The sequence below is a fragment of the Hippopotamus amphibius genome, chromosome 4 (genome assembly GCF_030028045.1).
Source record: "Hippopotamus amphibius kiboko isolate mHipAmp2 chromosome 4, mHipAmp2.hap2, whole genome shotgun sequence".
NCBI lineage: Eukaryota > Metazoa > Chordata > Mammalia > Artiodactyla > Hippopotamidae > Hippopotamus > Hippopotamus amphibius.
The window spans coordinates 133,673,197-133,961,554 of NC_080189.1; the positions used below are offsets into that span (position 1 = coordinate 133,673,197).

At 44.9% G+C, this 288,358-nt stretch overlaps 1 protein-coding gene across 18 annotated transcripts; it reads right to left on the reverse strand.

Annotated features, from left to right (window-relative positions):
- Positions 1–50,158: 50,158 nt before the first annotated feature.
- Positions 50,159–203,621, reverse strand: SVIL (supervillin). Of its 18 annotated transcripts, none has more exons than XM_057733335.1 (41): positions 192,281–192,506; positions 174,094–174,156; positions 149,780–149,837; positions 145,133–145,224; positions 136,602–136,659; positions 136,336–136,487; positions 132,844–133,519; positions 120,380–120,460; positions 117,317–118,192; positions 116,785–116,955; positions 116,060–116,094; positions 115,420–115,481; positions 115,006–115,145; positions 113,551–113,646; positions 111,746–111,989; positions 110,730–111,306; positions 109,679–109,904; positions 100,661–100,790; positions 96,982–97,029; positions 96,374–96,451; positions 88,354–88,501; positions 84,425–84,514; positions 84,250–84,336; positions 82,849–83,026; positions 80,118–80,290; positions 78,325–78,480; positions 76,701–76,837; positions 75,435–75,582; positions 75,165–75,310; positions 73,758–73,933; positions 71,079–71,223; positions 70,467–70,743; positions 63,940–64,091; positions 61,313–61,418; positions 60,491–60,698; positions 59,187–59,320; positions 56,276–56,431; positions 54,581–54,724; positions 53,171–53,295; positions 51,242–51,397; positions 50,159–51,142 (listed from the first exon to the last, which is right to left on the reverse strand). In XM_057733335.1, the coding sequence occupies exons 1-41, from the start codon at positions 192,288–192,290 to the stop codon at positions 51,056–51,058; spliced, it is 7,002 nt and encodes a 2,333-aa protein (XP_057589318.1). In that variant the 5' UTR covers positions 192,291–192,506; the 3' UTR covers positions 50,159–51,055. The 18 variants fall into 18 exon arrangements, with proteins under 18 accessions (XP_057589318.1, XP_057589319.1, XP_057589321.1 ...); XM_057733336.1 differs by having other exon boundaries at positions 109,679–109,901; positions 192,281–192,505; XM_057733338.1 differs by lacking the exon at positions 174,094–174,156 and having other exon boundaries at positions 192,281–192,505.
- Between the last annotated feature and the right edge of the window lie 84,737 nt (positions 203,622–288,358).

The window sequence follows — 288,358 nt, forward strand, 5'->3', positions numbered from 1 at the left end:
CAGCTCACCATGGAAAACTGAGATGCAAGCACGTGGGGGATAAAAGCAACAAAACCCTTATTGACAGTGGAGTGTGGTGTCGAATGAGGGGTCTGGACATTGTAAACCCTCCTGTAAAAGGCAGCAGAGGGAGAAAGCCCTGTCTTTGAGATCCTGGAAATTCTTCACGTGGAAAAGATTTGAGCTCTGTTCTAAAAACACAGTAGAATTCGGAAGAAGGTGTGTGTGGGGTGGGGGCGGGCACAGGACAGCACCGGTGCATCTGCGGTGACCGGCGGCGGATGTGGAAGAGGGCGGGCAGGTAGGTCTGGCTGGAAGGATGGGTCAGGGCCTTGAATGAAGGCTTGAATCCAACAGAAAATTTGTTCTGAAGGAAGTGATGAGATTAAGAGTGTAAGTCCAGGGCTCTTGCAGTGGAAGGCATTCTAGGGGAGCTGTTGCCACCCCCATGTGTGATGCTTCAGGGAAGTCTGGCTCTGGGGTGCAGGGTGGATTGTTGGGGTACAGAACAGTCTCCTCAGTGTGCATCTCTGGGCTACCGGAGGATACATTATACCCCAAACTACTGTTAGGTATTAGGCTGCAAATGGCAGAAAAGCTCCAAATAACAATGACATAAGAATGGTTATTTTTTTCTCACATTTAAGAAACTCAGGGGTAAATAGTAAAGCATTGGATGGTTTTCCTTGGTGTCAGGGATCGGGGTTGCTTCTAGCTGGTTGATCTGCAATGCATGCCTTTTACGCCCAACAATGTCTCATGGTCCAAAATGGCTGCTGCAGCTCCAGCCTTCACACGTCACTCCAGGCAACAGGAAGAAGGAAGAGATGAAGAAGGAGTATGGAAGACTAAAGATGGCCATAAACTCCTTGACAATTATCCCACTGGCAAGTGGGGATTACATCCCCATCCCTTGAGTGAACTACTGTATCCACTAGAAGGTGGAAGTAGTCCTATTGTGCCAATTTCCAAAACCACGTCTGAAGAAAAGGGCAGCTGACACAGTCTCTAGGAATACTCTCTCTGGAAGAATGAGCTGTCAGGTGATGGACCTGAGCATCCTGACGGCCATGCAGGAGAGGCCGTGTGTAGGGCCTCTGGCTGACGGTCTGTGTTGATCTCAGCCTTCCTGCTGTCTCCATCAACATGCCAGCTGCGTGGCCCCCACAGACCAGCACGCCTATCAGCTGAATGTCACCAGCCGACCCAGTGGAGGAAAAAACATATCACCCAATGGACTTTATCCAAGTTTCAGATACACAAAATTGTGAAAAACAATAAAAATTATTGTTGCTTTAAACCCCCAAGTTTGGAGGTAATTTGTCATGCAGCCATAGATAACCAGAACAAAACTTGGTACCTGGAAGTGGGCTCCTGCCATCCCAAAATCCTAACACGTAGCCCTGGCTTTGGGATGAAGCATGGGGCAAAGCTGGGAGGACTTTGAGAAGATGGTTAATAAAAGCTAGAAGGACCTCAGAGATTTGAGAGCTTGGAGGACAGACAGTGAGGAAAATGTTGTTTGGAGGCTGGACAGAAAGTCTATCAACATTGTCACCCTTGGTAACACGGAAAATAGGCAGGATATTCAGTGGACTCCAGGGTCTGGCTGAGGAGACTGCAGGGAGAGGATGGAACATACCACCGGCTTCTTCTAGCTGCCTGTGACAAGCTACGTGAAGAGACAGATGGACTAAGGAAATATAAAGGAGCCGGGCTTTCTGGGTGTGATAACGCAACTGTCTCTTTGCCATCATCTCCCAACAAAAGTGACTCACGGGAAGAAATGGCTTCAGGACAAAGGTCAAATCCAGGGCAGTGTCTGTGCAGCATGGCCTCACGGTGACCATCCCAAGCTGTGGCTGTAAGACTTCTTTCCAAACCTCAGAAGGATGTGAGGATATACCTTGCAGGGCTTCTAAGAGTCTTAAAGGCAGGCTTTACAGACGTTCTCAGTTAGACGGTAAGGATTTTAAGCATTGTAAGGGCATTGCACCCAATAGCTCCTGACTAAGAGCCACCGGAAACCCCTCCCCAAGAGCAGAACTCGGCTCTAATCAGGGAACTGGAGACGTGTGCCTGGAGGGATTTCCAAGCTGCTGTGGACCAGTTGCTGATGTAGGCTTTCTCTCCTCCCTGCTTTGGGTGGAGGGTGTCACGTGGAGCTTTCCTACCCTGATATCACATTGTTTGTTGGATGGGTGGGTCACGGTGCTCTTTCTCTTGTTCACAGGTCTTCAGAACAAGAGGAACCAGCCCTGCTTGCCTGTCCACAGCTTCTGTTGGGGCTGTGGAGGCTGGCCCTTGCTGGGGAAGGTGACAGTCTATATAGGACTCTGCCGTGACCCTCTCAGAGATCGCACGTGGAAGGACAGAGGCAGCAGGGGGCCGAGGAGCCGGTGGTGAGATGTGGCGCCCTTGACAGCCCATGAGAAATGACTTAGGAAAAGTGGGTTTCCAGCTCTCTGCAGACGTGTCCCGAGCTTTCCCGTGAGAGGTCACCATCCCTGGAAGGGGGTAGCCCAGGGACGGGGCGGCCCTGCGGGACCAGCTTCCAGGTCTCTGCACCCTCCCCGGACATTCTTCTTGTAGCTCTGTGACCACATCCAGTTGTTTCTGCTCACCTGTTCTCCTGAAGGCACGCTTACGGTGGTCACTCAAGAAACAATTTAGAAAGGAAGATTCAACCAAGCCTTCGAGGTCAGGGCTCACGTGCGTCCTGCTGCGGCGCAGGGTGGGCAGTGCAGGAGAGGGTCCCCCAAATGCGTATTTCACTTCCAGAAACTCCCTCGCTCTGCTCTGCATCTACCAGAAACTTTGCAATTTTTTTAAAAGATTTATTTATTTCTTTATTGGCTGCATTGGGCCTTCGTTGCTCTGCCCGGCCTTTCTCTAGGTGCGGCGAGCGGGCTCCACTCCTCCTTATGGTGCATGGGTTTGTCACTGCAGTGGCTTCTCTTGTTGTGGACCACGGGCTCTAGGCGCACGGGCTTCGGTAGTTGTGGTGCACAGGGCTTAGTTGCTCCGTGCCATGTGGGATCTTCCCAAACCAGGGATGGAACCTGTGTCCCCTGCATTGGCAGGTGGATTCTTAACCGCTGCCCCACCAGGGAAGCCCACTTTGCATTTGTTTTTAAGGCTCTTCCTTTAAGTAACTGAGCCAAATAGATTCCATTGCACACAATCATAATTGCCTTGAGTAAAACCGTAAAAAAGTTTTACTGCTCTTCTGAAGTTTGGTTGTTGTAAAGAAAGTAGAGTGAAGTGCGCCAGTTTAAGAGCCTGGAACTAGGTTCCTTTGGGGACGAAAGCTGCAGCTGTCAGACACCCAGTTGCTAAGTCATCGCTGTGCTTCCCGTTGGTTGTAGGAACGGGGTGGCCGGGGCCTGAGGTGTTGCAGACAGGGATGCAGAGAAGCCTCCCTGGAGCAGAAGGCTGGGGCGTCTTAAGACCTGGTGCAGGAGTCCAGGCTTTATTTTCTCTTCCTAATTTTTTCCTAAATGAGCAAATGCCCTGCTCTAGAAATGTCAAGCATTTTCCAAACGACGGTCCAGGTAGAGCCTCGCATTTCTGAGAAAGCACTTAAAACCAAACTTCAGGAGCAGATGTCGGCCGTTTGGTCCCTCCTGATGTCTGCTGTTAAAGGTGCAGGTGGCGGCTGACACGCTGAGTGGGCGGGGCAGGAGCTGGCCCCTGCCCAGAGGCATCACAAGGCGTCCTCCCCTAAAACCCCCACCAGGGTGATGGGCCAAGCCCGGGAAAGATGGGGCACACATGCGAAAACACTTGCTTTCACTCCAAATTACGCGTGGATCCCATTACAGGAGGGAAGCAGGGATCCCAGACTGCTGCCCGGGACCCGGTGATGGGTGGCAGAGACCCCCGCCGCCCTGGCCTGGCCGGAGAGCCCACGCCCGTAGCCCACCTTTGCACTGGTCCCAGCAGCCTTCCGGATGGCGCCCAGGGACCCCAGCCTGGACCACTGTCTCCGGGCCACTGGGTTGCAGGAGCAGAGCCTCCTGGGTGGAGGCCCAGCCAGCACCTCACACCTCCCCACCCCGCCCCACGTCCCCACGCCTCTCACTCGCTACCTCGGTGGGCTGTCCTGTCCCTCCGGCCAGGCCACGGTGGGCAGCGCGTCCCACCCGGAGCCGGGGCTGGACGGCAGATCCAGTTTCGGGAAGCAGCGCGGCCTCCCCCCTAATTGTCGGGGTGGGAACAGAAAGGCGGCCACAGGCCTTCCCTTTGCCAACAAAAGGGCTGGAGCTGGGTCCTCCTCCCAGGTTTCATTTCAAAGAAGACTAAGAAACCCCTCATTTCGCCTAGGTAGTGTCTTCACAGAGTGAAAACGGAGACTGCCTCTGCCGGCTGCTCCCTCCATCCCACCTGCCTCGGAGGTGATCTGTGGGGTAGATCACTCAGTCCTGCTAGTCCGTTCCGGGGACAGGACGGTGCAGGAGGGACAGGACACTGCAGGAGGCAGTCACCGCGAGGGGGGCGCGGGGAGGAGGACAGTGCTGGGCTGCGGCTCCTCCTCCTGGGGGCGGGGGTGTGTGTGTGCGAACAGGGCATCCTCTCTGCCTCCAGTTACGCCGTGATCCCCAGCTGAGCGCCTTCCTCCAGGGAGCCCTGATCTAGGCTCAGTTGGGGCTCATTTTGATGAAACCTCCAAGAATAGCTTTCCTACTCGGGCCTCTGGACTTGGCTGTGGGGTCTGACCCGGAGCAGAAGGAGGCCGTTCCTGCCACCCATCAGCTCCCGGCAGTGGGCGTGGCCGGGCCGCAGGACCTCAGCTGGGCTGTGTTATCAAAAGAGTGCTTGAGTCATTAAAGCTAGAAAATTTTAAAAACCCAGGCTTCCTTAAGCTTTTAAGTTCAGCTTTTCACAAATCTCGTGTTCATTTTTAACTTAAAATGTTTAATCCCATTTGGAGCTGTCTTACCCAGTCGGTCCATTTCAAAGCTTGGACGTCTTCGTGGGTCGTCCATAATAGTCTTAGCTTTCCCTGAAATTCAGTCCAAGAAGTTTTCCTCTCTGTCTCCCTTTCCATCCAAATGCCCCATTATCTTAAGGGAAAAAATGACTTGGGAAATAGTCAGTGTTTAAATGTGAACTTTCCTCCAGTGTAAGTCTGGAGACTTGGTTCTCAGTGCGCAGCACTTTGCTATAGGTGCTCTGTGTGTGTGGCATGTGACTTTTAGGGTCCAAGGCAAGCTCTCTGTCACCACTCAGACCAGAACCTTCCAGGAAGAAGCCCTCTCTCTGTGTCTCTTCTCGTTCTATCTGGAAGACAGGCTCACAGCACCCATGAAGGTGGGCTTCTGGCCCTGCTCACCTTCCCCTCAGAAACCTGGTCACCCATCGGCAGCACCTCCACCTCGGTCCATTCCTGAGCTGACCTGAGGGCCCAGCTCCATCCTCAGCTGCTTGGTCTCATCCCAGGTCTCGGAGTAAAGTGAGATGACTCACTCATCTGGGGTACCCCACCCCAAGCCCCCCACCCCGGACATGTTCTCCTGAACCTCACCGCTAGACCCCAACTCAGATCTGTTATTCTGCACCCGAATCTCATCAGCACGTAGCTAATCTTTTAGGATTTCGCCAGCCAAATCGTATATTTCATAAAACTGTTTGAGTTTTATGGCTACTTCCCTGAGAAGTGATTTTTCAGGTATGACTTGGAAGAAAACTGTTGCTGGAAAGTTAGGGAACTTTCAAAGTTTAAACACACACCATGAACTTTTGCAATAATAGATTATTAACAAAGCCTTTGTAGAGTTTTTAATGAGCCCCCTTCCCACGTTGTCCCTGGACTGTAAGCAATGGTCGTTAACAAGAGTTGGGGGCTGAGTCACCAGCTAAAGGCACCCCAGGTGGGCCCTACCGTTTACGGGCCTGAGCCCCGCCAGTAACGGAGGGCTGGCCGTGAGCAGTCTCTCAGCCTGGCTGGTTGAAAACCAGTAGTGGTGTAACACTCTGACTAGGTAATTTGAAAGTTGCCCTTTGGGATCTATATATTTTAATTTCAAGGCCTTAATTCCCGCGCAAGTTTATTCAGTGAGGAGCAGGCATGGGGGCCTGTGCAGAGCTATGAAAAATGTCCACCAGGCCAATTACACCCACTCTGGACCTTTAACAGCTCGGGTGCAGGGTATGTCACGCCTGTAAGAAAGTGCATGTCATTGCACTGGTTTGCGTGTGTGTCAGGGAGTTGGGATTTCTGCTTTCACTTGGATTTATTTTTCTTTTCCTTGGTAAATGTTAAAAAACGAAATCAAACCTCCAGTCAGCCTTTTGGAGCTTCTGGGAAAGTCCCTTTGCTGAGGAGCGCTGAATCTGAGAAGAGTTAGGAGTGGAGCTGGAAACCACTTTTCCACAACGCTTTCTTTCCTGGGCTGTGTCTGGGCGCCCACGGGCTCCCCAGGACCAGGGGTGAGGAGGAGGCCAGTCAGCAAAATCAACCAAACTGGACTGTGTTTGTGTTGGCAGGAGGCATGAGAAAACCTTGCTGATGGTGAGAGAAGACGGCTCCATCCTGATGGGAATGAAATTTTCCTCCTCGCTTCTAATTACAAAGAAGAAAAAATCACTAAAAAAAAATGTTTAAAATGTCTTAATATGAGGCCACATAAACCAAAGCCACCAGCTTAAGCTCTGAAGGCCAAGGACTTTGAGGCAGTTTTCGATTGTAACTCCGTCTCAGGGGGAGATGAAGTGGTTGCGGTGAGGATTCTGTTCCAGAGAAGTATCCGGCAGCCCTGGGTGGGGGGTCATGTTGTTACCGAGTCCAAGCTCGCTCTGCTCGCTGCATGGCAGGCCAATGAATCGGAGGTGAGGTGTTGAGGCAAGGAATACAACTTTATACGGAAAGCCAGCAGACCGAGAAGATGGCAGACTCATGTCTCAAAATAACCATCTCGGGGTTTGGATGCTAGTTTCTTTTATAGCACAGAGAGGGGGAGGAGATGAGGAAGTAAAGTAAAAAGGCCGTAAGTTTTGCAAATGTCCCCTGGAATGGCCAGCCATGGGGAGGGGATGTATTAATGTCTTCTTTCTTGCAGCCATCCACAGGTGGACAGGGTCAGGATGCTCCCCTGAACAAAAGCCCTTTGGTTTAACATTCAGGCAGAGGGGCAGGGTTCCCCGAGGCAGGGGATGTATAGGCAGGATCCTTTCTGTGAACAAAAGCAACGGGAAGCAAAGGCTAAAGTAAAAGAAACAGATCCAACATGAAGTCAGATTTGGCTCTTCCCTGTTACAGTGCGAGGTGGAGAATCTCCTAAAGGCTTGACTGATGGGACAAGCTTGACGGGAGTTGGTCTGACCAGGGGAGAAACCGCGTCCTGGGCCTCCCTCTCCACTAACTGCCAGCACGGCCCTGGCTCTGGCACTGCCTTCGTGTCAGCATCACGGAGGAGGCCTGCCCCTCTTCGGGGCTCAGACCCAAGACCTGACCCCGACAGGACTGCAGGGGCTTGCAGACTCTTCCTTCCCTACAGCTTGCTCCCTCTGGGGCTGCCTGGGCCACGGAAGGGATGCGGACAGAGTGAGGACCATTGTGGCCTCCAAAGCCTCAGATGCTGGGCTGTGTGTGGCCCCCTAGGGTGCAAGAACCTTCGGTTTCTTCAGAATTCCCGTCTCTGGCTTTTCTGTGTTAACGCGCTTGCACTGCCCTCAGCTGGGCCCTGAGGAGGCAGTAGGGGGACTTGGGGGTCAACAGGGGTCATTCAGCATTGGCATGGGCCTCTTAGGCAGGTAGGAGAGCTTTAAATGGTCCCTCATGCATCTCATTTCAGCATCCATGGTCACCCCCAGGTCAGCCCAGCACTCTCACCTTCTGAAGTCCTGCCTGACTTGCCGTTACTGCCCATGGTTCTTTTCCACGTGGGGCATTGTTTGGGGTCTGTGCCATGTCTCCTGGTGGGACCACGTCCTGCTCCTTTGCCTCCTCCCCACCCCCACCCCCCTGCACCAACTCCCCACCCTCCTATAGCCCAGCACAGGTCTCTGAATTCCGAAAGGGAGCAAAGCTGTGCTGCATCATTTACTCTTTTTTATTTATTTTCTTTACTTACACCCACCTTCTTCTAGAAGGCATTTAAGATGACTCATAAGACGTATAAAATACAGCTAAATGGACTAAATTATTTTTTGAGTAAATGAATCTTAGAATCTAAAAGTTGAGGCAGACAGGGTCCCTTCTATATAAAAATATACAGGCAAAGAAGCAGTCCTGAAATATACACGTAAAGAAGCAGTCCTGAACATAAAGAAGCCCTCCTGAAATATACAGGTAAAGAAGCAGTCCTGAAATATACACACAAAGAAGTGGTGGGAGGACCATATTCTTGAGTCTAAAAAGAAGAGGCACCTCCTGGTGCCTCCCACCTGGTCATGCAGTGACTGACAGCATTTCATGCGTGTAAATCATTTTTCCTCCCTGGAGTACATGGTGCTTGAAGAGAGGTATGGCCAGCTACGTTTGTTTGCACCAAAGGGATCGCTAACACTTGGGCCCACAGGAAATGTGTAATCGAAACTTTGGCCTGAATTGAGGCCAGCCCTGGACACAGTTGCCCATAAAGGCTACAGCAAATGATATAACATTTTCCTTACTCACCCCCATAATGGGGCCAGTTGCCATGTGCCCTTAAGTCTTTTTAAATGTGTGTAGCATTTAATGTGATATCCAATCTCTCTACCAATTAGGGCTCTGGAATTCAAGCCCAGAAACTGAAATTTCATGGAAAGGTAGGCGGTAGCTCACAGAATCTGCAGGAAGCATTGAAAACCAGACTCTGGAAACAAGGGGACTGGAGGGGGAAGGTCATCTATGGGGACCTGGTCCCACTGCTGCCACTGACTTACCACCAGCGGGTCCTGCCCTTGTCACCCTGGAGTCACAAAACTGCTGTTACCACCACAGTTTGTCACCTATCTCATGGTGTGCCTCTCTCCCTCAAGAATTAAGCCCAGAGCTTCAGTCCAAAGCGAGTGACTTGACTTTGTCTTCCTGTCCAGCTGTCCAGTTCCATTGTAAGAAGGTGAAGCCACCTCACCCTAGAATCCTTGAATCCTTCATACCCTGAACACCTTTCTAGGGAGACCCAGCCCAGTCCCCCAAGCTCTGCCCTCATGAGCACTTGATTCCGGAGACCCCAAGTCATCATTTAGCTCTGTTCCCACTGTGGTTCAGAATCCCATCTCTGAGCAAGGGATTGGCTCTGCCCTCAGCCAGGTAACAGTCCAGGCTCTTCTCCATTTCCTTTGGAGTCTGTTGTTGGCAACCCACTCACACCTGGCAGTGTCTCCCCAGCCAGACCATCAACTCCAGGAGGGCAGGAATTCTATCAGTCTTGTCCATCAGTGAGGTACCACTGGCTAGAACATTGCCGGACAAGCAGCAAGAATCTGATGAATGTGTTGACGGAATGAATGACTATATGATTTCATTAGCACTCTGCATTGCAGAGTTATGCTTAGGAAATTCTTTCCTGGAATTCTAAAATCCTCCATGCACAGCCAAGATCAATCACCAAAGAGCCGTGTCTGGTTTTTTTCTTTTAAGGAAACAGCAGCATCAGAGGTAAGATCTTTGGTCCTCTCCTGAAGGCCAGAGAGTAACCATCCCCCCAGTTGTAACCCTCCGGCCCGTCAGTGTTTCAGATCAGTGATGGAGCGAGGGGTGGGTTTGATTACCTGGACTCACCCAGCCTACACTGGGGTGGGGGCCCCAGATCAGGCGCTGCTTCTAGCTTACAGTCCTCCATGAGGTGGATTCAGGGATGGCCTGGACCTATGGATTCAGGCGGAAACTCTTAGGCCTTCCTGCTAAGCAATGGCCTCTGAGTGACCAACTCAGGTTTTTAAGAGATTCAGGTTTTTGAGTATTTGAACATGCGATCATTTTGCAGGGCACTGCTTAGAAATTTTTAGAGATAAATGATGGACTTAAGGGTTCTGTTGAGTCTTTGCTGAGTGATTATTTTCAAAGCATTGCTTAGAAATTGTCCAAACAAAATCCACTCCGTTCTGAACACACGGTTTGTCTGTGCACAGACATTACAAATAGTGTTCATAGGGGTTTTTTTGCTGGCGTCCCGCTCCTCCATTTCTGGGGCTACTAGTGAGCCGAGTACTAGCCCTGGGGAAGTGATGATGTGTTAGTGCATCTCTGTAGAAAGCTGCCTATTAGTCAAATGGATCCCAGCCAGATCTGGAGAGTCTTAGAAAAAGCCTCCCTGAAAGGGAACTTGGAGATCATCCACTCCAACTTTTTTTTTAATTGAACTATAGTTGATTTACAATATTGTGTTAGTTTCAGGTGTATGGATATATATATATATATATCGATTCTTTTTCATTATAGGTTATTACAAGATATTGAATGTCGTTCCCTGTGCTATACAGTAGGTCCTTGTGGCTTCTCTATTTTATATTTAGTGGTGTTCCAACTTCTTAATCTAAGAGGAATGAGAAGTCCAGAGAGAGCCCTACAGGCCTAAGGCTGGGCTGGCCCCCAGTTCGCCCCTCCTTGAAAGAACTTAAGCCCATCAGTGCCGGTTCTGGCCGGGGAGGCTGAGACGTTAACGGCACGACCGACCCTGAAGCCTGCATGGTCTCAGCACTTTGGAATGCTCCACGGTGTGTCCTCTTCGGACTTGTTTGCTCTTGGACGTGGCTGGGCCCTCTGGGGCCAGGGCTGCAGCTGGCCGCGGCCCACCTGTTCCGCCGCCTGTTTCCCGGATGCCTCGATGCGGGGAGGGGAGGGGCCCGGCCAGCACCCGCACAGCTGGGATTCATTCCCAGCGAGGGAGCCTGGGGCGGCCCAGCCCAAAGTGGAAACTCGTTCTCCACCAGATGGGGGCCAACTCCATCCACCCCACACCTTCTTCACACGAAATGTTCTCCGGCTTTCTTTGGAAAGTAACTTTACACGAGCCCGTCCCAGCTGAGGCAAGGAGTTGGAAGCTGAGCACAGCCCACGGGGAAGCAGGAACAAACATTAAAACAGCACAAGATCTGAGCCTGCTGCCCGTTCCAGCCCTGATCCCAGGGCCTCCAGCTGGAATGGCCGAAACAGCTGGGATCTATCAGCAGCCCCCACATTAACCCATTGGTTCCAGGAGCTGGGATTTCCTGGACCCAAAGCACTAATTTCTGCCATTTTTTTTTACCTTTCCGCTCTGACTTTTAAGGAAGCAGGGAGCGTGTGTGGGCAGGAGGCCTGTTTGGGCAGCACGTGGTTGCAGTGCGCTCCGCAGCTCAGAGAGGGCGGAAAACGAGCTCCCAGGGCCCTGGTGTATCGTCCCGGCGGGTCTGCTGGGGTCCCCGCGTTCCTGCCCAGCACGGCACCTTTTTGTCTCTGGCTTTTGGAAAACAACACCCTAAATAACACTGACCCTCATCACCCCTCCCTGAACCAATTAAATAAACAGACGTGGGACTCTTGCACTGAAGAGGTGACGTTCCCCTCCCTCGGGGACTGCTATCAGGTCCCAAGTGAGCTAAGTGCCCTCCTTCAGGTGGACCCGGGGAGACAGTGGGTGCAGGGCGTCAGAAGAGGCCAGAAAACAACAGGCCAACTTCTCATGCTGTCTCATGATGGGCTCAGTGTTTCTCTCACCCCCTCTTCAGAGGCGCTCCCACAGGGGCCAGCTGGTAGCCAGACTGTGAAAGGAAAGTCAAGTACAGCGAGATGGGAGGCCAGGTCCCACCCCAACCAGGTGGTCTGTTTCCACCTGGCCAATCAGCTCCAGCATCCCCAGGTCATGGGGCCACGGCAAGCATGCGCACACACGTGAGAAGCATGATCCAGGGTCAGGCGTGGTTGCAGGTCGTCTGTGGTAGTTCCTGCTGCCCCTGCAAGGTCCTCTTCGTATCGTGCTTATGCAGAAATTTCCCTGTGGAGATGCCCACCAGGTAGGTATGTGTTGGGTCCATGGTCAAGTGGCTGGCGTGTAAATAACTTTGGTATTTTCCAATGAGTTGCAAGTGTAGGGAACCCAGGGGCTGTCTGCACATATCCGGCACACGGTTCCCCTTCCGCCCCTATGGCCCCTCTCCTCGCCAGCCCATCTCTCCCTGGGGGGTCCCCGCCTCAGTCTTGGAGCTCAGAGACCTCCTTTTCGGTAAGCACATTGGCTGGTGGGACCACAAGACCCTCCAAGAATCCCTTCAGAGCCCAGGGGAGGAGGGAGAGGGGCCCAGGATTTGAAAGGAAACAGCTGAGGCCATGGTACTGGCTTGTGGAGTGTGTGTGGGTGGGTGGGTGTGTGGAGGGGGGGGTATTTTTTCACAATTCTTGGGGCCTTTTTTAAACTGGTATCTGGGGTCTTGGGGCATCAGCACCCGTGGGCTGAGGGAAGGCAGCCCTCTGGAGACCAGGATGGGGTGAAGGCAGGGGACACCCCATCTCCTGGCTGCAAACAGGGACAAGATACAGGGAGGCCAGTGCTGTCTGCACCATCAGCTGGGAGAGAGGAGGAGGGCGGCTGGGCACAGCCAGTGGGCCCAGGACAGGGGCTTCCAGAATGTTCCAGATGCTGTGACACACGGGACCCAGGACAGGGCTCTGTGCCGCCCTTCATCTGGAAATGGTACACTTGTCTGAGCTGCACGGTCTTCTATCCTGTGAAGGGCAAGTTCCCCCAGGAAGGGTGCGCTCTCCAGAGTTTATAGACTGGTTTCCTCCAGGACAGGAGCCCTTGGGGGGCTGACAAGCAGGTGGAAAGAAAGGAGAAAGGGTTCTGCTGTCATATTTGACTCCTTTACAGTTACGCCCTGGGCGGCCCGGAGAGCAAACGGCCAAGCGGCCTTTAAAGAAGCAAATACGAGAAGGACGTGAGGATAATTAATACTCTTTCCATTAGACCTGACTTTCATTTGCTTATAAACATCCAAAAAGACAGCCTACATTTATTTAAACGGCCCGGATGATATATAAGCAATTGCGCAGGTAGGAAGTTGCAGCTCAGGCAAGTGTGGAAACAGATGAAGGGAACCAGGCTCACAGCTGCAGGGATGGGACCCGTCTTTGCAGGGATGGGGCCAGGGGGGTGGGTGACAGCACCCAGATGCCAACAGGAGGAATGGCACCCTCGTCGCAGGGCCCAGACAGCCTCAGGGCTGCTCCCAGAGCTGCTCTGATGGGTAAGAGAAAGGAGAGGTAGAGAGTATTGAATTTCTGATCAGGCTGCTGTCCAATGCTTGGATTCCTCACCGGCTGGCTCATTTCTATGACTGGTGAATAAATGATCGTTATCTGCGTATCACTTGGGTGGAAAGGGCCCAGTCTGCAGTGACTGGGTGCCGTCCCGCGGGGGTGGGAGGGGTGGCTGTGGCGGCTCGTTCATGCTCTATGGTGTCTCCAGGGCCACCTGGCGAAGCCAGACCTGGGGATGTTGTGACTGCATGCACCCGGACGTCAGCGCGGCCGCCGAGGAGGGTGCAGACCCCCAGACCCGTCCGGGAGGAGGGGGCAGAAAGCTGGGCTGGGTGTGCCATTTCTCAGCGGAAGCCAGGCCCTCCTCCTAACAGGTGTGGTCTGCTCCAGGGCTGCCCGCAGGCGCAGAGGCGGGGCCTCTTCCGGGCTGGGGGGAGTGATGAGGGGCCGCTTCACTGTTTGGTAAGCGGATGGGCGGGCATCTTCCTAAGTGGGGTCTGTCACATCATTTTCTTGTCCTGTTGTCCCTCTGGGCGCCGTCTCTAGACCTCAGGGCAGTGGAAGCCGCAGGCTGCCCCCCAGGGCTGGGTGATAACAGGCACCGGGCCGCAGTCACATTGAATTTTCTAGATCTTGTCGCGTCTGGGGGCCCTCAGCCTTTGGAAGACTGTCCCTGGAGTGGGAGAGCTCAGCCTTGCCTTCACGGTCCCCTTCGGTGTGCCAAGTGGCTCTAGTTCCTGACATCTGTGATGGGCCACCAATGAGCCGGCTGGAGTCAGAGGGCCCTGCCAGCCCGCCTGGCCACCCCTCCTGGGTCTCCCCCCCACCCCCCCGAGCTTCAGGATGACCAGCGGGCAACCTGATAGGAGACCCAGGCGGGGGCTTCCAAAGGCTGACTGGAACTCCGTGGGCCTTGGCACAGCCTGGGGTGCCCCCTCCAAGGGAAAGCGGGGCTTTCTGGCTGCGCTCCCTCCCTGCCTGCAGTTTCCTTCCTCTCGTGTTGTCATCTCCGTGCGTCGCCAGGCACTTTCCATTGTGACTTCATCGTGGACACCAGCCTTGGCAGTTGGCAAGTGGGGATGGAGCCAAATAGTTTTCTCAGCGGCATCATCCCCAGTGTGCTCAGGGACTCAGCGCACTCCGGCTGCTGCTTCCCGGCGGGCAGACCCGGCTCCCGGCGGACCTGGAGTGCCCCCTGCCGGCGGCCGGCCTCCACGGCACCCGGCTCCCGGGGAGAGGCTTCGGGAGGGGCAGCTGTACCAGGGAAGCCAGCTCAGAGCTAACAGGCATCTCTCTTGGCTCCTAAAATAACCGATGATGGGAAAGGAGGACAGAATTGGTCCAGCTGGTCCTGCTTAACGGGGGCACCTGACCCACCAACCTTCTGTGTGTGTGTGTGTGTGTGTGTGTGTGTGTGTAAGTTTAGATCATTTTCAGCGAGGTGGGACCATCTGGCCATAACGCAGGGCACAGCTTCGCACGATGCTCCAATGGGCTTTATTGTTTTAGGTCAGTTTTCTGTTTGCTTCTTCACTCTGAGATCTTCCTGAGATCCAAGGTGGGATCTGGAGCCCCGCTCCCAGCAACCGTTCAGGTTTCTGAGTAAATGTGTGAGTGATTCTGCAGATGAGTCAGGGAGTGATGTGTGGCTCTGGGGGAGAAAGCTCTGGTCTACCGAAATATCGAGAAAGAAAAAGGCCTGTGATCTTACAGCCCACGGGGCCAGTCACCAACTTGTCTCCACAGTGGTCCAGCCTGGGACCCTCCCACCAGGGTGCCTGTCTGCATAGCCCCACCTCTGTTAACAGCCCACCAGCATCTGCAAGCGGGAAGTTTCTAGCATCTTCCTGAACACACGTTGGGTTGAAATTCTCCCTGGTGGACGGCGGTGGAGGCAGGCAAGTGTCAGGCAGGCTGTGCAGAATAAAAATAGACCGATGACCCACACGGAGGTTTTTTTTTCGGTTGCCTCTCGGGCCGGATTTCCTGAGGAGTGGGAGTGTGAGAGGCGTGAGCATTTGTCACTCGCTTCAGGAAATCCTGACTCCCCAGATGGCGGGGCGAGCAGACAGCTCTGTAAGGTCCCCCTCGGAGCCAGGCAGGGGCCCCAGCTTGCTGTCCGTGGGAGACTGGGCGCAGGTGACCGGCCTGCTGGGCACTGGTCCTGCAGGAGCCCATGGCCCCCCGCTCCTCACCCAGCATCTTTCTCTCACGACCCAGCTTGTCCGTGGTCAGCGATGACAGGCCAGTTGTCAGGGCGACGGTGGTAGCCAGCGAAGACCCTCCTGTAGGTCCAGGGGGGGCCTGTCGTTCTAGATGGATCTCTGCACCCCGGCCAGACCTCATGCCCCTTCAGCCCCACCCCATGGGGACCTGCCTGGCCCCTGGGGCCTGACTTCTTTCCGGGTCCAAAGTCCTCTGTTGGCTCCCTGAGGCCTGCCTGGTGTCTCCTGCCCCATGCACCCCCCGCCCTTCCTTGGCTTTTGGTTCTCTTGGCGGCTGCTCCTCACATGCCTTCCCTCTGTCCAACTTCCCTCAAAGGCTCCGTATCCATCTGTCCTGTCTGGTGGGAACCTCATCTCAACGCCCCCTTTAGTGAACCCCTCTGGCCCTCAAGTCTCAGGCTCTGGTCCTAGCTCCATGCTCCCTGTCAGCCTTTGGCAAATTACCCTGCCTCAGGGGGTCTCAACTGGGGGTAACGTCACCCCCCAGGGGACGTCGGCAAGGACCAGAGGCTTTCTTGGTCGTCAGACTCAGGATGGTGCCCCTGGCCTCCTGGGTGGGGGCCAGGGCTGCTGCTCAACCCTGCCCAGTGCACAGGGCAGCCCCCCAGCAGGGGAGTGTCCCCCCCAAATAGTGACGAAGAGTGAGAAACCTGCCTCGGTCCCCTCCCCCATGAGAGATGAAGGTTGTGAAAACATCACCTGGACCACCCGTGTGAGAGCAGATGGAGACAGCGGATGTTCTTTACGTCCTGCTCTCCGCCCCTCCTGCAGCACTTCTTTCTGTGAAGGGGGGACAGTGGGAGGTAACAGCCCGCATTGCATGCGTGCTTGTGTGGGTGACCCCACGGGATCCTCCTGGAAACCCACTGGCATGGACCCTACTTTCCGGAAGAGAAATGGGCGCTTAGAGCCACCAGAAAGGAGCCCCGAGGATGCACGCTTGGGTGGAGCTGGGGTTTCCCAGCCCCCACTCGAATCCCTGGTCACATCCTCTCCAGACAGCGTTTGGAAAAGCGTTTTGAAAACAGTGAAACACTGTGCATGTGTGACTGCGATTCTCTATCTGTAACCCCTGCCTGCACCCCTGCCTCCCGTCGGCTCGCCACTGCGACTCAGTAAGTCCCGGCAGATGAGTTCAAGGTGCACGACTCCGGCGCATCAGGAGAGGCTGCAGTGTGGCCCTGAAGCTGAATCCCCGGAATCTTGGAAAGTGCTGGAAGCTGGAAGAGTCTCTGTGGCTCCAGGGGAGCAAGACCTAGTGAGTGGTGGCCACTCACAGCCCTCACCTGACTGGGCTGCCGTGTGTGAGGACGTTTGGCTCCTGTCACCTGACCAGCACACAGGTGCCCTGGCGAAGGGCGCCGGAACCAGGGTCCAGGGCAGTTTGCCTGGTGGCAGCAGCATGGTGGCCGGGGCAGCGGGGCTCACCCCCAGGGTGGTGGACCAAGAGCTGGTCGGGGCAGGCAGCCCACATCACGGTGTGACGTCCACAGCGTGACGCTGTCCCCTCCAGCAATGCCACATTCCTCGTTGACAAGTATTTTAACCACCAGGGAGAGGTGGCCAGCTCCCTTGGGGACACACATCCAGGAGGATGGCAGGCCCAGCCTCACACCGTCTACCGAGCCACAGTCAGCCGCTGTCTTCCTGTATTCAAAGGGCAGATCAAGTCAGTGCGGTTCGCCTGTCGTGACCTGGCCCTTTGGGGAAGACTTACTCATCGTCATCATCATTTCCTCTCTGTTTTTCCATTTGGGAAGTAAGAGATTAAATCTGTAGGTGAAAATCTCTTTCCCAGGTTCTCCTCTGAAAATAATTCTGAGATTAGAAACAGTTACACCTCTGCTCTGGGCATTTACGCCCGGAAGACTAATGACAATGACAGCATTCCCTGAACAACATGCAAGAAGCAACATAAACCTTCTGATAGGAAAAAACATCAGCCCAATAAGAAGATAACGTACAGCCCGCTCCCCCGTAAATAAAACAGGTCGTATCACCGTCTCTTCTGCCCATGAGTGATGCCCAATTTATCACGTATACGCTGAATAATGATTTTCCGTGGGGCAGCAGCTCTGATGATAAAGCGCAACTGCTCTAACTGCGTTATTACAAACAACATCCAATTCATGGCGTTAGGAAGCAGACGCACGTCTCCGGAATGTGTCACCATCATCTAGAACGAGCCACAAGACGTAGGCTGTCATGCATTTTCTGGCTGCACACTTCAAACAGTTAATATTCCTATAACACAGTCTTGCTCACAAGCCCAGTTTAGAAATTAGTTGTTGAATGTGATGCTTAAATTCCTGAGCTGGAACCTGCGGTGGCCAAAGGTGAATTGCCAAATGTGACAAATCTCATACAGCTTCGCAGACGGAAGGAACAGTTTGAGACGTTGGGGATTTTTGGTGAATTTCAGATGAGGCAGCTTCACCTTAGGAGGGTGCCACGGTCTTGCCCGCCTTCCAGAGGAAGATGAGTCACCGGTGTTTTCCTGCATCCAGATACCACGGCTGTTCCCGGGGCCTGAGTCAGTCTGTGAGGCGGCAGACGCACGCCCAGGGGGACCCTTCACCTTGACAGATGGCAGGATCTCTACCCTGCTCTCCCCAGAAGGCCTTAGATGGCTGCCATTCTTCTTCCCCAGCTCAGGGAAGCCAGACAGAGCTGCAGGCCTGGGGGACCCCAGACTGAGCACTAGGAGACGCAGAGCTTGGCGTGATGCCCCTCTAAAATCTATGCCACCAACAACGGGGTGGAAAGAGTGACGAGTGATGGGGACAGTGTCACTGACTAATAGGTTATTTTAAATACGTGGGCAGGGCCAGACCCGAAACTTTTATCCATACTATGTCAGCAGAAGAGTGTTGTTTTATCATTTTGTTTGCAAAACCTATTTCAGCATTGGGTTCCCATTTAAACAATGTCCTGCGTTTCCTTGGTCATTTCAGAAGTGCTGTCTTTTGTGTGTCTATAGGTTCCCCAGGATGGAGGTGAATTCCAAAGATGAATTTCACTGTATTTCAACAGGGCCCATTGCATTTAAAACTGAAGAGCCAGGGGCTTCCTAGGTGGCGCAGCGGTTAAGAATCCGCCTACCCATGCAGAGGTCACGGGTTCGATCCCAGCTCCAGGAAGATCCCACATGCGCGCGGAGCAACTAAGCCCGTGTGCCAAAAAAAAAATAAATAAATAAAAAAAATAAAACTGAAGAGCCAAGAAGAAAGCAAGCACTCACTGATGGTAAGTGTCTGGGGAAACGGACACCCGTACACGCTGCTCGGGAAGGTACAGAAACTTGGGAAAGACGGTTTGGCCATAAGTATCCAACCTGTGTCCTCTGACCCAGTCATTTCACTTCCAGGAATTTATCTGCAGGAAGAGAGTCCGTGGAGGGTTGCTGAGCACAGCATCCCTGCTGCTCCCAAATGTCCAGCGTAAGGCGATTGGTTGTGAGTTTTGGGTCATCCCTGCAATGTAATGATAAAGACCCGTGGGAACCATGTTAAGGAACACGCGGTTGATCTACTGCCCGATGCAAAGGGCCACTTAAAGAGCATATCTCATGTGACCTCAATTTCATATAAAAAAAGATATCGTATATATGCCTGGGGGAGAAGGCTCGCCAAAACATTAACAGTCATTATCTCTGTAGGTGAGAAGGTGAGTGGGTGTCAATTTTTCCTCTTTGCACTTGGCTGAATATTCTAGAATAAACATGCGTGACATTTGTTTTCAGAGAAAAAGAATCCACGTGATTGTTGAAGAACATTCCCAGTTGTTAGCAGAATTCTTACAAAGACTGTAGGCTTTGTATGATATACTATGTCCTATGAGACCGTATTACACTGTAAAGTTCTATTCATCACCTGGGGAGGGTCAGGGAACTTCTCAAAGGTTCCACTTATGATCAGATGATCTGGAGGAGAAGTGGGGAAGGGAGAGTCCGGGCCAGCTGAACCCAGGGGATTTTTCTAAAGAATATCATTTACAATGACCTCATGTTGGAAGGAAGACGTAAGATGGGCACTGGATACGTTTGGGTTTGGAATGCACCGTAAATTGGAAAGAAAATGGTCAGCTTAGCCCATAACATGGCTTGGAATCCTGCTGGCATTAAGTTACCCATCCATGTAAAATGGAGCAGTGAAGGCAAGACCACTTACTCCCCCACTGCTCAGAGGGGGTCCTGTGCCCAAGGAACCAATAAGAGAGGAGCCCAGCCTGAGGAGCTGGAGTGGGTGACTCCCATTCATCACCACCATGGTGCCATGAGACCCAACCCCAAGCCTCCAGGTTTCCCCAGACAGAAGCCACGCGGGGAGGGTGGGACGATCTGCCTTGTGTAGGACCGGACACAACACCGCCTCCTTCGTCAGCCACAGTCCGTCCACCCGTGTGCATGCGTGCCAGCCAGAGTTCCCCCACATGTTGTGTGTGCGTGTGTGCCCATGCATGTGTGCCAGCCATCATCCAGACCGTGAGGTCCTGCTGTATTTTGGCATCAGGACTGGTAAACCCAGCAGGTGGCAGCTGTTGGTGTCCCTGCTTTGTTCTCTGTGTCTCACTAACCAGCCACTTCCTCTCTTCATGGCGTTGAGGGCTCAGTTCCTTAGAATCGTGGTGGGGGGGCTTGTTTAGGGGGACATGTAACTGTGTGATGTCCTCCTTCACCCAGAGTCCCTTCAGCATCTCTCAGCAGAGGTGCTATTGACATCTGAGCAAGAAAATAAATGTTGTTGCATGGGACTGACCCAACATTGTACTTGAATCTCTTTTAGTTTTCCCAAAGGATTCCTCCAAAGGAATGCCAGTGGGGCCCTTTCTGACCTGGTGATCCCCAAAAGCGCCCTCACCATTCTTCCAAAGCCACTGCAGGAGCCATTCAAAAATCAGAGGTTTACTCCCCAGATAGGATCGGATTGATTCCCAAAGTCTTTGGACCCAACTCCTCTCTCCTCTGGGAGAGTGGCTTTGCATAGCCACATGTTTGTATGATGGCTTTCCTGTTTGTTACTCCTGGCTTTCCAATACCCCAACCCTCTGATAATTACCTATGCCTGTGGATACGTGGAACTTGTGGCCTTGACCTATTTTGTGAGGTCATAAATCTTGGAATATCAAAGATGAGTCAGGGCCCTGTGTTTCAACTCACTTCTTCACTTGTGCATTCAGTTGAGATTTGTTAAGAACCTACCACTGTTCCTTAGGTGCTGAGTTAAGGGGCGGGTGTACAGTCGTGATCAGAGAAATCAACCCAGCGATCACGACTGATATGTAATTGTAAACTGAGAGGCATATTCGGAGGGAGCAAAAGATAGGACTTGAAAGGAATTTGTTGTAAAGGCCTCACCTAGACTGAGCAACCAGGGAAGGCTCTTAGTGAAAGGATGCTTGAGCAGAGACCCGAAGGGGGCGGCTGGGTGAAGGGGTGGTCGTCCTGGCATTGGATCATTCTGGATGGAGGGAACAGGGTGTGTGAAGGCCCACGTGAGAGCTGCTGGGCCTGGGAGGAGACGCAGAGGGCAGGGTGGGCGGAGCACAGAGAACAAGGGCCTCTGAGTAGGGGCCTGGGAGGCTTATTAGAGAATTGGTTTTTTCTTTTTCTAAATTGAAATATAGTTGATTTACAATGTTGTGTTAATTTCTGCTCTGCAGCCAAGTGATTCAGTTATACATACACATTCTTTTTTTTCATATTCTCTTCCATAATGGTTTATCATAGGATATCGAATATAGTCCCTGTGCTTTACAGTGTGCATCATTGTTTATCCATTCTATATATAATAGTTTGCGTCTGCTAATCCCAAACTCCCACTCCATCCTGTCCCCACCCCTCCCTTGGCAACCACAGGTCTGTTCTCTATGTCTGTGAGTCTGTTTCTGCTTCATAGATAAGTTCATTTGTGTCGTATTTTAGATTCCACATGTAAGTGGTATCATATGGTATTTGTCTTTCTCTTTCTGACTTTCTTCACTTAGTACGATAATGTCCAGTTGTATCCATGTTGCTGCAAATGGCAGTATTTCATTCTTTTTATGGCCGAATAGTATTCCATTGTATACGTGTACCACATCTTCTCTATCCCTTCCTCTGTCCTTGGACAGTCCACGTCTTGGCTGTTGTGAATAGTGCTGCTATAAGCATAGAGGTGCATGTATTTTTGGAATCAGAGTTTTATCTGCATATGTGCCCAGGAGTGGGATTGCTGGATCATATGGCAACTCTATTTTTAGTTTTCTGAGGAACCTCCACACTGTTTTCCTTAGTGGCTGCACCAACTCACATTCCCACCAACAGTGTAGGAGGGTTCCCTTTTAGATGATGGGGTTTTATCTTAAGAGCACAGGGAACCCCTGGAGGGCTTTAGACAGGGAGAGCTGGGATCAGCCCTGCATTTTGGAAAGATCATTATAGACACAGTGTGAGGGTCAGATTGGAAGAGAATCTGACTAGACCCAAAGAGGCGGCCACCATGTTGGTCCAGGCAAGAGATCAAGTCAGCCTGGACTGGGTGGCCACCATGGAGGTGGCGTGTGGTGGGTGGGCCTGGAGATGCTTAGGAGGTGGAGTGGTTGGCACTGGGTGACGGGGTGGTGTGGGTGGTGAGGACAAAGGAAATGGTAAGATGACAGTTTTCTCGTTGTGCCTCCTCAAGGCTGGAGGCAGATGCCATTCACCGATGTGGAACCTCGGGGGGCCTGGGGGGGCTGGCAGCCAGGGCTGGGAGGAGATCATGAGCGTACTTTTGGACACTTTGGGTTTGAGGCATCTGAGATAATCAGAGGAGATGTCAAACAGGGAAATGCTTTGTGTGTGGCGGGGGGATGGGCCCAGGGAGGAGACGAGAGAACATGGTGCCGTGTGGGCCTTGCAGATCTTCGTGAACGTTTATCATCCCTTGTGTTTTCCTCTCGATGGTTCTGTCTGGTCCCGGGGTGGCTGTGCAGTGTGACAAGCTCGGAGATGCTGAGGTCTCACTGGCATCTCTTGAAAAAACCAAGAAGAAACTAGAACTCTTTAAAGACTGTTTTCCAAAAGAGATTAAAAGTAATATTTTGTCCTTTGAAAACCTGGAATAATAGTGTAGCACGCACATCATCTAGGATCTTTTCATAAATACACAATATTGATGAATTAGGAATTAAAGTTTTAGAAAAAAAAATTGAGAAGCATTCTCACTTGCTAGGACTCCCTAAAATGCCTGAGTGAGCCTGGCTCCAAGGGAAAGATGGGCCTGGCTCTTCTTATTTTGTTTTTTTTGAGGATGAGTGATTTACAATGTTGTGTTAATTTCAGGTGTATGGTAAAGTGATTCAGTTATTCATATACATATATGCATTACTTTTCAGATTCTTTTCCCATATAGGTTATTATAGGATATTGAGTCGCGTTCCCAGTGCCTTGTTGTTTATCTATTTTATATACAGTAGTGTGTATATGTTAATCCCCGAACTCCTAATTTATCCCTCCCCTCGCCTTTCCCCTTTGGTAACCATAAATTTGTTTTCAAAGTCTGTAAGTCTGTTTCTGTTTTGTAAATAAGTTCATTTGTATCATTTTTTTTTAGATCCCACATAAAATGATATATTTGTCTTTGTCTGACATACTTCACTTAGTATGATCATCTCTAGGTCCATCCATGTTGCTGCAAATGGCATTTTTTTCATTCTTTTTATGACTGAGTAGTATTCCATTGTATATATGTACATCTTTATCCATTCCTCTGTCAATGGACATTTAGATTTTTCCATGTCTTGACTATTGTTAATGGTGCTGCTGTGAACATTGGGGTGCATGTATCTTTTCAGATTATGGTTTTCTCTGGATATATGCCCAACAGTGGGATTGCAGGATCATATGGTAACTGCATTTTTTAGTTTTTTGAGGAACCTCCATACTGTTCTCCATAGTGGTTGTACCAACTTACATTCCCACCAACAGTGTAGGAGGGTTCCCTTTTCTCCACACCCTCTCTAGCATTTGTTATTTGTAGGCTTGTTAATGATGGCCATTCTGACAGGTGTGAGGTGGTACCTCATTGTAGTTTTGATTTGCATTTCTGTAATAGTTAGTGATGGTGAGCATCTTTTCATGTCCTCTTTGGAGAAATGTCTATTTAGGTCGTCTGCCTATTTTTTGATTGGGTTGTTATGTTTTTTGATATTGAGCTGTATGAGCTGCTTGTATATTTTGGAAGTTAAGCCCTTGTCAGTTGCATCGTTTGCAAATATTTTCTCCCAGTCTGTAGGTTGTCTCTTCGTTTTGTTCATGGTTGGCCTGGCTCCTCTCGTGTGAGATGGAGGCCTATGTGCGTCTTTAGGAAGGTTCACAGAGGCCTCTGCCTGGGGCCGTTCATTACTAAGAGTGTTCTTGTGATGTCTCTCCCGCTGTGCGGGTGGGTTGGGGGAACTTCCTGTCATGTTGAAAGTTTAGATGGGGTGGGGGTGATGCTTTCCAATCCAAAACCAGTTCTCCCAACACTTTCGGTTGTTGAACAATCCAGCTCAACTCTGACACTAGTGACCCAGAGTGATGACAGACCTCACAGGCTAAGGGCTCTTCTCACAAGGCTGCTCCCACTTCGACACCAGCCACAGTCCTGGGCACCCCCTCCTTCTGACCAACTGGCTGTAAGTCAGGGGTTCCCTTGATAATTTGCTAGAACACCTCCCGGAACTCAGGAACACACTGTGCTTCCATTTCCCAGTTTAGTACAAGGGATGTGACGAAGGATACAGATGAACGTGTAGGGTGAGGACCGGAAGGGTCCCGAGCGCAGGAGCCTCTGTCCTGTGCGCTTGGGGTATACCACCCTCCTGGCACATGGCCACGTCCACCACCTGGAAGCTCCTTGAACTCCGTGCCATTGGGATTTTTGTGGACGCTTCATCACATAGACATGATCAATCGTTAACTCAATCTCCAGCCCCCCTCCCCTCCCGAGCGGTTGAGGCAGAAAGTTCTAAGTTCTACTCACGGTTTGGTCTCTGGGGACCTGCCCCATCCTGAGCTATCTAGGGGCCCAACAAGAGTTGCCCCATTAGGACAAAAGATTCTCCCATCACCCAGGAAATTCCAAGAGACGGTCCCAGGGACAAAGACCAAATAGTAGGACAAACAGCAGGACACTCCTGTCACCCCATCACTTAGGAGATTCTGAGGGTTTTAGGAGCTCTGTATGAGGAACCAGAGACAAGGACCAAATACACATTTCTTCTTATGCTGTAGGTGGCCGGTCCACCCTGGAGTAGGGAATTCTAGAACCTCCTGCAGTTAAGCTTCAGCTGTAGGTGTCGCCCGTCCCCTACCTGCCCTGAGCACCACCCTTACCTGCCGGCAGGGGGAGCCCACCTCTGAGGGCAGCTGAGGACCCCAGGGCAGGGGAGAGGAAGCGGGGTGGGGAGGAGGCCTCTTCACGCTGCAGGCTTGTGTCTCCGGTGCGTGACTGTCTCGCAAACATGGCATCGCTTCCACGTGGCATCGCAAGCACGTGTCAGCAGCAAGAACAGGGCAGTGCTCACCACTCACTGAGTTTCTGATCTGAGCAGATCTTACCCACATTATTACTGGTCCTCAAACACCGCAGGGAGGCGTAACTAGCCCTCCTTTTACAGATGAGTAACTGGAGGCGCGTGGACGTTTGTTAGCACACTTGCTCAAGCTCACGGTGAAGGGGCAGAGGCAGGATTCAGACCCACATCTGGTGGGCGCCAGTGTCTGTTCTGTGCCCTGCCGTGGTGCCTCTGGGGTCAGGCTGGGGAAAGAAGCCAGACCCACAGCTGGTCGACTAAGCCGTGAACCACACCAGGGAGCCAGAAGCCCAGAGATGCCGCAGAGACTCTGCTTATGCTTTGCAGCCTTTGCTGGTCCGGCAGGAGGGAGGGGAACTTCCTCAACTATTTCCAAGCTCTCCCGGTGTCTCTGGGACCCTATTTGGAGGCTCACATGCGTCTTCATGAATTAAACTTTCCAGCCCTGGCATGGGCCCCTTTTCTCCCTGAGACACGGCCCATCAGGACCCCTGCCACATCAGGCCCGCATCCCCCTCGCCGCCTGTAGGCATCTGGCCAGGACCTGGGGAGAACACAGTGACAAGTCCACCAGCTGCTGCAGACAAGCTGTAAAGCTCTGGATACAAACAGCTTGTCTCCTACAGAGAAGAGTGGGCACCCTGGGCTCCCGATACCCACTTTCCCTATAGCTCCTCGGAGCGCTTCACTCACTTCCTTTGGCCAAAGAGACTGGATGGGGAGGGGGACCCCAGTTGTGCCCTTGGGGCAACTCTGCTCCTATATTCAGACCCACAGGTGCTTCCACACGTGCTGAACCACCATCTTCTCTCGAAGCCTTCCCCAGCCTCCACCCACTACCTCACTCCCTCTCCGAAGTCCCCTGACCTTCCAGGGTGCACCATTATATCTGTTCTAAACACCGGGCACGTAAGCAGCTTGTTGGAAGAAAAAAAAATACCCGATGAGCATTGCACTCTAAACTGCTTCCACCCTTCCGAGTCCCTCTCGGCCTCCAAGGGGACTTGACAGCTGTTTACCCATCGCGGCAAATCTTGGTGTGCACACGCCACCTTGCGACGTCCTTCTGGAAACGTTCCTTCCGGAGGCCCCTCTCCGTGTGCGGACGTCGGCGGCTCTGCCGGGTTGCAGCGTTTGAGGCTCTGCTTAGTCATCGCAGGCTGGCTGGGCCTTTGGGTCGCCTCCAGCCTGACCCTATTATAAATAGCCTTGTGGCCTCCCAGTCACTGAATCACCCACTGCTTAGCTGTTTAACTGTCTCCTGGGGAGGGTCCTCCCCACCGAGAAGCAGGACCGTGCTTTCATCTCTTGAACTCCCCTCCCTGCCCGCAGGGGTGCTGAGCCCAAGAGGAGCTTCATGACAGAAGCAGCCACTTCTGCGGCCCTCACTCTGTGCCAGGCACCGGGGAAAGCATTGTCTGTGTGTTTTCTCACTTAATCCTCCAGGCGCCCCTGGGGGATAGGGGCCACTGGGATTCCCATTTTATAAATGAGAAAATCAGCACTTAAAGAGATTGGGGCATTTTCCCAGTCGCATATCTGGTAAGCGGCGGGGCGTGGATGTGACCCAGGCCAGCAGGTCCACAGTCACCGGGTGAGTTCATCTGCGCCCGGCAGGCAGGTGGGTCCCTGTGCCCTCCCAGCGTGGCCCCTGGCTCCTCCCAGGCTGACCTGCAGCTGGGGGAGAACAGTCCCCACATCAGCCCCGGGCAGGTCACCGCGATTGAAAGTCAATGTCTGGGCTGCTAGTTTCAGGTGGAAGCCACCTGTGGCTGTCTCCCCAGGACGCCTGTCTGTCCCACCAGGTTCAGGGCGAGCTCTGTATCCCCGCTCCAGCTCCTGAGCCCCCAGACTGCGTTTTCAGAACAGAAGATACGGTCTTCCTCTGGTTCCCAGGGGAGAAGCGGGCCAGGAAGGCGTGGATTCTGCTTGCGGGGCCCTGGGCACCGCAGGCATCTTAGAGGCAGGGGACCACAGAGGTGCCGTGCCTGGGAAACCCCTGAGGGCCGGCAGCAGGGGTCCTGCGGTGAAGGTGAAGGAGGGCTGCAGGGCCACAGCCCCAGGAGAGCAAAGGACAGAGCCAGCTCCCTCCTCTTCCTGAAACTCCTGCCTGGTCAGACAGCTGAGAGCAGCTGCGGCCCTGGAGTGAACCCTCTGCTGTCACCTGCTCAGCGCCGTGATGTAGAGAAGCTCGTGGCCTCCGCCCTGCTGGTCTCTCTGGTCCGCTGGTCCTAAGCACGTGTCCCCCACTCTGAGACGAGGCCGCACCAAGGCAGCTCCTGCGAGACCATCAGGGCTGGGGAAGCCTTTCAGATCGTGCCTGACCTGGCCGCCTGCCTTCAGACAGGTGAAGATCCCTGCCCCCATTTCTCAGGGGAGACGGCTGAGGTCCGGACAGGCAGGTCCCGGGCTGGGTGCTGCTTAAGGCCGTGCATCTCAGGAGCCCCGGCGGGGCTGGCACTGCAGGCAGCGCTGACGTAGCTGCCCAGCAAGCACCCGATGTCTTTTAAAATAGCATGCTTTTTCTTTCTGATTCAAAACACAGTATCTTCTCATTTTAGAAACTGTGGAAAAAGGAGAATCAAAACTGTCCACTATCTCATCACCTGGTGGTAACCCAGTATTAACACTTTGCTCTATTTTACCCTCTTCTTCATGCACATGGTTTTCACATAATTACGTTCACTTACACAACCTTTTGTGTAGTTTGCTCCTCTCTCTTACCATCATAAACGTTTCCCCCAGTCATTCGTGGAGACCTTTGTAAATATGCTTTTCATAACTGCTTGATATCATGCCAAACTTTTCTTAAATATTTCCTTAGATAATAGTTGCTCAATTCCAATCTTCTGCTGTTATTCATAATTCTGGGGTTAACATTTTCGGAGTAAGCTTTATCTGTATTTTTGTAAATTTCCATAATCCAGATTCCCTAGGTGTGGAATGGCTGGGTCAAGGTTCTTGGTAAATCGCTCTTCAGAGGAGTTTACACTCCTTTTACACTCCTACGGCAGGACCCGCTTCACGGCTCCAGTCTGAGAGTTCCCATTAAAACTTTTAAAATATCGGGACTTCCAGGATGGTGCAGTGGTTGGGAATCTGCCTGCCAATGCAGGAGACACGGGTTTGATCCCTGCTCCAGGATGATCCCATACGCCGCAGAGCAGCTAAGCCTGTGCACCACAACTACTGAGCCTGTGCGCCTAGAGCCCGTGCTCCACAGCAAGAGAAGCCACCACAACGAGAAGCCTGTGCACCACAATAAAGAGTAGCGCCTGCTTGCTGCAACTAGAGAAAGCCTGTGTGCAGCAACGAAGACCCAACATAGCCAATAAATTTATAAAAAAATTTTTCTAAAACATGTAATAAAATGATCAAAGCCCATCAACGTCTGCAGTCGTGACTTTCTCCACAGCTCGGCTCTACCGGTCATGTGGCCTATGAGGAGCATGTCCCACATACCAGACTGTGTGCAGAGGATCTTACCTGCTTCATCTTGTGGGCTTTTCCCAGCATCCCTGGTCAGGGATGAGAAACCTGAGACAACAGAGAGGTTCAGCGAGTTGCCCAAAGCCCACTGCTAGTAAGTGGGGAGACTTCGCTTAAAGAGTCTGACTCCTAGACCCGAATGCCAGGGCTACGTTGGGGTGGGGCCTGGACCTCTCTGCCCCCGCATGGGTCCTACTCCTGGTTCAGAGTGAGGATGCCTCAAGAAGCTTCCTGCCTGGTTGACTTCATGGTGCATCAAGGGCTAGACCTGCCAGGGTCAAACCAACCGAAGCAGCTGCGGCTGTCCACACTGCCTGCCAGACGCAGCTCCACGAAGAGCTGAGCTATCTGTGATGTGCCGAGCTCTCTGCAGGATGGGAGATTGGGAAAACATCACTCTCTCCGTCAAAAGTTTATAAATTAGTTGAGGGGTGAAGGGAAAGACACAAATGACTGCTTCAGAAGATGGACTATGTAAAGGCCTTGAAAGAGTGCTTTGAGGGTCTTGGGTACCCACAGAATGGAGGGACAGCTGCCGGAGGGCTCCACTGAGGCCCTGTCATGTAAGCTCCATGAGGGGTGGGAGAATTTTAGCTGGCAGAGGGGACCCCGGGCAGAAGGCCTCAGGGACCCAAAGGCTGGAAGGGTGTTGCAGGAATGATGGGGTGTCCTATGTGGGAAGTTGTGAAGGGTGGTGGTTGCCAAGCTCAGGATCTGCTCTTTTCTTTTTTTTAATTGAAGTATGGTTGATTTACAATGTTGTGTTTATGTCTGTTGTACAGCAAAGTGATTCGGTTATACACATATAGAGACATTCTTTTTCATATTCTTTTCCATCGTGGTTTATCATAGAGTTCCCTGTGCTATACATTAGGACCTCACTGTTTCTCCATCCTATGTATAATAGTTTGCATCTGTTAATCCCAAACTCCCAGTCCATCCCTCCCTCCATCTTAGCAACCACAAGTCTGCTTTCTATGTCTGTGAGTCTTTGTTTCATAGATATGTTCATTTGTGCTGTATTTTAGATTCTACATATAAGTGATATCATACGGTATTTGTCTGACTTACTTCACTTAGTATGATAATCTCTAGGTCCATCCATGTTGCTGCAAATGGTGTCATTTCATTCTTTTTTTATTTTGGGGGGGGTACACCAAGTTCAATCATTCATTCTTTTTTATGGCTGAGTAGTATTCCTTTGTCTGTGTGTGTCACATCTTCTTTATCCATTCATCTGTTGATGGACATTTAGGTTTGCTTCCATGTCTTGGCTATTGTGAATAGTGCTGCTGTGAGCATTGAGGTGCATGTATCTTTTCGAATTAGAGTTTTCTCCAGGTATATGCCCAGGAGTGGGATTCCTGGATCATACGGGAGCTCAATTTTTAGTTTTCTGAGGAACCTACATACCGTTTTCCATAGTGGCTGCACTGACTTACATTGCTACCAGTGGTGTAGGAGGGTTCCCTTTTCTCCACACCCTCTCCAGCATTTATTGTTTGTAGACTTGTTTGGCCACTCTGACAGGTGTGAGGTAGGCTCTGCTCTTGACATGGGCTGCAGGACCAGAGGTTGTGTCACCATCCCAGGGGACAATGCCAAGTGCCCATGGGAATGGAGGCGGGAGATGGGGGGATTGAACAAGGGAGATGGATGTGAGAATGGGAGCAAAACGACAGACTTGAGAGTCTTTAGAGATGGAATTTATGAGCCTGGATGATGGGATGAGAAAGAGTAGCTCATGATTGCCCGGGTCCCTTATTCCTCTCTGTCCTGCCTTCCCCCGTCAATCCTGCGGACTCTGCCACTGCCCCACGTCCCGGGGTGTCAGTGCCCCCAGTTCCCCAGCCACCACCCCGGCCAGGACCCCTTATGGCTCGTGTTCACTGCATTCACTTCCAGTGGACCCCTCCGCTTCCACGGTGGCTGTGCCCATGCCACTCCCTGTGGCCAGAATCAGGGGCAATCTGGTGATTTGTCCTCTGAACCAGGTCACCTTTGTTTTTTTATTTTTTTAAAGAACGTTTATTGAGATACATTTAACATACAGTAAACTGCGTATATTTAGAGTGTACAATTTGGTATCCCAGTCTCCCAATTCATTCCCCCCCAACCCTCCCCGCTTTCCCTACTTGGTGAACCAGGACACCTTTAAAAGTGAAAGGAGGCACGATGAGGAATTACACCAGGGAAAAGGCAGAAACCCGGACCGTCCTGGGCAAACCTGGACATACGAACTTTCTAGCCAGAGGGCTCGTTTGCCAGCGTGAGTCACACCACATCACTGCCCTGCTTTGTGGCTTCAGCTCTGCAGGTCCTCACCCCGGATGTCAGCCCAATCTCTGTTCTCCCTCCTCTCTGCCTCTTCCTGTGCTCTGGCCACGTAGGCCTTTCCGTTCCAAGAACTCACACCTGCCCGTACCGACACCTGAGCGTCCTCCCCTAGGTCTTCATGGGGCTGCTTGCTCCATGCCCGTCACGTCTCCTCCACAGACAGGCTTCTCCTGACCTCACAGTAACTCGGGCATGTTACTCCAGTCAACTCTTCAGCACTTAATTACTAGCTGAAAGTGAGTTATTTACTGACTTTCGTTTCAGAACCAGCAGGTAAAGAGCTTGGAAGTTCTCACTCCCGTCCTTCGGATAAGAAAAAGCTGCACAAACTGAAAATTAGCACCTTTTTTTTTTTTTGACCTATTAGAGAACTGAGGTTGCCGGGCAAACCACAGCCCTGAGATCTGTAGAGAATCCAGAGAGTCACAGCCGAGAGCTGGTTACCCGAAGCTCCTAGACCCATAAACTTGTGGGGATGTGTCAGTGGTCGTTTCAGTGAATTTCTGGGGCTGAGTGTGCACTAATGCGAGAGCACCCAGTCACTGGGGAGTGCCGTCCAAGGGGACCCCACACTTCTTTGGACTTTACTTCCAGGAACCCCACCGGGTTGTCATGGGGAAGATCTAAGGTCACGGCTGTGGCTGAGGTGAAGGAAGAGTGGTCCCTGTGAAATATACCAGAGCGCTCTGCAGACATGGCTTCACCATGGCTAGCCGTGTCCCTGAGGGGGCGGGGAAGAGCTGCCCTCCTCCTGGCCTTCCTGCCTCACTACACGCTGTGAAGGTCACAGACAAGAGGGACACACCCACTACGGGACAGAGATTTAGTTGCAAGGTGATGGCATTTTCCCCCGTCCCTCCGCTTCACCACACCAATAGGGCTTCCCATGACAACGGTGGGTTCAAGCTGAAAGGACTCCCTCTGAGAAGGAGGACGCAGAGAAGCCCAAGATCAAGAGTGGAGACAAAAACCAGACGCGGGGACACCTGTGGTGCTTATTGCTGCAAAAACATGGAAGAGAGGCAGCTCCTCCCCAGATCATCATCCGTCCTTACACAAGAGGCCCGTTTGCCTCAGTTTCTGTTACCCAGGGCAGCACGTCCAGCTTTCAACCAGAAAATCGTAAGTCCCACCCAAAACCAAAGAAAAACAGTCTGAAGAGACAGAGGATATGTCAAAAGCAGACTCAGATGTAACACAGATGTTAAAAATGATCATTCGGGGAATTTAACTCTGATTAATTTGTTAAGGACTCGAATGGAAAAAGTAGACCACATACAAGAACAGATGGGAATGTAAGCAGAGCCATAAGGAAGATGCACAAGGAGATGAGGGGAAGGAAAAAACACACACAACGGGAATGAGAAATGCCTTTCATGGGTTCATCAATAACTCAACACAGCTGAGGAAAGAAGCGTTGAGCTTGAAGATAGATCAATAGAAACTTCCCAGACTTAAATACAACAACAACAACAACAACAAACAATTGTTTAAAAAAAATATCCAGGGATGGAGACAATTATAAAAGATGTGATACACACATGATGGGAATACCGGATGGAGAACCAAGCAGAACAAGTATTTGAAATAATAATGGCAGAGAACTTTCTAAAATTAGTGACACAGCAAACCACAGATCCAGGAAGCTCAGTGCAATTAAACCAGCTCTCTTTGTGTTTGCTGTTTATTGCCCGCCCCCTGCCTCCAACGAGTGTGCAGGCTCTCTGAGAGCATCTGTCCTGTTCATTTCTGTAGCTCTGGAGTCCAGACAGGGCCCAGCACATAGCAGATGCTCAGTAAAGATTTATCGACTGGGACTTCCCAGGTGGCACAGTGATTAAGAATCCACCTGCCAAGGCAGGGGGCGCAGGTTCAAGCCCTGCTCCAGGAAGATCCCACATGCCGTGGAGCAACTAAACCCGTGTCCCACAAGCACTGAGCCTGTGCTCTAGAGCCCCCGTGCCACAGCTATTGAGCCTGTGTGCCACAACTGCTGAAGCCCACGCACCTAGAGCCCATGCTCCGCAACAAGAGAAGCCACCGAAATGAGGAGCCTGCGCACCACAACGCAGAGTAGCCCCCTGCCCGTCACAACTAGAGAAAGCCTGTGTGCAGCATCGAAGACCCAACACAGACAATAAAATAAAAATAAATAAAATTTTAAAAAATGATGTATTTAAAAAAATAGATTTATTGACTGAGTGAAGGAGTCAGATGGGTTTTGAGCCCTGGCAGCTACCTGCACACTGATTCCACAGATCACAGGACTCTGACACCCCCAGGGTCTCTTTCTTGGCTTTGGCATCCCCCATTCAGCTGACCATTCGTGGCTAATGGGTAAAGTGCACGGATGGAGGGCCAGGCAGCCCAGCTCACCCAGTGTCCCCGTAGCCTGGGCACGTGCCCTGAGAACTCCTTGGTCCCCCGGCGGTCACCGCACCAGTTTGGGCAGCATCGCCTCCTTGGGTCATGACCACAGCGGCCTCGGGGCCCGTCTGCTGATCCTAGCTCTAGTTCCCTCCAACCCACTGTCTGCACTTCAGCTGCGCGGGTCCTGATCAGCAAAAATAGTGATCCTTTTATTTTCTCATTTCAAATCCTTCAGAAGTTCCTTACTGCATTCAGGATTTAAAAAAAAAAATCCAACTCCTGAGCATGTGCACAGGACAGCTCATTAGATTACCTGCTCTCCTGGCTAGTGTCATCGCCTGCCCCAGTCCCAGTGTTACCGAGCAGGGTTCTTGGCCTCCTTAATCCATAGAAATTGATAAGAGGCCAGACAAGAAATGCAGACAAGGCTTTATTGGGGTCCCTGCTGCAACGGGGGGAGCGAGAACAAGTAACAGGTTCTCTTGCTCGCTCCCCGAGCGGGGTGTGAGCTGGTTCTTTATATGGGGTGAGGGTAGGGGCGGGTCCAGGGGTCGGGCCCGAGGGGTGGCTCAGGAGGTTTGCCCCCCCCTCTGGTGGTGTTGAGTGCAGGGGCCACGCACAGTACCTGCTTTTGCTCCCAACACCCTGTTTTTGCTCCTGACTCTTCAGAAGTGGCAGTTGAGGTTTTTTGGGGGTGTTTTTGTATCTTGTTGTCCATAATTTTGTCCCAACTGTGCATTAGTTATTTTTAGTCCTTTGTAGTTTGTATTTTGTGGCTCGAGGAGACATTTGTCTAGATGCAAGCCCTGCAGCAAAGGGTCCCAGGTCCCAGCCTGTCTCACCAGGACCGTCCCCACCCTCAGCCCTTGGGAATTATTTGCATCTCTTGGGAGGTGACCTTCAAAGCCTGGGTGCCCTTTTCTTCCGCTTCCTCGTCCCCCCCGCCCCTGCCTTGGTTCCCTCTCCATCCTTTGGCTTAGGTCAGGGCCATTTCCTGGGGAGGCCCTTGTGCCCCAACCCCAGTCTGAGTTCAGGTATCAGACAGAGCTAATCCCTGGTGTCGCAATTGTCACATGATCCTCTAGCCTCCTTTTACCACGATCTCTGTCCAGCTAGAATGCACACTCCCTGAGGAGGTATTAATTATCCAAAACTTGGAAGTGAGGCCCAAAGATGACTTCTGGCCTAATTCCAGCCGGGGCATGACCCAAGCAGCCTGCCCGTGGTGCCTGGCTCTCTAGGGAATGCTGCTCGTCTGACTTAACGGCTTGTTACTGATCAGGGTCCAGACGCCAAAGTAACACGTTAACTTGTAGGGAACGGGTAAGTTGCAAATGCCTTTTGTGCAGGAGAGGTGCAGATGATTTCTGACTGGTAGACAAGAGTAACCACAAACGTTAGCAGTTTTGTTTATTTATGCATTTTTAATCTTTATCTTATATTGGAACATAGATTTACGATGCTGTGTTAGTTTCAGGTATACAGCAAAGTGATTCAGTTATACACATACATATCTATTCTTTGTCAGATTCTTTTCTCATTTAGGTTATTACAGAATATTGAGTAGAGTTCCCTGTGCTATTCCAGTAGGTAATTATTGATTATTTTGTATACGGCATGTGTATCTGTTAAACATTGTTTTATTACCTCTTGGGACATGAACCCACAAGGTAATAAATACAGTTTTCCATGTAATTTTAAATCTGATTCCCTCACTGCTCTTCCCACTGTCCCCTCCTGCGTTTATGTGCACACACATATATCTGTCTGTGTGTGTGTATTTTGTCTCCTAGCTTCCTCTGAACTAATGTTACCAGCCTGTTGGTGTGTCATTAACTATCTAATGATTTAAATAAGTCTTTGGCGTGTGCTGGGGACCGTGGCTGTGCACTGCTCAGTGACCTCTAAAGAGGATCTGCTTGGAGGAGTGTGGCCAAGGGCATCTTCTGGGTGTGGTGCCACCATCAGGACCAGCCGGTGACCCAGCCCAATAGGGGACTGGGGCCTGGCCATTTCCACCTGTGTCCTCAAAAGGGCAGCCTCTGTTCTGGGGCTGCCTGTGGGCCGGCCAGTCCATTCTCAGAGCTGCCCCCCAGGTCAGGCTCTTTGTTCTGCATCCTCCCTCCTCCTCCCTTCCCAGATGTGAGACCTCCACATCATGGTCACAGCTCTCCCTGCCTCCTCCTGTTCCCTCTGCCTCTTTTCTTACCCCCAGTAAATGTCTTACATCCGACCCTGTCTTGGTGCCTGCTTCCTGAGGCCCAAAATGTCACTGTGCTCACCATGTGTCCACATGATGGTTTTGTTCGCAACCTTTGGAAAATGACTGCCAGAAAGTCAAAGATGGTCGTCTGTTCAGTTGTCATGTGGACACCTAGCACAGCGCTTATACCAACGACAGGTGCTCAGTGCATGTTTGCAGAATGAATGAATGCGGAAAAATGATTTTGCTTGTAGAGGCTTGTATGTAAAAGTGTAGCATCGCAGTCTTGGTTTGGGGTGAGGGGTGGGGGTGGCGCTCTGGTCTGATGCAAACTGGGCCCGGTAGGTTCACAGGGACCAGAAGGGCCTCTGGACCCCCTTCTGCTCTGAGCTGGTGTGGTGTCTTTCATTTCAAAGTGCCCATACCTCCCACACGACCTCATTTCTTCTCACAGAGTCCGGGCCAGGGCAGAAAGGGGCAGGCGTGTGACAGAGAGGACGTGAGGAAACTGACGAGAGGAGAAGAGGTGCTGTGACCTGCCAGGACCCAGAGGAGCTCGGGGCAGGGAAGCTGCAGGCTGACACCTGCCCCCGCCCTGGATGCTACTGCTGAGGAGGAAGGGAACCTGGGTTCTTCAGGGTCCTGTGGGGCGGGGAGGCATTCGAGTGTTAATTCGAAAATTCTCTCTCCTAGTCCTGACGGGAACAACATCTATGAGAACCTGTGTTTAAGATGATTTTTCTGCTCATGCCTTTTTCTCTGGTTATTCAGCAAGTTGAATAGATGGTTATGACTCATCGCCCCCAAGTGTCGCTAATTAAATATTTGATAAATAGAATTTAGCGCTTTTCATCCGCAGAGAGCTTTCCTGACAGTAACTAATCATTTCGAAGAAAGGTATCACCTTCATTCTATGAATGGCAAACCTGGCCGAGGGGAGGCATTTACAGAAGCCAAAAAAGAAAATGTGTACAGGGGACAGATGCTGCACGCGAGACGATCTGCGGCCCGCAGAACCCCAGATTTGGGGCAGTTTCACTTAATTGTGTAATTTCTCGCTGTGGTGCTGGCCTCACGTGGTGGATTTGCTTCTTGAAGGTTCCCGGAGCCCGGGCCGAGGGGGATGGAGTGGAGACAGCGGGATGGGAACCCCTCCCCCTCAGGTCACCGGATTCAAGTTCTTTGTGTTGGAAACAAATTAACCAGTGGAGATGGGGTCGTTTGGGCTCAGATAGGGTCCTGGGGGGAGGTCTTACCCCAACCCCGACCCGTTCCCAAGAACTGGCGCTGCTTTAGGGATGCTGACTCGGGGCCGAAGCGGGAGGGGCCTGGCGCGGCTCCCCCCGCGTCCGCTGTGAGCAGCAGCGCCACCTGCTGGCCCCACCGCGCTTCGCTTGGCTCTGCGGACCAGACGCCAACTCTTTTCTTGTCGTTTCCGCATTTCCTCCCCAGGCCAGTCCAGGCTTTGAGTTCTGGCTTTTCAGCCAGAAGAATGCAGTTGACACGTTCTTTCAAAATTAATATAAATCTGCCAGAGGACCATTTGGATATAAACAGCAATCATCTCACCCTAACCCATCAGCCCTGGGTTAAAATTAGTGTTAAGAGAGAAATGTCAGGCTTGGTTGACTGGCCAGGGGGAATGAGATCTTACCTACCCCAGGGGAAGCGGAAGAGTTTCCACCCTGGGGGGCACGGGAGGAAGTGCTCTGTTTGGGGGGGGGGGGTTCAGTGAGAGGCGGGAATATCTAGAAGCTGTGTTTGCATAGTAAGTGCTGTTTTCTCCCTTAGGCTGCATGCCTGTTTGGGGGTGCCTGGGGGGAGGGAGCTGATGGAGGTGGTGGGCCTGGCTGTATGAAGACCCCACGTGAGGCCTGGCCTCCTCCTGTCCAGGGTCTCAAGGGCATGCAGGGTCCATCTGAGGATCTTACCCCCTCGGAGAGCACAGAGATAAGCAACCTCTGTTTGTTCTCCAAGTTTTGAGTTACTCCCCAGGAGGGCACGTCCTTTTAGCTTCTCCATCTTGCCCTACTGCCTGGCAGGAAGCATTTGCACAATCTTGTTATTTCCTACAACTTATCTGGGGTGGGTACTGCCATCAGCAGCAGTCTTGTAGGTGTGAATGAAGCTGGGGCACAAAGAGGTGGAGGAACTTGCTCAAGGTCAGTAGCTTTAAGGGGCAGGGCAGGGGTGGGCATCTGAGAGCCCAGGACCAGTGCTCCTTGTCCTGTGTGACCACTCCCCGCCCCTCTTTTTGCAGCATACACAGCCCCTCCAGGTATCTTAGCCTCTGACATAGAAGCTAATGGGTATGGGGCACAGGTGGGTGAATTGGGTTTTTTTTTCTTTATTTTATTGTAGTTGGTTTAGATGTGCTGATTTCTGCTGTACAGCAAAATGACTTAGTTACACATATGTATATTCTTTTCCATTATGGTTTGTTGCAGGAGATTGGATATAGTTCCCTGTGCTGTACAGTAGGACCTTGTTGTTTATCCATACTATATATGATAGTTTGCATCTGCTAACCCCAAACTCCCTTTCTTCCCTCCCCCCTTCCCCTTGGCAACCACAAATCTATTCTCTGTCTGTGTGTTTCTGTTTCGTAGATAAGTTTCCATTTCTGTTTCGTAGGTAAGTTCATTTGTGTCATATTTTAGGTTCCACATAAAAGTGATATCATATGATATTTGTCTTTCTCTGTCTGGCTTACTTCACTTAGTATGATAATCTCTGAGTCCATCCATGGTGCTGCAAATGGCATTATTTCGTTCTTTTTTATGGCTGAGTAATATTGCATTGTATGTATGTACCACATCTTCTTTGTCCATTCATCTGTCGATGGATATTTAGGTTGTTTCCATGTCTTGGCTATTGTGAATAGTGCTGCTGTGAACATAGGGGTGCATGTATCTTTTTGCATTATAGTTTTGTCCAAATGTATGCCCAAAAGTGGAATTACTGGATCATTTGGTAGCTCTATTTTTAGTTTTCTGAAGAACCTTCATACTGTTTTCCATAGTGGCTGCACCAACTTACATTCCCACCAGCAGTGCAGGAAGGTTCCCTTTTCTCCACACCCTCTCCAGCAATTGTTATCTGTAGACTTGTTAACGATGGCCATTTTGACCAGTGTGAGGTGGTACCTTATTGTGGTTTTGATTAGCATTTCTCTAGTAATTAGCAATGTTGAGCATCTTTACATGTGCCTATTGGCCATCTGTATGTCTTCTTTGGAGAAGTGTCTATTTATGTCTTCTGCCCATTTTTCCATTGGGTTGTTTTTTTGTTGTTGAGTTGTATAAGCTGTTTTTATATTTTGGAAATTAAATCCTGGTGAGTCACATCATTTGCAAATATTTTCTCCCATTCCAAAGGTTGTCTTTTTGTTTTGTTAATGGTTTCCTTTGCAGTGCAAAAGCTTCTAAGTTTGATTAGGTCCCAATTGTTTGTTTTTCTTTTTGTTTCTATTGCATTGGGAACCTGACATAAGAAAACATTGATATGATTTAATGTCAGAGAATGTTTGGCCTATGTTCTCTTATAGGAGTTTTATGGTGTCATGTCTTATATTTGTCTTTAAGCCATTTTGAGTTTATTTTTGTGATGGCGTGAGGTTGTGTTCTAACTTCACTGATTTACATGCAGCTGTCCAACTTTCCCAGCACCACTTGCTGAAGAGACTGTCTTTTCCCCATTTTATATTCTTGCCTCCTTTTTCAAAGATTGACCTTAGGTGTGTAAGTTTATTTCTGGGCTCTCTATTCTGTTCCATTAATCCATATGTCTGTTTTTGTACCAGTACCACACGGTTTTGATTACTGTAGCTTTGTAGTATTGTCTGAGGTCTGGGAGAGTTATGCTTCCTGCTTTGTTTTTTTTCCCACTCAGGATTGCTTTGGCAATTCTGGGTCACTTATGATTCTATAGAAATTTTTGTATTATTTGTTCTAGTTCTGTGAAAAATGTCATGGGTAATTTGATAGGGATTGCATTAAATCTGTAGATTGCTTTAAGTAGTATTGCCATTTTAGCAATATTAATTCTTCCAATTCAAGAGCAAGGGATATCTTTCCATTTCTTTGAATTATCTTCAATTTCCTTTACTAATAATGTTTTATAATTCTCAACATATAAGTCTTTCACCTCCTTGGTCAGGTTTATTCCTATGTATTTTATTTTTGGGGGTGTGATTTTAAAAGGTATTTTTTTTTTTTTACATTCCATTTCTGATATTTCATTGTTGGTGTAAGGAAATGCAACTGATTTCTGATGTTATTCTTGTATCCTGCTACCTTGCTGAATTCGTTTATCAGTTCTAGTAGTTTTTGTGTGGAGTGCTTAGGGTTTTCTATATATAGTATCATATCATCTGCATATAGTGACAATTTTACCTCTTCCCTTCCAATTTGGATACCTTTTATTTCTTTTTCTTGTTTGATTGCTGTGGCTAGGACTTCCAATACTATGTTGAATAGAAGAGGTGAGAGTGGGCTTCCCTATCTTGTTCCATACTTTAGCGGGAAGGCTTTCAGCTTTTCACCATTGAGTACTATACTGGTTGAGGGTCTGTCATAAATAGCTTTTATTATATTCAGATATATTCCCTCTATACCTACTTTTGTAAGAGTTTTTATTATGAATGGATGTTGACTTTTATCAAATGCTTTTTCTGCATCTATTGAGATGATCATGTGGTTTTTGCCTTTTGTTAATGTGGTGTATTACATTGATTTCTTTGCATATGCTGAACCATCCTTGTGAACTAGGGATGAATCCCACTTGGTCCTGGTGTTTGATCTTTTTAATGTGTTGTTGGATTCAGTTTGCTAATATTTTGTTGAGAATTTTTGCATCTATATACATCAAAGATATTGGCCTGTAATTTTTTTTTTGTGGTATCTTTGGTGGTGGTATCAGGGTGATGGTGGCTTCATAGAATGTCTTTGGGGGTGTTCCCTCCTCTTTAGTTTTTTGGAAGAGTTTGAAAAGGATCAGTATAAGTTCTTTGTATGCTTGGTAGAATTCACCTGTGAAGCCATCTAGTCCTGGACTTTTGTTTGTAGGGAGATTTTTTTTATTATTAGAGATTCTATTTCACTTCTAGTGATTGGTCTGTTCAAATTATCTGTTTATTCTTGATTCAATTTTGGTGGGCTGTATGTTTCTAGAAACTTGTCCATTTCTTCATAGGTTGTATTTGCTGGCATATAATTGTTCATAGTATTCCTTTTTGGTTTTTTTGTATTTCTGTGGTATCAGTTGTTATCTCTCCTTTTTCATTTCTTATTTTGTTTTTTTGGGTTCTCTCTCTTTTTGGTGAACCTGGCCAGAGGTTTGTCAATCTTGTTCACCCTTTCAAAGAACCAGCTGTTGGTTTTATTGTTTTTCTACTGTTTTTAATCTCTATTTTATTTATTTCCTCTCTCATATTTATAATTTCCTTCCTTCTGCTGACTTTAGGTTTTGTTTGTTTTTCTTCTTCTAATTATTTAAGTGGTAGGTTAGGTTGTTTATTTGAGTTTTTTCTTGTGTTTTGAGGAAGGCCTGTATTGTTATGAACTTCTCTCTAAGAACTACTTTTGCTGCACCCTATAGATTTTGTATGGTTGTATTTTCATTGTCATTTGTCTCAAGATATTTTTATTCTTTAATTTTTTTGAAAGTTCCAATGATTTTTATTTTTTTAAATCTTTTTAATTTTTAAAAAATTTTAAAACTTTTTTAAATTTAAATTTTAATTTATTTTTTGGGGGTGGTATAGTTGTTTTATAATGTGTTAGTTTCTACTGTGCAGTGAAGTCGAGTTCCCTGTGCTATACAGCAGGTTCTCATTAGTTATCTGTTTTATACATATTAGTGTATGTATGTCAATCCCAATCTCCCAATTCATCTCATGCACCCTTGCCCCCCTTGGTGTCCATACATTTCTTCTCTACGTCTGTGTCTCTATTTCTGCCTTGCAAACAGGTTCATCTGTACTGTTTTTCTAGATTCCACATGTATGTGTTAATATATGATAATTTTTTTCTCTTTCTGACTTACTTCACTCTGTATGACAGTCTCTGGGTCCATCCATGTCTCTACAAATGACCCAATTTTACTTCTTTTATGGCTGAGCAATATTCCATTGTATGTATGTACCACATCTTTATCCACTCATCTGTCGATGGACACTTAGGTTGCTTCCATGACCTGGCTATTGTATATAGTGCTGCAGTGAACATTGGGGTACATGTGTCTCTTTGAATTATGGTTTTCTCTGGGTATATGCCCAATAGTAGGATTGCTGGGTCACATGGTCATCCTATTTTTAGTTTTTTAAGGAACTTTTGTAGTGTTCTCCATTGTGGCTGTATCAATTTACGTTCCCACTAGTAGTGCAAGAGGGTTCCCTTTTCTCCACACCCTCTCCAGCATTTATTGTTTGTAGCTTTTCTTTTTAAAAAAAAAAAAAACATTTTTACTTATTTATTTATTTACTTATTTATTTACTTATTTATTTATTTTTGGCTGAGTTGTCTTAATTGCTGCATGCAGGCTTTCTCTAGTTGTGGTGAATGGGGGCTACTTTTTGTTGCAGTGAGTAGGCTTCTGTTTGCTGTGGCTTCTCTTGTTGCAGAGCAGGGACTCTAGGCATGCAGGCTTCAGTAGTTGTGGCTCATGGGCTCTAGGGTGCAGGATCAGTAGTTGTAGCACACGGGCTTAGTTGCTCTGTGGCATGTAGGATCTTCCCAGACCAGGGCTTGAACCTGTGTCCCCTGCATTGGCACACGGATTCTTAACCACTGTGCCACCAGGGAAGTCCTGTTTATAGATTTTCTGATGATGCCCATTCTAACTGGCGTGAGGTGATACCTCATTGTAGTTTTGATTTGCATTTCTCTAATAATTAGTGATGTTGAGCATCTTCTCATGTGCCTCTTGGCCGTCTGTAGGTCTTCTTTGGAGAAATGTCTCTTTATGTCTTCTGCCCATTTTTTGATTGGGTTGTTTATCTTTTTGATATTGAGCTGCATGAGCTGTTTGTATATTTTGGAGATTAATCCTTTGTCTGTTGCTTTGTTTGCAAATATTTTCTCCCATTCTGAGGGTTGTCTTTTTGTCTCATTTATGATTTCCTTTGCTTTGCAAAAGTTTTTAAGTTTCATTAGGTCCCATTTGTTTATTTTTTTAATTTCCATTACTCTAGGAGGTGGGTCAAAAAAGATCTTGTTGTGATTTATGTCAAAGAGTGTTCTTACTATGTTTCCACTAAGAGTTTTAAAGTGTCCGGTCTTCCATTTAGGTCTTTAATCCATTTTGAGTTTATTTTTGTATATAGTGTTAGGGAGTGTTCTAATTTTGTAGGTTATAGTTTTTTTTTTTAATCCAGTCTGCCATGCTTAGTCTTTTGATTAGAACATTTAGTTCATTGACATTTAAGGTAATGATTGATAGATATGTATTTATTGACATTGACATTTTAAACTTTGTTTTCCCATTGATTTTATATTTCTTCTTGTCCCTGTCCTTTTATTTTTGTTTTTCCTGTTGTGGTTTGATGATTTTCTTTTTTCTTATACTTATATTCTTTTCTTTTTGGTTTTTGTGAATATATTTTATGTTTTTGACTTGTGGTTACCCTGTTTTTCAAGTATGTTAACCCCTTCCTATAGCTACTTGCCTTACACTGGCAGTCATATAGGCTCAAACACATTCTAGGGCAAAAAAATTTACATTCTCGTACCCTCCTCCCCCATGTTTTATGATGCTGTTGTCCTCGTTTACACCTTCATGGTCATCCTTTTGCTGTTTGTTGTGGTTATCATCACTTCCACGGAAATTTTTTGATTTGATTTTTGTGTTTTTAATTTGTGCACTGGATCATTTAAGTGATTTGATTTCCAACTGTGATTTTCTCTATCATGTAGATTCTTCTTTTCCATTTAGAGAAGACCTTTCAATGTTTCCTTTCAAACAGGTTTAGTATTGCTGTATTCTTTTAGTTTTGGCTTGTCTGAGAAATTCTTTTTCTCTCCTTCTATTCTTGATGATAATCTTGTGGGGTAGAGTACCCTAGGTTGCAGATGTTTCCCTATCAGAACTTGGAATATATCTTGCCACTACCTTCTGGCCTGCAATATTTCTGTAGAGAAGTCAGCTGATAACCTTATACAGGTTCCCTTGTAATTAACTCTGTTTTTCTCTTGCTGCCTTTAGAATCCTCTCTCTAACTTTGGCCATTTTTATTATAATATGTCTTGGTGTAGGTCTGTTTGGGTTTATCTTGTTTGGGATCCTCTGTGCTTCCTCTACCTGGATATCTATTTTCTTCTTTAGGTTTGGGAAGTTTTCAGCCATAATTTCTTCAAATACATTTTTGATCCCCTTTTCTCTTTCTTCCCCTTCTGGAATCCCTATTACACATACATTGGCACACTTTATATTATCCCATAGGCCTCTCATATTGCTTTCATTTTTTTTTTTTTTTCATTTAGCTTTCTGTCTGCTGTCCTGATTAGATGATTTCCATTATTCTATCTTCCAGGTCACTTATTCTTTCTTCTGCATTATTCATCGTGCTGTACATTGCCTTTAGCTCAGCTTTCATCTCTGCAAATGAGTTTTCTAATTTTTTTGTTTCCTCTTTATATTTTCTAGTTCCTTTTTACAGTAATCTGCATTTCTCTCAATAGCCTTTCTTAATCTCTTCAGTATTTTCATTATCTTCTTTTGAAATCGGTGTCTATTAGACTGAAGAGGTCTGCTTCATTTATTGTTTGTTCTCTCTGGGGAATTCTCTTGGTCTTTTAACTGGTCGTGGTTCCTCCATTTCTTCATTGTATTCTTGTATTTCTCCTACTCTGTGAGTTCAGTAGAAGCAGTTATCTGCTGTGGTCTTGGAGGGCTGTTTATCTGTGGGAGCGACCCTGTGTAGCTTGCATGGATTTAATATGTTTGGTAGGAGGGCTGTTTTTAGTATGGGTGCCTGTCACCTACTTCCTCAGCATGTGCTGGTCATTATCCCCTTGGTAGGGGGTGTGCAGGTACGGTGGGTGGTGCCCAGTCCTGGCGTTCTCGGCAGCAGTGGTGGCTCAGAGGTGCCCCTGGAGCATGCAGTGGGAGCAGAGGCAGCTTGTGACCACTCCTGGAGGCAGTGGAGGTGGTGTCCTGCCCTCTGTGAGCTCGCACATAGGGAAAGTGGCTACAATCCAGGTCCTACCCCCCAAGCAATGGTGCCTGGCCTCTAGGATGGCCCATGCTTCCTCTGCTTACACCCTCACTTGAGGTCGCAGCTAGATCCCAGCCAGCCTAGGCTGTTTCTGCACAGCCAACCCAAGTCCTCTTTCCAGATCTGATCTCCAAAGCCTGAGTTCCAGTACCCAGCCCCCACCTGCACCCACAGAGGCATGTGTCAGGCTGGGAAGTGTAGGGTGGCAGCGCTGACTGTCAGTGCAGTTCTCCCTCTGCTCTGGCTGCTGTGTTCTCCTTTGAGGCTTTGAAGTTCCCCCTCTGTCCTGGGCGATCTCCCCGCCTATGAGGGGGCTTCCCAGGGTGCAGGAAGCTTTCCTTTTCCACAGCTGTCTCACAGGGGCGCAGGTCCCATCCCGATTCTTTTCTCAGTTTCTTTTTTTCCTACTTGGTTATGTGGAGATCTTCTTGTCCTTTCAGCAGCCTGAGGTGTTTGGCCAGCGTTCAGTAGATATTCGATGAGACTCGTCTCACATGTAGGTGTATTTTTGGTGTATTTGTGAGAGGAGATGAACTCCACATCTTACTCCTCCACCGCCTTGATGTCTCCCCTCTGCACTGACTTTTTATAAGTAAAGGAGGAAGAAAAGTAGGCATTTTTCTTTGGGTCAAATACTGTACCAATATATTCAATTTTCCATTATTTCAATTTTCAACTCAATTTTCCCTTATTTGCATCTGAATCATTACCTTGACCTTGTTATTGTCCCCCCTGAGCCTTACTAGTCACTCACTGCACTGCTGATCTGCTCTGCACGGATGCCTGACTCTGGCTCTGAGATCAAGAAAGTTCTCTGAGGGACTTCCCTGGTGGTCCAGTGGTTAGGACTCTCTGTGCAGGGGTCACAGGTTTGATCCCTGGTCAGTGAACTAAGATCCCACAAACTGTTCAACACGCCCCCCCTGCCCCCCCCGCCCCAAAAAAATGGGGCTTTGAAAACCAATCCCCAAATCCTCCCTCTGGGACCTGGCTGGATGCCACCCACCCTCTGTGAGGAGCATTGAATGGCGGCAGGGTGGGGATTGCAGGGCCTAGGCCCCCACAACTGCTGATCTGGGCCTGCACACTGTGCCCCACGTGACCACAGAAGCTCACACACACCAGGATCAACATCCAAGGGCCAGCGTCTGAGCCCTGCTGTTGATGGGAGAATTAACATGCCAAAGAACAAATGCAATTTTTCTCTTGAAAAAAAAAAACAAAACACGAACATACATCTCTATGTTAGTTGATGTAAAGAAAATCTAGAATATAAATCGAACTACTGAAGGACCTGTATGTGGGAACTGGTGAGGAAGATGCTGTCCTTGACCAAGCTTCAGTCAGGCTCCTCTGAGCCTGTCCTTGGGTGTGGCCTTCAAGTCAGGCCCACTTGTAGCAAGAGGCCCACGTGTAGATTTAGCCAGATCCCCACCCTTGATGTCTGATCACCCTCCACCATCTCCCAGGTGGTGTCTGATCACTCTTAGCAAGAGTCCTCTCTTGTCCGTTTGGCCAGATCCCCCTTTACACTGTTTCCTCTTAGTGATTCTTCATCCACTGATACTCACCTCCATCTCTGCTTCTACATTATAAATTCCTACTCTTCCTTGGTACCTAGAGTTGAGCCCAATCTCTCTCCCCTTCAGCAGTGGCCCCTGTACCTATTGTGATCATCCTGAATAACGTCTGCCTGTCTTTTTTTTTTTTTTTTTTCTATTTGGCCACACCTCATGGTTCATGGGATCTTAGTTCCCTGACCAGGTATTGAACCCGGACCCCCAGTGGTGGAAGCGCCAAGCCCTAACCACTGGACCAAAAGGGAATTCCCTGCCTTCCTGTCTTGATGAGTGTCATGAATGATTATTTCTTTAACAGCAAGAACAGCTATGATTTTTAATCCCTAAATTATATATCCTTCTAATGTTTGCATTTTTCACATAGGTGTTATTTAAAACAGCTTTCTCATGGTATTATATGCCGTAAAATACACCTACGTAAGTGTACAATTCAGTACATTTTTGTGCTTTTACAGACTTGTGCAGCCACCACCACAATCCAGCTTTGGAATGTTTCCATCAACCCTCCCCACCCCAAAGTTCCCTTGTGCTCATCCCCAGTCAGTCTTCACTCCCATCTCCATCTGCCACTGATCTGTCTGAACAGATTTACCTTTTCTGGAAATTCCATATAAATGGAATTGAACACTATATGGCCGTTTGTGTCTGGCTTTTTTCACTGAATGATATTTCTTCTCCTCCCCCCCACCCCCTCGATTATTTATTTCCTTACTTGCCTATTTCTTTAATTTTATTGAAGTTTAGTTGATTTACAATGTTGTGGGCTTGTAAACATTTTATTGGAGTATCGTTGATTTACAATGTTGTGTTTCAGGTGTACAGCAAAGTGATTCAGTTATACACATACATATATTCATTCTTTCTCATGTTCTTTTCCCATATAGGTTATCACAGAATATTGAGTAGAGTTCCCTGTGCTATACAGTAGGTCCATGTTGGTTATCTATTATATATATATAGTAGTGTGTTGTGTGTTCATCCCAAGCTCCTGATTTATCCCTCCCCACCCACTCTTCCCTTTGGTAACCATAAGTTTGTTTTCAATATTTGTAAGTCTGTTTCTGTTTTGTAAATAAGTTCATTTGTATCATTTTTTTAGATTCTGCATATAAGTGATATCATATATTTGTCTTTCTCTGACTTACTTCACTTAGTATGATATCTAGATCTATCATGTTGCTGCAAATGGCATCATTTCTTTTTTTTTTTTTATGGCTGAGTAATATTCCATTGTTTATATGTACATCTTTCTTATCCCTTCATCTCTCAATGGACATTTAGGTTGCTTCCATGTCTTGGCTATTCTAAATAGTGCTGCTATGAACATAGGGGTTCACTGTCTTTTCGAATTATGGTTTTGTCCAGATGTATGCCCAGGAGCAGGAGTGCTGGATCATATGGTAGCTCTATTTTTAGTTTTTTAAGGAACCTCCATATGTTCTCCTTAGTGGCTGTACCAATTTACATTCCCACCAACAGTCCACATCTTCTCCAGCATTTGTTATTTGTAGACTTTTTAATGATGGCCATTCTGACTGATGTGAGGTAGTACTTCATTATAGTTTTGATTTGCATTTCTCTGATAATTAGTGATGACGAGAATCTTTTCATGTGCCTGATGGCCATCTGTATGTCCTCTTTGGAGAAATGTCTATTTAGATCTTCTGCCCATATTTTTGATTGGGTTGTTTGTTTTTCTGACCTAGACCTGAATGAGCTGTTTGTATGTTTTGGAGATTAATCCCTTGTGGGTTGCTTCATTTGCAATATTTTCTCCCATTCTGTGGGTTTTCTTTTTGTTGTGTTAATTTCTGCTTACAGCAAAGTGATTCAGTTATACATATAGATATTTTCATATTCTTTTCACTGTGGTTTATCACAGGATATTGAATATAGTTCCCTGTGCTATACAGTAGGAACCTGGTTTATTCCTCATATATAATACTTTGCATCTGCTAATCCCAAACTCCCGGTCCTTGAATGTTTTTGCAGCCCATGCACATTGCAGTGTGGATCAGTACTTTGTTACCTTTCCTGTTGGATAGTATTTCCATGGATGTACTGTTTTGTTTATCCATTTCTCAGTCAATGGACAGGTGGATTGTTTACAGGTTTGGGTTGATGTTGCCATGAACACTTGTGTACAAGTCTCTGTGTAGACAGACTGTTACTTTTATAATCAGAAGGAAAGAAAAACAAAAGTGAAGGACCAAAACAGATTCTCAAAGCTGTTTCTGGAATGCATCTCCTTTTACCAAAATGGGAGCTCTGCAACAAGTGGGGCTGAAATAAGGAGAAAGCAAAGTGGGCTCCTGAGCAGTCTTTCCCTGACCTTGACCCGGGCACAGGCCAAGAGAAACATATTGGGGTGATGGTTCCTCTCCTCTGAAACCTACTTATATTCCTGTGGTTCTTCCAGAGCCTCAGGACACACGAAACATCTCATCTCCACCCAGACATCTGTTCCCCTCTTTAAAAGTCCTTTAATTCAAAAGCAGCAAATGAAGAAAACACCAACTGTTTTTAATAAAAATCCCCCAGATGGTTTGCCTTGGAGTGGTGTTGGAGAAGGTGTGCAGTCCAGCTGGCTGAGTTGTGATTTAGCATGTCATGTTTTCAGGCGGGGTCCCTTCCCAGGACACAAAGGTCACGTCCTGCTATGAAGGGAAAAGGATCACAAAACCACATAAGAAAGGATCTAGTTCTTCAGGCTGGAAAGAGATTTGAGAAACAAATCAGGAAAGAGGCAAAAAGTAATTGTGAAATACAAGATGGGGCTCCCTGTTCACAGAGAAGAGGCGAGAGGCAGACGAAGTACAGCGCTGGGGGACAGCGTTTAGTACAAGTGGATATACACGGTTTTAAAGCATTCGGGACAGTTTGGGGTGATGGGTATTGCTAATGACTCATCCATCACACCTACAGCAGCTGGGAAGTTCTCAACGCAGCCCCAGTTACTTTCTGCGCATCTAAGGATCCAGGTGACTTCTTTGGACTGTCACGATGTAGGCCGCCCTGCCTGTCTCTGACACTCACTGGTCACCCTCCTGGTCTGTGTATCCTTCTCTGCTCCTCTTTGTCTACTGCCCATGGGACACACAGTCTGAACCCCTCTCTCTACTTTTCCTTCTACACTTTTTCTTTGGAAGATTCTAGCTGCTTGGGTTGAACCTGTCATTTCTAGGTGTGTGACTGTGTGCCTTAACTTCAACTCTCTTGCTTTCCCGAGTCCACTACCATGACGGTGACGTGGATGCAGCAGGGAACTAGCCCTCCTTGCCAAGAATCAGTCCCGTGAGGTTAGCAGTTAGGGTACTGATTCCTTTTCTTTAAAAAAGAGGAGATCAAGGTGGGGCGGTTCCGTGATGGCCCCATGTCACACAGTCATCAGGTAGTGGGACCAGGGGCAGGGACAGACCCCTGACCTGGTGCAGTCCTGGGGGTGCGGGAGCTCACGAGTCAGTGATGGGGTTTAAGGAAATTATGTGCTCAACTTGTGAACTAAGACCAAAACAGGGTGGTAAGGACTCGTAGCAGGGTATGTGGTCTTTGTTCAAAACCATGGATTTGGGATTTGATTGATCGACTGGAGTATAGTTGATTTACGATGTTGTGTTAGTTTCAGGTGTACAGCAAAGTGACTCAGTTATATATACACTCTTTTTCATATTCTTTTCCCTTGGACCTAGCATTTTAAGAACATAAGAGCTGGTGAGTTCTTTAAATGTTTTCTAAATACCTTATATACGCAATATTTTTTAAAAGGCACTAAGCTCTTGAATCTGAGATGCAGCTGTAGTTGAGGGTAAAGAGCTTCTGCTGAATGATGACTTGCAAAAATGTCTTCAACACAGTAATTAGAACTCATTTTATGGGCTGAATATCTATTTCATCTTAGGACCTTGTATTACATCTTGCCCTGAGCTAAATTAAAAGTTACAGCAGTTAATATTGAATGGCGAAATATTGGTACTAGGTTAACATTTACCAACACAATATTTTTCACAAAGGAACTCGATGGGAACCAATCAATTCATCGTCGTGTTTATTCTGAAGCTTTTATTTTGCAGTCTTCCATGGCCAAATGACACGTTTCATGTTTACAACAGGTATTAGAAATTGAGGGTCTTTTAAAATTTCTACTGTTTTAGAATAAAACTGTCGATAACGTTCCAAACCATTGTCAAAAAATGCAGAGCAAACTTTTCTGTATATAAACTGTACATAAAACAAGGCACTATACATTTGGGGGCGATATTAAGGTAGAAAGGTGGATCTGCACAGATTCTTAAGAGCCTAAGCCCGGAAGTATAAATTCTTTGTTCATCTTAGCACCGGAAGCAGCACTCAGAACGAGTCAGACTCATTGCTGAAGGAGACGCTCTGAACACAGGTGAAGGTACACATCGGTGGCAGAACTAATTCAACAGAAGCAACTACCTTTTAATATTATTTTGACACCAAAAAAAAAAAAACCTTAAAAGTGAATGAATACATATTGCTTTGTTAAATACATATTTGATTTATACGGTGTTTATATAAATATATATATATTTTAGAATCCACAAACTATCAAAATAACACTTTATAAAGAGAACCGCTTCAAAAAAAAATAGGCAGCGCTTAGCTGGAGCAGGAGGGCAGTGCCATAGCCCCGAGGACCCGCTGCGTAAGTGCACGTAGGGATACGGATGCCATATGAACTTTGCCTGCTGGATCGTGGAGAGCATGTTTCCAGAGTGTTCTCTGGACCATTTACAAAATACACAACTTCCAAATAAGCAGGAGAGCTGGCCACTTCAGGTTTTGAAAACATGGATGAAAATATATTTTTTAAAGTACCAGCCACCCCCCCCTACAAAGAAAACCCACATCCATTTTCCTGGTCCAACAGTATTGAAAGTGACAACAGAGGTTCCTCCAGCATCTCGTGACTCAGAACAGACCTTTTGCCTTCTTCAGGTTCACCTGCTTCCAGGCGGGCAGTGCATTGTATTCGTCCCGGGTCATGTCTAGTGCAAACTGGAAGGAGGAAAGAAACGGCCAGCGGCTGAGTGAAAGGACCCTCCGACTAGGGCGTGGTGCTCAAATACTGTCCCACCTCAAGAAGCGCTTACTTACCTCGAAGTCCTCGTCGGTGAGATAAATCTCCAGCTTCAGAGGGTCGACGCCCTCGGGCAGGGGCCTGCCTAGGAGGTCGGCCAGTGGATAAATGGTTTTACACAGCTTGGCTAAGACATCCTCCACCAGGGTGATCTGATTCGAAACTTCCGTGTCCTGGAGAAGAGGAGAGGGCAGAGAGGGGACCTCTGTGTCCCACATCTGAACACGTTTCATCACATGACTGCAGATACGCCCCCCTGACCCCTCCCCACCCAAGCCAGGAGACAAGGCTCTGAGATGCCGTCGTACCCCCCACGGCATTTCAGATAGAACAGCAAAAAAATTTAGGGACTCTCAGATGAGGGAATTATCCAGAAGACGATTAGATGTGATGTTGAGACCCCATAAGCATGCAGATAATGGACTTTGTTTACAAATATTTAAAAGCAATTCACCTTAAAAGGAATCACCCCCCCCCCACCCCCTCAGACCCCATCCTGAATAGAAAAAGGTAAGAAAACGCATCTAGAATATGCTGGGGCTGAACTGAGATTTTCTTTTTTAAACCTACTGTGTGCATTTCATCTGAACAGGTTATTCTGGGTAAATGAGCTTCCTGTGACACTCGGGAGCCCCGGGGGCTGCCTCCTTTGGGGTGGGGGCATGTGGGGGGAATGATGTGCACTCAGCACTGCACAGACTTGGGGTGAGGAGGTGGGTGGCGGAGGGGCCGCGCAGCGATCGGGGCGAGCGTTTCCTCATGTCTGTGCCTCGGCTAATTCGCTAAGAGTTAGTGGACTGTTGTGAAAATTAAAGGAGAGAACAAGTGCAAAGTGTTTGGAGCAGTGCCTGGCGCTCCTAGTGAATTCTCATCACAACGTGCCCCACTGCTCAGGACACCCCAGAGCCCCCCGCTGGCCCCCCGGGGGTCTGCAGGGAACCCAGGACGACAGCAGTGACTGATGTCCTTGAACGCGGACTGCAGCAGCGGGGCTCGTAACCCCTAGAGCTCTGAGCTGTCCTGGGTCACATGTTCATCGTGGACAGAGCCACCTCGCCGTCCCTGTCGGCTCCCAGGCGGCCTGAGCCCCCACCTGTGAAGATCAAGTCCATTGGGCTCCAGAGAGTGCTTAGGATCCCCCGTGGAGACTAAACAAGCCCTCTCTGTGGTCAAGCAGCAGCGCACTTTTGCTGCTGGTTTAAATGTATCCAGACCTCCTATCAAATACCCCCACGTCATCTCCCTCAGGTAAGTGGCCCTCCTCCTGCTCAGGAAGAAACTCCGAACGGGACAAACCTCTCTCCCACCAAACCAAAAACACCCTTGGGCTTGCTATTGTGAGCAATGTTCAAAGCTCTTCCATTAAGAAATTCTGCGTAGCGGCAGTAAGCCGCCTCTCTTCGGTGCAGTTGGAAAGGATGACTTTCGGGCTCACAACATGTGCTAGTGAACAGAGGTTACGAGGAATGAGGAGTCGAGCCGCACCCATCAGGATGGTCTCACTACACCTTCACTCCCTAAGTTATCTGAGCAGGTAAATTCATCCCGGGTTTATTTCATGTCTCCTCTGACCCAAAGTTAAGGTCTGAGACACGGGGCCGTTTTGCGGTACCTTACGTGGACTTGGAGAAGCAATGGATTTTTAGCTAACAGGAGGAAGAGATGGCTGCTTTTATTTACGTGTCGTCTCCAAAGTAATTCAATTCACCTTTGCTTTTAAGTGTTTGGACGTAAGCACCATGTGTAGAAAATTACCAAAATATTTCCATTAACTTCTCCTTAGGCTTTTCCTCTTCTTAAGCTGATTCTACATAGACTGGTTAACATGTTGTGAACAAGAAAACATGTTCCCACGTGAAAATGCGATTGCCGGCTTCTCCCCAGGTGAAGTCCCCCCCACAGTCCAAAAGGCGGGGAGCCCCTCGATGGGGAAGGGGCGTGCTCACCATTTCCGTGATTTCTGCAATGTCTTCTCTGTGCTCCCAGCTGGGGAACATGTTGGTGAAGGTCAGGGGCTCCAGACCAGCGTGGATGAGGTAAGACTTGGGGGGCGGCTTCTTGAGGTTTTTTCCTGTGGTCACACAGAAGGCAGCCGTCACAGACCTGGCGTGGCCCCGAAGGCCCTGGCGTTCTCTCATCTCCCCTGAAATCTTTTCTTTATTTGCATCCCTTGACTTCAGGCGTAAAGTGGAAGTTATGAGTAGCTGATAACCCCCACCCAAAGATGTTAACATAAAATGTTAATTTCGTACATATGACTGTGCATAAAATTGCATGGACTCGACCTGACTTTAAACTTCCTGAACCAAACAGAAGACTTCTGGGCTCCTGGATGGGAGAAAAGAAAGCCTCCCCCCGTGGCGTCCAGGTGGGACCTTCCCCTCCTCCTGGACTCACCTGCGAAGTATTCCTCCAGCTTCCTAACCCAGCCTTGAGTTCAACTAATGACAGCCTTTTAGAAGCTACTTTTGCTTAAACGTTTGGTGGGAAGTTGAGTAAGTCATTTATTATGAAAGAGCTTTTCAAGAGAAAGTGGACTGTACATACTTGGTAATATTAATCAAAGAAATCTTAAAAATTCAGATAAATTCACCACTGGCATCTTTATAGAAAAGACCACAAATTTCAGTAGAAAAGCCAGGAGCTGACTACTGATCTTTCTTCTTAGATAAAACACTAAACATAGTAACAAATGACAGGAAGCTTGCCATTGGCCTTCCAGCCTGTTTGGGGGTGCTCTCTACTTTCTGACGGGGTGACACTCTGTGGCTGAGGCCTGGTGTCCCACAGCACGATTACTCCTGAGTGCAGGAGGGTTTTAACCGGGCCAGGCAGCTCACAACCCAGCTGTTAACCTCAAGGATGACAAGTTAGATGGCCTCATAATATAAAAGAGAAAAATGATACTCACTAAATTCTTGTAGAAGGGAGGGTGTAGGGGTGGGGGTGGGGTAAGAGGTACAAACTATTAGGTATAAAGTCAGCCACCAGGATATACTGTACAACACGGGGAAGGCAGCCAATGTTTTAGAATAACCATCACTGGAGTACAACCTTTAAAAACTGGGAATCACTACATTGTACATCTATAATTTACACAATATTCTCCATCAACTCTACTTCAATTAAAAAAAGAGAGAAAAGTGAAATCTCATTCATGCTGACAGCTGAGAACGTACTAATCGCAAAAGTAACAAGCCTCAAAAAGTTCGAGGGAAAACAGTCGGTCTCATGGCTGTCTGCAGGCTTTATCTGGGCTGGTGGTCCCCGCGGAAAGGGAAGCGTGGGCTGGGACCCTGAGCACGTGCGCAGAAGCCATCGGGCGTCCAGATGGAGGGTACCTGCCACCGCCTCACCTTGGCAGTACTGCAGCACCGTCTCCATGGCGCTTTTCCGGTCCGAGGCCCAGCGGATGCGGGCGGAGCCGGTGATCTTGTTATCGATGGGCCACCAGCCTTGCCAGAGGTACACCTCGTGGTGATTGTCAACAAGGAAAAGGGCTGCAAGGCAGAGCAGAGCAGGCAGTCAGGGACTCTGCCCCACACCTAACGGATGCCTCCCTCCCTCCCGGCCGCCTTGGTCAGTGCGAGAATCCCCTAGGCACATAAACTCAGGGCCAAAGGGAGGGTCTCCCTGAAGTCTCAGCTCTTTGAATGGTGACTCAGGAAACACCTCGAGGCAGAAAGACGGCATTGACGAGCTGGGCTCCTTCCTCCCTCTCCCCCAATTCCTTCCCCTTTTGCCCCTCCTGCAGCTGCCCTTCTGGGTCCTGGCCGGGTGCAAGAGTGCGGCAGATGATACACGTGACCACCAAGGGGTTCTCAGCACCGCTGACCCCAAAGAGCGTACGGAACACGGGGGAGAACGTCACGTTTGCCCCCGGGTCATCAGTGGTCATGCCCCACATCCGAGTGCTTTGCAGCCGATCTCAGTCCATGGCTCTTTCAGGGAGGAATGGGCTTGAGAAATCAAGGGTTGCTTCCTTTTTCTCTTCAGCAGACTGTCAGCCTGACAAGATCTTACTCCATGTGGCCAAGGGCTCTCACACCTGCCAGCTCGCCTGAGTCCTCTCCCAGCCCGCATCTCAGGATTCTGTGACAACCACGTGTCTGAAAAGCCCAGCGGAGGTTGAAGCCCCACCCCGAGGCTCCGGATGAAGGGGTGGGTATCAGTCCCTTTTAAGATACTGGCTGATATCTCCGCGGTATGACCGTGTGCACCAGTCAAGCTTTTAAGGTGGTGACCGTGGCTGCCAGGGTCTGTGAGGTTCCCGGTGCTGCTCTGGGCTCTTGTAATGTGAGCGTGGAGATGCTGTGAGGCCGGGGCAGTCGACCTCAGACTCAACTCTCTCTACAGCCCAGTCTCTGGTGACTGTGACTGTCCCAACCACAACAAGAGCACAGAGGTTCTGTCTTGAGTTGGCGGTCAAGTGGAAACAGCCCTGACCTTGGGATCAGAAGACACAGGCAAGAGCCTGGCCCTGCTGTGCAGCTTTGTATGGCAGACACTGCTCTCGGGCTCACTCCACAGATACTCCCACCCCCCCACTGCTTGGATTCTGGCAAGGTTCCCGGGCAGCTGTGGGTGGCTGTGCAACAGAACTCTGGCCAGGGGGATGTAAATGGAAGTCTGCTGGGGGTTCTGGAAAAGCTTTGTTTTATCTGGTAAAAGGGAGAGACATGGCCATCACTGCCCTTTTTCCTACTCTTCTTTCTGTTTTGAAGAGAAACATGGTGGCCGGAGCAGGGGCAGCCATCTGGCGACCATAAAGCAGCAAGATGGAGGGAAGGCCGAGAGAACAGCAGAGACTCACACCTGACACAGTTGCACTCAACCTATTTTTAACTGACGAATTTGGGTGAGTTTTTTTACACTGTAATATGTGATTGATGTCAACTTCCTTTGAGGGGAGATGTGAGGATTAAGTGAAATAATATAAGAAAGTGTACTTGGCAAATAAAAACTGCTTACTAGATGCAAAAGTAAAAAGGCTTTTTGGAAGCTGTGCTTTCTACTGACTCAGCACGACTACCCCCTTCTGTGGGCCGTACCTGGCTGCGGGGCACTGTACAGGTCTTCCTGCAGGAAGGGCATAGAATTGACCACAGAGGGGTCTCGGGCAGGATACATGAACTCCGTGGCTGAGAAATCGCCAGAGGAGCTGCTGAGGATGAACAGGCGGGGTGTGAAGTTAAAATTTCCAGGATCTTTGAAAGAAAAGAGAACAAAAGCTAAAGACAAAATATGCACCAAAGAAAATTCCAGGTGGATTGGAGAACTAATGCTAGACATGAAATGATCAAAGCATGAGTATAAAAAGAGGTAAGATTTATCTGAACTTGGAGGTGGGGAAGGGCTTTTTAATCATAACTGCAAAAGAAGTAATTCAAGGAGATTTATGCATTAACATAAAAATGAAAAATTACATTGCACAAAAAGCACCAAACAAAATGAAAACACAAACGCAAGTGATGAAATGGGAAATATGGAAACCTGTTAATAACCTTAGTAGTATATAAAGGAATATAATAATGAAATAACAAATATCTAAAAAATACGCTTAAATCACAAATACAGTATTCACCTAAAAAGAAGTACAAATGGCTAAGAAATATAGAATACAGAAATATATAGAAATATATAAAACATTTAACAGTACTTCTAATTTAAAACATTAAGTTATAACAGTGTTTAGATAGTAATTTCCACCCTCAATGTTGGCAAACAGGAAAAAGTAATAAACTAAGTGTATGCTTGTGCTCTGAAATGTACACATCTATAAATTGCTGGTGAGAGTGGAATTTGGTGCCAATGTTTGGGGGACACTTCCTCATGTGTAACTGTAAGGCTTTTATAATAACTTCAACACAGGAGATCCAGGTCTAGGAATTTACCTTAACTAGGCACGAACACAGATAATTCTTTTAAAAATTATTCACAACATTATTATTGTTAGAGAAAAAGCTCGCCAACCATAGGACACAGGTTAAGTAGAGAGTGGCAGATATACTCACAAAATACCCTGCGGCCATTAAAAGTCTAAATATTAACATAGGATTTGGCAAATTATTCAAAATAAGGGAAAAAGCAGGTTACAAAACAGGGTGTATAATGAACGCTATCCAAATTTTATTTTAAAAAGTATATATATATCACATAAAGAAATAATTCTGGTTCACATCTTTGAGAGAGATGATTATAAGGATCTTATTTTCTTTCTTAATTTCTTTGCACTTTCAAACATTTCCCGTCATCAATGTGCAGTGCAGTTAACCCTCAAACAACACAGGTTTAAACTGCACAGGTCCACCTACACATGGAGGTTTTTCAACAAATATATTGGAAAAATTTGGCATAGATTTATGACAATTTGAAAAAAACTGCAGACAAACTGAATAGCCTAGAGATATTAAAAAAATAAGAAAATTTAGGTTTGTCATGAATGCGTCAAATATATGTGGATACTAGCCTAAGGTGAGTGATATTTAATAGAAACTAACATAAAATGCATCCGTTTTCTTACTGTTTTATAGCTTTGCTTTCAAAGAATTACATTAGTGTACAGTATGCCTGCCTCTCTCTCTTGTAATTGGGAAAGCTGTGTATCAGCCTATCATTATGTGTGATTTTTATAAAAATGTAACGTTTCCAATACTTTATTATGAATATGACTAACTGCATGCCATAAACACTGTATAACCATTAGTGTATAGGCTGGGCTTCTGTGAAGCGATTGTATCAGTAACACTAGGTGATTATAAAGTAATCACATTGCTGCTTTCTTGTTATCAATGAATGAATACCTGTAAATAAATACGAATTTCTTTTTCACGTTACCTTTTCATTTTTGATGTCTAGGGTCAGTAGTACATACAACATCTATAGTGTTTTGTATCATCTAAGACAATATTGATGTAGGTACGGATAGACGTTTCATCTTGTAAACAGGTGACATAAGCTTACAGTATCCATAAACACACTAAATGTATTTTTCTTATGATTTTCTTAATAACATCTTCTTTTCCCTTGCTTACTTTATTGTAAGAATTACAGTATGTGAGACATATAACCTACAAACTGCGTCTTAACTCTTAGCTCTTAGTAAGGCTTCCGGTGACCACTGGGCTATGAGCAGGGACGTTTTGGGGGAGTTAAAAGTTATACATGGATTTTCCACGGTGGGAGCAGTTGGTCCCCAACCCCCATGTTGTTCAAGGGACCACTGTATCTTAAAAACCTCCGTCAAAGTTTGTAAAAACCGAGAGGCAGTATCATGGCGCAGTCATGAGGACACCCCACTGCTGTCCCACCCAGCCAAGCTGGTTAACCCCGCCCCCAGGCCTCAGTTTCCCCATTGGTGAACAGGGCAGCTTGTTGGGCTGTGAGCACGGAGTGAATGAACGTACAGCAGGTGTTTAGACAGTGCCTGGCTCACCCTAAACTGCGTAGTAATTGTTAGCTTTTCTTCTTATGTTATTCTGTGCGTAAATCGATCTGTATTTTGTGTATTTAAAGACAAGACTGACCCACTCTCTCATTTAAACCCCACTATTTCCCTGCACCCTGGATGCTGGCTAAACCCAAAGCATCTCATTCCAGAGCTTCACACGGGGCTCAGCTCATTTCCAGGAATGTTCCTCTCTCCTTCACCTCTCTCCAGGTCATACCTACACCTCCAAGGCTCTGGGTAAGTGCTGTATCTTCCATGCAGCCCTGTGTGATTTTTCCTGGCAGAAGAAATATTTCTAACTCTCCACCTCTGTCACCTGTACCTCTTTTCTGACACACACACTTTCCACTTGGCATCAAAATTAGGGATACACATTATTTAGCCTCCCTGTTGTGGTGTTGGCCTGAGAGGACCTGGCCTGGGTGTAACTCCTCATGTGCTGTACGGAGCACCTGCGTATAAATACGCACTGGGTGAGCTGGTGCTCGGAGGTGCTGGGGGTTAAGGCTTACCTTGGAGCATGCAGTCGTAGGCCTTCCGGTCTCTCCTCCCCAGTGCGTCCCAGAATCCCAGGGGCTCTGATCCTTCATCGCACTCGTGAATTGTCACTTTGCTGCTACTGTGCAGCCCGGCCTCCAGGGGACATCTGCATGGAGAGAGTCCGAGAGTTTTTATCAGGCCCAGGAGCGTGGGCAACACAAAATTATTCCCGACTAAATCTACAGATCAGTTCCCCAGCTCTCTCCTACTTTCCAACTAGAACAATTCTTATAATGAATGAAAACACGCTCTGTGGTATCTGAGTATGTGCGCAGCAGGGAGGGGCTGGCTTGGAATGGTGTTTGGACATGAAGCATCTCCCTTTACAGCTGTCCGCCTGCGGAAAACTCCCTCCCCTCCTGCTCTCCATGTGCGCTGAGTCACGTGTGCAGGCAGCGGGCAGCAGATCCTGACCGCACCATTTTTGTGCCCAGAGGATGGATTTTACCAGATTGCACCTGGTGGGATGTGGCCCTGGGAGACGCTTCATTTCCACTGTACGGGTGTCACCAAGGTCCTCCCAGGTCTCAGCCCGAGGAACCCCTGGGCATGTCCCCAGTGCCTGGGGGATACTGGGCTCTTTAGCTGCCTGCAGTGCCTGTGCTGCCAGGGATGCTGGGATGCGCAGCGGCAGTCCACCTGGGCAGGTGGCAGGCGGCACAGCTTCTCCCGGGCGCTCCCCTCCTTCCCCTCCCCTGGGGTGGGTCCTCACCTAGGCCTATCTCTGGGTCATGGGCACCCGTGGTGCCTGCCTGGGAGAGGAAGGGACCCCAGCATCCAATGCGCCTGCCCCAGGAATTCCTGTAACACGTTCGGGCGGCTGCCTCGTTTGGACGCTGGGAGCCGGGCCTCTGACAGTCGGACACAGCGGACGGTCTCCTGATTCTCTTTAGCTAAATGCTCTTAAACCTTCCATCGCTCTGACAAAACCAACTCTGATCCCCTAAACGACGATGTTTGAAATTTGCTCTCTTTAAACAACCAAGGACTCCACGCTGACAATTCAAAGGCCGAATCACACCTGCAAAGGAGCTGGTGGGGGTCCTATGCCTTTTACGGAGGCGGGTGAATCCTCAAAAACCAGGGGAACCCTCATAGGGGAGGTTCGGGCTGGACGTGTGTCACGTGAACTTGGACTTTCAGGGCCCTGACCGCGTGGGGCTCAGCTCCCCATGTTGAGTCTCTCTGGGCACACGGGGCATCCACGGGGACCTTGGGATCCTCAGGCCGCGCCCGGGAAGCCCTTGGGAGAGATGCTCACACACGCATCACTCACTGTTCCTTGATTTTATTGGCCGCAGTCCTTCCGACCTCCTTCGTGTGGGCCTGGGCTTTGCACCCGTGCCACAGGTAGATGAGGGCTTTGTGGACATTGAGGACGACCATGGACGTCCTGGACCTCAGGCTGCTGCAGTGACAGGCCACCTCCAGCAAGTTCCCCTCCACGGGCACTTCGCCGCGCACGCAGTACAGCCTCCACTCGCCTGCAGGGGGCACCAGCGGCACAGTTAGGACGAGGCCGTGCGGGGAGGGGGCCCTGGTGGGGAAGGCAGCCCACCGCCCCGCCTCCTTTCTGTGTCTGGAGGGGCAGGTGGCGGTGAGGGCGGCCTGCCATCTTACTGAGGCCCAGAAAGCCAGTCTTTCTGGAGTTAGAAGCAAGCTGCCCCAAGTTCACGATGCAGAAAAACCAGTTTTACGAAATTTATAAATACCTAGGTAAGTTGTAATAGGCATATTTTAAGAGGTTCTAAAGCTATGAATTTTTTTTTCTTTTTTCTTTTGGATGCTGGTCAACAAAAAACTCATCATTTAGAAGAGAAGATCACTGATATTTTTTTTCCCCTCCAGGATCCAGTTTAAGGTCCAGTCATCTTGGGGCCTCCTTTATGCAAAGTTGGATTCTGAGGGCAACTCCAGGGAAGGAAGGGGGAGGGGTATGGGCGCCCATAAAGCTGATTTATAAGGCAAACATCGGGGGGCCTTCAGTGGTAAAGCCACAGCTATATGAAGAGAGACCAATTCTAAACCCCCGCTCCTATAAAAATACCTTCCTGGAGAGGAAAAACAAAATCGAGTTCCAACAGTAAAAGTGACTCACTTTGTGTGTTTTCTTCTTCCTCCTCCCGTCTTCCCGAGTGGACCACCATCCCCCCCTGGAAACACTGCAGAAAACAGGGGGGCTCCTTGCCCTGCAGAACCTGGACCTTCCAATTTAAACACATTAGAATAAGTCATATGTGCTGGTTTTGCAGAGTCATAAAAATAACACATACCTGTTGTAGGAAATCTGAAAAATATTGAGAAGTACAAATAAGAGCCAGTGATAATATTAAGATTTACAGAACTCGAGGTATGGGAGGGGGCGGGGGGTGAAGGGGAAACTGAGACGAAGTGAGAGAGTAGCACAGACATATATATACTACCACCTGTAAAATAGTCAGTGGGAAGTTGTATAACAAAGGGAGTCCAACTCGAGGATGGAAGATGCCTTAGAGGACTGGGGCGGGGAGGGTGGGGGGGACTCGGGGGGGGGGGAGTCAAGGAAGGGAGGGAATATGGGGATATGTGTATAAAAAAAAAAATGCTTACATTAAAAAAAAAAAAAAAAAAGATTTACAGAGAACCCTGTTACAATTCTGGTGTATAGCTTTCCTGTAATACAAAGTATTTTTCAGGTATACATTTTTCCCAAATAGGATTGCTGTTTTAGACCCTGATTTTCTTCAACTGATGTTTTCCTGTCATTGCATATTCTTAACGTGAATTTTGATATTTTAATGGTATTCCGCAGTATGGATATAATGTGATTAAACTTTTTTTTTTTCAAATAAAAACAACCTCTCAGCAGTGAGAATGACTAATCACTAACTTAGTGATTCCGGGAAAAAGACCTGTCTCTTTTGCAGCCTCTGGTCCACTCACAGGGCCTGTCACTCACGGCACCTCTGTCAACGCATCTGTCAACCCATCAGCATGAGATGCACCACAGTAACAAAAATGTATGTAGGGTTGAGTCAACTGACTCTCACTTTGCCAAGACATTTTCCCTTAAACAGGAAATGGTTGACTGAGCCTGGCAGTCAGGGAGCATGGAAAAGTAGGATGCACTTCTCACCGTGAGTTAACTTATTAATCTCAGGGCCCATTCTGCATCATTAAGGGACACTCTCTGGCAATGTTTTCTATTTCCTCAGTGATTTTCCATCCGTTGGATTGATAAAAAATGCAATGCTCCAATTAGATTAAGACTGAAAACTCTAAGGGTGATTTTGAAGGCATGATAAAACCTATTCGTTCACGGCCTTTATCAGAAAAAAAAAAAAAAGCAGTTGAAATGACCCACTATGAGGAATAAATTAACAACTGTTTGTTCCTGAAAGCTATTTGGAAAATATAGTCCACAGTAGAAAATATGCATTAAATACTATTTAGGAAAGAGGACTGGTTCATAGGAACCTGGAAGGCTAAGTGCAGATCTGTTCCTGGAGAAAATTCCTCTGCTCTCTTTCCTGATGCTATTCTTAACTATTCATCCAAGACAGTAAAAGGATCTGCACAGGGTGCTATGGTCTCCGGAATCCCAGAGTAAACTCTTAATTACTAGTAATAAAGGAAGGCACCAAACCTTAAAACGAAATGCTTTCAAAACCCTGACTTAGGGCAGTGGTACCTGCCAGGCATCACGCAGGCCCTGGGGTTTTAATGATGGGTAAGACCAGGACAAACATGGCCTCTTCCATGCTTATGGGGAAAGACAGAGAATCAATAAGTAAACAAAATGAATGCCGTTTCATGTAGGGGTAAGTGCTATGAAAAAAATAAAGCAGCGCAAAGGGACCAACAGAGTAGGAAAATGGGGAGCGATTTGGATAAAACATGGAGGTCACATTCAGACAGAATCATGTAAGGTTCCAGGGGAAGTGTTCCAGGCCAGGGAATCAGTGCAAAGGCCCTGGGGTGGGCGGAAAGAGGGGTATCTAGGAACTGCAAGGAGGTGGGAGTGGCCTGACCAGGTGCAAGATGAGGGAGGTTGGAGGGGGTGCAGGGCTGACCCCAGGAGACCCTCAGATGGTAGTCCGAGTGTGATGGAGAACAAGGAGGGGCACCATGCTACGTGTCCTAGAAAAAGCACTCAGCCTGCTGTGAGGAACACATGACAGGAAGACTCGATTTTCACATCAATCTCTGATATTTCCTTAGGGCGGATTTGTGAAAGTGGAATCACTCATCAAAGTGTATGAGCATTTTAAGGTTCCTAGGCCAAAGCTGCTTTTCAGGATGGCTGTTTCAGTTTATACTTCCTAGTGGAAGCAGGCATGGGTGCCCATCCTTCTGAATCCTTGCCAACCCTGGATTCATTCATTTAAAAACTCTGCCATTTTAGGAGTGGAAAATGGCATCTCTTTGTTTTATTTGTAATTCCTTGATGATCAGTTAAGTGGAAACTTAAAAAAAAAAAAAAACACCCATGGGCTCTTTGTCCTTGTCTTGTGGATTTACTATTTGCAGGAATACTTTAAGGTCATATTACAAGAGGTCTGTCTTCCTGGTGAGGAGGTGGGGAGACGAAAGGTGAAGCAGAGCCTGACATCTGGAGAAGCCGGACCAGGACTAAAGGGGCTTTGGACGATGCTGTCTTTGTGTTTAGGGGGCCAGGCCACACACCCTCAGTCTCCTGGAAAGGCTGTCTCCTTCACCTCCACCCCATCTGCCTCCAGGACTCACCTGGGCTCCCCTTTCCTCGTCCAGCTCCACCGTCATCAGAGCCGACGTGCCCTTCTCACTCACAGTCGACTGCCGGCCTTGCCAGAAGAAGTAGACACACTTCTCTTTGCCGGCCACCCTGACTGGGTGCTCCCCCTTCTGCCGACTTCCCACTGCAAACAAACGGGACAGCAGAACGTGGGGTGAGCAGCGGACAAACCCCAAGAAGAGTCAGTGCGCAGCTCAGGCCTCCAGGCCCTGTGAGGACAAACAGGAAGGGAGCAGCTCTGGGGCGCAGGGCTGGGGAGAAACCATTTGCAGCCAGAGGAACATCTATCATGGGTTTGGAGGAGAGAGAAACCACCTTTCTTCCAGCTCATGGACCCTGAGCCTCCGAACTGGAGAACGATGATCTGCAGGGCCCTCCTGATACCCTAAGACAAACACCTGCCATCCTGGGGGAGGTGGCAGACCGTCCAAGTGTGTGACAGAGAAAAGCGGGGATGTCAGAGCAGGCCCAGGGGCTCCCGAAGACACAAACACACTTTCCACATGACGCCATCCTTTGGCAGAAGATCAGCTGGGGGAGAAAAGATATTGCAAACAACTGCTGGGCCAGCGCTAAGCACAGAGGAAAAAATACAGTCTGCTAAGACGATTCTAGTTAAAAAAACACTTTGGAGTCTCCAAGTTGTGTCGGAAAGCGGAGAGAGAAATTGCTGACCTATCGCTTTCACAAAATAATCTGGGATTTAAATGATACTGGCCACCGGGGCTGCAGCCAGGATGAGGGGCTGGTCACCGTCTGGGAACTTGCAGGCATTGGACAGATGTTAGCAGCGCACAGAACACAGAACCACCCCTCCGGAAGGGCAGTCACGGAAGGTTATTTGGGCAAGTGGTCATTTCAGATACTATTTCAGACCCCAAACTGCCACTTTTAGGAATAGATCTCGCTCCAGATTTCCCTCGTTTGTTTGTTCAGCAGATGTTTACTGAGCACCTACTATGTGCCCAGGACGCTTCGGGATGCTGGGGCTACAGTGCTGAGTGAGGCGACTTCAAGGGGTGGTAAGTGCTGTGAGGAGAGGCCAGGATGTGACGTGGGGAGGGGGGAGCTGCTGGGAGTGCCTGGTGGGGAGGCCTTTCTGAGGAGGTGCGTGAGCAGAGCCTGAATGAGGCGCAATCTTCTAGGCTGAGTGACGTCAGGAGACTAAGTTCTCAACTCAGATGCCCGGGTGGTCGCAGGTGGCTGTGACACCCACACTTCTTAACATTCAAGAATAACTGAGCTTCCCTGGTGGTGCAGCAGTTAAGCATCCGCCTGCCAATGCAGGGGACACGGGTTTGATCCCTGGGCCGGGAAGATCCCACATGTCGAGGAGCAACTAAGCCCGTGCGCCACAACTACTGAGCCTGTGCTCTAGAGCCCGCAAGCCACAACTACTGAGCCCACGTGCCGCAACTACTGAAGCCCGCACGCCTAGAGCCTGTGCTCCGCAACAAGAAAAACTGCCGCAATGAGAAGCTCACGCATCACAACGAAGAGTAGCCCCCTCTCTCTGCAGCTAGAGAAAACCTGTGTGCAGCAACGAAGAGCCAATGCAGTCAAAATAAATAAATAATAAAATAAATCTTAAAAAAAGAAAAAGAATAGTAACTGGATTCTCTGGTTCTCTATGACCTCAATTTTTCTCAGCTCCAATCCCACGGACAAAATCACAGCTGCCTTGAGCTTTGAAGGTAAGAAGAAAGCACATTTATTCCAAGTTCTTAAGAGGTCAGAGGCCATGTTTATGTGATTGTTTTTGCCCTTCAGTAAAGTACTGTACAGCAATTTTCATAAATGATTATGGTAATTCTTAAATGATTCTGACCAAGTTCAGCCCTTAATGCCATCTACCGTGACCCTGAAATGGTCAAGTTTGGGCAAAGTGAATAGGAACTGTCCGTGAGTGGATGACATAGGTCTACACTACATTTGGAAGCCACTCCACTGAAATTTCTGCTAATTTAGGTAGGAACAACAGTTCGCCTTTGATTAGCAATCGCACACTCTTCAAAGTAGTGAAACTTAGTCAGGTCAACTAGATTATTGGGGAGAGACATGCTTAACGCTGATCACAGATCACAGCAGTTGACAGATCTTGGAACTGGTTAGCACTTTGTGTAAATATATGTTCATGCTTAAATAACCAGTGTTTCACATCCTAACATTCTAAAATGGGCTTGCGTGTATGTACCTAAAATAGGACTGTCTTTCCTTAAAAATATTCCATAAAAGTTTTCTTTTGGGATATGCTGAAGAAAATTGCAAGGAAAATTTTCATGACTTTTCCTTGCAATTTTCTTCAACATACCCCAAATTTAATCCTGTGTACAACTGAATTTTTAATTCACTTATTTTTAATTTTAGCAAAGTCAAGGCTAAGCTGTATTAGTAGGATGATTAATACTAAACTGTATTAGTAATCCGTGCAGCCTTGACCCAAGGCTGAATGGAACGTGTTGCTGCATCCTGCCATCCACCCACTTTCAAGAGGAAGTTCATTACCAGGAGTTGTGTTTAGAAGTAACAGAAAACAGGTGATGCTACCACGTGAGCTGCTCATCATGTGGTCTTGTAGCCGAACCCCATTTACCAACCTCCTACTATAGGACTCGGACCCCTGGATGGGGCTTCAGAGTGGCCTGGTGCAGCATCACTGGGTACCTGGAGCCGCCTGTTTTACCTGACCCTGGGTGGACACGAGTCAGGCCCTGCAGCACCTGAGGTGGCCTCTGGGTTAGGACACTGACCACCAGGGCCCTTGGTCTCCCTAGTCTGGAGGCCACAGTTCACTCCCCAAGAAGCATGCTGCCTGGTGTCCGCCAAGAGGGCAACTGTGCTGCGTCTACTGGGGCTGCTGTCTGCTGGGCCTGCCCCAGAAGAGCCCCCCGGAGCTCAGCCCCGTTTGCAGGTGCGGCCCTTGTGGGGTCTAATGTAGGGGCTGGTGTAGGGGCTGCAATGGCCGTCACCAAGGGGCCAGGGCTTCTGTGATGACCACAGGAGCTGCAAATGTCATCGGGCCACGCTGTTCTGCTCCCAGAGGGACGGCCTGGAATCTGAACACTGCCCGGCCTCACTAATCCTCCGCAGCTGGGCTTTATCAACGCTGTCACTTTGCCCATAAAGGTGCTGCTGGATTGGGCTGTGACATGTAGCTTGTGTTCACTGGGGAGAAACACAGCAAGCATTTGCCTGGGTCAAATCAGCATTTCTTGGGCGCCTCCACGTAAATAGTCAAGGAAGGCCTCAGAAATCTGAGATCTAGTTTTCAAATGAATTCATTTTCATATCGTTTTAGTCCTCCATTCACTGACCATGGCTTCTTTTTTTATACCTAACAGCTGAGGTAAGGAAATGACTAAATTTCAAACTGTAGCGCCCTTGTCTGGTTTTGTAAAACATGGAGTCCCTTCCCTTCCTGTATTTTAAGCATGAGAACGGGTGCTTTCGAAACTTGTTCCTTAAAGGTCCCAGGTCCACGACAACAGAGGTCAGTAGATCTTTCCCCACTAAATTCCCTCGTGTTGTCTTTACGGTCAAGCGGCACAGAGGAGTATTCAGCTTGCCAACTCCGCACACACCCAGGAGCTTAAACGCACAACAGAGACCCTCTGAGAACTCCTGTCATTCGGGGTGCCTTCCCGTTACCTCATCTTTAAGTTCCACGCAGGAACTATGCTTTGGCTGCTGAGACCATCAGCGATGATGGTTTCCTGTGCCCTCACGTGAGTAAGTGGCTGGCTCCATGCTAAACGCCACACACCAGATACTAGTACCCTGCGGGCTGGGTATTATAATCTCTGTTTTCCAGGTGGGAATGCCAAGGCTCAGACAGGTTCAGTAACTTTCCCCAAGCTGCACAGCTGGTATGTGGGGCCTGAGAGAAGATTCGGACCCAGGCTATAGGGCCTCCTTGGGGAAAAAAATGGGGCTTTTCGTGTCCAGCCCTGTTCTCTCCTAGCCGTGCGACTCCGGGGGTTTCCCTGTCTGAGAAGTTAGCGTAAGGACAGAACACATCCCTTGGAGCCTCCGTGAGGTACTCAACTAGTGCGGGTGGTGAAGCCCCGAGCTGTGCCTTGCAGGCTGGTGGGGGGGTGGGGCGGCTCTAGGCTCGCAGTCCTCCTGCCCCACCCCCACCGGCCGCTGGGCTTTCCCACTGCCTCCAGATCCAACTCAGTGGGTGGAGCTCTCCTACCCCAGCAGGAGGCAGGCACGTCTCCGGTACCTGCTCCCCTGCCATTTATACCACATGCTTCTGGAAGGCAGGGTCTGAAATATTTACTGACACCCTAAAAAAGTGTCTTATTCCTTAAATATAAGACATGATACTGTAAAACTCCTAGAAGAGAACATAGGCAAAACATTCTCTGACATAAATCGTATCAGTGTTTTCTTAGGTCAGTCTCCCAAGGCAATAGAAATAAAAGCAAAAATAAACAAATGGGCCCTAATCAAACTTAGAAGCTTTTGCACAGGAAAGGAAACCATAAATATAATGAAAAGACAACCTATGGAGTGGGAGGAAATATTTGCAAATGATGTGACCGACGAGGGCTTAATTTCCAAAATATACAAAGAGCTCATATAGCTCAACAACAACAAAAATAAGCAACTCAATCGAAAAATGGGCAGAAGACCTAAACAGACATTTCTCCAAAGAAAACATACAGATGGTCAACAGGCACATGAAAAGGTAAGGTAATCAACATCACTAATTATTAGGAGAATGTGAGTCAAAACTACAGTGAGATACCACCTCACACTAGTCAGAATGGCCATCATGAAAAAATCTACAAATAACAAGTGCTGGAGAGGGTGTGGAGAAAAGGGAACCCTCCTACACTGCTGGTGGGAATGTAAGTTGGTGCAGCCACTATGGAGAACAGTATGTGGGTTCCTCAGAAAACTAAAAATAGAGCTACCATATGATCCAGCAATCCCACTCCTAGGCATATATCCAGACAAAACTATAATTCAAAGATACCTGTACCCCAATGTTCATAGCAGCACTATTCACAACAGCTAAGACATGGAAACAACATAAATGTCCATTGACAGGTGAATGGATAAAGAAGATGTGGTATGTATATATACAATGGGATACTACTCAGCCATAAAAAAGAACGAAGTCATGCCATTTGTAGCAACATGGATGGACCTAGAGATGATGATACTAAGTAAAGTAAGTCAGACAGAGAAAGACAAATACCATATGATATCACATATGTGAAATCTAAAATATGATACAAATGAGCTTATCTACGAAATGGAAACAGACTCACAGCCAGAGAGAACAGACTTGTGGTTGGAATGGAGGTGGCGGAGGGGTGGAGTGGGAGGTTGGGATTAGCAGATGTAAACTTTTATATACAGAATGGATAAATGATAAGGTCCTATTGTAGAGCACAGGGAACTATAGCCAATATCCTGTGATAGACCGTATGGAAAAGAATATGAAAAAGAATGCGTATATGTGTGTGTGTGTGTGTGTGTGTGTGTGTGTGTGTGTGTGTGTGTGTATTACTGAATCACTTTGCTGCACAGCAGAAATGAACACAACATTGTAAATCAACTATACTTCAATAAAGTACATTTTAAAAAATGTCTTATTCACAGAGCGTGTGCTCAGTAAATGCCAGCTGTTGATTCACAGATGTGGATACATTAGGAAAGAAACCACACGGCTCTACGTCTGCAGGCGTTTGAGCAGCTAACAACGGCCCCTGCCCTGTGCCCGGCGGGGCAGCCGCACCAGGATGGCAAGGGGGCTGGAAAGGGGTGAACAAACTCCCTTGGCAGGTGAATCTCGGAGCCACCCAGTGGTGGCATAAGCTGTCTCTAAATGTGTGGGATGAGGGACGCCGTGGACAACGTGACTCATGGCTTCTTGGCAAGAAAAAGGGATTATTTCTCCCAAATCCACTGCTCTCCACCCTCACTGCCTCTAGTGCAAAGCACACCATCACATGGTTTGCTTTGCCATGAACAGGTCGGCACAGATGGGAACCGTGTATTTATCCTGCCAGGTCCACAGAGCGCTGTCAGGGCGCTCGGCCTCAGAGGAAATACTTCTTTCATTTCAAATAAATCTTTTCTGCGTGCATTTACTGTGACGACACCATGTGGTTTCAGCTCTGAATCACCCGGCTCTGTGTTCCTTAATGAATTTCGTTTCAGCAGCACCCAGCCGCATGGTAACTATCACGTGCAGAGAGACCATCACCCTTCTAGAAAACCGCTGGGGACAGGGCAGGGGAGGGGTGCGGGAGGCAGAGGAACCTTACCATGCAAGTCCACCTTCTAGAGGGAAACATCAAGGTTGCTGGCCGTGCGGGTGTGTTAGGAATTCGCCCACGAGGTTTAGGAAGAGGTTCTCAAAGGGAAGGGCTAGGCTGGCCCCCTGCACCCTTGGCTGGGGCAGCAGACACAGCACACACCCCAGGTCGGGCAGCTACCGTCCCCGTGGTGGTGATCGAAGGACACGGGAGTGCTCGCTCACCTGCCGTGCTCACGATGAACTTCCACTTGACCACGTAGGCGTCGCCCTCGTGGAACTGCCCGATGCTCTGCTTGGGGAGCCTGCTGTAGTCGAATTCCAGGATGTGCCAGACATCCACCGACACGCTGGCGATCTCAAACTGCCTCCGGTCGTCCCCTTCCACCAGGCCGTAGCCCCGGCCCACGTTGACCCCGTCCAGCACGGTGCCGGCTGTCGTCTGGGGCACTGGCACCATCCGAGTCACGTCGTAAGGCTTGACCTCCGCCCGCGGGTCGTCCTAGGAGGGGATGCAGAGGTGCTGGGCTGTAGCGTGTCCCGCTCAACGCCGCTGCCCTGGTGATGGGGCAGCCTCAAAGTGCAGCGTTCAGGCTGTCTCAGGGATTTTCAGTGCATTTAAGGAAAGACTGCATTTTGGGGAAAGAGCCACAGTTGTGAATGGGACACCTATACACCTGGAGGCACAAACACGGCTATTTTCACCTCCTGGCGTCAGAATATAATTGGAAGCTGGTTTGCTGTTCTAGGAAATGCTGGGAAAGCTTTTAGCATCCAGGCCACGTTTGCAGGGACCAAACCGAGCCCTGAGGTTTGGGGCTTGATCATCACAAATACCTTGTGCTGGGCAAGTTCGCTGGCGTTCTTCTCATTAGGTCTCTTCAGTTCCGTCCAATCGAGAAATTTCTCTTTGAACAAAATCGTCTCGTTGTGTTCTGTAAGTCTCCCAAATATCGCCCAGTCAGGCCGCCCCTGTCCTTTTCTGCAGGGTGCATGGGGTGGGGGGGTGGACAGAAAAAGAACCGAGATTAAATAAGTCAGGCTGAAACCGAGATGCCCAAACCCAACACACGTGGCTAGTGAGAAACACTCGGAATACGTAAGTGGTACCCAGAATGAATGGTTTGTTTTCACGTATGTGACCCAATAAATGCCATTTTTATTATGTCAGCCAGAAACCTTGCAAGGTTTTGTGTCCCTGGAGCTGCTGTGCCTGAATGTGACGTGATCCACATCAGGACTGGGCTTGCCTTGCATTCTAGCAAATTCCTGTATTAGGCTCCCCCGGGGGCAGTGCGCTGGGCTGGGAGCTTAGCAAAGGCAGGGGTTACATGCGTGTCTCCCTCACCTACTTTGCGCTGCCTGCAGTCACCCGCAGGTGTTCGGCACGTTTCCATCAAGTTAATGAATAGGTGGAGGAACTTGTGCTCACCCTGAATTTTCTGGTTTTTTTGGGTCGTGTTACAACAGAGATCTCATCTCCAGGGACAGGAAATTCTCCTCTGTTCCCTAAATGAACATATTCTCATAGATCATAAAGTGAATTTGTGCATATCTGTCTTTAGGCCACTGGACGGGACAGTGGGCAGGCAGAGCACAGTGATGGGAAAGGAAGCAGCAGAGTCTAGTCGGGAGGCCCGGGACTGTCTCGGGATCTCAGAATCTGATGCTGAGCCTGGAAAACAGCTGACTTAGGAGGAGGCAGAACTGAGAAAAGATGTGCCGAAGAGGGTGAGCCCTGAGGATGAGGTGCAGGTATTTCCCATCCTTCCAGACAAACCCTGGCTTGTGGATTGGGACCATCAGACTGGCAGGCAGTGCTTCCTGGGCCCTGCGGTGGCCCCTGCCCCATCCTGTCCTATTTGGTCCAGACCACAGTTTCTGGCATCACGGCTAAGGCACATCAAGAGGGCTGCCTGTTTCAAAGGGGATTGAAACGATCAGGCACTGTGTGCAAATACTGCCACTGTGAACTCTCACAGGACTTAGGAATCAAACACCAGCAACTATGGAAAATTCAGGACTACCCTGAAGGCTGTGGTCCTTATCAGAAAATAGTGAGACTGTCTTTTATATAAATTCCACTCTGCAGACTTGCTAAGGTGCCTCTAGGAAGAACACTTGGTCTCAGCTTAGAAATGCATCTTAGATGTTGTGAAGTCAGGGAGCAGGCGTGCAGGGCTGCAGTGCGAGGACGTGAAGCTGGGTCCTCCTCTCTTCCATCCCGACTCGCAGCTCTGAGCTGGGGTAAGTCATGACTCTTCGCTACTTTCATCCTCCCCATCTGTTAAGAAGGGCTGGGTGCTCTACCTTGGCTGCACCTTCAAATCCCCGGGGAGATTTTAAGACGTACTGACACACAAGCCCCACCCCACCCGAATCGAAAACACATCTCCTGGGCCAGGGCCGGCACGTGCATTTTTTAAAAAAGCTCCTCAGGTGCTTCTGATCTGGGAGATGTTGAAACCCACTGGGTTAGGTGCCCACTTACCTACTTTCAGATCTTGGATGATGTTGCGACCAAATATAAAGTGCCCATCACAGATTTTATGCTCCAGTATTTTTTTTTTACTATACCAAATAAAATATTCTTTTTAGTCCTAGCTTTAGTCCTTAAAAAACTAGTTGTCTCAATATTAATTTGATGCACTCGCTTAAAAAGGATTTGAAAACTTTTCACCTACACTGACATCATTTTGAATTGTTTCTATAAGAGAATGAATCATAAAACCAATAATTGGATTTTAAAACAGGAAACTAGGTAGGAAAGTTGAAATCTGCATATCAGTTCAATGGAAAACACTAAGAAGCACTTCCAATGTGCCACTTGGTGTCACATCAATTTCTAACCTGTTCTGCAGCACACACAATTTAAAAGCACTTCTTTTTTTCCCCCTGGTGTTAGAAATAAAAAACAACGATCCTTTGCATATAAGAATTCTTATTCTCACCACCATATGTCTGAGAATGTTTTCTGCATTTTCGGCTGATTTGCCAAAACTACTTAAAAAAGTCCAGGAGACTTCAGGAAATACTATAATCATAATCATTATTTCAGTACCACATCCTCTGTCCCCCAAAAAGGGCATCGACATCACCTGCTGCCATATAAGTGGTAGATGCTGGAGTTCAAGGGCTACGCTGGGAAGGTGTGAAATCAGAAGGAGATGCATTGCTTTTGCACCTTCAGATCCATGGCTGAATTCCAGGACCTGGCAAGCTTTTCGGGTCAGCAAGTCATCTGTTTAAACAACCACTATTCATCCATCAGAACAGCACCTGAATGCTGCACATGGCATCGATTTGTTTACTTCAAGAAATGAAATATAACAGGAGCATCTTCCGGATGGCTACACCATCCGTATTTCCGTATCTGTTAGGGAAAAGCTAAAGCACTGTTCTCTTTGGGAATATTCGTGGCACTGCGTCGCAATCATTTATGAAGGCTGAAACCTGTGAAGGGTGATGGTTAAACCCTGTGGCAGGAGCTGCGGACGCCGAGGGCCCCGGCGGTACCTGGGAATGAGCGGATTGCATTCTCCAGGATCCAGGGGGTTGATGTCACAATTCTCGTAGTCAAAGCTTCCGTTCCACAAGTGCTTTGCCAGCTGAAAGGCTATTTTCCGTTGTGCTAATGTGACTTCTTTTCCGTGCCACACGTAAACCTCGCTCCCAAAATCAAACACCAGTACCTGGGGAGATGGCGTGGAAGACATTTGTTAACTTCAAGGGCATGTTCTAGGTGAATCAGGGTCTCTAGTGACTCTGAGTCAAACGGTGATGATTACATCCTAATGAAGCATTCAACACAAACACATAAAGATCTGGCCGCCGGCCACCGCTGCCCTGCGCAGCCAGCCACTGCCCTGTGGGTGTGATTTCTGTCTTGTTGTCCTAAATGCCCAAGTTAACGCCCCCTCCTCTGAACACTCAGGCCACCTAACACTTCTGACTCATAAGAGCTATTTAAGAATGTCTTCCTCCTTCCCGCCTCCCCGACTCCCTTCCTTCCTTCTCCCCTTTCTCCTTTGTCATTCATTCACTTAGCTCATACAGGCTGCTTCACATGGCACTGAGGACCCAGTGATGTCTTTTCTCCCCTGTACAACCCCAGGACCCTCAAGGGCAAAGACCATACTGTACTTGTTAATGTATTTAGTCAGGCTCACGAAGTGTTTGGAATGAATACATGAACGCGATGCTATTTCTTATTTCCATGCCTGTGGTTTGTTCTATGCCTTTCTTCCCAGAATAATTTCCTCTTTCATTTTCAGCAATCCCAATTCTACCTAACTGGAAACTAGGCTCGATTTCACCTTCTCTTTAAAACCATTCCTGATTATTTCTTTTACTGTGACATTGTTTTCTCCATTTAAATTTATCATACAATCAATCTAGCTTTGGATTACATCCTAATAGTCTTCTACCCAATGAAATTTAAAGTCCTTTTGTGTCTTCCACTTTTTTATCGACACTCAGAATACTTAGTGGTGCTGGAAATCCATTTATTAATCTATCTATAGATATTTTTAAAAAGAAATATTTACTAATGTGAGAGAAAAAAACCAGCACACTACTTGGCAAACCCATAAATTATATTTACACCTATTATTCCTGAAACTTAAGAACTGCAAAATATTTCATGTTTATACAAAAATCAAGAGACAAGCTAAGGCATATTTACATTTGGCCTAAAAGAGAAAAGCATGACCCACGCCTCCTCTGAGCAATACTCTGAGTTCTGTATCAGCATCTGAGATGGCAGGAATGGTTTGAAATCACACATCAATAGCCTTTAAAAAGATGTCTCTGGTCTGTGATGAGCACTGACCTGGCTAGCATCTGTCGGGCACCTACCACCTATTTTACCGGGCAGGCTGGGTCCAAGGGCTTTCTAGCTGGAGGGCAGACCACTCACTGTACCTCTTTGGACTGCAGAAGGGAGCACTTTGGAATCTTCCCCCAGTAGTCATCATCGGGAACGAGTTTGTCATCCATCAGGCGGTAAATGCAGTTGGTTTCTATTATGGCCGTTTCATAGAGCTCATCTTCCTTTGGGTCTCCAGCAGCTTTGGGGTAAGAACAGTAAGAGGACATTACATTTCCCACTGGGAGCGGCTGGTTTGGAAGAAGGAAGTAGGAGAGAGGAAAAGGTAGTCGAGTCTTATTCTCTGAGATGCAGTGAACTCTTACATTGGTAACCGGCTTGGCCACCCAGAAGCTTCCAAAAGTCTTTGGCTGCATGAGTGTGTGTATTAATTCCTTCTTCGATAGTTTGGATATAAGTAGCTCTACAACCAAGTTCCCTCTTGGTCTGAATTAAACTTGCGAGTTCTGAGGCCTAAAAAGAGAGAGGAACACAGTTACTTGGGCAGACAAGCCCACGGCCAGGTGGAGGGGCAGTGCTGAAATCGGAGCAGAGAGATGGTGTGTCTGAAAGGAAAACCTTGTGACCACAGGGGCTGGGGGCACTGGTGGTTGGGGACTGTTTACAAAGTCAAGAAAACGTAACTAAAGGAGTGGAGGTATCCATTCTTTACAGCAACAGTTAGTCTTCAAATTCAACAGATCATTCGTGAAGCTTTTTAAAAATACCCATTCCACTACTCAGCCGTAAAAAAGAACGAAATAATGCCATTTGTAGCAACACGGATGTAACTAGAGATTATCATACTAAGTGTAGTAAGTCAGAAGGAGAAAGACAAATACCATATGAAATCACTTATATGTGGAATCTAAAATAGGGCCCAAATGAACCTATCTAGGAAACAGAAACAGACTCACAGACAGAGATCAGACTTGTGGGTGCCAAGGGGGAGAAGGGGTGGGGGAGGGGTGGACTGGGAGTTTGGAGTTAGCAGATGCAAGCTTTTATATATAGAATGGATAAACAACAAGGTCCAACTGTACAGCACAGGGAACTATATTCAATATCCTGGGATAAACCATAATGGAAAAGAATGTGAAAAGAATATATATATATATATACACACACACATACACAACCGAATCACTTTGCTATAAAGCAGAAATTAATGCAACATTGTAAATCAACTATACTTCAATTAAAAATAAATAAAGGGGGGAAAAACCCAAAATAAAAATACCCATTCCCTGGTCTTTTCCCATTAAAATCTCATGTAATAGCAGAACTTCCTAGACACCCGGGATAAACAACTTGGAAGTGATGGGCCAGGTCCTTTTCTCTACAGGAGAAGCAATGAACCAGGACTTCAACCTGGAAGCATAGGTCAGACCCCTTTTAAAACATCCCCCTTGAGCACTTAATGAAAGCTCATTTCGGAGACCTCCTGGAAAATAAATACGACTATCCCCTCTCACTTGAATGAAACATTGGACGTTTGAGAAGCTTTCTAGGGATCTGGCCACTGGAAGAACATTCTACCTGTGTCTGAAGGAGATGCGTAAGGAAACGACTTCTATTCCCCAGGTACCAACCTTTGCCTTCTCTATGACGTTGGCAAACTCTCCGACCCACAGGAAGCAGTGGTGGGGCGAGAGCAGGAGGAAGCAGTCCCCGCTGTTGAGGGAGGAGGCGCGAGGCTCCACCAGCCGCGTCTGCACGTGTCTTCTTCCTGAACACAAGGTAAAGCATCACCATCTTCCCAGAGAGGAGCACTGTCCCACAGTCCCGGCAGGACCGACGGGGAAGCTCCCCACATCCAAAGCATCCCTGCTCCCGACTCTCCATCCTGAACAGTCTTGTCTGCTTACATGAGTTCCCGTGACCCAGGGGACTTAAAGTCATAGCTTTATTGATGACTTTCCCTGGGCGGCACGTTCCCCAAGGTCACCATGTTTCTTAGGACCAGCAGCGGTGCCCTTTTACAGCATGTGTATGGGTTAATTAAGGTTTCCTCCCCCAGGGACATCAGCAAACATCCTTTCACCTCCCAACTCATCTCCTGGTCTCCCTCTCTCCACTCAGCCCACCTCCTACACTCAACAGCCTCTGTGGGCTTGGGCAGGGTGGGGGCCTTCAGAGAGCCTCTTCATCTTAAGTTTTTCTCTACACTGAAAACTTGAGTCTGGAGAGTAATCAGCTTAGCGGCAAGCACTGCCTTGTGCAGCTTCCAACACTTTCTCCTAAATGGTTTCAATATTTCCACAATCACAGATGGTGTGGTCTCTGCGTCACAATGTGGGAATGGAGGCGGGGGGTCTGCACTTGTCACTGGTCTTTTAAATACCCTAGAAAGGACAGTGGTCATGCGGACACACGCTGGAAACCCCCAGCCAAGCAGAGGATAGGTGGTCCTCGTCCTGAGCATGAACCTGCAGCAGTGCCTCCGGGAGGCAGCTAAGTCACCAGGGGAGAGCCAGAGCCCCCCTGGTTGCGGGTTAGGGCTCCTTGCTATAGGAAGAAAGGAAGGTGGGAGGAAGAGAGGGAGGGAGCGAGGAAGGAAGAAGGAAAGAAAGAAAAAAGACGGAGAGAGGAACAGAGGGAGAGAGGGAGGGGGAGAGAGAGAGAAAGAAAGAAAGGGAGGAAAAAAGAGAGACACAGAGAGAGGGACAGAGGGAGGAAGAAAGGAAGGAAGGACAAAAAGGAAGGAAGAAAGGAAGGGAAGGAGGGCAGGCGGGAGGGCGCTGGAGGAGCTAAGCGCCCCCCGGTGCCCCCTTGCTCCCTTATTCCGGAACACCCATCTCCATCCGGCTGCCCCGACTCCCGCTGACCCCAGCGAGGAGGACAGAGTGGAGAGAACATTCTGATGGCTGAGGGGGCATCTGGTGACCGCATGCCGTGTGTGGTCTGGGGCACGGGAAGGGGAGCAGCAGCGAAAGCTGAGATTCTGGAACCAGACTGACCAGGGTTCAAAGCCAGCTCTGCCACTCAGCAGCGGCTGGGACCTCAGGCCCATCACTGAGCTCCACAACCCAGGGTGTAATGTTTCCCACATGGTGGGACTGTGTGACGCTGACGAGAGATGAGGTGGCACCCGGTGGGCTCTCCTAAAGCATGCGTTCCCTTCTCCTTTCAGGCAAGCAGAGGGAAGTCAGACCTCGCGATGTTATCGGACTAGAACCCCTGGTGGCGTGTAATTCTCTCTGCTGCTCTAAATACCTTTAACCTGTAACAGCATCAGCTTCTTGTAGGGCACCGCGCTGTTGTTGGAATTCTGTTCCGTCAGGTTGACGCTCCGCAGGCTGACACTGCTGAAGTTTTCTTTGCTGGCTAATCCCGCCAGGGTGACTTCTGAGAAGTTGGAGTTGGCAGACACTGGGAAGGTCGAAGGAGGAAGCACAGTGCAGGGGAAGCAAGACATTCAGGAGAAATGACAATGTTTATGCTCAGCAATTATGAATAAATGACTCAGGCCTTTTTTCTTTTCCAGTTAATTCTGATGGGGAAAACATACTCCAGTTTGATTAACTACACAGAGAAGCCTTGTGTTAGGAATTAAATGTAGGACTGGAAGTGTTAATGCTTGTTGACAAATGTCACCCTGGCCATGCAGAGAGAGAAGAATTGAGTGACAGTGTGGACCAGCAACATCAGCATAAAATCAGGAGCTGGACTCATTGGCTGCGATTCCACTAAAGCTGTTATAATTCCTAACACTGTTCAGATGTTGAAAATGCATTCCTAAGGGAGGCTGTTAGATGTCTTCCATCCAAAGTCTTTATATGCAGAAAAGCAGGCACTCTGTAAGGCAGGGTTTGGTTCTCATCTTTCTCTGGAGGCTAAGTGAACAACTAGATGATCTCTTGAGATCCCTTGCTCTCAGATTTAAGATTGTAGCAAGATGCTGGATTTTCTGCATGGACCAACAAACGTATATGTGTCCCTGAGAAGTGGAGGTAGAGTTAAAGTACATAAAACTTGTGCCAATAAACCTTTATTTCTCCAGCTAATTGTTTAAAAAAGTATATATGTATATGCTAGAGAGAAACTCAGAAAATTATTTTGCTGGGATGAGGTTGTAACACTGAAGAAATATAACACTACTTGACAATTTGTATGGCATAGAGATTTTGAAATATACTTATTTAGTAAACCAGTTATAATGGAAAGCCTGAACCACTTAATATAAATACTCTTTTTTTAATTTATTTTATTTTATTTTATTGGAATATAATTGCTTTACACTCTTGTACCAGTTTTTGTAAATACTCTATTTCTTAAAACAAACGAACAAAAAACTTTAGGAAGTAGGTTTATGAGTGCTATAGGAAAATAAAAATTATAACAAGAATATTCAGAATTGCAAGACTATGCATGCCATTAGCTCCACTGGGAAAACCACTCTTTCAGAATTGGGACCCCACCTGACTGAGCATATAAAAGCTGATGGCTTAGCCTGAAGTGTGATAGAGAGCCTGGGGCATGCTCCTCCCCCTCCAATCACTGTGCCATCCCAACTCCCCCTGCTCCCCACAGCCCACATCCCAACTCTGAGGAGCCCAAGGGTCCTGTCCAAAACAATGTGAAAAGCACTGGTTTACGAATTGAATAATAATGTAAAAATCTAGGATTAGGCAAAGCAGAGATTTGGGACACTTGCCCATGAGAGATCAAATGATTTGCTCTAGAATAAGATAAAGTGAAGAACTGCTGTGTTTGGAAATGAGTTGAACTGCAAAGCCCAGCAACCTCCCTTTCCTCCAACCTCTTGAAAGAAAACTCAACAAAAGAGGATAATGTGATGTAAGTGAATAGATGGGCCACACTGTAAGCCTTTCACTTCCAAGCAGGGTTTCTGCGGGTGTGCACAGGTGTGTACAGACTTGCTCATTTTTCTTTCACGAGTGTCTCTGAGCACCATTATTGGCCTTTGCAAGGCAGGAAAAGGAGAGGACGGAGTCACCTGCTCACTGGTTCCTGAGCACACAGCTGGGGGCGGTCCTGATACTCACTCTTTTCTACTTTCATTCGCTTTGACTCCATGAAGGCCACGTTCAATCTCTGCTCAGTGTATTCCTGGAGGAGATCTTCCCTTGCTGCCAGCATCTTCAGGGGGTTTTTGGAGGCCTGAACGCGGCGCTTGGGCCTCACTGCACGCTTGTGCTCAGCCACAGAGGACGTCAACCTAAGAGGCGGAGCAGAGTGGGTGTGGCCTGGGGCTGCACCTTCACCCACGCCTGGTGGCTTGCGGGTCTCTGACCTGAAGCAACCAGCTCCACAATTTTATTTCCTAACTTCATTATAAATCTTACAGCTCCTCCTCCTCCTCCCACCACTCCACCGACACAGAGTCAGAGGATCTCGGAGGTGGAAGATTGAAGCCCATTTAGTTCCAGATCCCAGCCAATCCCCAGAGCCCCGCGCTCACCACGCCCTGTGGTCTCCACCTGGAGGAGTGGCCAGTGCCTACGGGGCAGCCCATCTTCCTCCTGGACAGCTCTGAAGGGTGGAGCCCTTCCCTATCATCACCCCCCTACATCCTGATCACTACTCCTGTTGGAACAGAACCACCTCTCTCCTTCGGGCTCCAGCAAGCCCTTGGAGAATGGACAGCCAAGCACAGCTTCTCGATTTCACCCTCTGTCCTCCAGGCTCAATTTTCTCTCCATTTAAGTTTTTCAGTTCTCTCCCCAATTCCCCCATCACTAGCCTGCTCTCAACCCACTGCCCACCTCTGGAAAATAAGCACTATTTTGAAATAAAAGAGGCCCACAAAACCAACTATGACTGTCACACAATTCTCTGGGCCAGAAAACCAGACACGGGGAGAGGCGTGGACCCAGTCACACGGTTTCCCAGCAGATTCCAGCAGCTTTTAATGTCCAAGTGCACAGATCTGTGTACCTGGAGGTCCTCGTCCATACATAACATTGTCGTGTGTGTGTGAACGTACACATCAACGTTTAACTATATGTAATGATGTAAACAATGACATTTGGGTGAGAAGATTGAGCAATGGTTCACTACCCATGTATGCAAATACCCAAAATATTACTTAAAGGTGGAGAATGGCAAATTGTTCATTTTCTTAAGGTAGCAAACTGAAAAAAACTGAACACGTTGAAAAATGCAAACCATGTATCAGGAGCCACTTAAGGAAAAATTTATGATGACCATGCGGACTTCTGGAAGAGACGGCCACTGGGACATATTTATAGGAAACAGATAAATGTGGTGGATGGCTGTGGGTTGAGCTCACCCCACACATTCTCCCTCTTTGACTTTCCTTTGGGGGGATCACCTCCCTCTGCGCCCTGCCCCCTACCCTGGCTCTGCAGGGGGATGCAGAGACCAGCCACTGCTGGCCAATCAGCATCTTCCATCCCCTTGGCCACAATGATGGCTGTAGGGCTGGACGCAGACCGGGAAAATCAAGTCTGGAACTTCTTCTGGGGCTGCTGGGCGGGGCAGCTCCCTGTGCCGTGGATGGCCAAGCAGCTGGACTATAAATCCGGAGTGAGGGGTGACCATCTACCACGTGGTGACAGCCTGACTGAGAGGGAAGCCAGCCCAAAGGAATCAGGCATGAGAGGGACCTCCTTCTGAGCCCCAGAACCTGAGTTCACACCTGCGCTTTTCAAGGAGTGAACCTGCAAATCCCTCTGCGCCTTTCTTCTGCTGAAGTCAGCTGGATTTGCCTTTCTTTGTGGCACCTGCAATCAAAGGGATCCTAACACCATGAACACTTTCCTCAGGTGGTTTAGTCACGCTCCTGCATGAAGAGGGGCCCTGGGACATCACTGAGAAAACCCTCAGATCTATTGATCTTATCCCTGATTGCAGGTTAAGTAACATGTTTCACTGATTTTCTAACTAGCTGGATTCATTGGTGCTCAGGGGATCTAAACAGTTTTCAAAGCTGAGTGACAGTTCGACATTCCAAATGAAGGAAAGGCATAGAAATGTCTCCTAACTGGTGTTACTGAAAAACAATATTCAAGTGAGGTGAAAAAGCCGGTCATGTTATTTTTATGGACCAGGCACATGGTGTGGATGCAAGGCTTTCTGCCGATGGGACATCTGTCCTTGGCACGCAAGCTCCATCTACCCTCTGGTTCTAGAGAAGAGAGATTTTGAGACAGGGTGGGACCTGGGACCCTTTGCTGCAGGGCTTGCACCTGGACAAACGTCTCCTAGAGCCACAAAATACAAAGAAACTATAAGGGACTGAAAACAACTGTGCATGGGCAGTTGGGGCAAATTATGGACAGCAGGATACAAAAAGACCAAAAACCCAAGGGTCACTTCTGACGAGCCGGGAGCAAAAACAGGGTGTCGTGAGCAAAAGCAGGGCGCGTGCCCCCTGCACCAAGGAGGTGGGCAAACCACTTAAGCGACCCCTCGACCTGAGCCCTGGACCCGCCTCTACCCTCACCCCATATAAGGAACCAGCCTGACCCCCTTGGGGAGCGAGCAAGGGAGCCTGTTGTTTGTTCTCACTCCCCCGTCCTCGCTGCAGCAGGGGCCCCGATAAAGCCTTGCCCGCATTTCTTGTCTGGCCTCTTATCAGCGTCCACGGACTGGGGAAGGCCAAGAACCCTGGTTGGTATCAATCTGGCTGCAATGAAGTTCTAGCGCAGAAAGAGGTAACAGTGAGAGAAGCGTCTCGAGAAAGTGCTGTGTGAAGGCCCGTGAGGGGATCTGTTCTCTGGGGGGTGAAAGATGGGAACCGAAATAACTCACTTGGGGGCATAAGGATCGAAAATGACATCAAAGTCCTCGTCCAGCTCCACCGGGCTTCTCGGTAGAGCAGAATCCACGCTGCGGTAAAATCTGGCAAAGGTCTCGTCATCGTCTGGCTTCATCACCTCTTTCACAGATTTCCCGGTGACGGTGAGGACCGTTTCTTGCATCCCACCAACTATCAACAAACGAGCAAATCAACGACCTGAGATTTGTGTAAAAACATGACTCCCACTGTGCTTCACTGAATCTTACAAATGACTTTCTCCAGCTAAGGTCCGGGAGTGATGCAAACATGACAGGATGTCCAGCGTTCTGCAGATGCTTCCTGGGCATCTGCTGGCTTCTCAAGAAAGGACGTCCTGTCTGAACAAACCCTGCACTGTGAGTGGTGGGAGGGACGGAGGCTCAAGCCCCCTGCGAATTTCTCAACCTGCTCTCGGAGGCAGAACTAGCCTCAGCCTTGTTCTAGATCAGGGTTTGGTGAAAACTTTTTCTGCAAAGGGCCATGTAGTAAATACTTTAGGCTTTGCATGGGGGGCTGTCTGACTTGTGTTGCCACTTACATGGCTCTGCTGCTACAGCACAAAAGCAACTAGTACCAACATTGTAAGGAATGGGCTCAATTGTTTTCCAATAAAACTTTATTTACAAAAAGAGGTGGTGAGCTGGGTTACTATATAGGTAATACACTTTGAACCATTTGCATTCTCTGCCTCGCCAGCTCTGTTATTGTATCGCATGGTTATATTTCTGGGTTTGAGGGGTGGTCTGTGTTATTTTCAACCTCTAGGGGCCATTGTCAACAGTAGGGACTCCAGGGCTTAGTATTTGGTAAGTTTCAAGTACTGGACATTTTTATTAAGGGATAAGGCTATTTCTGCATGGTATTCTTTTATTTTATATACTTCATGGATTTCTGTATTGAAATTTTATTTATTCGCTAGAATTTTCTTTTAGAAGTCATTTGTGATTATAACTGACGTATACAACTGAAAGTTCATCAGGCCCAAGATCATGTCGATTTTGTGTAATCATCTGCTTTCAGGGTTAAAAGCAAAATTAACGAGTCTACAATCCTGACTGGACAACATCGACATTCCAAGGGTTTAGGTCCGGGAACAAATGTCTTATCGGAGTACATTAACAAGTGAATCAGAGCTTGGTAATCTAATCAGTGTTGACCAACAAGTTCATTTCTTAAAACATAACAACAAGGATGAAATGGTGTAGTCATAATAGAAGACAATTTAGCTGAGGAGAAAGAGCAATCCGAGTTGGCATCTAGAGATTTTGCGAGCAGGGCAGGTGTTTCTAGGTTTCCTGAGCTATGCACAGAACACAAGTCACGCTGGCTACAAGTGCATGAACCCAAGCTTCCCTCTGGCTCCTGGTGTGTACCTTTGTTATTCAGCCTTCTTAGAAAGGTTTCCAGCCTGTCCAACTTGAGGTCTGATTCCAAATGCATGTCTGGTCTGGCTTCGATATCTGGGCAAGTAGAAAACATCGGTGAGAGAAGCACGGAGGGCTCTTCTGATCACAGACTTCTTGGCACACGGGGCACCTGGTGACTCACCTTCCAGGGGCTTGGAAACTGGAGTAGTGCCCCTCGTTTTACTGCAAATAGGGGACGCTACTGGGGTGATGGCAGTGGGGGACGCCAGACCTGCAGAGCAAACAGAGGAGCTACTGAGCATCTCAGGATCACTTCCGGAAGTTCCCAGGACCCCGAGGGATGGCCCTGAGTCCCAACGGAGATCTACCAATTTACAGAATCTACACACATGCATGGGACACACACATGTGCATCTGGCCGTGACCACACGTGTAGGACAACGGCCCGTGGAGACGGGGTTTATCGTTTCTAAGGCCTGCAGCAGCTGTCAGGCTGCCATTCCACACTGAACAATGAAGACATGTCCCTAACATGTAGATGGAATCAGAGTGCAGAAGGCGATCAGAATGTCCTCGAAAAGATGAAACGGTGACTTCTGGAGGCTTTGGGGGCAGTGGAGGTAGCTGAAGAGAAAGTATACAGTCGTCCCTTGGTATCTACAAGGGATTGGTCTCAGACCTCCTGTGGGTACCAAAATCCATGCAGATGCTCAAGTCTCTTACATAAAATGGCATCTTTGCATTTAATCTATGCACATCCTCCCATATACCTCCCGTAAATCATCTCTAGTTGACTCATAATACCTAAGACAATGTAAATGCTATGTAAAGAGCTGGTGTGGCAAATTCAAGTTTTGCTTTTTTGGATTTTCTCAAATTAAAAAAAAATTTTGATCATGGTTGGTTGAATTCGAGGCTGTGGAACTCGAGGATGCGGAGGGCCAGTTGTTTCTGTACCATCTCTGCCGAGGACGGGGAGACTGGGCTTGTCACGCTGGCTGGCAAGTGCCCCAGCCCTGGAGTGTTCCTCCAGGCTGAGGGAACATATGGACCGTCTGGCCTTCGGGGGTGTCACTCAGAGTGTGGTCCTATTGGGCAATGACTCAGAGAGTGCTAAGCTTTGTGAGAAAGACACAAGAGTAACCCTTTATGCTGATTTGTGACTACTGGAGGGTCATACCCATGTCAGGTGTGGCTGGGAGCTAGGGACACGCTTCCACCTGAATCTATCAAGGAGCAGGATGGGGCTTCTTTAAATGGAGAAATGGTAAGAGACACGTGAAAGGGAAAGACAGACCCTGCAGCATGAAGAAGGCATCTGATTAGAACAAGAAACCTTAATAAAGACAAAGATGAGTATTTTTCCTTAAACTGAGAAAGGATTCGAAAGGGAGGTAATTAGTGCACTTACAAAGAGGAAAATGAGACAGTGTTCTTTGTAGCTGTTTGTAATAAAAGTGAAACCCTTAGGTGAAGCTGAGAACCATGTCTGGAGAATATGTCAATCACTGTCATGTACGGGGGAAAGAATCAGAGTGAATAGATCTGCTGTGAGCTGCAAAGCGATGAGCTGCAGCATGAAATTTTTAAGGAAAAATACCGAAATGTAGTTTACAACTTAAATTTTAGGTGATATTCTAGAAATACTTCTCAACATGTACATATCTTCCTTGATGATGTCAGTAACATTTAAAAAAATTATTTCAATGCCGGACCTGCAAATGGTTTATATCAGTTGAGAAAGTCAACTTTCTTGAAAGATACTAAAGATAAAGTAAACTTCAGTATCACAGGCTGGGCAGTAAACCATTTCCTACTAAAAGGATGTATAAGAGGCATGAGAGGAGTTCACCATCCCTGAGGTTATTCACTCTGAAGCAATGAAACAGGACTGACCCCTAAGCTGACCAGGACACCAGCCCTTCATACTGTCAGGGCGCCCCCTGCTGCCCGTTGAGGCAGCAGCATGTGTGAGCCCCTAGAGGTAGGACCAGCTCTTTCCTGGAGAGATTTAGGGTTTGTCCCTAATAGGGGAAAGCATATAGATTTAAATTTCACAATGTTAAAACAAACCAAAGCATTCCCCATACCTCTTTTCAATGAATTCTACTGGCAATAACCAGTCACCTACTCTTTTCAGGAACATTTCACATCTCTCTTATTCAAAGGTGCACTTTGAGTACCCTCCTTGCAGGAGAATTCTAGAATACTACCACAGAAATCTGTGGCATACTCACTGTTATGTAGAATCTAGAATATGAAAAAGGGAGACAGTCCTGTCGAGGCTGGGGGAGAAGAGCGTTTTCTGGGGTGAGAGAATGAAAATCAGGGTACAGCATGCCTCTTGGCAACTTGCGGATACAAGGTAACCTGATGAGATGGGGAATCTTGGGGGCTGCAGTGTGGGGACTAGTTTTTTCTTTGGTGAGTGTAGTAAATCGGATGCCCTATCACTGCAAATCCAATGCCCTATCGCTGCAAATCCAAAAGAGCCAACGATGGAGTGAAATATCACTGTCTAGGTGGTAACAAATACTAGAAATACAGGGCACAGGTTTTTCATTAGATTGAAAGTACAAGAAAATTATTTCCTGAGCAAAGTCATATAGCACCTGTTAAATAAAGATCCCTGATTGATTCAGAAATACGTGGAAGCAAACTCGTCTGCTAGGGGAGAGGAATGTCTCTGACTTTGCTCTCCAAACCTGCGTAAGAGCAAAGCTATTTCCTCTGACATCCCTGTGGAGGAGGACAGTGGTATTTGGTAGTAAGGGCCTGGCTTCAAATAAATTAAATTTTTTTCAGATGGAAGAAGAAAAAAGAAACCAAAGTGAAAAGTCATCAGGATAAAAGTCTGGGCTAGAAGTTGGCAGATCTCAGCTCTGGTTCAAGTTCTCAGCTCGAGTTCTTCTTAACCAATGTGGGCCTTAAGAATCTGCTTTTGTTAACATAGGGAAGGGGTCATGTATAGTACACAAAACATACTCAAATGCCACCTCATTCTGAGACTAACGCATCTTCTGTCATTCTTTGGCAATTCCAGATTCCTCAAGAATAAATTTGTTAGAAAGGATTCTTCCACCAATATTTGGGTTAATCACAGTTCAGGGCTTTAACTTCCTTTCTTCCTTTCTTCCTTCCTTCCTCCCTCCCTTCCTTCCCTCCCTCCCTCCTTCCTTCCTTCTCTTCCTTTTGCAAATATTTATCACGAGCTTACAATGAGCTAGGCACTATCTGTGAGTGAGGATCCCCAAACGTTTTGAGAAAAGCGAACTCCAAACCTAGAAAGCAGATGACAACGTAAGTTAACTCTATCTGAATGTGAAAACCTGTATCAGTAAGTTTAAGAAATTTGCTTAAACAATATCTTAGAAAATGAAAGTACCTGCATGTAGGTGACAAAGGGACCCCAGATTCTAACTGTTTCCTACAGGATGTGGAGCCCTACAGCTTTCTGGCAACTTTACTAACCACGTGATTCGTCAGTTTCATAAATCTTTGGATCCCCGCTGCAGATGAGTTCCAAGAGATCTGATTTCTGCAGAGAAATGACCCATCTGCAGGGAAGTCTCAGTTCCCTCAAAGAGGATACATCCTTTAGACAGCTATTAAAACATCGCTGGAAACAGGGCTTCTGAAGTCAGGGAACTCTGGTTTGATAGAAAGAGACCTGAGAATTCCCCTAAAAGGCAGAAGACAGAAACTCCTCCTTCACGGACAAAGGCTTATCTGGGTGAACTGATTGCCAGATGGCAAGAAAATGGAAGTAATTTCAAAGCGATTACAGGAAAGGACTAAGATTTGTTAGCAGATTTGCAAAATTGCTTTTGAAACCTGGGCTCCATTTCCAAATGGTTGTTTTGAAACGTGACTAATTGAATTATGCGTCTTACGTTGAAGATGACCGAGTCGTAGGAAAAGGTTTCCGGTAGGAATATCTCACAAAACCTACCCAGAAAACGTGCACAACCTCAGTGAGAGTAAAAACCAGGAAAGACCATGGCTAGATTTTTTAAACTGAGCAATTCCACGCCACCCTCCCTTCTGTGAGTGATGGAGTGCACACACCGGTACACACAAACGCGCGCACACGGGCACACACATTCTGACCTCGCTTCACCATCCTGCCGGCCACGGTAAACTGGGTGGAGTCGTTGGCTGCTCCTTTGCCTCTGGTCTTCCAGGCATCCTCTCTCACAGTGATGAGATGCTTCCTCTCTTCAATAGTCATCTGGCTCTCTCGACTTTCTGTGACCCGCTGTTTACAGAGTGTATGGAGGGGAAAACAGGAGAGCAAATCACAGAGATATAAATGTTACTGTGCAGCGTTTCGTGAGCTGAAAAGCAGGCAAAGAGGAGTCCTGCATCGTCCCCAAGTCTCCACAACTGTGCTGTCTGAAATAGGCTTGGCTTCCTTATTTCCAGCTTGGATTAGAGACCACCACCACCACCACCACGGAAACTTTAGGATAGAACTTTAATTGTTTTTCACCTATTGGTTTGGAATGCTGGAATATCAAAATGATACTCTGTGAAAAGAAACAAAAATAGACTGTCTTTCTGCCATGAACTTTACAGGGTTTTAAAGTTGTTTTGTTTTACTTATCTGGTTAAACTCAGTTGACTAGGAACCTTTATCCATTATGCTTACAAAGGTCAGTTGGTCTAGAAAATCTTACCCACTTAAGTTCAGGAGGGACACAGTCAATCATTAAGGACAGAAAGCTGATTAGGGCAAGGTGTGCTATCAGAAGGTTTTCTGGAACTCGCGTGCTTTTTCCTAGAGCAACTCCATTACATGGGCAGTTAGGCAACCAGGTAAAGCCCTTGAAAGTGACTTTTAAGTCCTAGAATATCTGACATTGAGGCTGAATTGTGCTATAGACATAACCTACACATATACCAACATTTCTACCTAAAAAATGCTTCTAATTGAGGGTCTAGAGATAGGCGCCTCTTCAGTTTCTAAGCCATTGGTGACAACTCATTTGGTCTAAACGGCAGAAGCTGGAGGTGGGGGTGGGGGGGAGGGATTTGAGGGGGACCAGGAAAGGAGGGGGATGGGTAGGAAGGGGGCGGAGGACAGGGCTTGAGGCACCACCGAGGACCAGTACAGAGGAAGGGGTGTGACCAGGAGAGAGAGTGGATGACAGCAGCGGGTTGACACCGGGGCAGAAGTCCTCAAATGTTGGCTGGAGAGAGTTTACTTTCTCTCCTCCTCCACCCATCCCTCCTTTCACTACAAAATCCCTCTGGGTATGGGGGCAGGGAGGGGTGGGCACCAGGCAGGGTGAGAAGCAGGGGGAGGGCAGGCGCTGTGGGAGTTGGTATCATCCCCAGAGCAGAAAAAGCTTCTACATACAGGGCCTTCCTACGAAAGGGGCCCTGAGGATGGCGATGCCCTGGGGCTGTGCTTTTGCTTTAACCTCAGTATCTTCTTAGACCTGAAGAAGTCCCTTCTGCTAGTGCATCTGCTTTCAAACCACAGACAGCTGCCTTAAGGACTCTGGCAGTCTCCCCAGCTCCTCTTCCCTTATAAGGAGTTTTCCCTTGGATAAGAAGTCAGTATAGATCAAAATGATCGTAAGGTTTTCCACTGACACAGCGGGAGGACGAGGGGAACCCTGAGGGGGATACATCCTTGGGGGCTTGGTGATTCTTTTTCTCCACAACTGCTCATCCCACTCTGGCAAATTAGCTTCCCTTAACTCGCCACCAGGAGAGAGCTTCCAGATTCACTCAGGAAGATAGCAGACATCAGCATGGTTCATCTTCTTAAAGCCCTGGGAGGATGGAGGGTAATGGAGGCGGGGGGGTGGGGGGGGTGTCCTTTTCCTTCCTTTCCACCACATAAAACCACGTCTGCACTGGTAAGATTCGGTGTAATCCATGAAGATGGATTTCTCCTTCCTTTTACAGAATTCTTCTACAGAGGGATCACAGAACTGATTTTGAGATCCCTGGCAATTTAAATTACGTTAAAAACCTTTCCCGAAAGAGGCACGACAACTAAATGTACTATATGATGCTGGCTTAGGTCCTGGATGGGGTGGAGGTGGGGCTAAAAAGGACGTTACTCGGGGGAAATTAACACAGCTGGGATATGGGCTGTGGCGTAGATAAATACTGTATCAGTGCTGAATCTTCTCCTCTTGATCACCCTATTGTGGGTACAGAAGTGTGCTGCAGTCTAAATAGCTGTCCTGCTTCCCGAAATTCTTATGTTGAAACCTAACCCCCACCGTGATATATTACAAGGTGAGGCCTTTGGGAGGTGATTAGGTCATGAGGGTGGAGCCCTCACAAATGGGATTAACGCACTTATAAAACAGGCCCCAGAGAGCTCCCTCGCCCCTTCAACTACATGAGGACACAGTGAGCAGACAGTGGTCCAAGAACCAGGAAGTGGACCCTCAGCAGACACTGAATCTGCCGGCACCTTGATCTTGGACTTCCCACCCTCCAGAACTAGGAGAAATAAATTTCTGTTGCTTATAAGCTATCCAGTTTATGGTTCTCTGTTAGAATAGCTCAAACGATCGATGGATCGATCGATCGATCTATCTATCTATCTATCTATCTATCTATCTATCTATCTATCTATCTACCTACCTACCTACCTACCTACCTACCTACCTACCTACCTACCTATCCATCCATCTATCTATCTATCTAGGAGAGAAGGTAAAGGGAGAAGTTGGCAGTAGGGGTGGGGGTGTTGAGGGATGAGAGGGGGTAGGGGAGGGAACCAATGGCAACATCTGGTGGATCTGGTAAAGGGTATATAAGAGTGTCCTACCTATTATGACAACATTTCTATGTTTCAAATTTTATCAAAATAAAAAATTATCAAAAAAAAAAATTAAAAACCCTTTTCCTTAACTTTCCTACCAATGACTGGTGAGATGACCCTAATTCCAAGTAATTCTCTGAATCACATGCCCTTATAAACTACGAGGTGGACTTGCTAGGAAAACCTTATCCAAATTCAAAAACAAGGATAATTTTTTTTTGAAAATGAAGTTTCAGGAGTGAATTTTAATCAAATCCATATGACACTTGCCTTAAAATATTAAAAAAAAATAAAGTGCCAAGAAAGTTTTCTTCTCCAAAGATCCAGATGTGGGTGAACTCAGTCAAATCTCCAGAGCCCTGGGTGTGGGGGGAGGTGTGGTTAATGACTCAGAAAAATGGTATCCCCGGATCAACAATTCCATTTCCCGAGGCACTTGGATTCTCCCGCAGCTCCCAGGAGAATGTGATGGATGCAAGCCCTGGCATGATACAGATGCTCCAGGATTTAAAGCACCCAGGAGTTTGCCGGATCTACGTTAAGAAGTATGCTTTTCACTCACCTCCAAGTGATATTATTAACATGAAAGTTTTTGCTTCTCTGGAACTTTCACCTTAACTTTGCCACTCAGTAGGGTTTGTCTAGACCCCTCAATTCCCCTATTTGACTTTGAATGGCCTATAATGTGGTAAGGTATATATATGTGTGTGTGTGTGTGTGTGTGTGTGTGTGTATACATTGTATATATATCTCATATATGTATATACATCTTGTACATGTCATATATATGTATATATATCTTGTATATATATCATATATATCTTGTATATATGTTATATATATAATGTGTTATATATATAAATATACAGTTTATTTATTCCCTTTAGAAATTAATAAAATATATCACAAGTTGCTGTTAAATTTTAGAACTCAAAATGTGAAAACAGGCAAGATGGACATCTTTGTCCATGTATTTTTTTTTTTAGCCTAAAACTTCATGATTGTCTTGTCATGTTTTTCCCTTCAAAGGTTTTCTTTCCTCATTTAGAGAAGGACATAAAACACAGTATAGGAAGCATTGTGTCATTTTTCAGGTTTTCCTAGGTTTAGCTGAAGATATTTAGGATTGACTGGAATAGGAAGGGAGTTGGGGCAGAATAAATAGAAGCCCTACCCCATCTATTCTTTACTCTTTCAAATATAGATCTCATGAACGTGGTGCAGAAAGATGAGGAGGGGGAGGCAGGGAATGCGAGAGAGAGGGAGGGAGAGGAGAGGGGAAGAAGGAGGAGGAGAAGGGGAGGGGGAGGATAGAAGGAGGGAGAGGAGGTAGTGAAACACTTGGAAAGAAAGGCGGGTCTTAGGGATGAACAGGGACTCCATAGGACACAGTTAGAAACTGTGCAAAGGGTTAATCTGTAAGAATGTTTTCAGGTTACCATATTGTTACTGATGAGTTTCACTCTGTACACCTGAGAAATTACAGTGCAAATCTCACTAAGTGTTTCTGACACAGGAGGTGATACACGAGAAAGAACTAACATGTGTGACTAGGATAAGTGCAGATCTAAGGGTAAAATTCTTCTACAGGTGGAGAGCTTTGTAGATTGAAAATATTGTGATCTGAACTTTAAATTTTTATCTTACTCACCTCTAGTAAAACTACATCACAGGAAGAAATCATAGAATCCTGTGTTAAGTAAGAGAAATAAGGTACAGTGACAAATCAGCACTTCTCAGTTTTCAAAAATGCTATCACTATTTCAAAACCTGTGTACCATTAAGGAAATTTAGCTTTGCCATCTCTTTAAGTGATTTCCATTCACCATCAGTGCCCAGAGCCTCACGTGGCCTGAACAAAACCTAGAAAAAGATCTCAACTAGGTTTGGACCTCAAAGTGACCACAATCTGGTCCTGTCACCCTTTCCCAGGAACTAAGATGAAAGGAAGGGAACAAAGGAAAATCTTATTCTGACACAGCCCTGAGGCATGTGAAGAAGAACACGTGTGTCAAGGCCTGAGAAGAGATGAACAGTCCATTTAGACAGAGCTTGTGTGATGTTTAAACGCTCTATTTCCCTCTCTGAGCCCCTGCACTGTTGACTATTGGTACCAGGACTATTGGAGGAAAGGATCTCCAGGAGCACTGAGGAGCTAGTGCCCCATCATTGGTACATAAAATGTTTATCTGGGAAAATTATTCATAAGTAAGAATACAGGATTTTTAGGCCATTTTAATTTTGAAGTGGTAGAACATAGATTGCCTCTGGTAAATGTTATTTTTCTTTAAACTTAAAAATATATGAAGAGATAGTCCATGTTCATGGATGGGAAGATGCAATCTTGTCAAGATGTCAGTTCTTTCCAACTTAATCTACAGATTTGGTGCGATTCTAATCAAAATCCCAGCAAGTTATTTTGTAGATATTGATGAACAGACAAGTTTATATGGAGGAGCAAAAGACCCAGATAAGCCAACAAAATATTGAAGGGGAAGAAGAAAGTCAGAAGACTGACACTACCCTCAATGTCAAGACTTACTGTAAAGCTACTACAAAAAGTACCACTGTGATCAAGATAGTGTGGTACTAGTGAAAAGACAGACAAATAGATCAACAGAACACTGTAGACAGCCCAGAAATATACCCACACAAATAAGCTCAACTCCTCTTTGAAAGGAGCAAAGGCAATACAGTGGAGAAAAGACAGTCCTTTCAACAAATGCTACTGAAATGACTGGACATCCACATGCAAAAAAAAAAAAAAAAATGTCTAGACACAGACTTTATACCCTTCACAAATATCGATATTAACTCAAAATGACTCATAGACCTCAATGTAAAATGCAAAAGTGTAAATTTTGTAGATGATCTCACAGGAAAAAATCTAGATGACCCTGGGTTCAGTGATGACTTTTTAGAGACAGCACTGAAGGCATGACCTTTAGTCCAGCAAGGCTGGACTTCACTGAAATGAAAAACTCTTGCTCTGTGAAAGACACTGTCAAGGGAATGAGAAGACAAGCCACAGCCTGGGAGAAAAGATCTGCAAAAGACACATCTGATAAAGCACCGCTATCCAAAATATACCAAGAACTCTTAAAGCTCAACAAGAAGAAAACAAACAACCAATTAAAAAATGGGACAACAATCTGGACAGACACTTCGCCAAAGAAGATACACAGGTGACAAATGAAAAGATGTTCAACATCCTATGTTTTCAGGAAAATGCAAATTAAAACAACAAGATACTTCTACGCACCCATTAGGATGGCCAAAATCCAAACCACTGACACCACCAAATGCTGGTGAGGATGTGGAGCAAAAGGAACTCTCATTCATTGCTGGTAGTGCAAAATGGTCCAGCCACTTTGGAAGACAGGTTGGCAGTTTCTTACAAAACTAAACATGCTCTTACCATACAATCCAGAAATCATGCTCTTTGATATCCAAATGAGTTGAAAACTTATGTCCACACAAAAACCTGTAATGGATGCCTACAGCAGCTTTATTTAGAATTGCCAAAACTTGGAAGTAACCAAGATGACCTTCGGTAAGCAAATGGATAAATAAACTGGTCCATCCAGACCAGGAATATTATTTAGTGTTAAGAAGAAATGAGCTATCAAGCCATGAAAATACACAGGGGAACCTTAAATGCATATTACTAAGTGAAAGCAGCCAATGTGAAAAGGCTATATGCTGTATGATTCTAACTAACATTCTGGAAAAGACAAAACTATGGAGACAGTAAAAAGATCAGTGGTTGCCAAGGAAAGGGGGGATAGGGATGGATAGGGAGAACACAGAGGGTTTTTAGGGCCGTGAAACTACTCTGTATGATGCTATAATGACAGATACATGTCAATACACATTTGTCAAAATCTAGGGAACGTACAACACCAAGAGTGAACCCAAATACAAACTGTAGACATTGAGGGATAACACCTTGTCCACTGGAACAAATATGCCATCCAGTAGGGGATGCTGACAGTGGTGGAGGCTGCGTGTGTGGTGGGGAGGGCAGAGGTATGTGGGAAATCTCTGTACCTCCTGCTCAATTTTGCTGTGAACCTACAACTGCTCTAAAAAGTAAAGTCTATAAAAAAGTGTGTGTGTATATATGTATATACATAATTTATATTTAATGTATGTAATATATATCATTTATATTTAAAGACTTTAATAATATATCTTTTCTTTTAAAGTTTAACATTGACTTATTTAGAAGAAACTAGGCATTCCCCCCTTAGTGACAGAACAGCAGGTTTGCTCCAGATTTTAGCCTCTTTTTCGGGGTGGACACCAGCTGGCTATGCAGGGCTGGGCTCCCACGGGCCCGCATTCCTATCCTCAGAGCAAAGGCGCTAAGGAGAGTCAGGTAAAGGCTGCCTTTGGGAGAAGAAATGGGGAGTTTCCACTTGTGAAGATGCCAGATGAAGCGGGAGGACCCACCAGACCCCTCCCTCTGGCTGAAACCCTGTGCCTCTCCCGCAAAGACCTGTTTTGTCACCACTAGTCTTAAAGGAACAGAAATGTCATGAGATTTGAGGTTTCTTAGAGGCCATCTGAGAGGGGTGGTCCCTGGGCTGATGAGGAGACAGAGGCCCTCAGAGGGGAGTGACTGGCCAGGTCCCATTGATGGAGGGCAACTAGCACCTGGGGCTCATGCCAAAGTAGAGGCAGCCATTGTTTTCTAGGTATTTTTTTGACCCCAGGGACATTCTAAGGAGAATAAAAAACAATCATTGGTATTTTTAGCTTTAAACATCATCACGTATTACGTACCAACACATCAGCGTATTGGCCCAGGCTAGGTCTCCCTTCTGGGGTGGGGGTCAGACGGGGTGCAGTGAAGGTGGAAAGTGGAGAAGGAGGGCTGTGGTTTCCATGCCAACAGTACCATGGCAGCCAGCTCCCATCAGGACCGCTTCTTCTGCCCTGTCCCTTCCACGCCCCCAAGGGCCTGGGCCACTTCCTTCTACTTGATCAAGGTAAGGAAGACATCCTGGGGTCCTTCCTGGGCTCCTGACTCAACGTAGGAGATAAACCTTGGGGATTAAAACAGGGAACTTTCCTCTTCAACCAGTTTCATGACCATGAGATGAATGAATACTATAGGTCTCCCTAGGGGTCTGAGCCAAGGTTGTGATGTGGGTGACCGACCCTAAATATATGAAGAAGTGATTACACTGACTCACACACACACACACACACACACACACACACACACACACACAGAAATGCAGCAAAGGAGTCACTTCCCCAAATGAAACAAGTTTCTCTCCGCTGCTCAAAAATTGCAATGAGGCTTAATACACGTAGGCTTTTCCTCACCTGATTAACAGATACAAAAGACAGGTATTTATGGGCAGCAGGTATAGCAGGAGAATAAGTAGAAGCATATACAGGTTCCTATAGAGCAAAGCAAGAGGATTAGAGGTGAAAAGAGAAGATTTATCAGAGCGGGATGGGGGTGGGGTGGGGGGAGGGACTAAAACAAGGATTTCTCTCACAGAAAGTTACTTTACTCACTGCAGTTTCAACTCTCTTCCCAATAGAGTCCTTCCTATCTGCTTGTTTTTTAGAAAGCTAACAGAAATCCCCACACAAGCAGAGTAAATATACCCAAGTCAGTTTTGTGCAGTAATTGAGTTATTGGCAAGATTACTGCAATTTACAGAAGATATTCAGTGACACAGAGGGGAACCCTGACTTTCAGGGACAGTTTTAACACTGCACATCAAATATCTTCTTTAAAGCCTTTCAAGCGTCTTCATTCTTTGGTTGAAACAAAATTTCAGGAAACAGGATAGCTGTCCACTCTGGATCAAGGTGGCATCTCGCCTCGAGATGAGCAAACCACACAGAGAGGGGTACCAAGGGGAACTGTCCAGGGTGAGAGCTACCCGTGGCGAGGAGACCTATGTGAGAGTCAGGCTTACCCAAAGCAGATTAGAAATGGCATTATCATCTGTAAATCCTCCTTCTTCCTACAGGTTAAAACAAACAGGAGATATTGCAGAGTGTCGGAAGAGTAGGAAGGGGTTACGGTGTCACAATCATTCTCAAGAACTCTGTGCGGGGTTCAGGACAAGCATGCACATGCCCACACGATCGGGTGGCACAAACACCAGGTGAACTCACTGCTGGTCAGTGGGATAATAATCTTTCATGTGGGGGTCATACCAACAGCCTTCAGCCTTCCTCGCTCTCTTACCCTCGCTCCTTCAATTGACTTGGTGCTCTTGACTCGTGATTTGGAATTTCAAAGACAGAGGCAATCAGAGCACGAATGCGGCCGACTGAGCTTCCTAGAGTTTTCAAGGACGAGTTCTGGGGACATCACAGATCTCAGCTTGGTTCACGGGTCTGACATTATGACCGAAGCACAGTCGGGTATCAAATCCTAATCTGTGACTCAGACGCAGATGTGGCGTTGTAACTGCAAACTCTAGAAAGGGTTCTTATCTCCAGGAAAACGTCTGCAACACTGGATGGTCATCTTGACCAAAGGGCAGAGGTGTCACTGTCGCTGCCTCAATACTGAATAGGCCAAAATGGGGTTGAAGTTTTAAATGATGACTTGGGGAAAATCCATAACTGCAGGTTAGTTGAAAACAAAGAGGACCCTGCCAAATCCCTTTTCTTTCAAACTCTGCTTTGACTCATTTCTCTCACCCTTGGGATGGGATGAGTCACTCTGAAGGAAACTGTCCACAGACCATGTCGGCGCGGACGCGTTCTCCGCAATGTGAGCCCAGCCGAACCTACAAACCAATGGGCTTTGCCATCTTTAGAACTAATTCTATACACGACAAAAGCAAAAATGTGTGAGTCAGGTTAGCAATGCCCTAGACTAAACCAAGAACAGGCGGAAGGGAAGAGGGACGGCGAGAGAGAGAAAGAACCCAAGCTATTTGCTGTAGGAAATGACAGCGTCTGCGAGGTAAAAGATTAGTACTCTTAAGCTCCAAATCATCCATCCTGATTTTGGGGGGATAAATTTGGAAAGCAAGGAACTGATGTTAAGTTACATCATCTCTTGAGACATGACTGATCTTTTAGTAGGAAAGGAAAACTCTAACTTACCCTGCAAATCTATTCATGGACCGAAAGGATACTTTCTTACCATGTAGGACCCCAAATGAAGTGGTGGTTAGAACACCAAAAATTTGTTTTGTTTTGGGACAAACGCTTTGACAGAAACAAAGACTGTTTTAGATTTTCAAGGCATCCTTTACATCTTTTTTTTGTTTGTTTTTAAATGTGGTTATGTGACAATATTTAGCCACTCATGTGGCTCACATTATATTTTTATTGGACAGCATGGATTTTCTCAGGGGAAGTGATTTATATAGAGGCTCATCTCCATTTCCTGCCTGCTCTGCTTTTCCATAGGCTGTAACTCGTGGGACCCTACTTACCACACGCAAAAGCTCAAGGAGGCCAAACTGTAAAATGCTTGGTAACCACGAGTACGTGCCTTTGATGAATTCAGAAACCGTGCAGGAAGTGATGACCTGACTATAAATCCAGTCCCTTTTCTCTTGGTGGAAAAGATGGAAGGTTCCAGAGCTTGTGCCCCTAGCAAGTCTAGAGCCAGCCCAGCAGCAAGATTCCGTCTGCATGGAGCACGCGTCACGAATGTTCCTCCTTCTCCAGAGAAGCATTCGGACACCCAGCAAGACCTGGCCATGTCTCAACACCTCCCCTCATAACCCGAGCTGCCCAGAGACTGTCTTAAGGTAGATCAGGTTCAAGGCACCTCACCTACCGCATCTGAGCTGGCGAAGGCCTGGCTGAAATACACAGCCCGCCCTCGGGAAGACACGAAGCCAAGGGCTTATCAGAGGCCATGGGAAAACCACCTGACCTCAACAGAATTTGCAATTTCCCAATGCCTGCTATCAAAGCCAAAAATAGATGGGCTTATTTTAACTTCAAAGAGCTTATTGTCTCGGGCCAAAGTGAACTAGGTCACGGAGCAGGAGAGCCACGGTGAGTTCATTGCTGGTGCAGAACCCACGGCATCCATGAGCCCAAGACACCACTTGCCACTCAAGCCAGGGATGCTGTGGACTGCGTTTTCCATCCTGGGGCAACTGCGGCCACCTTCTCCCACCTCTCGCCTCCTAAGAACCTCAGCCTAGTGATAAGGCTGTCCTGATCTCATCCGCTACTCCCTGCCTTCTGGGTTACCCAGCCTTGAGTGAGCCCAGTCTCCTAAGTGGGTAGAGCATTGAAACTGATTCTACTACTCACCAGGACTCTACCTGGCTTTGTGCTTTGTAGCTTTACTTTGCACCCAGCCATGTAGGACCTGCTAGGGAAGGTTTCTTTGCATCTTTCAACATGACCAAGAGTTAAGTGCTAAAGTTACGTGTGAATCGATGATTTCAAATCAAACTTTTAAATAAAGTTTGTGGGCATCGGGGATCAATTTTTTGAGGGACCCGGTTTTCTTTCATTTCCGGGTCTCATCCTGGAAATGCAAATTTCCTACATAGGCTCTTTAATATCCAATTATATTTGAGAACTTTACAAATGGCTGAGCATTAACTGTATTTAGTCATTATCTTAAATTAAAGTCATGTCTGTCTCAAAAAAAAAAAAAAAATAAAGTCATGTCTGTCTCAAAACAGAGAATTCAAACTGCAGTTTCAATTTAACCTATGAAAACAAAGAAGTGCCAGAGGAAATAGTGTCGGAACTCTCTCCTCACAGCCCTTTAGACACACCTCCTTTTTATGTAAGTTTCTGAATGCATCAAGGTCACATTCATCACTTCTTTCTTCCACGGATGCTTATTAAATTGTTTTAGAATTAGAAGGGGTCTAGGTGATCATCTGGTTGGAAGTGTTTTTTTTTTCCTTTTCTTTGGAAGACATTTGATCCTAGAAGTTGGCCAGTGGGTGTGTCACAGCTCCCACTTTGCCCCCAGCCAGCAGGTACATTTGCAATCACAGGGCCAGGCAATGGGAAGGTCACTGTCTGCTTTGAAAGTGTGCACTGATTGGTCAAAAGCTGGTCCTCATTATTAGTAATTCAACAACTCATCCATACGTTTGCGTATGAAATGCTTGCCCGTATCGACAACAGCGTATTACTGAATTTTCTCGAAACTTGTAACATACATTGCTGTACCTTCTCAAGAAAAGGCTTACCTGCTCATCGTGAAACACGCCTTCAATTATGAAATAAGTCCTCACCGACCACAATTATGCCCTTCTCTTGTATACTCATGGTTTAAATCTTGGCGTAGGACATTCAAGCCCATATTTTATATGCAAATTATAAATGGTTAGTGGTCAATGACAGTTTTTCATTCTAAAGAATTTACTAACACTGTAAAGTCGGACTTCATTTAAGGAAAAGTGCACACTTCCAAACTTAGGAACTTGCTTGCTGGTGCATTAGGTACACGGTGCTGTTTCCAGTCCTAGAACATACCTGGTGATCCACTGAAGCCGCTGTGGGCAGACTGTGCGTGCGGACCCTGATGGCAAGAGCTCTGATGCTCCCCGGGGTAGTAACCAGTTACATCACACATGCTCGCCTGGCGGGTGCACGTCCAAGCGTGATGTTAGTTAAAACCCTTTTCCCGAGCACGGACAATGTTACCTTCTTCTTGAGTGACTGTTCCGTTTCTTGGATGTTCAGGCTGCCGGTGACAGACGTTTTGCTGTACTCCTGCTTCCTGTTAAGTCTGTTTCTCCAATCTTCCTCACCACTCTTCTTCAACAGTGCTAATCTAAGGGCAAGACACGCCAACCAGAAAGAGTTCAGCACCGATCCTTCCTGGTAAAAGCTCCACCATTTAAGTCAGTCAGACCTCTTTGGCCAAGAAATGATCACAGATGCCTAATTTGGGTCTTTTTGAATGTCATTTATTCTGAAGAAAGTATGTCTGGAAAAATAATATAGATTATTATGTTATGTAGATTGTTATATTTTCTAAGATGGCCCCAAGAATCTTAAAATTTGGTTCAAATGCAAAGCTGAAAACTGACTTTCCAGATAAAAGATGCAACATCATTCTACCAAAGGAATATCTGTTTTTCCCTTGCCTTTGGGCTGAGAGCAGGAAGGAAAATAAAATTAACATCCCCAGAGAAAAATGTCTTCTAGTGACCCCTTCTGGTCACTTGATGAATTCACATTTAATGACTAAAGTTGAATAGGGTTTAAAAATGTAAAGCTATGGACAATCTCTGAATATCACATGTTTTAATTACAGGTAAAAGATGATGTTTAAGAATGTTTCTTGTCCTGTATTCTAAGCCCTGTTCTTTTCCTCCAAATGAACTTGGTCTTTCCAATCTGCCTTCTTAAAACAGAAGCTTCTCTATAAACCCATTTTTAAAACGATCACTTCAACTTTCCTCAGGGGAAAGCTATATATAAAAAAAGAATCTAATTAACTGAGGTTTTTACCTAACCTACTTTAGTTCAGCTATGGTGTGACTTGATAAAAAGCTGCTTGGATGTTAAAATCTATGACAGGTTACTCTTGTAAACGTGAGGCTGCTTCCGTTTTGGACATTTAAGTTGGACAAACACAGGAAAGATAAAAGGCACAAAAGTGGTGATCATTAAACTCACTTGAACTGATGCTCAAACAATTTAAAGATTAGGGGAAAAAAATGATTGGACTCCTTTCCCTTACGGTGAGTCTGCTGGGCTGTCTTTTAAACATTCATTAATGCACGTCCATAGAGAGTGTATTTTTAAGCAACACATCAGTGCTCGTTTGGCTGTTAACTCCTGTCAAGTAACCTGGTCTCCCTTCGTTATTGGTCACAGTGGGAACTGAACCAGATGGTTCCTAAGAGTCCTTCTACCGGGTGTCCTGACTCCAGTAAATGTCTGAATTGGACACAGGATGAAATATATCATACTCTACAATAAAAGTTTAGTCAAGCAAATCTGAAAACAAATTTTGCAGTAAATATGAATCCATGTACATCTACAAATTCATAGAGAACCATACTGTATATTTGTCTTCACTCAGTCAAATAAAGGAAAGTCAGCTAGAAAGAACTCCCCAAGGGGGGCAGGAGCTTCAAAGTCTGGACCTATCCACTTATCCAGCCTCTTTCTTTTCCTTCCCTTCCCTTCTGCTGTGTGACAGCAGATAAGACCCAAACGTCCACTCTACAAAACTGGTGTAATGCCACCTCATTTATCTGTGATACTGTGATTTATAATAAATATATACTTGGTCTTTGTCCCCTTTCCTGGCACGAGCTCCTACAGCTTTTGGAGTTTCCTAAATGATGAGAGTGTGTATGTGAATGAGGTGACTTTGGGAAGCACCTAAGGATGGGGGCTGGTGGCCAGGGGACCAACCCTATGATTAGAGGGTTGGAACTTTCAGTCTCATCCCCTGGCCTCCAGGGAGGAGAGAGGGGCTGGAGATTAATTACATCATCGACCACTGGTGATTCAACTCAATCATGTCTATGTAATGAAGCCTCCATAAAAAAGCCAAAAAGACAGAGTTCTGAGAGTTCTCGGGTTGCTAGACATGTGGAGGTTTGGGGAGGATGGGCACACAGGGAGGGCGTGAAACTCCACACCCTTTCCTTACACCTCGCCCTGTGCATCTCTGCTATCTGCCTGTTCATTAGTTATATTCTTTTATAATAAACTTGAGGTCTAGTAAATAAAAATATTTCTCTGAGTTCTATGAGCCACTCTAGCAAAGTAATTGAATCCAAGGAGGAGGTTGTTGGAACCTCCAATCTAGAGCCAGCTGGTAGGTCAGAAGCACAGGTGACAGCCTGGACTTGCCACAGGTGTCTGCAGAAAGGGGGAGGGGCAGTCTCGTGGGACAGAGAGCTTACCCTGCGGGATCTGATGCTACCTCCAGGTAGATAGTGTCAGAACTGGGTGGAAGTGTAGGACACCCAGCCGGTGTCAGACAATTGCTCAACGGTGGGGAAAAAATCCACGATGGAAATTAGAGTCGGAATCTATCATCTAAGACAGGCCCAACTTGCTCTCATTTAGCCCCAAAGTCTATATTCTGGTGCTTGGCAATACTCTGCATTCTACAAGGGCTAGTTCATGTACTTGAAAACAGATTCCAAATTCCTTTAAGGGTTTCCATCTGAATGTCACACTATATATGGACTAAGATTTATCTTTCCTCCAGTTATTCTGAATGAGTCAGTTTTATTCTAACAGGAAAAAATAATTGAATAAAATCAAAACATGAAAAGAAATCATGAGTATCTACACGCTGCAGCAGAGCTTTCAAAATGTCCATAAAGGAGACTTCTGAAAAGTAAGCGTGCCAGTACTACCCAAATGAAGCTGTGTTTCCATTTCATCGTCTTCTGAACACTGACATTCATCTCACTGGTATTCTCCTTATAGCTCTGAACCAGCTCGTACTTCACCCTTGACCCAGACCAGTAGTTATTCATCTTGGCTACCTTACCTTTGTAAGCAGATCAGAGTCCAAGAGATTTCAGAGAAATTTAAAAAATCAAATACAGCCTCAAAAGTAGGGCTTATTAAAAATAATGCACTACGGTCTTTAAGGACATTCTCAAAGATAAGGTCCCAAATGTCTGAAGCAATGACAACATCGTCTAAATAATCATGTGGTTACCCTGGTGGCTGCTCTGAGGAGTGGAAAGCTGACTTAGAAAAAGGCAGAGTGTGGATCTGTAATCACTTTGTAGTCCGCGGGGCGCTCTGCTGACCTGCCCGGCAGCATCTAAGAAACCGGATATTGTTATTCTCAGTGAGACCTGGTGCACACGCAGGCCAAGGACGTCACTGGGGCAGGGAGCCGTGGTTCCAACCTGGGAACGTCTTGATCTATATGTATATACATATATATAAAATATATACAAAATACATATATAATATATAAAAATTTAAATATTATTTATTTAATAATATAAAATTATATAAATATATTATTTATATAACAATATATAATGTTATACAAATAATACATTTTTATGTTATATATTATAACTTTATATATTATATATGTTATATATATAATATTTACATATATTTATATAATATATAACTTTATATATTATATAATGTTATAACATATATCTATATATTATATATAGTTATATAACTTTATGTTATGAAGTTTATATATTATATATAACTTTATATATTATATGTATAACTTTATATATTATATATATAGTTATATATTACATATATAACTATATATTATAACTATATATTATATAAAACTATATATTATATATATAAACTATATATATATAACTTAATATAAAGTTATATAAATAGTATATATAAAATAATATATATATATTCCCCCCCTCCCTGGGATGGCCTTCAAAGAACTCCTCCCTTCCAAGAACGTGAAATCTTGCTACCGGATGTGCTGGCAGAGTCATCCTCAGAAACTTCCAAAGACTACAGAGTAACCAAAATAACATGGAAGAAACTGTGCTTCAATTGAGCCCACATGGTATGAGGCCCAGTCCAAGCCTGCAGAGTACAAGTGAGGGAAAACTGAAGAGTAACACACACTGAAATACACATGCATTCCTCCCGTCCCTTCAGATTTCCTACTTGGTGTTGAACGAGCTCAGGAGGGCGGGAGACCTTTCCAAATGCCGTCTCTCCTGCGATCGCACGACCCCCCTGATGCCCTGCAGACCACCGTGCACCGCAGAGGGCCAGGGTGGGGGGCCAAGGGTCTGGTCCTACACATGCCATAAACTACTGCCTACACAATTCAAACAACTGTCAGCGCTTTTAACATCCGCCAAGTCCAAGTGCTGTTTGCAGGGCTGGGATGTTGAGGGCCCCGCTTGGTCTGAGGCTGAGAACCCGTGAGTGGTACTGAGTTATTCACCCTGAGGCTTGGCACGGGGCCACCACAAGGGGTGCCTGCCAGGCCACTGGGGAAATGGCTCCCCCCACAGCCACAGCCCACACTTTCCCAGCGGGGAACAGGGGCCCGAGGCGGGCTGTTTCCGCAGCACCGGTCTGAGAGCCAGCCTTGATTGGAACAAGTGCTGCAGGCTCACGGCAGCCAGGGCTGGGTCAAATACGGGCCAGGCAAACTGTGTGCCTCTAAGATGCAGCACATTTTTTTCTTCCTCCTTTAAAAATGCCCCCTCGTTTCAGAGAATCACAGGCATCATGCAGATAAGTCTGAACAGTACGGATTTAGGCTGGAGGAGTGAACACGTATGTCTTTTAAATGAGGGCAAATCAAAGATCAGAAAAGGAGGCAGCAAAGGAAAAAAAAGACACCTCCGTCCCTAATGCCTACATAAAACCGGGGCCTTCTAGTGACTGAAATCTCCTGGCTGCAAGGTAAGAACCTCAAGTCTGGCTGGGTGGGTGGTGGGGCCCACAGGGAACACAGGGGGACTCCAGCCAGGCCCTATAAGGCAGGAGTCTGCAGCCTCAGACAGAGGCATGCGCGGGCTCTTCACCATTCCCAGGAGTTTAATACTTCCTTACACTCCATCAATTTCCTAGAGGAAGGATGGCTCTTTTGCCTTTTTTAGTCATCTTCTCCCCCTCCCCAAAGTGAAAGCACAGATGCAGTTATTTCAGTAACCGTGGAAATAAGATTTCTAAAACCCTAATATACTTTTAAAGAGGTATCAAAGGTTTTTTATCCCTAAATAACACAAAATATATTTGATTTATCATGGTTTGCAAAGAAGTTCCCCACAAGGGACAATTTAAACCCAAACCATGTAGGCAGTTATGAAACAGTGATTTTACCAATCTGATTGGAAAAGCAGAATATATCCTCAACATTATGTTAGTTATGATTCAAACTTGACATTTTAGATGTCAGAAAAGATGAAGAAAGAAAATGAACTTCTAGATATGTCTCCTTGAGTGTCAAACATGTTCTAGAAGAGGAATGAATGTAGGATTCCCTCTAATTTCTCAGTTGCTACACGTTAAGTCTTAGTTTATATCTATGAAACAGGGATAGTATTGCCTCCTTCGAAGGGCTGTCTTCAGCACTCAGTGAGGTGAATAGGAGAAATGCTGTGGGCAGCCTAGGACCCTGGGTGGTCCTCAGTATGGAGGACTTAAGATGCTCAAGTCCTGATCCGGAAAGAGACAGACGCACAAGATCAAGGAAGGCAGAACCACCTCCTCAGGCAGCAGCTGTTTAGAAGAAATGATGAAGGAACTTGGCAAAGTCCGGTCTCTACTTCTCAAGAGCCTGAAACGTGAAAGTGAAATTTGAAACAAGTGATGCCAAGAACATGTGAGTTGAGAAAATTAGTACAGAGGAGGGTGGACTCTTTCAAGCACTGCTGTCTAGTTAGAATTTCTGTCCTCTAACCTAGTAGTCCCCAACCTTTTTGGCACCAGGGATCAGTTTTGTGGAAGACAATTTTTCCATGGATTCGGCGGGGGGCAGGGATGGTTCAGGTGGTAAAGCTTCACTCACTCACATGCCACTCACCTCCTGCTCTGCGGCCCTGCTCTGCGGCCCTGCTCTGCGGCCCTGCTCTGCAGCCGGGTTCCTAGCAGGCCTAGGACCAGTACCGGGGGATTGGGGGCCCCGGTCTAACCGATGGCCCCCAGTGAGAACACACGTTAGCTGCTGAAACACTAACCTGAACACGCGGCAGCCTTGCCACTTGTACTGAGGGGAGGAGTCGAATACCAGCCCCTGAGGTTGGTCCTATTCACCACGGGGCCCCTGGGGCCACTGGAATTCAACCTCTCCTTCGGTGTAATGAGGCAGAGGAATTAGAATAAGGTTTAAAAGTTCTATTCTTTATGTTACCTCAAAAAAGGAAAACCCAAATAAACATATGAAGAGCATTCTTATTTTAAATGGTCCTTGTGTACACAGTTGGTTTTGAATACCTTTCCAGGCAGCTCACAGCCACCTTCCAGTTATCCTCCAACTCCTCAGACACCCACAAAGTCCGGGTTAGGAAGTTGCACCTCCACAGCATCTCACATTTTTTAAAAATTAGAATTTTAAAGTAGGATTAAAACTGCTTTCAGGGACTTCCCTGGTGGCACAGTGGTTAACAATCTGCCTGCCAATGCAGGGCACATGGGTTCGATCCCTGGTCCAGGAAGATCCCACATGCCACAGAGCAACTAAGTCCATGTGCCACAACTACTGACCCTGCGGTCTAGAGCCCATGAGCCAACTACTGAGCCTATGTGCCACAACTACTGAAGCCCGAGCACCTAGAGCCTGTGCTCTGCAACAAGAGAAGCCACTGCAATAAAAAGCCTGAGCGCTGCAACGAAGAGTAGCCTCCGCTGGCTGCAACTAGAGAAAGCGTGTGCGGAGCAACGGAGACCCAACACAGCCAAATAAATAAATAAAATAAATAAAGATGTACCATAATTGAAAAAAACAAAAACAATGCTAACTCTGCTATAAAAAAAAAAACCTGCTTTCAGAAAGAAAAACTAAAATTCACTAAAAACAGGTAAGTGAACCGAGAATGACTGCACAGCCGATAGACACAAACTTCATCAGACATCTTAACAGACAGACTATACCCCCAAATGTGGAATCTCTTTAAAAGTCTTAGAGAGATGGGGTATATTATTATTTCTATTGGAATTTTACCCCAAGAATGTTTTCTGATGTGTAAAACATCAGAACTTGTGTAGAAGTGATATTTATCTTTATTTCCCTTAAATGGTAACTCCGTCTTCTCACCTAACTGGTTATCAATAGTTGGGTCTCTGGATGGTGTGGAGAAAAGGGAACCCTGCTACACTGTTGGCGGGAATGTAAATTGGTGCAGCCACTGTGGAGAATGGTATGGAGGTTCCTCAAAAACTAAAAATAGAGCTACCATACGATCTAGCAAACCCACTCCTGGGCACATATCCAGAGAAAAGTATAGTCAAAAAGACACATGCACCACTATGTTCATAGCAGCACTATTCACAATAGCCAAGACATTGAAACAACCTAAATGTCCATCAAGAGATGAATGGATAAAGAAGATGTGGTATATATGTACAATGGAATACTACTCAGCCATAAAAAAGGATGAAATAGTGCCATTTGCAGCAATATGGATAGACTTAGAGATCATCATACTAAGTGAAGTAAGGCTGAAAGACAAAGACAAATGCCATATGATATCACTTTTATGTGGAACCTAAAAAATAATACAAATGAACTTACAAAACAGAAACAGACTCATAGACATAAAAAGCAAACTACGGTTACCAAAAGGGAAAGGTGGGGGAGGGATAAATTAGGAGCAGGGGATTAACATACACACACTGCTAGATATGAAATAAACAACAAGGACCTGCTGTATAGCACAGGGGATTATATTCAACATCTTATAATAACCTATAATGGAAAAGAATCGGAAAAAAAATATATATATACACACAACTGAATCACTTTGCTGTACACCTGAAACTAACACAATATTGTAAATCAACTATACTTCAATTAAAAAAAAATAATTCTCTGGGATCAAACCCTCTTTGAGCCGGGTTTCCGCGGAGGAGGACTTCATGCCAGAATAGGTCAAACTGCTTCCCTGGATCAAGCATCACTCCTTTTATTTCGCTCACCCCTTTGCCCCAATAACCACACCTCCTCAGTCTCACAGGCATTCTGTACTGTGAATTTTAAAGAAAATAAGTTTTAACAGTCTCATTAACTTGTTGGTTGAAAAAGTCTCCATCTGTTTAATAATTTTGTGAATATTATTCAAAAGTTTGAGTTGGAACAACCAAATCAAGAGTTTTCACTGTGGTTTGATACATCGTCTTAAGTAGATGGAAATGTACTTAGAAAAATCAGAGTGGCCAGTGCCGCTCAGAGTGAGAAAGCTTCTGAACGGTGGCGGTGCTGAGGAGGGGTCTGGGTGGGCACACCCATCCTTCTGCCAGTCAAACTGGGAAACTGACGAGAATGCTCTTCACCCGGTCCTCTGTCACTGACGTCTTTTGCTAAAGGCTGCCACGGAAAATACAACCCCAAATACTTCACTCCGATTCTCTGTATCTGCCCTCTTTATCACCTCTCAATCCTCCATTACTCTTTGGAATGAAATGAGGTTTCAGTGTTATTTAATCCTCAAATGTAGTCTTTTACAGCTATTACCCAACAGGAAATGTCTAAATGCAGTGCAGGAGGGGCATCCATTTTACTTTCTGTTAAGTAAACAAAACTCAGATTCTAATCCCCAGGATTTATGTTCTAACTCTGAATTTATCTCCATTTTCTCCACACGTAACTTACATCGACAGTCAGTCACAAGCTGTGGACACATTCAATTTCAAGCCACGTGTACCTGAACGGGAAAGAGCCAAGATCTCTGCTCCCGTCACTGGCTGGTCAGAGAATGTAGTATAAAAAAAGAAAACAGAAGCACCAACAGAAGAAGCAGACAAACGTCTGCTTCTGTTTGTTTCCTCGTCTGAGTTTGGAAGCAGCATTTCCCAGTGTCATCCAACCAGGCACTGGGATAAATGTGGTTTCCTCTCCAATACCCTGACTTCCCAGAAGAACAGCACAGTCCCTGATGCAGCTGGCTTCATGATTCTCTCTCTTTTACCCATTCCTTAGATCTTTTTCTAAAAGCAAGTTGTAAGCCGCCCCCCTACCGACAGAATTCCTTTTCCATCACTGAATCTTGTTACCTTTCTTTAATGGACATGGTTTTGCTGGGAGAGTCGAGGGTGCCCTCCGCTGCTGGTGCTTTGATCTCTCCGGCAGCAAACATTGCACACGGGCTCCGATAGTGCTTCTCCTGCGGCTGTTCAGAGGGATCCTGCTGCTTCCAGGACACGGGGGTTGCAGCCTGAGCAACCGGTTTCCCAGCAGCTGTACCCGTCTGCTCAGAAGTGGGCTCCCCGAACTCTGCTGCTGGGAAGGAGAGGAGCTGTGTCAGCACTTACACCCCCGGGCAAACATTCTTCGAGCCCTTCACCCCTCCGGGACGATCCTGCCCTTGGAGTTCAATCCGTGCACACACGGCAGGTTGCCCGATCCACTTGGATGTATGCAAATCTGGGGCGCGCTCTAGTCCCTGAGAAAACCGAAATTCGCAGTGGATGACTCCAGCCAGCGACTTGTTTTGTGACAACTGGTCTTTTCCTACGTGTGAGACACAGGAAGCTGGTTCGGACTCCACACTGCAGAATGTTTCTACGCCTCCAAAACTATACTTTGACATTTCACATATGCCCTACTCCCAAACCAAAGCTACTATTATAACTGACACACTATCATTTTATGGAAATGCAGAAAAGAGACAAAGTCCCATGCAGCACAGCTGGTTAGTCTGTGCAAGAAGGATCTAGAAAGAGAACCTGAAACCTACAGACTGGGTTCCAGCCCTTCTCCCTCTGCTCATCCAGCCCAGGACCTTTGGGGTCATCAGCTTCTAAAAGGGGCCAACAGAGCTACTGGTTCACAAGGCTCTTAGGTCAGTTAACGTGAACAAAAGTCATCAAAAATGCTTATCAAGATGCATGAAAGCGCCTCAGGTATTTTTACGGCAGAAACATTGATGAGTCCACTGAACAGGTCAGATTCAAGAGGAAGAAAAGTCTGGAGAGGGGACGATTCACACTAGACTTCCAATCAGCACTTAACACTTAGTTGTAAACTGCCTTCATAATTCAGTTAAAAATAATCCCAAACGCACACAACCCACCACACAGAAAGGAAAGGAGAGCAGTAAGTTACCTTTCAGTGAAAACTTCCTCTCTGTGACATTCTCTACATCCACCTTCTCTTCAAAGAGCTGCCTGTCCTTCCAGTCTGGGCTCCCCTGCGCGGTACTTTTTGCAGTGGAAAATGCCTTCGGTTCATCACCAAAGGGTATTTGAGCAAAGGGAGGATGGGCGAGCTCCAGGCTTCCCTTTCTCGGAACAGCATAGATGGGTTCTTTATGGCCATCTCCTTCCCAGACTCTGCTGAGGATGGGGTAGGACGGCTCTGCTTCCTCAAAGGACCCGTACTTTGTAAAGTCTCCACCTGTCAAGACTCCCTTACTTTCCGTCTCTTCAAATTCTCTCAACAGTCCTTTGCTCCCACCACCCTCTACTGAAGGCTGCCAGCCTTGGGATTTCAGGATGCTTCTAACTGGAGAGTCTGAGTTTTCTAGTGAAGAAGGAAACATCTGCTTAGCAGCACTGGAGCTGTCATCCAAGAGTGGCTTTGCCCGGAGATTCCCTGCGTACATGGGGGTGACAGTAGATGCCGGGGTGGACACGGATGTGTTAACGGTCGGGGAGAAAGGGATGAGCTTGCCACTTTGCACCTGGGAGGACACAGTTCAAAAGGAAAAAGCTGATTTAAAAACATCGCCTATGTAAATCCCGCTGTATGGACTGACATGTATGGAGACACTACACTTGGGGCAGTTTTCCAGCTTCTGCTGGTGAGAAACCAATCCTAGACGGAGGTGTATAAATGCATCTCGTTAATCAAATCATCTGGGTGAAAAGCAGGTCGTGCGTCCTCTTTTTCTCCCCCAAATGGACTCAGCTCCTGATGATTTCAGCCATGAGGCGCACAAGAGAAGAGAAACACCCTTGGCATGGTTACCTTCCTTAAGAATGAAGTTATTATTAAGTAACGACAGGGAACACAGTTTACAGGTAGATGCCCTTAACGGTATCCCTAACCCTAGAGGGACATCGCACTCCCATATTTTAAGGACATACGTGCAAATTGGAGCTGGACCACAGGGCACCCACCTGTTCCACCTCTCCAAGCGTGACCGGCTGCGTTTGGTAGCGAGCGTTCATCCTCCTGTGTCTCACATCTAATCTGTTTCGCGTCGAAATCGCTTTGGAGACTGGCTGGGACAGTTTGTTAAACAAGGCCAACTTCTCCGCTAAGCTCAGAGTGGAGGAGTCGGGTTCTCCTTGCTCAGCAGAATCTTTGCCCTCATTTGCCTGGTCTCTGGCTAACGCCTTTTGGTGAGCAGAGGCCTGCAATCTGAAAGGAGGAAAAAGTCAGCCCCACACCGGGAGACAAACAGAAGCCCACCGCTAAGTTTGCTTATTAACTTTCTTCCAAGTGTCACTTCCATTGGAAAAGGGGCTTGTTTTTCCCTACCTAGATTTAAGACAGTTGTGGGCAGCTGGTTAGCTAATACACCATGGTAGGCTGGAAACTCTTGCATGGTCAATGTCACACAGAGCAGATTTTCAGCTCTAGATTATTTCTAAAAATTGAATTTCCTATTTAAGGAATTAAAGTCAGCTTGGGTATACCTTATCTTAGAGAGAGGTGTTGTGTTTTTAGTATCATCAATAAACACGGCTAAAGGGAGACCGCAGACATTACCTACGGCATAGTTAGACATTATCGAAATGTGTGGTTCAGAAGGTGGTCTTTACGTTTTAAATAATTACAAAATAATAGTCATTCTATTAACATTATCTGTAACACAGGGTTTTGATTTTCACTTACTAAACACAAATAGTTTAATCGTAAAGTTCTTTCCCTCTTTTAGTCTAGTATTTCCTCTCATAGGTTTCTGTTTTCAAAAAGGTACTTAAATCTGAAATTCCAGGTAACTTGAAAAGTGAAAGAAATGTCTGTGCTGCTAAACCCCTCCACCAGGCAGAGGAGAAGGCTTCCAGTTACCTGGTCACGGGAATCTTGGAAGGTCTAAGACAATGTACCTCCTGCCACTGGCAAATCCAATTCTCAAATCCAGTGAAAAGTATATTCTGCCTTGACTCCGATTAACCAGCGCTTTGCAAGGTGTCCCAGACACAAGAGCAGTGTCCGTTTTCCAGGGCACAGTGAGGATGGGAGTAAGGGGACCTGAGTCCTGGCATCGTTCCTGAGGTCCAGTGAAGAACTAGGAGTGATGGCAACCCGCTTCCCCAAAGACAGCCCCGCTTCTGGACGATGCCAGCTTTACTTCTGCACTGTCATTTTACTTCTTTGAATCTTAGCTTTAGCCTTTGCGTCTGACCCATAACAGTAAAACAGAGCGGATATTGACATGCCTTAAGGACACTGCTTTAAAACACTACAATTTAAAGCATAACAGGAAAACATCTAAATTCAGACACTATAAATTCTTATTGTCCCGATCCCCAAATATAACAGCATTGTCTACCCATTAGAAACAAGGTTGTTTTCAAACATGTATTTATGTCTAGAAGTGTTTAAAACAACTAAGTATTATCAGACTTTCAACATTCAGGTTAACGTCCTATTTTTCTGTTAATCTCTATTAAGTGCTAGTATTTTAGATGAAGAATGAAATTTTTTAGGGATGGCCAGGGTGATGAAAAACAGAAACAAGACAAATGGATAAGTGGGTTAGTGGGGTCCGAGTTCCGGGACACAGTGAAAGCAGGTGGATGAGATTCTGGCATATGCAGGCCTACGTGAAGTCCCCAGTGTGACACAGCAAAATGCCACGTTCCACCGGAACAACTCCTTGCACTGACTTGTTTGGCAAACAAATGACAGGCATTCAAGCTCTGAAGATGCACCTCTGCTCTCAGTGCAACATGCAGCTACTTCTGTCCAGTACCTGGCAGGCTGCCCGGGGCTCTTAGCTACAGTGGGACTAGGATGTCTTGTCATTACAGGGTGGGTGGCCACAGAGCACGAAGCAGGGGTAGGTTCGCTTTAAAAGCAATTGCCAAAGATGGAACATTCATAAGGAGAGAGAAGAAAAGAAGCATTAAGGAAAGCGTAGTTTTCAATTCAGAAACATTAAATCAAAAAATATTGGAACAAAACCATTTGCTCATTTCCTTGGGAAAATCACAAAAGAACTTGAAAAGCAATTATAAACTTAGGAAATGGGAGACAAAGGTGACCCAAAGACAGTGCAATAAGAATAGGTTTTTTGAGCTTGGAAAGGATTTAGAATATTTAGAATAAGTGTCTCAGTTTGAAAAAAAACAAACTTAAAAAAAAAAAAAAGAGCTAATATTAACCACCAGCAAAGCAGTAGATTATGTCCGTGTTTCACAATGTTGTTCTAAGCTAGTTTTTAAAAGAGTCAGGGTCCTCATATAACCTATAAGCACATCAAAGTACATTCAGTGAGTCTGACAAGGGGATGATTTTTGCTTATATTTACTGTTTTGCTCCCAGGGGTAGTTGCTTCTTATTTTTACAATAGCTACTCAAATATTTTCTTAAAGAAAAGAAACTGATTTGTCCCAATGAATACGAGATATACTTGTCCACAAATACACAGAGAAGTGAAGGAAGTTAAGGTGGCTGAGTTAACAGCAGGTTCACAGGTGGGCTGTGGATGCCCTGAACGAGATGAACTCCATTTTTTCAGGAAGGGTGTGTGCATGTCTGTGTCTGAGGAGAAAGCAATTAAAAAATAATTTTAAAAAAAAGAGTAAAAATTTTCACTTAATGGAAGCAATAATCCCTGGATAAATTACTTTAAGAAATTCATTCTGAACACATTGGAACACACTGCTCAAAACCTACTTCCCACAGTTTGGAAAGTTATCAAACTTCCCAATAATTTTTAAAAATGTGTGGTTATTTAAAAACAAATCAGGAGAACTCTCATCTTTTTGAGATATGGACTAAAATATTTATGGTTGAAATGATATCTGGGGTTTGCTTGAAAATTCTGCAGCAGGAGACGGGACGTGGGTGGGATACAGGTAGAGCAAGAGGGGCTGGGGGTTGTTGGCTGTTGGAACTGGGTGAGAAGGACGTGGGATGTTAACCCATCTACTCTTCTACTTTAAATTTTCCACTGTAAAGAGATTTAAAAAAATGCACAGGCAAAAAATAAATAAATAAACAAAATTCCTCTTCACGATTTTCTAGGAGATACAATAGGTAACACCTCCCTTTACAAAGTTCAAAGACACTGGAGCAAGGAAAATCCCTAAACACCTACTTCTCTGTGGCTACATCTTCTGATGGCCTCATTTTAAACATCTTTAAATCTTTCTTTAAAATGAAGACCTTACAGCCAAAGCACACAGGCCCTGGGGGGACTTACGTAGCTGCAATGACCACCTCCTCAGTGGTGACAGGCTGGGTGTGGGATCGGTCCTGCAGACGCCGCAGCCTCTGCTCCACAGCCAAGTTCCTGGAGCGGCACTTTGGAACATTCTTCTCATCAAATGACTTTTCCATTTCCTAAGATTGGACACAGTGTGGAATCCTGATAAACTGGAGGAAAGGGAGCTGGGGTGGCAGAATGTCGCCACTCTGTTCTCCTGCAGGACCTACGGGAGGGGCCCCCCCGAGAGGCAGCATCGCCACCAGCAGTGCACACACCAGCAGTGCACACACCAGCCACACTGCAGAAGAGAAGCACAGGTGGACCCAGGGCTGGTGCAGGCAGCAGGCTGGCCATGGGGCCACCTGCAGGAGGTGATGGCTTCTCTGAGAGCCCTTCAGCACATCTTACCCTGAAGAGCAGCCTCTTCGCAGCAACACTCAGCTTGGCTCGCTCATCGACCTTTTCTTCATCTGTAAAAAGACACAGATGAAAACTGGACATCATTAGAAAATGTAGGCAAAGTCTCTGAAAAGTTTCCCAAGGCGGACCTGGAAACCCTCTAACTAGAAGAACAGATATACTAAAAATGACAATAGGTAATATTTTCCCCTTGGTGGGGGAACCTATTCTTCTGCTTCAGTGAAAAGGTGTTAATTCTCATTGCAATTAACCAAACAAAACTCTTGTCCGGCCGATAATTTCCTATTATAATATTTGATTTAAGAATAGATATTATGGAATTAAGAAGAGATTTTATGGAAGGAATCTCTCTTCTTTATTGTTAAATAGTAACAAGAAAATAACAAGAAAAACCTGCTTCTTTGATTCAAGTCAGTTGTTTTAATATGGTTCAATCACAGCTCTCTTTCTTAAAGCTAAGGCAAAGTTCATGTGAAAATCTCAACTAGGTTTTATTATATTCACAGGGAGAAAACCTGCCGAAAAGAAAGCAACATGTTCCATCATCTCATTCTTTCCAAAAGCAAAAATCTTATCATCTAAATCTAATCTGGGTGAGGTGATAAAGAAGGAAAAGACAGATACTTGCCCTCGGCAGTTGGCATTTCTGAATTTGAAGTTGACCTAGGAAAGACATTAGCAAAAAAAATAATAACAAACAATTAGCTGGTGGGAGTGGAAGATCCAAGGATCAAATTAAAAGTGAAAATAAAAATGCAATTAAAGTGTCTTAAAGAATATCCTCCTGGTGGCAATTCTAGTTGTGATTACGCATGGACAGCTCTCACAGACACTGTGGGGTACATGTGCACACAGCCCAGCCAGGTGTTTCACCTTGTGGAGACAAACCAGGACCAAGTACGACTTATTAAACATGACTGATAGTCATCTTTTAGACAAACCCTTTCATTTCTGTGCATTAGCATATGACAAGATTAAAAACTCACGTACAACACGCAGGTAGACATTTATAAATCAAATAAAAAACCCCTTATTTTCACCATAAAATCTGGTAGACAGTCAATCTGGATTCTAACTTATCAAGGGCATAAACATTTAAAAATGTTCAATGAATAATGTTTCTCACTTCCGAATGCAACTGAAAACTGCATGGTGATATTGTCATCATGGTCAACCTTCTTTAAGGATACATTTATACGAGCCAAATAAATATCCCTTGTAGCTACTAAGATGGAAGGATTATGGAGTCATCACATCCCACTGAAACAGCATCAGGACCACTCCTGGGGTAGAAATCCCCACAGAATTTCTTTTAAGTTCCCAAACCAGGGAACTTGACAGACACATGCCTACCTATCCGATTCCTTTCGTTCTGCTGAGGTTATGGGTTGAGTTCTAAATCTCTCAGAAGTCTTTCTACTTTCACCAGGAGAAAAATAGCGTCTTGGTTTCCGGGACCCTCTCTCCCGTTCCACACTGGTAGGCAAGCCAACGCCTTCGCTTGACCCCTCAACCCGTGAATGGCTTTTAGAGATGTGGGGAGAGGGTAGACAGAAGAGAGACAGGGAGACAGAGAGGGGGGAAGAAAGCAAAGGTTTACGCATCTCGGCGAGTCAAGGCACAGACACCAACGAATCCCACTGCATGCCACTACCATGCACATCGAGGGGTGGGACGTTCCGAGACCCGACACTCTGGAGCCCCCCGTTAGTAGGCGGAAGCAGGACGCTAGTCGTGGAGCCGTGTCCTTGAGGGTCTGCCCTGCACACACTTGTGAGCTAAGCTAGTAAGACTCAAGGCAGGACACCACACAAGTCGAGCGGTGAATAACTCTGCCAAGGACGTGCAAGTGACACATTGGGAGGGACACGTGGACATCACCTACAGCTCGGGTTTCCTGGTGGCCCTGGCCGACTCCAGGAACGCACTGCGGAGCTGGGCGACAGACACCTTCGTGTCCAGCAGGCCCACTTCTGACTCGGCCTTGGACGTCTGCGGCTCCGGGTCTCGCCTGGAAGCGGGGGCCTTGGCCTTCAGAGCCTGGAGCTGAGGGGGACCCGTGTAGTCAGACAGCGAGCGGGTGAGGACCTTGCGCTTCCTCGTGGGCGCCGCCTCCTTCTTGTGACCTCGGGACACAGACTCGCTCTGAACGTACACAACCATTTCGCTCCTGCCCATCCTCTCCGTGGGCTGCTGCTGCGCTGCAGGCGGGCGGGCCAGGCTTTCTGGTGCCTTCTGCGGTTCCAGGGTGATTGTGCTAATAGCAGGCTTAGCCGCGTCCCCGGTGCCAGCGGGGGCTTCCTGGCTTCTTCCGGGCCCTCGATCCTCTGAAACCAAAAGCGTTTTCCTGCTTTTCTCCAGGGCTTCAGAGAAAAGCACGTCATCCTCCGCTTTCGATTCACAGATATGGAGAACTGGGGTATCTCTTCTCTCATCTTCTAGAACCTTCGAGGGGGGAGGCTTTGTGAGCGTCTCAGTGGCTGACCCCACCCAGCTGCACTCGGATGCGCTTTCTTGGGTGTCCGAGGTCACCAGCGTGATGGTGTGAATGGGATCTGCCGGCTGGACGTAGCCTCGGATGGGCTGTCGTGCAGAGCTGGCCACCTTGCCCGAGACCCTGTCGAAGGCTGAGTTCTCTGACTGAAAGGCCAGGTAATGGCCTGGCGCTGGCTGGTGTCTCCTCTGAGTTAAGGACTCGGAGGCGAGTTCAGGGCTGCTGCGAGCACTCTCCTCTCTCACCAATTTTTCTCTAACTTTAACTCTTTAAGAAAGAAAAAGGATTTAAGTTGCCAAGTGCAGTAACTGCGTAAGGGGAAGAGAGCATGTGTGTGTAGATCGAAGATGCCCAGCAAGTGGAAAAGCATCTTGGGGGGTCAATGTCAGAAACCCACTACACTTGCCAGAGGAAGGAGTCTGAGCTGATTTTCCAAATGCCAAACTCACTCTTCCTCCTGTACAGCTAGGAGGGGTCAGATGCTACCCTGGGAGAGAATGGATGCCTTCTGACTAAAGGAATAGTCAGAAGCCACAGGAAAATTCATTAATAGGCACCATGGGCATGCACAAGGGCACACTGAGGCTGGGCTATAAATTGGTACACTTTTCACGTGGACAGACCTGGTATATGGACTGGGGCAGGGGCAGTTTCCAGGCACATTTAAGCCTATAGACCAAAAGTAATTTCATTGTCTCCTGTAAATGTCAGAGCATTCATGATTATTATTTTTTATTGAGCTCAAGATATATCAAACAATCACCTCTTTTCAAGCACTCAACAGTCACAAGCTTTTTCATGCCATGCAGACTACATTCATTCAGAAAACGCGTGACCAGTGAAGACACTGTTATTTCTAGCAACTCAAGCACTAAGAAGAATGTTAGAAAAAAAAAAAAAAGATATTTGTTGAAAGAATTAATGCACTGGACATGTTCTCCCCTCTGGAATTGCCATTAGGCCCTCAGTTAAAAACTAATCTAAAAAGGGAGGGCTCTGGTTGTTTCCAGAGCTATTTAAATATCTGAGAGCAAAACTGAAATCCATTTGAAAAGCTACTGTACAAGCAAAGTAGCTAAGAGCATGGACTGTGGGTCCCAGGAGACCTCTTTTCAAAGCCTGACTCAGCCAGTTGGAGCTGTGTGGTCTCAGGTAACCTACCTGCCCCAGCTGCTTTACCTTTTAAATGGAAATAATAGTAACAAGATGTAATGTGATGTCTGCAAAGTACCTGGCTTAGTGCTTAGCAAAGAGTAAACATCCAATAGTGCAAACTAGTTCTTATTTTTACTTTTTTAAAATACCACGTAGTGAGGAAGAAGAAACCATTCGAACTGCTTATGAATGGAGTACTGACTGGGGATAATCTTTAAAAAGTAAAGAATGCTTTTGAAATGGGAAAAATGATTTCTTGGGGAATATAAACCCTTTATTAACTTAAGATTCGTCATCAAAAATAATTTTTTTATTTAATAATGTTTATTTAATAATGTTTCTGATCCTCATTTTTTGGAAGGGACGATTTTCTTAAATGAGAAAGACAGCCTGCTAAATTTGATATAAATGCTTCCGTGTTTTTCAACATAAGATGCAGGATATAAACCTATAGTTCATTAAAGAAAAATGAAAGACACACACAAAAGGCAGTTACTATGAACAATTCAGAGGGAGAAAAAAAGCATTCTGAGTTGTTATTTTTCCCAGAGACTAGCCAGTGTTGGAGGTTTTCATATTTACAAGCTTTGCTAATCAAAAGGCAGCTGAAATGCGGTTCAAGTTCTCCTGCGGAATGTGTCCTTCTCATCAGAGACAATCTGAATGTTGTCCTCGGCCAAGAACAAAGTGACTGTTAGAAACTCAATATATGGGTGCTTTGTCCTGCCAGTGACTTACTCATTCTTGCTCCTTCTGCCTCTCCCTGCCCCCAACCTTAAAAAGGAACCGAGAGGGGGTTTTGTCTGCTTTGAAAACCACATGCCCTAAATGTAGTTGTGGAAATGAACAACTGGTTGAGAGACAGGCAACAGGGAAAGAAGGAGGCTGGAAGGGCAGGGCCGGGGTGGGGGTGGGGGGCCTGTCGACCAGATGGGATGCTGGCTGATTAGCCTGATGCAGCGGGGGCAGCCCAGAGATGCTGGTTATGTTCTCACCACCGCCTCCTCCTGGCAGCCTGTGAGTGGCGACAAAGGAGAAAAGCCAGAGGTGTAGGCAAAAGATTTTTCAAAAGAGAAGCAGAGGGAAATACTATTGATATTAGCAGGGATTAGGGCAGTAGCAAGAGAAAAGCAAATGATTAGAAAGTCATTTCCAGCAGCCCCTTTTGAACACGTGACTTTCAAAAAGCCCTGCCACCAAAAGGAGGGCCAAGGAGAGTTAGTTTCGGTGACGTGCGGGACATAAGGCAGCTGGACCAGAGACGCAGTCACTGAGCACAGGCCAGAGCTTGGGAGATACCTGGAAGGCCAGTTGATAAGTGAAGGTGTGTCCCCTTCGGAATCTTTCTGGAGAAACCACTCATGTTTGGGTTTCCCGGTACTATTATGTACAAAAAACAAAACTTCAGGTAACGTCTATGAAAATGTCGACACACACAGACTTAATAATTATAATTTAAAACCCTCAAGGCTGAATTTTTCTTAAGTAAAGAATAATCCTGGCTTTTGAAAATGTCTAAGCACGTTTCCCACGGGGTTTCTCTTCAGTTCATGGAATTTCCAGGATGTTTGGTTCACTACTGAAATCAAGAGATAGAATAAGTATATCTGAAGCCACCAAGCACAGTATTTCTCGGGTCATTTCAAAGTATCAGAAGTCACATTCTGCCCACAAATACCAGACAATTACTCTTGTAAGAAGTTGGATTAAAAATATAAATTAATTTATCATCTATAATTCTGTTACGGTACACTGGTAAATAGCCAAATATAAAGATAGTGTCCATGTAAAACAATGCATATCAAAGGTAATAAATTAAAAAATTCAATAAGATCATATCTTTAGTTGCTACTCTACATTTTCCTTTTATATTTACCACTGAATAACGCAGCCGACATAACAGTTACCAAAGAGTAACGCAAGTCCATTCGATAAATGTTTATTGAGTTCCAACTATGTGCAAAGCCCTGAGCTGGGCTCTGAGAAGTAGCAAAGGTGAATCAGGAGTCCTGCCAGCCATTAAAAAACTTACACCATGCTAGGCAAGACAATATAGGATTTACACATTCACTCTCAATGCAGAATCAAATACAATGCAAGGTTGAATGTGACAAAGTAATAATGCCAGGCTGAAGATATCTTACCAAAAAATCATAGGCAAGGAAAACCCTGTGATCACAGGAGGAATACTCAAACCACTGACCTGTACCCTCTTACAATGCAGAAAGGCAGCACGGAAATTCTACGTGCTACTTAAAATGTTTACCAGCTTAAAACCTCACCAACCTACTTGTAAGAGTCCTTCGATACCAGGCTGTAAACACATTTCAGATCAAAGTATTTTCCCAAAGAAGAGAATAATAATTAAAATTCTCTTAATTTTCTAAAATCATTTTAATTTGGGTTTTGGTTCAAGCTCACAGGCAAGAACCTATCAATCATCACTAGTGTGCATTTTGTTGCCACCACTGAAATCTGTCACAATTCGGCGTGGACATCTGTTCTCCAGTCTTTCAATACCCAAAGCCATTACCTCACTTCCCTGTCTCCAGTATTATAGCCATTTAGCCTGTGGTAAATAAAAAATTCAGATTATGGGAAGCCATTTTATTTCCAACAATAAACAGTCTAATTTCTCAACATTTATGTAAACATAGGAATAGTTTGGCAAATCCTCTGTAGCTCAGAAAGGGGGCAATCGATGAAGCTCAAGATATAGAGGAAGAAGAGAGAGTGATGGATATTTGCTTTTTTTTTAAAGATTAAAAAAAAAAATTTATTTATTTATCTGGCTGTGCCAGGTCCTAGTTGTAGCATGCAGGATCTTTGTTGTAGCATGTGGGATCTAGTTCCCTGACCAGGAACCGAACCCGGTCCCCCTGCACTGGGAACACGGAGCCCCGGACACTGGATCACCAGGGAAGTCCCAACGGATACGCGGTTTTGAAAATCATCAGTTAATAACTCACATGCCTACATCCCAGAGTTACTTTAAGGCTCAAATCCTTTTTGTACAATAAAGTGCTTTGCAAAGTGACATATGCTATACAACTTTCTGAATACAACTTTCATTAATCAGAATAAACCTTGGTCCATATCATCCTAAAAAATTACCAGGCCACTTATAAGTTCTTGGGATATAATGTACAGCATGGTAAATATAATTAACACTGCTGTATTTTATATATGAAACTTCTTAAGAGGAAAGCCTAAGAGTTCTCATCACAAGGAAAACATTTTTCTATTTCTTTGATTTTGTATCTATACGAGATGATGGGTGTTCACTAAACTTAGTGTAGTAATTGTTTCACAATGTGTATAAGTCAAATCAGGATGCCCTGCGCCTGAAACTTACACAGCGCTCTTTGTCAATTACATCTCAATAAAACCAGAAGAAGGAAAAAAACAAAAGAAAGACAAAGACAAAAGCAAATAAAATTATCAGGGACTCGTTTAAGAACATGTAGAATTAAGCATCTGTAAAATTAGAATCATACCCAGACCCAGGGGGCCTGCCAGGATCCATTTGTCCATTAGATGCAGAACTAGCCGAAAAGCCAAATAACTTCGACCATCACGGTGGATACTCCAATACCGACATATCATATATGATGAAAACAAGTGTATGACAAGAAATAAACAAACAGATGCCTTCACAATGCTGGTCTCCCCTTTGCCCTCCCGCTCGTAGATGACGCAGCCCTGCACGTTTGTGAGTTCCTGGTGAGCTACCTCCCTCCCGCTCGGAAAGCCGTTCACGTGGCTGTAAGGGGTATGGATCCAGCCGCACCTGGAGGGCCTGGGTTTGCCTTCAGTAAATTCAAAGCAGGGGGGATTCAGAAGAGCATTTCTCCAAGGGAGGCTTTCAGGACTCTTGAGGTTGGCCAAGGCACTTACTAGGGTGAGGTTTTCTGCCATTAAATCCAGGAAAACAGTGGGGCGGGTGGGGAGAGACCTGAATGTAATGAAAGCCCTACTGTCCACAAGGCTGACCTGGGCACTTGGTCTACTCTGTATCACGGAACGTGGCTACCTCTCGGCCCTTCTCTGACTCACGCGCAGCAGCAGGTGGCTGCTCCCTTCACCTGCCTCCTACCTCACTCCTCACCTTCCCTGTTCATCCCTCCTCCCCACCTGCCCCTCTAGAGCTCGGGGGCCCCACAGGTCTGTCTCCTTTCCTCCTCCTCAACGATCTCACCAGCTCTCACTCCCCTGCTGACTGTCTGTCAATGGTGTCTCTCCATCCGCTCCCCTCCACCCTTGAACTCAGGCTCTTGGATTCATTTCCACTTGGGTACCTAACAGACATCTTAAAGTTTATGTGTCCAAAACACGAACTCTCAATTTCCCTCCAAACTCAACTTGTACTGGAGTTTTCCCTATTTCAGCAGATGGCAACGCCCTGCTCTCAGCTGCCCTGGCCAGAAAACTGAGACTCACCTTTGGATCCTCTGTTTCTCTCTTATGTCACATCCAAGCCATCAGCAGATCCTACTGGTTCTCTTCAAAAGATGACCTCTTTTCACTACCTCTGCTGCTTTTGTGTGAGTTCAAGCCACCACCCCTCTCACCTAGATTACTGAGAGGATCGCTTAATTATTCTAGCTGTTTTCATGGTTGACCACCTACCAGGTGTGCAGCCAGAGTAATCATCTTAAAATGGAAGGTGGATTGGTCGTTCTTTTCTTGGAAACCCTTACACGGCTGCACACATCATCTAGAGCAAAACCCAAAGCCCTCTCAATGGGTGACAGGTCCCCCTGCTCTGCCCACCCTACCCATCTCATGGATGTCACCCCATCCCTCCACCCCCTCCATGCTCCTGCCTCACTGGTGACTGGGGGTCAGCCTTGAACGCTCTACACATAGTGCCCACTCAGGGCTCTGCAGGGGCTGTTTCTCCTGGACCATGCACCCCCACAGCTGCACGGGTCACTGCCTCTTTATGTAGGTCCCTGCTCCACTGTTATCAGAGAGATTTTCCTAACCACTTGACATCAAATAGCAACCCCAATCGTTTCCTTTTTTAAACGATTTAAAAATTTTTTAATTATTTATTCTTTGAAGTACAGTTGATGTACAATGTTGTGTTCCTTTCTCCTGTACAGCAAAGTCAGTTATACATACACAAACATTCTTTTAAAATTTCTTTTCCATTATGGTTTGTCACAGGATATTGAATATAGTTCCCTGTGCTCTACAGTAGGACCTTCTTTTTCATCCTATATCATAGTTTGCATCTGCAAACCCCAAACTCCAATCCATCCCTCCTCCACCCCCTGCCCCCTTGGCAACCACAGGATGTTCTCTGTCTGTTTCAGTCTCTTCCTTCTAATTAAAAGCAAGCCTTGGCTCCCCAAAACAGTGAACTGAAGTACAGCACGGATCTGGCTAATTCACAGGCACCCTAGGGAACATAATGGAAGTTTGGGACCGAGTTTTCAACCACAGAGCACTGCGGGGTGCTGAGGGGGGGCCCAGACTCATATGAAAAGATACATCATCTTATAAAAGTACAAAATTTATTTCCGGGGCCTGGAGGGCACTGTTTTGAAGACATAATAATAGCAGGTGAGTGTTTTAAAATATGGGAAAAAAGTCACATCTGGAGAGTGGCAATGAAGCCATGGGGTCTTTTCTCTTTATTTTTTAAATTTTGCATGGATGCTGTTATTTTTATGTGTCTCAACATTATGCTTAACTATTTTTGAATAATGAAGGCTTGGTGAAAAAGTTAACAGTGGGAAGGATTAGTTTCACAGAAACAATGAGTTGAATATATGATACTACCAGCCTATGAGAGCTAAGTGAGGTCCTTACAAAGTCAAGAATCAGTGTTCAATGTTGGTGTACAGAGGCACAGCGGTGATGAGACCTTTTCTCTCTTGATGGGGTAGTGGTTATACATTTCCTGAAATTCACCAGTCTGTGTCCTTAAAATCCTATGTTCATTTTGATGTAAATTATACCTCAGTTTAAAAATATATCACTGTTGGGACATGGAGAACAGACTTGCGGTTGCCAAGGGGGAGGATGGGGAAGGGATGGATTGGGAGTTTGGGATGAGAAGATGCAAACTAGTATATATAGGATGGATAAACAAGGTCCTACTGTATAGCACAGGGAACTATATCCAATACCCTGTGATAAACCTAATGGAAAAGAATATGAAAAAAAATGTATCTATATGTATAAGTGAATCCCTGTGCTATACAGCAGAAATTAATGCAACATTGTAAATCAACTCTACTTCAATAAAATTTAAAAAAATATCTCACTGTTGGATTATAGAGTGAAGCCTTCTTGAGTAAGCAAAAGGTAGAAATAAAGTCTTCTTGGGGCAGAAGCAAGATAAACATGTGAGAGAACCAATTTCTTCCAAGTTCCCTCAGGGCTAATCTCACTGCTGAAGGTCTAAACGCTGCAATCTTGGCCAAGAATGGGCTACAGGTTTGTGCAGACAGACTGGATAGCTGGAGGGAAGGGCTGGGTCTGAGGCAGGGGCTGGAGTGGCCTTCCAAGGGGATCAAGTTTCCTGTTCCCAGATCTACTTGGCTTTCCAAGTCTCCTGCTTGGCTTCTAATGAAGTAACTGAGCAAAGTAAAGCAGGGACTCAACTGCCTTGGTCCTGAGACCAGCATAGAATCAGCCTTTCGGGGCTGGAGACTGAGTTCTCAACGCTCCCAAAGCAGCTAGCGGCTTTCTGGCTCATGTTTCACAACACCCACTCACAGCTGACCAGTATTTATGGGCACTCGGACTCAAGACCCCATACAAGGATTCCAAGCCCAGACAAAGTGGAAAGAGCCTGGTAGTATAAACAAGGGCTACTCCAAGCGTGTTCTGCTGATTGGGATCACTGGTCCACAGTTAGATAAAAGGCTTGGACCAGAATGTAAATAATCGTCCCTAAGCCCGCTGTGCAGTTCAGTGACATTTTCTTCCCAGCACGACTTTCTTGAGGAAGGAAATGACCCATGACTTACATTCCTTGCAAGTCCCTTATACGTTGTGGGCTGATAAACGGTTTGCAGATTGGCTATGTCAAGCAGCACTGCTATCGTCTCTTGACACTTTATGAAGACACGGAAAATAGCAGAACATTCATTTAGAAGTGACTGAAGGAGCCCCTTGGTATGTGTTAGATGCTGGGAAGGAGATAGGAAAGTGACTGAGACATGGTATCTACACTTCCTGTGAGACTTCCACTAAAGCGACACTATCAGTGAGATCATCCTTAGCAACCTCATGAACTGGCTTCATACCAGATTCATGGCGCCATGTTTGGGAATCTTGACAAAACCGCAAACATCCTTTTCTGGGTGTGTCAGCTTGGCTGTAGGCTGTTATGAAGTTAGATGTCCCTCTTCCTGAGACACGAGGTGCAGGTGAAGCTGCATTTGTGAGACACCTCATTTGGTTCATGAGCTCTTTCTCTCCTTTCCCCCTTTTGGCAGAATCATCATTAACCAGAAGCCAGACTGATCACGTTAGGGCTCCCTATGCCAAGTCACGCTTCAGCTTTATAAAAACCGCACTGGGAAAAGGACAACCTGATCATGAGAAGAACAGACTGGGTTGGGAATCTAAGCAGCAGAGACTATGTAATAGACTCCCAAAATGACTCTGGTTTCTGTTAAGACAGACAGACGGTTATACAAACATGGAGAGGTCAAGAAAGCAGGGAAGATGGGAAGGTGGACTCTCTGAATGTGCTCTCATTGGTCGAATGAGATACCCAGATGCAATCTGACCACTGCAGAGCACAGGTGGACCAGCGCTACCTGTGCTATTGGCGGTTTACATTCATTAATGTCCCCCAAGATTGGACTAGCCATCTTGGCAGTCACATAAAGAACGTACTGTCCGGTTTACTGTCGGGCTTCCTAGGTGGCGCGGTGGTTGAGAATCCGCCTGCCAATGCAGGGGACACGGCTTCGAGCCTTGCTCCAGGAAGATCCCACATGCCGCGGAGCAACTAAGCTCGTGCGCCACAACTATTGAGCCTGCGCTTTAGAGCCCGTGAGCCACAACTATTGAGCCCATGTGCTGCAAGTACTGAAGCCCACGCACGTAGAGCCCATGCTCTGCAACAAGAGAAGCCACGGCAATGAGGAGCCCATGCACCACCATGAACAAGTAGCAGCCACTCACCGCAACTAAAAAGAAAGCCCGCGCACAGCAAAAAAGACCCAACACAGCCAATAAAATAAATAAATAAATTTATATTAAAAAAAAAAGAACTTACTGTCAACTAAAACTCCTAGGTCTGTTTCCCATGAACTGCTATTAAATCAGGTTTCCCCAATCCTGAACTTGTACACTGATTTTCTTTTTTTCCGTTCTAAATACAGGACTTTCTTAAATTTCATCTTAGTTTCCAACCATTGTTCCAGGTACATGTGCCCTCTTGCCTCCATGCTCCTGTTTTCTCTTTCTTCTCTCTCTCTCACCCTCCCTCTGATCTCTTCCCTCTCTATCCCTCCTCCTCCCCCTCTCTCTTTTTTCCTATCATCAAATTTATTTACAATCCCTCCTTCAGATATGTGACTACCCTATCATCGGTATTTTGCAGATCATCTAATGAAATGCCAAAGAGGAGCAAGTTAAGGACAAAGCCCAACCTGGAACCACAGACCTCATCATCTCATGCCTGTGTAACTGCAGCTACCTCTTTAGTGACCTCCCTGATTGGAATCCATTCTCCTTCAGACCAATCCCCCACATTCCTCCAGAGCAATCTTTCTCAAGTACATAACTAAGCATCCTTGCTTTAAAATCCTTCAGACACTTGCACTGAACTGTCCACAAGGAGAAGGCCAAATGCCTTGTCGTAATATGCTGCATGGTTGGTCCCCACATGGCTCTCCCACTTCATCCCATCCCCCTCCTTCTAGGTCACCTGAAGCAGCCTCCCCTCCACGTCTAGCAAACTCACCACATCCTTTAGGACTTGGTTCAACTATGACCACTTCTCCAAGGGGGATGGATGAATACCTCATCTTGGTATTACCATGGCAACCAACCTTGGGCTCTATAACCTTATTTACCCCACTGTGTGTAGTTATCTCCCACACTTTAAAAAAAAAAAAAAAAAGACATGCCCACCCAGGAGCACAGTGCCTGGCACAAGACAGTTTTCTTAAACGAATAGCTAAACACTTCAGAGCTGAAATTAACCCATAAATCAAGACCTCTGAGATCTGGGTGGATGGACAGATGTCTACTGAGTTTGAGTCCCCCCAGAATACAAGTTTTCATTTTGTTTATGGGGATGAGGCTTTTAAATACCTTATGTAAATCCACACAAATGCTTTCTACAACATCCCTGATCTTCTTTCCTAAAGTTTCTAACCTTCAAAGGGCAAAAACAGCAAACTCTTTTCCACTATGATGGAAAATAGAACTAACATTAACAACAAGAGCAGCGTGTCATGGAAAGAACTCCGATGGATTCAGAGACCTTGAATGACCAGATCACGGACTCAGCTATACGGTCTTAATCCAGCTACTTAAGTTCCTTAATCTTTAGGGCTTTTTCTCCATGCATAGTATAGATTTTTAAACTAAATAATCTCCTGGGTTACTTTCGGTTCTAAAAGTTTAAGGTTCTTTAACATAGAGTATCTATTTTGTGGGGTCCTGGGGTAAGCCAGCTCTCCAAAGGGCAGAGGTTACCTCCCTGGGAGAGGGCTATAGGGTTACTGCTGATGAGATGGTGACCTTGAGTGTAACAGAACTTTTTTATGATGTGGCAACTGCCTGGCAGAGAATTATATCACCAGGAAATAAGAACTCACCCCAAGTTGTCACAGACAGGAGTTGCTCTGGGTTTGTATTTCTAAGTATACAATATAACAACATGCTTTAACTCCCCATAACCCGTAAGAGTTAACAGGCGAAAAAGTTCCTGCCACCAAAATGAAGTCAAATCCAGTGGAGTAAAATTAGTTTCACCCTGTGGGTGTCCAGCTCTAATTATATAACAGCTCCTAATTATAAAACATGATTCAGCTTAAGAAGAATGGCTATTAATTTCAGCATCTCATTAAAATGAACAGTTCATTCGCCGAAAGCTGCTTGTTGGGAAAAACTGCTAATGATTGCTTTGTATATTCACAGGGGCATGTGAAGGTACACAGGCACAAGCCCACAGGCAAAATTTTGCATTTTAAAATGTGAAAGACATTTGCATGTTTAGGGCATCCCAGCTAGTATTTGGGGTGACACAGTCTTACTTCGTTCAGTGGACAGAAATAGATACTTGGCAGTGAAAAGAGAATAAAATGAAGAAAAAAAAAAAAAGGCAATGACTTAACCATAAAAATAGCCCAAAGATAGAAGAAGAGGGCAAGGAGTGATGTCTGGGGATACAGGGACTGAAAGGTGAAAGTGATCTTGTTGCCGATACAAAAACAGACGTGTGAAGTACCCAGCAGTCTCTTTAGAGACTAGATCCTCAGAGATCTCTGTTCCCATGACAATCTGCCCCAACGCAGAGTCTGCGCTAGGAATCCTGCTGTGGTAGAGGCAGGAGCTGACCCAGGAACTCGATGGTCAAAAGGCAGTTGCCTCCCTCAGCATCGCTCTAATTAACTAAAACAATGAGCTTGAGGCCCTGGAGATGGTTTTTAGATGCAAACCTCTCACTGGGAGATGCGCAAACAATCAGAAATAGAGGATAAAAGTTCCAATTCAAAAAGATACATGTACCCCTATGTTCACAGCAGCACTATTTACAATAGTCAAGACATGGAAACAATCTAAGTATTTATCAATAGATGAATGGATAAAGATGTGGTGTATATATGCACATGCGTGCACACACACTGGAATATTACTTAACCCCGAAAAAGAATGAAATAATGACATTTGCAGCAACATGGATGGTCCTAGAAATTATCATATTAAGTGAAGTAAGTCAGAAAGAGAAAGACAAATATCACATGATATTACTTATATGTGGAAGCTAGAATATGACACAAATGAACATATCTACAAAACAGAAACAGACTCACAGACATAGAGAACAGACTTGTAGTTGCCAAGGGGGAGGAGAGGTGGAGGAGGGAAGGATTGGGGGTTTGGGATTAGCAGATCTGAACTATTATATGTAGGGTGGATAAATCACAAGGTCCTACTGTAAAGCACAGGGAACTATACTCAATATCCTGTGATAAACCACAATGAAAAGAATATGAAAAAGAATATATATATGTATAACTGAATATATGTATATGTATAACTGAATATATGTGTATGTATAACTGAATATATGTATAACTGAATGTATAACTTTGCTGTACAGTGGAAATTAACACAACTTTGTAAATCAACTAAGCTTCAATAAAATTAAAAATAAAACAAAACAATTTTCTGAATTAAAGAAAGAAAGAAAGGAATAAAGAAAGAAAGGATAAGACTGCTGTGTAATCCCTTCCTAGTTGGCCGGAGTCTGCTGTCACAGTGCTGCAGAGACAGACCATTCTGGAGGATGCCCTGGTCTATCTTCCCAGCCAATGCACAGCTCTCTGGTGCCAGGGAAGCCCTGCCCAAACCATCATTCACCAATGGCGGCTGCCCGCCCCGCCCCGCCCCCCCCCCCGCCCGGTCAAATGTCAGCATCAGCTCTGCATGAAACCCCTATCACCATTATGTGGCCACAAATGATACAGTTTGCTAAGCGGGAGAAGGAGTGGTAGGGATCCTAGAAGAGTAATTAAAAAAAAAAAAGCCAGGGTTTTCTAGAGCAGGTCACCACTAGGAAACGACGTGTGATTCTCTTCTTTCCAACCACGTAGGGAAGTATAGATACTCAGGAGAATGGCAGGTATGGGGTTCGGAGTAGTGAGTGAGGCTCTCCACTCACAGAAGTAGCCGAGATGGTGTATCTTATTGCTTTTAAAATTAAGAGATACGCCAAGCAGCAAATTCAACAAGAGCTTTGAATTCAGGATTTCTAATAGAGGTCAGATTTTTAAAATGTTGGATAATAAATCATAGGCCCCCCAATCCCTTTGGCATGTGGAATCTTCCCAGAGCAGGGCTCGAACCCACGTCCTCTGCATTGGCAGGCGGATTGGATTCTTAACCACTGCACCACCAAGGAAGTCCTACAATTTCTCAATTCTTTTAAGCCTTTCTTCCATGAAAGTAAGGCACTTTCAGGCTAAGGCTAGGCTTACGAAAACTTCCAAGTAATTTGCCTCTGCAAATAACCTAGAAGGAAATGAGCTCTTGAGGTGTTAAGTGGTATATATTTTTGAATACTGAGATTGTAACTCACACAAAACTCTTATGCATCCTCTCCTATTTTACCTGGAATACTCAACATGGTTTTAATTATTATTACAACTGCTTCAAAATCTCATTGAGAATCTATTGTATGTGATCTAGATGGTTAACCTAGACGCCATGTTAAGGAACAGTTCTCATGATCTGGCAATCAGAAATTAAATTCCTCGTTATTTTTTAACTGATGTAACTGTAAATCTTGAATTTCTTTCCTAAATTGCAATGTTGGGTTTCTTTGTCCTGCTCACACATCCCATGAAGAGTTTGCTTTGCCAGAGTGTAACTAACTCAAGAACACTGTTTCTCCTACGAAATGCAAATTTCCCAAACAACAGACTTATGTTTCAAAATACGAGACAACAGGTCCCTAAATTTCGAGCAGTTAAGTCCAAAGGCTGAAGAAAGGTCCTCGAAATACAATAAGGATGCACACACTTGAATTCTCTTAGAAGCTAATATCTCTAAATATTCTAGTGTAGGTGACCAAGCAAGAGGTGACAGGTCTTGGTGTCGATACACTTCAATAACTAAAATAATCTACTTTAGACGTATAATGGCCACAGGAAGACGACTGTATTTACTGCTCTGTCCCAATGTGGAATAAACAGGTGTATTTTCCAACATGCTTTTTTTTCCAGAATAAATCCCCTTGATCTCAGGTTCTCATCCCTCCTCAACTGACCTGCAAAGCTAATGCTTGTTTGAATTGAAAAATACATTTAGGAGTCTGCCTAGACTATTACCCCAAATCGTTATGTAGGGTGTTTAAGTAAATTGCATTTTAATTGGTCATCATGCTTATTATTTAACTTAAATTTAGATTTATATATTTAAATTGAGAAAGAAACATATATCCTCTTCTGGCATCTGACTTTCTGATTTTATCCCTTTTCTGATTTTCCAGAGGTTGACCTTATGACACAGTGATTTTTTTCTACTGGCTGATCTTTTCAATGAGGTGCTCTTACACGCAGCCGTTTTCTTAGCGGGTCAATATACTTATATAACATGTTACAGTTATAGTCAGTGTATATCACAGTCACACTTCATACGCTAAACTGAGACCCAGTGGGAACTGGTTCGTCATGTCCTCCTGCTTTGTGATTTTAAATGACAGCAACGAAAACAATCGCCCCCAGAGTCTTGGGTATGATCACAGAAAAAGAAAAGGACAATTGTTAAAGGCAGGAGAGACACACGGTCAGAAGAAAGGTCCTGAAAGTGTGTCCCCATGACACCTGTTCAGTTTATTCTTTTAAAAAAGAATATACCAAGAATTAAATAAATAAATAACTAAGACTGGGAAGCTTCCTGCTTCGGTAGAACCTGCATTGCGATTGTGGAAATTAAAAAATCATACAGCACATTATTTCTGCGGTGAGCCCAGACCTCCGCAGGAGGCTGAGGACCCCCAGATCCCAGACACCGCAGTGGCAGAGGGGATGCGGGGATCCACGGTCAGCACTTACCTGGCTCGAGCCTCAGTGGGGAGTGGCAGGTCACCTGTGGAGTGGCTTGGAGAGGCCGGCTGCCCAGGTGACGGGCCGGTCAGGCTGTGCATTGGCTTTGGGGACCTTGGCACTTCAACGAGGGTGCCGTCTCGCCCGGAGAATGGGAAGGATGAGGAGCTATCCCCCGCGGGGGGCAGGTCTCGGGCCGGCCCGGTGGCACTGGGCTCTTGACCTCGTCTTTGGTTTTCTACGTTGAGCAGAACCTCTGTGTCGGAAACTTCATCGCTCCGGTGGGGGGCATAGTCCTTGGACTCAGCCACGCATGTCCTGTGCCCCGAGATCTCGGTCCTGGAGTAGGAAGAGCCCGAATCTCTGCTGGACTCAGCCGACCGGTCACTTTTTCCTCCCCTCTTTTCAGCAGCCTCGGGGTCCTTCCTGGACTTGGTGTATCGAGATGGAGATTCGGAGTCTGCTTCTGGGTCCAGGGTGAGCCCATACTTTTCTGCCAGCTGCCGCCTCCTCTCTGCTTTGTACCTGGCGATCCTTTCAGCTTTGGACTCAAGGCTCTGGGTGTCCATGATGCTGGAGCCGTAGGGGGAGTCACCTTGGATGCCCGAGGATTCTGTGCAGTGTTTGGATCGAGTCTGCTTTTCTAAGGAAGAATCGGAAGTCTCTTCCTCTTCATTGGATCGGCCTACAAGAAGACCATACATGCAGATTTCAAGAAAATAATAAAATGTGGTTATTCTGCTCTGTTCTGTACACAATACGCTCCGAGCACCCAGGCCATGAAGGACCAATTTCTCACCTAATATGTAGTTTACCTGAGATGCTGAAGAAGTTTGAGGTCTGCAGTGAAATACATAAAGGCTGTGGTGTTCTATGGGCTGCCAAGGTGCGTCAAGCATGGCCTCGGCTAAACTGCAGTCCCGACAGCCCTCACTCTTGTTCAGGCCTATTTTCCCTCATTTATTTATTTTCTGCTTTTGAGTTTAATATTTCATGGGTGAGGCCAGAGGACGAGTTCAGAGTCCTCTGGAAAAGATAACAGATATTCAAACTGCTGTAATTTGACGAGTGACCGATTGTGGTTTCACAGGATCTGATAGTTACCATAAGAGTAGTAGCTCATGTCAATATCTGCCAGGTGGTGGTTGTGTTTTTTGTTTTTTTTTTAAACAGAAGTGGCTTTTTCCAATTATACTATGCATGCTTGATGTAGAAAAGGTTTACAATGAGAACACAAGAAGGCTAACCTCCAAATCACCAATGATCGCTAATATATAATAATCAGTGATAAATAAATGGATAATTTGCTATACTTTTCTATATACTCCTTGTAATCTTTTATATAAGTGATTTCTTTTTTTTTTCTATATAAAATAACTCATTTTATATAACCTTAATGTCCTACATAAAACATTTTCCTATGTTTGGAAACCTTATTGTGAAGACATCATTTTTGTTTTAAGGCTTCATAATATTCTACACAATAGGCATTCCAGAGTCAATGTAACCATTCTCATATTTCTGGGCACTTAAGTTGACTCTAACTTTTAATCTATCTTATTTTCTGGCTACTATTACAAAAGAGAGTGACATAAAAGTAGAATTACTTTATGGGTAGGTACATCATTTTAAGACACTTGCTAGACTGTCAAATTAATTCCTGTAAAGTATGCATGGATTTACACTGGAATCTGTAATTCATGCTCTCTCACTAACACTGAGTGTTAATTTAAAAAATTGCCTTTGAGAATATGAAAAGGAATGTATACATATGTATAACTGAATCATTTTGCTGTACAGAAGAAATTAACACATTGTAAATCAACTATACTTCAATAAAGGATAAAAATAAAAAAGAAAGCATATTTGTAATATATAAAACTATACATGAGACTATTAAATAAGCACATAATAATTTACTATCTATCTGTATCTGTTGTACTTCATCTTCTCTCTCTATTTTGGATTTATATAAATAGTTCCATATTTCTAAAAATTTTTGTTTCTCCAAAATTTTAATTAAATTAAAAATTGCCTTCAATTACTAGAAAGAGGATGTATGCATTTTCTAATTATTTAGTAGCCATTTGTATCATTACCTTTTTCTTCCTGGAGTATCTGATCAAGCTTCTTGCTCTATATTCTTTTGATTCATAGTGTCATTTTTATTGGCTTGTGTAAAATTTTATAGGAATATGAGCTCTTTATCTTCTTCATGGGTGTTTTCAAGCTTCCTTAATTTTTTGTGAAGTCTAAGATTTTCTTTGAAGCACAGATGTTACTTATTATGCAGTCAAGTCAACTGACCTGGTCATTGGTGATTTCTACAGGTGTTTCTGTGTTTTGAAAGTCCTTTTCCATTCAACTGGAACTAGTCACCTTTGTTTCCATGTTTTTAATTATTCTCTTAAAATTAATCATGGGGTTAATTGGACCTTATTTTTGTGCTGAGTAGGAAGTGAGGAGGGGACACAGTCCCTCCCCACTGCCATCCCATTTTTCCCAATACCAGTTTAGTAAATACTTCTTCCTTGTCTTACTAATGTGGTGTTTAAATGATCATACAATATATGGTTTAACATTTTACATACACTAGGGTTTATTTCTGGCCATATATTTTGGTACTCTGTTTTTGATTCTTCATGTATGTAACTAAAAAAAATCTTAGCTCTCTAGTTTTCTGGCCATAGAAAACCAGAAATTGTAGAGACAAGCAAACTTAATCACATCATGAAGGGAGACCAGCAGCTCTCTATGAGGAAGGAACTAGAAGACACTGGCTGTAAAGAGCAGCACACAGAGCCACAGAGCCAGAGATGTGGGCAGGAAGAGCAGCCTGAGTGCATCATCCTCTCCCAAGGTCATGTGGGCTATCTGATGCTCATACCAACGTCTGAGTCACCAAGGAAAACCTAAGTCATGTTTGACATGCTGTTTCATACAAAATAAATAAATACTCGATGCATTTAAAGTTACACCTATTAAAACAATTTAAATAGGATGTTTGTTGCATAAAAACACAGAGTAAGAGCCCTAATCATTCGAGGTCCAGCTTTGCTATTCATGCCCATGGCTGAGAGCAGCCCTGCTCTGTGCTGGTCATCTGGGCATTCCTCTTAAACCTATTGTAAGAGACGCCTGTCTCGTTCAGCCCGTTCCCAAACAGACCTGAGGATCTCTGGCAGCTGGGGCCCTGAGTGGACGGAGAGAGAGAGAGACAGTTCCTGCCCTTGGATGGTCCCTGGGCTTGGGGGGGTGGGGGGTGAGGGAGAAATGGCTGGTCACCAATTACCCAACAGTGGGGTCATTACTTACGCTGTGACACTAGAGGACTACATCTGGGAGGTGTGGCAGAGCTGACATAGGTGTTGGTGCTGGTTTTAACAAACACTTATATTTAATAAGCATTGCATCTACACAATTCACTTTTTTGGAATATCTCATCTTCCAGGAGTGCTGGATAGAAAAGGCTGATGATGGGCCACCAGGCCACAAGCTCACCGATGCGTGGGCTGGCCGGGTCCGTGGCCCGCATGTATCTGGGCGTGTCCTCCTCCAGCAAACGATGAGTCACTAAGCCCGTGCAGCTCTGCAAGAGGATGGGCTGCGTGTCGGTTTCGATGCCTTCCAAGCGCCTGGCAATTCTTTCTTTTCTGTGCAAGATACCAACAAAGGCGTGGTGAGCAATGGACACCGGTGCTCAGGGAACCCTGAATGCTGCTTCGCAAACTGTTCTGCTTCCTAACTGTGTACGATGAACAGCTTACCTTTTCATGTCTAAAAATTCTTTCCTCTTTGGTTCAAAGATTTTTCTTAATTCTGCAACTAAAATAAGACAAAAAAGAAGAAAAAGACAGTCCGGTGTTCAGTTGTCATTCATTCATGCAACATCTATTTATTCATTCATGCAACAGTGACACACAAAATAGACACAGTTCCTGCAGACTGTCTTATAACAGGGTAGGCAGATGCCAAATGTGTTAAGTGTACCTGTCCCCTCCCCCGCCCAGCACACATGCACATCAGAGGAGGCCTAACCCTTAAGATCTCTCTCTAGCCAGCAGAAATCTCAGTATCTGTTTTTTAGTTTTATTAGGTTTAACAAAGTATTTGAAGCTGCCCATCATGCAAAACTGCAAACATTTGCAAAAGTAGAGACTAAACTACTGTAAACCCCCATGTGGTATCAACAAGCTCCACCAATCACGAGCTCACACCACTCACATGTCACCCATCACTGAACCTGTAAAGATCTGTAACTACCTGACTGGCGTGACGCAGCACACCTTGATCAACTATAGTTCAGATTAACCCAGTTCCTATGCCTCCCCTTACAGGCTTTCACTGGAAGAAAATATGTTTCCTTGCTGTGATTTAGGTGGATGATTGAAAAGGTAATGACCCCCAGTCTCCTGGCAACACTGGATGATCAAACGTTTTGCTGATGTTGGGAGGGTCTCATGTGACACTGACCACAAGGATATTGTGTCGAGAGGCTGCACAATGGTTTCTTTGGAGAAATGGCCAAATTCGGTAGAGGTCTCTCTTCCTGCCTCCTCCTCCATCACGTGAATTCACAAGGACTCCTCTGAGATGTTCCTACTGAGGTCCCAGGAACAGAAAGCTGTGGCAGCCCCGGGACCCATGAAACATTTGCAAGGCTGAGTCAACGCAGAAGCTCAAAGGGTCGGGTATGAATGCATGGAATTGAATTTTCAACTGCTTCAATTTCCATTTGATTTTTTTCAGTGGTTATTTTTATTTTATTTTTGGCTGTGCCGCGCAGCTTGCGGGATCTTAGTTCCCCGACCAGGGATTGAACCTGGGCCACGGCAGTGAAAGCGCTGCGTCCTAACCACTGGACCGCCAGGGAATTCCCCAAGTGGTTATTTTTAATAAGGAATCAAAACCATACAAGTGTGCACACACACGTGACTTTTATATTGTCCTTTGTGTTCAGAGATACCAGCCATGTTTCTATTTATTAATTTATTTTTAAATGACAGCCACCTAGACAGTTCGTTGGATTGGCTTTTTTTAAAAAGAGAGCTGTCATCACAAGTCTGTCTCTCCAGTGGCCGTCCCAGGCACCAGAGCAGCTGGAGGCAGAGGTGCCGGGCTTTGCCCTGTCAATCGTGTTCCCGTGTGGAAGACAAGGGTCCGGTGACAATGGTTCCCGTTCCTTTGGAGGAAGCGTGGCTCATGATAGCTTTCCAGGTAACAAATGAGCTCCAGTGAGATGATGGTGATAAAACTTTCATGGCTGGTAGCACACATTTTGAAAATATTTTCAAGGATGAGTATCAGTGAATTATTTAAACCCCAAAGTGGAGAACGGAGCTGTATTTTTCATAAAACGGCTCCAGAAGTGGTTGAAACCAAATTCCAAGGGCTCTGAAAGGTTTGTCTTAAATCCATACCCCAAACCTATACCTGAGAAATGGAGTATGTGAATAGGGTCTGAGTAGCACAATGACATGCTGCCTTTCCCTCCCAAATTATTTCAATCAGGTAGATTAGGGTCTGAATGTATATCCCCTCCCCCCAAATTCATATGTTGAAATCCTAAACCCCAAAGTGAAGGTATTAGGAGGTGGGGCCTTAGGGAGGTGATGAGGCCCTGCCCTTATCAGCGGGACTGGTGCCCTTAGAAAGAGGCCCCCACAGAGCTCCCAAGCCCCGCTTACCACGTGAGGATGCCATGAGAAGTTGGCAGTTTGCAACCAGCAAGAGGGTCCTCACCAGAACCCAACCATGCTGTCGCCCTGATCTTGGACTTCCAGCCTCCAAAAGGGTGACCAGCACATTTCTGCTATTTATAAACCATCCTAATGGACCAAGCCAGAGCAAGCATGAAAAAGATGAATGTAACGCACACAGGGCGGCATAGGATGTCCAGTGGGAAAAATTTAGACTTTTTTGGTCCTAATTTGCAACTGAAAATCATTTTTACCTCATTAAAATGTTAAACTTTTCTATAGAAGTTATGTAACTAAAAACATTGAAAGAAAATCCAGCAGTACAGTGAAAAAACTAAGCAACATGTTCCCTCCTGACATTCCTTACTTCCCATAATCCGGAAGGAAAGGTCAACTAATGGGGAGATGATGTGAACGTCCCACCTACAACAAAAGCATCCTTTTCCTACCGTCTTTACTGCCCTGCTTCGATATTCTATAAGGACTAAGACAATTTGAGAAAAGGGCAGGTGCATGTCAGAATATGGAAACCAAAGCCCAAGAAGTCTCGGACAGGGAGAGGAAAGAGAGGGACAGGGCAGGTGAGCCACAATATCCTTCTGTCCCTTTCTGGGCAAGACAGGCTGGGCAACCCACCAGGGAACACTGTCACCTGATGGCCATTCACTGCTGGGTAGATGACGTCTTAGAAAGGACAGCGCTGAGCCGGCACACAGGTGCACCCCGTCAGGGCTACAGACTCGGGGAGAGAGCACAGGTCACCAGGGGGGCGCTATTGGCCTCCCGAGTGGGAAACTTCTTGGTAGGAGCCCTCTTCTGTAGGATGATAAAGGTCCCCGGCTTCCCTACAAAAAGCCAAATCAACCCCAGGTGCTACGCCACAAAAATGCTCCCAGATGTCTCCAAAGCCCCCTTCAGGATGGTGCCGTTCTGCACTGATCCCAGGACAGAGAAGGACAAAGATATCAAATAGAAGCCTGCTCACTAGACGTCCACCCACACCCTGGGTTATGGCGATCAGAGATGCCGCTAGCACAGCACTACCTTCTTTTCAGTCAAGCCTAGATTCAAATTCAAAACCATTTCAAGGCTTATAACCTTAGAGTCCTCTCTGACCATTTACTGAAGAAAGAAATGAGGTCATAAGTCAAACTATATTTTTTATTTTTATTTTTCGAACTATATTTTAAATGGGTCCATGAGCTTATTAACTCAATGGAAATCTACAGTGAATCTTTTAAGAGAATAAAAAATCCCTCCAGCAAATAAGTTACCTGTCAGTCTATTCTTTCTAACAAATAAATTCTTAAGGACCAAGACCTGCCTCACTCCTACAGACATGAGACAAGAGAGATAAGAAATGATGTGGAAGACAAAAAGAAGGAACAGAGAGACATCTGGAGTTTGGTTTCCTTTCTCCAAACCTACCATTTAAAAGTAAAATTAGTTAGAGGACTGGAGCAGGGAGGGTGGGGGCGACTCGAGGCGGGGGGAGTCAAGGAAGGGAGGGAATACGGGATATGTGTATAAAAACAGATGATTGAACCTGGTGTACCCCCAAAAAAATAAAAAAAATAAAAAAAAATCAGCTATGAGAGTGTACAGTAAATTGGTTAATAGCAGTTCCTATAAACATTCCTAATGCCTTCTAACTACCTTTTATAATGCAATAAACTCTTTAGAATGTGGATACCAGATTTTATTTCATGTTAAAAAAATGATTTTAAAACCCAGATTCATTCAAATGGGGCAAAAATTTATGTACTCTTGAACTATCATTTGTTCATTAAATAGTTACTAAGTGCCAAAAAAAAAAAAAAAAGTAAAATTAGTAAAACACACATGTACCATAATTACTCTAGTGTATCTGTTCTGTGGGAAAACATGTTGGTTGTATAAAAGAGAAGGATGCTTTATTTGAATTGCTGATGTGTGTGTGTACTTTTTTCATTCCTTTCCTGGAAACAGAAAATCTTCACATGGGCACTTGTAGTCCTTATAAGCCCCACCAGTGAATTTTGGTCGAGTTTATTATAAAGCACTCGGAAAAAAGCTAATACTAAAAAATGATGGAAGTTGCCCCCACTGTGGAAACATGCTGTCACTCCATGTCTCATGTATAGAGACCATGGGCTGTTCTATCACTGCTATCTTCTGACTGCCAGTCCTGAATATAGTTTATTTTTATTTATAATCTCCCAAAAGTTTTCCTTCCTTTACACTTTTTATATAATTTCAGACTCAGAGAAAAATTAAAAGATATCTTTCGTATGTTAACATTTGTTACTACATTTGACTGATTTTTTACCCCCTTTTTCTCTCTCCATATGTATATTTTGTGTACTTACACATGCATACAAATGCACATATTTATATATTAATTTTTGTGAATCATTTAAGAGTCAGTTGCAGCCTATGCTCCTTTTACCTCTAAATTCTTAAGTATCTGTTTCCTAAAAATAAGGAATAAGAGTTTTTAAAAAATTAGATTCAAAAGCCACAGTTCAGTTGATGGTATGCTGTGTCACATGTATATAACTAACACATGGTTCAGAAAATAGTGATACTAGGGCTTCCCTGGTGCGCAGTGGTTAAGAATCCGCCTGCCAATGCAGGGGACACGGGTTTGAGCCCTGAGTCAGGAAGATCCCACATGCCGCAGAGTAACTAAGCCCGTGCACCAAAACTACTGAGCCTGCGCTCTAGGGCCCACAAGCCACAACTATTGAGGCCATGTGCCACAACTACAGAAGCCTGCCTGCCTAGAGCCCGAGCTCTGCAGCAAGAGAAGCCACCGCAATGAGAAGCCTGCGCACCACAACGAAGAATAGCCCCCTCTCGCTGCAACTAGAGAAAGCCTGCGCGCACAGCAATGAAGACCCAACACAGCCAATAAATAAATAAATACACACATACATAAATAATAAGAAAATAGTGATATTTGTCATCATAAACCCAGATAGAAACTAGCACAGCTGCTCTAACTTCTGTTGTAATACATTTTCTACTTTGCTTTCAAGTGCACTGAGGCTTTACATATACTAAATTATCCCTTATTACACCTGTGATTTCAGTCTGCTGTCCTTGTCTAAGCCACATGGATTCCGTGACTATTTCGTCAGTTATTGCTGATGGGACTTGTGCTGGTCATTTTCCAAGTAAGGCAATTTAAGGGAATTTGACATCAGGGGTATAATACTTTATAAAAATATTTCACTGCTTCATATACTTTGTAATAATATATAATACCAATACTCAGGACAACTGGATCTGTGAGGTGCTTTTCTTGGGAAACATGGTTTCTTCAGCTAGCTCTGAGAATGGGCTTTCTGGTAAAGTTATGGTTGAGATCAGTCCCCCAAGCCTGAGCACAGTGGAATCTTACAAAGAAATGTAAGTGGCGGGGGGTGGGGGACCGCCAAGAACAGCTCTCTCCCCGCCTGCCTTGGATACCACAGCCCAGATTCAGAATATTCTCAGCACTGACCCTTCTTCCCCAGGAGTAATCCACTGTAACTTTTACACCTGGACGGCAGCCACTAATAGAAAGACCAGCAGCTTCTAAAATAGGTCATTACAAACCTGGAGGAATGAGGGGCAGACCTGATGGCTAAGAGAAGGGGTTTTCTGGGGGATGATGAAAATGTTTTACAATTGGCTCTGCTGATGGACGCACAATTCTGTGAATCTACCAAAAGCCTCTAAATTGTCTACTTTGAATGGATGAATCATACAGTATAAGAATTATATCTCAACGAAGCTGTTGAGAAAAAGCAGAGTCATATATTTGGTCCATTTCCTAATTCCTAAATGGAAACTCTATTTTAATAGGATAAGCTTTACACAGGTAAAGGGTTTAATCCCTTGATTACCTGTTTGTGACACACAGTTAAAGGAAGTTCCTTAGAGAAAAATCAACAATCATTTCAGTGCTCAATTTCGCAGAAGCAAAAACCCCTCACTAAATGAACAGGAGGAAACTTCTGTAAACTTATAACCAAACATGAAACTCCATGCCATTAAAAGTGATAATCAATTTCTCTTTCTACCATGCTACTGCCAAGAACCGAGAGAATAATGAACATCTCTGTTAAGACGGAGAAATGGAAAGCTCACTGGTAATACCTGCTCTTTCCAAACATGCCTGCCCAGATTCATAAAGCGTAAAGACTGTGGAACTATGAGAATTTAGATGAAATTCAGGGGAGTAGGGACTCTGATACTTTAAAAGCATATTTTAAAGGCTTGTTAATTTAGAAACATAAATCTGGTGAATACAACAAGTTACTCATATTTGATTTGTGAAAATCATTATTTTTATGACCAGTTATGATAACATGTTTAATAAAACTGGTTAATAAGCTTATGTGTTTAAAAATTTTGTAATATGTAGAGTTCTGAGTCATTGAACCTTAAGGAATTTAACATCTCATATTGTCCTTAATTTTTCTGATCTTAATATTATCTATTATTCATCAAGAGAAGGAACTGGGGGAGAGAGAGGAAGAGGGAAAACTTGAGCTTTATTTAACTTTCCCTAATCAGTCAAATTTAAGCTATTGCTAAAATCGATTTGTTCATTCTTATTCTCTGTTTTGATCATCTTCATAGATTTTTATGTTTGACTCAGATTAAACTGAGTTTGTCTTTCATAAAGAGTCTTAAAAAATTAGAAGGACCTTTCCATTTCACACCTGGGGTTCCAGGTGGGAACCCTTCACAGCATCTGTCCTACCCTTGACTTTGTAGTTTATGACCTGACTTGAACAGTTAATGAGGTCACAATGCAGTGCATTTCACTTCCAGGTACTATGAACTATCAGAATTTTCTTTCTCATATGAAATCTCACCTGCCTTCTTTTAATTCTAGACATTCTTCTTATTTAAACCTCTGGAGTAACATGGAATAAGCCTACATTTCAGTTGACAGTTTTGTTAAGTACTTGAAAATTGGAAAATGTCCCTGTTTAAGTTGTTTCCACCAGACCATATCTCTGGGGTCCTTCGAGCATCTATGCTCATCACCCTGTGTCCAGGTATATGACCCGTTCAGTTCCTCAGGATGCAGGTGAATTCGTCAGTGACTTTTAAATTGGATTTTATTACTATTAAAAGAATATCTTTTCTGGTGTAATTTCTACTGGGCTTGATCTCATGTGTTTTCTTGCTGCCTTTTTTTTCTTTTTTGGTTATTTTTTTTTCAGAATAGAAAAAATATCCGACCTTCCACCAAAGATGTTTCTTCTTCTTTTTAATTTATCTTTTAATTGAAGTATAGTTGTGTAGTTGATTTACAATGTTTTGGGTGTACAGCAAAGTGATTCATATATATATGCAAAAGTCACATATGTATGACTTTTCAGATTCTTTTCCATTACAGGTTACTACAAGATATTGAATATAGTTCCCTGTGCTATAGAGTAGGTCCTTGTTGTTTATTTTATATACAGTAGTGTGTATCTGTTAATCCCAAATTCCCAATTTATCCCCCCCACCCCCTGCTTTCCCCTTTGGTAATCATAAGTTTGTTTTCTATGTCTGTGAGTCTGTTTTGTAAATAAGTTTGTTCGTATCAGTTTTTAGATTCCACATATAAGCAATATCATATGATATTTGTCTTTGACTTACTTCACTTAGTATGATAACCTCTAGGTCCGTCCATGTTACTGCAAATGGCATTATTTTATTCTTTTTTATGGCTGAGTAATAGCCCATTGTATATATGTACCACATCTTCTTCATCCATTCTCCTGTCAATGGACATTTAGGTTGCTTCCATGTCTTGGCTATTGTAAATAGTGCTGCTATGAACTTAGGGGTGAATGTATCTAAATTAGAGTTTTCATCTTTTCTGGATATATGCCCAGGAGTGTGACTGCTGGAAAGGCTGTTTCTTCTGAAGTGAGGGTTACACAGCTCACTTGGGATGAGGACAGTTTGTGAGCTGGTACTCCCCTGTGTTAGTGTTACAGCTGGTAGAAACAAAGTTCAGGTAACGTTCACATCATTTCACGGGCAAAACTAGGGGTAGTGGGCCGGTAGGTGATGCAAATATTTGACTGCACATACATCTTAACCAGTGAAAATACGAATTCACCAAACGTGTGAGTGCCTACTTGGATAAGAAGAGAGATGTTTAAGATGCAGTCTACTTTGTTCGCCCAGTGTGTAGCCCAGTTGGGAGCTGAAAGATATCAAGTGTAAATGGCTTTCTTAACACTGGAAAGCATCAGAGGGCTGGAGGCAGTGGGGGGGGGGGGGGGGTGGACAGAGAAGGCGTGGGCAGATGAGTGGAACTCACCCCCCACTAGGGAAGGTGAAAGGTAGGAGAGAGATGAGGTGAGGCTGATTCTAGGACCCCTCTCTCATCCTCCGCACCAGCCTCCAGTGAAAACCTGAGGATGCCTAAAATGAGAGGAAGGAACTGGTGGAAAGGTGAGGTCTAACAATGCAACAAGAGAGGTACTTTAATTGATGGGGCAGAAAGGGGCACAGAGGAGAGCAAAGCTGGAGGTTAGTGAAAGAGTCCTCCTCCAAGAAAATCAGATAACACAACACTTACACGCCCCGGACGCTGGTCAACCATCTAGAAGTCTTACCTGTAGGAAGGGCAGCTAGCAGCTGTGCATCGAGTCCTCTTTTGTGGTTGGCAAGCTGTTCTTTGTCTTCAAGGAAGAACTCTTTCTGAAAGCTAAAAATGATTCCATTAAGAAAATGTTTAAAGTCATTTTAAACCCAGGCATCTGATATGAAATGAAACATGCTACTGTTATACATAGTTAAACATGTGTGTATACAAGTAAAATGTTTTATTTGGGGGAGTTAATTGGCAGCTTTTTTCAATTATTTATGGTTATGTTAATATGATTTTGGGGTGGAGCTAAATACTTATATCAGCATAGGCAGGGGGCATGTCCTGGGGTGGTGAAAGCATCGCTGCACTGGGAGTCGGACGCCTTGGTTCAGACTGACATCTTCTAGAGCCCCCAAGACTTGGATTAATCACTCAACCTCTCTGTGCTAAAGAGTCTTCCTCAGAAAATCAGCGACTTGTCTAGGTGATCTACATGCTTTCCTCCAGTGTTGAAAGTAACAAATGCCTTCAAACAAGAAATCAAAGCACGGTGAGGAGGTCTGTAAGATTCATGAAAACTTGTCTGGGGAAAAGAAAGGAACAAAAAGGGGAGATGAAGAAAGGAACTGAGCACTTGCTTTGTACTTTCCTTCTATAGGAAGCACACCCAGGGTGTTAACTAACCTCACGAGACCCTCTGGGGTACGACTTCCTCAGTGCTGTGCTGGTACAGGCTTAACAACCAGCTCCTACCTCTGTCCCTCCCATCCCTCCCCCAAAGCGCCTGTTTGGCGGTATTTGCTGGTGGTGTAAACACTTCCCCCACTGCCACTCTTCAAGCTCCCACATGACTCAGTGACCTAGGCACACGGGCACACTTGCATGGCTGGGGTGCAAGCCAGCACCATCAACAGGGAAGGTCAGCTCTGCACTGGGTATGTTTGCAGGCCTATCGCCACCTCTCTGGAGGTGATCGTGTCACTGGGGAAGATGAGTTTCCTGTTTCCTTAGGTGTATTTTCTTCCCACAGGCAGCAGCTCTGTCTTCCCCAACTCCAGGCATGTTTCCCATGGAGACCTTGAACTTGTGGTTACTGGGTCTTGCGGTGACGTGCACAGTGTCGGAGCAGGGGGTAGATCTGCACTTTGTGTACTGTTCCTGCAGCATTTGTGCCCTTGGGCAAAGCCTTGAACAGTTTCCTGATCTGTAAGCCGAGGCTGACAGTAGTTCCAAGGGTGTTGGGGCTGGCTCGCACCCAATGATTCTGACTTAAGATTGTCATGAGAGCCGTGACTGATGCAAGATCCCCCAAATCAATATGAAACCAGGTTCTGGAAAAAGTCACATCTCTGCCCTGGACTTTCGACACCCGAGGGCACTAGGCAGCAGTGAAAATGCAGGCTGGTAAAGAAGTCTGGACTATTTGTGAGTGAGTAACTCCTTCTGATCATCTAATGGCCGGTGAAACACTCACAAATGCCCTCCACCCCCAAGGACCTAACATGACCCTCCTCTTGCTTGTCTGAGTCAGAGGTACCAGAGCATCATCACTGGTGGGGGCCATCCCCAGCTCACACAATCGGTGGCTCCAAACCTAAGCTCTGGATGCTGGATTGTATTCTTCCTCTTCGTCACCCACTCGGGGATCAGGGGTCTCTGCCCGGACATCCTCTGTCGGCCCTGGGGAGTTGCCACAGCTCCAGCAAAAGGTGGGATCCTTGATTTCAGCATGAAGCCATCTCTCCATATATGACTAATGTACATGCTACAGTCTTCATATTTTGGAATTATAACTTAAAAGTTTCTCCTGTGAAGAAACACCTTCCATGTTTTGTTGGACTTTCCTGGTGGCGCAGTGATTAAGAATCCGCCTGCCAATGCAGGGGACACGGGTTCAAGCCCTGGACCAGGAAGATTCCACATGCCATGGAGCAACTAAGCCCGTGCACCACAACTAAAGAGCCCGTGTGCTGTAACTACTGAAGCCCATGCACCTAGAGCCCATGCTCCACAATAAGAGAAGCCCGTGCACCGCAACGAAGAGTAGCCCCCAACTCCCTACAACTAGAGAAAGTCTGTGTGCAGCAACCAAGACCCAAAGCAGCCAATTAATTAATTATTTTTTGAAAAAGCAAGGCTAAAAAAATATGTTTTGTCTATCTTCATCTCCTCTGAAACGGAGAGCATTCTTTGTGACTAATTATTTCATATTTCTAGCTCTTTCCTTCTGCTTCATTAGTCTAAGAAGAGACTGCCCTTTGCTTCCATGATCATTTTTTTTAAATGTGTCCCATTAACCTACTTAAATGCCCAGCAAGAGCAACGAGGGGGAATTTTATTAAAGTGAGAGCGGGACGCTCTGCTGTTATTACTTTCTATCTTCTCCATAACAAGGAATATGCTATCACAATGACTATTCAGTATCCACACAATGAAGGGCTCCCGTACATCTGCTCACTCTTGCACTGGAGTTGAAATTATAAGATACGGGATGTGAAATCCATTACCTCATATTTTCACCTCTGGTGTCTGGGTGACTAGATTTCTTTGAAGGAGGCAGGTTCTTGTATTTCCAGCCCATTTTACACTTAGGACCATAGCAAGGAGGCCATCGTTTTAATAGGTACACGTGAACTACTGCCACCGTTTTAGAGCCACTGTGTGCCTCTGAGTCCCTCCCCACTGAAGTGACTGACTTGCATTCATATGTCATACTTTTCCTTGAAACAGCAATGCCTTCCTGCCTCTCCTTCCCGTTCTTCCATCCTCTTAGTCACTTGTTAACTCTATTATAGCCAAACCAACCTGCTAGGGACTTACTGGGGACAAAGCGGCTATGGTCTGAATGTTTGTGTTCCCCCCAAATTCCTATGTTGAAATCCTGACCCCCAAAGGTGATAATGTTAGAAGGTGATTAGGTCATGAGGGTGGCGCCCTCATGAATGACATTAGCGCTCGTTCTGCCAAGTGGGGACATGAGAAATCAGCAGTGGGGGGACTTTCCTGGTGGTCTAGCGGTTAAGACTCCGCAATTCCAACGCAGAGGGGCACAGGTTCAATCCCTGGTCAAGGAACTGAGATCCCACATACCGTGCAGTGCACGTTGCCAAAAATAAATAAATAAATAGATAGATAGATAAAGTTAAAAAAAAAAAAAAGAAATCAGCAGTGGGCAACCTGGAAGAGGACCCTCACTCCATCACAGGGCACCCTGATCTCGGACTTCCAACCTCCAGATGTGAGAAAATAAATTTCTCTTGTTTATAAGCCACCCAGTCTACGGTAGTCTGAACGAATAAGACATTTAAGCCTTAGCTTCTATTAAAAACATGGCAAAGGTGAGAAATATGGAGATTGTGTCAAGCATTAGAAAAGTGATATTTCACGAGTCAAATAAGACCACCTTCCTGGTGACCCTGCCTCCTCACTGCTCTAGTTTACCTGATACTAAGAGGTGGATGAAGTTCATCAAAGCTTTACCCCATCCAGTGTGTTCGCAAGGTCAGTTCTAACATTTCCAAGTGCAGGGCCTGGCTCAGCCTGGCAAGGAGAGTGGTGACACAACTGTTTATCCCAAGGCTACTGAAGTGCAAACTTTTTAAGAAATGATGTCTTACATAATACATTATGACCAAGAGCATCTGAGTGGAATGAGGGGTAGATCTGGGTTGGGTCCTTCTAGCATAATAAGGTGCATGTTGAAATCCACAGCTGTGTACATAAGAGATAATCATTTTATGCCTCTACTTGAAAATCTCAAAACCTGTTAGGGACAGCGGTCTACTAGGAGGCATCTGAGATACAGCTGCCTTGTTTGGCACAAATTTTAATTTTTACATTATCTCGTATCAATGATGATGTACCACAGAGTTTTAGCACATCGGGTAAATCAAATTCATACCCTTAGCATCCTGCAGCCAATGGAACTGAAGTGCAGAAAGGTTAAGAGACCAGACACCACAAACTCACCCGGACAGGTGAGTGGGTGGATGGGTGGAGGGAGCCAAGGAAGGGGATAAGAAATGGTAGAAGGAAGGGAGAGAGGGAGGAGGAACAAGGCCTGATACTTTCTTAAAAAGTGAAGAGCTCCCACAACTACTGAGCCCACGTGGTGCAACTATTGAAGCCCACACGCCTAGAGCCTGAGCTCTGCAATAAGAGAAGCCACTGCAATGAGGAGCCCGCGCACCGCAACGAAGAGTAGCCCCCGCTCACCCCAACTAGAGAGAGCCCACACACAGCACGAAGACCCAATGCAGACAAAAAAAAGAAAAAAAAAAGCAAAATAAAACAAAACGACAACAACAATAATAATAACAATAAAATGAAGGGCTCCCTTACTTGAGGGATAGACTGCAAAAAGGACATCCCATGCTTAGAGGTAGGTATGAGAAAGAAAAGATAATAGCCCTTTATAAGTTTGCAATTACAGAGACACCAATAGCCCATTTTGTAAATAGCTTCCATAAATAGCATTACATATAAAAAGAATCTTTGCTGGCTGAGTATACTGCCAAGTCAGCCTGCTTCACATGTTTTAATAAGTCAAGCGCTGGGGAGAAAACATTTTTTCAAACATTTAAAACTGATGAATTAGGAATTTAGGAGAATAATTTCAATAGCTCCTACAAATCTTCAAAACTTCAGATTCTTTGAGCAAAGACTACTTTACCTTGGAACTTTTCTTTGATGTGGGAATCCAACGAGGTTTAAGTTTTTCTTGTTCAAATCTAAGGGGAAAGAAATAATGTAAGATTGAAATACCCACACAATAAGTTAAAACCAAAAATGAAAAAACAAAACAACCCCCCCCCCCCAAAACCAAACTCCAATGGGAAAAGAAATTCTTCACACTCCCTCTGAGAGCATTTAAGAAAAAAGGAAACCATGAACCAGAAATAAGAATACAAAAAGCACAGCCTTTAAGAATCAAATTCTACCACATACATTTTACTTCGGCAAGTTTTTTTTGGTTTTGGTTTTGGTTAATAGTAGCTAAGACACTCCATGGATTAAAAAAAAAAGATCTGACATCGTTCAGTGCTATCACTGAAATTCTCTATGGCTACAAGAATAACTCACAGCAATTAAATACTGAAAAACAGAGCTATGATCCTCAGAAAAAAAAAGGAGAAAAAAATTAAACAATTTTGGTCCAGGTAACCAGGGAGGTTGAAGGTCCTCACTGCCTGATATATCTGAGATGCTTTTAAAGAATGTGTGGCGGGGGTGGGGGAACATGGAGGGGCTGATGAACTGTGGGGGGGAACTCTTCAGCTGTGTTTTTATTGCCTTCATTAAAATCTCAATAATAACGACACGTCAAATTCACCACTTATTTATTTTTTGAAGATGACGTACATTATGTAAAGACAGCTGGTAACAATCCCATGTAGCAAAAGCACACATCCGAGTTAACTGGTTAATGAAAACCAGGCACAAATTTATAACCCGCTTTGGGTAAGTAATCTGTTGTACAGTTTTTGGCACAGCAAGTGTTTGTCCACCCAGAAAACCACAATTAGACCACTCACAGAAATTCCTCCCCCTACGGAAGAGCCTTTTACTGTTTACTGTTTGGAGGCAGAAGCTTGAGGAAAAGACAGTGCAAGGTATACCAGATGCAGACATGTCATTAGCCATCAAAATACGCTCTGAATCCCGGAATTTGGAAATTCCAAACAACTTGAGAAATACAATAAAATGAAACGTATCTTGCCAATTAAACATCTAGCCTTTTTTTGCTAATTACACAAATATCTTTGTGACATATTTAGAAAAAGAGAACTCAGTTCAAAGAGCTATCAAATATTGTAGAAGAAAATTCCTGAACCTGACACCTCAATTGTTCAAATCACTTCCTAATCATGCATTTGGGCTAGAAAATACTTTTGTGGACAATGGCTGAATTTCCAATGTCATATTCGAGATAACCTAATCATTTCCTTTTGGTTCAGTCAGTGAACTGAATCTGAGATGCCACTTCAGTAGTTAAATTGAAAGCACATCTTTTCCTCTGGGCTCAAAGGGAAGCCACTAAAAAGACAACATTTTGTTCCAGTCTCCTGTGAAAATTTCGTAAAAAGACACACACTCACCACTGCCTACTGGATATAATTTAGTAGATATAACATTTGGTTTAGAAAAATATTTTAGCTAAAGTACAGCACATCTAGAACTTAATCCAAAATTTGGGCATTCCAATTTAATCTGCAGTGTTTCCTCCATAAATGCTTTAGTGGTTTAGCAGTATTTTTAACTTACAACAGAAAAAAAGTCATGTTTCTCAGCAATCACAGGATAAGCTAATTTATAAAGCCAATAAGATATTAAAAGTATCTTTTGAGAAAACCATAGAACCATATAACAGGGGCATCCAAGGTAAAACGGAGGATGCAAGACATTTGTGATGTTATAAAATAGACTCTTCAGTGTATTTCCCATTTCTCTCCCCTTACCTTGTTTCTCAGAGAACTTGAAAGCTCCCAAGCAGCTAGAAATCGCTGGGCTTCTGAACATGGTTGCACACAGAAAGTTCAGGGACAGAGCCTGCTCTACAGCTAATTCTCAACCAGCCACGGCCTGCAGCCCCTCTGAGCAAAACTGGGTTGAGCTTTTCACAGCGCAGGGCGAGAGCACTCAGGCACTGGTCTCCTTGACAGGATAGTAAATGCAAAGCAAGAGGCTGCAGGCTGGAAGAGCTCAAACTCCGTAATCAGATTACAAGCAGAAATTAGGCCTGTGGATGCTGGAATAGACTGGATTCCAGTGATGGGACGTGTATGAGGTTACTACTTCAGAGCCACAGCCGAATCACAGCTTCTGCTTCAGCTCAGGAGACAATGCTATAACCTAAGCACCATCCGAGAGTCAGGACAACTCCTCCCTGCCTTAAAAATAAACAAACAAATAAAAACAAAACCACACAGAGCCTCTGGATGTACTGGGAAGAAAGGAAGACTCCTAACTATTCCCAGGCCACTCAGAGTCTGGCTTTGGCTATGTTCAATGAAACATTTTATCCAACAGAGAGCCAAAACCCCACAGGGAAGAGTTAAGATTTATGAGCAACATATGAGTGAAACTGTGGGAAAAGAAAAGGCAGATATTACTAGAGGTTCAAAAATCTTAACTTGAGACAGAAGAATAAGTATTACTTATTCTAATATTTTAGTTTAGTTTCCTAAAGACCTTTTGTAGAGCAGGTCTACACTTAATAGGAAATTGAGAGGAAGGTAGAGCTCTCCTCTGTACCCCCTCCCGGACACCTGCACAGCCTCCCTAGCCTCCCTCTCCTCCCCTTATCAACACTCCCCCACCACAGCTTACAGTTGATACAAAGAAAGAACCTTGGTAACGGGTGATACGTCATAATCACGACGGTTTAACCTCAGGGGTCACGTTTGGTGTTGTACATTCTATGGGTCTGGACAAACATACAATGTCATGTAGCCATCATTACAGCATCACACAGAGTATTTTCACCGCCCTCAAAATCCTCTGTGCTCTGCCTTTTCATCTCCCTCCCCCTTGCCCTGGCAACCACTGATGTTTTTATGTCTCCACAGTTTTGCCTTTTCCAGAATGTCTTCGAGTTGGAATCATACAGGATGTAGCCTCTTCAGATTGGCTTCTTTCACCCAGTACATAGTATGCGTTTAAGGGTGCTCCGTGTCTTTCCGTGGCTTGATAGCTCATTTCCTTTTAATACCGAATAATATTCTAGTGTCTAGATGGACCACAGTTTATTTATCCATTCACCTACTGAGAGACATCTTGTTTGCTTCCAAGTTTTGGCAATTATGAATAAAGCTGCCCTACACATCCATTGGAGGTTTTTGTGTAGGCTACACATTTCAACTCCTTTGAGTAAATACCAAAGAATATGACTGCTGGATTATATGGTAAGAGTATGTTTAGTTCTGCAAGAAACTTGACAAACTGTTTTCCAAAGGAGCTGAACTGTTTTGTAGTCCCACCAGCATAAATGAGACTTCCTGTTGCTCTATGTCCTCACCAGCATTGGGTGGTGTCAGTGCTCTGGATTTTGGCCATTCTAATAGTGACATTTTGTTGTTTTAATTTCCATTTCCCTGATGACATATGACGTGGAGCATCTTTTCAAGGGCTTATTTGCCATCTGTATCTATTCCTTGTTTCCTTGGTGAGGTGTCTGTTCAGGTCTTGGGCCCAAATTTGATTCAGTTGTTTTCTTACTGCTGAGTTTTAAGAGGTTTCTTTGTTTTGTTTTTTGGGGGTTTTTTTGTATATTTTGGATAACAGTCCTTTATCAGATGCATCTTTTGCAAATATTTCCTCCCAGTCTGTTGTTTTTCCAATTCTCTTGATATTGTCTTTCACAGAACCAAAGTTTTTCATTTTAGTGACGTTCAGCATATTGATTCTCTCTTTCACGGGTCGTGTCTTTGGTGTGGTATCTAAGGCATCACCATGTCCAAGGTCATTGAGGTTTTCTCTATGTAATCTTCTGGGAGTTTTACAGTCATGTGTTTTACATTTACAATTATGATCCATTTTGGGTTAATTTTCATGCTGGGTGTAAGGTCTGTGTCCTTACACATTTTTTTTCACATGTGGGTGTCCACTTGTCCCAGCACCACTGGTTGTTGGCCTGTCTGTGTCTCCAATCTTAGGGCCAGTGGTTTGCTCCTCCCAAATCTAACTGCCCCAAGAAGAACTGTTGACTTTTCAGTCTGTTCAGCGTCTTACTTGTTACTGGGATGAAGTGGTGACTTCCAAGCTCCTTACATGCAGAACCGGAAACACTGGAGTCTGCTGTTTATTTCTTAACTGCAGCACGCAGCTGGTGTGGCCAAGCGATGATAACGCAACTCCAAGAAAAACACGCAATAATTAGAGACTGACAATCTGACAGCTAAAAGGAGCATTAAAGAGAACCTAGGAAAATCATCTCCTTTCCAAGATGAGGAGGAAACAGAGGCCTAGAGAAGTAACTTGCTCTGGGTACACACTTGTGAGTGATGGAGCCGGCAGGGCGGGGCGGGGGGAGTCAAGATCATGATTTGCCCCCAATAACCCCCCCGCCAGGAGGCAGCAACCCTGAGTCTGTCCATCTTTGTATGTTTAGTGATGAAAAATTTACCTGCTGCATAGCAGGCCTGCAGTGAATGTTTGCTGAATGGTTATAGGAAATAATGGAATTCTCTTTTTCTAAAGGCTAGCGATTCCATTCTAAAATGATGTGCGTTGCAAAATAATTAGGATTATATTTCTATACATATTTTAATGTTTTCTGCAAATGTCTATCACACATAGAACACTTTGGCTCTTTTTTTGGGGGGGGGGGTGCCAAAAGACATTTTTCAAAATAAAATCTAAGGTTTTTTTTTGTTGTTGTTGTTTAGTCAGTAATACTGGCATTAATGTGATTATATTTATATAGAATGAAATGAAGAGTGAAACTAAGTTTCTTAAAGTAGCAAATTCCTTTTTTTCAGATATTAAAAAAAATGATGTACGTTGAATTTATATCTTGCTTTCAAACCAGATGGATTTAAACTGATTTCTAGACTACACACTTCACTTGAAAAGGAAGACGTACGTGGAAAATTCAGTAAGGTGAGACAACAGAAGGCACATTGGCTATACCGTGGGGCAGCAGTGGCGTTTGGCATTTTCTCTCCACCGCTGATTTCTCCAACTCTCATCTTTTCCTTTTTCAAAGCACTGTAATCATCAATACTCAGAAACAATGCTTTATGGAAGTAAAATATTTTATTGGATGTTTCTGAAGTTTTAATCTTGAAATTAAAAAGAAATGAAGCCAGGGACTTCCTAGGTGGCGCAGTGGATAAGAATCCGCCTGCCGATGCTGGGGACATGGGTTCGATCCCTGCCCCAGGGAGATACCACATGCCACGGAGCAACTAAGCCCGTGTGCCACAACTACTGAGCCTGTGCTCTAGGGCCCATGAGCCACAACTATTGAGCCCATGTGCCGCAGCTACTGAAGCTCATGCGCCTAGAGCCTGTGCTCCACAGGAGAAGCCATTGTAATGAGAAGCCCACACACTGCAACAAAGAGTAGCCCCCGCTCACCTAGAGAAAGCCCGTGTGCAGCAATGAAGACCCAACGTAGCCAAGAAAGAAAGAAAGAAAGAGAGAGAGAGAGAGAGAGAGAGAGAGAAAGAAAGAAAGAAAGAAAGAAAGAAAGAAAGAAAGAAAGAAAGAAAGAAAGAAAGAAAAAAGAAATTTATAAAAAAAAAAAAAGAAAAAGAAATGAAGCCAATGTTTAAGTGTCCGGTATACGGGCATGCAGAAATGCTTTGGCACAAGGGGCATCAATGTGTGAACGGGAGGGGTGGAAGGAGGTCGTCATCGAGGGCCTGGGAGTGTCGCGTCATGATGTGTGGGCAGTGGCTGGAGAAACCACTCAGATGCCACCGACATCCCAAAGTGGAATCAGTAAGACAACAGAATCAGGCCTTGGTAAACCCCAAATTTTGGAGTCTGGAGCTGAAGAGGCCTTTCTCATCACTTGACTGTCTTTTGTTTTTATTTTTTAATTTTTATTTTCTTTTTAAATTTTTAAAAATTTGATTGAAGTATAGTTGGTTTATAATGTTGTGTTTGATCTCTGCTGTACAGCAAAGTGACTCAGTTATACATATAAGTACATTCTTTTTCAGATTCTTTTCCATTATGGTTTATCCCAGGATAATGAATATAGTTCCCTGTGCTCTACAGCAGCACCTTGTTGTTTATCCATCCTGTGTATACTAGTTTGCATCTGCTAACCCCAAACTCCAACTCCATCCCTCCCCCTTGGCATCCACCAGTCTGTTCTCCATATCTATGAGTCTGTTTCTGTTTAATAGATAAGTTCATTTGTGTCATATTTTAGATTCCATCTATAAGTGATATTATATGGCATTTTTTTTTTCTTTCTGACTTACTTTGCTTAATATGATCATCTCTAGGTCCATCCATGTTGCTGCAAATGGCATTATTTCATTCTTTTTTATGGCTGACTAGTATTCCATTGTGCATATATACACCTGCATCTTCTTTATCCTTTCCTCTGTTGATGGACATTTAGGTTGTTTCCATGTCTTGGCTATTGTGAATAGAGCTACTATGAACACAGCGGTGCATGTATCTTTTTAAATTACAGTTTTGTCCAGATATATGCCCAGGAGTGGGATTGTGGGATCATATAGCAATTCCATTTTTAGTTTTTTGAGGAACGTCTATACTGTTCTCCACAGTGGCTGTGCCCATTTACATTCCCGCACCTGCCTTTTTGCAAAATGTTACACAGCTCTCCCTCTCACTGCCCCCAGGATGACTCTTGCCTTGGCCTGGGCACAAAAGAAAGAGGGCTGTTCTGTAAGCTCATCCTGGATTGAGGTTATAGCATCTCCCAGCCCGAGAGCCCACGTGGCCTTAACTGGCCAAAAGACCCGTCTGACCCTAAGAGGAGGATGCGAGCCAGCCGCTGGTTGCTTTTTACAAATCTCATACGATTTCCTGGTCTGGTTTTGGTGCCACAGATGTTCATCAAGACCAGGGCTGACTCCAGACCTGAGTAATTAGGACATAAGCGAGACCTAATGCAAAGACGGAAGGAAGTCCGCATGCCTGGTGGGGCTGAGTGATTCCACTCTGCTTCCTTCTCCCCTTCCCAAGGGCCCCTCCTCACCGCAGAAGGACAAGGTAAGGAAGTTATTAGCAACTGTGAAGAGTACCAATGACTCAGGAATTCTACTTCCAGAAGGAGGAGAAAAATGTTTACCACAGCAGTGTTTATAAATGTATAAAGCTGGAACCAGCCCACACAGGGGGACACGGAGAAGAATGGGTAAACAAACCACAAAAGAAAACCAGGTCTGAAACTCCAATGGCAATGTGAACATTTTTTGTGGTATGCTGTGTTAGACACACACACACCCCTTATCAGAAAGACAATAAACAGCCCAAAACATTCGTTATCTCCCAACTTGGAGATAACTCTTTCCATGCTTCCCTCTCTCTATTTTGCAAGTTTCCACAACAGGCATGAGTTACTTCTGTAATTACTAAAACAAGTACAAATAAAGATGAAGGTAGTAGGTCCTTCTGAGATCCCAAGGCTTAGAAGCGGCCTAAAAATTTAGGGGAAAATCCTGATTGGAAGTGCACCTACGGGCTGATGGCTCAAGGTCAAACTGCCCGTTTCTTCTAAGCCTACTGTATGCATTTCTTGGCTATAAATACAGGAGCTGATCCAGAGATTTGCCAATGTCCTCGATGACATGCAACACGGGCTTTGTCAAACTAGACCCCAGGTGGGCCCTGATCATGGAAGTGCCTGGACCAACTTCCTACCCCCAACACCCCTCCCCCCCAGCAACCAGCACTGAATCCCCCTGTGAAAGCCCCTTATAGATTTCTCTCTTGCCAATTAAACTTGTCCTGCTTGCAAACCTTCACTGTTTCCTAAGGATTATATAAACTTGAGGGACAACACCTGGACACTCCTGGGCACATCCCTAGCACAGCGTCTGGCTCAGAACCAGGACCTGTAAATACCAGATGAATGCCTGAGCGAGTGAATGAATGAATGAAGGAAGCAAGTAAGCAAATCAGCAATGGAATCACTTCTGTTCTCCCCATTCTTAGATTTAGTCCCATTCCCAGCCAGCTCCAGTTCTAAACTAGCGGCAGAAAGGAAAAGAGGGATGTCACTCCCTCCTCGAGACTCCTTCTAAAGCCGTCCTATCTTTCTTAAACTGTGAGGCTACAATGGGGAGCGTGAACGCGTGTGTGCGAGGACAAAGGGGGAGAAAAGGTCAAAGATTCGCCAGGGACGTCGTGTAACTGGAAAAGGTAGGGAGGGATTCCTTCCTCCAGCTGTGGACAATGTCTCTAGAGTCCAGGTAAGAAGGGTCACCTTCTCCATTGCCAAGGTCAAAGGACAAGGTGTCAGAAGACAAAGGATCAAGGTGTTAAACCCTCAGGGAGCTTGCGGCATGGTCACGGCTGGGGTGCAGGATGACACGTGGCTGGACTGAGGAGCCAGGGTCCTGTGAGGGCTTCTAGCTGATGACATTCACAAATCCCTGCAGGACGAGGGGAGCTGTCCTTTGGGGTCGATCACCATGACAGATGACATGGAAACAACGCCAATGGAAAGGGAAAGAGCCAAATACCCTACCTGGCAACTAGCCATTTTCCACCACACCTGGTGGGATGATAGGAAGGAGCTGGGAAGAGCTGGACCCCTGCTAACAGCACAGGGCGGGGCGCAGTGCTAAGTGATCTAGGGCAGCAGTCCCCATCTTTTTGGCACCGGGGACCAGTTTCACAGAAGACCATTTTTCCACGGACGGGGGCGGGAATGGTTTCAGGATGATTCAAGCGCATTACATGTACTGTGCACTTTATTTCTATTATTATTACATTGTAATATATAATGAGATAATTATACAACTCACCCTAACGCCGACAGGAGGCAGAGCTCAGGCAGTAGTAATGCGAGCGATGGAGAGAGGCTGTAAATGCAGACGAAGCTTCATTCACTAGTCAGCCACTCACCTCCTGCTGTGCGGCCCTGTTCCTAACACGCACGCCATGGACTGGCACCAGTGTGTGGCCCGGGGCTTGGGGACCCCTGCTCTAGGGCATTAACACATGTGGTCCTCGCCAGAGATCCTACTAGTATCACCACCTGCAGATGAGAAAACTGAGATACGGTGTGATCTGGGATAAATACGCAAGCCTAGATTGGCCCCTTAAAGCGCATCTCTAAAGGCAAAACAGCCATTCGCTGGGCAGGGAAATATGAAGGGGGGGGCGTGAGTCAGTGAGAAAATGCTGTGGAGGCGCTCTGAACTTTGGAGCGCGTTAATTAATCCACGCAGGGATCTACATACTGAGAAAAGATGCGGGTATAGGGCACACGGCTGCATGATATCATCCTTTGTTTCTTATTGTGCTCCCTCAATAGCAACTAGGGTAGCCCCAGTCGACAGGAAAATGAGTTGAAATTTAAGGCAATACAGGGCAGTGTGAAACGATGACTAACAATTGTCTGGATACACACTATTCTAAGTTATTGGTGCATTTCTAAAATTAAGCACCACAGAACGATTTTAATGAAATCTACCACAAGCTACTAAATGCCGATGGCTGGGCTGACATTCCAGAGTGGAGGATATATTTTTAAAGCCTATGAAAGGAGTATTTTGTACGCTAGCAGCAGCTGTAAATGGTATTCTCATTTTCTTTAGCGGATTTTATTTGTGTGTGTAGACTCTTAACCTGGGGCAGAATTGCCTGCCATGAGGTAATCCCATCAGCGGGGAGACCGTTTGGTCCCTTGCATTTCCCTTTTATCACACACTGGTTATTCGTACATTCCAGATTCCTCATTTTAGTGTGCATTGTGAAAGGCTTTGTGAATTTTGGTTAGTGGTCATATTTAGGGCAAGTCTGCAAATAAAATTTGTGTGGGAAGACATTCGGGAACCTTTCTGAAACCTTGAAAATGTTAAAGTATGTGGGCCGAGCGATGGGATTCAGAATGTCCTGCTTGAGCAGTGGAGGAGCTGAGGGTGTGAGGCGTGGAGACTAATATCACCCTGTTTGGTCCTGAAGGATGGCTGGTTAGCCAAAGACGGGTAAGATTCCTCAGAGGAGGAACAACCTAAGACAGGCACAGCCGCAGAGGGGCCAACAGGGGTGGTGCATAGAGCCTTCCTTATATCACCCTGTTTGGCCCTGGAGGATGACTGGTTAGCCAGAGACGGGTAAGATTCCTCAAGGGAGGAACAACCTAAGACAGGTACAGTCGCAGAGGGGCCAACACGGGTGGGGCACAGACCCCTAATATCTGAGAGAGGTTTCCTGCCCCCAGGGCTGTTTTGCTCTCCACCCCCAGCTCAAATCCACACCTGCTCAACTGGGACCCAGGAAGTAAACAAAGATAATTGCCTCAGTCATGTGAGGCCTTTGATTGTTTATGAGTGTAACCTGAGAATGTTAGCCCACGAACTCAATAAAAGCAACCTGGGATGAGTCAGCAGGGCTCTTGATCCGAGACGTCTTGAGCCCCCCGGTCCCACTTTTCTCTTCAGTCTGTGTCTGTGTCTTCTTCAAGCTTGCGGCACCCGTCACTCGCCTCGAGTCGCCGAGCTGGTCTCGGCAAATTTGGTGTTGTGTAATTATGTAAGGTAATTTAAAACAGGCCACATATACAGAGATGAAAAGGCAAAAGTACTTTTAACAATAAGGAATATTACCACTCACCGATATTTCTTTATCAGATGTGTTGAAAGAACCATGCCAGTCTTGCTATATTCAAAAAGTCTTTTTTAAAAAAAAGGCTTATTGCAATCCCTCGAAAGACTTATTAATGCTTTACATTAAATGTTCAAACAAGTAATGTTAACATTTGTCGTGAGAATGTAATCATCTGAACTCCCGACCTATTTTGAATCTATAGCTAATGAATCTTGTTGGAAAATAATCCAACGAGCTTGAGAGGATATCAGCTGTTTCTCAGAGCAAGAAAAAAACAAAAGTCAGTTCTGTGTTTAAGATATACACTGAGATATACATACAGTGGAATATTGTTCAGCCTTAAAAATGGAATTCTGACGCATGCTATGAACATACGTCATAGATGAACCTTGACGATATTATGTTCAATGAAACAAGTCAGACATAAAAAGACAAATATTGTATGATTCCACAGAGAAGACATAAGCAGAAGAGTCGAACTCGTAGAGACAGAAAGTAGAGTGTGGTGACCAGCAACCAGGGGGAGGGGACTCTGAGGAGTGAGTGTTTAATGGGACAGATTCCGCTGGAGAAAAAAAAAGTCCTGGAGCTGGATGGTGATGATGTCTGCACAACAATGTGAACGTGCTTAATGCCACTGAACTGTGCCCTTAAAAATGGCTAAAGCGGTAAATTTTATGTTATGTATATTTTACCATGATTTTTTAAAAATATGCACTGTAGGTAAAGCACAGACAGACAGAAAAGGGAGGCAGGTGCTGGGCCTCCAGGGCACAGCCCCCCTGAGGGGCAGGGGACCAAAAAGAGATGCCGACCCACACGTGGTCGGGGAGACACCAAGGATGTTTTTGACCTGTCAGGGCACCAACACACAAAGGGTCCTTAAGCAGCGATGGGATGAATACATAGGCATTCACTGTATAAAACTGGAATCTGTCTCCTAGAACAGGGGTCCCTGACCCCTGGTACCAGTCCATGGTCTGTTAGGGACAGGGGCACACAGCAGGAGGGGAGTGGCAGGTGGGCAAGTGAAGCTTCATCTGCAGCTCCCCATACTCCCCATCCTCGCATTACTGCCTGAAGCATCACCCCCCGACTCCCGACCCCGTCCATGTAAAAACCATCTTCCACAAAACCCGTTCCTGGTGCCAAAAAGCTTGGGGACCTCTGTCCTAGAACATCATAAGGTGCAGATGTCCTTTCTTTAGAATTGCAGGGGCCCTAGCCCCCTCTCACAATTACAGTGGTCCAGGGAGGTCAGAGAATGCCAGTCACTCAATACACACTAGCGGATGGTTTTCACATGAACAGAAAGCGAGGCAATACTGCCTCATCAGATACGAGAATTTTTTACGCGTCTAAAAATCCAGACGGAAGACAAGTAAACACGTAAAATTGCTGTTGATACCTGATAGATCCTAACTGTTCAGAGTTATGCTTGAGTGATTTCAAGGAAAGAGTTCCGAGTAAAAGAATTTCTGGGCTTCCTTGTCCTCAGAAGGGCATCTTAATAAAAACAACAACCATGGCCACCTCCACGACATTACTCAGTGTGAAAACCCAAGAATAATGCAGCAACCCGATGCCTCTAATGTTTCCCAAAGGTTATGTTACCTGGTATCCAAAAGATCTTACCTAGAGTCTCGAAACAGGTTCCAAGGCATTTGCTGGTTGATTAGGAGGGGCAGGGGGGAAAAGGGGTGTCAGTGACCCCTGACTGTTCGTGGTGGGTTTTTCCATTGTGGAAGAATCACTGAGAAAGCAGATCCTGTGCTCTTACATGGAGTGGCAATGGGAGGTTATGACAAAGAAGCTGAAGACATATTCTACTCAGCGTGCAGAAATGACTAAAGATATGTTTACACTTCTGAGTCAGTTTCACATCTGATAAAAGGCAAATGACACCAAACGTGAGTGCCCCTCAGAGTCACGTGGGGTGCTTGTTAAAAATGAAGGTCCCCCCCACCTTCCCTGGTGGGCCAGTGGGTAAGATTCCACGCTTTCAAAGCACAGGGAGCAGGTTTGATCCATGGTTGGGGAACTAGGATCCCACATGCTATACTGTGTGGCCAAAAAAGAAAAGAAAAAATATATATATAACAGAGCTGTGATTATATTTAAAAAATGGAGGTTCCCCCCACCCCAGGTGATTCTGAGATGGTTGAAAGTTTGAGAACCATTGGTCCAAGCCATTTGTGATGTGAGACCAGGAAGAAGCAGGAAAACAGAACCAGATGGATGCGTGTGATGAAGGAAGGCTTCTTGAGGGTGACTGGCGAGCGGGACGTGACAGGACGGAAAGCGGACGGAAGCATGAGACCTGGGACGAGAACAGTGCTTACAGGAGGGGTGAGCTTAAGTGGGGTCCCATCCAGGAGTTGAGAGGGGGCCTGACCAGGCCATTCAGAGGTGGGGAGGGGGGGAATGGAGAGCCTCCCAGACGGTGGGGGTGCGTGGGATGGGGGGATTCACGTGCTGTGAAGAAACACGGGAGTCGTCACTGAAGCCCAACTAGGAAAAGAAAGGTTGGGTCCCTGTCATACCTGGGCACCAAGCTGAAACATCGAGCTGCAGGGTCTGCAGGTGGTGAGAGAACAAACACTCTCTTAGGAACAGAGAGGGGCTGGCCAACATCTAACACGTGGCTGTGTGCCTCTTAGCATTTCAGTCTCTGAGCTGGGACTGCAGACAGTGAAATGCAAAAGCTTATACAAATCGCCTTTTGGGGATAAAGAACCCCGTGACTGCGATCCCTGCCCAACCTGGCTGCCCACCGCACTACTGGGGGCTTGGTCTCCATGAGACACGACCAGCCAGGCTTCGCGTCCTGGCCACTTGAAGCTGGCGAGACAGAGGTAAGTTCCAAGGGGACTCCAGTGTTGAGACCAAGGTGTAAAGTGGAGGCTGAGGTTTTTCCATGATCTGCAGAACCTTTCCAATTAGACCTTCATTCAGCGACTTGAACCCAACATGCAGAAGAAAGATGTCAACCCTAACCCCGACCCTGTGCTGGCCCACACCTCTCCTGCCTCCTGGAGAACATTCCTTGCGTCTCTGGACCCATCTCTTCTCACACAGGATTCGCTGAGCAACCACTAGAGGTCAGGCACCGTGAATAAGTTCAGGGTCTGGATGAGGAAATCACCTAATACGTCAAGGGTGGATGTTTGTACACGGTGCCACAGTCCTTTTCCACCTGTTATCCTGGACTCTTTGAACGTTTCCCTGCTTCTTCCGTTACTCCCATCAAGTATGTGTATTTGTTTTCCCAGATATGATACATTCTTCCTGGGTCTAATGAGAGAAAGTTCCAGGAGCTGTAGACCAACCGAGAGCACAAGGAGAATTGAAGCAAAGGGTGCACGGTTCCTTCAGGGACTTAGTCCCTGGAACAGAGAACCAGCGATCCCTCCTTCCTCCTCTGGCCTTCAAAACACCTGATGATGCGAGCTGAAGCATTTCAATCGTGACAGCTCTTGTAAGTTAGCACGTAAACTGCCGTGTCCCAGGCAAATGTAAATTACCATATGGCTTTTTACGTTCATACTGATCTGGAATGAAATATTTATTGCCTGCTCCACTGTAGCTAATCACTTATTGCAGTAATTAAGGCATGATCAAACACATTGATTGAAGCAGTATACTCCACTGGAGTCGGCGATGACGTACATTTCCTCCCCTTTAGAAAAGGCAACACTTTCACTTTCCAAAAACAGTGGCTATTTCTTAAAATCAAACACTCATTTATCATTAAAGCTATATACATATTTTTTAAAAAATCAAATGGGAAAACTCGATTGCCTACCCCCTAGAATTTTAACTTCCACATTCAAAGTAACTAGGATGTCAAAGTTTCAAGCCATAGTCTTGGAACTTAGGATTCGGTAGACTTTTGAGGCTTTGAATTCAGCGCCTCAAAGCGTTTGTTCTAACACGAAGCCCCTTCCCTTCTTCTGACATCTTTGTGAGGCATCAAGAAAACATACCCGTGCGAGAGACTCCTCTGCTTCTTCTCATCCTAGACACCGTTCATCTTTTTCTCTTTAAAATGTGGAGTGCGATCATCTTTCCCCTGGCCAACGAGCTCTGCATCGAGTCCCACGGTCTTACAAGGTCTCAGCAGAGCTTGGCATCAAGATAACAGGTCCCTTTTTGCAGAGGTCAGAAGTTTACATACTAAGAAACGTATCTCAAAGCCATAGCCCATGACTTGGGGGGCCAATCAGCTAAGCAGCCTACAGAGATGGAAATAGACACTTCAAGAAAGAAAAAGAAAAAGGGATTTCTTTAACAGGAGGGGGAAAGTCAGTTCACCCTTTCCCTGAATGACAAGTAGCAGAGGTAAGTCAATTAAAGGAAGATAACACGGTCAAACATGCCCTCTTCCCCTGTGGTGAACGTACACACACACACACACACACACACACACACACGAGCCGAATCTGACACACACACACGCACACACACACGCGCGCCGAATCTGACCCCAGTGGGAGGAGCGTCCCCGTTCACAGAGGCAGCCAGTGACCTTTGCTACCACAAGATTTCTAGAGGGAATCACCTGAGCTAGGGGATGGGGCAGCTGGAACACCTGCTGTAAATGCCTTCCTTCTCGGTAGGTGGTCCAGTGCCTGCACCAGGTGCAGACAGGAGAGAAGGAAACTTAGACCAGAGACACGAACTTGAACCCCCATCTGGTTGCGGCCACATCACCAGTTCCGGCCCCTCCTCCCCCTGCTCACTGTCTCCTGAGCAGCCCTGGTTCACCCAGCTGCTTAAACTCAAAAATGTGTGGCATCTGAACAAAAATTTCAGTATAGAAAAGTGCCGTCTTCTGTAGTTTCTAGCTGCCACACCAAGTTTTGGGGGGGAAAAAGCCGCAAAAGAGAAAAGATGGACTCAGCCTAAAAGGTTCAATCAAGTCACGTATTTCCCTTGGATGCTGGGCTGTGGTCACCATCTACCCATGCTCATCAGACCTTATTACTGAAGAGAACAAAGAGGATGTAAGGAATGTCATTTTGGAAGAGAAACATACATGGAGAGGTCCCTCTAGAACTTGTGCAGTCTCACCTGCATTTTACAGGCAGCAGTGGAAGCAACCGGTCCAGGGTCCTAGTCCCACTTGTGACAGCCCTAGAACCCTGCTCCCCTGTTCCCAGGGCTGTTCTCTGCACGGTGCCACCTTGCTCCCTGGTGACAGTTCTGCACGCATGACCTCACCCCTAGAAAGACTTTACTATAAAACATGATCAAGATTCTGACTCTCTAAAACATCCTGGACTAAAAGGAAACCATTAAACATTTCCTGGTTAAGCCCATATTTCATAGAATAAGTCCTGACACAGGACTTGACAGTACAAGAGACAGAGTAAGTAGAGCGTTAGGAAAATGAGCGATGCCCCTCTGTCCTTCGGGAAGTCACCTCCTCTTTTCCATCCGCACCATAAAGTGTGTCTGCCAAGGAGAACGCCTGTTCTGGCATCACTGCGCCAGAATTAATTGAGCAGTACTAGGCCATGTCTCCAGGGTTTTGGCTCCTTGCAGGACACAAGCTCACAGCCACCCGCTGTGCTGGCCTGTCCCTGGGCGCCAGCCTTCTCGGCCTGCCCGTCTGCCTAATAAGGCCACGTGCAAGCTGATGGGCTGGCTGGCTTTTAGGTCACCTACTGTTCACTGTAGGAACTCTAGGCTAGCAAGCAAAGCCAGAGCCTACCTTTTGGCAGACAAAGGGTTACCCTTTGCCAAAGCTCTTAAAAGCCTGCACAGTTGGGCTATTTACATAATAATAGAACCTCACTGCTGCAGAGCCTGTCAGACTCTGGATAAGCTTTCTGGGTTAAAGGAACAGAACTTGAGCTGTGGCCTGGCTGAAGGGAGGCTGTGCAAAGGAAACTTCTTTGCCTCTGCCTCTCCAGGCCCCTCCAGGCTCCATCCAGACAGCACACACCGTCAGGTTTGAGAGCAACCTATTTAGCACGCATCCTGACTCCCCCAGATGCCCCGACTCCAAAAATAGCTGCCGACTGTCTCCAAATAGATGGCAAGTCCCGGGTCCTTAAAAGGGAGTCAGTGGGTCAGGTGCAGGAACAACGCTTAGCATTCCAGAAAGTAAACTTCTGTATTTTCAAATAAGGAGGCTGAGCTGTTAGCGAAGCTGTGCCTGACTACCAACACCCCTTATTTCCATTTCTGGTCTGGTCCTGACTCCTTGGACTCATACACCAAGGAAGAGACCAAGTCTATGTGATTAACGGTGCACATTCACCAGTTTCCTTTTGCTTTTAGCCAGCAGTTTCTGTTCTTCAGAATCTGATACATCCCAACAGAGTTTCCAACGCCACCAGAATTCCGAGTTTCACCAGTCGGCTGGCGATGCGAGATGAGGAAGGATCAGGGAGCAAGAAACAGCAAACCTGAAGGATGCCCCCCCCCAAACCATTCGTTCACATGTGAAGCCACGTACACAGCCAAGATGCTGATGGATTACGGCAAAGGAACTAACCCGACAGCCTCCCCCTTCTCCCCTCCGCCTCGTGCTCACATCCAATGTGAACTTTTTCCCTATGAACTCAGGGTTCCTTCTGAATGTCTGAGAGCCCCAGTGAACACAGAGCAGCCATCCGTTTGCTTTTCAGAGGAAAAGAGTTTAGAGGGGCTGAAACCAGAGCCATGAAAAAACAGAGGCCTCGCCCACGCTGATGTGCTGGGGATGTAAATACCAGATCAAGTTTTGGTTTTCTTAGATCTAGCGTTTACCTCTTCAGTCCCTGGGGGCGGGGGGGATTCTCTAATGGAGATACTAGGGAATTCCTGTCTAGATATTCCTGGTAAAGAGCAGGAGGGAGAGAAGCATGGGAGCAGCCTTGCAGAGCAGAGTTTATAAAAGGACCATCACCCCAATCTGGCCCTGACCTGCCTCAGCCGTCATCACAACCTTGACTCTGAAGGAATAGGCTTTCTCCCTCCTTTATGACCTTGAAATCAGGCAAAGTAGGAGACGACCAGGTGGGGCCGGAATCTGGAGGGGAGGGGAGGCATCCCAAGTTGGCAACCCCTGAACTGCTTGTCTTTTGTGATTATTTTACCCCCAAGCAGCTAAATGCCCATTATTTAAGGCCCAGTGAGAGCTCCTGGCAGGGAGCACTGCTGCCCACACCCCCCTTCCTCCTTCCACTGCCAGCTCTGTGGCTGTTTGATTCTGGAATTAGCCCTCCCTCCAGGGATGAGGCCATGAAAAGAGAAAAAGGTGAGAGGCCTTAGCTACTGGCCACAAGCTTTGTCCACCAAGACTCCTCGAGGAGGACCCTGCAGCAGAGGCTGGGGTGGCCTGGATCCACCTTGTAAAAGGTAAGGAGGCCAAACCTCAGGATGGTCGGCCGGAATGCCAAACTGAAGATGGGGGGGCTGGGAGGATAAATTCTTCAATTAATCAGCCATGACTACTACTAGGCCAATCTCAAATTCATGCTAATTAAATGTAAGGTCGTAATAAAAGAAAATCCCTCTCTCCCAGTCCCTGTTAGCCTGTCCTCAACAATGGAGGTATTCCCGGACCTCCCCTCCCACAGGCATTTCCATCTTAAGCTGGGTTGTCCAACGGGTTTCCACACAAGAGATCTATTCATAGACCTGATTATATTAGACGAGCAACTGACACTCAGTGTTGAAGGTATATATTTAGTCAACAGCCATTTAGCAGAACCAGAGCCAGGACATTTTCCCCCTGAAATGACAACTGAGCCAGTTACATCAAGGGGATGGATTTTTATCAGGTCTTTTCCTGTTCGGAAGAGGAAAGAACGCTCTCTTTCACATGCCCATGGCATCTTTTTCACTATTAGACCATAGATGCAATTTGATTGGGTGGCAGAAAGTGATTTTAAAATGATTAAGCACTAAATCTTCACTTGCTACCTTTTTATATAATACTTTATTTTTAAGCACATTATCAGGCTATTTTTACGGATGTATTTTTAACCCGGGTATGGGCTTACCCTGTGTTCAGCTTAAAACATGCTGATATAGCTTTAAACCTCCTCCTGCAGTACTGATTTAACTTAGTCACAGGTATCCACATCTACAAGTGTTATCTCAAGTACTAACCTCTCCTCTAAAAAGAAATGATTAAAACTGGATTCCTTAACTGCACTATGTCGTCCCCTAGTGGTAGCAAGGAGTTGATGCACTTTCTCAAGTCAATTTTACAAACACTGGCCTGAAGTCAGGACAATTTTGTTTACAGTAGCTTTAATGTCTCTAAGATATGTAAGATGGTATACGTTAAAGCTGCTATAAATGTTCGCAAATTATTTCATTCGATTATGCAACACATATGCACTGAGTACCCTACAGACCAAGCCATGTTGGGGCTGGGAAAACAGAATTAGTGAAGATACAGTGAACAACTAAAACAAAGGTCTGACATAACATCCCGCACGCCCAGTAGCCTTTGATTTTAATGTACGTGAAATGTATGTTATGTGACCCGAATAACAAATACTCTGAAGGGCTAGTGGTTTTGTATTGCTGGTTCAACTTCTGGACTGTCCTTCGCACCTGCCTTTACCTCACAACCCGCCCTAGGCAGGCCCAGAACTTTCCACCTGTGTCCTCAATCAGTACCTGCTGAACAAAATGACTGTGGGCTGTAAGGACCCACGCAATCCCAACTAACAAGGCTTCATTATCCATTAAATAGAAGCGCTTTCGCTGTTTTCCATTGTGCATATCATTTGCAATAATATAGATGGACCTTGAGGGCATTATGGTAAGTGAAATAAGTCAGACAAAGACAAATACTATATATCATTTATACGTAGCATCTATAAAAGCCAAACTCACGGAAAAGAAAAACCCAGCACCTAAAATATTGAGCGTTATAAAGCTGTGGCAGTTGCATAAAAAAGTAATAGGTCCAAGGCAATAATGTACCACAATCATATATTCTTTTGTAGATAAACATTACAATGCTGGGAACATTTTATTCAGAATCTCACATCTGATGAAATAATAATCATTAATTCCAAAGCTGTGGACGCTACAGCTTTGGAATTGTAGTTAAGTTTTATGCCTTCCATCCTCCACCTTTTTTTTTTTTTAAACTGGCAGTGTCAGAACGAATGGTCCTAAATGTGTGAGTTTTTACAGGATGTTAGGTGCTACAGGACGCACCAAGGCAGCAAAGAGCACACGGATGCCAGACTGGAGCCCGGGTCTTCACTGTGTAGAGTGCTGCCATGCTGACAAGGTGTGTTATCCACCCACACATGGGAAAACCCAGGTGCTCTCTGGGTGGGTGCTGATGTCAGCCCTGGGCTCAGAGGAAGGACGGGCAGGGTACCTGCCCCACCAACCACCTGTGCTCCTTTACACCAGTTGTACGTATTACTCTACTGCTCAAGCATGTTTAAAAGCTTCTTGGGGCTTCCCTGGTGGTGCAGTGGTTAAGAATCTGCCTGCCAATGCAGGGGACACAGGTTCAAGCCCTGGGCTGGGAAGATCCCACATGCCACGCAGCAACTAAGTCTGTAAGCCACAACTACTAAGCCTGTGCTCGAGAGCTCACGAGCCACAACTATTGAGCCCATGTGCCACAACTACTGAAGCCCGTGTGCCTAGAGCCTGTGCTCCACAACAAGAGAAGCCCCCACAATAAGAAGTCTGCGCACCACAACAAAGAGTAGCCCCTGCTCTCCACAGCTAGAGAAAGCCCGCATGCAGCAATGAAGACCAATAAATAAATAAATAAATTTATTTTAAAAAAAAGAAGAAGCTTCTTGGAAACGATGCTAATTTTTAAGTGCCTAAGTGTCACAGACGTGTATTCTATTTTTCAACCTATTACCTATCTTCAAATAGGAAAATAAAGCCACTAGAATATTTCACAAGGAACAAAAGAGTCCCTTAGGAGCATTAAAATCTCCCACAAAAGCTGACTACTTGGAGGTTCTCATTTCTGTTTAAAATCCTACCTAAACTGCCCAGGTGCTGTTCAGCTTCTTGCTGCCAAGATTCTTCCAGTTAAGGGTGAGGATGGAAATTTCAGTGTCAAGGGGCCCACAGTTCCATCTCTGATACTTAAGTAGGAAGGTGGTATTTTGCAAGACTTAACATGTGATTCAAATCAGCCACACACAGAGACAACCACTGTTAAAATATGTAAAGTGAGCTTGGCTGGAGAAAATGTCTTGGAAAAAAAAGCCAAGTTGATTTTCAAGCAAAATCCCTGTGACTATTACAACGGAAGTCCAAACAAACTTCAAATACTTTACCCAAATGTTTCTTTCATGGCCAAGGCCTAGGTTAAACTCCATTCTACTCACTTTAGACTCTACCTCAATTTTTTCGGGCTATAAAAGAGGTGGTTGGAAAGATTTGAATTGCAACTCTGTATCCATCATGAAAGCCAAAAATCTCCAAGATTCTAAATGATTGATTTGTGAAACTGAGATTTTAAATAAAAGCAGGAATTTGGATATTCGAGGTCACATTGAAAGTTATCAAATGTGGTGATCTAGGCTTAAACAGACCTGGAAGATTGTGGTCCTAATCTCTGTGTTATGCTTACAGTTTTCAATTGCAGCCGTGCTAATATTTGTATACTTAGAGGGCACTTGTGAAAAAGGAGGGGTCTGCAATTTTCAACTAAAACTGTATTATAAAAATTTCACACTATTTAAAAAACACAAACCAGGCACACATTGTTCCCTGGTCTCCTGCAGGCTCTGCCGGGAGCCGATGGCAGTTGGAAGTGAAGTGCCTGAAGCTGGTCCTGAAACCTTCCCATGAAGAATATAGGCTGTGGATCCTGAAATTCCCAAAATATTTCGACTGGGAACCTGCAGGCTTTATCTCACGCTCCTTCTGCCCTCCAGGAAGATTCCAGGCAGAGGGAAAGCATCCACGGGGTCTCGGTTACCTGTCCATCAGACCCAGGGCCTCAGAAACCAGGGGGTCTTCACTAACCTCTGACCAGGCTGGTTATCAAAACGCATGTAAGTCAGGTGCCTGCTACTCCAACTGCCCTGCTTCCTTTATCACTGGCAGGAATTCACAGTGCTTTTCACCTGCAGCCCAGACCCTCTAAGGAAAGAATGATACATCATGGAACTTCCCAAATCAGCAACATAATATCTTGGATGTGTCAAGATACACTGTCTACAATGTGTCAACTTGTATTAAGAATATTTAATACTATCCACATATTAAGCTACAGTCAGTATATAAATCCTATAGATTTTTTAAAAAATCTTTTAAAAAACAGACAATATGCTGTTAAATGCACTGACTCCAAATCCTATCCCTGGAGATTCAAGAAGTCCTTTTACTCTTAATGTACACCCAATTCTAAGGAGCTTGGTTGCCTGATTCCCTAGCCCCTGCAGAGAAGATGCTGAGAAGTTTCTGGAAGGTTAAGCCCACACTAGGGAGAGGGGAGAGGAGCTGGTCAGGTGGTGGACGACACCTTGGCATCGCCTAAGGTTTGCCTTTGCTACTTGACATCTGCTAACCTGGGATGTGAGAGAGCTAGATCGGCCTCCTTCTCATGGATTCCAGAAGCAGCCCCTCAGGGCTCAGGACTGAGGCCAGCACAGCTCCCTGGGAAGCAGTACAGTGAGATTCACCCAGGGAGCTGGCCTCCCCCGGCCTTAGCGGCTCTGCTGGGCAGGGACCCCAGGTGGCGCGGGGCAGGTGTGGAGGGGGCAGCGGGGCAGGGTGCCTGGGTTCAGCCTATGCACGCCGAGGGCAGAGGGTCCTGGCAGCACCGACAAAGGATGTCATAATATTTACAAAGGATCGTGAAGTCGGAACACACGGGCCAGAGCCATCCAGCTGAGGGGCAAAGCAAATGAATCCCACTCATTCTACTAACCAGTTTCTTGATGGGGGGAAAAAACTAATAATGTAAAAACAGATTAGAATATGTTTTGAGTGGGCCAGGCTTTTAAACTCATTTTTCAAGACAAAAATACATAATGGGGGACTTCCCTGGTGGCGCACTGGTTAACAATCCACCTGCCAATGCAGAGGACATGGGTTCGATCCCTGGTCCGGGAAGATCCCACATGTCTTGGAGCAACTAAGCCCATGCACCACAACTATTGAGCCTGTGTGCTGCAACTACTGAGCCAGTGCACCACAACAAGAGAAGCCACCACAGTGGGAAGCCCAAGCACCACAACGAAGAGTAGCCCCCACTCGCCACAACTAGAGAAAGCCCGCGCACAGCAAGGAAGACCCAACACAGCCAATAAATAAATAAATAAAAATTAAAAAGGAAGGAAGGATGGAAGGACGGACGGACGAACTGGTGCAGACCAGGGGAATCCGACCGTTTAAAAAAAAAATACATAACGGCACGGGAAGACGCCTATAGCTGGTCCTTGTTCTGGATTTCAGTGCTTCTCCTCTGTTTCTGCCCAGATGGGCTGGTCCTGCTGTCACACACGCATTCCTCAAGTGCCTGCTAGATCCACAGCCCCCAGGCCAGGCTCGCTGATGAGGGACCGCATCGCCGAGCTGCCGCCCTGCCTGCCGCTGCAGCCTGCAGACACCGCCTGCGGCCTCTGCACCCAGGGCTGGGCTAAGAGGCCACTAGGGCAACGGTGGCTGTCCTTCCCGCCCTGCGGCCCCGTAGCCTGTGGACTCATCCCTGGGCAGGCCATGCCCAGGGCAGAGTCCAGAACTCCGTCTTCTGCAGGGTTAACTGCCCTGTCTTTACAGCAGTGGGTCAGGAGGTGGGTCTCAGGTCTGAGAACACAGGCTGTGCCAGGTGACCCTTCTTCTTGGGGGAACCCCTCCTCCAGTGAGAGCCCGGCTGTGCTGGGTGCACCCACTTGTCATCTGTCTTTTCAAAATTCCTTTCCCTCTGGATGCAGAGCTCATGGTAGGAGCATTTCAGCAAGCCATGGGCCACCGAGAGGTTGAGGGATCTGGGAAACAATACCACAGCTAAAGAGGTATCGGGGTCTGGCCCACTGCGTGTCCAGCCACAGGGGGTCACCCCATCCTGTCCCGCACTCACCCCTTCCCCACCTCCTCACGTCTGGAAACCAAGTCCCCACACAATGCCGAGGATAAAAGACTAACCCCATTGGTTTCCACTGATGCGGTCTTTAACAGCAGACACAGTGCTTTCAATATCTCATTTCATCTTCACTGCCCCCAACTGGGCATCATCATAAAGTGTTTTCTGGAACTTCCCTGGTGGCTTAGTGGTTAAGAACCCACCTGCCAATGCAGGGGACACGGGTTCCAGCCCTGGTCCAGGAAGATTCCACATGCCGCAGAACAACTAAGCCCACGTGCCACAACTACTGAGCCTGCGCTCTAGGGCATATGAGCCGCAACTACGGAAGCCTGAGAGCCTAGAAGCCACCGCAATGAGAAGCCCGTGCATCGCAACAAGAGCAGCCCCCACTTGCCACAACTAGACAAAGCCCATGCACAGCAATGAAGACAACGCAGCCAAAAATAAATAAATAAATAAACTATTAAAAAATTAATAAAGCATTTTCTAATTTACAAAGTGCTTTAGTCCACCTGCTTTCATGTGAGCCTGCTGCTAGGAAGGTGAGTATCCATTCCCATTTCACAGATGGCAAAACTGACCTCCAGAGATGTTAAAACACAGCATTAGTAAAAAAAAAAAAAAAAAAAAAAACACACACACACACAGCATTAGTGAGATGAGGAAAACAGTTAACCAGCTGGTGGTACCTGGAGGAGGGCTGTATGGTGCCCGGATTCCAGCTTGAGCTTTTAAAAGCAGAGATGACCAACCTGAATTGCAAAGTCAAGTAGGCAATCAGGGCTGCCCCCAGCCCTCCCTCTGTTTCTCTTTCTCCACCCCCCCATCCCCTCCCACTCCGCCTGCCTCCCTCCCTCCCTCCCTCCCACTGGCCTCAGTGGGGACTTCTAGATACCACAGAAAGGATGATCCTGTATGTTCTGAAACTCAGCAGCAACTACCTTTGGGGTGAGTGGGGAAAACAGCCTGCAAATCTGCAAATGTGTGTCTGGGGCAAGTAAGATAAGCACCACTGTTTCTTCTTATGAATCATGTGAAAAGCCTGTTAGGTTTTATTCAAAACTGCTGTTTTTGAGTCTTGGCAATCACGGCTGTGTGGATGCTGGACTCTGGCTAAGAAAAGGGCGAAGTGAGAGAAAAAAGATTGAAACAAGATTCTCACTACATTCTTCTGGTTGACAGATTTGGAACATGAGCTAGTAATGCAGCACACCAGCCCAGCCAAAGCTGAACAAAAACAATACTATCTACAGCTGCCTCGGGGCATCTTTCTGAGCACAAAACAGCCTTGCCCGACTCCTCCCAGCAGCTTCTCTTTCTTTTCTTTTCTTTTTTTTTTAATTGATGCGAGGGTGTGGATAATCCTTGCGAGCCAATATGTCATTCTGTGTAGCTTTAGAAATATTTGGTCACGCTGATTTGGCAAAGAAAAAAAGAGTGCTCTGTAGCAAGAATATTCCATCTCTGCAATAACTAGTTTGAGCAAGTCAGGGATGGGTCTCAGGCTGACTGTGAGGGTCTGACACCCGACCCTGAGGAGGATGCTTCACTTCTAAGCCTGACTTTGACCCCCAGGCAAACTCACAGGATAACAGCTGTTTTTTTTGTCTCGCCTGGAAAATTCAGAACAAGTTCTGAATCCCAAGAATCTTTGTCCTTCTTTTATTTTTTTCCTCCAGTGTTTTGCTCAGACTTTCTTTTAATTTGGCGGGGGGGGGGGGGGGGGGGGGGCGGCAGTCCTTGGGTAGGAAGCAAAATAACAAAATCAATTCCCAGCAGGTTACATGGACAAGAACTGGGTTTCTCACAAGGTGCACAGATCTGGGGCCACAGGGCTAACATAATTTACAGCAAAGGCAAAAGCTGTTCAGCAAGTATAGATCTTATGTCGGATAATGTTCGTAAGAGCCCTCTTCTGTGTGATTTGCTATTCTGAATGCAGGCAGGATTAGGATATTATTTACATGTAGTCCATGAATGAACTGATAAAATGACATGATAAGTGGCAGAAAAGATGCTCCACTACTTAGTACTTTGGGCTAGATGAGGTTTGTACAAGGATCACTGAGAAATGTAACTGAACTTTGGACATTAGTTATATATGACACAGACTAGAAATGAGAAAGGGGCAGTCATGTTCACTTGGGACCTTGAGGTCGGATGACCTTCAGGGTTGGACCTGGTTTTGGAAATCCTCTGGTTTAGTTTCTCCACTGGAGCTGATGGTTAGACTCTCCCAGGGGGACTTAAAACCACGCCAGCCACACCCAGACGGATGGTACCAGAATCTCTAGGTGGAACCCAGGTTCGGGGATCTTGTGAAGCACCCCGGGTGACTCAGGGTGCAGCCTGGGGTCAGAACTGCGGCTGTCTGATGCAGGAATGCTCTGCTTGGCTGCAAGGGTGGCAGCAGCAAGATCGAGACTGTAAAAACACCAGCATCATTTTCATAGTAAAGTCTGTTGCATGGTAGTGCATGGTAAACAAATATTATTAGAGAATACACAACTGAATTTTATCGGTCCCAGACTGGAGGGAATAAAGGACCCTACTCAAACATTACGAAGTGGAATTACGATAAAAACATAACCAGGGCTTCCCTGGTGGCACCGTGGTTGAGAATCCGCCTGCCAACGCAGGGGACATGGGTTCGATCCCTGGGCCAGGAAGATCCCACATGCCTCGGAGTAACTAAGCCCGTGTGCCACAACTACTAAGCCTGCGCTCTAGAGCCTGTGAGCCACAACTACTGAACCCATGCGTCGCAACTACTAAAGCCCTTGAGCCTACAGCCCGTGCTCCGCAACAAGAGAAGCCACTGCACTGAGAAGCCCGCGCACCTCAAAGAAGAGTAGCCCCCGCTCGCCACAACTAAAGAAAGCCCGTGGGCAGCCACGAAGACCCAACGCAACCAAAAGTAAATAAATAAATAATAAAATAAATCTTTAAAAAAAACAAAAATAAACAAACGAAAAACCCACAGCCAAATGAGTTCCCAGTGAACAAGGGAAAGGAGAGGATGAGACCATTCCAGGTCATCTTAACTAAAACCCCACCGTCGCATCGGCATAGCCCTCTTCCTAGAGCTCCAGGCTCTGAGAGACTTTTCCAAGGTTGTCATTAGAAGCGGCAGCTGACCCAAATTACATCAACGCACATTGTAACCACGTTCCGGTTTACTCCTAACACTCAGATGGTAAGCAACTCACTTCCAGAAATCCCACAGAATATTGGGTTGGCCAAGAAGTTCAATCGGGTTTTTCCATTAAGATGTTACGGAAATACCCGAATGATCTTTTCTGACCAGCCCAGTGTAACCATGGGACACAAGGCACTCCCCTGATATCTGCCATGCTCTTTCTTCAAAATCCCTTTTCCTGGCTCCATTTCATTCATTAAGACATTGTACATTACTCATGTGCTGACTCCAGTGTTTCCATCTTGCAGTTGTCATCCTCTGCATCTCAGAAACATGTTACTACAATTATATAAGTTTGTCATCCAAGGAAAATCACTCACAATACCAGTATAAAGTTCCCAAAGCAAAGGCATTAAAAAAAAATCCCCCCTAGAGTTTTATTTGCTCACTTTGTTTTCCCAAACACCACATGTCATGGTTTAATCTAAAACCAATGCACACATCAGATTTCCCGAAGCCCAGAGTTGGAGCTAAAAGTGATTATAAAGATCAAGATGGGCTGTTCTTGATCTGTGAAAAGGATGCTTCTAAACCATCATTAGGAAGCGCTGCATTTTAGTGTATTTCTCTGAAAGACGCCACATGGTTAGGCCCGCTGAGCTTCATGCTTTCGCCCCAGCACCTGGCCACTTCTGGCCCCAATTTTCAGAGGGCGTTAAGCTTGAGGCGTGATCTCTAATGAAATAACGGAGGCCGTGCCCTTGGCCCATTTCAAGATGGAACCCTCGGCTTTCAGCTCTGGAGTACGGACAGGTGACCAGTGACACGTCAGAGATGCCACTTAATGCAAAGAGCTGCCCAAAGGTTAAGGGCTTGGGCTCTTCAGACAGACAGGAGCTCAAACCCCAGCTATGCGGGTTGAACCCTATTTATGGGGCTTGTAGGTTAATTATTCCTCCAATGATGGAAGTCAGAAGGTTGTTCCAAAGATGGAGGATGCTCACGTCTGGAACAGAGCACTCGGCTCAGTGCAGGCTCCTGAGATACCGTTACCTGGTGGCATCACCCACTGCCCCAAGCAGACTCCCTTCTTCCCATCCCTCTCCATCCATTTCATCTCTTTCCCAACTCCTGTCTACTTTACCACCTGTGCATGTAATGCCTGCTGGGATCATTGTTACCCAGTTTGCTTTACACTCTTCTAACTGTTTCTCTTTTCACTAATTCCCTGCCTATTGGGCTCACCATAAATTCCATTTAGCCCAAATCAGCGACAATGTCGGGGATCTAGCTGATGGATTTGGTTGTGCGCTTTCAAAACATGGGGCCCCCAATTATTAGTTTCTATTCCAACCTTTTTGCTTTTAACAGTTTATGGAGCTATTAGCAATCCTAAACACCTACAAAAGAAATGCTGTCCACACCAACACAGTTTCAATTATTTTGCAATAACCTACAAACAAGGAGAACACTTGGGGATGTTTCCCGAAGTGGCCCAGATGCAGCACATCTTCCAACACCACTGCCTGGCCTGCCTCGTCTTTCTCTCCCAACACCACCACCCCAGAGGCGCTGTGTGTGTCAGTAAAAGGGCTGGGGCAGGTTAAATGTTCACTACCAGAATGATTTTTGGAAGAAAATTATGCAAATGTTTCCATTCGTGAATATAATATAAATGCTTGTGCGGTCATGCCTTCTAAGGAAGAACTTGTAAATCATGTGAATTTGTAAACTGAAGTTTTCCTGGCTTTGCAAGATAATGTTGAAGGATGCAAACTGTCAAGTCTGAAAGTTGACTAAATCTAATTTTCAAGGGAAAACAGGGGAGAGATACAAACAAAAATATTTTAAAAATTATTTAAAATATTTTCATTCCTAGTAAGATGAAAAGGAAGGATGTCTGAAGGGCTAGGCTCCCGGACTCTGCTCAGTGTACCTTCTTGCCCTTCCTTGGAGATGCCTTTCTTTGGACTGAAATAAAAACAAGTGCTGAGCAGGACAGAGTTGCTGACATGTGTGGCCTTTAGTCCCAGGTGAACGAGTAAGTGTAAAGGATCCCCACCCTTCCTGTCCTTCTCGCTCAGTCTCTTAGCCCATCATAGAATGAAAATGTGAGTAATATTTCCAATCTTTTCCTCTGTACAAAGAAAAAGGTAAATGGACAGAAGTTAGTACTTTTGTTTCTGGAAAGACTAAAACACACTCATCTTTGTCTTTCAAAGAAGGAGTTCTGTTAGGCATGGTGTGAAGTCAATAAAAGAGGTGCTAATTGGCAGCTTTTAAAACAAAAATGAAAGGGCATTCAGCAAGTCAATGCTTGAAGTCTCAACCCCAGTAAAAGAGCTCTGGCTCCAGGTGGAAAAAAAACCCTCCCAGAATCATGACATAATTTACCGCCAGACAGTTCATCGAATTTCTTCACCTGTAGTTTTGAAACATATGTGGCATTCATGTTTAATAGAGCAGCTGGCTGGACCAGGAGGCCAGGTGATGAAATGATAGAGCAACGGGCAAAGGAGCAGTCTTCCCTTCGGAACAGTCACAACGTCTTACTTAATCCAAGTACCCACCCAGGGCCGGTCCAACCGCGTTCTGAACAAAACATATATTGAAAACCACATTTAATGGGCACCTGAGCTGTATGTTTTCAAATGACCTGTTTGTTATTTTTGGATTTTTACTCACTTCATATAAAATTATACTGCTAATAGATGTCACACAGAAAGCCAGAACTTGCTCTGCAAAGGTGACTCTGGACTGAGCCCATAGTACAGTCTTTCCAAATCCAGTTTATGTTTCTAATTTCCTCAGTCATGTAATGTGAATAAAACTAGAATGTGGGAGGAGGTTCACAGTGCAGAAAGTCAGTTACTAGTCTCTTGTTTGTCCTTACAGACTTTCTGTAAGAAGCCAATACAAATAAATGCTTATGTTCCCTTTTATACCCAGAAGTAAAGTACCCTTAGCAATGCCCCCCGCTTCCCCGCCCCAGATCTCTCCACAAAGTCGAATGGACAGCATCCTGATTTGCTACACAGTATCCCATAACTTACTCAAGGAGCCCCTATTGCTGGGCACCATAGTTTCTAATCTTTTGCTATTTCTCACAAAGCTACAGTGCATAACCAGGAATGCAAATGTATCTGAAGAAAATCCAACAGAAACTGCCAATTGCCCCTCCCAGACACTGTAACATTTTGTATCCCCATCAGCTGGTGGTTCCTGTCCTCACAGCCTCACCAATCACAGCACGTGATCAAATTCTAGATCTTTGCTGCTTTGTGGTTTCACAGTCATAGTACATTCTTACTTTTCTTACCGAGTGAATGAGGTTGAGCATCTTCTCACATGTTTCAGACTCATTTAAATTTCCTTTTTCCTTTTTGTGTGTGCTGCCCATTTAGATGCGCTGCCAATTTTTCCACAGTGCTGTTGATTTTTTTTTTTAAGGATTTCTAGAAGTTTACATGTTAATGTATCATTAGCCATATATCTGTGATGAGAGTTGAGAATTGTTTTCCTAGTTTTTCCTCTCTCTTTGGTGTCTTTGTTTCCCAGTGCAAAAGTGTTGTTATTTTTAAAATCTAGTTGGTTTTATCAATCTTTTTATTTCATGGCTTCTGGATTGTAAGCAGTTGGAAAGATTTGCCAGATCCATGGCTATCAAGAAATTCTCTTTTTGAAAAGATGCTCATCATGCTAATTGTTAGAGAAATGCAAATCACAACTGCAGTGAGGCACCAGCTCACACTGGTCAGAATGGCCATCATTACAAAGTCTGCAAATAAACGCTGGAGAGGGTGTGGAGAAAAGGGAACCCTCCTACACTGTTGGTGGGAATATAAATTGGTGCAGCCACTACGGAAAAGATTAAGGAGGTTCCTCAAAAAACTAAAAAGTATAGTTACCATATGATCCTACAATCCCATTCCTGGGCATATATCTGGAGAAAAACTATAATTTGAAAAGATATGTGCACCCCAATCTTCACTGCAGCACTATTTACAACAGCCAAGGCATGGAAGCAACCTAAATGTCCACTGACAGATGAATGGAAAAAGATGTGGTACATATATACAATATTCCATTGGATGGAATAATGCTATTTGCAGTAACATGGATGGACCTAGAGATGATCATACTAAGTGAAGTCAGACAGAGAAAGACAAATATCATGATATCACTCACATGTGGAATCTAAAATATGACACAAATGAACTTATTTACAAAACAGAAACAGACTCACAGACAGAGAGAACCGACTTGTGGTTGCCAAGTGGGGTGGGGAATGGGGGAGGGATGGATTGGGATTTTGGGATTTGCAGATGCAAACTAGTATATGCAGGATGGATAAACAACAAGGTCCTGCTGTAGAGCACAGGGAACTATATTTAATATCCTGTGATAAACCATAGTGGAAAAGAATATGAAAACGTATATATATATTTACATAAGTAACTGAATCACTGCTGTACACTGGAAACTAACACAACATTGTAAATCAACTGTACTTCAATAAAATAAATATTTTAAAAAATTCTATGTTTTACTCTGGTACTTAATTTTTTTTATTTTGAAAAAATGTAAACCTACACAAAGTAGACACAAAGCTACAACGAACCCCCTATACCCACCACTAGATTCAACAATTATCAAGGTTTGTCGTACTTGCATCTTCTATCTCTTCTCTCTTCACAAGATTATTTCAAAGCAAACCCAAGATATCAAGTCCTTTTACCCCTATATACACTCCAACAGGCATTTAAAAACATTATGGACATTTTCTTGCATAATCATCACCATATTACCACATGTAAAGAAATTAACAAGTTATTTGGTTGTCATTTAATACTTGATCTAATCTCCAACTGCCCTGAAAATGTCTTTACACAGTTGGTTTGTTCAAATCAAGATGTATCCATGGTTTAATATTTTTAAACATTTAACTCTGTGAATATCAGAACTATTAGAAATTTATCCTGATGTGTGGTATAGTTTATTTAAAGAAATAAATTTATTTCTTATTTATTATTTTCCCATGTGGTTACCCATTTATTTAGTAGTCCATTTTCCCCCATTGACTTTATACAGTTTTTCCATTTCTTTTATTTATCCCCACATATTTTGGGGACTATTTCTGGTTTTCTAGTCTGTTCCACTGTTCTATTCACTCACATGCCAGTATCACGTTTTAATTACTGAGGCTTCACAATGTATTTAATAAGTGGTATCTTGTTTATTTACCTGTATGAACTTCAGAATCCTCTTGCCTACCTTTTTTCTTTTAAGAGTTGGTATTTTATTGGGAATATATTAAATAAATTAACTTAGGAAGAACTGCAATATTCATGATCTTGAGTTTTCCTATTCTAGAACATGATGCATACTTTTCCACTTTTTTGTCCCCAAATTCTTTTTGTATTCTTTAGGCATATTCTACAATTCTGTACATGCAGATCTGACATATTCCATGCCAAGTTATTCCTTGGTACCTAATCCAAGGCTTTGTTGCCTTAGTGAAGGTGGGCTTCTCTTCCTCTGAAGTCCTTGCATGGGCCCCTGTTGGGAGGTACAGCTTTTAACAGTGTCAAGGTCTTGTTCACTGCCTCAGAGGATGCTGAGAGGCCCAGGCTCGCCTGTGCTGTGACCACCAGGCCATGTCCCCCCAGCAGAGCTGGAAGCTGCTCAACTCAGGCCAAAGCCTTCCCATCTTCCCTCCTGTCCCCTTCACGGGCAGGGCTCAAGGTGCTGGGGGTCTGGGATAAGCAGAAGACACAGAACGGCAAGCTCTGGGGCCTGTGAGATTGTTCATCTCCTGTCAAGCTTGTACAAAAGCTAAACTGCGCTGCAAGACAGGCACCTGCCTGATCGTTCTTCCGGATTTCCAGGGCAGGTTATGAAAGGCCCTTGGTGGTCACCGCACAGCTCTGGACCTGGCAGTCATTCTGAGCAGCAGACGCCGTCCTTCCTGCCTCCCCCCTGCCTGCTGCTTTCCCCATCACCGGGGGCTGCCAGCCACCCCCGCAGCCAAATCCTTCTCGCTCAGGACATGGGCGAGACCTGTTCCTGCTGACCTGGTGGACCTCCAGCAGGATGCAGTGGTGAGAATGGAGCGAGCTCATCTCTGTGACGTTGGGGCACCCCTGGCCCTTTTCTCATGTCTTATATATGCTGTGCCTCCTCGTGGCCTTGAGCAAGTAGCAAGTGGTTCCGCATGCCTCCTCCATTCCTGCAGACCTCTGTACCCAATCAACCCCTCCAGCGGGGCCGATCCTCCGGCACCCCACTCTGGTCCCTTCCTTTCTCTCCCTGCTGCTGGCATGGTAATCTGACACCCACCCAATCCCAGCCTCCTCCTAATGACTTCAGAGCCACCTCCTCCAACCCCATCCTTCCTGCAGCCACCATCTGCCCCGTCGAGATGCCCAAGGTCTCCTGTGGGCAGTAAACACACCCAGTTTATCTTGAAATTCAAGGCTCTTTGTGGCCCAGTCAATGTCCATTCCTTCCACCTTCCCTCCCGCCCACCAACCCCATCTTTCCATTTAGTAAACTCCTCCCCATCCTTTCCATCTAGGAAGTCTCCCCGGACTCTTGCTCCTTGACCCCAGCACACACCCCATTAAACCGTGTGCATCTGTGTGCCTGCCTATGGCTTCCGAGCTGCCTGGAGCACCCAAAGCACTGCTTGCTTGTAAAAAACTTGGACTTCCCTGGTGGTCCAGTGGTAAAGAATCCGCCTTCCAATGCAGGGGATGTAGGTTCGATCCCTGGTCGGGGAAATAAGATCCCACATGCCGTGGGGGAACTAAGCTTGTGCACCGTAACTACTGACGTTGCACGCCTCAACCAGAGAGCCTGCGTGCCCAAAGTACAGAGCCCACGCACCCTGGATCCCACGCACCACAACTAGAGAAGAGAAAACCCACACGCCACTAGAGAGAAGCCCAGGCACCACAGCAAAAGATCCCACGTGCCGCCAACAAAGACCAAGGCAGCCTAAATAAATAGATAAAAATTAAAAGAAAAAAAACTTACAAGTTGCATTTCTGCGTGAAGCGATCAGCTATTTCACAGTCACCCTATATGTCTGATCTCTACTTTGCTCTCTCAATATGCTTTTGCCTTTGGAGATAATATTAAGTCACACTTAAAGAACACCCACTCGGTGCCCGAGGGGCACAATGTGTCTCCATCCTTAGTCACGTGTTTGTACCATCCAGCCGTCTCCTCCCGCCTCGCCTGGATCCCTCTGACCGCACCGCTTGGTGTGCTTTTGTTTGGTGAGAAGGAAGCTCATTGACTACCTTCCGTACACCGCTCCTACCTATTTCTTTTAACACCTCAAAGCACTCGGGAGCCCCTCTTCTTAAAGGCTTTACCTGTTTTAAATGTAAGGGCTGGATCCTGTGGCAAGCGGGGCTGCTAGGGACCACAGCAGAGAGGAACCGCCAGTCACTGTCAAGTGGCCACTCATTTCCAACTGCCCCCATGCCAGGCAGGATGTGATAAGAGTCTCTTTTTTTTTAGCTCTGGCAGGCACATCCCTCTCACATGTGATGTGGCTCAAATGCCAACCCCTTGCTGAAGATTAAAAAAATTACTTGACATTTTATGACATCCTGGGATATTTCACAGAGGAACGGGAATCAAGCCAAGGCCAAAGGTACAGAAGTCCTTGAGTTCAAGGGTCACCCAGAAGGGGGGGTTGGCGACCATCGGATGCAGCTACAAGGCAGCAGCTCCCAGTCCTGCAGCATCTCACAGGAGAGGAACAGGAATATCTCAGGAGCAGGGCCACTCCTTGGAAAATGGCTGGTGACCACCAGTCAGAACTCAGAGTGGCTCCTTCAAGGTGGCTGGAGACAGCTGGCTCCCCGCACGCCTGCATGTGGGGCAGCTGAGGGGTTCAAGGTTACTACAGGTGTTAGAAGCAAAGGGGCCGGACTTCCCTGGTGGCACAGTGGTTGAGAATCCGCCTGCCAATGCAGGGGACACGGGTTCAATCCCTAGTCCAGGATGATCTCACATGCCGAGGAGCAACTGAGCCCTCGAGCCACAACTACTTAAGCCCGTGCGCTTAGAGCCCGTGCTCTGCAACAAGAGAAGCCACTGCAATGAGAAACCTGCGCCACAACGAAGAGTAGCCTCCGCTCGCTGCAACTAGAGAAAACCAGTGTGCAGCAACGAAGACCCAACGCAGACGAAAAATAACTTTATTTATTTTTAAAAGATAAATAATTTTAAAGTAAAAAATTTATTTTTTACTTAAAAAAAAAAAAAGAAGCAGCAAAGGGGCCATGCCATCAGCAAAGGAGAACATCTATCACTCCACGGACATTGAGCTCTATGAGTTAGTGGGAGGGAAGGGGCCCTGGAAGGGCGTGAGATCTGTCAGCAAAATGTTGACTTGTTTTTCTCGGGAAATATTCTACCTGCCCTGGGGGAAGGCTCAGGTGTTGGCAGGACTCACCTCCTTCACTAAGAAAATATCAATTCTCAGCCCTTCTTCCCATTACAAGCAAGACAAAATTCTGCTTGGACCTCAGGCAGCATGTGTGTGCCAGTGGGGGTGGTGGGGTCATTGCAGCAAAGTTCCCAGGGAATCTGGAGACACAGGGACAGTACAACTCTGGCTACGGGTTCTTCATGGCTGATAGAAATACATCCCCTTGTTCTAGTTATTCTCAGGGAACCTTTTTAGAGCATCCTGCTATTCGTTTACCCCAGCTTCTCATGTGCTGGTGATGACATCAGGTAAAAGAACGACTGAGTGTTCTTTACATCATACGCGAAAGCAGTGATGGAGTTGCAATTGATCTCCTCCATGAACTGAATTATGGCTGAATCTCTTGCAAACTGATACAGGATTCTCTGTTTGAGGACTCAGGGCCTGGGAGCCACGCTGTACTCCCTTATGTACTCTGCCATATATGCTGCAGTTCAACAAATAATTTGTATTTTAAAGGAACTGCCCTGGAACTTTTGATCTGCTAAAAATAAGAAGAGGCTATCCTGTGTGCACTTGGATTTTAAATGATTTTTCTAAGAGATGTTACACAGTTAAAAAAAAAACCCACAAAAACTTAGCAAAGGAAAATCCAATTTTCAAAATAGCCTTTGATCCCAAAGTGAGTGTGTTTTCCTGACTGTACAGCTGATTAGAACAATGTTCCTGAAGCCCCACTGCAGGTGTGTTCATTCACATGCCAGTGCCTAGGTGGCACTGGGCCAAGATGCTGCAGAGGGAGGGACAGGAGGCCAAAGGCAGGACCACCCCCCACACTGTGCACCACACCACCTGGGGGAGGGTTACAGCCCGGACCCTCAATTATGAGTAAACAGTCTGGGGTGGGGCCCAGCAAACTGTATTTTTCAAGAGCTTTATCAAGTGATTCTAACAATTATTCAATTTTAGAAAACAATCACCTTGATAAAGTAACTGTGACCTGTTCAAAGTGACGCTGATATGACTCGAGCTGAAATATTTTATTTCAGTTCTTCCCAAATCTCCTCTGATGAATAACTATGCCACAATTCACTACAATTTCACATCTGAATCAAAAAAAATTCTATTCTTTTGTGTATTTTTTTTTAAGGGAACCCACCAAAGGGTAACAAAATCCAGATAATCACCTTACATGTAAGTTCCAAAAACCCACCCAACTCCACATAAACAGGAAAGTTCTCCTTTCCCCTGGTGGGATGTCCATGACCAAGGCCTTCTGGGTGTGAACCAGCTACAGAGTCTGATGTACTGAGCATCACCTCCTCAGGAAACTGGCTTTGGAATGATCACTCAGGCATCAGCAGTAGTCATTTTCTATTATTGTTACTAAGATAACACATTTTTAAATAATTTTTTAAAATTAAAGAATATTAAATAATTTCCCTAGATTTCAAGGAAATCACAGGCTGAAACCATCTACTTTTAACACCAAGTTTACAAAAGTCATTCCAATAACATTTTAGTTGAAAAAAAAAAATCCTTACAATATAAGTTGGTCCAGCCACTATGAAAAACAGTATGGGGGTGCCTCAAAAAAAATAAAAGTAGAGTTGCCATATGACCCAGCAATCCCACTCCTGGACAAAACTCTAAATCAGAAAGGTACATGCACCTCTATGTTCACAGCAGCACTATTCACAATAGCCAAGACATGGAAACAACCTAAATGTCCATCAACAAATGAATAAAGAAGGTGTGGTCCATATATACAATGGAATATTACTCAGCCATAAGAAGAATGAGATAATGCCATTGGCAGCAACACGGATGGACCTAGAGATCATCATAGTAAGTGAAGTCAGTCAGAAAGAGAAAGACAAATACCATATGATATCGCTTATATGTGGAACCTAAAATATGACATAAATGAACTTATCTATAAAATGAGACTCACAGACAGAGAGAACAGACTTGTGGTTACCAAGGGGTAGGGGGGATGGGGAGGGATGGACTGAGAGTTTGGGATTAGCAGATGTAAACTTTCATATATAGGATGGATAAACAACAAAGTCCTCCTGTAGAGCACAGGGAACTATATTCCGTATCCTCTGATAAACCATAACTGAAAAGAATATGAAAAAGAATATATATATGTATAACTGAATCATTTTGTTGTACAGCAGTAATTAACACAATATTGTAAATCAACTATACGTCAGTAAAATAAATTTTTTAAAAAGAAGAAAAAAAGTCCTTACAGCTTAAGGCTAAAATTGAAACCTATGAGTCATCTTTGCCCTGATGAAGATTAATAATAATAATAATCTCTCAATAAACATGGCCACGCAGCAAGCACTGCATTGTGTCTCTTAACAACTCTATGTGCCAGGTGCATTAGCATCCCCATTTTAGAGGTGAGGACACTGAGCCAGAGGTTGGGTTACCTTCCCATGCTATTACAAGTATGGTTGACCCTGAACAACACGCATTTAAGCTGTGCGGGGCCACTTACATGCAGGTTTTTTTTTTTTCAATAAATACAATACTACACGATCTGTGGTTGGTTGGCTCTGCGGATGCTGAGCCGTGGATACTGAGGGTCATCTGTGGGACTTGAGCATCCATGGATTTTGGTACCCATGGCAGGTCCTGGAACCCAGCCCCCACGGGTACCAAGAGTGTTGGAATGTGAACCCCTACAGTCTGGCTTCAGGGGCCACCCAGAGAGGCTGCAGTCACACAGCAGGCTGGAACTTTCAAATAAATGTATCACATTAGCAAACTTTTTAAGGGAAATGGCAGCATCTACAATATTTAAGGAACACACCAATTTTTAAATTGTTATTTTTAAAAACTGCCACATCACAAAGCTCTTAGCACGTCGGCTTTAGATTTAATTAAACAATTTTCTAGACATTGGCCACCTTGTTTTGAACCTTTTAAAATTATCCTAATTCAGTTATTAAAAAAAAAATTCAAGAGTGTGTTGTCTAGCATAATTCCCCCAGGAACACACACAGCAAATTCAACACAGCACTGGATTAAATGACAGATTGGATTCCAATTCTATCAGCAGTACCTTCTGGGCTTAATTACTCATTTCGTTTAAAAGCTAAAACTGATTATTCCTCACTTGTCACCGGCAGTATGAAAACGGAACTGTTTAAAATAAAAACATGTAATTACCTTCCTTCTGGAGAAGGCTTGAATGAGTCAAAGGTGTTATAAAGTGAATTTTCACCTGGGAGCTCGGCAGATGAGGACATCAAGTGCTTTCAGTTCATTCGTGTGTGTGTGTGTGTGTGTGTGTGTGTGTGTGTGTGTGTGTGTGTGTGTCCCATCCATCAGTTTCTTCACTGCACAAGTATTTATGGAACACCTGCTAGGTACCAATCACTGGGGCAATAACGGTGTGTCCTAAACATCAGACACACCAATATCAAACATAAGTATGAAAACACGTTCCAAACCTGTTTAGATACGCTTAGACATACCTGCCACTTGGAAATATCCAATTTTCAGGATAATGAAGAGTTCACTGTACTTTCATCAAGTTTAAATGAAAGCGGATGGCTTCCCTACATAATTCGCAATCACATCATACCCCATCTACATAAGATGCTTCTAAAAGAAGACCAAATTTAGCATTTGTTTCAGTCTTGATCAGCTCAAGGTTCTTTCAACAAGTAGGTTGGTGGCTTCTTAGACTTTTTACTAATTGAGGAAACTGTTTCTAGCTTTAAGACAAAAACAGGTAAACCTGTACCGTAACTTTGGAGTTCAGAAGGATATGACAATAACTACAGGATGCTCCAAAATCAAATAAAACCTACAGTCAATTGAGCTGCAAGATAGATCTCAGATAAATAAAACCTTGTACAGCAAACTTTTTAAATTTGACATTAGGATTTACTGTACTGTGTTGATATTCTGCATGTAAGGTGCGTGGCAGGTCGTGTGTTTCACTTAAGAACAACAGATTTTATTTTAAATTTCAAATAATATGTTAGTAACATCCTAAAATGACAGTACAGAGGGCAGCCAGCATGCACACAAGTAATGCTCTTCTTCTGTGTGGTCTGCACAGAGGCCGGGGTGCTGGCTGGCTCTAGAATCTTCTCTCGTGTGCCCAAGGTCCTGCACAGGGGTGTGCGTGTGTACATGTGTGTGCATATATATGCATGCTGTTCTCCACGCTGCTGTCTATTTACATCTAAGTCAACTAGAGAACAAGCAAATTCACATTAAGAAATTCTGTCCAATTAGGGAACTATATTCAACATCCTGTGATAAACCATGATGGAAAAGAATATTAAAAAAGAATGTTATATCTATGTATAACTGAATCACTTTGCTGTGCAGTAGAAATTAACACAACATTGTAAATCAATTATATCTCAATTAAAAAAAAAAGAAATTCTGCCCGATTAACTAAAAACTCTCCAAAAAGTATATGATAGCAAACCTTTCTGGAGATTTCTTGGACGGCTCCTCCTACGTGACCATGACATGGGCTTTCTGTGCGTCCTCCGAGGAACACAGTGCACTTGTTGCCAGTGGCCTCCAGACTGCCGTAGGGATGAGACTGTTCTCACACAGCGTCTGTGTGGCTGTCCATGAAACGGGGGAGAAATGGCCTGGGCAGGCCAAGGTTGGTAGCAGATGGGGAACACCTGATTTAGAAGACGGACGCCTGCCTGAATGTTGCACACTCTGGCCAAGACACGAAAAGGCTTTCAAGTCCTAAAACCCAGTCAGTGTCACAGGCCACGTAAAGCTGTCCCAGTACCCTCCAGTCACACAGGGGCTGGGGGGCAGCCTCTGTGGAGACCTAGGACAGCTCCCGAGGGGCTCACGCCAGCACAGGGCAGCCGGCTGTTCTCCCGCGGCGGCGGCGGGGGGTGAGGGGGGCCCATCCCGCCCTCCTCAGGATGCCAGACTCTGCAATAAACCTGATTTTACAGACGCGCTAGAAGAAGCCCCAAACCCAACAGCTGCTCCCTGCTCAGATGAAGACTGAGGACCTCAGCACACACGTCTGAGGGACGGGGATTTATGGTCGAGTCGGTCACATTCAAGGTTTGCTTTATGTCCATAAAGCCACAGAGAGGAAAACACTGTCTTTTCTGACAACAGTGGGCTGTTGCTGCTCCCTGACAAAGCCGGGCCCTGCTGCGGGGAGGAGGCCTCTGGGGCCCTGGGCAGGTTTTCTGGGTTAGTGGCTGCGGGAAGCAACGTCAAAGCTCAGTCACACCCCAGCCCCCCACGGCCCTGCCTCTCACACAGACTCAGCATGCCCGGCCCAGCCTGGACCCGGTGACCAGTCCAGTGTGTAACCACCAGATGCACGGGTCCCGGTGGCCCCAGACCCGCGGCTGCCCTCCCCTTCCAGGTTACAGGTGTGGGCCTGAAGCAGAGCGCTGTGTGGCCCCCACGTGCTTGAAGGCGCCAGAAGCCTGTGGGGGGAGGTGCGGGATTTGTGCTAAAAGGAGCAACTGAAAATCCAGGCCTGAGCAGCCCAGGACGACGACCATGACATCCCCCCGTGGAGAGACGGTCAAACAGCCTCTAGCATCTAAATGGAAACTCTAGAGTCACAGACGTAGAAAACAAACTTATGGTTACCAGCGGGGAAGGGATAACCTGGGAGACAGGGATTGACATAAACACACTACTATATATAAAACAGACGTGCGGACACGGGGTGGGGGGCGGAGGGGAAGCTGAGATGAAGCAAGAGAACAGCACTGACATATACACACTACCAAATGTGAAACAGATAGCTAGTGGGAAGCTGCTGTGTAAAAGAGGGAGATCAACTTGATGATGGGCCATGACTTAGAGGGATGGGACAGGGAGGGTGGGAGGGAGTCACAGGAGGGAGGGGATATGGGGATATATGTATAAATACAGCTGATTCACTTTGTTGTACAGCAGAAACTGGCACCACAGTGTAAAGCAATTATATTCCAAGAAAGAGCTTTAAAATGTGAAAAATAAAATTAAAATAGATAACTAAGAAGGACCTACTGTATAGCACAGAGAACTCTACTCAATACTCTGTAACGACCTATATGGGAAAAGAATCTGAAAAACAGTGGCTATAGGTATACGTATAACTGATTCACTTTGCCGTACAGCAGGAACACAATATTGTAAATCAACTATACTCCAATAAAAATTGAAAAACTAATAAATGGAAACTCTAAAATTAATGATTCTTTGAATTCCTTCCTCAGAGAGCTGACAGAAAGCACTATACACAAAACCATATATATATATATATTTTTTTCCGTTCATCCATGTTTAAGTTCTTTTATATATGTCATTGACTTAAGAATATAAATTGGAGGAGATTTTTCATAACAGAGAAGAAATGTCTTCTAGTGAACGGTGGATCACAGTCTGTGCGAGGAAAACAAGGGATTTGGGGAAATTTGTTGGGCTGTCAAACTTTAACGACTTTTCTGCCAAAATGATTTTGGTGGGTGAAAGCTAAGACTATCCAGACGTATGACAAATGTTTACGATCAGGGTCAAGTGTGTTTACTCTTCGGCAGTTAGCTTTTAAAACAAAAGAGCTTTGACTAAAGATGAAGTGAATGCAGCCAAAGCTGGTATTTAACGCTCCTTGGAAGAGTCACCAACTCACAGCCACCACTTTCAAAGCCCACCGACTCACAGGCACCAGCCGCAGTGTGGACGGCAGTGTAGACACTGAGGTCCATCTCTTCATGGCAACATCTGTTTTTAAAGGCCAGCACACGCCCACATACAATATGATATGGCTTCCCTTAGAAAGTCAGAATGGCCCAATAGTTACCACATTTCTAAATTTAAATTTGAGTTAACAAACACCAAAGCAAGAGCTGAGGTTCGATTTTAATTTCTGCTCTACTAAAATTAAACTAGAATGTCACGTACTCCCCATCTCCTTCTTACCAGTGGCAAACTACATTCTAAAAAATATAAGTAGATACTGCTTGGCTGCTATTCATATATATCCACACAGACATGTAATACATCTATAAACACAGATAACAGGGATGGGTAGATCACCAGTTCACTCTAACAAGAAGGCAGAGTCTCTGTCCACAGAATATCATGATGCCTAAAAATCAGATTCATGTTTCAGAATATAATAATTTTTAAGAGATCTTTTATAGCATTAATAGCATTACAAAAGCTATTGGAGCTGTGAAAAGGCTGAGTTTTTGTCTATATGAATAGATGTCATATATATGTTTTTAAAATGATCACGGCATGCATTCAAATCAGGAAAACTTACAGATATCCATGGCTGCGTTGCTATGTCTTGATTGTTAAGCTGAAGATGAAGAAGAGGCAGCAAGAGAAAAGGAAATATGGGAAAGTAGAAGTAAAACAGCAAGTAAGGAGATGAAAAGGGAAGAGGAAGAGGAAGAAGAGGAAGAAGAGGGAAGGAAGAAAAGGAAAGAAGGAAGGAAGGACTGACGGAAGGAAGGGAGGGAGGGAGAAGGGAGGAGGGAGGAGGGAGGGAGGGGGGAAGTGGGGAGAAGGAAAGATGAGGAGGAGGAGGAGGCTGACTGTCCTTATATCGTCCCTAAATATTCACCCACCCCTCAGACACACCAAAGAAGGTCAGGTGGTGACTCGGGAGGCCAACCGTGTTGGTTATTTTAAAAACATCCATTCAGCACAACAGCTCAGCTGAACTGTTTTTGATATATAGTCACCGGATCCAATTAAACATATGTATTCACCCACACTCGAGGCAAGGGTTAAACAGGGGCAGCGAGGAACCATCCTCACCTCTTCCGTCCAGGTATTTAATAACAGATGACTACATTCTTCTAAGAAACAGGTACGTCTTGGCGTATTTGTAGAGGGAAAAATCACTCTGGTCTGTTTGAATTTTCAAGGAAAAGAAGCACAGTGGAGACGTATCTGACCCCCCCGGGTTATTCTACACATAAGGACACCGGTGTTTGCTCTGAGCTGCTCAGGTGAGCCAGTCACTGTGGGAGAGGGGAAGGAGACCCACTCCATCCTGAGCAGAGCTGCCCGGTGAGGCAGCAAGTTCCCTGAGCTGGAAAGCTGAGTGGGTTGGCGGGGAGGGGCACTCCAGGTTAAGGAGAAAAGGATGCAAAGGCAGAATGGGAAGTCCCCTGGTGCTGGCAACGGGGGCTGCCATTGTGGTCAGAGCCCGGGGTGCAGAGGGAAGGGTTCACCAGGCTTCCAAAGGCCATCACACCAACCACCTGTGCTGTGGGTCCACGAGCAGGGATGAGGGCCACGACCTTAGATGTTAGCTGGCCCTTCTTGATCCTAAAGCATCCTCCAGCCCTCAATTTCCTTGCTATGCTGCCCAAGAGTTCCCATCCTCTTCTGCTGGGGGTTCATTTTAATATTAAATGTTCTGGAGAAAAGCTAAACACACACACACACCCTCAGAGGCTTGAGAGCACAAAGAACCTTAGAGATGGTGTAGGTCGACACTTGGGATTTTAGTTGGGATGCTAGGTGACTTGGGGGGGTTCACAGGGCAGGCTCCATGCTTCCTTTCCCATCCACGTTCTCAACTGTCAGAGGCTCACAGGATGTAGACAAATGGGGGAAAATATGCAGTATCCTTAGTAGCCAGGCTGTCACTCCAAAGAAACTGGAATAAATGACAAGTACTTGGACTGGTCCACCAGGTAAGTCCAAGACCTCACGCAAGCCCTCATCACAGAAAAGTATCCCCGTCCCACACAGCACAGCCTCGGCTCCCAAAGGACAGCTCTGGTTTGTATTCCTAAGTATAAAAAAGCTAAAAGCAAAAACAATCCAAAAAACCCTGTAACACTAATTTCTCACAAAATTCCATGACCGCAAGACAAAACACAGACTCAGGAAAGAGCCATGATGCAGCAGAGGACATGTGGGTGACGTGAGATTACAGCTCCGTCTCCCCAGACCACTTTGGTGCTGGATTTGCAGCACTTCCATTCACTGAGCATTAAGGAAGTGATGCCTGAGATATTAGCTCGAAGGACTCAATGTTAATATTCGTGATGGTGAGAGTGCAAAGTGCGTCTCTTTGAATACATAGTTCAAAACGTGTTCTGGGCCACAAAGAACCTATATAAACCACACCCTGTGTGTGCGTGTGTGTGCACCAGCGTGTGCTTGCACCAGGGGTGTGCATTTGTGCATTGGTGGAAGGGATCGGGAAGCCGTAGAAAAGGTTTCGTCTGATATGATAAGACAGTTTCTTTTGCAAAAGCACAGTATTTTAAATGTTTCCTCTGCAATTCCAGCACCACAAAGATGCACCGAGGTTCTCCAACCTGTATCAGCAGAAGCACAAAGCACGAATCCACGTCCCCCCAGACCTGCGCCGTCCAACCCGGAGGGCTGCTGCCGTCTGAACTAAAAATAATGCAGGTTGGAAGTTCAAACCCTCAGCTGCACAGGCCACATTTTTCAAGTGCTCAAAGCCACCTGTGATTAGTGGCTACCCTACAGGACAGCACCCAACAGAGAACATTTCTCTCAACACAGAAAGTTCTACTGGACGGTGATGACCCAAGACCCTCAGGCTGCCATGACCTTGTTTCAGAGGCTGGATGGGCCGCTGCAGGGCTCCAGCTGGGGTCACCTGGCACTTCTGAGAGCCTCAATTTTATATAAATAATCAGAATGAGACATTAGTCTCTTTAAAGACTATGTTTGTTCTTCACTTTTCAGGGTTCACAGTCCCTTTAAGAAAAATGCTGAAAACGACGACTCTACTTCTTTATTAAATGAGCTTTCAAAACAAAAAGAATATTTTTCATATAGTTTTTGGGAGATATTCTAATCTCCTAAAGCCTATGGATGCACCTGTTCAAAAACATCTCCTCCAACAAAATCATCTCCTACAGAGATCAGCATCGGAAACACAACTTGCCCGCAATAACGGTTTTGGCTTCACCCTGTCCTAAGTTATCTACCTGTCAGTCTTTTTTCTTTTAATTTGAGCTCATTAATTATAAAAATCAGCAGCAGCTCTCATATTAGCCAGAGAGAGGCTCTGAATAAAAATTAGCTCTGAAAATTCTCTCCATTCAAATACCAAGGTAATTTGTCTTCCTCGAATCTTAAAGCATCCATTTACCATCTGAGTATCACTTTTATCTGGAGCTACTGAATACACTGTAATTTACTTTTAATGAAATAATTACCTTGTGAAGGACAAATGTTGAAATGCTTACAACCTAACAAACCGAGGATGTGCTTTCCAACTTGCACAAAATGAAATGTAAAAACAGTGCTTAAGATACAAGGTGGGCAGGAAGGCAGCTCATGGACCAGTTTGTAACACAGTCAGCTTCACCTGGTGGGAGAGGTGACCAGATAGACAATCTTAGAAAGAAAAATGCACAGAAAGTTAGATTACGGGTTCCAAAGAGTCTGTTGTCAAACAGCTTCCCTCACCCTATAACTCTTACACAATAGTTCATCTGTGATGTCCAAGCTCAATCTAAGCCCATTTCAAAGACTTCAGGTCAAACGACCTTTATTTTTCAATTTTCTACCCTAAATTTACTAAAAAGATTCAAGAGGCACGAAGTCTGAAAGTAAGAAGTCAGGCTGATTCAATGACTTATTTCTGGAACATCTTGGTTGAATGATATCAATGTCCACCTTTGTCTCAGCCATGAATCAACATTTTATAGATAGCTCCTTATGACAGCGGAGAGAACACAGGTTAAAAAAAAAAAAAAAGTAGAGAGAGACCCATACTTACCTAAATTGAACAGACTTTTTAAAAAGCTCATGAACTTTATCAGTATAAATTATAGGGGAAGAGAGAATTGTGGAACATAGAAAATGCAAACAGTAGGCAGATAATAAACCTAAAAAACACCTCCTTTGGGCTAGAAAACAAGTATTTTAAATTCCGTCATTTCTACACTTTAAGGACACATTTAGGGTTGGAGGGGAGTCTCAGGGGACGTGAGTACGATTCCATTAGAAGGTAAGCTCCATGAGGGCAGGGATTTTGTTTTTTCACTGTTCTTCCCCAACACTTTATACCAGTCTCTGGCACACAGTAAGTGCTCAGAAAATAACTGCTGATAGAGAAAGCACACAGCCCACTCCTGCTGTGACCAGGAAAACTGAGTCTCAGGCAGCCCTCCTGGACTTGGCCATGACCACTCTGGGGTCTCACATCAGGAGAAAAAGCAAAAGCCCTAAAGAAGATAAGACTATAACAAGTTAGAGAAAAGACAATTTAAGTTATTTAAATGAACCCAAGAGAAACTACCAGAGCTTAATCTGAAAAGATAGTAGGGGCTTCCCTGGTGGCACAGTGGTTAAGAATCCATCTGCCAATGCAGAGAACATGCGTTTGAGCCCTGGGCCGGGAAGGTCCTACATGCCAAGGAACAACTAAGCCCATGTGCCACAACTACTGAGCCTGCACTCTAGAGCCCACGAGCCACAACTACTGAGCTCACGTGCCACAACTACTAAAGCCCGCACACCTAGAGCCTGTGCTCCACATGGGAAGCCACCACAATGAAAAGCCCAAGCACCACAATGAAGAGTAGCCCCCAATCGCCGCAACTAGAGAAAGCCCGTGCGCAGCAACGAAGACCCAACAGCCAAAAATAAAATAAATTAATTAAAAAAAAAATAAAAAGATGGTAGAAACTTCCAGAAGGAACTGAAGACAAAGCATGGTGATCAGGCCAATGGAGAAGGAAGAAATTGGCTGCATATTTCAGGAGAAGCAAGTACAGGGAGAAGACATTTTAAACATACATGGATTCTTGCTCAAGACATTTCTAACTTGTTCCCGTCTCTCCCATCTTGGACCACCACCTTCTAGACGCAGGGTTTCCTTTCCAGGAAAAGCCGGGATATTTTCAAGTTCTGAAATCTTTGGATTACAGAATCCAAATAAGTAGAAGGGGCTTTAGAAATCCTCCAGTCCAGCGTTCATTTGAATGAATGAGGCTCAGAGAGGTTAAGAACGTACCCAAGGTCACACAGCTGGTCATTAATTAAGACCAGGGCTGCCCCCACTTCCTCTGCCATTGCCCTAAGCTCTCCTCAGAGTCACACACCTTCAATGTCCACATGTGATTTTCTTCCTCCACTCAGAGCAGGGAACCGCTGCCTGGGAGCTCTGGGAGGTGGGCTGAGGGCGGGGAGAGCCCGCAGCTGGTTTGCTCTCCTTGCTTTCACATTTCCCCTCCACGTGTTCCCTGTACCACCTCCTTCCTGCAGCTCACTTTTGAATATTTAAATATTTAAGAACTGTGAGCTGCCTGCAAGCTCTCCGAAGCCTCTGGAGAGAAGAACAGATACAAATCCAAATAAATAAACTCCATCTCCATGGGAGGCTCCTGTGCTGGGGTACAAGACATCGCAGGAGTCTCACTCATCCTGGTCTACTGCATCACAGCAATGCTCATCCAGTCAGGGAACTGTAAAATATTCAACACTTTCGATCAAAAATGTATGAAATCATAAAGCCAAAGGATTATGTGTGTGTGCCTGAAATGAATATCTGGTGGGCATTAAGACCATGACCATAATTTGAAGAGCCGTCTACCTTTTAGTGGTTTGCCCCATTTTTTCCTGCTAACCTGGTTCAAACCTACAGAGTCATGAGCTGCATTAGGTATCTGATGCGATGCTTGCCAACAAATAGTAGACATTCAAATGTCATTTGTCTTTGGGTTTCATCATAGCCACTGTTAAAGGAATAAATGAACTGCAGAATTAAATGCAGGTAGCTGAATTTAGTGACCATCCTAGCACATGGTAAGCTGAAATATCAGCTTCAATTTTAAAATCTCCTTCTCTAAGAAAATCTGTATACAAAAACAGGACTGAAACTTTCAGAGGTTATTTTCCCTTTCATAACCGATTTTTTAATTCAATATATTTTAAACTACTACTGAAAACCAACTGCTTTCCTACTTGGGTTTTGGCTGGAGTGGCTTGTTTGTTGTTGTTGAGTGTGCAACGTGTGTGCAAGTACAACATGTATCTATTTTAATTTTTTGGTTAAATGTGGTAAAATTAGATACAGTGTTTTCAGCAAAAAGACCAGGGGCATAAAATAAAGTATTTGAAATCTTAAAAATATAAAGATATCAACATGATTTTTCTGTTCAGTGACCATATATATGAGCCTAAGATTTCTGCCTACCTTCCATACTCAGAACCTAATTGAAAATTCAGAAAGAAACAGGAAGCATCTCATTAACCAAAACAGAATTCACCCCTCACATACTGGGTGGGAAAGTAAACTGCTGCAGCCACTATGCAAAACAGTATGGAGATTCCTCAAAAATTAAGAACAGGTTGACCACATGATCCAGCAATCAACTTATGGGTATTTATCTAAAGAATATGAAAACGCTAATTAGAAAAGATATACATATCCTTCTGTTCACTGCGGCACTATTCACGATAGCCAAGATATGGAAACAAACTAAGTGCCCATCAGTGGATGAATGGAGACAGAAAATGTGATACACACACACACAGGAATACTACTCAGCCATAAAAAAGAATGAAATCTTGCCATATGTGACAACACAGATGGACCTTGAGGATATTATATGTAATGAAATGTCAGATGGAGAAAAATACCATATGATTTCACTCATAAGTGCAGCATAAAAAAAACAAACGAAATGAACAAACCAAATAAAAACAAATACATAGATACAAAGAACAGAGTAGTGGTTGCCAGAGGGGGAAGAGGGGGAGGGTGAAAGGGGTATGGTGATGGATGGAGACTAAACTTTTGGTGGTAAGCATGCTGTACACACAAAACATAAAATATAAGCCAATCTCACCTTAATAAAAAATAAATGAAAATAAAAACAGTTCATACATTGTAGGTGCATTATTTATAAAAGCCCTTTGGATCACAAACTAATTGTTCTTTTTTATGCATAATCCTAGCAATACTGGTGATATAGGATATAGACCCTAACATAGCGAGAAAATAAGCTCTGAAACCTAAATGCATATAGCCCGTCTGAAATGGACAGGTCATACAATTAATTCAATGTATAACGAGCAGCACAAGAATTTTTATCTTAACACGGACCCTAAGAAGGTGAGCTGTGCAAATGAAGAGACAGAAAGTGATTTAGAAAATAAAGGCAAGAGGATGGTCCAGGGATACAGCAGTCTGGGGATGCTGAGTGCAGAAGCCAGAGTCTCGCAACTTTACTACATCCGAGATGGGATCCTCATCGAGAAATGCTCAGAGAGGTCAAAGCAGCTGAGAGATGGAGCAGGTGTCGGAGGGAGAAACAGCTCCATGGAGGGAATGGGTGGTGAAAGAAAGAGAGGATAGCTAGAGGTCAGGGTGAGCTTTATTTAGGATACAGGAAACTTGAGTGTGTTTTCAACATGAGGAGAAGGAACCAGGAGAAAGGCAGACATGGAAATAAGAGAAGCAGCTGTAACCATGTAGGCAAAGCATGGAGGGATGGCACGAAAAGCACAGAGAAACGGAGTCCCCTCTTTCCCAGGAAGAAGCCCCCTTCAAATCCCAACCCGACCTGGTTGCTTCCATCTTGAGTCATTTACAACTGTGGTACTCAAAGTTGGTCCTCAGACCAGAGGCATCAGTAGTACCTGGGTTCTGGCTTGCTCTACCCTATGCCAGACCTACCCAGTCACGATTTGTACATTAACAAGATCACAGGTGATGCCAGTAAAGTCTGAGATGTGCTAGTTTAAAGCGGTGGTTGTGAACATAGGCACCAAAGTGAGAGAGATCTGGGTTCAAATCCAGCTCTACCTCGACCCCGTGGTATGTGCCCTTGGGCAAGCCTCGCTAAGCCTCAGTTTTTTTCCCCTGTAGAATGGGGATAATGATAGTATTATTTCTCGAGGACCCTTGTAAAACTTGAGATCACGTAGGGAAAGAGCATGGCTCTGAGACTGACACATGGAAATGATGCAGCTTTTGTTCATCCCTTCCAGACGACTTGGATAACAGCTCTGTTATGTCCACGTCTGAACCCCTGTAGGGGATGAGTTCACCAAGGACAAGGGAACACACATCTGCCTGGGAGACCAGCACACAGGTGTGCAGTATTGCGGAGAAACACTCTACACACCACGTGCTGACATGAACCCAGGGCTGGGCCACGGGCAAGTCATTGATCTCCCAGCAAGTAGGAAAGCCTTTCTTCTACTCTGTGTACCTCCTGCATCAGGGCGTGGTCATGAGAGAGTGGGACGGAGATCTCTTTGAACCCATACCCCGCGGCTGCACCCCATTCCTAGGTCAGCAGTGCAAACCACTCCGAGACATTTCACCTTAGGGATGATGTTTAATGCTTGGGAAAAGTACCTAAATCAAATCGCAGCACCAGATGAGTGTCTTCATTTTCGGCAAAGCTGCCATAATGAAGTGGCTGAATGCATTGCACGCTCCTTAATCTCCTGTGTTGGCAAAAGCACGTATACAGAAACCTCAGCAGGTTTGTAACAGGAGGACATGTCTTTCTGCTTGCATTATTAGATATGGGGGAAAAAACCAACAGACCTTATAACACAGAACACCCACCTCTGTTGTGAACAACATATAACAACAGCAGAAGTGTTTTATGCAGCCCAGTTACGTTTTGATATGAAGAATCTACAGGTCATCTCAATGCATTCAACTCTAGCAACTCACATCTGTGGAACGGCCATTGGGCAGTGGGTGCGGGCTAGACCTTGGGGTGGCACGGGAGCTGGGACCCAGGTGCCTTGTTCCACACCCCCTATAGAGGAAGGGTACCCCAGGACACAGTGCCAGGGCCCTGTGGGCTAAAACACAGGCTAAAGTCAAGGCCCTGAAATCCAGAGGCAGAAGGTCAGAGGTGGCTTCTGGGAAAACCTCATTTAAGATCACTTCCTTGGCAAGCAAGAGAAGGCAGAAGATTTCTGGGAGGGGTCCCAGCAAACACAGTGGCATGAAAGGCCCTGAGGGGGAGGCTGAGGAGTTGGGCCTTAGACATTAATCAATGGAAAACTATGCAAGGTTTGGCTTTTGCTTCTATCTTGGTTTAGCAAGGTCATTTTGAGGGTGGACTGGGCGGCGGCGAACTTGGGGCAAAAGGACCAACTAAAGGCAAGGAAATCATCCAGGTAAGAGACAGGGAGACTCAGGAGGAGGTGGGGGCAGAAGCATCTTTTCTGAGACAGACTTAGCCACCTTGGTGACCTACAGGGAGGGTGACAACGCAGCTTCTGGCTCAGAGTTATACAACAATGAAGCCTGGAACTGCAGGAAAGCTCCAGGTCAGGGAACTCTCCTGGTCCCAGGGAGGCTCCGAGATCAGTGTGTTAATACAAAACGCAACAAGGGTCCTAAAGCCCAGGCAGCCCTGGAGTGAGAGGATGACTTCCTTTGTATCCCGGCAACGAAGAGGTGCCTCCAATGGCCCCTCCCCACAGCTCTCCGTTCAGCCTCTGATCCTGAATGCTGCAGCTCTCTGGACATCCTTGCAAAAGCCAACAGCCCTTTTCTTTGGAGACAATCTCTGAATTGTAAAATTTTAAACTGACCTCAGGTGTGGCCAAAGATGTTCACTCTGGACTGAAGTTCAAAATCTTGCAGCAGAGGGTTACCAAGAAACAGGATGTCCCAAAAGTACAAGCAAAGGTATCCGTGTGTGTGTGTGTGTGTGTGTGTGTGTGTGTGTGTGTGTGTGGAGTAAAAGTAATGGAAGCTGAGTGCTTTGACCAAATTTTGCTTCAAACAGTATACGCGTGGCTCTAGAGCTAGCATTTCCCTGGGGGATGGAAAGCATTGTCCCTGGACCGACAGAAGGAAACAAGATGAGCGAACTGTGTCTCTCTGCCCATCTGTGTCACCTTCTCAGAGGAGAGACAAGGATGGTTACTCTGGGCAGGACACCCCACTGCTGGGCTGGTGAGAAGAGGCAGCCCCTATACGCCTAGCTTATTGCCGCTTCTCCCTGCAATTGGGAATATGGGGGTGGAGGGAGGGAATCCCTGATCCCCCTGCAGTTTTTCTCAGTGGGGGATACCACCAGCATTTTGGCCAGGGCCATGCTTTCCCATATGCGACTGTCGCACATTACAGGGCATTTACAATTTTAGCCATAGCTCCCCAAACGCCAGCCCGCCGTGGTTCTTATGAAAAACAGAATCCCCCCAAGCATTTCCAAATGCCCCTAGGGTTGTGACACTCTGGTTGAGAACCATGGCAGTATTCACCGATGAGGTTCATCTCTATAAATATTCTGTTTTTCTACCTGGTAAAAATAATTCCTGCCCCTACTGGTCCATCTGATACCGTATGAAGAAACTATCTTTAAAATAAAGAAATAAAAAGGAAACAAAAGAAAACATAAATAAAAGAAACCATCTTTTTTTTTTTTTTTTTTTTTAGCACAAGCAAATCACTAAGCTAAATTACAAAGAGACCAACAGCTATCTCTAGGGCTTTACAAGAATGACATGCATTATTTTCTTGGAGAATTAAAAAATGAAATACAGCCTCAAATCTAGAAACTAAAGGGAGATTTAAAAAAAAAAGAATTCTGGAATATCAGAAGTTCTATAAACTGAGCTTAAAGAATCAGAGTACTAAGGTAAAGAACCCTAAAACAAAGGTCATATGAAAGGATCGCTGGTGATTTATATTTCCACGTGGATTGAGAATACGAGCGAAATAAAACTTGCCCTTCTGAACTTCACCCCCATACTTGTGATACAATGATTGAAGTACTCTGTATTATGAATATGCTTTTAATTCTAAGGATTCAAGTGCTAACATTTAGACGGGAGTACCTTCTAGAGTCTTTTGACCAAATTGTTAGTATCAACTTCTCTGTACCATAAAATAAGTTCTTTTGTTTTTAAGAAAAAAATCCAATCATTCCAAAACCAAAAAAACATGCCCAAGGGTACCTCGAGGAGTATGCAACAACTAGTACCTACTGGCAGGAACATTCCAGTGTCTGAAATCAACAAATCCTTAGGAAGCATGCTCAGACAGATGACAATAAAAAAACACACAACTGCGTTTAGATTTATAGGAAGGTTTTTCACTTACTTCAAATTTCTGTATAATCCTTGTTCCTCTAAGTTAAAGGGGAAAAAAAAAAACCACACTGTAATTCCTTATTTTTCTAATTAAAAAATAAACAAAACACGTTTATATCCTGTAATTTGGCTTTGGCTGTCCTCATGTATTTTCTTTGCGTCTCCTTTCAATGAATACTACTTTCAAATTCTAAACAAAAAGCAAAATAGCAAAAGTTAGCCCAAGGAACACTGTACAAAATCAAATATCACAACGCAAACAAGGCAACTGCATCTATCAAAAGTGATGATTCAAAAGAGAATAAATATAGAACGGTGCTTTCCAAATGGCGTGTGGGTGCCAAATGCAGTAAACAGGTGAAGGCTACATCCCAAAAGTTTCTCTGAAAAAAGATCGCCACACTATTATCAACAAGTGCCTTCTTTTTGAAGTTGTCGGTCCCCTGGTGTCCTTGACGCTGAACTTCCGCAATCTGGCCTTGGTGTGGCCATCCATTCCTGGGTAAATCCAAGTAAAACCTGAGGACACTTCAGCCTCTGAGGACGCCGTCAGAAGCAGTGAAGCAACTCCACAAGGGACGGGCCTTTTATGGCCTGAACGGGAGAGCCTTGATCCCAGCTCATCTACCAGAAATAGCTCCTGAAACTCAGAGGGGCCCATCAGCTGTTGCAACAGGCCTGGCCAGCAGCAACCTCAAGTGCAAGGAGAACTGTCACATTGCCTTTCAGCTTGTTTTAAAGAGAAACTAAAAATGCAACAGCAATCTCCAGAACAGGCTACAACCAAACAGAACTGAATGGGCAAACGGTTTTCTAACTCTAGTCTTTGGGGTATAAAAGAACACATAATCACTGATAAAGCTCAGATACCGAACACTTAAAAAGGAAGCAACATACGTATACACGTATAAACAGCATGCTATAAAGACACATGTCTCTTTACAGGTTTACACGTTGTGTAGACATCTGTGGGTTTCTTCCCACTTCCAATAAGAGAGTTTCCAACAGAAAATGAGTCATCGGAAGAAAGAATTGCGCTGGAAGTAATTTCTCTAAAACAACACAAATGTTTTGTCTTAAAACCAAAGACCATGCTCTGGATGGGTGGATCTGTCTTCAGATGGGTCTCAGCCCGCTCAACTCACTCAAAGACCTGAAGAAACTTAACTAACAGAAAAAAAGACAACCAAAACAAAAATATCAAACACAACCACTTCTTAAAAGGCTATTTATGTTTTTTAGATATTCAAACTACTATTACAACGCTGCTTACAAAAATACTTACAACTGTGGGTCTCCTTGTCGTTCGGAAGAATAACAGAACGCCTTAATTGTGCATCCTAACTTCAATGTAAAGCACAAAGCTCAGAGCTCTGGGCTGGCGCAAGAGCTCTGCACTGCCCCGCGCTGGGGGGATGGGCAGGCACCTGGCTGTCAGTTCTCAGACCACCAGCTGCATCAGTCAGCAGAGGCCTCCCAAAGCAGGATCTGAATTCCTGTCATTAATTAACCCTGCAGGACAATGCCTTTTTCTAAACAGACAGTCCTGTGGCCAGGTGAAAGACAGCAGATACCCCGGGCAGCCGTAAGGGTTAAACACCGGCTTTGTGACTGTTTTGCGCTAGGGTTAAAGATGATTTATCCAAGCCAAATTTTTTACGCACCTCAACGTGACACACAAAACTTCATGGCATGACTCCTGCTTCCTAATCTCCATCCCGGCCCTCATCTTATTTTCCCTTTGACCAATTCTGCTTTTTTTTAATTCCTTTTTAATTGTATTTGATCTTGTTTTATATATTTACATAAGCTGCTTTAAATTCCTCCTGGAGCAAGCAGGGTAAAAATAAATAAAAGCTTATGTGAAACGGTTGACTATCAGGGTCTTTCTTTTAAGAAAGGATGAGACGATGACTGTTACCACAACAATGTAGGGGTTTTTGGTTTTTGGTTTTCTTTTCTCCCAAAAAAGATTCACTCCCACAAAATAAACATCTAACTTTTGGATGCCTCTGAGGCTGCTGGTCCCTGCAGCAACCAAACTGGCCTAGCTTAATGCACTGGAGTCTAGGAGAATAATTCTTCTGGGCCGCTTCTTTGATACATGCTTTGTGTCTTTGTTCGAAGTCCAGTTAATTCTACCTGTGCAATCTGTTTAAGTACTTTCCTCCAATTTTTTTTTTTTGGGGGGGTCTATATCCTGAAATCAGGAAACTCTTGTCATACACACTTCTTTCCAAAAACATGACAGTAATCAGAACTGATATGCATGAGAGCAGATTTAATGATATACCCATGAAGGAAAGGGAACGTCACATTTTGTAAATTGAGAACTAGACTTGGACCTCTCTAAGATATGTGATAAGTAACTATTTCTCATTTGATATTCTTTAATACTAGTATTATAATAACCATATGGTAGTCTACCATTCTTTCTAGTGACTGCATTGTGTCAGCATTAATCTGGCTTTCATGGGCTAATCTAGAAACAATGACTATTTATGATACTGATCTTAAGAGAAACTACATTCTACGGCACCTATTTTATAATAATGACAATGAACATGTGAAAACCAAAATTAAACAATGCTTTTCATAATCATGACAAAAAAATATCTAGATATAACCTTAACTAAACATATATAGGCTCTGTATGCTGAAAATTATAAAATGCTGATAAAAGACATCCAAGGAGACCTGAATAGACAAATACACATATACTGTGTTCATGGGTTGGAAAAGTCAACATAGTAAAGATGTTGGTTCTTCCCAAAACGATCTATAGACTCAATGCAATTTCTATCAATGTGCCAGGAAGGAGTTTTGGTAGATAAAGACAAGCTTATTCTAAAGTTTATAGGAAGAGGCGCAGGCCTTTGAAAGGCTAAAACAATCTTGAAAATGAATAATAAAGTGAGGGTAATCAGTGTATCCTATATTAAGGATTACTCTAAAGCTATAATAATGGAATAGACTAGAGAATCCTGAAACAGACCACACAGACATACCCAACTGATTTTTGACATAAGGTTCCATTTCAACAAATGGTGCTGGAGCAAATGGACAGACATAGACTAAACAACAACAACAAAACAACAACAAAACAAAAACAAACAAAAAAAACCCCCTTACATCTAATCCTCACAACTTATACAAAAATTAACCAAAGTGAATCATGAAGTGTAAACTATAAAACTGTGATACTTTTAGACACAAAAAAGGAGAAAATCTTCAGGACCTAGACAAAAAATTCTTGGGCTTGACACCAAAAGCATGACCCATAAAAGGGAAAAATGACAAAGTAGACTCATTGAAATGTAGAACTTCTGCTTTGCCAAAGACCAGGTTAAGAGGATGAAAAGACATGCCAGGGAGTGGGAGAAAACATCTGCAAGTTACATATCTGATAAAGGACAACTGCACAGGACACAAGAAGAACTCTCAAAATTCAACAGCAAAAAACCCCCAAACAGTCCAATTAGAAAATAGGCACAAGACATGAAGAGACATTTCACCAAAGATGAAAGACAGACGGCAAATAAGCACATGAAAAGATGTTCAACATCATTAGCCATTAGAGAAATGCAAATTAAAACAACGAGACATCCCCACACACCTATAGAGTGGCACAGAAAAAAAAAGTGACCACACCAAATGCTGGCACGGAGAAATGGAGCAGACGTCGCTGGTGGGAAGAGAAAATGGCAGAGCTACTCTGGGAAACACTTTGGCAGTTTCTTTGAAAACTGAACCTGCCAAACCAAACTACCATACGGCCCAGCAACTTTGCTCCTAGACATTAATTCCAGAGAAATGGAAACTTATTTTCATACAAAATCCGGAATACAAATGTTCACAAGTAGCTTTATTTGCAACAGCCGAAACATGGAAACAAGCCAGATGTCTTCAACAGATGAACAGTTAAATAAACTTGCTGCACCCACACCCTGGAAGGCTGGTTAGCAATCAAATGGAACAATCTATTGATACATGCAGCAACCCGGATGAGCATCCAGGGAACCGGGCTGAGTGAAATGATGCCAGTCCCCAAAGCTTAGATGCTGTATGACTGCACTTGTACAACATCCCTGAAAGATAACACTGTAGACATGGAAGACACATCTGAGGTTGGGGCTGGGGTGATGGGGCTATGAGAGGACAGCATGAGGGCTCCTTCTCCTGTTCCACTGACTGCATCAAAGCCAGTATCCTGGTGATGATGTCGTTGTATAGCTCCACCGGATGTTACCACTGGGGGAAAATGGGTAAAAGGTACACAGGCTCTCTCTGTAGTAATTCTTACAACCACATTTGAATCTCTATCTCAAAATTAAAAGTCTGAACATGTTGGAAAAATCTCCTTGAAATGAAACTGCCAAACGCAACCCAGCTGTAACTGGGTTACTTACCATAATTGTACTTTGAGTAAATCTATGTAGATTTTCCTGTCACCAATACCATCTTAAGAAATTCAAACTGGAGGGGCTTCCTAGGTGGCGCAGTGGTTGAGAATCCGCCTGCCAAAGCAGGGGACACGGGTTCGATCCCTGCTCCAGGAAGATCCCACATGCCGCTAAGCAACTAAGCCCGTGCGCCACAACTATTGAGCCTGAGCTCTAAAGCTCGTGAGCCACAACTATTAAGCCCATGTGCTGCAACTACTGAAGCCCACGTGCCTAGAGCCCGTGCTCCGCAACAAGAGAGGCCGTGGCAACGAGGAGCCCATGCACCACAACGAACAAGTAGCCGCCACTCACCACAACTAAAAAGAAAGCCCGTGCACAGCAAAAAAGACCCAACACAGCCACTAAAATAAATAAATTTATTAAAAAAAAAATCAAACTGGAAATATTTCTTTTTCCCTTCAAGATGGGAAATCATGGCCCCCAAGTAAAATATTTGATACAGAATAAGAAATGGAAAGCATTGCTTTCCAATTAAACATGTTTATTTGCATGTTGTCTGCATACTGAAAAGAGCATCTCTAATATGTAGGGCCAATCAAATCCCCTTCTGAATTTTCAGAAGTTCAATCTACCACCTACCATGATTAGTTTTCTTTTTTTTTGAAGATTTTTTTTTTGATGCATACCATTCTTAAAACCGTTATTGAATTTGTTACAATATTGCTTCTGTTTTATGCTCTGTGCTTTTGGCCGTGAGGCATTCGAGATCTTAGCTCCCTGACCAGGGATCAAACCTGCACCCCCTGCGTTGCAAGGCAGTCTTAACCACTGGGAAGTTCCAACATGATTATTTTCCAAAACCTGATCGACACTTGAGAAACAACAAGAAAACAACTCTTTAGAAGGGGAAGAGACCAGGTCATCTCAAAATTTCATCCTACTACAAATATAGAAAACAGGTTTTTAAGCTCTAGAGTTCTATAGTCTTGGAGGTCATTCTTGACAATAAAAGGACAAGATCAAACTCCAGCCTTCCAAGTGCTGGCGCGGGATGTCTGAGGCTGCTTCGGTATCCTTTATCCTCTCAGATGCCACTACATAAAACTTAGATCCAAACACCCTGAACTGGCCCTCCTGAGGGCCAAACTAACTCACACTGGACTTCCGTGTTAGAAAGGATCAGCTCTGGGGAAGCCCACGTGATGCAGGGATGAGATGAAGCTTCTCTTTGGCTCACGGAAGGAGGGCAGCACAGGCCCAGGAGTATCTATGCTCTGGCCTCTCTCATCTTCCCACCCCCACCCTTCCCAAGTTACTCCAGCCCACTTCTGCCTCCAAGCCTGTGCCCACCTTTCTCTCCCCCTCATCACTCATCTTCCACGGCTACCGTCTCCTCCGCCCCAGACCCGCCTTGCTCCTCCATCAGTTTTACAATTAGATTCCAGCTCCCTCTGCACCCCAGGAACTGCTACCCCAACCACAGACCCTCCGGGTGGACTTGGCCTCGGTATAGCGGCGTCGGATGCTCTCTGACCATTTCCACCGTCACGAAGTCTCTACCTCTCCCAGAGTGAGTTCAGCCATGAAACTGGACAAATGATGCTACACTCCTCCTCTCCCATCATAACCCTTGCTCCAGTGTTCCTGGCTGACCACAGCCTCAGCACCAGTCCTCCCTCCTCGCTGTGGCTCAGCCTTCAACCTCCCAGCAACGACCACACCTTACTGCCTGGAGCTCCACCTTCCTCCCTGCTTCCACTTCCCCATTCCTGCTCTCAATGGCCTGTTGTCAGGACTATTGCAAGAACCTCCAACTGTTCTTCCCTCCTCCACTGACACCTCCCCAAATCCATCCTCCCCACTCCTTCCAGAGTGTGTTTTAAACAGCCCCAGCCTGGCTGCATCACTCCTGGTGGAAACCTCCCAGCAGCGGCACCAGCGGGTCTCAGCACGGACCCGGCTCAGGCTGCCTCCCTGGGCAACCAGTTCTTCTCACTGATGGAGGCTCACGTGACCAGTGTTTTGCATTCACTATTCTTGAAGAATAGATGTAAGCGTGTCCCTGTAAAAGAGTCACTCACCCTCTTGCATGTAGATATTCATCAGGAGGCGGGAAAAGGGATTGGGTTACAAATAAATACTTGGGCAACTGCACTTGACCCAGAGGTGATCTCACATGGACCAAGATCTGCGGTGACTTACTTTTATGGATGCATGGCTGACAGTTGTGTGATGCTTAGAAAGCATTTCATGTCCTGCTTTGGGCCAGCCTCACATTTGGATACACCCAGGAGGCTGTGACATGTGTGGGTATCAGGCAGCATCGATGTGCTGGTGACAAGTAGAGGGTGAGAATGGCCGGCCTGGTGGGTAAATTCCAAAGTCCCTACTACCTCTGTGACCTGGCCCCTTCACACCTCTCCAGCCGTACATCCCACATCCCTCCCCTAGTAGGTGACCACAAGAAACCACACTGACCAGGGCGGCCGGGTCCAGGCTGATCTCAGAATGCCTTCCCTTCCTTGTCGCTTAGACAACCCCTCGTCATCTTTTCTCGATGAGCACCTTCCTGATCTGGTCTATGATTTCCAGCCTCTAGACTGTTTGTGTCCCAAGGGTGGGGCTCGATCTGTGTCTGCATCCAGGGAACCCAGCAGGGTCTGTCACTCCACACACTCAATAAATGTCTGTGACTTGCTGTTAGGTCTTTTTCTCAGTTTAGCGATAACATGCTCCTCTTTTTTTTTTCAGGTATGACTATTCAATACTTACTGCCCCAATGAAGTTAGAAAGTGACAAGAGTGACAAAGTGGCTCCTCACTTTATAAGCAGAAAATGAAGTAGGTGGAGCCTGCCCAAATGCTTTTGGGCAGAAGCCTCCCTTTTCAGCTTTCCCTCCGTGAAGCCCCTATTTCCCAAGGAATGAGGATGTCAGAGCATCTGCCAGAACCGTCAGTGCAGGGACAGCAAGACAACAGAGCTCTCTGCCTAACTGCTCCCACCTCCTGCAAAGTTCTGCTTTCCAAATGGCAATGAACTTGAGCAATCGACAGCAGGATTTGTTTAAGTTGCTCATTTCCAGGGGATGAAAACACTAAGCACCAGGGTCTGAATTCTGTCCTAATTTCTGCTATGATGGGACCAGACTCTGAATCATTTTCTTTTTCTCCATAAACTTGGGAACTGAACTTGGAATCACTTTCTTTTTCTCCATCAACTTGGGATCTTGACACCTGTGAGTGAAGACCAGAACATACCTGATCGTCTCCTAACACCTGCACTGGTACACCCCTGTGAGTCTCAGCTTCAGCTGCCTGCATCATGGACAAATAATTTTACCATTGGGTACATTTTGAAAAAGCAAAAAGGGGGGATGTGACTTTTGGTTAACAATATATTTCAACCAATAAATCGCCCTTCCCCAGATAGTCTAAATCAATCAATCAAAGTCTCTGTCTGTCCCTCTCAAAGCTTAGGGAAACCGTCACTAGTTTGGACCACAATATTTGGAGCTCCAAGGTCACATGTGGGTCACTGGCTTGAACTCCAGATGAGCAAGCCAACTCTCCTCTCCCAGGCTGCTGCTTCAAGAGCAATGGGTGGAGAGTAGCGCGCAGCATGAACAGCACTGCTGGCCTCACGGTCCAGATGAAATGTGAGTTTGCCGGGGCGGGGGGAGCCTGGCCCGTGTTTTATGAGTCCTGGCTGCCGGGATACAGCCTCTCACAGGGCTGGACCAGCACTGCATTCCTGGACACCACGCTCAGTCTTGAGAGTAATCGGAGATGTACAAAGTGTGACATGCTCTATTTAGGCCGCTATAGATCTAAAAATACGGGATTGCTGTGAATTCATCGCATGGCAGAAACGCAGATGCGGCTTCTCAAGTGGGCACATGGGCTTAGAGGGATACAGCTGGTGGAGAGAGGGTCTCGTACACGGGAGAAGACCCAGAGGCTCGTTCCTTCCCATGTGGGGGTTGACACACAAAGCTTAGCTCCAAAAGTGGTCTCCTTGGCTGACCCCAAACACCAAGAGGGAACAGATAACCCTGACTCCTGCATGAAAACACCAGATCCCTGTGGTCCTCCTCGGGGGCGGGGTGCTGTGTAAAGGCACATCTCTGGACTGGGTTACAAAGGAAAAGAAGAAGCAACATCCAGACCTCAGAGATACACTGGGGACAGGAAGGACTGGGGCTGCTTCCTCTGCAACCATGGTCTCCCAGCCTCCACACAGCCCGACAGCCCACGCAGCCTTGGGTGGGAGCACAGCACGTGATCTCCCCATCCGTGGGCTTCCATTACCACGTTCATTCTCCTTTTCCTCCAGAAACACAATTCTAAGTGACGGCTACACACTTGGGCCAACCCACAAAAGCCTAATAAACCTGTAATAAAGTGGAACCACAGTACCAATAATTCTATAAAACTGAACCACTACGCGTTGTAGCTTCAAACATCTGTAGCGCCCACTGGGCATCCTGAATCCCAGCTCGCTGGCAGCACACGTGGTGACTTCCCACCCTAAGGATGAGGCAGACTCTCATTTTGGGGGCCGGGGCTACAAAACTGAGGAGGAGGGCACCATCTGGACAACTGCGTGTGGGAGAAAAGGGTGAGGGGCAGCACGGGGGTGGGGGGCTGGGTTCAGGAGAAGGAGGGATCTCTGGGGCAGGCGGATGATGCTAAAAACTGACACGTCTCAAGAAAAGAAAAGGCGGCAACGATTAAGAAGGGGGAATCCCTTGACTGAGTTCTGAAACACTGACTTCCTTTTCCGATGTTTCTCATTTCACGGCTTCAGGTGAAACTTGGGTCTCCGTCCTGAGCCCAAAAAATGGGTGGTCTGGGTGGACTCCCACGGTCCCATGTGGTTCTAGACACCTGAGATTCTGTGATTCTGAGGCAAGGCACTGTCTCACAGTCACCAAAGAAAACTGGAGAGAATTAAGAGAAAGCAGAGAGTAACACGGATGGTAGAAAGGAATCGGGGCAGAGAGAAAGTGTGTGAAGGCCAGGCCTGCTGGAGTGAGAAGTACTTATGAGACAGCTGGACAGGAGATAAAGATAAAAACACAGGCTCACACCTCAGCTCCCTCGAATAGAGGGCATGTGATCCCTTCAGAGACCCCGAAGTTATCTGCTGGATGCGTTACACCAGCGTGGTCTCCTTATTAGCGTGTATGGGGAATTCCCTTCAGAGGATCGACTAGAAACGTCTGGTAACCTCATCAGTGGGATGGAGAGCGTTCTCTGCATCAGAACAAAGAGAGGAAATGTACCAGCAGATACATCCTCAAAGGACGACACTTACTTAGGAGTCCTTCCAGGTTCTCCTAAGTCCTCAGCATGGCTTTCTTCAGCCCCCATTCCCACCCCAGAGCCCTGAGAACGCAAATTCCACGAGGACCAGATTTTTGTCTGTTTTGTAGACGGTTGTTAATTTCCAGTGCCTAAGACAGTAAAAGCTCAATAACTGTTTGTTGCAGGAAAGCAATGAATAATACCTATTTTATAGACAGAGCACCCAGACAGGTTTTTAAAAGTTAAAAAAGTTTTTTCTTTACCCTCCATTGCTCCCCCCACGGCTCCCCGTCTGTGAGCACGGTCCCTGCTGACTTTGGGAAGACCGTTCCACAAGCCTGAATTACTGTACCTCCTTTCCACATACCTCTTTGGGGAAGATTTTCCTCATTAGACGGGGACTGATTTCAATGCAGGGCTCCCTCCCTTGCAAAGCCCTGGTGCATTCGGATCTTTTAGCATCACTTATGCAAACCCACGGCACCTGGACCAGCACAGGGAGAGAAGCTAATTGCGTGGTGAGCCCCAAAGGCAGGATCGCTTTCCAGAGTCAGGATCCTAACAGACCCTCCGTAAATGTTTTCTGATGATGGCCAAGTGGGCAAGCTCGGGCTTTTCTCCCCAGAAACACGATCCTGCTTTCTATACCAACAAGTATTAATTCAAATCCCTAGTGGGCAGTCCAGGATATGAAAATTACAGTAATCTAATCTTGTAGAGGAAGAAGTATGAATCATCATTACACGGTCTGACAAAGAGCTAAGTGATTAATCCCAGGCTGCACGGAGGCTGGAGTCCACGGCGATGGCTCCCCAAGGGCTACGAACCAAACAGGGGGACCCATCCAGCACACATCAGACAGGCAACATCACGGTTTTCATCCCAGGGGAGAAGTGCGGAACAAAGGGCCGTGTTCTCAGGACCACGCTGCAAGGCTCCTGATTCTTCAGAAAATCCTACGACTGAGGGGCCAGAGGACCAGGAATCTGAAGCTCAAAAATCTTGTCTGTCTTTTGACTCTGGTGTCAACTGCTTAAGCTCTGAGGTTTACTTCTAAGTAGAACCTGGGAGGTTTGCAGAAAAAATGGCGTCTCAGAAAGTGACCAGAAACCCCAATCCTTTCCAGGGAAAACAAAAAAACAGGCCCAGGACAAGACACCACCACCAACCAGGAAGGGCTCTTCACCACATCACAGACACCTACCGCTCTTGAGGAAGGTCTTGACCTTTCCCTGAAACTTGCTAAAAGAACACTGAAGCTCCCCAGCCCCCATCAAGAAACCACAGCCCCAGCGCACTGGGAAACTTGGTCAGCGCGCCCACAGCCCTGAACCAGCACTCGGCTTGGCTTTTTTTTTTTTCCCCCCGCTTTTTCTCTTGCACAGCTGTGTTCAATTTTCTGTCCTTGGGGGTTTTTAAAGGAACATTTATTCTAGGGCCAGGATTCTCCAGTTTTATAGTTATACAACTCCCTCCCAGGGCCAAAGAATGTTTGAAAAGCCTAAACCCGGCAGAGAGAGTTAGTAAAAGTATCCAAATGAAAGTGAAATGAAAAGTCAAGACTTGTTCCGATTTCAATTCAACCTCTTACTTGATTGTACTGTACCTTCTGTTTGCCCTTCAAGACCTTTGCTACCTATTTTTTTTTTATCAAAACATAAGTAGGGTATGCGTGTGTCTGTGTGTATGTTTGTGTGTGTGTGTATGTGTGTGTGTTTGGGAGCAGGAAAGGAACAGAGAAGTCCAAAGATGTATTTATATTCTTCCATGGTTACTGTCTCCTGTTCGATGGTAAATTTTATTTTAAATAAGACCTCCATCTTCCATTGGATTGAATAAAAGACCACAAAGAAAGATTCCTTGAGGATTTTTATAGGCTTGTTTGTTTTTCCTAGTTAGAGAGCCAGATAGTACTAGGTTTTTGGTAGTAGGACAGCAGTTTAAAAAAAAAAAACACCTTAGTTTTTACTTAAAAAGTCAAACTAGTGGCACTGTTAGTTGAAATGCCCAAGCTAAGTACATTATCGACATCCAAAAGGCACTGCCCCCCCCACCCCCCACATACCAAAAAAAGAGAATGAAACCCCCAGCAGCCCATGAAATGTTAACAGGCTTCTAAATGCAGCCAAATGGCATTATTTCAGAAAATCCAGAAGTCCCTTACCCATCGTCTTCTCTTTTCTCCTCCTGTCACCTAGATTCCCACATCTCAAAGAAATCTGCCCAAAGGCTCTGTCTAATACGGGTTCGTGGACATCGCTCTTTTTTGGCCCCTGGAGTCTCCCAAATGCCAGCCTGCTTCATACACACTCCCCCGAGCTGATGGACGAAGCATAGTTCAGGCCTGAGGTTTCTGACAAAGCACACACCACCCACATGAGAGGCTTGGCTGCAGCCCAAGGCAAACAAGACAATTTTGAGAAACAAAGTAATCTACACAGATCCACCCGGGAGCAGAGAAAACTGAATCAGTTTTCTCCATGGAAGGATCTGAAATGCTGTCAGCAGCACGTGCTAAATACAGTCCGATTCCCTGAAAACAATTAGAAGATACAGTAAACTAACCTTGTGACCGGATCATGATGAGAGAACGAGGCAGGCTTCTCTCAAGGAGCCCACGTGAGCAGAGCACACAATACCTTTCCCTTTCGACCACCTTCTCTTGTTCTTTTAAGACCGAGATATCAAAGGTGCCCTTTAGCACAGCCTTGTAGGCAAAATGACAGGTTAAGGTTCAAAAGATTCCTCCCAGATAACAAGACTCTAATTCTCCCATGATTGGAAGTTGCCAGAAGTTAGTAAAACTCTCTAAACCTAGGGCAGAGGACAGCTGAAAAAAAGCAGATTCTGGAGTCATGATTTCTTTGAAGCTGGTGATTTCTTCAAGCAGGGCACACTTCTAATAGTGTTTTCTCATAATAATAAATTAAAAACCCTGTGGATCTGTGCTCTAGAACAAAGATGCTTCTTTCAGAATAAGAATGTTCTCATGAAAGTAATACAGAAAAATTCTTCCCTGAAAATCCCCTAACACATGCCCCCACACGTACAAGGAAATGCAACCAAACAACAATAACCATGTAAAAATAAGTTTTCAAACCACACATACAAGAAAAAAAAATTCCTGTACAAGAAGGCTTTAAGCGGGGCTGGAAAAACCAGAATGTTTTCTAACATCGTGCCAAGCCGGTTAGAAAACACTGGGTTTTAAAAATAAGATTTTATGATAGGCCACTTACGTTCCATATAAGAAAAGGCAGAAATGCGAGCTGAGAACGGTCAGATATCACTTTAAAAATCGGACTCGGAAGTGTGCAGGCACATGTGCGCGCACACACACACACCCCCCTTGTAAAAGAGGAAACAAATACCACTTGGGCTCGTCCAAAATGCACAGTCTTTAATTATGGTCTCCAAGCATGATGTTTGCCCAAAACACCCAATGTGCTTTATAGCCTAAGGAGCAGTCCAAGTTCTCAAGAGAAGATTGCTCCGTAAAGGAAAAGCTGTTTTCACACAATCTAAAGGAATAAAGAAGCACGGGGGAAAGAAGGCACAGCGGCAAAGGGTAAGACCCACAGTCATCACACCTTTGAGCTTATGAAATGCCTCCACCTTGAGCATTTGTAGCTGTGCCTTTTGAGAACATCTCCCCTGTTCCCTCCATCTCTCTTCAAGGACCCACTGTAGTCTCCGTGACCCCAGTGCTGGGGTCCACTGATGTCTGAAGAGATGAGGGGCCATGATGTAGGTAAAGTCAGGACTTTGCTTTAGAAAGACCTGCACAGCATCTAAAAGCTTCGGATGTCTTTTCCCTTTAATCTGATTTCAAATGAAGATTTTATTTACTTATTTTTAATTTTTAAAAATTTTTATTGAAGTATAGTTGATGTACAATGTTGTGTTAGTTTCTGATGTACAGCAAAGTGATTCAGTTTTATATATATATATATATATATTCTTTTTCAGATTCTTTTCCATTATAGGTTATTATAAGATACTGAACATAGTCCCCTGAGCTATACAGGAGGTCCTTGTTGTTTATTTTATATACAGTAGTGTGCAACTGCTAATCCCAAATTCCAAATTTATCCCTCCCCTTCTTTCCCCTTCGGTAACCACAAGTTTGTTTTCTATGTCTGTGAGTCTGTTTCTGTTTTGTAAATAAGTTCGTTTGTATTATTTTTTAAAATTCCACGTATAAGTGGTACCATATGATATTTGTCTTTGTCTGACTTACTTCACTTCATATGATCATCTCTAGGTCCATCCATGTTGCTGCAAATGGCATTATTTTATTCTTTTTTTTATGGCTGAGTAGTATTCCATTATATATATATGTACCACATCTTTATCCATTCATCTGTTGATGGACATTTAGGTTGTTTCCATGTCTTGGCTGTTGTAAATAATGCTGCTATGAACATTGGGGTACATGAATCTCTTTGAATTAGAGTTTTTGTCTTTTCCAGATATATGTCCAGGGTGGGATTGCTTGATCATATGGTAGCTCTATTTTCAGTTTTTTGAGGAACCTCCATACTGTTCTCCATAGTGGCTGCACCAATTTACATTCCCACCAACAGCATAGGAGGGCTCTCTTGTGTGCACACCCTCTCCAGCTCAAATAAAGATTTTTAAACAATTCAACCTAAACTTCGAAAAAGCATGTGAATAAAACCCTTCTCTCTGCTTTCTCCTGATCAAAATAATTAAAGAAAATCCAAAGCATCAGAGGACAGAGCATGAGGGCCCTTCTCTGGACCCCAGCCCAGCACTGCCCTCCCCGGCCCACCTCCACCTACAACGGGCGGCTCCCCAGATGCAGGATTTACACCCGTAAGAGTTGAGCCAAGGAAGAAATGGCCTCAAACCCCACCACCGCTTGGTGTTTCAGCCAAGCAGGAGAGGATCCAGAAGCGATTTCTCCCAGAGCATGGTTCCACAGAACTTCTAGAAAGAGCTGCCTCATGGCCTCCACTGCTCTTATGCACACCCCTCCTCAATCCACTCTGATTTAGGGTCCCCATTACTCAACGACCCTCATCAAGGTCACCCGAGCTCAGGGACCCCACACTCTCCCCCCTTCCTGCCCCTGCTGGCTGGCTGCCCCTCCTCTACCCCACCCGCTCCCGAGCCTCAGTAACAATCTCTCTCTCTCTGCTGTTATCCTCTCCCATGGATTCACCTATTACCCACAACCTATCTGTCAGAATTGCTCCCCGGAGTTCCAGACTCCCGTTCAACTGTCTACTTAATATCTCTATTTGGATGTTCAACAGGTGCCTCAAACTCAACACGTCCGCAACAGAACTCTCGATTCTCAAAGCTGGCCCTCCTCATTAAAAAAAAATGAACAAACAAAAAAACAGAAAAGAAAAACAAAATCAAGAAAGCCCCCCTCCCCCAGTCTCCCCCCTTCCTTCTCAGAAGTTGCTGGGATTTGGAAGTCACACTTCCTACACCCCTTGTCCTCACTCCCCGAATTTCATCTACTACCAAGTGCTGACAGCTGTACCTCCAAGACATCCCTTTTTCTTATCTACAACAGCTTTATTGATATATAATTCATATGCCGTACAAGTCACCAATTTAAAAGTGGACACCTCAATGGTTTGTAGCATATTCATGGAGTTGTACGACCATCACCAAATCAGTTTTCAACATTTCCATCACCCCTAAAGGAAACCACACACCCATCAGCAGTCACTCTCAATTTCCCCTTAAACAATCCAGTCCTAGGCAACCATTAATCTACTTTACATCTCTATAGATTTGCCCGTTTTGGAAATTTCATAAAAGGAATCAAACAATACACGGTCCTTTGTGTCTGGTTTCTTTCACTTAGGGTATTTCCAATATTCATCTGTGTTGCAGGACATAGAAGCACCCCCTTCCTCTTTATAGTCAAATAACATCCTATCATGTGAATATGCAACGTTTTATTTGTTCATCAGTTAACAGACATTTGGCAATTGTGAATAATACTGCTATGAGATGCAAACTATTATGTATAGAATGGCTAAACAACAAGGGCATACTGTGTAGCACGGGCACCTATATTTAATAGCCTGGGATAAACCATAAAGGAAAAGAATATGAAAAAGAATATATATATGTATAATTGAATCACCTTTCTTTACAGCAGAAATTAACACAACATTGTAAATCAGCTATATTTCAATAAAATTTAAAAAAAAACTGCTATGGAAAGTTTTTGTATAGAAATATGCTTTTACTTCTCTTGGGTGAACACTTAGGAGTGGATATGCCGGGTCATAAGGTAAACTCTATGTTTAACTATGTTAGGAACTGCCAGACTTTTCCAAAGCAGCTGCTTGGGAAAGATCCTGCATTCCTACCAGCCGTGCATGAGAGTTCTAATTTCTCCGTATCCTCACCAACACTTGTTGCTGTCCATCTTTCACAGTGGGTGTGAAGTGGTATCTCATTGTGCATTTGATCTGCATTTCCATGATGGCTGGTGACGTTGCACATCCTCTCATGTGCTCATTGGCCATTTACATACCTTCTTTGCCTGTTTCAGATCTTTACCTATTTTTGAAATAGGTTATCTTTGTATTATTGAGTTGTCAGAGTTCTTATATATTCTAGATACAAGTCTGTTATCGGGTTACATGATTTGCGAATATTTTCTGTCATTCTGTAGGTTGTCTTTTAACTCTTTTACTAGTGTCTTTTAATACCCCAAGTTTTTAACTTTGTTGAAGTCCAATTTATCTATTTTTCTTCTGTCACCTGTACTTTCATTGTTCTACCTTAAAAAATCATTGCCTAACCCGAGGCCGTGAAGATTAACACCCATGTTGTCTTCTAAGAGTGTTACAGTTTTAGCTCTTACATTTAAGCCTTTGATCCATTTTGACTTCATTTTTATATATAATGTAAGGTGGGGTCCAACTTCATTCTTTTCTGTGTTGATACCTAGTTGTCCTAGACCATCTGTAGATGAGACTATTTGCTAATGAATTGTCTTGGCATGTTTGTCGAAAATCAATTACCATAAATGTAGGAGTTTATTTCTGGCCTCTCAATTCTATTCCAAAAATCTATATGTCCATCCTTACGTCAGAACCACTGTTTTGACTACTGTAGCTTTGTATTAAGTTTTGAAATCAGGAAGGGCGAATCTTTCAATTCTATTCTTTTTCAAGATTGCTTTGGCTATTCTGGGTCCCTTAAATTTCTACATGAATTCTAGGGTCAATTTATCGATTTCCGCAAAGAATCCATCTGAGATTTTGATAGTGACGGCACTGAATCTCTGGATCAATTTAGGGAGTATTGTCATTTTAATAATAGTTAAGTCTTCTGATTCATGAACATGGAATTTTTTTCCACCTATTTGGGATTTTCTTTAATTTCTTTCAATATTTTGCAGTTTTAAGAACATGTTTTATACTTCTTTAATTGCATTTATTCCTAAGTACAGGCACACCTTGTTTTATTGTGCTTCACTTTATTGCACTTTGCAGATACTGCATTTTTTACGAAGTGAAGGTTTGTGGCAACCCTGCGTCAAGCAAGACTATCTAAGCCATTTTTCCAACAGCATTTGCTCACTTTGTGTCTCTGTGTCACATTTTGATAATTCTCACAATATTTCAAACTTTTTCATTATTATATTTGTTATTGTGATCAGTGATCAGTGATCTTTAATGTTACTATTAAGATTATGACTTGCTGAAGGCTCAGATGATAGTATTTTTTAGCAATGAAGCATTTTTTAATTAAGGCATGTACACTGTTCCTTTCAACCTAATGCTACTGCAAACTTAACAGACTACAGACAACGTAATCATAACTTTTATATGCACCGGGATCCCAAAATACTCGTGTGACTCGCTTTATAGAGACATTCACTTTACTGCAGAGGTCTCGAACCACACCCTCAATATCTCCAAGGTATGCTTGCGTTTCATTCTTTTTCATGCTACTGTAAAAGGAGTTATTTTCTTAATTTCATTTCAGATTGTTCATTCTAAGTGTACAGCATTACAGCTGATTTTTTGTATATTAATCTTGTATCCTGCAACCTTTCTGAATGTGTCAATTAGTTCTAAAGTGTGGTGGATTCCTTAGGGTTTTGCATACCCAAGATCATGTTATCCGCAAACAAAGACAGTTTCACTTCTTTCTTTCCAATCCAGAAGCCTTTTATATTCTCCTCTAATTGGCCTGGCTAGACCTCCCAGGAGAATACTGAGTAGAGGTGGTGAGAGTGGGAATCCTTGTCTTGATCCTGACCTTAGGGGGAAAGTTTTCAGTCCTTCACAATTAAGTATGATGTTAGCTGTGGGATTTTCATAGGTGCTCTTTTTAGGTTGAATATATTTCCTTTGGTTCCTAATTTGTTGTTATCATTATTGTTTATTTATTTATTTGGCTGCACCGGGTCTTAGTTGTGGCATGTGGGATCTTTGTAGCCACGTGTAGAAGCTTTAGTTGCAGCATGTGGGACCTAGTTCCCTGACTAGGGATTGAACCCAGGCCCCCTGCATTGGGAGCATGGAGTCTCAGCCACTGTACCACCAGGGAAGTCCTTAGTTTGTTTGTTTGTTTGTTTTATCTTAAAGAGGTGTTGGAATTTCCAAATTTGTTTGCATAACAAATTTCTCTGCATGAGATGTACCCTTTTGCAATTGTGTTTCCCTCTGTATTCCCTCCCTATTCCACCTCCACAGCTCAGTATTTCTCATCTTTCCAGGTCTGTACTTCAGGACAGTGCTGGACCACCCTATTCAAAGTCCGCACCCACCACTATCTCCTCCCCAGTCAGCTGTCACACAAGCTTCAGTGCATTCAGCCATTATCATGATACATATAGATTTTGCTCACAGTTGCATAAGGTTTAGTATTTGCCAGCATGTATTCATCATTTTAATCCTCACAACAACCTTACTAGGTAGATGCTATTATCACCATTTTACAGATGTTGAAATTGAAAAGAGAGGTTAAGTGTCTTGGTCAAGGTCATGCAGTTTACAAATGGCAGACTCAGGATTCAAACCCAGGCCCTCTTACTCCTGAGACCATTCTCTTAAATATCTGCTGTTGAGCCTATCAATAATTACTCTCACTTGCTTCTTACCTTACTATCTATACATAAGCATTGCCAATCTCATTTATCGCTGTATTTTTAGCATTTAACACTGAGCAAGCAGGGGTTAATAAATACTCCATGAACAAATGAACACTGGATTTAGGATGCCCTATGAGAAGAGTTCCATGGGACTCTGGTGAGCCCTGCAGGCTACACATGCCCATGGACAGTGACAAGGGCATTTCTGAGACCCTTCAGGAAGGAAGGTTGTTTAATGCTTTTCAAACTCATTGGAGCACAGACCCACCTTCATAGCCCCGTCCCCACTGCATTAACAGTCTAGAGGAGTGTGTTCTATGGAACACACTTTGAGAAACCCTGCCCCAGAGCGGCAGGGCAGATGGACAGTCCCCAGAAAGATGCTTCTTTTCCCTTCTGTGCCTGGCTCTGCCGTCCTCTAAAAAGTCTAACTCAGAGTCCCTGAAAGCTCTGTCATGACCACAGCTCAGTTCAAAAAGAAAACCTCAATATATTAAGCTTTGCTTTTCTTTCACACATTGGAACACATGGCTACTAAGGAGATAGGTTTTTCCAACTAGTCAGAATGGTTCTCCCTGATGGATGCTGGTGGTCCCATAACTTATCATGGAGGTACCTTTATCTGGTTTGTTGAAAGTGATTTAAACAAACTCACCCTTCACAATGTCCTTTAACCTCTTCTCAGAATTGCAGGCAAAACCAACAATGTGTCAACCACAGAACAGTTGTATTTCTTTCTAAATACTTACCGTAATGCTGATGTTTAAATCATGGCTGCAGATGGAGAATGACTTCAAAGTCTCCCTATCTCAGCTCTCGCAGTCTTCCAGCTCATCTACTCTAACTCTTCCTGCAAAAGGAGAAAGAAAAATGTCTACTCTGAAGTCTAAGAAAGAAAATGGCAAACAATATACGACAGCACATGTATGAGCAAGGCAAGATACACGGCTGTGATTGCTTTTCTGCTTCTAAAGAGCTTTTTCAATTAATCATCTTACATTAGTGACTACAAATTATAGGCAGTGGTTAGAGTATATTTTTAAGCCTCTTACAAACAACACTCAATTAAAAATATATGTTTATAGTTATCATATGATTCAGCAATCCTACTCCTGGGCATATATCTGGAGAAAACTCTAATTCAAAAAGATACATGCACCCCAATGTTCATTGCAACACTATTTGTAATAGCCAAGACATAGAAGTAACCTGAATGTCCATCGGCAGAAGAATGGATAAAGAAGATGTGGCTTATATAGATAATGGAATATTACTCAGCCATAAAAAAGAATAAAATAATGCCATTTGCAGCAACATAGATGGGCCTAGAGATTATCATAGTAAGTGAAGTAAATCAGACAGAGAAAGACAAATATCATGTAATATAACTTACATGTGTACTCTTAAAGAAAGATACAAATGAACTTGTTCACAAAACAGAAATAGACTCACAGACATAGAAAACAAACTTATGGTTACCGAAGGGGAAAGGGGGAGGTATAAATTGGGAATTTGGGATTAACGTGTACACAGTACTGTATATAAAATAGTTAACCAACACGGACCTACTGTATAGCACAAGGAACTACATTCAATATCTTATAATAACCTATAAGGGAAAACAATTTGAAAAAGAGTATCTATACATATGTATATGTATATAACTGAATCACCATGCCATACACTTGAAACTAACACAACATGGTAAATCAACTGTACTTCAGTAAAATAAGTAAACAAATAAAATTTTTAAAAAAGAAAAGCAAAAACAAAGAACAAAAAAAACACAGTTTTTCCTTCATCTTAAACTCAGTGAATAAAATAATATCTATGTGATGGTTCTCCAAAGCTCTGATTTTTCTCTGGTGATGAAATTTGACATTTGGTCTAAAAACAGAGCTATCTTGAGTATATATGAGTCCTTTCTATGACACAAATTTACATCAGATCCCAATAAGGGGCTTTGGGAAAGAAGCCGCTTAACAGAGGAAGACCTGAAAAAGACAGAGGCGGGTGGGCTGGAACGCACCGAAGAGCTGGGTGTGTACAACCAGAGGGAACTGACAAAGGCCTGGGTCCTTAGAGAAAGAGAGAGGCTGGGTAAAGAAGTCGAGACCAGAGTAACCCGTCTAGGGCATCTGGAGCGAGGGACTGAGCTGGAACCTGATCTGTGCAGGCAGAGAAAATCTTCAACATTCATTTCCCTCAAAGGCTGGGGAAAGAAGGAAAACTCCACCCACACTAGAAGTTAGGACAGAGGGAAGGATACACTTCCCTGTGTGATTTTCCTAACTGTGAGTAATTTGCATACAGGACAACGTCCCTGGAAATACACTCATTCCTCACCCTCAAAAGGCCCGCTGCCTGTGTGGCACTGTGATGACTCAGCCCGGGAGAGGGCCGCCGTATATGAGCAAGGCTGCAGCCTGAGATTCCGGGCCACAGAGGAAAGTCCTCAGTCTGTTAGTTATTAATGGTTAGCTGATTAGCAGCTGAGACAGAGGGGGTTTGGGAAGTCTTTGGTTTTAGGGGCTAAGGAAGCACCTCTCTTCTCCTGATGTCTAGGTAGGACTTGCTTGTATCACCTTTTGAAAACATCCTCTTAGGAAAGAGTTCACTCAAGCACAAGGGGTCCTGAACTGGACAGCAGCCAACGACAGGCCAGCATCGTAAAGGTGAGAGCTGGTGTCAGTCGTCAGTTTTTGGAAGCACATGGGAGGCATGGTATCAGAGCCTCTTTTACCTCCTATAGAGACAATGGGGTTTGTCTCCAGAAGCCCAGGCAGAGGCAACTTATAAGGAAATGAGCCTGTGGGGACGAGGGGATAGAGGGGACTCGAGCATGCGAAGCTTCCCACAAAGCAAAAGAACATTGTCACCACTGCTTGGTGAACTTCAGACAGCCGTGAACTCATGACTTGAAGCCACAAAGATGGCTGCGGTAAACACAGACCAACTACTGAGTTTAAGGAGACTGTTTTTTGTGCCAAAAAAAATTTATTTTCCTTCCTCCCCTGTGACTCTGTTTATTACTAAAAAGCTCTGGAGCCTTGGGAACTGGGCTAGAACAATGTAAGCCTCTCTTTCTCTTGCATGTACTAAACCGGGGAGGAAGTGCCTGCTTTAGGACAGAGACCCTCTTTCTATCCTGGCTACAAAGGAAGGAAACATGAAATTATTTCAAAAAGAAAAAAGGTCAAGAAAACCAAAAGAAGCCAAAAGACAAGGGCAGGAGATGACATTCTCATCTCTCTGTCCTTGGCCCACACCTGCTGGTACCCTCTAGAGCTGGGCTTCTCAAACTTGCACGTACAGTGGGATCCCCTCTGGGCTCTACAACTGGGGGGCAAGAAAGAAGAAAATCTCCAGTGTAGATCGTGAGCCCAAGGACCAAGAAGGAGTTTGAAAGGCTTTCATTCTTGGCATCTGGTTTGTCTAAAGACAAAGGGAAACCTCAGTCACTAGATAATAAGACTTCAGAATGTAGCACTGGCAGGAAAACAAAACGGTACATCAGCTTCAATGCACTCATGATAACTAGGGAAAAAAACAAAAGAGCAAGCCCGCAGTCAGGCAAGGGTCCAAACTAAGTGACAGGTTAAAGTTTAATTAAACTAGTCAAACCTGTATAAGAGCGGAAGAAATTCCAGAGAACAGGGCATTGGGAGAATCAATATGGTTTTAGTGCAGCAGGAAGAGGCGCCCAGCTCAAGGTCAGACCCAGGGGGCTTGTCCAGTCTCTCCAGAGCTCTCTCCATCTGTCTAAAGCATTTCTTCCTGGTCAAAAATAAACTTTCGCTGGACTTTCAGATGATTATCTCTATGCAAAAACTCAGGACAGGACCCTGTCACTAATTCTAGACCAATTGCATCTGGAGGGGAGGTTACGGCAGAGAAAGGTAGGCTTTTATCTTAGTGCTTCAAAAAACTTAGGGTTGACAGGCGGTGGAGCGCAGGTGCCCACAGGGAAGGGATGTTTCAATGAGTTGTGGTCACATTTTACAGTCGGCCCTCGGTATCTGAAGGGAATTGGTTCCGACCCCCTCAGATAGCCAAATCCACGGATGCTCAAATGCCTTATAGAAAGAGGTGTAGTAATAGATGTAGTCCATATCTACAATGGAATACTACTCAGTCATAAAAAAGAATGAAATAATGCCATTTGCAGTAACATGGATGAACCTAGAGTATCATGCTGAGTGAAGTCAGAATGAGAAAAACAAATATCATATGATATAACTTATATGTGGAATCTAAAATATGATACAAATGAATTTATCTACGAAACAGAAACACTCACAGACATAGAGAACAGACCGGCGGTTGCCAAGGGGGAGGGGGGTGGGGAGGGATGAAGTAGGAGGTTGGGATGAGAAGATGCAAACTAGTATATATAGGATAGATAAACAACAAGGTCCTACTGTACAGCACAGGAGAATGATATTCAATATCCTATGACAAACCATAATGGAAAAGAATATTAAAAAAAGAATGTGGACATATATATGTATAACTGAATCACTGTGCTGTACAGCAGAAATTAAGACAACATTGTAAATCAACTATACACCAATTAAAAAAATTTTTTAATTAAATTCAAAAACAGAAAAAAAGTCATATTGTATTTGCATATAATCTATGCACATCCGCCTGTATTCTCTGAATCATTTCTAGATGACTTATAATACCTAATAAAATGTAAATGCTTTGTAAATAGTTGCTGGTATGCAGCAAATTCAAGTTTTGCTTTTTGGAACTTTCTGGAATGTTTTCCCCCCAATATCTTTGATCTGCAGTTGGTTGAATCAGGGATGCACAACCCACGGACACGGAGGTCTGACGGTACCTAACTACCACCGTGTCAGGTGCCTCTAGGTCTGGAGTATTCAGCAGTCTTGTCCCCTCACCAGGCCTCCGAGAGTCCCCCCTTTCAGATTCCAGGGATGAGGCTTCCCCAGACCCAACTTTCACTCTGGCTACTTTCTCTGGTCTTTCTCTCCCTGGACGCCTAGAGCAAGGAAAAGAGGTTCTTGAAGACATTTTCACAGAGCCATAGGCACTCCCTCCCCACCACCAACAAATCTCAAGACACCTTTGGGGATTCAGCTTAGAGGCCTCCAGTTTCTAGGAGGCTCCCCTGTCTTCCCCCTTCCTCCTCAGGGACTTTTCTCCCTCAATTCCTGCCAACAACTGCTGTAGTTCATCCTCAACCATTGTGGGTTGGATTAGCCATAGCAATAATAGTAATAATAATTATAAAACAGTAATCATTTTAATTATTTGAACACTTATAAAAAAAAAATGTCTCCAAACCAGCAAAACCACGTGCCTATTAGAAGGCGTCCACTGACCCTACGATAACCTGCACATATCTCCGTGGGTCTGTGACAGTAGGGGGACAGCCCCGTTCCATCATCTCCAGACAGGCACTTACCATACTGGTGCCCAAGCCAAGGTGACACTCTGTTAGCATCAATTCCAGGACCACACAAGCAGATGGAAAAACCATTCGTAAGTGACAGGACTGGCATGAGCAGAAGCCAAGGCTAGAGGCAGATGAGAAATGATAACAAGAGAAGGTGCCACAGGAGGAGGAGGGGCAGCAGGGATGCCAAGGGAGAGGGACTTCCTCCCAAGATCCCTGGCCCCCTATCGCCTCAGAAAGAGCACAGGACGGACCGCTTGCAGTGACACCCCAAGGCTGCCTAGACTTCATTTCAACATGGAAGTGGGGTGGGTAGAGGAAGCCTGGATAAAGAATAAATCACAGACCATTTTAAGAGTCCCAACAATGGCTCATATTATGTGTCAAGTAATTTATCAGAGATTCTGTGATCCTGAACCAATTTGCTTGCACTAATTTTCACACATTAGGAAGACATCCATAGAACAGTGACTAGTTTCCTAAATACTGGATTTCTTTTACGAAGTAAATGTGGGTGGTTTTCACTAAATAAGGGTATGTTAATTGCATTTCAAGGTACAATTTGACTGTGCCAACCTTTTTGTCCTCCACTTCTCTTAACGAAGAGAATTTCTTATGTGTCTTTTTTTTTCTCTAAAATGGACTGTGTGTTGTTATAAGCGGGTCTCTGATCTTGTATGTTTGTAGTATTTCACAGCCACAAGTCCAGTGTTCAAGTACGTGCGGGCAGACCGACGGGGACCAGTGGGCACAGGGCAGCTCACTTCCCTGGAGGGCGTCTGGCAACCAGCACGCCACCAGCTGCAGGAAGATGCCCACAGTCAAAATAGCAACTGACGTGGGGTCACATGAAGGAGAGGGAGCTAAAATAAGCACACAATCCTCCCTAGTGACGTCCAGAAACGCCATCTCCCCTCTGTCCTTGGGGACACCTTCCTACGGGGACACGCTTCCCACTTTATGGGCTTTTTGCTGCCACTGGGTGGGCTTCCCATGTATCCCATCACAGTACAGGTTCTTAAAAGGCCAGGTCAGGTCCTCGTGCATTTTCAAATTCGCTCCTGTAAAACCCTGGGAGGTGCTCTGCTCCACAATTCAAAGGATGTACATATCATCCAAAATTTCAAGTAGAAACGTAAGTTAATGAGCCAAATTCTCAGTTTTTTTTTTTTTTTTTTCAAATTCTTTGGTGTCTCCTACTGCTCGCCTAAGAGCAACCAAAAACGAATAAACAAGTAGCAAACAAACCTTCCAGAAAAAGTCAGCTTGCTGTCTGATAGATATATGTGCTTGTGAATATGATTTTATATTGTTTATAGCATCCAAATATAGAGCTATGCATCCCTCAAAATTAATCTGTTGAAATCCTAATCCCCAAGGTGATGGTATTTGGAGGTGGGGCCTTTGGGAGGTAATTAGGTCGTGAGGGTGGGACCCTCATGATGGGATTAGTGCCCTTACAGAAGAGACAGAGAGAGCTGGCTTCTTCTCTCTGCTCTCCTCCAAGGGAGGACACAAGAAGAAGGTGGCTGTCTGCAACCCAGGAAGGGAGCAGGAACCGGGAACTGAATCTGTTGGCTACTTGACCTTGGACTTCCCAGCCTCCAGAACCATGAGAAGTAAATGTTATTTAAGCCACTCAGTTTATGGTATTCTGTTACCACAGCCCGAACTAAGACATATAGTAAGAGCCACCCTTATATATATGAATGCAATAAATACACACACACACGTATACATATACACATGTATATAAACACACACACACACCCCTACATCACATGCACACACACACACACACACACACACACACACACACACACACACTTATATTTGTAATTACAATGGCAAAACATACAATATGCCAAGTTGCAAAACAGAATGCAACATTTCAACATTTCACATTCTGTCTCAAAGGGTCTGACTTTCTCCAAGTGCCTTTAAACCTGAACAAACCTGAAAACCCCCACATGAGCACCTTTTCCCAGGCAGCTCCAGGAGGTCCCCTAGATGCGCAGCTGCCACAGAAGAAACAGAACTAAGACCCTCCCCAGGACCACAGAATCGAGCACATGCTGGGCCCTCTATCAGAGGCACATGGGGTCTCCCCAGGGGCCTGAGGTGGGCTCAAAGCAACCACCATATCATGACCCCTCTTTGGACTCCTGGATTCAGTTGACCCTTGAAATATCTGATTAGGGCAGATATTTTCTATTGCTCTCCGCTGGGTTTATACGTGCATGTTTTCGTGAAAATAAGATAACTAGGCTAGGCTTGCTTTTTCCTAAATGAACAACAAACACACATTTAAAAACCTATTGATATGCAAACTGTATTTGATAAGAAAAATAGACATTAAGGGCTGGGGTTTACCGTCAGGCATATGTGCCCATCAACCTTCACGGCAGGTAAGGAGGCAATGGGTCCCAGTGGACTCCGGGCCGCCCTCCCCTCCTCTCTCTCATCTCCCCGGGGCCTGTTACAGACGTGGATCTCAAGAGCTTCAAACATGAGAAGCCCCCTTTCGATGCCCACATGGCCTTGTATCCGCCCCATGCCGCCAGCTGTGTGTTTAGTAAGCGATGGCGAAAGGCTGCTATGAATCCTGCATCTCACAGGTTTATATCTTATAAGTTACAGTACTTCGGGGCATTCAAAGCAGTGCCCTTGTGAGTCATGACTCAGCCTGCAGACAATGCTCAGAACAACACACAGGCCATTGCAATGAAATGAATATTTCCATAAAGTGGGCCATATGAGGTTTTCGGTTTCCTGTGCACCTAAAAGTTATGTTTACACTACACCATAGTCTATTAAGTGGGCAATAGCATTATGTCAGAAAAAAAGTGCATACCTTAACTAAAAAATACTTTCTTGCTTAAAAAAAAAATGCGAACCATCATCTAAGCCTTCAGTCAAGTCACAGTAGTGACATCTAAGACCATAGGTCACAGATCACTATAACAAATAGAGTAAGAATGAAAAAGTCTGAAATATTCTGAGAATTACCAAAGATGACATTGAGACAGGAAGTGAGCAAATGCTGTTAGAAAAAAGGCACCCATAGCTTGCTCAATGCAGGGTTGCCACAAACCTTCAGTCTGTAAAAAAAAACACAGTATCTGTGAAATGCAATAAAGCGAGGTCTGCCTGTGAATTCCTCCAGACTTTGCGGTAACTCTGAAGGGCAGGAGAGAAGCAGGGCTGTGTAAAGGTGGGGGCCCCCATGGGCAGGCCTGCTGGGCCCACTCGTCCCTGGGACCACCTGCTGTAGCCCTGAGGTGGTGGCCCCAAAACACAGAGGCAACTTACTGGACCCCCCCAACAGGAAAGCCAAGTCAGGTCTATTCCTCGGAGAGGTGGACTGATAAAGCAACATCAAGAAAAAGTTGATACGTGGGCTAGAAGAAACCATTTTTTTTTGTATGGTGATGGCAACACAGCAATTAGGAAGAGAGAGAGAAATGACTGAAGATCTTGTGCTCAAACTTCTAACCCTGACCTAGTGAGCAAACTGGTGGACTCAGCCCTTCACATGGAGGACACAGGGACATCCTGATGGAGGGGACAGCATTGTTCAGAAACCAGACCCTCCTCAAGCTTCCAAAAGTAAAAGAAATAAACAAGTGAGACCAGAGAACTGAGGTCACTCAACGTGACCTGAGTCAACATACTGAGGATAAATGCCTGCCTAGGAGGATGGTCTGCTACTGGAAGTTACTCTAGGTCATACCACAAACTCTGCTGCTCACTGTTAACTGAATCTTTTTCATTTTTTAAAAAAATTTATTTATTTATTTATAAATTGAAGTTTAGTTAATTTACAACATTGTGTTAGTTTCAGGTATACAGCGAAGTGATTCAGTTACATTGTTTTTCAGATTCTTTCCCCATATAGAGTATTACAAGATATTGAGTATAGTTCTCTATGCTACTCGGTAGGTCCCTGTTGTTTATCTCTTTTATATATAGTAGTCTGTATCTGCTAATCCCAAACTCCTATTTTATCTCACCCCAACCTCCATGAACAGAAGCTTAATTATTCTTTGAACAGGTATCTAGAACCTGACATCCGTGAAAGTGTCACAAACGCATGAAAAATGCACATTTCAGAGTATTAGGGGTCAAGTGTGGTTAAAAACAGTAACAACAGCGACTAATACTCCTGCAGTGCTTAATATTAGCCAGGCGCTATCTTGAGTACTATCAACCATTTATCATCACTCCTTGCTGCTATTATTATCCCCATTCTATGGATGAAGAAACCAAGGCATTGAAAGTTTCCCAAGGTCACACAGGTGGTTTGCAGCAGTTTGTCTCCAGAGCTCTCATTCTTAACCACTATGCTCTGCTCCACCAGTGATTAAAAAGTAATGTAAAAGCTTTGAGAGAGAGAAAAGCCTTCTCTCAATATTCTGCACATTCCACAGTCGGTGTCTCCAAGCTAAATCTCTATACCTTATAATAACCACAGATTTGGTCTGACTTCTCCATCCAGGGCAAGATGGATCTTCCACCAGTGTGACAGTCCAAACCCAGTTTTATATCCCACACCTGGCAGGTGATGCCTTATTGCCAGGAGAGAAGTAACAGGAATCTCTCCCTAGGTCTTGAGGTAGGGCTCACCCACCTTGTAGAGGTGCCCCATGAACCTGCTTCATGAGCATGAAAGTCCCCCTAAGGGCTGTCACTGCCCTGGAGATCAGTTTAATCTAGTTTATTACAAGCAAGTCAAACAGGTGTGTACTTAGTATCTGCTGGGTACAAGGCACTGCACTGGTGCAGAGAAGGAAAAAAGAAACTCAAGCAACAGGGAAGGGTTGAAAAACTTTTAAATAAAAAGTAATTTAAAGGTCCAAGTGGAAGAGACTGGAACACATAATTGAGGGGAGGAGAGGAGAGAAATAAATCCCGAGGTCTCTCCCCAAGAAGGCAAAACGCTGTGGGCATTAGACCTCGAGGGCCAGGAAGCAGCTCAGAAAGCTCTCACACCTTCCCAGTACAGAGAAAACAAGAAAACAATACAGCCATTTGGAAATCAGTTTGGCAGACTTTTATAAAGCTAAACAGATACTCACCATATGACCCAGCAACCCCACTCCTAGGTATTTATTCAAGAAAAAATGAAAATGTATGTTCCCATAAGAACCTATACATGAATGTTATAGGAGTTTTAGTCACAATCACCAAAAATTCGAAAACAAATTGAACATCCTTCCCCTGGTGAATGGACCAGCAAACCCTACATCCACGATGGAATACTTCTCAGTAATAATAAGGAACAAATTACTGACCACACACAGCAGCGGCAGTGCCTCTCAAACAGCAACAGACTGCATGATTCCATTTACAGGGCATTACGGAAAAGGCAAAACTGCAAGGATAGAAAACAGCTCCGTGGTTGCCAGGGGTCAGGGCTGAGTGATTACAATGGGACACAAGGAACATTTCAGGGGGATGTAAATTTACATTTTGATTATGGTGGTTACACAACTGTACACACGTATCAAAACTCGTAGCTGTACGCTTTTAAAAAGAGTGAATTTTACTGAACTTAAATTATATATCCATACAACCGACTTTTTAGAAGCAACTCAGAGCAATTATGGAATGGGGCTGTTAGTGTCATCTGCAAGGGTCATCTGCAAGGGTCTACAGACCATTTGTCCAACTTCCTTTATTAACTCCCACCCCCGATTTCTTCTCATATAATATTTATAGGAAGATGATTAGCTACTCATTAGTAGGAGAAAAAGCTCCATTATTCTTATAGAACTTCTTAAAGTAACCTCTGAGTGTTTAGATAGTTATGGGAACTCTACTGTACTAAAAATAAGCACGAGTATTGGCTCTTTTTGCTTGTGCTATATACCCACCTGCTAATCACTAAGAAGGCAAGTTAGACTCCAGCAGCTCTGTCCGTGGACATAGAGCACCACTGTATAACCAATACATCACCAGGAAGTCCACGTCCTTATGTCCATATGGTACCTATGTTCCATATGTCGAACTACACTGAAGGTCAACCAAGGTCAGTGCTGAAATCTTTACGCAAGAGCTAAATCTAAGATAAACCCTGATTATTGAATTGGAAACCTTATTAGGGAAGGAAAATCAAAAGCCTCACTGTCCTATTGCACAACATAACTGCTCAATGACTTGGTCTACATGTGCAGACCCAAAGCAACGTGAATGATTCTGGTTCTTTCCTTCATTCAATACCCAGCAGATACGTTTTGATTGCCTACATGTGTGAGACATGAAAGATACATGTTTATCATTGCAAGTCCCTGTCCTTACAGAGTTTACATTCTCTTGGGAGGAACAGAGGAACTATAAATAAATGAACAAACAAATAAACCAAGTGATCAATCCGTAATAAACCGAACATCCATTAACAAGAGCAGGAAGGAAGGAAAAGCAGGATAAGAGGAGGGAAGGTAAGAGGACCATTCAGATACAGTGGTCAGGTCTCTGAAGTGCTCACCTCTGAGTAAAGACCTGGAAGAACTGGTCAGAAACTGGTGGGTATGTGGAGGCAGGAGGGGGAAAGAAGAACAAGTGTGAAGTTCCACGCTGTGAGATGGGGCTGTGACTGGTGGGTGCATGGGACCAGCATGGTGGCCGGAGAGCCCAGAGCAAAGCGAGGGACAGGAAGAGCGCCAGGGAAACCAGCAGGAAACACCAGGCAGACACAGCTGAGCACAGAGCACAGAGGCCCTGTGCCAAAGAAGGACTTGGGGTTTGATTCAGAGTTACTGGAAGCCACTGCAGGGTGTGGGCAAGGGAGTGAATGATCTTGACTTCGTTTTAAAGAAATCAGTCTAGTTGCTCCAAGGAAAACAGACTTCGGGGGTAGGTAGATGGGGAAGAGGGCAAGAAGAAGTGGGGAACTTGAGGGAGGCCACCACCACCAGGCAGGCAGAGACAGTCAGCCCCGGACCGGGTGTGACAGAGGAGGAGATGCGGAGAGGAGAAAGGGCAGGCTGGACCCTGGGTGCAGGATGGGGCCGCCACGTGAGAGGGACAATGCTGATGCTGAGACGGGGGCGGCAGTTCCACGTGTCAGGGGAAACACAGATTGTAACCGCCCAGCCTGGCCAGGCAGACAGTAACAATTTGTATGAGTTATCTCATGACAGGGAACTAACAAGCCACCACCAACTGGAAGAATATGGGAAAGGTCAAAAGGAGATGCCAGTCCACATGTCCTACCCACCTCCCAGGATTCTCCTCGCCAGCGTCCCTCTTGGCCAAGGTGGACTCTGGCGAGGTGCCACCGGAAAGGACCCTAAGCCAGAGTGATTTGCCAGAGACAACCCGGAAACTAGCCCCAACACCATAAAACCCGAGACTGTGAGCCATGTGGCAGAGTGGTCCTCCTGAATTCCCTTACCCTCCTGTTCTCCGTCCGGGCGCCCCTTCCCAATAACCTCTCTTGTTTTGTCAGCACACGCGTGTTTCCTTGGACAATTCATTTCCAAATGTTAGACAAGAGCCCCCCTTGGGCCCTGGAAGGGGTCCCCCTTTCTGCAGCACATCTACAAGAGCAGCCACCTGAGCTGCTAGGAGATGTAAATTATGTTGCTTTCAGGGACTTCAAGAGGTGAATGAAGATAAAGAAAGGTTAATTTGACCCAAAGAACATTGTACCTTATGACAGCACAAGCTTTACAATGGAAATAGCTGACTCAGGACCAGTTTAGATATTAATTTTATCTTGCAATAGCATCCTCACTGACTAGGTAATTTACTATTTACAGCTAAGAAATGGATTTATGTAAGAATATATATTCCATTAGTGAACTTTCCAGGAAACAAAGATTTCCAGGGAAGCTAATAAAAACTTCAAAGCTTTCTATAATATACCCCCAAGGCTTTGAAGATTCCCCTTATTTAACCCTTTGCTAAAAGAATGTCAGCAAGACTGTGGAGTATGGACCTTCCTTACTATATTTAGATTATAAAAAGGCTTTGTCTGAAGGGAAAGAGAAGTCAAATTATAAGACGCTTTTATTGGTTTGCATGTTAAAGCCTTTGACATAAACACTGTTTGCTGGACAGCAAAACACTTACATGCTTTACAGATTATTTTCTTCAAGCTGTCCTAAGATTTCTGTGTTGAGGAAACCCTGAGCGTTATGAAGTTGCATCGAATTTAGAAAGAGGCCAGAAACAGCACACACATGCACAGCTGGAGCATGTTTGATTCCTGTAAGTAAGAGTGAGGGGCAGGAAAGCCAGCCAAGCTCAGGGCTTCGTGCACGTCCCCAGAATCACATCTGTTTCGTCCAAGCTAAGATTCGTGCCCAGGATTCAAAACGAAAAGAAAGATTGAAATCGTTTTGGTTGGAATAATTTAGCCTGATAACATCTATGGCATCCTCCAGGAAGATATCAGCTCCCATATTTTCCATCTTTTCCTCCCTCTTCCCCCCAAGTCAACCTGAAGAGCGACAGCACAGAGCCAGATGGGGAACCAGGACAAAACACACTTGGGGGCGCCAAGCATGGGGACCTCCGGAGACAGGCGACACACTTTTAATCGATTCCTGTTGGTGAGAAAAATGTTTCGATCCAGTTGGAACCATCCGCACTTGTAACCATCTTGTAAACATTGTCTGCTTTTGATTTTTTAAAAGTTCTACTCAGAGGAAATAAGCTCCTCAATGTAACTGTACTCGTCCAAGCTCTCTCTCAAGAGCCAAGAAAACAATCTCCTTTTAGTCATGTAGGGCTGGGACAGGTGACCTAAATGGCTTCCCAGTGTCACATTTTTGAAGTCCTTTAATGGTTTTCCAGGTGTTTTCCTACCACCTTGTATCTCTCAGGATATACTTTTGGAAAGATCTGTTCTCCAAAAAATTCACTGTTTTGCTCTAAAATTAAATTAAGAAACTCAAATCTCTGAATTCAGTGACTTTTCCGATACTATTAGCTATTAAAGACAGATTTTTTTTTTCTGGCTTGTTGCTTTAAGATGTCAAGATGTATTCTGCTTTTCTAATCTGGATTTGGGATTTCCTTTCACATCACCCCTCATCGTTACACTAACCAGATGTTTCTGCCTGTCTCCAGAAGACAGCGGTATTGAGACTTTACACTCTAGGCTTCTCCCAGGTCATCCGTTCAGATATTTACCTTATTTCTTCCCAATGGTTCCAGACAAATCCTCTTTATTTCTTTTTTCTTTTTTTGAATCTCAGAGTTAAAACACATACATGCTCATTGTGTTGAGTATTGTCAAATCCTCTGCCAAGACTCAACAGTGTGGTTTCTCTTTCGACTTATCTGTAATGACCTAAAGATGGATTATATCTGGATTCTCAGAGGTCTGTTAAATATTAACCACGACGATGTGAAATGTTAGAAAATTAGGTCTGTCTGAACCTCCATTATTAATCCAATCTGCTATTATTTCTTGGTGAGATTCTATAACCCATTTTGAAACTGTCACCGACCCACTTGTAAAGCTAATGAAACCTATAATCTCCCTCTCCAGAAATATTCTAAAATGAAATGGTAGCTATAGTGGCTATTCTAGAACAGGGAACAGCAAACTGCAACTCCCAGGCCAGATCCGGCCCACTGCCCATTGTTGTCAATAAAGTTTTATTGGAACACAGCCATGCTCATCTGTTTCCATAGTCTGTATGGCTGTTTTCCTGCCGTAACTGTTATGCTGAATAGTTATGACAGAGACAGTATGGCCCCCAAAGCCTGAAATCTTTACTATCTAGCCCTTCACAGAAAGTCTGCCCACCTCTGCTTTAAAACCAATGACCTAGGACTTCCCTGGTGGTGCAGTGGTTAAGAATCTGTCTGCCAATGCAGGGGACATGGATTCCAGCTCCAGTCTGGGAAGATCCCACATGCCACGGAGCAACTAAGCCTGTGCGCTACAACTACTGAGCCTGCACTCTAGAGCCCACGAACCACAACTACTGAGCCCATGAGCCACAATTACTGAAGCCCATGCGCCTAGCGCCCACACTCCACAACAGGTGAAGACACCATAATGAGAAGCCCGCACACCACAATGAAGAGTAGCCCCTGCTTGCCACAACTAGAGACAGCCTGCATGCAGCAACAAAGACCCAATGCAGCCAAAAATAAACATAAATTTTAAAAAATAATAAATTAAAATTTAAAAAAATTTTTTAAAAATTAAAACCCGATGACTTAGAAGACAATGATTATTAATCCCACTCTTTGATTTTGCAAAAGTACTTAATTAGAATATAATTTTTCTCAGGGTAAGAATGAAATGATAAAGTTACATGTAAAAGTGCTGGGATTCAGTAGGCAATTAATACTTGTCCCTTCTAGTTGCCAAGGTCCCTCTGGAGCTTCAGTCTCTTCCTCTCTGCTGTATTCTCCCTTCAGAGTTGGAAGTTTCCTCCTCTTAGCACCACAAATTATTTCAATATTGACTATTCCGTCCTCTCATTATCTACACACTTGTCTTTCTTCCCATCTGGAAGGTGGCTTTCTCTGGGAAGTGCCACATCTTAGTTACCTTTGTTTCTCCAGGGCCTGGCACATAGCAAAATCCTAGCAAAGAGCTTTTTCAGAGAATAAGTAAGTCAAGAAATAGCAAATCAACACTAGAAATATTTGTAATTCTAAGAGACGCCATGCAAAGATCATTTATAATAGATTAGTATATAGCACCAGGCTTCCCAAATTAAGTTTCACAAATAATGAGCACTTTTGGAGGAAGGGTCATGGATTTAAGGTTACAGCTTGCTACATATTACAGCAGTTTTATTCACAAGGCAAAGGGCAAGTTAACACTCCAACCATGTGTAGGTACAAAGAAGTTCCTAAAGCCCAAGAAAGCAAAAATGATTCCTGTTTACACCTACCAACTTAAAAAAAAAAAAATCTCTAACCAAAACTCTTATCTTTGAATGACAATGTAAAGTATGATATTCTTTGTCTATAACAGGAGCCTGAATTTAAGATTTCTAATCATGGTGATACATATGAAATCACTTCTTCGAAAAGATACTCATTTTGGTTTTTCATAGATTTAAATGAAGAGATTCATTTGCTCAACAATGAATTTTGAAAATGAGCTAGGCAGTAAGGGTATAATAGTGAAGAGATAAAGTTCCTGCCCTCACTTTACTAAAATAAATTAGCTTAGAGAGATCTTAGAAGTCATTTTGACAAGACTCTTCTTTGAGTTATTTATCTTCCATAAATTTTCCATTATATTTCATAAATAATTAAGAGGGCCTCACATTTCCAAGGTAGAGACAAGTTTTCATATTGGATTGTTTCCCATTGCTGCTATAACAAATTACTACACACTTGGTGGCTTAAAACAACTTACAGTCCTAGGGGTTAGAAGTCTGAAATAGGTCTTACTGACCTAAAAATTAAGGTGTCAGCTGGGGTGCATCCCTTCTGGAGGCTCCAGGGGAGAATACATTTCCTTGCCTTTCCAGCTTCTAGAGGCCACCTGCATTCCTTGACTCATGGCCCCTCCTTCATCTTCAAAGCAGCAAAGCACAAAGACTTTATCACATGGCATCACTCTGACATTCACTCTCCTGTGTCCCTCCTTCATGTCAGAAGACCCTTGTGATTACACTGGACCCACCTGGATCATCTGGGATAATCTCCCAACTCAAGGTCAGCTGAGACCTTCCTATTTGCCATGTAACCTAACATATTCATAGCTTCTGTGGATTAGGACATGAGCCATGGTTCTTTGGGGAGTCACGATTCTCCCTACCACACATATCTTTGTAGCAATCAGTTCAATAAGCCCAGGTCACAGGCATGACCCAGTGTGAAACCTGAACACCACGATCCCTTATTAGAATGTTCCTCCTACCCATGCAGTCCCCCAGTGCCTCCCAGAAGCACACCACCTCTGTTCCTCCACCAGTCCCACCATGGTTGCCATTTCCTATTCATCAAACCATATTCTATTCATCCCCTCAATTCTTCTAAAAGTGATTTTTCTCCCACCTGTCCCCCCTCCAAGTGAGGGGAAAACCATGCCCTTTCCTCCATACTTCTATTCTCATGAGGGATAAACCTCCCTTGCCCAAGTATGACACAAAGATTTGTTATTTGCAGTAAAGATTTATCTATCTACATCCTGTTGTGTTACTTGCTGTGTTACCAAACATACATATTGTCAATCATGTGTGATATAAACTCCTTGAGAGAAAAAGACTGTGTAAGTTGCTAAACACAGATACTTAGGAAATACTTGTCCAGCCCTGGTGGCGAACGAAGTAGTCTTGAACCATGACAATAAAATAAGACACGTTTCTGGGACCATACACAGAGTTTCACAGAGATTTCCTCTTGCCCAAGGTAAGTGGAGGGAACAGCCAGGTGTGGCTGGCTCTGGCAGGGTGGGGGGCAGCGGGGGAGCCCTGAGCCCTGAGATGTCACCTTCGGGGGCCAGAGCTGCTGCCTCTGAGAACGTTGAGCTGGATTCTGGTGAGGGGAAATTAGAGCCAGTCCTTCTGTTTTTGACAATGGTGTCTGGCCACACATAAGGCTCCAGCTGAGCTGGCATCTGCCTGGGATGCAATGCCCACTTGGCTGTATGGAGCAGATTTTCCAAGCCTCTTCTCCTACTGGCATTCAGTTGTGACACTTGGGTATTGGAAGCATCCCCTGAGAACTAGCCCTACTCACTTGTACAAGAGTTCACCCCAGGCCATCAAAACCCGTCTGTCCACCAGACTAGAGATCACTCACCTTGGGACCTTTTCAAAACAAAGCTTTCTAAAATACCTTGTTCAACTGGGTGTCAAATAACTGCTATTTGATCACTTAAAAAATCTCAAACGAAAGAAATTGAAACTTAGGGAAGAGACTGAATGGTTTTGACTCCCTCTCTCTGTGAGTGCCCTGGACACCCACTGTCCTAGCCTACAAATTCTCCCTCTGCCTTTTCCCACTCAGCTCAGCTGCCACCCCCAGCCTGCAAACAGAGATGCCAAAAGACAGGTTCACCCTCCACCCCCAAGTAACGCCTCTAGACACGAGACGTGAAAACTGCAGGAAGATTTCCATTTCTCTTGCTCCTTGGTTCTGCCACACACCCCAAGCCAAAGAAAAAATTCTATCAGGAGAAACAGGCTTTGCCCAGCCCCGAATGCTGTTGTTGGCACTAAAAGTGACACCTGGGACATCGTTTCATTGGCTACCATGAGTTCCAATGAAAAAGGAGAGAAGAGGATGGTCCTTTCCATCTGAGTGTTGTTACCTGCACTCTGGTAAATGTCATTCATATTTAAAGCTCCCCATCCACATCCATCATATCTTTTCTTTTTTAATTTATTCATTTATTTATTATTTATTTATTTATTGGCTGTGTTGGGTCTTCATTGCTGCACACGGGCTTACTCTAGCTGCGGCGAGCGGGAGCTACTCTTCATTGTGGTGTACTGGCTCCTCATTTTGGTGGCTTCTCTTGTTGTGGAGCACAGGCTCTAGGCACGAGTGCTTCAGTAGTTGCAGCACACGGGCTCTATAGTTGTGGCTCACGGGCTCTAGAGCACGGGCTCAGTAGTTGTGGCACATGGGCTTAGTTGCACCGTGGCATGTGGGATCTTCCTGGAGCAGGGATCAAACCTGTGTCCCCAGCACTGACAGGTAGAATCTCAACCACTGCGCCACCCAGGAAGTCCCCCAGCCATCATATCTTACTGCTCCACCTTCAACCCAGAGAACCCGAAACATGCAAGCAAGAAGGCACCCCAGAGGGCATCCTTTCCAGCCCCTCAGTCTATTAGCGAAAAAATGCCTGTGATCCCAACAGTGCAGCCAGAATCTGCTTTTCTGCAAGACAACAGGTCTAGAATCTCGCCTGGGCCCCGCATTTGTGGCTGGCAGCTCATGTCAGAAGTGAGCTAAGGCGCTGTTCCCTGGAGGAGTTATGCCCTCAGGATGCAGCCGACCAAGCTTGAGTACGGAGAACAAGGTTTTGTCCAAACAGGAATAACTATACACAGCCGAAGCCACCAGGGCTGGTTGAATATTACAACAGCCTCCTTGCCCTCTGCTCCCCCACGGTTCTCCCCTCACACTCAGGATGCGGGGCGGGGGGACCAAGAGATGACTGGAGCTGGAGGTGTGGCCACCTCCTGGCAGTGGTTTTCCGTGGCCGCCCACCTGTAAAATGAAAATCACCTGGGTCTATAGCTGTTTGTTGTAGGAACAGAAGGATTCTCTCGTTCCACTAACTTCTACTCTTCTACTAAACTCTCAAATCTAGTGAGCAACCCACACGGCATAGCCTTGGGAGAAAAGCAGCTAATAAAGCCATCCAAGCTGTTTAAAGAAAGAAAGGCAACCTCGATCTATGTGCCCTGTCTCCCTCCGCATCAGACGGGCCTTCTTTTATTAAATATTTTGTTAGAAAAACAGTCACGTAAAACAAAAAGTATAGGGTGGAAGCCTTAAAAATCAACAATCAGAAAGTAGCCCGTGTGTGCGGGATGACGCCACAGGCCAGGGGTGCAGTCCTGCCTTTATGAAAGTCTGTCCAGCTGAGGAGACGAGAGTCGAAAACACACCATCCGACACGTACACTCTGAGATGAGTTTTGTCTAGTGGGGCCCAGAAGCCTTGATCCCAGAAGGTGAACCTGACCCAGCTGGCTTCTTGGGGGAGCCCCTGGTGACAGCTTCAGTGACCTGTCAGGTTCAGCCCATCGAGAAGGAAGGGGAAGGCACTGCAGGCTGTAGGAACAGCATGTGCGAGGCCATGAGGTTGAGGCCGCGCCTGGCATTTTCAGAAGGTGTGACTAGGACATGGGACAACAGGGCAGGGACAGAGGCCTGCATCAGAGGGGCTCTCTAAGCCAGGCTGAGACTAGACGTCGGCCCTGAGGCCGCAGCTAGAGATTCAGGCAATAACAAGTGCCCTGAGCAGCTCCGGAGGTGACAGAGTCCGGTGCACGATGGGCAAGGGGAGGGAAGGACCAGGTGGCTGTGACTGAGGCCCCTGCCCCCCCAGCGTGCTGGGCGTCACCTGCCAGGCTCACCCCTCTAGAGCCTTCCCGGAGCAGCAGGTGAGGGCAGCAGGGGGCTCTGCAGGGCTGCAACCAGGTGGGCTTCCGGGAGGCGGAGGCGGGGCAGGGAGCGGGATGTGACGGGTGAAACTGGGAAGGGATGACATGGGGAGAGCAGAGCAGAAGAGCGTGGAAGGGCTAGAGGGCAGGGCTCAGGGCACACGCAGCAGAGAAGGGAGGAGACGTGGGCAGCAAGTGTGGACCCAGAGGGAGGGCTCCCTAAATCCTCGGTGATGACGAGAGAGGCTCCGGCTACCTCAGCACAGAGCCTGACAGGGAGGGCGGGACAGTGTCAGCCCAGGGTGTGTGGGTGTGTGTGGGTGTGTGTGAGAGAGAGAAAGAGAGAGAGAAGGGGAAGGGGAAGAGGAGAAGGAGGAGGGGAAGGAGGGAGGGGGAGAAAGAGGGGAGCGGACAGGAGGAAAGGCGTGTAAGTCCACGGTTTTATTTAATGAACATCTCATGACCGTCACAAAGTTACTCACAACTGACCAGAAGGCAAATCTTACTGTGCCTTCCAGTTACAGTCTTGTACCTACAATGTCCTTTCCAGATAAATTCACTTAGCATAGAGGTTCTGGAAAAGTCTGCCTCCTGCCCTCCTCCTTGTGCTCTCCGGGGGGGTGGGGGGGAGAATAGCCAACACTGACCCTCAGGGCAGCTACTCAAAGATACGATTAGAGCATCAGAATTAGATCTGCCCTTCCACCAGCCAGACTCCTTAACTGCTGCAAATCACATCGCAGGCCCTGCAGCACAGCTCCTGTCTCTGCTCTTTTATTTATTGAAACAGAGGCAGGGCTGGTCCAGGCCACTTTAACCCCCTATCAGGGACAGACACTCTGCCGCCACGTGACGTAACCACAGGCTTCCTCCCGGACCCGACCGGAGGGGAAGACTCCTGGGTTGTGACAACCAGCACACACCCTTCCTGCCCCCGCCTCTCCCCCACACCCAGAGCCCATCCATCAGAGATGCTTCCTGGGAGGGGCTGGTGGGCACAGCAAGTCCAAGTCCCACCACGACACAAGTGCTGCCTCTCAGCCTTGGCTTCCCTTCCACATCACACCTGTCAGCATCCTAGAAATGCCTTCAGTAGCTGACAGCTTAACCTGTGGTCGCCAAGGTAATGGCAACACAGCGCACCCCCTCCCCAGCCCCTCCAAGGGGACCCCGTGCAGGTGATCACACCCCACAGACCAGCGGTGGGTGAGGAGTGCAGCTGCTGTGTCAGCCCAGTAACAAGTTTAAGGATGAGGGGACTGGTCCTGTCCCTAAGGAATCTGGGCCAGGAAGATACATTCGTTAGCTCATTCAGTAAATGTTATCAAGCACCTTCCATGTACCAGGCAGAGTTCCAAGAGCCTGGTGTAAGATAAGAAAAAAAAAAAAAAAAAGCAGAAAGAAATCCTTTTCCTCACAGAGTTAATATTCTAATGGTAAGTGAGGAAACAACTCTTCCCACATAATTAGTAAAAGGAACCAAAGCAATGACAGGAGACAAGGACCAAGGGATGCTCCTGTAGATGGAAAAAGGAGAAAATACTTCTTGCTGGAAAATACGTTTATGCTTCTATTTCTTGAGGAGGAAACAGGAGCATAAAAACTTTGTCAAAACGCAAATACGCCTTCAGAGGCTCAAATCTATAAACATTTTCAAAAAAGATGACCCCACTGTGTTTTCTCTCTGTGTGTAAGGGCTACTCCCCTGCTGTCCCTAAGGATCAGTAAATGGGGCTGTGGGAGGCAGACACTAGAGGTTCAAGGCTGAGAGCACAGGGGGTTCAAAGGTCACGTGAAGATCCTCCTAACAGTCAGGTTTATAATCAACTCATATAATCTCCCTCCCAGGCCAGCAAAACACACACCCCCGCTTCAGACAGTTTATTATCACCTTTTCTCACTGTCCTGCTCTGCTGATTTACCTAATTGTCATTCACCCTCATTCAGGGTCCACTTCGCCTGTGCTCACCGTGATCTCCAGGGCACTCTGGGCTTCCCCACTGCACCCTCTGAGGCCTACATCACACGAAAGAACGGCCACAGAATCATTCTCTCCCTGAGCAGCCTCTCAGGAAATATGCTTGAGAATGAGAAGTTAAAGAAAGTCACCTTTCAGTAGATGTGCAATAATCTAGTTGAATATCTCTGCTTAATTTTTAACGTGTGAATAAAAGATGAAAAACAAAAATCTTTGCTTCCTTTGGGCCATCAATCGAGAAATTACAGAATTCCTTTTGGTTGGAACCTAGGAAACCTTGTCCCAAATTCAGCCAGGCTCCTCTTGTGCGACATCCTTGTTGGACAGGTGTGTAGTTTCTATAGCAACACCTCCATCAACAGAGATCCTCCTCCAGGCAGGGCAGCCTGTTCAGTACACAGTCAGAGGTTTCAAAAATTCTCCTGATATTTCTTCATATCCCCAGGCCATGGGCCCTAAGATTGATTTGGCTAAAAAAAGTAGATCAAGGGACTCCCCTGGTGGCACAGTGATTAAGAATCCGCCTGCCACTGCAGGGGACATGGGTTCGAGCCCTGGTCCGGGAAGATCCCACATGCCTCGGAGCAACTAAGTCTGTGCGCCACAACTATTGAGCCTGAGCTCTAGAGCCCTCGAGCCACAACTACCGAAGCCCCCGTGACTAGAGCCCGTGCTCCGCAACAAGAGAAGCCACCACAATGAGAGGCCTGTGCATTGCAACGAAGAGTAGCCCTGCTCGCCGCAACTAAAGAAAGCCCATGCTCAGCAACAGAGACCCAAGGCAGCCAGTAAATAAATTAATTTTTTAAAAAAGTAGATCAGTGTGAATTTGAATATGATTTCTTTTTAGCTATAAATCCAACCATCAACCAGAGCGATTTGAAGAAGAGGGGAAATAAATGGATATGCTGAGAACTGGAGACCAGGAATCGTGATTGTCCACAAGGACAAAACACTGTCAAGAGATTTTGGAAAGACAATCCTTGGGAAACAGTAAGTGAGCTAACTGCGGCCCTGAGTTTTTGCTGTGAGTTCTGCGAAATGGGAAGGAGGGCATCCTGCGAGGACTTCTGGCCGGGAAAGGATACCCAGCTTTAGGATGAAGGGGCTGGGAGAGCGTACTGCTCCTGGGGTCCTGCCAAAGACAGAGCTGGGCGTTGGGGGGGCCGGGGGCGAGGCAGGGCTGGCAGCTGTCAGGGGCCTTAAGTGAGCTGGGACTGTGGAAAGGGCTAAGGCAGCCGCGGGAGACAGTGTTTTATCAAATGTATATGTGATTAACATGCATCCCTACACTTTAGCTGTCTCTCTCTAACTTCTGCCTTGGAAATTCTCACATTCCCTCTCTAAATGTGGGGATGTCACACAGATCAAGCCTGGGAGAGGTGCCCAGGGATGCAGTCTAAGAAACAAAGTAAATTTCTCAGCTGGGTCCCACCTTAATCCTCAGATATACCTACCAGGAAAGCTGATTTTAAAAGAATACGCTAAGTTTTGTTTTAAAAAAAATCCCATAAAAATGTGCCATTTGTGTGTGTGTGAGAGAAAATACCAAACACTCTCGCTGATTTCCTGCTTTTTCAACTGGTCTCCACAACAGTATTGCAAACACATTGTGAAATCAACAATACTTACTTTTTATTCTGTGACTCGAAACTCAAAAACGATTCATCTTCCCTTCCTGGGCTGCTTCTTTAGTTTTAGAAAAATGACCAGTCTCCAATATAGCTAGAATCTGGAAAAAAAAAATTTTTTTTTTTTTAACTGTAGGATGTAACTTCTAACGCTGAGGAATACATACATGAGATAGAACGTATTCGTATGCACTTAAGTTAACCTCTCAAAATACTGGACTTCACCTGGCTTTATCAATATCCTTCACTCCCATAAGTCCTCACCCAATGGGAAGTGAAACTGACATACACTTTCTATAACAGCTTTTTTTCTGCTTGGTCATTTCCATCACGACTCAAATTGCCTTGACTAACCTGACTTCACTTGAAACATTTGCCATCAGCTACTGTAAACAACTGAGTTACGCCCAATTTCAGCACCGCAGAGTTCCCTTTCTCAATAACCACCTCGCCACTGTGGCAAGTTACATTAAAAAGCATCGCAAGCTGTTTACCCACATGCAGGGGACCCAACAACACCCAGAGACCAGAGCAGACATGACCAGAGGGGAGGGAAGCGTGTCCGTGATGCTTCCTTCATCTTGATAAGAGGTAGCAAATCGAATTTTAACGGGTAAACAAACTCCTATCCCCCAAGGATGCACTGAAAATCTCCCAGATCTTGAATTAAAATAAAAAGTGCTGACATTTTTAATCACGTAGGATTCGTTAATTCAGTCTGAGGCTGCCTCACGGCGGTGAGCACATCGCTGGTGACGTCTGGTGGCTTTGTTCTCTGCACCAGGCTCAGTGCAACTTCAGAAACCAAAGGTCACCAGCCTTCCCGGGAGATGGAATACGAGGTGTAGTGTGGCAGGGGCAGGCTTGCCTCTGAAAATGTATCCAGAACCCTGGTTCTACGTCCTTCCCAGGTTCCTTTACTTACGCCAGACTTCCTGAGATCTCAGTTTGCCCTGCTGGCAGCAGCAAAAGGAATGTCCTTCCAGCTTTCCTTGCCCCTCCCCCCTGCTTCTCTTAGCCAGACCTTTGCCTTAGTATGTTTCTTCCTGTTTATAGCAGCAGCAAAAGGGATTTAAGTAGCACAGTGCACACAGAACTGAAGCTCTTTTTACAAAATTGTCTACCTACAGAGATGTCTCCGCTAACAGGACCCCCAAACTCTCCCCAAACTCTAAAGCATAGAGATGCCCCGTTGCCAGGATATATTGGGTAGGATATATTGAAGTGTATCGAAACACATGTACTCAATGGATTACAATTGTTATTAATGGCAGTCATTAGAACAGATCAATGTGAAAAGAGAAAGATATTAAGATTACAATATATAGGGACTTCCCTGGTGGCGCAGTGGTTAAGAATCCGCCTGCCAATGCAGGGGACACGGGTTCGATCCCTGGTCTGGGAAGATCCCACATGCCGCAGAGCAACTAAGCCTGTGCACTACAACTACCGAGCCCATGCACCACAACTACCGAGCCCATGCACCACAACTTCTGAGCCCGTGCACTGCAACTACTGAAGCCCATTCACCCAGAGCCCGTGCTTCGCAACAAGAGAAGCCACAGCACTGAGAAGCCCACGTACTGCAACGAAGAGCATCCCCCACTCACCACAACTAGAGAAAGCCCACGTGTAGCAACGAAGACCCAATGCAGCCAAAATAAATAAATAAAAATGAACATTTTTTTTAAAGTATAAATCAGTAATATGAAGGGTATTTATGTCATTTCAAGCCAAGCATACATTTTAGGAGCAGGCACTTTAGATCTAGAATATGAAATATCAGGGGACAGCGTGTTTTTGTTTTGTCCCTCTATCATTAAAAAAAAATGCATTTTATATTTTATTTCATACAAAATATAAAGGTTACAAAATTACAAATGACTATTTGTCTCAATTCTTTTAAAAAGTGTGAAAGTATAATAATGTATTTAGCATCCTGAATTACATAATTTTTACATCCTATTTTATTTGAACAAAACCAGGAAAAAACCGTCATAAGGTTCTTAATAGTAGTTTATTTGCATACTGTGATTAGTTCTATCATCTGCAATTATCTGTGGTTCTGTATAATTCACAGTCTGAACTTCACCTGAGAACCATCAAGTTGGTTGAGTTTTCCTATGATCAAAATGTTTATTACACGAAAATGGTTGATCTTCAGGGCTATTTAACATTCACTTAGATAATGAAAGGCCTTCTAGTATCATGAAAACACAAGTCTTCATTTCAGAAGCATCAATTATTCAGTGGAACATTTTCTTCTAGAAGAATAAGAAAAGTAAGAGCATATTTTTTCCCATTAAATAAAATTGCAATGTTCTATGGTAGCAAGATACTTTTTCTTTTATTTTCCAAATCTGTAACAATATTAAACATCTAATCAATGATGAATACACCTTAAAGTATGTGGGATGATAAAATTTTTTTTCCTATGAGATGATAAATTCAAAAGATTCACTTCTTAGAAACTTTCTAGCTTCTGTGACTGAAGTAATAAACAATTTATGACTCGGTTTGTTTACTAATCCTGTCTCAAAGGTCAAGATCAAAATTATTGACTCAGTCTTGCTGTCAGATTTGTTTATTTCGCAAATGAGTATAAATGTATGACTCAGGATTAAGATGTGACTAACACTTCCTTCCAGGAAGGACGACAAAGCCCCCAGTTCCTGCAGCCACTAGAGGCTGCAGAACAAAGCTGGGGAATACCAGGTAGAATGACTAGGACCTTGAATTATTTCACCACTGTGGTCTAAGAACAATAAGAAGAAACCGCTCAAAATCACCCTCCCAAATATTTGAGACTCGTGCTATGTGAATCAGGTGAGCCCTCTGCTCTGGTCCCCTTCCTGGAGTGGAATCAGTGAACAAGTGGAAATTCAGGGACCAGGGGAATCCCTCCTCTAGTGCCTCAGGTAAGTCACTGCCAACTTCAGGGGAGAAGCTTGGTTGTTTTACTGCTCTAAAAAGGAAGTGTTCGTGCAGGGAAGCTTGGCCAAAACATTGCAGACAAGAAATCATGGACTGGGCTCTTTATTTTTGGCCAACTGACTTAGAAGCAGGTGTTTGTCATCTTTAAAACTGCCTTTTAAAGGAAAAGCACCGGTAGACTTCCTATCAGCCCTAAGAGATGACGTCATGAAGACTGATAATGTGACTAACCCTTCCTGTCTGTGCAGCATCTTCTAGCCATGAGGGAGGGAGGGAGGGAACCCTCCCCGTGCCCCCGCCCCCACCCCCCGCAACGCTGTCTAAGCAGGGGAACGAGGTGGGCTCAGGAATCCCACGGATAGCCTCAAAATGCACCTAACCTCAATGTGAGACATTGACATGAACTCAACATTAGGGACAGAAATGTAAGGAAACTGAGCATTGGCAGGTAACTGTGGATTCAGAAGGAAAGACAGCAAAAGGGAGAGAGAGGACCAAGGAATCACTGCAGAGCCAGGTGCTGCTCTCTTCTGCAGACACCGCACTGCTCATGGCATTTCCGAGGCCAGGAATTAGGAAATTATTGAATCAGGATCCCGGGGGCTTAGAGCACACTTTCTGCTAGAGGGTGAGGCTCTGGGTTCCACAAAATAGACAGATTAAGAATGAAGATGTGGCAAAAACCAGGGTCTCAGCAACCAAACTATTTAGAATGTACTAGCTGCTCAGTTAAAATGCTAATTTGTCATTTCAGAGAGTGAAGAAGCGAGAAAACCCCACTGCTTGAATCATTTCACTCCCCCCAAAAGAGGCAAACTTGGAAGGGAAATAAATCCCATCGTTTGTATTTAAAAAGACATCCAGGTGGCAAGGGGTAGACAACGGAATCACATCCACACGAGCAAATGAAAAGTTGCCTGACGTTTTTCCTTAGGCTCTGTTTCAGAATCAAGGTGGACAGAAAAAGTGTCGTTAACAGGCGACAAGGTGGTAAAGTTCGGTGCCTGTTTGGCTGCACCGTTTAAGCCAACAGGAGCCAACCCGGCTGGAAAAGCACCATCATCAAATGACACCATAAAACCATGGATTTGAAAGTGCTCAAGACAGATCTGAACAACTGGTGGACGGGCTGGGTTCTGTCTGACAGCAAATACAAGGACGGATTTTAATAATTGAACAACAGCTATGGTTTTAACGACAGCTCTGGACAGGCTGAGGCCAAGATGACAAAGAGGAGTTTTGCAGCCCGATTTGCTAAATGTTTCAGCAGTGGTGTTGGTGGGGGTGGAAACACTGGATGGGAAACAGCTGGAGCCAAATCTCCAGGCGGGAGAGAGGGAGGTGGTTCAAGTCCAGCCTCAGCACACCTGGGGTCAAGGGCACCCGCTGCACTGTTTCCTCTGGGTATGTGGGTGGGTGAAAATGCTAGTCTGTAAAGAGAAAAATCAAACAAATTGAATGATGGTTTGGGCTCCAAACCCTCCCTTTAGACAAATAAGGAACTGGAGAGTGATTTTCAAGTTTACACTGACAGAATCTGACTGACCAAGCAAAGATGAGGGTAGATTTCCAAAATCAGGCAGAGAACAGCTATTTTTCTTCAAAAAGGAAAAAAAAAGAAAAAGAAGACACAATAAAGATTAAAAACACAGATAAAGGAAATTAATTCGCCTAAAATAAAGAAGGGCTCAAAAATGTCGACTTCTTTAGCAGATATTTGACCAAGACTGAGACTGTTCACCGCATAAGACAAAACTGCTGAAATCAAAAGGAAGCTTGAGAGCTGGATGAAGATGGTCCTTGAAGGGATGTTGAGACTCTAACTTCGTTTGTGTAGGATGGAAATTCACGGTAAGATGAAGATCATCCTCGATCATGTTTTTCTCTGAGAAAGCCCTTGGATGAGTATTTTCTCCAAATGCTCTAACCTACCATGTGATCCTGGGGCACCCCTTCACCAAGGAGACACACCTGCACAATCTTGCTACCAACAGGAGCCTGGAAATGTCACGGGAAGAGTTCTGGGCACCCCTTCTGTGAATCCCCTCCCATGGCCTATAAAGCAGTGAAGAAATGCGTACTATTCCCATTATTTCTGGAAGACAGCATTTGGCTACCTCTCTGTACCGCACTCACCGCCATCCATGAGCGCATCCTTCTTGGCTCTCCGGGTATCTACACAAAAGCAAGCTGGAGAAGCCCTGTAATTGAGCCCATATAATCCCAAGGCCCTGACAAGCAGCAGGTAGCACTGGGGCTGCCATTTTCCTCTTCTCCATCCTCCATCCCTCAAACACCAGGTGCCCTAACAACAGCAGGACCTACTAGCACAAACGTGGGTCTGTCTGCCCTGGACCCTCGTCTTCATTTGGGAATTCCTCCTCCCTCCCACCATCACACCCCCCTGACCCCTCACTGCAAGGCAGCTCACCCCTCTGGGCATGGCCATGGGCACGTGACCATGACCCAGGCCAAAGAGATTCCTTTCATAAGACTTGACTGAGCAGCACTGGAAGAAAGAGGGTCTTTCTTCTTTCTTTCCAGGTTGAAGCTGTAAGAACTGCCACAGCCATCTTTCAGCCCGTCCCCCAGAGGGCACTTGAGCCTCCTCTGAAGGCAGCTTCACCCTTGGATTTCCCTAGTTTATAAGTCAACAAATTCCATGTTTTGCTTAAGTGAGTCTGAGTTGGGGGATGGGCGTGGAGAGATGTGTAACCCACAACTTTCCTCAAGAAACATAAGACTGTTGCTTTTTTCTAACAGGAAAAAGAACAATTTTATATCTAATACTATACCCAGTTACCATTCCCCATCCAAAAAGATTCTCCATTTCAACAGAAAATAATTGTTCACAAATGCATTCATGAAATAGTCACTTGTGTTGGGCAGAAAACTGGTCTAACTTGATGCTTGAAACCTTATAATTAAATGGTTTAATTATAAGGCTCCAAGTTATCTTTTCATACATTGTGACATTCTAGTAAATATGAAGGGTCGTGTAAAATATTTTTTAAAGAATTCTGTCAGACAGGACATGGTGGCATCTTTACACTCAACGAGGCACGGTATTTCCCAGTGTTTAGCTGTCCCAGGCTAAAGCTTCATGAAGACATCTATAAAGGATAGATGCTACTTTGGGAATAAACGTTTCATCAAAATAGGAAAAGCTCCTGAAAGAAAAAAACTCCACATCCAACAGCACAAGCAGACATCTTCCGTCTCCCTGCAGCACTCAGGCATGTCAGGCATCTCGGGGTACCCGAGCCAAAACCATCCCTTGGAGACCAGGGGCAGAGACATTGACCTCCCCGCTTGATTCTGCAGGAGGTGAACTCCTGGACGGGATGGTCCATGGAGCAGCCGCCCAGTGCAGGCTCAAGCTTCTGCACTTACCCCATCACTTACTCCCTGGACCCCGAGGGAACCTGCAGCCAGAATCAGGATGTTAGTTCAGACCACAAGTTGATGAGGTTTATCAGATGGGGTCGGAATAATCAATGAGGTTATCCCACTTCACAGATAAGGCCACCCTAACCGGCATCAGTCCAAGATACTACGGTGACAGTGAAAAGAAATCCCTAAACTGACAGAGCTCACAAACCTTTGATCTTTCATGACTTTCCAATGTATTATCTGTGGACAATCTGATCAGAGACCCGTACCTGGTTCTGGGTGGCTCCTTCCTGGTTAAAACCTTCAACTCACAGCCCGCCACCGACACATTGTCTTCTGCACGTCTGCCCTCCAGGAAGAGCCCAAACTCTAGAGAAGCAGGGATGGAGTCTTCCTGATCTTGCTTCCTGGCACAGATTCTAAGGAATCTGACAGGCTGCCTAACAAATAAATATTCATTAAATGGATAAACCCTATTTCCTTTCACTTTGCTATTTAAAAACAAAACAAAACAAAAAAACCAAAAACAAAAAAATTTCCAAACTTGGATTTTAGGATCTCAATCAAGATACTCCTCAAATATGAGGGGACCCAATGTAGGTTTAGGGTTAATGTGAAATAATCTAGGTGCTTATTTTTTAATACAGGAAAGAGCATAGTTTTTGTTTAAAAAAAAAGATTCTAACTTTAAAACAGACCCAGGATTCTTCTCCCATTTGCATGGTTTTTTATGTCTTTTTAAATTTCTCTGGGTTCAGTTATTGAAGGTCCTAACACTGGATCTGGAAGTAACTCGGGTCAATTCAGGGTCAAATACCAGAGACTGAGCACGCCCCCTGCACAAGCTGGCTCTGCTGATAGGGAACTGTCAGCCCTCAACCATCAACGCCACCTGTTGTCAGAAACCCCCCTCTTGAAAATCGCATCTTCCACCCCAAATGCATTCCTGTTCTCCACTCATGTGCCCTCCATTCATGACAAGTGAAGCAGGGAAAGGGCAGGAGGACAGAACACAGGCCCTTCTGTCAGCCAGTCCTCCGACTGCTCCAGCACCCACTGGGGCTCTGGGCTCGGATCAAAGGCCCCAGCGTGGGGCCAGCGGGGTGGACACGTGGCCTCAGGCAGGCGACCTCTGCGAGGGAAGGGTCCAGACGTCAGTGGAAGCATCACTGGACAATCCCTGGATCCACCTGCAAAAGACAGAGCCCTGAAGCATGGGATGCTGGCCATCCACCTGGGATGCCTTAGCAACCCCAAAAAAGGATCCAGTTGGTGGAAAGGGCCAAGCCTCCCTGGGGAGGTCACTGTTAGATGTGTTCTTGATCTGTGCATTTATTGCTTTAGACTGAATGCTTTGTCCTCCACAAATGCATATGTTGAAACCTATCCCCCAATGTGAAAGTATTAGGAGGTGGGGTTTGGGAGGTGAGTAGGTCATGAGGGTGGAGCCCTCATGAATGGGATCAGTGCCCTGATAAAAGAGACCCCCAGAGAGCTTTCTGGCCCCTTCCACTCTGTGAGGATACCGGGAAAAGACAGCTAGCCATCTGTGAGCCTGGAAGCAGGTCCTCACCAGACACTGCCAGCACCTTGATCTTGGACTTCCAGTCTCCAGGACTGCAAGAAACATGTCTGTTATTTAAGCACCCAGTTTATGGTGTTCTGTTATAGCAGCCTGAACAGTCTAAGATATTTATCAATGTGGAAGTTCACTGCTATTTCCTGCTTCTGTGGGCTGGGCACCCCTGCCTTTTACACCCAAATTGCAACCACTCTTCTCTCAACCAAATCTGTGATTTCCTGTTAAGTTTTCCAGTCCATAGGGTTCACGTCACTCTGCAGACCCACAGCATCTCATGAGAGTGTGTGTGTGTTCACTTAGCAATGAACGTGCACTAATCAGTGACAGAAAATAGGCTGTTTCCCAATACTTTGGAAATGTTTACACCATGCCTACCTCGCTAGCAGGGGTTATTTTCTCTCTCTCTCTCTCTTTTTTTTAATTCTCCAAAGCATCTAACACAAGTCCTCATGTAGAGTTAGTTCTTAATTATTCACCAAATTCCATTCAAAATTTAATTTCTTAGGTTATTGATCATTTCCCCCCAGTTGTTCATTTCACCTACAACCAAGAACACCACTTACTGGTGAAACAGAAAAATGAACTATCGTTCCCTTTTGGGACACAAACTCTTCCAATAACAAAGCCAGGACAGACGACGCAACAACTGAATAATATTATTCTGGGGACTCAATCTTTCACCCACAAAACACTCAGCTTTGGAGGGACAGTGCCAAATGCACTGCCCCTGTCCTGGCAGGCCTGCCATACATGGAGGGAAGAAGATGTATGAACAAAAGTGCACTGAATTTCCACGCGTGCAGTGGACGTATACACACAGAGCTCTTACACACACAGCTGGTGCGACCGGCAATGCTCTTCCTGGCCCAACTCCTCCTCAGATTTCAGATTTTGGCTCAAACGGCACCTCCTCCAAGAAGCCCTCCCTGACCACCAGTGTAAAATAGGTTTCTCCCCCCACCCCCACCCTCAATCCCATTTTCCTTACAGCACCCTTCTGAGCACGTAGCACGTTTGTCAGCCTAGATTTCTTGGTCCACTGCTCATGTCTGTCTCCCCTTCTAGGCTGAAAGCTTCAGGAGGGCAGGGCCAGCCTGTTTCTCGCACCCCTTTATTCCTTGCACAGTGTCAGTGCAGAGAAGGGCTGTGTGTGACCAAGGCATGCTGTAGGGATACGTGTGCTAGGACGGCCAATCCCACTGCCAGGGTCAAAGGTGGAGGAAGTCAGAAATGCGGTCCTAAATCACAGAGGAAGTTCATGGGAGCAAATCACCAGCCACAGGAGCAGAGGCAACAGCAGGCCTCAGGGGTAAATCCTGCTCCCTCCTTTCACTCACGTAAAATGGGCATGGCCACTGCCCAGTAAGGTCACGTCAGTGCCCCTGGCATAATGCCCAGTACCCAGGTCTGGAGCAATTACTGCCACTTCTTCCTCTCCTCTCCCAGGCCAGGTGACTTGGCAAAAAACACACACAAAGCATGAAATTCTCCTCGGCACAATCTCATGGACCCGCGTCACTGGCAGGGCTGGGAACAGGGTGGGAGAAAGGGAGGCGGAATGGAGCGAGGAGGGTTACGGGATCAGAGCACAAGCTCGAGCTCACACTGAATTAGGACTGAACCCCTCCCTGGACATTCAGGGAACTGCTCAATTTCATTGCTAGGAAGGCCCATCAGCAACGATAACCCAGAATGACTCAAGGCCTAACCTCCAAATTCAAAGACATGCGCAGACACCGCTCAGGAGTCCTCACAGGGTGCTACTTTAACTTTTAATACATTTAAGGAAGCAATCTTTAAAAAATTACCCCTCACTTATATATTGGTTTTATATTTAAATGGAGATGCTTATAGTGGTTCTGTTGAAACCATGTCAATTTTTATATATATTAATTTTATATACTTTAAATATATTAATTTTAAATATATTAATACCTTTTGAAATGTCAGGAGAGTAGAAATGAGAGTTTCACAACTATTTTTTGAATGCATGGAACAGAAACCATGAAGTGTTAGAAGTTCTTTATCCCTGCATATCGGTAATTAAAGGAAAACATGCCAGGAGGGTCATTTTCCCTTTAATTTGCAACTTCCCCAAAGAGATCTGCAGTGCAGTCAAAGGTAAGGTAGGCAGCATAAATATTCATGGTCAGAAGGAAAAAAGTGTGCATGGTAAACTGAATAACGCTCCCCCCTGCCCCCTGAAAAAAAGACATTCATGTCCTAATCCTTGGAAGCTGTGAAGGTTACCTAACATGGCAAAGACTCTGCAGATGTAATAAAGTTAAGGATCTTGAGATGGGGAAATTACCCTGCACCATCTGGGTGGGCCCAACATAATCACCAGTATCCTTACAGGAAGAGGCAGAGGGAGATTAACTACAGAAGAAAAGGTGATAGGAAGATGGAAACGGATTGAGTGAGGGGCTTTAAAAATGGAGGAAAGAATGCAGGGATAAGCCAAGGAATGCAGACAGACACTCGATGTTGAAAAAGACAAGGAAACAGAATCCCCTTCGGAGCCTCCAGCAGGAAATGGCCCTGTTAATACTTGATTTTATCCCGGTAAGACTCATTTTGGACTTCTGACCTCTGGGACTGGAAAAGAATAAATCTGAGTCATTTATGCCATTAAGCCTGTGGTAATTTGTTACAGCAGCAACAGGAAACAGATACAGTGTGACTGTTACTAGATGAAAAATCTAATTTTAAAAGAATAATTACAAATTCTCATATCCAGACACACAAACATCTGAGTTTGACCAAATAAGTTCTGGGTGCCTTTTCCTTTGCAAAAGCTAGAGCTCTGTTCCATTTCTGACAAAGACTCCCCCAGCATTATCCAATTCAGGGTATAACTGGAAATCTGTATTTTGTTTTTTGGTCTATTATAAAGGTACGCTTTCTTGAATTTTATAGTGTTAATTTAGTTCTTAGATATAATTCTCATCACATATTAGGATTAAAATAGGAATAAAGGAGATGCGATTTTACAGAAATGCACCATACGAAACTTTAAAAATTACAGCTTATCTGCGATCTGCTCTGGTTGTGTCTCAGGGCTGTATTTGCTGGCTAAACAAGACACATAGAAGTTTAAGGGAGAACTTAAAAGTTATTAATTTTATACCCATCGCTTTTCCTCCACTTCTAGAAACCCTTACAGCTTGTAACAGGACTACTTATCACATTGTAACTAAACAATGTTTGACTAATAAAGAGCATGGCATCCCTCACTTCAGAAAATGGGAAAATATATTATTAGCTCAGGGGTCCCCAACCCCCAGGCCTGTTAGGAACCAGGCAGCACAGCAGGAGGTGAGCAGCAAGTGAGGAAAGCTTCATCAGCTGTTCCCCATCGCTGGCATTACTGCCTGAACCATCCCGGCCCCTCGCCCACCACGTCCGTGGAAAAACTGTCTTCCATGAAACCGGTCCCTGGTGCCAAAAAGGTTGGGGGCTGCTGTGTGAGCTGACATAATTTACCAAAACCTTAAACTGCAACTTAACCTGGAAACATCTGAAGCATTTATAAACAAAATAATAAAGAAATGAAAGAGCACAGCCCCATAGTTGCTTAAGAAGAATAACATGTAACAGTTTAAAATTCTAACAAAAAAACAGAGGATGTAAATTCAAGTAACTGAGCCAGAGTGCTTTGATTGTTTACTCTGTATAGGATCGTCTAGTGATGAAAAAGAACTGCAGGAAGTCCTGACCCTTACTTGGCAGTTTGCTGTTGGCAGTGCCATCAGTATTGGAATTCGGATACTCTTTTATGTGCATTGCAGGTAGCTTCAGCAAATGAATAAATGCACACTTCTCGTTGGGAACCCAGACTTTCAATGTGGGAAAAGGGAGACACAAATATGGAATAAGAGAAAAGTGAGGAAGGACCCTGGGAAGGTGGATTTGAATGGGAGCGTATCAGTATGAACTAACCTTTTTCTTACATTTACTTCCTAGCTCTATCCAATGAAGAAGCCTAGACACTGGGACACCACCTCAGCAAAAAGCACACATGGCACCCAGATCTTGACTTTTAAGTTCCCCCCAAACGAACCAGCCTGCAAAGAGAAATTCCGGATTCCAAATCTGCAGCAGTGAAAGTACAAAGTGAATCCGGAACTTATACTGTCCTTTTAAGAATGGAGCTCTTGGGGGATTTTCACCTAAATGATCAAGCTTTTGCTTATCTGAAGCGGGATAACCTAACTATACCCTCCTCCTGGTGTGATGAAATTAACACACAACATCACTTTTGGACAAAAGTGTCCAACCTGAATCTCATAATTAGGAAACAATGAGACAAACCCAGAAGGTGGGACATTTATCATGACTGTGAGTCCAGAATTTGGGGGAAAAAAAAAAAAGACAGTTTTATGAAAAATAAAAAATGGCAATATCATTATCCTAGGTCAGAAGAGACTAAAGAAGCACCCCCCCTCCCCCAAAAAAAAAATGCATGAACACTAATTGGATGTGGGTGGGCCAGGGGCAGAGGACATAAAAAAATTTTTTTGGACAACTGGAAAAAAAATTTAAAGGAACTGTATATCAGATAATATTATTGAGTTAATGGTAATTTTCTTCAGTGAGATAATGGTATTGTGGTTATAAGGAGACTGTCCTTATTCTTAGGAAATTCCTGAAGTGTTTATTTAGGGATAAATTCCACGATGCTTGCCACTTAGACTCAAGTGATTCAGCAAGGGAAAAAAATGTATGTGAAAAATCATTGATAAATCCAGGTGAAAAGTATGTGAGATTCATTAAACTGTTCTTCACACCTTTCTGGAGACTTCAACATTTTCAAAATTTAAAAAGTTGGAAGAAAAATTCCAAGGAAAGGAAACTTCGAATGTCTTTAAATCACATGCTATTAATTTTGCCCTAAACTAATTTCTTCTAATTACTATGCTTGTTCCTTTGAAGATATTCATGTAAGTAGCGCTAATAATAATGCCAGTGACAGTAGCTGTTGTGAAGAACCAAAGAAACAGTATTTTACAGATAAGAAGTACTCCTTACATAATTAAATGGATTCTAACCAGTTTAAAATAACGTGGCATATGTACAAATAATAATAGTCAAAGCCGCTGTGCTAAATACTTTTCACGTATTATCTCCTTTACTCTCATAGTACATCTGAGATAGGTGCTATTATAATCCCCATTTTATACATAAGGAAATTAAGACTCAGTAAAGTAATATATAGTATAGCTAATATGTCTATATCCATATACATAGATACACACATAGCTAGGCTGTGACTTAAACTCAGGTAGTCTGACCCAAGAAATGATGGTAAAAACATCTCTCTTTTCAAAATGTGTAAACTTCCAGCAGTAAAAAAAGGGATTAGTTATCAGGAAACAAAATATTCTGACAGTTTTGAGACAACGAACACAACGGTAAGAACATGCAACTATAAAAGAAGAACAGAATGCAGAATGCTCAGAAGAATTTACCATCTGGAAATAGAAAGAACTAATGAAATTTTAAAATAAGGAATACCAAATAAAAACTTCAACGGATGAGTTCAAGGATGAAGTTATGGAAATCTCCCAGAACACAGAGCAAAAGGACAAAGAGATGAAAAATTAAGGAAAGGATAAAAAGACAGAGCACTAAATCCAGGAAGTCTAACATATGACTAATAGCAATCCTAAAAACCACAGACAACTGGGGGTAAAAAGAAATTATTGAAGAAATAATCTAAGAAAACTTCCCAGAGCTAGAGGGAGACAGGAGTCTTCAGACTTAAAGACTGTGCCGGTGACCACTGCACTGCCTCTCAGATGTCAACACCCCCTCCATTCCCTCCTTCCTGATCCTGGAGCCGGATATGGGAAATGTGTCTCCTTTGCAAGCTGCCATCAGGCGGAGCTTTGTTAGGGGGCTTGAAGGGTGGCGCACAATGAGGGCTTTCCCTGCTGGGTGTGTTCTTGCTAGCTTACTCCTGACTGCCCATGGGCCTGCAGCCGGCGGGAGACCCGGGGGGATCCCCCCAGCAGGTATTAGCAGCATCCTTGCAGGTGGTACCCAGCCGGTCTGGCAGGTACCTGGTGAGGTGCAGCAGCAGCAGCAAGTCTGTGAAAGTTGCTCAGTGAGAATTTGCAATACCCCACCTGGACCTTCACGCAGAGCCTCACCCTGCTGCTCCCACACAGTGGATCACAGAGCCATGCCCTCTCCAGGGGGACCCCACTCTCAGTTCTAGGGGTGGATGAGAGGCTTCCAGATTTGATCCTGCCTCAGAACTAGCGGTAGCAGCTACTCCCCGAATCTGACACTCCTGTATCTCTTACGGTTCCCTTTTCCCTTTAGTAGCTAATCCCCTGCTACTAGGTAATAATTCTTTAAACTTTCCCTGTCCAAATTTCTGTGATTTTTGTCTCCTGAACAGAACCTGACTGATACACCCACTGACTACCAAACACAATAAACGAGAAAAGACTCTCACTCAGGCATGTCACTGTGAAATCACTGCAAAACTGCAGAATATTGAGGAATAAAGAGAAAGAGAGAAACTTTAGGAGCCTCCAAAAAAAAAAAAGTCAGTTAAAAAGATTAAGTAAAAAAATCAGACCAGCATGTGGCTGTTCAAATCAGTAACAATGGGGCAAGATTTTGACACTGAGAGAAAAATTTATTTTAAATCTATAAATCCACACCAATCGTAGTGAAGAACATTTTCAGACATGCAAGACGCAGGAAGTTTCCTTCAATCCAAGGAAGTCACGTGAGATTATATAGCACCGAAGTCAAGAGTGAAAAACAAGAAAGGGGAAATGCAGTATACAAAACGGTAGATGAAAGCCTGGAACTCGAGAAAACTAGCAGGCGCAGGCCCAGGAAGCGATGAGAACTTCAGTGAATGGGCTGCACAGGGACCTCTTCCAGAAAAAGGCATTTATTCCAAGCAACAGACAAATGAGTTAGAAGCTAGAGGGTCTGAGGGATATGGTAAAAGAGACTTGAGTCTTCCCTCAATAAATAAAAAGGTCAGTAAAAACTCAAGGGAAAATAAATGCCACAAACAAAATGCAAGAAAGACATAGTACAAATATGCCATGGTTTTGAGCAATTGGTGGAATTTAACAGAATGAACCCATCTGTAAATGACATTAGAACTTTTGGGGACTTCCCTGGTGGTGCAGTGTTTAAGAATCTACCTGCCGATGCAGGGGACACGGGTTTAAGCCCTGGTCCAGGAAGATCCCACATGCCATGGAGCAACTAAGCCCATGCACCACAATTTTGAGCCTGTGCTCTAGAGCCCGTGAGCCACAACTACTGAGCCCATGTGCCACAACTACTGAAGCCCATGTACCTACAGCCCATGCTCTGCAATGGGAAGCCACCACAATGAGAAGCCCATGCAACACAACAAAGAGTAACTCTTGCTCGCCACAACTAGAGAAAGCCTGTGTGCACAGCAATGAAGACCCAATGCCGCCAAATAAATAAATAAATAAATATATTGCCTCTGGAGAATAAGACCCTTGTTTTTCATTATTAGTGCTTCACTACCATCTGACTTTTTAAAAATCATGTTCAAGAATCACTTCGAGGTTAGAGCAGGAGTTGGCAAGCTTTTTCTGTAAATAACCAGATGGTAAATGTTTTAGGCATTGTGGGCCATATGGTTCTCCGGAAGCTACACAACTCTGCCACTGTGGTGCCAACAGACGTTTATAAATGAGTGACTGTGACCATGTTCCAATAAAACTTTATTTATACAAACAGGTGGCAAGCCCAACATGGCCTGCAGGCTGTTGTTTGAGGATCCCTGATCTAGTCTGGTGTTTCCTAGACTATGTACTCTAGGATGCTCCAATATATTTAAGGGTCTTCCTCCACAAAAGGGGAGAGGTTCCATGTCCCACTGCTTAGAAAACGGTGGGTTAAACAATGCTAAGGAGTCCTATTTACTCCAGGACTTAAGCCTCCAATGTACCCCCGTGAGCCTGAATACCCAACATGGAAGCCTATAGTCTGAAGTACACACCAGGTCTCCAGTTTTCCTGAAGACACTGAGAAAAGCATTAAAGGCCATAGTGTTCTGTAAAACAATTTGGGAAAGTGTCATAACTGAATTCCTACCCTGTACAGATGAGTAAACAAGACTCAGAGGGACATGCTACTTGCTCAAGGCTACTGGCTTGGTGGTGTCAGAAGTGGGACTGGGAGCCAGCACAGGGTGCCTGCCACCACCCCACAGATGCCCAAGGAACAAACCAGCACAGAGTTAAAAACAGCTCTACCCTGAGTGACTCTAGGGGACACACTTGAAAAGAATGTCACTATGTTGATATAACAGTAATACCTATTATACTTCAAAAAATTGAAAACTACAGGCTTAGATTTTATCATTTTCTTTAGAAGCATCACGAGGTGAGCCGAAGTGATCAGGCTCAACCACTGTGAGTCTGTTTCCTCATCTATAATGTGCAGGTGGGAAGAGGAGTAGAAAAAATAGAAAATAAGGAAAAAATAAAATCATCTTTTTTCTCAACTTTTTAATGATTCCAGGTCATACCATTCAGTGGTACTAAGCATACTGCGTATCTTATGACATAAGTCACAAGTAGCTGTGATTAAGCTCTATACAAACCTACAGCAAAGGACAAAGTGCAGAACATGTGCTTAGGAGATAAAAGAAAGTTGAGGATCAGAGACAAAAGAAAAGGGCTTGGGAAACCTAAGACATAATAGCTGCTTTTTGTGAAGATAGTACTAAAATACGAAACAAAGCAAAACAGACCCAAACATGGAAATGTTCAGAGTACAAACTGAAAAAAAAAAAAAAACAGGTGGTCTAGGCAAGGTGGGATTAAACAGAATTGGGCATACTCAGTCTGAAAATACCATCCTGGTTCCTAAGGTGGCTTCTGAATTTTAGAATATCTTACGAGATCATTCTTTTCTTTTCATTCAAAACCCAACCATTCCATTTCATTCACGTTTTTCAAGTGTCCTTTCATCACTTGTGATTGTAAATGGAGATGGAGTTCTGAAGACTTTCTTAGCCAACTGAGCTACAGGGCAGGTCTCCCCTCATATCCTCATTAATGGAGTGAAATGAAGCCTGGATCCTTCCAGAACCATGGGAATGCTGCCTCTGCTGACAGAATGTCCATCCAACTAAGTGAGATGGAGCCAGAGGTCAATGGTCAGAAGCCCAGGAGAGAGAAAGAGCAGTAGAGTAGCAGCTGACCTAAAAACCTTGCTTGACCTTATCCCAAGGTCACAACCCACAAACTGTCCCCTGAGGTCAGATCACCCCCCCGAGACTTGTCCTAATAGCCTCCCAGTTGGAAGCTGGCCAACCCATGAGACATGGTCACCAGATCTTTCAGAGATCACACACTGTATGACTTCCTTTGCTAAACTCCTAAATCCCTGGGAGAGGTGGGACCGGACAAGGAGGAAGTAGCTGCAGGACAAGAAAAGTGAGACCCCATTGGGGTGTTGGTACGAGGTCCCCAGGTTCCAATGCAAACAAGCCCCTGACTAGCCCTGCCCAATGCAAGAACCATGTCCACACAAGGCTACTTGAAATGTAGGTACAACCTAGGAACCAAATGATACATTTTAATTAATTTTAATTGGTTTTACTTATTTTTAAAAACTGAAACAGTATAAATATTTCTCCATGAAACACAAATATGTTACTTTGGTAGGACTCTATTTCTCTTTAAACGCTATATTGCTTAAGATGGTATTGATGTATTGCGATGTCTATATCTACACATAAATACGTCATTGATCTACTCTGTGTGAACAAGATGATTCCATTTAAATGATTTCACTTCTACGCGTTGCTGTCCACTGTAATGTGTTTGTTGGAATATTTAATGGCAATAGCACAGGTTACAGTAATAATTAGGTAAATCCTAATTAGTACTTAAATCAAAATACCTGTTTTAATTAAAATATTTAATTTTTCTTCTAATTAAATATGGTCAAACTTTCAAATTTAAAGAAAAGTCTTAGTACTGACACAAAATCAAGTGGAGATATAAAAGCTAGTACTATGATCACAACAGTAAAGGATAAAAGGAACTAAACAAAGTAAGTAAAAAATGTCATGATCAAAGACAGTTGTGGGAACCCTCCTCCACTGTTGGTGGGAATGTAAACTGGTGCAGCCACGATGAAGAACAGTATGGAGGTTCCTTAAACAACTAAAAGTCGGGCTACCAAATGATCCTGCAATCCCACTCCTGGGCATATATCCAGAGAAAACTCTAATTCAAATAGATACAGGCAACCCAACAATCACAGCAGCACTATTTACAATAGCCAAGACATGGAAACAACCTAAATGTCCCTCCACAGCTGAATGGATAAAGAAGATGCGGTACATATATACAACGGAATACTACTCAGCCATAAAAAAGAATGAAATAATGCCATCTGCAGCAGCATAGATGCAACTGGAGATTATCACACTAAGTGAAGTTAAGTCAGAAGAGACAGACAAATACCATATGATATCACTTATATGTAGAATCTAAAATATGACACAAATGAACTTATCTACAAAATAGAAACAGATTCACAGACTTAGAAAACAAACTTACAGCTACCAAAGGGAAAAGGGGGTGAGGGATAATTAAGGAGTATGGGGTTAACAGATACACACTACTATATATAAACCAGATAAACAACAAGGTTCTACTGTATAGCACAGAGAAATAAATTCAATATCTTGTAATAACCTACAATGGAAAAGAATCTGAAAAAGTATATATATATGGCTGAATCATTTTGCTGTGCATCAGAAAATAATACAACATTGTAAATCAACTATACTTCAATTAAAAAATAAATAAAAATAAAGACAGTTGCAATTTGCTGAGGCAGGGCCAACTGAAAAAGCTGTTTATTACATTTAGAAAAACAAAGATACTAAAGTAGACAATATTGAGACAATTCAGCAAGGACAGCGAATTTGATGCCCAGTCTCCTTCCGACAGTCACAAAGGAATCAGCCAGAATCATAATTAAATGACCAAGAAAAAATTTTAAATGTTTTTAGCAAAATTTGAGCTTGTAACTACAGCCAGCTATAAAACATCTTGGATTCTTCAATAAAAACAAAAACAAAGGAACATTTTTAGATGGAGAGATGGTAAAATAATTATTTAGTTATGGAAATGTTTGAAAATTATAAGGAAAAGATAAAAAAGCTATTGTTGAAAGGCTGAAAGACTTTTAATTAGCAACCAATTGCCCATAGAAAACACAATATTTCTAGCAATCCCAAAGATAAATTCAAACTTTGAAAAGTCACAAGTAATTTTCTTTAGCTTCAGATGATTGATGCAATATCAGAGATATGGCTCACTTAGTACTTTGGATACGTTTTGTCTCAAAAGACTTCCAAATTTATGAAGAAATGTTGTCAATTCATAGACTAAAAAAACTGAACTCATGGTGAGTGAAGATTCTTTTGAATCTTTACAGCTGCCAAAGAAGGATTTTAACTAGCTATGAAAACAAAAGGTTTCTATCATGACAGACAGCACTCCTATGTTGGGTCAAAAATCAAGACCAACTAGACTTTTATAATAAGAAACTGGTATTTCTCTTAGTGCTTCATTTATCGCAGGATATTAATTTTTAGTTGGCTTTCTAAAGCACAGCCCACAAAAACCATCATGGATATTGTCATTAAAATTGTTCAGTATAGACACATAAACACTGTGAGTTACCACCAGTTTAAAGAACTGCTAAAAGAAATTACATGGCAATGAATTTAATGATTATGTGTTCTTTGCCTGTGATCTTCAGTTGACTCATGGAAGAGTTTTACAAAGATTCACTGTATAGTCAAACAATTCAAAATTTTCTGTAAACAAATAATAAAGATTAAAAAATTTGCAGCGTGGTTTATGTTTTCTCACAGATATCACACTGCATATGAACAAGCTAAATTTTAAGCTCCAAGGAAAGGAAAAGCTTACTTATGACCTAGTTAGAAAGTATAAGAATTTATATCAAAATTTATTTCATAAATGAAAAGTAATGGTTTTATACATTTTCATAACTTGGACTGATATGTAGAAGATTTGATTGAAATCAAAAGCATTATATGAATTGCCTTCAAGCTACAAGAAAAATTTGAAGAACACTTTATTGAGATTGATAAATTTAGAGTTGGTTTTCAATTTTTATAATATCCCTTTGAATTTGATGTTAGTAATTCTGAGTTGGCATGAGAATTAACAAATTCACCTAACTTGAGTAGACTTTAAAACTGACAAGCTTTTGTTTCAAAAAATCAAGTCAATTTTTCTAAAAAGATGAACCAGTTTTGTCAATTTGTATGGCAAATATTAAAGGAAAAGTATTTTTGAGACAATTCAGTTATTGGAAAACATGTATGTTTGAAACTTGGTTACACAAATCTACTTTTTCAACCACAAATTTTATGAGATCTAAACACAGACCCGGGACTTCCCTGGTGGCACAATGGTTGAGAATCTGCCTGCCAATGCAGGGGACACAGGTGCAATCCCTGGTCCAGGAAGATCCCACATGCCTCAGAGCAACTAAGCCTGTGAGCCACAACTACTGAGCCTGCACTCTACAGCCCTCGAGCCACAACACTGAGCCCAAGAGCCTGGAGCCCATGCTCCACAACAAGAGAAGCCACCACAATGAGAAGCCCGCACACCACAACGAAGAGTAGTCCCCGCTTGCCACACTGGAGAGGGCCTGCATGCAGCAATAAAGACCCAATGCAGCCATAAATAAATAAATAAATAAATAAATCTTTTTTAAAAAGTTGCATGTGAATTACAATTAATTCACATGTAAAAATAAATAAACACAGACCCAAGTATTTCAGATGAAGATGTATCTGAATTTAGCTATGCTATAATGCTATCATATACACCAAATTTCACGACTTAGTACAATAAAATAGCCTCATTAATATTTTTATACTGTTTACATGCAGCAATGATAACATTTTGGGAAGACTGAGTTAAAAAAAATATATTATTAAAATTAGTTTCACCTGTTCCTAATTTTTTCAATGTAACTATCAGAAAATTTTAAATTATATACGTGGCTCACATTATAGTCTACTGACTAGCTGCAGACACTGACTACTGAAAGTAGTCTTTTCCCAGAGCATCAATATCATCTGAACTTTTCTTAGAAATGCAGACTTTTAGGTCCCAGCTGAAACCTACTGAATAGAATCTGAATTTTATTGAAAATCCCTGGTTTGGCCAATATGAATAGGAAACAGATTTAAGCCTTTGCCTTAGACAACCAAAAACAAACACATCCCCACCCCGACAAAAAGAAAGGGAGAGAGAGAAAAGGAAGGAAAGAAGGAAGGAAGGACGGAAGGAAGAAAGAAAGAAAAATATATGAAATAATGATTTTCATGAGACAAGACATCAGGAAGCAAATGAGTTGAGCCTATGAGTATCCCAGCTTATTGCCTTAAGCGATTTCCTGGTTAAGACACAGAGAGAGAGAATCCAGAGAGCCCAGGAGATTCCCTGAGCTGAGAGTCTAGGAAAACGAAAGCAACTAGAGTTTGTATAAAAGAGGAGAAGGCTGCACAGAGAGAAAACTCCAGATACCTGCAAAAAGCCACTCTTGAGTATTCAGTGGAGTACTGATCACTGCATGTGTGTGGGCAAACTATGTGTGGCTGGGGGAAAAATCCAGAAAGGATTAGTGGTATCACTGCCTAGTGCTCACACAGTGCCAAGAATAGTACCTATTTCCACCAGACAGACTGGAAAACCTCACAAATCAGTGGCATTAAGTACTCAGGAAGATCTTGGCTCTTTAGTGGGAAATATTAGCCCTAGACTGAGCACTGCTCCAGTCCCATCTAACAAGCCTCAAAAGCAAGATACAAAAGAATCACTTGTCCCCAACTAATTTAGCTCTGGTCCAAAAAGAAGCTCAAGAATATTTTTAGTAATACAAAAATATCCAGAACCCAAGAAGATAAAAATAACAGTGTCTGGCATCCAATAAAAAAAAAAAAAAAAAAATGCTAGGCATGCAAAGAAGCAAGAAAATCCAACCCCTGCAGGGAAATATCAAACAATTAAAACTGACCCAGAATTAAGACAGATATTAGAACTATCAGTCAAGGAAAGAGATTCAAGATTTTAAATAGAGATACGAACTTAAAAAACACACATCAAATTTATAGAGATGAAAAATACACTGGATGAGACTAATGGTAGAACAGACATTGCAGAAGAAAAGATCAGTGAACATGAAGACAGCAATAGAAACATCTAAAATGAGAAAAGAAAAAGAGTTAAAAAAAAATGAACAGAACATGAATGAACTATAGAGATAGCTCAAGCATTCTGACATACATGAAATTCAAGCCCTCATGGCAGAGGAGGGGCAGAAAAAAATATTTCAAGAAATAATGACTGAAAATATTCCAAATCTAAGAAAAACATAAGCCCAGAGAAACAAGGGGCTCAACTAACCCCAAGCACAAGAAATATATACCAAGGCACATCATAAATTTCTCAAAACCAGTGATTAAAAAAAAAAATCTTAAAAGCAATTGGGGAAAAAAACACATCATAGAGGAAGAAAGATAAGGATGATAGCAGATTTTATGTTGAAAACAATGTGACAAGACAGTGAAGTAACATCTTTAAAGAACTGAAAGGAAAAAATTGTCAATCTAAATTTCTATACCCTGCAAAAATATATTTCAAAAAATGAAGGCAAATAAGGACATTATCAGATATATAAAAGTAGAAAGAACTCATTAGCAGCAGTGCTGCAAAACAAAAAATGTTAAAGGAAGGCATTTTAAGCAGAAGGAAAATGATATCAGGTAGAAATATGGATATACACAAAGGAATGAAGAACCCTGGAAATGGCAATTACCTAATATATGACTTTTTTCTTATTTAAATCTTTTTAAAAGAGAAATGACTTCTAAAACAAAAATAATATTTATGTAGAGTTAATTATATAAATAAAAGTAAAATGTGTGATAATAATCACACAAGGGCCAAGATGGAAGTGCACTATTGTAAGGTTCTTATAATGCAGGTAAAGTAGTATAACATCACTTAAGGGTAGATGATTGAAGATGTACACTGTACACTCTAAAATAGCTACTAAAATACCTAAGCAAAGAGATAGAGCTAATAATCCATCAGAGGAGAGAAAATGGAATCATAAAAAATTCTCAACCCAAAAGAAAGCAGAAAAACAGGAAAAGAGAATAAAGGACAGGATAAAAAAAAGCAAGATTACAGACTGTAAACTAATGATATCAATAATTACACTAAATGTAAATGGTCTAAAAAACACCAATTAAAAGACAGATATTGACAAATTGGAAAAATAAAAGCAAGATCCAAAACCTATAAGAAATGCACTTGAATATAAAGATACAAATAGGTTTAAAGTTAGAGGATGGGAAAATATACACCATGCTGACAGGCAAAGGAGATTTCAGAGCAAAGATTATCATCTGGTATAAAGAAAGTCATTTCATAATGAAAAATGTCCAGTTCATCAATAGGACTTCACAATCCTAAAATCTATTCGACTTAACATGTATGCTTCCAAACACATGAAGCAAAAACTGATACAACTGCAAGAAGAAAGGCCAATTCACAAGAAGAGTCACATATGTCAGTACTGCTCTGTCAATACTGAATAGGACAAGTAGGCAGAAAATCAGTAAATGTAGAAGAGATTTGAACAAGATCCCCAGGTGACCTGTATGCACATTAAGGTTTGAGAGGCACTGTTCTAGCTACTCATAATGGGTAGACAGTCCATATTCAGGTCACCTTCTAGCAAATTTTTCTTTTGGCTTCTCACTGGCATCATCATAACTGGTACAGGCATACCTCATTTTATTGCATGTTGCTGTATTGCACTTGATAGATATTGCATTCTTTGTAAGTTGATATCAATGCAAGTGGCAACCTGGCATCAATCAAGTCTACTGGTGTCATTTTTCCAATAGCATTTGCTCACTTTGTGTCTCTGTGCCACATTTTGGTAACTCTTGCAATATTTCAAACTTTTTCATTATTATATTTGCTTGGTGGTCTGTGATCAGTGATCTTTGATGCTACTACTACAACTCGCTGAAGTCACAGATGATGGTTAGCATTTTTTAGCATGAGAGTATTTTTTAATTAAGGCGTGGACATTGTTTTTTTAGACATAATGCCATTGCACACCTAACAGACTACAGTATAGTGTAAACAAAACTTTTATATGCAATGGGAAACCAAAAAATTCATTTCTGACTTGCTTTATTGAGATACTTGCATCATGGCATAGATGCAGAACCAAACCTGTGATATCTCCGAGGAATGCATGTATACTTTTGTCTGGCTTCCAGGCTAACTAGGAGTTAGAGGAGAAGGTATTTTTAGGAAAGCTAATATTAAAAAATAAATCACAGAATTTAGAGCTGATAGAACTGAAAGAATCTGTACTTACTCATCTTATAGACCTAGAAATAATGTCAGTTCCACCACTTAGATTTAAATTTCTTGAGACTTAAGGTACACATCTATGGGCTACTCTAAGAACTACTGTAAAGCACACAGCCTGCATGCTCAATAAACATTAATTCCTTTCCCACCAGTGCTGACTAGTCAGAAAACACCCCTGGTATAGAGATTAGCATTTCAGCACACAGGCTTGAATAATTTCAGTGAGGATGGAGAAGGTCAAGATCTTCGACAGCAAAGCCTGCCAGTATCTCCATTCTATCACTGGAAATCCTGACACACCACTGAACTCAGCCAATGCTTTTCCTTCTAACCCTCGATGAAGAGCTTTACTTTATTTATAGTGGTCACTGACATTCTTCTAACAGCTGTTGCCTTCCATCTCATAATGGATTAAGAGAAAAAGGAAGAAGTTGAACAGCTTTATAACAAAGTTTTAAAATTGTGGCAAATATATTAAAAATATTGATATTTTAAGTATTTTTTAAAATCCCATTGGAAAATATCTCTTGTTATTGACCTAATCAAATCAAGAGTGAAAAAACAGAGCTAAGAGTCAGAAGACATGGAATCCAGGCCAGATCCTAGTACCTGCTTCCTTTATGGTCCTAAGCGGAATATTTTTCTTTGTGAGCCTTAATGTCCTCATCTAGAAGAGAAAGATAAACAAGCCCAGTTCATCACATAGAGTGCAAAAAGAATTTAAATGAGATGCATATGAAACTATTACAAAAAACCCAAAACTTAAGTACAAGGCTTTAAGTACTTTTTTAAAAAAGATAAACCTGATTTTAATTTACTACTGATTTTTACCAAGCTTTTAAACTTTAATTTATTAAAGAGGATCACAATTCCTTCCCCCAGTTACTAACACCCATATAGTGTCAAAGTCCCAAAAGGGATGTCCAAAATACCATGCTGGAAAATTTCATACGTGTTCACTTCTGCGATGTTAAGTACATTATTTTCAATGATCATGGTCATTGGTTCTTCCTGTTAATATGGAAACTCAAGAGGCAACTGGGGGGTAAAAACTGTCAAATATCAAGCCACTCTTCTTCTTTTTAGATTTATGCACTCAATATTGTGTCAGCAACCATAAGTTTTTATAAAACTCAAAAATTTCCCAGATTGCTACTGAAGAGATATCTCTGCAAGTAACAGGAAGTACAGTAACAAGAAAAAAGTTTGAGTAGCTTTTCTGAGACTATATTACAGAAAGCCCAAGAAATCAAGAGATTTTGGCTTAACTTTCCCCCAAAATCCTGTTAGAAAGTTAAGAAACAGAGAAATATCATACCTCAATAAAGGCAGGGAAAGGAGGAAAGGAGGAAAGGAAGAAAAGGAAAGAAAAAAAGAAAGGAAAGAAAGAGAAAAAAGAAAAGGAAAGAAAGAGAGGGAGGAAGGGAGGGAGGGAAAGAAAGAAAGAAAGAAAAAGGAAGAAATAAAGAAACACTGGCAATGGTGGTTGGAGGATGCACACATTAAAACAACAGCAAAACAAAAACAACGAACACTGTTTTCACTATGTTAGACACAGATCTGGGACAATTAATGTCTTCAGCAAAAAGCAGGCAAATACTTGAATCCTATTCTCCAAACCCAACATGGGCTTAAAAGCACCAAAAACTCCAATCCTAATTGGATAGTTCTAAATTTTTACAACTTTAGCATTGTGCTGCCTTTCTGGAATCCCCCATTATGCATGTGCCCTTCAGTATGCCATCACTGCCATTTACGTATTGGCTTAGCACACTGGAAGCTCAAAGTACCTAGGAGGCAGAGGGCCTAGGTTTAAACCTCTGTCCTGTTACCTGCTGGATACATGATTCTGCCCAGTTCTTCACCTCTGTGAGCCTCAATACTGCTCTTCTGTGAAATGGGAATAACACTACCTACTTCAAGTGGTGGCTGTGAATAAGTGACATTACCTATGTGAAAGTGCCCTGCATCTAAAAGTGCTCATATATGTAAAGGCTTGAATAAGCATCTCCTAAATTTAAATGATGATTATTCATGATGAGTCATGTTCACAGCACTTTAACTGAAACTTCCACTATTCACTGACAAGAAAGCATTACTCGGATTTCCCTGGTGGTGCAGTGGTTAAGAATCCACCTGCCAATGCAGGGGACATGGGTTCGAGCCCTGGTCCAGGAAGATCCCACATGCCACGGAGCAGCTAAGCCTGTGCACCACAACTGCTGAGCCTGCAAGCCACAACTATTGAAGCCTGCTCACCTAGAGCCAGTGCTCTGCAACAAGAGAAGCCACCATAATAAGCCTGCACGCCGCAATGAAGAGTGGTCCCCGATCTCCACAACTAGAGAAAGCCCTCACGCAGAAATGAAGACCCAACGCAGCCAATAAATAAATAAATATTTTTTTAAGTTAATTAAAATAAATTCTACATTCAGAGTGTGGATAATTTTTGCCTCACCTTCATATATAAGTGGGTTTGTAAATGTTAGTGGCTCTACCATCAGATAAAGAATGCAACTACTTGAACCTAGAACCAGTGTCTGTGCTCAAAATGAACGTGAGAAGTTTTCCAAAATAAATCTGCAGTTTCCTCTAAGGTGGTTTCCTGCTTGCCCCCCCTCCCCTCCAAGAAGCCCAGACATTAGAGATGGAACTAATTTGTTCATGGAAAAAAATAGAGTACTTTCACTGCCTGCTGTAACTAACTTGTGTTTTCTTCCAAAACTGGGAGAACCAAATATGGAAAAAAAAAAAAAAATGCCACTTCATGAATGCTTTTAATTTTTTTTAAAAAAGTGATGAGGAAGTTTAAAAAAAAAACACAGATGTTGGCTTTGCATAAATAATCAACTGAAACATTTTTCTACTATATAATTTTCTTGTTCAGCATATAATATGCTTTTCTTTTTCCTGGAAATTCAATGTCAGAACTGTATGATGATGACTGTTTTTCAACAGATAATTGGATAATTCTGAGATCAGAATAACAATATAAACATACATATATACATACACACATATTTTATTTAAAAGTGTTACATGAAATTCATTTTTAGGAATGGGAGGGAAATAGTCTAACATTGCTTGAAGTAAGTTCTCTCTACACTTGAGTTCATGGTCTATCAATTTTTCTAGGAATGTAGGTTCTTGGCCTTATTCTAAGGGTTTTGGACTTAAAATCCAATAGATTAAAATTTGTAGCTTTTCAAAAAAAAAAAAGCATGTTTACCTTCAAATTATCAAGCATGGGATTTCCTCCTTACAGCTCAGGGACAGTGGACTGTCTTTCCATTTACACTGCTCATTTCTATATTTGATCCTAGCTTACAAAATCTCCCTGGATTGATGTTTGTATGTGTAGGGTGTTATTTGTTGTTTGCTTTTGCTTTTGTCTCTGATTTGTTCTGTTTCAGTTGTCAATTTCTGCTGGGTTTCTCTCTGAATATCTGATAGCACACTGGGGTTCTGTCAGGTCTTTCTAGAGCCTTATGTCCTAACGGATTCAATAATTGTGTGTCTCATACATGTATGTGTTTCCTAGACTGAATATTCGTCTAATCCAATACTTGGACATTAGTCTGAGGCTTGGACAGTCTTCTATAAACACCTCTATCACCAGGACAAGCAACCCCAAAAGCTTGGACAACCATGAGGAAACAAAGAAACACCATGCAGGCAAAGGAGCAGGAAAAAAACCCACAAGACCAAATAAATGAGGAGGAAATAGGAAAAATGCCTGAAAAAGAATTTAGAGTAATGATAGTAAAAATGATACAAAATCTCGATAACAAATTAGAGAAAGTACAAGAAACAGTTCATAAGAACTCAGAAAAACAAACAGCAATGGATAACAAAATAACTGAAATTAAAAATACTCTAGATGCTCTAACCAGCAGAATGACTGAGGCAGAAGAACGAATAAGTGAGTTGGAAGATAGAGTGGAAGAAATAAACGCCACAGAGCAGGAAAAAGATAAAAAAATAAAAAGACTAGAAGACAGCCTCAGAGACCTCAGTGATAACCTTAAACGTACCAACATTCGAATTATAGGCATCCCAGAAGAAGAAGAAAACAAGAAAGGGTCTGTGAAAATATTTGAAGAGGTTCTAGTGGAAAACTTCCCCAACATGGGAAAGGAAATAATGAACCAAGTCCAAGAAGCACAGAGAGTCCCATACAGAATAAACCCAAGGAGAAATACACCAAGACACATATTAATCAAACTAACGACAATTCAACACAAAGAAAAAATATTAAAAGCAGCAAGAGAAAAGCAACAAACAACATATAAGGGAAAACCCATCAGGATAACAGCTGACCTTTCTACAGAAACTCTGCAGGCCAGAAGGGAATGGCACGATATACTGAAAGTCCTGAAAGAGAGAAACCTACAGCCAAGAATACTTTACCCAGCAAGAATCTCATTCAGATTTGAGGGAGAAATCAAAAGCTTTCCAGACAAGCAAAAGTTAAGAGAATTCAGCACCACCAAACCAGCCTTACAACAAGTGCTAAAGGAACTTCTCTAAGTAGGAAACACAAGAAAAGGAAAAGACCTACAAATACAAACCCAAAACAATTAAGAAAATGGTCATTGGAACACACATGTCAATAATCACTTTAAATGTAAATGGATTAAATGCTCCAACCAAAAGACACAGACTGGCTGAATGGATACAAAAACAAGACCCTTCTATATGCTGCCTACAAGAAACCCACTTCAGACCAAGGGATACATATAGACTGAAAGTGAAGGGATGGAAAAAGATATTCCATGCAAATGGAAGTCAAAAGAAAGCTGGAGTAGCAATACTCATATCAGACAAATTAGACTTGAAAGTAAAGACCATTAAAAGAGACAAGGAAGGACACTACATAATGATCAAGGGATCCATCCAAGAAGAACATATCACAATGGTAAATATCTATGCCCCCAATATAGGAGCACCTCAATACATAAGGCTAATGCTAACAGCTATAAAAGGGGACATCGACAGTAACACAATTATAGTGGGAGACTTGAACACCCCACTTACATCAATGGACAGATCATCCAAACAGAAAATAAATAAAGACACACAAGCTTTAAATGACACATTAGACCAGCTCGACTTCATTGATATTTATAGGACATTCCATCCAAAAACGACAGACTACACTTTCTTCTCAAGTGCACACGGAACATTTTCCAGGATAGATCACATCTTGGGTCACAAATCAAACCTCAGCAAATTCAAGAAAATTGAAATCATATCAAGCATCTTCTCAGACCACAACGCCATGAGACTAGATATCAATTACAGGAAAAAAACTGCAAAAAATACAAACACATGGAGGCTAAACAATTCACTATTAAACAACCAAGGAATCACTACAGAAATCAAAGAGGAAATCAAAAAGTATCTAGAAACAAATGACAACGAAAACACAACAACCCAAAACCTATGGGATGCAGCAAAAGCAGTTCTAAGAGGGAAGTTTATAGCAATACAGTCCTACCTTAAGAAACAAGAAAATGATCAAATAAACAACCTAACCTTACACCTCAAACAACTAGAGAAAGAAGAACAAAGAAACCCCAAAGTGAGCAGAAGGAAAGAAATCGTAAAGATCAGAGCAGAAATAAATGAAAAAGAAAGGAAAGAAACCATAAGAAAAATAAATAAAACTAAAAGCTGGTTCTTTGAGAAGATTAACAAAATTGATAAACCATTAGCCAGACTCATCAAGAAAGAAAGGGAGAAGATGCAAATCAACAGAATTAGAAATGAAAAAGGAGAAGTCACAACGGACACCTCAGAAATACAAAACATCATGAGAGACTACTACAAGCAACTATATGCCAATCAATTGGATAACCTGGAAGAAATGGATACATTCTTAGAAAAATACAATCTTCCAAGACTGAACCAGGAAGAAATAGAAACCATGAACAGACCAATTACAAGTACAGAAATTGAGGCAGTGATTAAAAATCTCCCAACACACAAAAGCCCAGGACCAGATGGATTCACAGGCGAATTCTATCAAACATTTCGAGAAGAGTTAACACCTATCCTTCTCAAACTCTTCCAAAATATTGCAGAAGGCGGAGCACTCCCAAACTCATTCTATGAGGCTACCATCACCCTGATACCAAAACCAGGCAAAGATGTCACAAAAAAAGAAAACTACAGACCAATATCACTGATGAATATAGATGCAAAAATCCTCAACAAAATACTAGCTAACAGACTGCAACAGCACATTAAAAAAATCATACACCACGATCAAGTGGGGTTTATCCCTGGGATGCAAGGATTCTTCAATATACGCAAATCAATCAACGTGATACATCATATCAACAAATTGAAGGATAAAAACCATATGATCATTTCAATAGATGCAGAAAAAGCTTTTGACAAAGTTCAACATCCATTTATGATAAAAGCTCTCCAGAAAATGGGCATAGAAGGAAATTACCTCAACATCATAAAAGCCATATATGACAAACCAAAAGCCAACATTGTTCTCAATGGAGAAAAACTGGAAGAATTCCCTCTAAGAACAGGAACAAGACAAGGGTGTCCACTCTCACCACTGTTATTCAACATAGTTTTGGAAGTGTTAGCCACAGCAATCAGAGAAGAAAAAGAAATTAAAGGAATCCAAATTGGAAAAGAAGAAGTAAAATTATCACTCTTTGCAGATGACATGATACTATATATAGAAAACCCTAAAGACTCTACCAGAAAACTGCTAGCACTCATTGATGAGTTTAGTAAAGTAGCAGGATACAAAATTAATGCACAGAAATCTCTTGCATTCCTATACACTAACAACGGAAGAGCAGAAAGAGAAATTAAGGAAACTCTCCCATTCACCATTGCAACCAAAAGAATAAAATACCTAGGAATAAACCTGCCTAAGGAGGCAAAAGATCTGTATGCAGAAAACTTTAAGACATTGATGAAAGAAATCAAAGATGACATAAACAGATGGAGGGATATACCATGTTCCTGGATTGGAAGAATCAACATCGTGAAAATGACTGTACTACCCAAAGCAATTTACAGATTTAATGCAATCCCGATCAGATTACCAATGGCATTTTTCACAGAACTAGAGCAAGAAATCTTACGATTTGTATGGAAACGCAAAAGACCCCGAATAGCCAAAGCAATCTTGAGAAGGAAAAATGGAGTTGGTGGAATCAGGCTTCCTGACTTCAAACTATACTACAAGGCCATAGTGATCAAGACAGTATGGTACTGGCACAAAAATAGAAAGGAAGATCAATGGAATAGAATAGAGAACTCAGAAGTAAGCCCAAACACATATGGGCACCTTATCTTTGACAAAGGAGGCACGAGTATACAATGGAAAAAAGACAGCCTCTTCAATAAGTGGTGCTGGGAAAATTGGACAGCAACATGTCAAAGAATGAAATTAGAACACTTCCTAACACCATACACAAAAATAAACTCCAAATGGATTAAAGACCTACATGTAAGGCCAAACACTATCAAACTCCTAGAGGAAAACATAGGCAGAACACTCTTTGACATACATCAAAGCAACATCCTTTTTGACCCACCTCCTAGAATCATGGAAATAAAATCAAGAATAAACGAATGGGACCTCATGAAACTTAAAAGCTTTTGCACAGCAAAAGAAACCATAAACAAGACTAAAAGGCAACCCTCAGAATGGGAAAAAATAATTGCCTATGAAACAACGGACAAAGGATTAACCTCCAAAATATACAAGCAGCTCATGCAGCTTCATACCAAAAAAGCAAATAACCCAATCCACAAATGGGCAGAAGACCTAAATAGACATTTCTCCAAAGAAGACATACAGATGGCCAACAAACACATGAAAAGATGCTCAACATCACTAATCATCAGAGAAATGCAAGTCAAAGCCACAATGAGGTATCACCTCACACCAATCAGAATGGCCATCATCACAAAGTCTGGAAACAACAAATGTTGGAGAGGGTGTGGAGAAAAGGGAACTCTCCTGCACTGTTGGTGGGACTGTAAGTTGGTACAGCCACTATGGAAAACAATTTGGAGGTTCCTTAAAAAACTACAAATAGAACTACCATATGATCCAGTAATCCCACTCCTGGGCATATACCCAAAGAAAACCATAATCCCAAAAGAAACTTGTACCATAATGTTTATTGCAGCACTCTTTACAATAGCCAGGACATGGAAGCAACCTAAATGCCCATCAACAAATGAATGGATACAGAAGATGTGGCATATATATACAATGGAATATTACTCAGCTATAAAAAGGGATGAGATGGAGCTATATGTAATGAGGTGGATAGAACTACAATCTGTCATACAGAGTGAAGTAAGTCAGAAAGAGAAAGACAAATATTGTATGCTAACTCACATATACGGAATCTAAAAATGGTACTGATGAACTCAGTGACAAGAACAGGGAAGCAGATACAGGGAATGGACTGGAGAACTCGAGGTATGGGAGGGGGCGGGGGGTGAAGGGGAAACTGAGAAGAAGCGGGAGAGTAGTACAGACATATATATACTACCAACTGTAAAATAGTCAGTGGGAAGTTGTTGTATAACAAAGGGAGTCCAACTCAAGGATGGAAGATGCCTTAGAGGACTGGGGCAGGGAGGGTGGGGGGGAATCGAGGGGGGGGCGTCAAGGAAGGGAGGGAATATGGGGATATGTGTATAAAAACAGTTGATTGAACCTGGTGTAACCCCCAAAAAAATAAAATAAAATTAAATTAAAAAAAAAAAAAAAAAAAAAAAAAAAAAAAGAGCCACATCTGAAACAGGACATACAGACACAGCCCTGAAGTAGACCATCCTTGTCCAAGTTTCTTCTTGAGCCCGGAGTGATCCATCCTGAAAGGTCACCCTGGGGCCCCACAGACTCTGTCTGAGGGAAGCTGGACCCAGCTTCCCTTTCAAGCTTCTCTTTTTCTCCAAGAATAGTAGGTTTCGCCAACCTGCCCGGCCGGTATTCTTACTATCACAACGGGGATTTATCAGAAATACAGACGTTTGATCTTTAAAAGGCATTAAAGATAAGAGCAGCGTAGTCTACACCATGCTGGATGTGAAGATGAGACTTCTGAGCACTCATGCAGAGATGCCTCTGATGGATGGGGAAGTCCCTCTTCCCTTCATCAGGCCTGAAATAGAACCACTTTCCTCCCCCAGACACGGCTGAGAGCAGCAAGGCGGACACCAGAGGCTGCTGGCTGTGACACACAGCACCACGAAAAGAGGCAGAGCGCTGTGGAGTACAGTCCCCTCCCCGGGTGACAATAAGGCTGGCAGCCAGTTTCTGCAAAGCTTGGCAGAGGGAAAAGAAAGCCTCTTTAGAAATACAGTTGGCAAAACACTGAGTATAAAGGACACCCTGAGAAAATGCATAATTACAGACTCAGAGTCTCGACCACTTCCCCACGGTACATCCTTTACAGGACAGTGAGGGTAGTCTAGACCCCCACTGGACAGTCTGTAACCACACGGCTCTCCAGGCGTCCTTCTTCCTTCATTACATGCAATGCAGATGGACACAGAAGGAAAAGTAAACCTACAAGATACTGACATGGTGTCTCCTTGTGTGTAAAGTTGACAACTTGGGATCTGAGTTCAAACCCAGACTCTACTATTTACTGTCTTGTCTCATTTGAGGTACTTAACCTATCAAGGCTTCTGCTCAGAGATGGTGCTGATGAAAAGCCCTCAGCACAGAGCCCGATGCACGGTCCCAGTAAATCCCCAACGCTGCTATAACCAGCAGCATCACCACCCCAACCACTGCATCCTGCGTGTACCATCACACCTGGAATGTACTTCCACCTCACCTACACCACGTTGCTGTGCTGGCAAACCTATCTCCGATTATAAGCCCCACGAGGGCAGGATTCGCTCTATTGAGAATCAATACCAAGTCCACACACACCTGCACACATACATGTAGTTAACAGACGTCTGCTGACCAAACCAGTAAATGAGTGAACAGTCTGATTGATCACTTTCATCTCGTTTCTACATAATCCCCATTTAAAAAAACCTTTCCCCAGATGTTGTTACACATGGCTAACTAGATTAGGTAAACTGAACCTGATGACCACATCAAGATTCTGCTGGATACCAATTACAGAACATTGCTGAAATAAAGATCCCTTGCTCTGGGTGAGTCTATAGGAATACAAGCTCCTATTCCAATACTCTAAGCAGACTCCCCTATATAGTGGGACAGAAAAATGGTCTCCCTTTGAACTGGAAGGTCTAGAAGCAAACTCCATTGTGGCACAGGTAAGCATCCTTTCCCTTTATTTTTCAGAATTAAAAAAAAAAAAGAGAGCAAGGCGTTAGGGCTCCAGGGCTTGTGGGGAACACTGCTGAGCAGGGGCCACACCACGGACTCTCTCCCTGCAGCCCCAGCTCGAGGCATCCTTCCCAATAGCCAACCTGCTCCATCCTGAAGATACCCTTACGTGTTTGTAGCTTTGGAGAGAAAAGTAAAGAGTCCCAAATCAGGGTATCCATGAAGGATCTCCCTAGATCTCCTCTCCAGCATATTTTCATGGACGAGGGGTCCCCACTGGGAAATACCCCTGATGAGGACAGCCTCTGGAACAGCACAGGCTCAAGAAGACCAATCATTCAGGACTTACAAGCCAGACTGGCCACACAGCACAAACTCAACTTCCTTTCAAGATCTTTCAGAAATATAATTTGAAAGGGGGGAAAAAAGCAAGCATTAATTCTGCTCTGTGTATGTACAATTTCCATTTGCAAGGAAAAGGTTATCCAAAAACAAGCTCACGTTTCAGTGACTTTCAAGGTATTGCCATGTGAAAGGAGAGCCAAAATAAATCTCAAAGCCTTTCCCCCAAAGTTCAACCCTGTGAAATGCCCTGACCTGACCAGTTTCGAGACCGTGTTTTCAAGTTTCAATTCCAAGAACGATATTTCCTTTTTTTTTTTTTTTACAAATCTCTAAATAAAAACTGTGATAGCGTATATAATGTATGTCAGGATACCCGATGCAGGTGACAGCCAAACAGGATTGGCTCAGGACAAAGGCAGAAGGGCCTGCAAACTGGGGGTTGGAACAAATAAAGAAGAAAGAATCTACTTGTCAGGAAGCACCATCAAAGAAAGGGAGGAAGGACTGTCTATTTGAAAGAGGCTAAGAAAGAAACAGCGCTCAGCACAAGAAAAAAAAAGTGTCCTTATGTGTGGTGATGGATGTTAACCAGACTTACTGTGATCATTTTGCAATATACACAAGTACTGAATCATTATGCTGTATGCCTGAAGCTAGAAGCTAGTATGTCAATTACATCTCAATAAAAAGAATTAAGAGGGTTAAAAAAGGGTGGGGTGGAGAGGAAGGGAGAAAGAAAGAGCAGGATGGAAACAAAGCCACCGTACGGGGAGGCCTGGAAAGTGCACACACAAAGGGGCAGCGAGGAGAGAGGAGGAGCCGAAACAGGGCAGCAGGATCAGCCCGAGGAAAAACCAGAGGAAAAGCCGCAGCAAGGGCCAGCGAAGGGGAGAAGTCACCGCGTGTCAAAGGGCAGGCTGGCTAGCGGGAGGAGCAATTAAACACCAATGACAGATGGAGATAAGGGCGTCCCAGGCAAAGTGTCCCTAAGACACCTGAAACCAAGGACTGCCTGCCGGGAGGTGGCTGGGTGGCAGCAAGGGACCAGGAGAAGGAGGAGCAGCACCTCCAAGAGAATACACGGGGTCCTAGAAGGAGAAAGCTGCCAAAATCTGGGGCAGGGGGGCTGCTAGGAGGTGGATGGGGAGCAAAACTGTGGCTGCACGGGAATCCTGGGGAAGTCTGCAGCCAAGGAGGGGCCCCTCGCGGCTGCACCCCCAAAGCTCATCAGCTTCTTCCTCCTACAGGGAAGCGGCTACTGCTTCCAGCCTCTCAGGATGCTGAAGGCATCACAAGGAGCAAGGGGAGCCCGGTCATTTTCCAGGGGTCCCCCGTGGAAAAGACAAGGCACGTTCACTTTGACCATCGTGAATATCTGACATCCATCCAGAATTGTGTAGCGTCCAGAGCATTAAACAGGGATAAACACTTTGATGCAGTTACCGTGACGTCATCTTCTGAAAGGAGCTGGGCTGGCTGAAGAAGGATAATGGGTCCAGTTAGCATGCTGGGCCCCTGTGTGTGTGTGTGGGGGGGGGGGGGGGGCGTCGTGTGTGCAGGTTGTGCACATGCGCAACGGGAAGGAGGGTTGCATGTGTCAGAAAGCTGGAGGGCCCTGGAGATTATCATACCTACTGAAGTAAGTCAGACAAAGACAAACACCATGTGATATCACTTATGTGTGGAATCTCAAAAAGATGATATAAACGTACCTGTTTACAAAACACAAACAGACTCACAGACATAGAAAACAAACTTACGGTTACCAAAGGGGAAGATGGAAGGGATGAATTAGGAGTTTGGGAGTAACAGATACACACTACTATATATAAAATAGGTGACCAACAAGGTCCCATTCAACATCTTGTAATAACCTATAATGGAAAATAATAGATTTATTTATATAAAATATATATAAATTTTGCTGTACACCTGAAACTAACACAACAGTGTAAATCAACTATAGTTCAATTTTTTTAAAAAAGGGAAAAAAAAAGAAAGCTGGCAACTGCCATCGAGAGCCAAGACTTGAAAACAGAACATAAGTGAACAATTACAACGTGCAGAGACAGGTAACAAGGAAGAGAGTTATCCCAGGGAAAGAACCCAGTGAGGAACACTGCAGTCAGGGCAAGCACAACGACGTCTCCAGAAGGAGATGACTCGTCCTCTAGTTTTGAACAAGTTGATCCTTCCAAGACTTGGCCAGTGTGGGCACTGAGTTTTGAGGCAGGACCTTGTCATTCGAATCCTAGCCCAGGCAAGGTTCTCAACAGCAGAGGCTGTTTCCTCTTCCGTAAAAGAGAGGAAGCCCCTCCTCCCCGCCCCCCACCCCCACTCCAGGTCATCAGCCCTGAGTACCTAACGCAGTTCTTAAGAGTCTCAAAAGAAAATGGCAGTGAAACCATCTGAAAGCTGAAACGCTGTCAAAAATCTAAGATTCCTGTGCAAAAGGGATGACGTAAAAGATTCGCGCATGTGTCAGTAGAGCCCAGAAGGGGATGAAAGGGCTTCGAATTGTAGGTCCAACTCAGCAACTCTGGGTTGCTGGGTGAGCTGAAGCCACAGTGGTTTCCAGCACAAGAGCCCCTAAAAGTGAGAGGAGCACCAGAGTCAGAGACTTTTATACGTGTCCAAGTGATCAGGGTTTACTTTATAACCTCGTCTACAACAAAGGGATGGAAGCTGACTCAGTTCCTATCAATGACGGGATGTATGCTTGTCGCTGCTAGAGGCCATTTATTCACCTCCATTTACAGGAATTAGGAGGCAAGATGCTTTCAAGTGCCAGGCAGGAGTCGGGGGCCAGGGGAGACAGGTGTGTCTACATGCACACGCAAGGCCTCCTCTTGTTAGTACATGTTCTCAGCACCTGATCAACCTTATAACGCCTCTCCTATCTCCCTGTACCCACACCCTCCTCCTCGACTTTATCTGAGCAGACATGGTGACAACACCCATGGGATTACACAAAAAGCCGCCTGAAGAGGCACTTTCACAAAAAAGGATGCTGCCTCTATTACAGCCCTCACGTTGTGCTTGTTTGTTTATGTCTGTTGTTTCTGAGCTGTGAGTCCATCCAGGGCTGGGCCCAACCCCCTTTTCATCTTCAGGATCCCCAGCCTGCTGGCATGTAAACACTCAACCTAAGATTTGCTGAAGTAAACCAAAGAGCCAAACCATCTTGGAGAAGTAACAACTTCTTGGAAACTCCAGATAAGATAAGGGGTGAGCAAAGCACCTCCTGGCTGTAACAAATGCAAAATAGCCTCATCTTCTGAAAACAAAAGAGCACTGTCCGGACACCCACTGTAACGTTTACACATTTCACACAACAGAAAAATGTATACGATTAATCCTGATGGACAGGGCAATTAAAAAAACAAACAACACTTAGTTTTAACATGAGACCCATTCCTTTGTTAGCCACTGAAATACAAAAGCAGCCTAGGCTTTAAGCAGGGAAAAACTATGTACACACTGGTCATCCTCAAAAAAAACTGCATTCGGGAAAAAAATGTTAATTCTGACATTTCCTTTTAAACCTTCTCCCCTGAGAGGCTCTATCTGGAATAACACTGACATACCAGAAACAAACAAGACTCTTTACAATGGCTACAGTTTAACAAAGGCGTCTGTGGATTTTTACCTTCCTTGGTGACTGCACAAAAGCAGCAAATGTAAGCACAGTTGCCCCAGCAGCTGGCAAGTTCTCTTCCATATGCGAAGAAGTTGTGGAACAGCTGGGGAGTATGAGATGCTTCTGAACAAGCTGCTATGTGATCCAAAATAAGGCTGCCTGCTCATCTTCCCTACAATGGAAGCGACAGCCCAGCGCAGGTCTGGCGCATGCCCTACAGCTGCTTCTTTCTTCCGCCCTGGAAACTCAACAAGTAGCTACAAATGAGGCGAGATGCACAAAAGGGGAGAAACCTTGCTGCTAACCCTTTGCGCGCCGTCCCCTGGTTACACATGCAGCTCGTTTTGCTGTGTGGGAGAAAGCTGCATTTCACACCCAAATGGAAAATCTATGTATCTCTTTTAAGGGCAATCCCTCCCTGGACTCCATGCCATGCCCTTCTTGGTGACAACTTTCTTGATCTGGTGGCGTTTAATGACATTATAAAGTTTCCAGGGCTTTCTCCCTGGACGATTATTTAAAAGATACACGCAAATTCAAGAACTAGGAAACAGCAACATTGGGGTATTTCATCAACAATTTGACATAGTATATTTAAAAAATCACTATTTCTCCACTTGCGTTTGCTAAATTGAAAAGCTTCCAAGTTTAGCTTTTTTTGTTGTTTTTTTTAACATACAAGATAGCTATCCTGGTTGTTTGCTGGTTATGCAGCTTAACTGGACATAACTAGACCTATGTCACCTTCCAAATGTTAGTTCAGCAATTTTCAGATCACAGGTGACCATACTTTAGCAAACAGTTCTGAAATGTTATCTCAAACTCTCCTCCCACCTCTATCAATTTCGTGGCTCACTTTTAAACAGATTCCGGAAAATACTCTATTTTTCAAGTAATGGTCCATTTTCACACAGATACTCTCTTTTGTGTTGTCAATGGCTAGTGAACGAACATAGAGGCGATCTGCTTCCTTTTCTCCAGGTTGTTTGGTTTTGAGTTTTTTTGTTTGTTTTTTGTTTTTTTTTAAGTCTTGTCATCTTGGCCGTTAGGATACTGGCTTTGAATTTAAAGGAAAGAGAAATGGCTGGAGGGCTGGCCGCAAAATGACACAGTGGTAACACTGGGAGGAAAGCCCTATGGTTCTGGAGCCCCTTGTAAATTCCCAGCAACTAGACAAAGTTTTCCATCACTACCACGCGGCCCCCCAACACACGCGCGCGCGCGCGCGCACACACACACACACACACACGGCACTTGCTGACAAGAAAGAAGAATCGCTGAGTGCATTACCTTGCTGTATGAACCAAGAAGATCAAGTTCAGCTATCAACTATTTTCTCTCTCTAGACAAGGAAAGAGAAGAAAGATTCTGTTCTTAAACATCATCATTATTAGTTAACACTTGTTGAGCGGCTACTACCTGCTAGGCTCTTAAGTACCTTACAGGAATGGACAGGTGTAAACCTCGCAGCTTGAAACCAGGAGATGCTGTGATTATTCCTGGCCTAAAGAGGAAAGTGAAGCTCAGAGAAGCCCAGGCAACTGCCCAACGCGACAGACCTATAAACGGTGTAGGTGGCATTCGAAACCCGCCCTTAATCGTTGTGCCCTGCTGTCTCCACAGCTGGCCCTGCCCTAGGACATTCTGAGTCACAACTGTCATTCCAGGGTTTCAAACATCTTTCTTAAAGGAAATACACTTTCAGTACATTCAAGACAACACCACCCATCCCATATTATAAACTTGAGCTCAATAATGTCTAAAGATGTAGAGATGATCTCAGATGCCTAAAAGGAATTTTAGAGTCATAACCCATCGGGCAGTTAATGAAGGTTTGGCTGCATTTCCATGGCAGACTTCATTTTAAACACATAGTCAGCGTGGTGGCAAAGTCACACAGCTTAGACAGGGTAGGCACTGCTGATCCTTCCTGCAGGGAAGGCCCACAGAGCTCGGAGCTCTGTAGATCTCCTGACGCCAGGCCCACCTCCCTAATGAGACACCACACAAAGCAAAGGACAGCTGCTTCTGACTCTCTTTGGAGCTGTCAGATAATTCTAAGTGATTTAGTTGTCTTCAGATACCTTAAGCTTTAAAGTAAGAGTTGGGGAAGTTCCCTGGTGGCCTAATGGTTAGGATTCTGGGCCAGGGGTTCAACCCCTGGTTGGGGAATGGAGATCCCGCAAGCTGTGCTATAAGGCCAAAATAAATAAACTAAGTCACACAAAAGTCAGCCACAGGTGGAAAGTCAGTCTAACCCTAATAACTAACAGCGTCAAACCCAACTTGGGGTTGCAGCCTGTTCCCCCACTCTTCAATCAGAAATCCCTAATAACTGTTCAGGCACAGCCTTTGGCATAGGAACTGGGATGAGCAGACAGTACCCGTTGCAGCAGGACAGGCTCTTGGCCCCGGAAGCCTCTTTAAGCCCGTTTCCCCATCTGTAAAATAGAAATCACCGCACTGGGGGAGTTTGGGAGGTTTAAAAGCAAATGGTGACGATCCTTCCCAGTTGGATGTAAGATTCTCTCATACAGCAGGCCTTTCTCTTCTTCAGAAGGGAGTGGCGGCAGATAAGATAAGAAAACGTGAATTCTATCCATTTGATTACGGCGGGATAAGGTTTCACACCCAAGCAGAGCGCCCCAGGTTTCTCTTGGACAACACCTCCTCTGGCGTCCGGCCAGAAACATCCGTCGCACAGGGGAGATGCTGCCCCCGCCATTTCAACGACAGACTTGTGCCTAAGTCTTGGGGTTTGCAGACAGTTACCATAACCTCGAGGGGGTGGGGATAAGACGAGGGGAGGACCAGGAGCTCTCTCCTTTCTCGCCGCGGTCCTCTCCCCTTCTGCGGGACTTCCAATTGCAACAAACTGTCAAGGCTGCACCGGAGCTGTAATGCCCAAGCCAGAAGCGCTTAACTCCGCACCTGACCCAGATTGCGGCCTGGACTGGGGCTGCCGCGCCGCTAACTCACAGTAATGCAATTACCGCCTTCTGGAGCTCCGCTCGGGGTGCCCGGGGCTGCCGCTGTCACCCCGGGACTAAGCCCCTCCCTTCCGGGAGCCCGCGGGGAGGGGCGTGGCCCGGCGGGCAGGCCGGGCGCGCGGCGCGGGGACCTCACTGCCCCCGGGGCCCTGCGTGGGGCGCGACCCTGGGAGCCGGGGGAGGCGCGCGGGGACCGGTGCAGCCCTCGCCGCCCGCCCGGCCAGTGGGCAGGGGAGGCCGGCCGTGCCGCGGTTCTGAGCACACGCGTGTCCCTCCCCGGGCCGCCCCTTCCCCGCCCCGCCTCCCCGCCTAACGGGCCGCCCCGCTCGCTAACTTCCCGAAACTCCAGGGAGGGAAATCCTGAGCCGGCCGGTACCTCCCGGCGGCGCGCGCCGGGGCGCGCCGGGGACGGAAGTGGGTGGGAGCGGCTGCCGCGCCGCGCCGCGCCTTTGTTGCTGCTCCGGGACCCCGCAGGCCCCCGGGAGCGCCCCATCGCGGCGGCCCGGGGATCGGTCGCCCCTCCCCGCCCGCCCGCCGCCCCGGCAGGACCGCCCGGAGCCCGAGTCTAAGTGACCCCACCTCCGGCCCCCGGAGGAGGGCGCGCCGCGGAGCGCCCTAGCGTCTGCCGGCCGGAGCCCTGCGCGGCTGATCCCTGCCCTCGGCCACCGCGCGGAGGGACGCGCCTCACCTTCTTTCTGCGCTTTCCCCAGACCTCCGGGGGCACGATC

Bases quoted from the DNA above. Each gene is read 5' to 3' on its own strand.
- SVIL (XM_057733335.1), bottom strand. The intron at 115,482-116,059 runs GCAAGTATCTGT...GTCTTTTTACAG, and splicing joins AGAAATGCCAACTGCCGAGG to ATGAAGAAAAGGTCGATGAG. The intron at 111,990-113,550 runs GTACTGGACAGA...TCCTCCTTTCAG, and splicing joins AGCCCCGGGCAGCCTGCCAG to ATTGCAGGCCTCTGCTCACC.